The 288358-nt window shown below is 35.5% G+C and overlaps 4 protein-coding genes across 9 annotated transcripts; 2 read left to right on the top strand and 2 right to left on the bottom strand.

The window, feature by feature from the left end:
• The first annotated feature begins 13990 nt into the window (after positions 1–13990).
• Positions 13991–15248, top strand: LOC117931079 (probable methyltransferase PMT12). The gene has a single exon (XM_034851939.1). The coding sequence runs from the start codon at positions 13992–13994 to the stop codon at positions 15171–15173; it is 1182 nt and encodes a 393-aa protein (XP_034707830.1). The 5' UTR covers position 13991; the 3' UTR covers positions 15174–15248.
• Positions 15249–31249: 16001 nt separating this feature from the next.
• On the bottom strand, positions 31250–52229 carry LOC117930940 (ribosome production factor 1-like). 4 transcript variants are annotated; one of them, XM_034851748.1, is made up of 14 exons: positions 52146–52229; positions 50444–50517; positions 42243–42315; positions 41906–42140; positions 41627–41707; positions 36761–36856; positions 36518–36601; positions 36281–36350; positions 35964–36046; positions 35182–35261; positions 34961–35059; positions 34753–34861; positions 31763–31852; positions 31250–31650 (listed from the first exon to the last, which is right to left on the bottom strand). In XM_034851748.1, the coding sequence occupies exons 4-14, from the start codon at positions 42113–42115 to the stop codon at positions 31612–31614; spliced, it is 1041 nt and encodes a 346-aa protein (XP_034707639.1). In that variant the 5' UTR covers positions 42116–42140; positions 42243–42315; positions 50444–50517; positions 52146–52229; the 3' UTR covers positions 31250–31611. The 4 variants fall into 4 exon arrangements, with proteins under 4 accessions (XP_034707639.1, XP_034707638.1, XP_034707640.1 ...); XM_034851747.1 differs by lacking the exon at positions 42243–42315; XM_034851749.1 differs by lacking the exons at positions 42243–42315; positions 50444–50517.
• A 22799-nt stretch (positions 52230–75028) lies between these two features.
• On the top strand, positions 75029–201238 carry LOC117929891 (protein CHROMATIN REMODELING 20). Of its 3 annotated transcripts, XM_034850330.1 has the most exons (27): positions 75029–75175; positions 88237–88462; positions 90203–90371; positions 90544–90606; positions 90690–90785; positions 90865–90957; positions 103810–104000; positions 104079–104325; positions 105104–105217; positions 107827–107910; positions 118667–119272; positions 121439–121728; positions 122372–122462; positions 122540–122755; positions 123851–123970; positions 129415–129581; positions 133205–133346; positions 149177–149326; positions 149418–149473; positions 149563–149866; positions 158345–158480; positions 164832–164896; positions 165188–165414; positions 192318–192521; positions 192617–192695; positions 192835–193103; positions 200621–201238. In XM_034850330.1, exons 3-27 carry the CDS (start codon positions 90252–90254, stop codon positions 201009–201011), a joined length of 4521 nt encoding a protein of 1506 aa, XP_034706221.1. In that variant the 5' UTR covers positions 75029–75175; positions 88237–88462; positions 90203–90251; the 3' UTR covers positions 201012–201238. The 3 variants fall into 3 exon arrangements, with proteins under 3 accessions (XP_034706221.1, XP_034706220.1, XP_034706222.1); XM_034850329.1 differs by lacking the exon at positions 88237–88462; XM_034850331.1 differs by lacking the exon at positions 88237–88462 and having other exon boundaries at positions 164835–164896.
• A 30013-nt stretch (positions 201239–231251) lies between these two features.
• On the bottom strand, positions 231252–235771 carry LOC117930848. The gene is made up of 2 exons (XM_034851601.1): positions 235319–235771; positions 231252–233292 (listed from the first exon to the last, which is right to left on the bottom strand). The coding sequence occupies exons 1-2, from the start codon at positions 235419–235421 to the stop codon at positions 231689–231691; spliced, it is 1707 nt and encodes a 568-aa protein (XP_034707492.1). The 5' UTR covers positions 235422–235771; the 3' UTR covers positions 231252–231688.
• Positions 235772–288358: the final 52587 nt, after the last annotated feature.

Raw genomic sequence — 288358 nt, forward strand, 5'->3', positions numbered from 1 at the left:
GAATCATCTTCATTATCACTCCATATAGTCATCATTACCTTCTTCTTTCCCTTCTTTGCTTTACTTTTGTAGAAAGAGCAATCATACTTAATGTGGCTAAGTTTTATGCATCTATAGCATATGAAGTGTTTATTCCATTTTCAACATTTGATGATTCTTAATTTATTTTTAGAATCTTTCCTTGGATAGAATTTCTTTCCTTTGTTTTTCTCAAACTTGATGAACTTTTTGAATTTTTCTTATGATGAGTGCAAGGTTCTCATTTTCTTCATTGACTTCATCCTCTTCTTTTTCATCAATGGTGGAGGCTTTTAGGGTAAATATTTTCCTTCTCGATCTTGTCTTCCACTTCTTGATGACTCTTCATGGTGATTTTATAGGTCATCAGAGATCTAATTAATTCCTCTAAAGGAAGCTTTCTGAAGTTTTTAGCTTCTTGTATATCCTCAGTTTTTGCTTCCCATTTCTTGGGAAGAAATCTTAGAATCTTCATGATTTTCTATAATTCTTGGTAGATTTTTCTCAAATCTTAGAGCCTATTGATGATGTTGGTGAACCTAGTGAATATCTCAACAATAGATTCATTATTTTTCATAGAAAATAACTCATAACTATACAATATATTTATTTTAGATTCTTTAACTTGATTTATTCCTTTATGAGTTATTTTTCATAATCTAAATATCCTTAACAAATTCACAATGGCAAACACAGTTGTATTCATTTCTATCAATTGCATAATGTAAATAATAAATAGCTCTAGTATTTAATTGAACTTTCTTTTTGTCAAGCCCATCCCATTCATGGCTAAGTTTTGGAATAACCACTCCCTTTTCAAGTTTGGTTGGAATAAGGGGACCATTAGAAAGCTCATCCTACTCTTGGCTAGGTTTAGAAATAACCGCTCCAATTTCAAGATTGGTTGGAATATGAGGACCAATTTAGATGACATCCTAAATATCATAATTATTAGTAGATTTTAAAACTATGACATTATAGTTTTCCAATAAGAGCAATCGATTTCAAAAAAGAATAGAAGTCTATTGATTGACAACCCTTCCATATGGGATGAATTAGAAGAATAAGCCATTTCCTCTTAAATGGTTAAATAAAAAAAATGAGGCTTAACTCATATACCAATTGTGAAAAATGGCTAATTAAATTAAGATAATCATCTAAGAAATGGAGGAGGTGAATTGGGTGTTAAACATTTTTCCAAAAACAACTAAAAACAAAATTTATGATCCATGAGGAACGAAATAAGATCAATATAAGATATAAAGAGAAAATATATATGCAAACTCTTTTATAGTGATTTGGCAGTTTATCTATGCCCACTCTCTTCAAGCTCCAAGCCAAATGAGAGTTCTTATTAAGACATTATATTTAAGTAAAGGCAAGTTAGTTTTTTGATAAGGTATGGTTAGATTGAAGTTTTAAAATTGAGTTAAAATGTCTTAATTGATTTTTGAAAAGTTGAGATTTATTTTTTAAGAAAATTCTTTTTTTGACCCTCTAGCCCTTGGGCCCATATATACCTTACCTAAATATGTTTTAGGACAAAATGCTCTCATTTAGAAAATAACCTAACTTACCCTACCATTTCCAAAAGCTCTCAAAGATTCTTTAAACAAACTCTGGGTTGTTGAAAAGACCTGCACCCCCTTAGAGGTTGAGGTGAATCCACTGAAGCATTCAAGGTGCTTTGTCGCAAACATGGATCATGATATAAGTGTTAAAGAGTATGTATTTTGGTAAGCATCCAAATAAAACTATGTATCATGCCTCAAGATGAGACATGGAGACAAGGGCATGGCCATACCAAGGAGCCTTGAAGCAAGGCCTTTGACATGAGCAAGGCACATAAGGTAATCTTTGTCGGCACCCATGCATGAGCTTCACAACATGTAGTAATATGTAACCTATGTGTGAAATCAAGGTTTGGTTAATCTTGATTTTGATGATAACAAAACAAGGTTTAAAACTAATGATCATATTTCAAGTGTGATTAGGCAAGACGACTTCCAAAGTGGCAATCCAAAGACAAATCAAGCCAAGGAGAAATCATGAAGAAGAAGACCACCTCAAAGAAAAGAGTTTTTCAAGACCAAAGCTTCTTAAGATCTCTTTGTAAGATTCTTGGTGCACTAGGACTTTCATGCATTTCATTCTTTATTTATGTACCAAAATCATCCAAGAGTAATATTGTTTTAAATATCTTAAGAATTGGATGATTTCATGTTTTCAACTAAAACCTTGTGTTAAATGATTTTCAAATTTGTGTTAAAAGGTTTTAAGTTGAAAAAGATTGAGTGTTGAGCCAAAAAAATGGCTCAACCGGTCGATCGGTTGTACTCGTCCGGTCGAGGACCAGTTGAGGGAGGCCAAAAAGTTTCTCTCTCTCCCAGTGGCCTTCTCTTCCCGGTCAAGGTTGAACCTCAACTGGTTGAGGTCTAGTTGAGGTCTGGTTGAGGTCCGGTTGAGGCCCAACGGTCGCTTTTCCTAACGACTAGTCAACCGATTGACCCCTAGCTCGACCGGTCGAACCCCTAACAGCTAGTTTGACTTTTTTCTTCTATAAAAAGGCTTCAATCTTCATTGTTTCATAAGCTTAACCTTCCCAAATCATTCTTGATTATATTTAAGCCTTAGAAGAGTGTTTTTTTAGTGCACCATTGTTTCATAACTTGCATATCTTTAGTACACCATTCAATCCTAGTTTTTCTTGTATCTTTGAGCCTAAAATTCTATTACTAGGATTTTGAGAGATCATTATTTGTATATCTTTGTGAGAAATTTTCTCAAGTATGGGGTATCACTTAAGGGGTTGTTCAAGAGTGGGATATCTCTTGAAGAAGTGTAAAGAGTGCTTGAAGCCAAAAGTCTAAGAGGGTGAATTGGAACCATAATCCAATTGTAAAGAGATTGGAAGCTTGGTTGAAGCTTCAAGATAGTGGAACCCTTACTCGGTTAGGAGGTTGAGGAGAGTGGACGTAGGCAAGGAAGTGTCGAACCACTATAAACTCTCGTGTTTGCACTCTCTTTTCCCTAACTCTTTTAAATTATATGCAATTGTGTTTATTTTGTTTATTATATATTTGCATATAATTGTCTCTTATTTTTGCATAGTTTAAATTTGTGAAAAAAAAACTATCACCCTATTTACCCCTCCCCTCCCCCTCTAGGGTGATTACCATAGTTTGGATTAGCCTCAAATTCCTAACACTATGGTTAAAATGGCATTAGGCATGGTCCGAACTCCCTTCTTAATGAAAGAACAAAGGTGCAATGCCTTGTGCGAAGCAACTTGAAAAGCTATGGGCACAATGTTATGGTTTGCTACTTGGATGAGCCATGAGGATGCAACAGTAATGAAGTTGGCTCAAGATATGATGTAAGATTCTATGCATAAGGGCATAATGCCTTGTGCACGGTTGAGAAGTCATGGGTGCAATGTCATTACATGTTGTTGCACCAAGAGATGATAGGATGTGGAATGGTGCCATAGCAACAACAAGAAGAGGCATGGGCTTTTAGCATGAGCAAGGAGTGGTAGTGACCCTTGCCAAAGCATGCAATCATGGACAAAGAGCTAGGATGTGATGCAACTCATAGGCGCAACGACATAGGGTGTAGGTATAGAGATGGATGGTTGCCTTGACATGGATGTGCAAACTAAGAAGAGGGCTTGGCACACACGAGAGCTACTTATATAGGCACACATAACAATAACATGATAATGCAAAGAGTATGTTGCCTCGGCACGGATAGGACTCAAATGTTTGGACCAAAAAATGCTTGGAAGGCACACGAGATATATCTAGATGCATGTAGCAATAGCATGAAGAGTTGAACTCGAAGTGGAATTATAAGCCTAGCATGAGTAGGAGTTGTATTCCTATTGTAATCATAATTGTAGTCAGAGTAGGACTCAAAGTCCTAGATGTAGTGGTTGGTTTCACGACCTATCAGAAAATATGTCCTAGTAAAACTAAGATAAGTACTCCTAGTCTAACAAGGAGTGGGTGGCAACCACTCTATATAAGAGGGACGGGAGAGCCGCTTTGATACACATAGAGGATCTATAGAGGGATCTAGGAAGAAAGAGATCTAAAGAGAATGAACTCACCAATTCCATTATAGGAATCTTACTAACAATAGTGTCTTGTATTCGTATTTAATGAAGTGATAAAATACAAGTTGGGGTCGACGCCTCATAGTTTGGCGTGTGCTTGTGTGGGTCTCTTTGATCTAATCTCATGTGGGTTTCAAAAGGTTGGCTTAGAGCTAGAGAGGTGTTTAAGTGTCATATAAGTGCAAAAAGTTATATGAGAGTTTTTGCACCTATGACATATAGGCCTATAAATATGTGCTTTTATTGTCTCCTTGTTTTTGTTTCTAAGCTTGTTCCATTTCTTCTTAGGGTAACTCAAGGTAGCTTATTTACTTGTTTTATTAGTAAGATCTTAAATTTCTCAATTTTAAGGAATGGGGTTAATGTGTTATATCCACAAGATTTGATTTTGCTTCCTTTGAATATTTTTAATCACTTTTTAAGGTAAATAATCAAGGTATATAAAAATTCTTCTATAGTAAAAAATCTAGAATGATCTCTAGTAAGTGATTGATAGGGAATCTTAGTAAATTTAACTAATAAAGTGATTTTTGTTTTCTTTATAAGTAACAAACACCATGCCTAGTCAATTTTAATACATAAATCATGTTTGACTATGTTCAACATTTTGTTTCAACAGTGAATAATGGCTTTTTAGCTAAAACAAAAATCAAAGTTTCCTTCTAAGTCTTATATGTCATCATTGCAATACTTGGAAACACCCTCTAAGTGGAATAAGGCAACCATGATGAAAATATGATTTCCATAAATTGTGTATAATGCCTCCACTTCTCCAAAAAAAATTATGATATATAATTGAGAGGGAATAAAGTTGTATTGTTTGTAGATCAATAAATGTCATGTTAAATAGAAATCCAGTGAACTTAAATCAAATTGATTGAATGTGAATTAATTAGATCATGGCATGGTTTAGTAGCTTCTAAGAATTCAAATTCAAAATATAGAATTAGAAAGTAAGTTAATTACCTTGAAAATCAATACCTTTATTTCATTTTGACTCTCATATACTTTGATTTATATTGATTTTCTTTCCAAATTGAGATTGTGATTAACAATTTTCTCTGGATTTACAAACTCAATCTTATTTGATTAAAATCTTTTATCTGGATCTTGTACTTGTTGATTTATTACTATTCTTTCTAATTTTTCAAGTTTATTTGATTAAATTGAGCCCTAAGTTACAGATTTTGAATTTATCACTATTTTTTTATGATCCATTTTGTGTACACTAAAGTCATGTAGGCTCATTTTTTTGCTTTGTTGTTTGCTTACTTGGTCTAGATGTATGTTTCTCATTTCATTATCTCTTGCATCCAAAACCCTTTTGATCTATCTATAGATATTAACTCCCTCTCTCTCTCTCTCTCTTTATGTTTAATTTCGATGATTTCGGTTGATTCACATGTGTGCATGACTCGCATTCTTGATTTACTTTTCCTATTATTCTTATTTGATTTCGTTGTTTATATCATTTCCACACATTACTTTTCCTTGGTTATTTATGTTTAATATGTGCAAATTATAAGTATAAGGATATTCTGCATTATTGGATGCATAGTTTTATCCTTTACATGTGGTCAATTGAGGTTTAGACAAGTGCTATTAAATGTTATGTAAACTTCATTTAAGAGTTTTGAGGGGTTTATGTAACTTTGTTTTATCATAAAATTGACAAAATGAGAGATTATTAGGACTTTTTTTTTTTTTTTTTTTTTTTTTTGCTATTTTGTTTCTCTTCATTCTAGCATAGGATCTTTTTAAACAATGACTTACTCTCCATTGAAGATTTTAAGTTGCCATTTTTTCAACCAAACCATCATAGGTAAGTTTAAAACGGTTAGAGTAAAGGCAAGTTAGTTTTTTTAATAAGGTACAATTGGATCTGAAGTTTTAGAATTGAGTTAAAATGCCTTAATTAATTTTTAGAAAGTTGAGGTTTTACTTTTTAAGAAAATTCCATTTCTGACCCTCTAAGCTCTGAAGCCTAGATCTATCAAATCTAATACATTTTAGGATAGGGCTCTAATTTAGAAAACACATTAACTTGCCCTACCATTTCTAAAAGCTCTCTAAATTTCTTTAAACGAACTCCATATAGTTGAAGAGACCTGCATCCCCTTAGAGGCTAAGGCAAATCCACTAGAGCCTTCGAGGTACTATATCGCATATATGAATCATGATATAGGTACTAAAGAGTAAGTCATAGGGTAAGCATCCAGATAAAAATACATATCATGATCTCATACAATAGATTTTATATCTTAGATCTTAGACGATGTGGTTTCTTTTTATTTTTCCTTTTTATCTCCATAGTAAATATAGGGGTTTTCCACATAAAAAACCTCTTGTCTCTTGTGCGTTGGATTATCATTGACAACTTATACTGAAATCTTTGAAATACACTTATTCATCATCCCTCTTTGGTTGTTACCTTACTAGAACAAAAGGCTTTTTAGATTCCACTATCTTTGAGACTTTTATAGCCAAAATCTTCAAACTTTTTACATTTAGATTCCAAGGTTCCAATGGACCTTCATAACCTTTTCAAATAACCTCCTTACTTAAATAAATCTCCCACAAAGAGTAGGTAAGAAAGGATTTCATAAGTCCACACATAGTAGCAAATTATGCTCTTAATACAAGAATAAACTAAGATAGATTTGAAGGTGTACAGAAGGATTTACAAGTTAGGTAATCAATGCACTTGTAGAAGAGCTTTAAATGCAAGAAAAAAAATTATGTTTTTCAATTAAATGTAGTTGTTCTCTTATAAAAAAAATGCTCTAAAATCCTTAATTTATAAGTTTCTAGTTGAGGACCCTAAAAGCCACAAATAGACCTCAACAAATCAAGCAACCGATTTGATTGGTTTACTAACCATTGTATATCTAATGCTTTACAAGTGACTATTAGGGTTTAGAACCTCAAATGCTAAGGCAATCAACTCAATTGCCTCAACCAGCTACACTCTAACTATTAGAAGAGAGAGAAAATTAAAAGGCACCCTCAACTGATTGCATTATAAAGTGCTTAAAATGACCAAATTTGATATTTGAAATTTTCAGCAACTTGTGTACAAAGATTTTAGATTAAAATAAAACATTTTAGGATAAGTTTAGAAAGAATTTAGCTCTAGGTATTAGATTACAATAAAGATTTATCCAATCAATTCTTTGATAAAAGACATCGCTTTAAGCTTAAGAAATGATAAAAATAAAAAACTTCAAATGCATGAAAATGATTTACATTTAAGTCCACCAACAAAATATCATCTCACATTTAATCCCAAGTCACTTCAAGTCTTCATGGAACCCTACTCTTCAGTGTATTGGTCTTGTTCCATTGTTATATGAGCTTTCTTTGAATTTTCACAAACAAACCTAAAAACTTGGCTTATTTTGAACCATTAGTGTATTAACCTTATGTTGTAGTCATTTAAAACTCGGTTCTTAGCTAACATATAGTGATTTTAAAAAAATCATTTATTAAAATATCACACTTTAAAATTATTTCTAAATGTATGGGATTTTAAAAAAAAAAAAACTCAATTAAAAGTATTGTTTTGCATAGTTTTAAAAATCGGATCGGACCGGTCAGTCCGACCAATTTGACCTTCGACCGGTCACGATTCCAGTCTGATCCAGTCAATTTGGCCCGGAAAGAGGTTGAACTAGAATCGAACCGGTTGAACTAGAAGTCCAACCAGCAAATAAGACGAACCGATCGATTCCCATCGAACTGAGAGGTTCAATTATTATTATTATTATTTTTATACAATATCAAAACGACGTTTCAACCCTCCCCTAGCAACCTCTCTAGGAGCCGCCCACTATCGTTGACATGGAGCTACCATTGGTTAGACATCGCTCCCCCGACAGCACCCCATGACAGCAAAACGCGCCCCCAATGGCACCCTATGACAGCAAAATGCCCCCATCCCACCCTCTTGCAGTGTTGTGAAGCCCTCCCCAAGTGGCATCCGCTGTAAACCCCCCTTCCCCGGCAACACCGACTGTAAATCCCTTCCTCCCCCACCCCGCGTGTTAAAACCCCTCTCCTCCTACGTCAGTTGTAGCCTCCAACTACAACAACCACCCCCACCCCGTCCCCGTCCCCACCCCCCTGTGCTCAATGTGTTAGGATTTATTTCAAAAAATAATTTATATATATAAATTATGTAATTTGTTTTTTCTTTTTCCATATGTTTTCATACTTAAATAGTTAAATACAATTTTTTTTCCATTTTCAATATATTTTCATATTTAAATATTATATATTTTGTTTAATAAATTTAAAATATTAATACATTTATATAAAAATAAATAAATAATATCATAAATATTATTTATTTTTAATTATATATTTTTTAAATATTTTAAAATCATTTTTAATTTTAATAAAATATAAATTATATATTTATGACGTTACCAGTTCAATCGCGATTTGACCATCAATCCAACCAATGAACCGTGAATCGATAACTTTCCGATTCAATGTCCAATTTGGTTCTGAAAACATTAGTGTTTTGTAAATACCATCTTATTTGAATTTGGAAATAGACAACTTCCCATTGATATTATAAAACGTAAAAGTGTCGTAAGATTCGTTCGGAAATCCGATCTTTCCCCATTGTAATGCACGTCTAAATCATAGTTCATTTTTTATCTCGCAAGCCACAACGCACTAATCGCGATGTGAGCCGTGGGCATACGTAATTTGTCTCCATAAGATTCCATGACTACAATAATGTCCACACAGCTTCAAAAAGAAGCCAGCAGCTCACCTAACATATTAAAATAATAGTATCCATATTGGAATATTGCTATCATATCATATCATATTAAGGGCCTCAATTTCAATCTCATTATAGAAATTTTGAATTTTTTTGTTATCACATTACCATCTCTGTGTCTTATAATATTAATATGAAAAAGTTCAGGAAAGACTTTTCATCTGCTCTTTCCACGAAGTCTACACAGCACTGATTGCAAATTCTGCCAAATTTAAATAAATTTAACTTTTGTATTTCTTCTATGGATGATTTGGACTAGGGAACCAAAAATATGACAAAACTATACAAAAACTTCAAACATTTAGCATGATAAAATAATTAATATCATTTAAGCTCGGTTTTTTAAACTGTTATCGAAAACAATTTTCTATTTTTTAGAAGAAAAAAATTGAAAAACATATTTGACAATCAAAAAAAAAATTTCTATTTTTTGTTTTTAAAATCTATTTGCAACAATAGAAAACATAGTATTTTCATATAATATCTTTTAGTTTTTTTAAATTATTTTCACTTGTTTTTTAAAGTTGTTTTAAAAATAATTATACAAATGTATATAATGATTAAAAATCAAGCTCTAGACATAAAATTATTTCTAAAATTTGTTTAAAAATAAACTAAAAATATTTCAGGTTTTCAAATAGACTTTTGTTTTACAAAATATTATAAAACAGTTTTCAAAAATAGTAAAAATTATTTTTCAAAACCCTTTTAAAATTCAGTTACTAAATAGAATCTTAATTTTTAGAAAACTATAAATTATAATTCATTAATTAAAGGAGGATTATTGTATTTTATTTTATTCAACAAAAATTGTACTTTAGGGTGTAAAAACAATGGTATAATTGCATTAAAGAATATAAAATTTTATAAATTTAAAAAAAAAAAATTGTAAAACCTTCCCATACTTTATCCCTGCACACTCTTATGAATTATTTTTTTTAAAAAAATAAAATAATCTTTTTCATTTTAAAATATTTAATAAATTTAAAATAAAAATATCGAAATTTAAAACATTTATTAAATAAAAATTTTAAATGCATAATTTTATTAAAATTTGAAACTTTTAATAAATTTAAAATAAAATGACTTCTAAAAATTAAATTTTAACTTTTAATAAAAACTTACAATTAAAATTTTTACTTGAAAATTTACAATATGTAATTAAAAACTTCTAAAAAAAATTAAATTATTTTTCGTCCAAATTACTTCTAAATTATTGCTTCTTTTCTTTAACTATTTTTACAACAAATATTTTTCAAAAATTATTTTAATAATAAGTCCTAAATATATTGATGTAAAACAAACATAAAGTGACTCTTGACAAAGTTGACATCAAGCTAACACTCAAAAGATGTACTTGATAACAAAATTAAATTGTATGGGTTTGAGAGAAACTTGGTCGCGTAGACAGATATTATGATGTTAAGTCCAACGAGTTTTTATTTCCCACATTAAGAATATCAAAGAGAGGTTGAACAAACAATTTCAGTAAATGAAAAGAAGAGAGAGAGAGAGAGAGAGAGAGAGAGAGAGAGAGAGAGAGAAAGAGAAAAGAAACATAGGTGATAATAAGCTACATGTTGAGGCCAATAGGTTTTGTATTTCATTTTATAATTAGAATTACAACATATTTTCCACATTGTGTCCTAAATAATCATCATTCCTCTAAGTTCCTGGACATACAAATGTACGTGGGTGTATGCACAGCCACTATCTCCAAAGGCCCTAAAGATATACACGTATATGCACAGGGAGTTGGCTTCTCAATCACGCGATTGAATTTTAAATATTTAATAGCCGTGGGTTCCACATTTGGATTATATGGTTGATCAATCTCATAAAGTCACCACAACTGTTCCTAGTCACTAGAGCACCCATAAACCATGGCTCTGAGAAGCTCTAAGGTTTTTTGTTCCTTCTTCACCATTTTTTACCATATTTTAGGTAAGGTTTTTCATCTGTTCTCTTCTGATCAATCAAATTCTAAGAAGCAGACTACGCTGGAAGACTTGGAGAATGATCTTCCAACTGCATGTAACATAGCAGCACAAAATCATTTTCGGCAAGTTCAACACATACGCTACTCCTAGATTTAATCCTTGGGCTTCTTCTGGTTTAGATGATCTGCTTGTTAAGAGGAGTTCCTGATCTTTTGTTTCAGCTCCTGTGTTTCGGGCTTATATATATTGTGCTATATGTTATGTTCTCCTCTAACTAAAAAGTGTTTGTTGATCTCCTCCTAAATTCGCATGGATATTAAAAATCCTTGAGTCCTCATTTTTTTATTTTATATAATTAATTATATATATTGTTAAAGAATAAGTTAGATAAATCATGGAAAATATTTTCTTGACTCACTCATTTTCCTTACTTTCTATATTTTTCTTTCAAACCAAACATGGCTTTTGAGGTCCTCTAGAACATTAATGGCTAGATCTTCTTTTGCTGGAGGAGCATTAATTCCAAATAATACATGGAAATCATAGAGTATTTTGAGTCTATTTTGGTACTTAATTTTAATGATCTTTTAACTTAAATTGATGAAATTAACTCTCTTGTAAACTATATTTGATGAGATGTAGAAAGTGAATGCTTAATTGGTTCAGCAAATTCTTGTTTGTTATTTGATATGTCGAGATTAGTTTAGATTCATAATCTGCAAAATCATTTGATATTAGAGATATTGAAAATAGATTTGAAGGTGAAAAAAGTTCAAGGGATTAAAACCTAATCGCAAATGCATTTTTAATTTGAATTTTAATGCAGCATCATATGTTTCCTTGACTATGAGGGTGTTTGGTAAAACTTAACACTTAATAACTTAAGTCGATTTTAAGTTAAATTATACTTAAGTTGTTAACTTAAAACTTATTACTTAATTCTTACTTTAAGCATTAAAATTATTTAATAAAATTAATTTAAAATTTATTTTAAATCATCAAATTAACATATTTATCATTATAAATTATAATTATGATAAAGGAGGTCGAATGACATTAAAGGTTGTGGAGTAACAAAAAAAAAATCATGAAAGTAATTATAATAAATGAGTGTAAAAAAGTAAAATAAAAATATGAATTTAAAAATAAATTAATTATTTTTACTTATTATTTAAAATTATTTTTTTGCTTTAAGTCATTAGATTATTTAATCAAACATACTTAATTTATTTAACGACTTAAATTAAGTTATTAAGTCAAAATTGATTTACCAAACACTCATTATATATTTGATAATATATAAGATTAGTGGAAGATCTCAGGGGTTAAAGTCGATCTTAAATCCAGAGCTTTGTAGTCTTTCTTAAAATCTTTTGCTGAACCCTCTTCACAAAACAATTTCACCATCACAACCTTTTTCTAGTGCCAATGTCATCTTGATTCCTACAATTTCTATACCTTAAGCATATCATCCTAGCATCGTGGTGGATAATACTTAGTTTACCAGCTACAGTAGCCAAGTTCACTGAGTTTTGGTTGATGGTGAAATCCTAAGAACTACTTTGACACAATGAAATTTGGTCTAACTAATCACATGCAAGCCCCAAAATAAGCCATTGATTATTATAATTTTGAGTCCAGTCACTGCTAAACACGTACTGAAATTGGGATAGTTGATTCTTAAATTTTTTTGGCATTGCTGGAAGGGAAAGTAATTTCTTTTACTTTATTCAATAAACTCAATCAGGCCTAAATAATTACAAATTTTTTGTTATTTGAGAGATAATGCTAATATTTTATTTCTACAAATAAGCTTCTCAAAATAAATAATAATATACCTGCCAAACTACCTCCAAAGTCCGATCTCAATCACAATAAACTTCCACTAATAGAGGGAAGACTTCTAAAAAGGGTTCCATAATTTTAATCCATCATAATGGGACATCCCAGTTTGGTTTTGCTTTTATGTTTGAGTTGTATTGAGAAATTCTTTAATAAACATCATTTCAAAATATTTTAAAAAGATACATAATGAGGGATGATAATGTGATGGATTTTTTCGGGTACTCACCCCATACCTAATAGGATAAGTTTGAAATTTAAATAAACGGATTGAAAATATGTTTGATATTTTTTTTAAAATCCAGAACAAGTTCGAAGCTAGTTCAAATATTGTCTTATCCCACCTCATCTTGATTAATATAAAATTAATTTATTTTATTTTTTATTTCTCTAGTTTTTTATATATAATAATAATAATAACAATAATATTTTTTAATAAAATAAGTAATAAAAAATTATAATATTTTTAATTATTTATAAAATACATTTATTTTAATATAATTAAAAAAATTAAAATATTCAATAAATAAATAAATAAATGAGGAGGGTGGTTATGGGAAACTCGAGTATTTGCCTCATTTCGTTTAAGAAAAAATTAAATGGAATAGGGATGAGAATTACTTTGAATAAATGGGACGGGATTGAGTTGGGTGAATGGGTTGAGTTGCATGTGCCGATGGACTAAGTCGCATGTGCATTGTATCACACACATTGATGAAACCACCGCTAATTATCACCTTCTTATTACAAATAAATAAAAACAATAAAAACATTATTATCAATTTTTTATGTGAAGTTCAATTCTCAATTATTTTCTGATTTTCCTTTATCAATAAATAAAATAAAATACATATTTAAATGATAAATTTGATTAAAGCAAAAAAGAAAAAAGAAGCATTTCCTTTAATTATATCAAAATTTCAACTTTAAAATTTAAAGTCAGAGTAACATTAGTCATTTATGATTAAAATGAACAATTTTAATTAATCCGTTTCCCTCTGATTTTTAAAACATTGCAACAACCAATTCTACATATTAGGAGCGTTGGACGGTTCTGAACTTATTTAAATTAACTATAGAAAACAATGGACTAATCATGGAATCCTTGGACCTACCCAGCGTTGACCCTCTATGATTTCCAAGTACCTAATCCAGCACTAATTTATTGTGGGCAGGTGTAACTGAGATGCCTACGCTGCTCTAAGCTACGCATTTCACTTTGTTTTTTTAGCACTTATATACTTCCCAAATGTCTCATCGTCTACCAAACTGAACCAAACCAATGGATTCCTCTCAGAAGTTGAAGCCTTTCTCCACCAATGTCTTCTTCGTTGTCGTCCTCTTCTCCACCAATTTTCTTACCTTTTTGTTCTCCTCCAGCCTCTATTCCTCTTGTTCAATTGCTCCTTCCACCAGACATGTTGCTGCTGTTGATGACCCAGTATCAGATAATGTTATTAACTCTCAAACTACTACAGACCTCCCCACTGAATTTATCTCCTTCACATCCCCACAGCTACTTCCATTTGGGTTCACCACCAACTTTGATTCAGACTCTATCATCCCTCCTGTTGGCCATCCATGCACCTTCTTCGCCAATGACCTCAGCCGCTACATGTCATACAGAGTCAATGGCTCTTGCCCTGATGACGAGCTCTTTGCCCAAAAGCTCCTCCTCAAGGGCTGTGAGCCGCTCCCCCGCCGCCGCTGCCGCCCCACCACTCCAAATGAATATCAAGAACCATATCCCCTTCCTGCTAGCCTATGGTCCACTCCACCCGACTCATCTGTGGTGTGGACAGCCTACACGTGCAAGAACTACTCCTGCCTCATCAAACGAAAGCGCAACCAAAAGGGCTTCGATGACTGCAAAGACTGTTTTGATCTAGAGGGCACTGAAAGACATCGTTGGATTGGATCCAAGAGCGGACACAATAATGAGCTGGACTTCACCATTGATGAAGTACTTGAAATGAAGAAGCGGGGCACGGTTCGAATAGGGCTGGACATTGGAGGTGGCGCAGGAACTTTTGCTGTGAGAATGTTGGAGAGGAACATAACTATTGTGACAACATCCATGAACTTGAATGGCCCTTTCAACAGCTTTATAGCATCAAGAGGGGTTGTTCCTTTGTACATAAGCATTTCTCAGAGGCTGCCATTCTTCGATAATACCCTCGATATTGTGCACTCTATGCATGTATTGAGTAATTGGATCCCTAATACGCTGCTGCACTTCCTGTTATTTGACATCTATAGGGTTCTGAGGCCAGGCGGGCTGTTTTGGCTAGACCACTTCTTCTGTATGGATGAGCAGATGGAGGAGGTGTACAAACCACTAATTGAGAGTGTTGGCTTCAAAAAGTTGAAGTGGGTTGTGGGGAAAAAGCTTGACAGAGGGCCCAAGCTCAGGGAGATGTATCTTTCGGCTTTATTGGAGAAGCCTTTGAGGAATCATGGCTGATATTATATCCAACATGTATATTGGATATATATTTTAGTACTGAAAATGAAAGAAAATTTCGTAATTGATTGCGTATTTAGATGGGTTTTATTCTTGGACATTCATATTCCACATTAGCAGTTTTCAAAATACTCCTTAAATGTTTAATAATATTATGAAAATAAAATATGAAATAGTGGAAATAGAAAGAAGAATGAGAAGGAAATTGCTCCCAGGGAGTGCACTTTCCTTGCCAATAGCATTTTATAAGGCTTCCACAGGACAAACTAATGGCGTGTCATAAGCGAGAATGAGAAGTGAGAACGGGGCATCTTATTTTTTTCTTCCCAATTCTTATTTTTAGATAACTTAAATGATCATAGGAATAAAATTAAAAATGATTCCAATGGAAATAAAATCCGACTTATAAGTAATATTTCAATTTATCCCAATTAAGAAATATTTTGATTTCCTAGTATAAGTTATTTTTAAAAGTACTTTTCACTACATACTTTTTTAAATAAGTTGTTTTTAAAAGTAATTTTTTATTTTGATTTTATAAAAAAAACACAAATTGTAAATTCAATTTATATAAATAAACTAAATTAATTCACACCTTATTAAAAATAAAAATATTTTTTAATTATAAATAAATTAAAATAAATAATTTTTAATCAAAATATGAATATTAATAATATAATAAAATCATAAATTATATTTTCTATAAATATTATAAAAATTATAGATATTAATATTAATTGATTTATTTTGTTAAAAATAAATAAAAAAATATAATAATTCAAAATTAATAATTTCTAATACAATATATATGATTTTATAAATGTTATAAAATATTGATATTAACATCTTATAAAAATATAATTAATTTATTTTACTAAAAATAAATATAATTATTTACAATGAATAATTGCTATTACTATTCTATTTTAAATGAATTTAAGAACAAATAAAATTTAATTTTTTAGGGTATAAATGAAACTAAAATTTGTATTATATACATATATTTATTACTCAATTATGAAGATGACATTTTGCATTATTTTATTTAATCTATAATTAGTTAATCGATTTTTGAAATTTCAAATTATTCTTAAAAATTAAAAGATTTATTAAAGAATTCAAAGTATTAATTATGTCTATTATTTTTTATAGTCATTATATATTTTTTGTGTTTTAAACTATTTTTTTAAATTATTAAACTTCTCAATAAATTCAATACAAAGTCTCAATTGATTTGAAATTTGTTTTTTCTAGTGAAAAAATATCGGAGGAAGAACAATTCTCCATTTTACTTTGTTTTTAAAAATTGTTTGTCAAAAATAACAATCAAACAGTGGTATAAATTTTTAAAAAACAATTGTCTTTAAATCACACGCCCAAATGGGTTTAAATTATTCAACAAAAAAAAACTCTCATGGAGTTTTTTTAAATAAAAAAAATTATTTCAATGTGAGAATTTTTTTTTAAATAAAAATTAACAAATTATTTTAAACTATATGTGTAAATGTTATTGACAATTTATTTCTTTTTTTCATTTTCATTCCCATTTTTTACTTAACATTAAAATGGAAACAAATTATCATTTCAATCTTATATTCCTTTATGCATCTAAACATAAGAATTTGAATCACGAAATTCATTTTTATTTAAGAAAGAATAGGAATAGAAACAAAATATTCATTTTTATTCATCATTCTCACGTACCAAACATGCCTTTAGAGTATTTATTGTTCATGAAATAATAGTCTATACATGCATATGTGGTCATTTACCATCATGTATTTGCAAATTTGTCAACTAAATTTAGAAGAATGTAATCATTAAAACTTCACTAGAAAAAACCTACTAAAAGAATCAAACAAAGAAAAGAGTATATTAATATTTTCATAAATCCAAAAAATAATCTTAGTCTATCATGACTCTCTCATTAAAATCCTCACTAGTAAAACCTAATTGGGCAAAATCTAAACAAAGGAGGAAAAAAAAAAGTTATAGTATACCAATATCTTTTATGAACAATCTCCACCTTGTGTTGATATAAGTACAAGTTTTTTATTGATTTATCAAGAAAGATTGTTATAATTAGTAATATCTTTTAGAGTTGTATAACATAATTTAGGTAAGATATGATTAATTCTTTCATCTTTAATATATTTCTTTTAATACATGTAATACATGCAACATTAATTTCCATAAGAGAATAAATGTCATTTTTTAAACCAAGCCTTATGAGGGTTTGAAAGATAACCTCCATTTGCATATCCAAGTAGTTTTGATTTTGAATTTCTTGAATAAAATAGACTAGTGTGAATTATTGTGCATAGATAACGCAATACATGTCTGATACTATTTCATAAAAAATGTGATATTATATTGTGTACAATTTGCAAAACACATAAGTGCACAATTACACTAAGATATAGTAGTACAAAACTAAGTAAATCTTCGTCATGTTCACACGAATGAAATGGTTCTTTATTCACTCAAGTGAATGAAAAACCATTAGTGAGCTTAATGTATGTGCTTTACTCTTATGAAAGTATTTTAGAACTTTTTTTGTGTATGTTGATTGATAGAAAAATATTGCATTTAAAACATGCACAAGCAACATGTTGACACAAAATTGTCCTTTTAAGGTCTTTCATTTTAATTTTTTTTCAAATTAGTCATTGTTCTTATATATGAACATTTTAAGAGTTCCAATAATATTTAGGTTATTGACATATACTTTGATAATTTTAAATCCAATTTTTGACTTTTTAATGAGGATGCATGAACAAATTAAATTATTTGCATATCATTCTTTTATTAGGTATTCATTAAAACGATTATACTACATGTTTCCATATTGCTTTAATCCTTGTAAGAATTGTTCTTGTTTAATCGAGTATAAACTACAAGATTGTGAGATAAATACTAAGAAATTTTAAATCCTTCGAAAATTTTCATATAAATTAATATCACCATCCAAGGATCCATATCAATAAATTGTGACTACATTTATGATGAGACATAATCTAGTTCTTACGAAACTACTAAACCCATTAGATGCTTAAATATAATTACATCTATTATGAGATAATATGTTTTTCCATAGTTAATACTAGCTAGGTTTCTATGAGAAACCTTGGGCCACAAGTCAAACTAATTTATATCTTGTGAACTCGTATTTTTCATTTTGCTTTCATACAAATAGAGTTTAATTAAAATTCTAATTCTATCATATCAAATATTTAAAAATAAATAAAAATAAGAATCACAATATATAATAAATAAATAACATAAAAATGTTCTTATATTCTACCATTTAAATTTCATTGATCTTCTTCTCTCTTTTTTATTTTTTTTCCTTTAACAAGAAATTTAACAATCTTTTGATAAAAAGTAATTATTATAAATCAATTAAATGAAAATTTATTTAAATTTTTCATTTTGTTGTATTTAAATTTGATCTTCTTCTCTCTCTTTTTTATTTTCTTTAACAAGAAATTGTATAATCTTTCAATAAAAAGTCATTATTATAAATCAATTAAACAAAAAAATTATTTTTAATTTTAATTTTTTATATTAAGGAATTAAAAATTAAAAATTCTATTTAAAAAAATCATTAAAAATTAATTTCATAAGTAAATTAAAATGGATACTTTTTAGAATATGATTTTATTGTATGGAAAATTAATATTAATTAAAATGCTTATTGTGTGAAAAATAAATAAAATTATTTTTCTACATCAGGAAATTAGTAAAGAGTAATGTTCAAAACATGTTATTATTAATCAAATTATCGCTTCTTATTTACCTCAATCAAATAGTATTGATAAACGTAGGAATCAAACATTAAAGGACACGATGAATGTTATGTTAATAATTTATGATTGTCCAAAATTTGTGAGTCGGAAGTAATTCTCCATTACATTTATTTTATTAAAAGGAAAAATAATTATAAAAAAATTAATATGTGTATATATATATATATATATATATATATATTCAAAAGCAATAATATTTATTTTTCATATATGATATCGTCAATTAAATAATAAATAAATATAAATGATTAATATTTTAAATTTCATTAGACAAAATATGCATAATATATAGATGTGAAGATATATATATATATTAAAAATAAAATATAAAATTATATTATTTAATTATATGTATATATTATATATCATATTATTTTATAATTTAAAAAAAAATATTAGGTTATTGTGCTTATATTATTTTCATATTTATAAACAACAATGTTAATTTTATTTATTGTCTTACAATATTTAGCAAAACCTGTACTCAGCTTAGTGCTTGTACCGCTCCTTTGTTACTCTATGGTCAGAAACTGATGAAGGAAGGCCTTTAAAATCAAAATCCAACCATGTGGGCCTTGCTTTAGTGGAGCCCATAGAGCTGCCTAAGAGCATGGGCTGACCCTTTCCCCAAATCCAAAACAAGAAAATGATAGAACCATTTGACTAGTTCACCGATTTGGTGGTTGAACCACTGTTCAGTTCAACTCAACATCGATTCAATATATTTCCTAGCTCAACATGTCAACGGAACCAAACCAGGCTCTGATCAACAGTTTGGCTAGTGATCATGGGTTAATCCTTTCGCCAAATCAATAATAATAATAATAAAGAAAAAAAGAAAAAGATAGAATCGATTGACCGATTCACTGATTTGGTACAAGTTGAATCACTAATCGGTTCGACTCCACACCAATTCAATATGTTTCCTAGCTCAACATGTGAACCAAACTAGATCAAGCTCTAATCAACGGTTTGGCTAGTCCTATCCAAAAACATCAAACATTCCTAATACTTACGAAAATACAATCTTTGATGGTTCTTTTAGAACTCCTTTCATTATCAAATATATATATATATATATAATTTTATTTTTATTTTTTAGAATTTTTCATATGCACACACACTAGAGAAAAATTCTCAAGAAAAAAAAAACAAAAACATACAGTACCACTAATAATAGTCATCCAAAGTTTGAAGATACTAGATGTATTATAAGGGTCAAAACTTCTAAGTCTTGTTCTCTAACTTATATGTTAGAAAATGAACCCTAAAAGTTTAATATCTTAGTAATGAAACTACTTAGGGGTGAATAGATAATCGTTTATCAATTAGCCTAAATATTCCAAATTTTTATTTTTACGAATTCTTTAATTAATTTAATAACCATTCAAGAATTCAAGAATTCCAATCATATGAACCCTAAAAGTTTAAGATCTTACTCTTGAAACTACCAAAAGGGGATGAATAGGTAATCATTTATTCAATTAGCCTAAATATTCCGAATTTTTATTTTTAAGAATTTTTTAATTAATTTAATAACCATTCAAGAATTCAAGAATTCTAATCACATGAAGAGACTCGTGATTTATGTGGAAAACCACACCAAATGCCTTCTTGAGATTTTGTAAATGTAAAAATTATGGGTCAAAGACCGAAAAATTATAATTCACTAATTATGAAGAATTAGATATATAGATTTATCTGACAACAACTACTTTGTGAGACTTACACCCTAATACCTACACCTGAACTCACACCTATGACGTAGCACCACCATGCGCCTTTGGGAATTCCTCAACAACTTGAGGAGATGTAAATCTCACTCACAAATGCAAGAATTAAACCAAACAATTTTAGGTTAACACAAAGTGTAATTACTTTTAGGCTTTTTTTGCACATCAAGAAGAAACTAAAAATATGAGACACATACAAACACACACACACACACACACACACACACACACACACACACACACACACACACGTGTGTGAGAAACCCTACTAGACTTGGACTAGTTTCTAAAACCCCAAATATGTATAAAAATTAGAAACTTTGAAAACTAAACTAGGTTGTTCATACTTCAAGCACTCAAGTGCCTCAAGGCAATGCTTGAGTGCTCTCAAGCATCGCTTTACTACTATCAAGTACTGCTTGAGTATTTGATCTTAAAATCCAATTTTTCAATTAAATCAAAATGCTCAATTACTTAATTCCCTAAAGTCCACTTTATACCACTTGTAAAAGTTATTATCTTTTTAGTAACTCTTTGTACTTTACTATGCTATCCTTGGTTGATTCAATAACAACCTTGAGTCTTCAATAAAGTGTAAGATGTAGGAAAATATAAAGTTCTAAACTAGGATGGATGGAAGAAAATTGTCAACTTAAACTAATTAGACCAATACACAACTAGTTCAATACATTAATGAAGCAAGACTTCAAAAGCTTCATTCTATAGAGAATCTATCAATAGTGAAATTGAATCCATCATGAAAAACCATCCATGGGATCTAGTGGATCTTACACCAAGTAATAAACCTTTAAAATGCAAATGGAATTTTTAAGAGGAAGTTGAAGGTTGATGGATTAATTGATAAATATAAGATTGACTAGTAGCCAAAGGTTTTAAACAAAGAGAATGCCTAAATTTTTTTCATACATAGTCACTAGTTACAAGAATAACTCCCATCAAAGTTTAATTGCTATCTGTACATTGCATAATCTTAAAATTCATCAAATGCATGTCAAGACAACCTTCTTAAATAGTGAATTCTAAGAAGTTATCTAAAGGGTTTTTTGTCCTAAGACAATAGTAAAAAGTGTGTAGGCTTATCAAATCCATGTAGGGATTAAAAGAAACACCAAAGCAATGACACGAGAGTTTTGTCAATATTATTTTATTTAATGGCTTCAATATCAATGAATCTGGTAAATATGCTAATTTTAGATAACAATAATGATATCAATAAAATTACTAAGAAAGAAAATGTCATATTAGGAATCAAAATCTCTAAGACATATGACGAACTAGTGTTATCTCAATCTCATTACATTAAGACAATAGGTAAAAAAATTAACAAATATGAAGATATAATAAAGACACCAATAGATTTATATCTATATTATCTCAAATATTGGTTAAACAATATCTCAATTACAATATTCACATATAAGTGATAGTCTAATGTATGTCATTGAAAAATCAAAATCTAGTAGGGTTACACCCAAAGGGGGGAGGGGGGGTAAATGGGTGTATTTAAAATTTTAAATGATTATTTGTATATTATAAGTAACTTTTTTCGTGCGAGTAGTTAGGATTATCAAATCATTCAACAATAAGTAATGTAATTAAGATAATAAAAATATTCAATGAGGCACAAGGAGTTTCACATGGAAAACCCTCACATTAACTATGGAGATAAAAAAATCACAATGTCTAAGACCACTAATTTAAATCCACTATATGAGATCAAGTTACACGGATTTACCTGACTGTTTTACCCTAAAGACTTACTCTTCAGTATCTACAACTTAATCCATGTCCGCGACACAACAACCTTCGATTGCTCTAGTGAATATGTTTCAGCCTCACTGAAGGGATGAAATCTTCAACCTAAGATTCAAAGTTTAAATCCTTTGAATAAGAGATTGGGAAAGGTGTGACTCATTAGGCTTTCTCCTCAAAAACTCTCTTTCTAAAGAAATTAAGATTTCTTTATTGAAATATCTTCAATCTCTAACCCTAGAAGAGTTATAGTGAGGTATTTTTAAGCAAATATGTCAAAGAGGTTTGGTATTGTAAAGTTTCCAAATAAGATTTACGTGAAATTCTCGAAATTATCTTCCAAATCTTGGCAGAAAAGGCATGACTGCTCGAGCACACTTAACCACCGCTTAAGCTCCTTAAGCGCTTGAGCGGTCCCAACACTTGAGTGTTGCTGCCCACTCGAGCGTTCCTTGTTTATTTCCAAATTCATGTAAAATCAATTTTCATTTATTAAAAGAGTATTGTTCCTCTTTATACCTCTTAGGAGCCTAACTTGCCACAATCAAACCTTTTTAGACGTACATGTGACTTCCTAGTTTGACGAACAACTCTTGATCTTTAATGGAGAGCAAGTCACTATCTAAAATGACTTATATGGTCAAACATTAAAAAGAACAAAATTTTCAGCATACAAACAAGACTAAATGTCATAACAATCTCTCTTTTTGGCAATTTTGCGAGAAAACATCGTTACATAAACCCACCTAAACTCTCATAAAGGAGTTTACATAACACACATTAATGCTCAATTAAAAATAACTTAAGGGAATACATTGCATCATCTTGTAATACTTATATCCCAAACCTATAACTTGCACACATACGGAAAACTATACCAAAGGTGAATGTGTAGGATAGAATAATGTCAAGACAACAAAGTAGGATAATTGGAGATTTTGCTTGATGCATTATGAAAACATGAAAGATGAACAAATTCCTGTAGCAACACCAATGTACAAAACAAAACTTGAGAGGAATATAGATGCATGCAAATCAACCAAACATAATAGAAGCTTGATAAGACACAATCGCTCAACAATAAAACTTAAAGGTCTATCTCCAACCAAAAAATAGGCAGTGAAGATCATGGAAAGAAGATTCTATGACTTAGAATAGTTTTAGAGAAATAGACAATTCAAATAGAAATATCTTGTAAGAAACATCTGTATCAGGTATCTCTCTTAAACTTCTAAGTCATGTTTTCAACAATTGATTTGGTTTCCAACAATGTCTCAAGATTAGTTTCCTTTAATATTTCAATTAATTTCCCTAAAGAAAAAAATGAATTCAAAAAAAAAAATGAATTAAACAATTCAAAAAATAACTATCTCAAAATAACTAACTCCCCCTTAGGGAATGTCTCCCCCTTATTGTCTAAGAATATTAACTTTTCTCAAACTTAATGTACTCCATTTAATTAAGTGAACCACAAGGCTTAGCAATTATGAAATGTACCCCCTTTTTTTGTCACAAAAATGGAAAAAAAAATATGAATGGGAAAGCCCACAAGAGAGAAAGATAAAAAAATCAATATCATATGTATATATATATATATATATATATATATATATGTGTGTGTGTGTGTGTGTGTGTGTGTGTGTGTGTGTGTGTGTGTGTGTGTGTGTGTGTGTTAAAAATGATTTTGGATACAATAAGAGAACAATCTAGATCAAAAATACAAAGATACATATATAACAAAGCATTGAGAGGAGGTGGAGGAGGAGCGGAGCTCGAGGTGCCCTGACAGTGGATCCAAGATATGATATATGTAAGCTAACCCTGGATCTCATGGAGTTAAATGTTTTATGAGTCCATCCTTAGGTGAAAATGGGCCATGGAACCTAACATCTCTTGGGAAGTTGGATCGATAGAAGAAAATATAGTATGAGAAGCTTGTGAAGAACCGACACAACCACGATTGGGTTAAGTCCTTAGAGCTAGCTTAGGAAAGTTTGTCTCTAGAATAGGAGCATCCTAATCCATCACTCAAAGCTCATCCTCATCTAAGGATGCCTCCTATACTACCTCCTAAGTTGGAGCCACATCCTAAGGACCGTGGTGAGTAGAGGGTGCCACGAGGCCATAAATGTGAGTGCTTAGCCTAAAAGCTCCCATCCAAGTATGCATGGGAAGCCTAGACCCCCAAGGCTAGGTCAATCTCGAATCCAATGTCATATATATATATATATATATATATATATATATATATATATATATATATATATATATCATGTATTTTGTATAATGATTAAATACAAAATAAATATAAATTTAAAAATAAAAATACTTATACATAAAACATAATTTCTTTTATGCCATTGCATACATCCAAATTAGATAAACCTATATAAAATGTACTTTTAAATTCTGAATATTATAGTTGAATGTCACAAATTATATCTTACATATATTAATTTATATAACAAAACAACCTTAAAATGTCTATTATTACTTCTTATATCATTTCTTAGAATATTTTTTCAACTTTTTATGAGTTTTAATCAATTTCCATCTCATTGATATTTTGTGTCAAAATATCTATTGATATCTCCCTATATATCCTGATGTATTCATAACATCGAGTTACTGATATATCCATAAACATTAATATTTTCATTCTTACTCTTAACTAGAAAGCCCTTCCCAAACAGCTATATTCTATTAAGATATCATGTCATCACAATCTATACCTAATCCACTTAGGTAAAAATTGGTAATTAAGATGTATCTCAAATCACTAAACACCAAAAAACTTACTTTTTATTCACTTTCTACACATTCTTATAGTGAATAAAATATCCAATTTCTATATGTTGTAGTTTGGCGCAACATTGAGCTAAGTAGTATCATCTTTCTACGCTACATTCTATATCCCTCAATCATTAATCTTGAGTCTAATTAAAAGCATCCTATAAATAGCCTAGGATATGCACGAATAGGAAAACTGATGTTATATTATGTTATTTCAAACATGCCATGAACTGTATGATGACAAGCATGGAAACTCCATGGGAGGCTTTTGTGGCTCTAATGAAGGTAAAATTATATGTTGATTCTTGTATATGGAATATTGTTTAGCAACATAACCCTTAAACAGACAAATATTAGATGCATTCATATGATTCCATAATCAACAAATTAATAGCATCAATGTCTCCTTGGATAAAACATTTATCACACGATGTGTTGTTGCCAAACCCACTCAATCTTGTCATCATCACAAAACACATATGCCTTTGGGTAGGTACACAATCACATACTTGGGTTGGCATGTTGGATGATTGAGATGCCAACCAATATTTTGGATATGCATGCATGAGTTCTAAGTACATAGGAACACAAATTGAACACTTTCACCCTAATTAATTAAATTATATAAATTAAGAAAAAAAATTAAACCTTTTTTTAACTTAGTAAATTAATCACGGATAATACAATTCATATTCTAATGGATTTTGGTTATAATCATTAACATCAAACAATTAAGAGAAACTTTTTAAGATCAAACCATATAACTATCTTTGAATATAATAGAATCAACATGGCATTTGAAATTAAAACAAAGGGTACAAGTGACTATTTAACCATGCAATAATCCAATCACTATAGGTAAACATGTGTGCATGGTCTAACCCAACAAGAAGTAGTTAAACTTTCTCCAACTTATCCATGGATGATTTAGTTGCATGCATGGTCTTGATGGTGTTCTCTTCCAAGCCAATTGAATCAATAACATCTTCAATCTCCTCATATTTGGTTATGAAAATTCTCATTGAAATGTCAGCCTGATCTCTAAGTGCCTCAACATTATCATCAATCTTTCCATATTCATATTCGATGTTTTGCAAACTATTGGATTGTTAGGCTCAACCCTAAGTTCCTTCAATGCCTCACTATGACGAAGAAGTCATTAACTTCACTACTTGGGTATGTACTCACATATGCAATGGCCGCAAAATTGACCTCATGTTAGGTAGTAGTATCATGGACCAAAAGAACAAGGAGACATTTTTTGGGAAGGGGTCTCAAATTCCTATTTATAATCTAGTTTTTTTTTTAAAGGAATATTATATAGAATATTTCCTAACTTTATATGTGATTGTAATTAGATTCCTTATAGAATAAGGAAAGTTAGTTGGAATATCTCTATAAATATTCTAGGTCATGAGAAGAAAAAATTATGAGATAGAAAGATGGGATAGAGATGTAGGAAAGAACGAGAGACATCCAGTGAAGCTAGAGAGCTCACTAGGGTGTAGATGTGAGGAAGAGTGAAAGACACCTAGTGGAGCAAAAGGGTTCATGGTTTAATGTGGAGATACAAAGGGACCTAATAATTGTATCTAATTTTTGTCCTATATGATACTCTCTCTCATCCGTGGAAGTAGGCATAATTGGTTAAACCATGTTAAAACCTCATGCACCTTTTGTGTGATTTGTTTTATTTTTGTGTTATTCCTTTAACATGTTTAGATTGACCTTTCCACTAGCTCAACAAGTGGTATCAAAGTTTTTGCATACTTAGCAAGTGGTATTAGGGTCATTGTGTCAAGATCGTTCGAAAATTACTTTGAGGATGATGTCGAGGATAAAATATAATATTGAACCTTTTGATGGGAAAAACAATTTTAGTATTTAGCAAAGTATTGTTAAATATATTTTGGTGTAACAAAGACTTCTTAAAGCATTAAAAGGCAAGAAATTAGAGAGGATGAGAGATGAAGAATGGGAAGAATTAGAAACAAGAGTGATAAATACTATTCATTTAAGTCTGGCTCCTGAAATAAAGTATAGTGTTTTGAATGAAAAGTCTCCATCTGATTTATGGAAGAAGTTAGAGAAAAAAAAATTATATGTCAAAATCCCTTACATAAGCTATATTTGAAGAAACAACTATTTGAGTTGAAGATGAATGAAGGAATTGATGTCGGTGATCTTATAAATAAATTTAATAAATGTGTCACTCAATTATTAAGTGTAAAGATTAAGATTAATAAGAAAAAAAATCAAATTATTATTTTATTGGCATCTCTACCAAAATCATGAGGCAATAATGATTACGCTCTTAATTGGGAAGACAACGTTGACATCGGGTGAGGAGTCAATGGCTCTTTTAGAAATTGAAAATATTATAGCAGCCAAGTAGTTTGTCTCATACTAGACAAGCTCTTATGATAAATTTTAAACCACATCATGGTAGGAGTAAATCATGAGGGAGGAATTGTGATAGAAAAGATGATCATTCCCAATCATGATTTTGAAAGGATATAAAGTGTTATTACTATCATAAAAGGGGACACATCAAAAGGCACTGTAAAGAATTAATGAAGCACTAATGTAACGACCCACACCTAATCGTGTAAGTATTGTCCGCTCTAGGCCTAAATGGGCTCTCATAGATTTAAAACCCGTCTACAAGGTTAAGAGTAGTTCATACATATATAACCTTAGTAACTTTCTCCCTTATCCGATGTGGGATATCACAAACATCCTCTTATGCAGAGACAACGTCCTCGTTGTGTCTCATGGGATTGTGGGGCAAAACAAAAAAAACACCCCTCATAGGGCCAAACAAACCCCCACACCGAGGTCGGGGATTGACTCTAATGTCATTTGTAATGACCTACACCCAATCATGTAGATATTGTCCGCTCTGGATACAAAAGGGCTCTTACGGTTTTAAAACGCATTTATAAGGTTAAGAGGAGTCTATACATATATAGTCCCAGTAACTTTTTCTTCTATCCGATGTGGGATATCATAAACACCCCCTCATATAAAGACAATGTCATCGTTGTTTCTAGGAATGGCAACGGGGCGAGTTCGGGACAAGTCGCCCCCATCCCAACCCCGCCCTATTTATTAAAAACAATTCTCATCCCCATCCCGTTTAAAAAATAAAACGAGGCAGGGCGGGTATGGGAATTTCCCATACCCCGCCTCGCCCCGTTTAGCTTTTTTTTTTAAATTACTTTTAAATTTTTTAATTACATTAAAATAAATATATTTTATAAATAATAAATTATTATATTTTTTATAACTTATTTTATTAAAAAAAATTATTATATATTAAAAATAGTAAAATTTAATTTTAAAATTAATTTTATATGTAAACAGGGCGGGACGGGGCAATACCCGAACCCGTCCCGGGTTTAAAAAAAAAATCTCATACCCGTCCCAAACCCATTTATTAAATTTAAACCTCGTCCCATTAGGGACGAGACGGGGCGAGTACCCGAAAAAACCCGCCCCGTTGCCATCCCTAGTTGTTTCCCACATGATTAAAAGTCCAAACAGACAAACACCCCTCAATGGGCCAAACAAACTCTCACACCAAGGTCGAAGATTGATTATAATACCATTTGTAACAACTCATACCCAATTATGTAGATATTGTTCGTTCTAAGCCCAAATAGGCCCTCACAATTTTAAAACTTTTCTACATTGTTAAGAAGAGTTAATATTTATATAGCACTAGGAACTTGATCTCATATTCGATGTGAGACATCACAAACACCCTCTCTCTCCCCCTCCCCCTCTTCATGAAGACACAACATCTTCATTTTGTCTTATGGGATTGTGGGGCTAAACAAATGGACACCCCTCACGAGGCAAAACAAACCCCCACATCGAGATCAAGGATTGGCTCCGATGTCATTTGTAACAATTCACACCCAACTGTGTTGTGATTTTTTCCAACAAGTGGTATTAGAGCTTTTGCATACTCAACAAGTGTTATCAAAGCTTTGGTTGAAAAAATCTATGGGAGCTTTGGTTGAAAATGTTTGGAAGAGCCTTGAGTGAAAACACCTAGAAAAACTTTGGTTGAAGATGTCCTAGAGATTTGAAGATTTCAGGAAGAGTAAAGAGATTAAAGCATAGAAGAAGATTACAAAAAAAAAAAGTTTCAAGTGAAGTCAATTTTTCTATCATCAATAATACAAGAAATAAGAAAATTGTGGCATACAACAAGAACATAGTGCATGAAAAGAATAATAACACATGAGAAGAGTGACATGCACAAAGAAATAGTAGATTATGAAGAGATGGAAGTTTACTTCAATGGAATTTGATTTAGGGTAGAGATTGTTAAGGTGTCTCAAATTCCTATTTAAAATATAGTTCTTCCTAATTTTATATGTGATTGTAGTTTGATTCCTTTAAGAAAAGTTAGTGAGAATATTTATATAAATATTCTCGATCGTGAGGGGAAAAAATTATGAGAGAGAAAAATGGGATAGAGGTGTGAGGAAAAGCAAGAGACACCTAGTGAAGTTAGAGGGCCTACTAGGATATAGATGTAAGGAAGAGTGAGAGACACCTAGTAGAGCAAAATGGCTCATGGTTTAGGGTGGAGATACAAAGGGATCCAATAGTTGTATCTAATTTTTGCCTTCTGTGATATTCTCTATCATATAATAGAATGTTCTATCTCATCCATGGAGGCAAACATGATTGGTCGAATCACATTAAAACCTCGTGTACCTTTTGTGTGGTTTGCTTTATTTTTGTGTTCTTCCTTTAATATATTTATATTGATGCTTCCACTGGCACAACAACATTTTATCTAGATAATGCCTATAGTGTTAGCATTTTTCCTATAATGTATGGTCATATATAATTATATTTTTGTAAATATTATTTAAGAGTATCAATTGATAGATAGATAAATCAATTGATTGGACATCCAAGAGTCTTATGTATGGAAGACTAAATTTATAAATGGGAAATAAGAAAATTTCATTTATATGAATATGGTGTTACAACTTTTGTAACCTCATCATTATGAAATTTAATTTGTACATAATATCCTCCTTCACTCTTCTCTTCCTCCTTCCCTCTTCATCCGAGTAGAGACTCCACAATGCGAAGACTCTCATCACTTTCATTCAACATCCTTGAACTCTACTCCAAGGTACTCTGTTCTAAATGTGCAAATTTTGTAAAGTGAATGATGTGCAAGGTGTATATAGGCATTCCTATATCACATAAGGAAGAAAATTGGCATATATTCAACACATATGTGGTGTCCGAACCTACAGATTACACACATATCACAAATATTGTAAAGCTACATTTTCAATCATATTTTATAACCTAATCCCCCATTCCCAGGAATAGGCTAAGAATTAACATTTGATTCATGTAGTTATCACCCATCATTCCATATATATATATATCTTATTTTTAATATAATATATAATCAAATAATTTATTTTATTTTGAAAAAATATTATATCATGATTGATATTTATTTATTAATCCATTTTTAAAAAAATATTTTTCAAAATTTTCTTATAATCATAAAAATAATTTTTTTTAATTTTTTTTAACAATATAAATATTTATATATTCTTTTCACATAGATATTTATATATTCTTTTATAAGAAAAGCTCTTGGTTTACTATTATATTTATTTTTTCTAATTAAATTATATCTTTTTTATTTCATATTTATGCAATATATCATTAAAAACACTATTAGAGTCACTTTTCTAAATTCTCTTTTAAGTTCACTAAAGCACTACAGAACACTACCTTAAAAAGTGCAGTCTTTTATACTGTATAAACTCATTTAGTAGTAAAGTGTTCCATTTCAAATGATAAATTTAGGAAATAAGTTGTTCCTTAAAACATTTGCCTTGAAATTTACTATTTAGATTTCAAAATTACATTTTATTATTTAGAGGTTTATCTCAAAATATTAACAGATTCTCCATAAAAGAAACAAGAACTGCGGCCAAATCGGCCTTCAATTTACCAACCAAAAAATAGCTCTACCCATTTAAATTCTCCGGGTATGAACAGTGTTCCATCAAAGTTTGATCAACTAATACAAATCATCAGCCGTACTGTAGATAATGACAAGAATTTATCTTGCATCTCAAACAGGAAACGAAAACCCTAATCTGTGATGTCAGTTCGTTTTTTTGTATTGAATTCAAAATCAGCCTAAACAGATGGTACATATCAGTTCGTTTTTGTTGAATTCAAACAACAAAATTTCAGACACCCCGGAAGTCAAATATGAGTTTCCAATGCGCCAAAACTCTGATCTTTCACGACAAAACTGAAAACGGGTCACAAGAAAAATCTCCTGCGGCTTGTGTCCATCTCCGGCTAAAATTCAGGGCAAGGGAGAAGAAATTAGAGCAAATACCAACTGATTTAAGTATCAGGAATCAAATCCATACAGCAGACCGATTGGGATTGGGATGAGAAATGAATTTACCTTGTGAACCCACTCATATTCCCCGCCTTTGGTATCAAATGTTCCATGCTGTAAATTTATTAGCTTCAGCGTGAACCGAGGGCCACACTCCTGCATATTGGAATAGAAGGATAAGTTACAAGGCCAACATTTTAACTAAATAAGCTTAAAATAGGAATAATTGAACTACAACTTGGGCGGATCCAATCTGTGTCCAACCAAAGGTTAGGGTTTACGGTTTAGTGTTGAACCTGGAGCAGAAAAATAGTAAGGCAAAAATATTAGGGTTGGCCAGTGTTGAAGGTCCAAGCAACCCATCAGAACTTCAACCCGCACATTATTATTTGTTTATTAATTTTGAATTGTATTATTTTTTATTTTATTTAAATATAAAAATATAAAAATGATGATAAAAAACTGACATTTCTCATTTAATTGTTAAAGTAATTTTTAATGCAGAAAGTTGAATTTAATAATAAATGATATATTTTTGGAGGTCCATTTACCTGGTGTGGAACTCTCAGTCAGCCTTGAGGCTTGACCATTCCTTAGTTTCAGGGGGGGTTCAAAAAGGGCTTAAGGTGAATGGGTTCAAAGATCTCTTCAGAAATTGGTGGATGGGGTATGTTGTTAATGGAGCTAGCAGTCACTGCCTTGTGAAGCTAAAGGCCCTTAAAAAGGACCTTAAGGTGTTGAATAAAGGTTTAGCAAGGCAGAAGCTCTGTCCTTTATTAACTTTTGGGACTCTAAAGAGAGTTTCTCCTCCTTCCCCCGAGTTGGCAGAAGCTAGAAGGTTGGCTTTTGAGGAGTTTAAAAAGTGGGATTTAATGGAAGAATCTTCATGGAGCCAAAAGGCTAGAGAAATTTGGTTAAGGGGGGGAGATAAGAACACCAGGCTTTTCCACAAAATAGCCATTGCTCAAAGTAGAAATAACTTGTTGACCAAAGTGAGAGTTAATGGTGCTCTTTTGACCAAGGTTGACGAAATTAAGGATGGAGTGCGTAGAGCTTTTCATACTCTCCTTTCGAAGTCAAGGGATGGGAGACCAACCATAAGGGGTTTGTGCCTTAAATTTTAGGAAGAGACAATTCTAGGAGCTTAGAGGAGCCTTTCTCAGAGGAGGAAGTCTTTGATGCTCTCAATAGTCTTTCTTGGGAGGAGTTGGAGATTTGCTACAAAAAGGGAGCCCTTATGTAAACAAATCATGATAGGGAAGTATAGAGGAGAGGAAGGGGGGTAGTGTTTCGGAGAAGCGAGAGAAGGTTATGGAGTTGGAGTGTGGAAGGCCATCAGAAATGAATGGGAGGATATAATAAGTAGATCTCACTTTTTAGTTGGGAATGAGAGAAGGGTGGTTAAATTTTGGAAAGACTTGGGGTGCAAAAACCAAACTTTGGAAGAAGCATTCTTAAGCTTGTTCTCCTGTGTAGTCAACAAAGATGGTTGGGTGGTTGAGGCTTGGGAGGAGGATGGGGATCGAGGCAATTGAAGCCCTCGTTTCTCAAGACATTTTAACAAGTAGGAACAAGGTGAAGTGGAAACTTTGTTTCGGAAATTACAACCTTTAGTATTTAAAAGGGATGTTGAGGACAATTTGAGTTGGAATAAAACCAAGAATGGCAGGTTCTTAGTTAGATCTCTTTATTGCTCCTTTTCTAAAGGACTTAGAGATCCTTTTCCATTTACTATTGTGTGGAGGACTTAGACTCCTATCAAGGTCACTTTTTTTTGCTTGGGAAACATCTTGGGGCAGAATTTAACTCTTGATCAGCTTAAAAGAAGGGGTTTGGCTCCCCCAAATAGGTGTTATTTGTGCAAAATAGAGGAGGAACCTACTGATCACTAGCTTCTTTTTTGCCCCAAAGCAAGAATGTTGTGGAATTTGATTTGCTCCCTTTTTGGAGGTGAATGGGCTTTGCATTCCTCAATTAGAGGGAATCTATTGGGAATCTATTGGGTTGACATAGCTCTTTCATGGGTAAGAAACGGAAGAAAATGTGGAGGGTTGCTCCCTTGTGCTTGTGGTGGACTATTTGTAAGGAAAGGAACAGAGGGCATTTTAATGATTTTGAGCAATCTGACCAAGTGATTAATCTTATTTTTATGCATACTTTTGTGGATTGGGCTATGGTGTATATAGAGGACCATACACTATGTAAGATTTTGTATATTGGTTGAGTTCCTAGTAAGGAGAAGGGTTTTGTCTCCTTACTTTTTTGCCTATACTAGGTTTTGTTTGTATACCTCGTGTATACTTGTTTCTCTTTCTCCAAGGTGCTTTTAATACATGTCCTCTTTTTGCCTATCAAAATAATAATAATAAATGATATATTTTATAACTTTGAAACATATTTGGCGTTTTATAGTTCATATTTTATGGCTTCCAAATAATTGTTTTATTTATTAAGAGATTTCATTCTAGAATTTTTATTGACTTGTAAAAACCCATGGGAAACCAAGTTGCCCGTGGGCTTGGCATAGGCTAGGAATTCCTAACAAAATCTTAAGGTGAAATTGATGACGGTTGAATATATTGATAGGCCGGTTTGATGTGAGTTAGTCTTTTTACCCACCCAAATAATAACGTTATTCAGCTTAGTTGGCTTCCAGTATGTACACCACTAGGGTTGGGCCACCATCGAAGGAAGCCTAGCTGTCTTTTTAGGAGAGGTTCCTCTAGTATATTCTTTTGCGATCTATCTTATTGTACAAATCTCCTTGTATGGAAGAGGTTTTTAGTAGTTTAGATTAGGTTTGTATATCTGTGGGAAGGATTCCTTATCCCTCTCATGAAATCTTTATACGTTATTAATACAATTCTTGTTTCTGATAAAAAATAATAATAATAATAATAATAATAATAATAATAATAATGATAATTTCGGCCAGCCAACGTGAGTTTTAAATGCTAGCAGATACTGGATATCATCACTATCAGGTAACAATATCCTAATGAATCAAATAAATTAAATGACATGAGCATGAATCAAATAAATTAAATGACATGAACCTGAAGGCGGGCAACCACTTTTCCTTGAGAGCTTTTCTCACCCTTGGCATCTTTGTCTTTGTTACCTTTTGTATCACCTTGCTTACTTTCTTTGCTTTCAAAAATATACCTTCAGACAGAAGCAAAAATGTTTATAAGTAATACAAAACCTTAAAACAAGTTTTGTACCTCAAAGTACAGCACACTCTACAAAAGAATCAAGACAGACCGATGATGGCGGAAGAATATAAAATCGCGCTGATTGTGGAATGTCACAACTCTACGCCCACGAAAGTTTGGAGCTTGAGGAAAAAGTGATTGTATCATCCTAGGTGATGCATATCAAAAGGATAAAAAAAAAAAACATTAGATGGTTTTGATGATTGTAAATAGAGTGCAATCTATGAACTACTTCCTTGATTATATATAAAAGAAGATATTAGAACCAACCTCCCAATACGATGACCCAAACGTGTTGTGAAGTTATTCAGCACTAGCTCAGGTATGTGACTAGTTGGGTTTCCATGATTCTGCAAAAAATGCAAATAGAGTTCAATATATAGTAAAATCAAAACCTCATGCATAACACTCCCGCACCTTCACAAACACATACATGTAATATAATGTTCAATTTTTAGAAAAGTTATTAGCCAATAAATTTCATTTCTCTTATTTCCTTTGTTTCATCAAGGAGTTACTGTTTTTCAGATCTTGCTAGTGTTAGTGCCTTTTGCAGTAGAGCAAAAATAGAATAAAAAATAAGAGAAATTATATTAGCATCAGCACTAAATTCCTAATGCTCAACTTTCTTCACTGTAGTCCATATCTTATATTTGATATTGGCTTTCCTTATTTAAAGATCAAAAAGACACGCAAAATTTTTTCTGAGGTACTTGTAAACATGACAGGTTGCTTACAAATAATAGGGGGGGAATAACACAACACATAAAAATAAATAATCATCCATTACTGATCAACTAGGGTGAGCATGCTATGGGGTATGTATGCTCAAACCTGAGTGACAGAACCATCCAGAAAATTCCACTTGTGCAAACTATATATAAAATAATTTGTTTTATGGGCTTTTTCATGTAGTTTTTTATGTCCCTGTGTTGGGGGGTGTGGTTGGTTGGGGGTGGGGTTGGAGGGGAGGGTCATTTTGATTGAAAAAATATTTTAGGGTTGTTTGAAAATAAATAAGCATGCAACTTTTGAAGTAAAAAACAACAAACCTTGACATCCTTGTGTAAAACAAGTTTTGAGAGCTTGAAATGGGCAGTAGGTCCATCTGGTAAGCCAATGATTAGAAGAGCATCTATAAAACAACCACCAGAAAAATTCATATTAATGAATTGTTTGTTTCTGATACAAAAACAAAAACAAAAACAAAACACACACACATCAACTGATAATTAGAAATTTTATGCCGACAAATATTGAAAAAGAGGATGTGTCTGATTAAAAAAGAAAACATTTTCAATTAATAGTTTAGAGGCAAATAAAAAATAAAAAAGCCCAAGAGCACAAATCAAACAAAAGTATAGTCAACCTGGTTCCCTGCGATTGGTGTGAACAACTATAAGAGAAGTGAAGTCCTTGATTTTTGCATATTCTACAATCTGCAGAAAAAATAAAATGATATCTTAAATAAAACATTGATATCAGGTAATAAATCTTTTTTTGATTGGAATCAGGTAATAAATCTTTCAGTACCATCTTTTACAAAAAGATGCACAGGAAAAGGCAGAGAGAGACAGAGAGAGAGAGAGAGAGTAATAACCAGCACCTTTTTCAGGTCATAGGTTCCTCTCTTATAGTAATGAGCATTTGGGATCACCGATAGCAGTTCGGATATAAAAGCAGGTCCTCTCTGCATGTCATGCAAAATATAAACCAATATTGACCTAAACTGGAAATTAACTACAAAAAAAACCCTGAAATGTGGGAAAAGGATTGAAAAGTGACTCATCATTCATGCAAAAAATCGAAAGTGATTTGAAAATCACAGTAAGAAGGAAAGAAGACATACAGTAGAATTGAAGCGGCAGGTGGTAATCAGTATCTTTGGATCAGATTTCCGATTCAGAATTGAACTAAACTCATCTGCATCATTTCCAGCAAATAGCTGCAAATGAACATAGATAATGGGATGTCAATCATGGCAGCAGTATCTATTTTTTCACAGCTAAAGATCAAAGAAGAAAATTTTATAATGAACCATGAAATTTATGCATTGACTAAAGAAATATTACAAACTACAGAGGTACCACAAACTGATTCCCAGATTTTGAATGGGTATTTTTCTGTAAAAGGCATCTATGATTGCCAAGGACTTCCCTACATGTTCGTATCATATGGGAACTCCATGGAGGAGTTAGTGGAGGACATTTGGACAAGACAAGAGTATTGCTTTAATAGAGGATCAATTCTTTTAGTCTAGTCTGAAGAAAGATGTTCAGAATAGAGGGTTATATACACCACTACCTTTTCCAACCAAATCTTGGGAAGGCTTGAGCATGGATTTGGTACTTGGACTACCAAAACAGGGTTTTGCTTCCATGCTTGTTGTGGTGACCAATTGTCCATAATGACTCATTTTATACTATGGAAAGCACTTCTTCAACAACATAATTTGATTACAGGGACTTCCAAACTCCATTATTTCTAATTGTGATGATGAATTAGTGAGTGATTTTAAACCTAGTTGCCCAAATTACGCAACAAACTGAAAACCTCAAATGCATTTCATCCTCAAACTCATGCCAATCAGAAATTGTCAGTAGCTGCTGCATTGCTAATCTCTTGCTGTGCCTTGTGAGGGATCACTTGTAAAGTTACGGCAGCATCTTACCACAAACTAAATTTGCTTTCAATAGCTCTGTTAATTGCACTACTAAATGTTGAAGTTGATAGATATTAAAGCCTTAAATAGCTCATTGATCTTGTACCATACTTCTTCTTCTTCTTCTTCTTTATTTTTATTTTTTATTTTTTTTGCATATTACAACTTTCAATAGTGAGAATCCATTGTTTCTCTTACAGGTGAGTCCTAGAAAGCCTATATGAAATTCTAGAATTTTCCTATCTTCTCTTCTTTATATTCTCTCCTTTTCCCACTTTGTAAATTTTTTTTCTTTGTGCCATAACTTTAACTACTATTTCCCACAAATCCAAAAAGAGTAGACCACTAGCTCACCTTACTTCAGTGTACACAACCATTCTAGGACCATCCTACATCAATGCTCCTCAACATCAACACAAGTAACACTATCTAGGGGATGAGAAAAATAGTAATTTCCAAGAAGAACCATAGAGAAGAATCCCCAAATCATTTTAAGGGTTAGCTAGTGTGTCTCATGGGTACAACTCAAAGCCTTGTGTTAATCTCAGTCAAAATATCTCATAGACCCTCCTGGTACCTTCAACCAAGGAATAAAACATTGGCACTCACAAATGTCAAACACGTAAAATATATGGAAATATTGATGGGTATAATTATATCAATATCAATTGTGAAAAAAGTTGCAATTAGTATCAAAACATGGAATTATTTTTTAAATTCGTAAACAAAGAGAAGTACTGAGAAGGAATAAGAATCTATGTCTAGAAAGGAGAAGACCTCTCACATCCTCAACCGTTATAGTGAAAACATGGAATTCTAAATGTAACTTTAAAAGGCTGCAAAAGACATTACTGAAAGGGATGAGATGTCTCTCGAGGAAAGAGTAATCTGTGGAAATTTGATAGGACAGTTCATAAAACTATAGACTTGGCCAAAGCTTTAAGGCACTCCATCTATTATTCATTGATTAGTGGATAGCTTGGCCAAACGAGACACCTCTTACTTGGTATCTTTTTTGGGGCATTTTTCATCACTTTGGTTCTACTATATTTTTTCCTTTTGGGTAGATATATACAATTTTGAAGGATAACATCATTTTATACTGATTTTTCATTTTCCATGAGATGCAGACCATTATTTTTTTAAGTCTTACTTTCAGATATTTTGTTTTAATACAAAAAGTAAAAAATTGTCACTTTTATTTGAAACCTAAAGTCTAAATGGCACTTTCACATCAATTTTTTCAAATTTTATAGATAAAAAAACAAACGCCATAGAAGTATTTGTTTTCTATCCAAAAAATAGAGATGTTAATATAAAAAATAGAAGAAGAGGATATTGTATGGTATATTGTGGGAGGTATAAATGTATGTATGTATATATTCCAAAAAATAAAGATGTTAATATAAAAAATAGAAGAAGAGGATATTGTTTGGTATATTGTGGGAGGTTTAAATGTATGTATAGAAAGGGTAGTACAATAAAAAATGCATGTATGTATGAATGTATGTATGCATGTATAGAAAGGATAGTACAATAAAAAATGTGTATGTATGTATAGAAAGAGTGGTACAATCAGAAATGTATGCATGTATGTATGTATAGAAAGGGTGGTACAATCAGAAACGTTTGCTAAAGTACACCGGGAGTATACAAAGGGAACCTAGGGAAAAGGACAAAGAAAGGTGGCAAACAAAGGAAAACAGCACCTGCCCAACAATTACTTGACTTCTAACCAATCAAAAAAATCAATTAAAGACCTTATATATGATACCTAACACAATCCAAAAAAGAAAGCAAAAAAGAGGATTTTAGCAATTGATCTTAGAATTCCACATCTTCAAACACCCTCCGATTTCTTTCATGTCAAATGGTCCAAAAAGGAAACAATGGGACAACTAACCAAGTTTTCTTCCGCCTTTTTCCTACTTGAGCCCCATTCTAGCTTAGCAACATCAGCCTAACTGAAAAATGCATCACCCACTAGAACCTAAATAAGGAAAAAATCAACAGTCATAGGAAACCAGATGTAACACAATGAAGAAGCATGAGGTCCATGGATTCCTCCTCCCTTTTACACATAAAGCATCTATTTACTAAAGACACCCCCCTTCTTCTAAAGGAAACATACAAGTATCAATGAATCATCCATAGTTAATGAATAACACTAATTTACCATGTGATACATTTTGGGATAGATCAGGATCTCAAAATTTTTATGTTCAGAATGATAACTTGTCTGATATATTGATAATTTGTCAATTTTTCAGATCACACCTTCAACTACACTTTAGTTCCAGTTATCAATAAATAAATTATCATTATTAGAATCCTCCAAACACAAAGGTAGAATCATGAAACAAGCTAATAACATCTACCAATCTTTCAATCAATTGAGTTGAGCCATGTACTAGTTTATTGTTGTCATCCAAGCTTTGAAATATTTTTGAGTTGAGATTTCACTGAAGTAACAAGTATCAAGGAGAGCTATTATCTAATTTATGGAATTCTGCATTTGACAATAACTTAAGATCGTGGAAATCATATCCATCATGGTTAGGTTCATGTTCCTGATGTCAGAAGTTTGTAGTCATCAGATTTTACTAGAAATAGGTAGACTTTCATTAGCATCAATCCTCTTAGACAGCTGATGATTTCCTTCCAGAAGTTTGGGTTTTACCCTCCATATAAGGCCCCATGAGACCAAAAGGCCCTTTTTAAATCTGAATTCTGCACAAACCTATGTTCAATGATCTTCAAAACTGCCATTAATCAACAACTGTAAGATCTAGATTCCTTTGTCACTGCAGCCAGGCAGATGTAAAAGTAAAACTCCTTTCAATCTGTCACCACAGGCAATTATGTACCCTACTTTGGATTTGAAACTAATCAGCATTTGCAAATCCACCCACTCCACACAATGCATCCAGACAGCAATAATAGAAGAATACTAGTTAATAATATACTAATGCATCTCATTTTAGTTATCAACACAGACTCATAGCATACTCAAACTACTCTTCTTTATCCTCTTGATGCACAAAAAAAATGAGAGCTAACTTTTGCCAACTTCCCAGGGTGATCCAGTGTCAATCTATACACCTCCCTCACTTAGCAATTTTGACAGAAAATAAGTTATTCCAAACCCCAACCACACAAATAGCCACTTCAATTTTTAACAACTCATTGCTTTTGGCCAAATATAAATTATTTATAATAGTTTGCCAATCCAACCTTGTAGACTTCCACAAGAATCTCCACCACAATGAACTTCCTTAAGTATGAAGAATCTGATCTCTGCATGAGAATCCAATATTGTCCCTTTCTAGATGAATTATATAGTCCATTGTGGTATTTTTTTTCCATTTGGCTTATTTTTTTATCTTTGAATACCTATATACATGGGTTGAATCCCATATGGTGCCTTTACATTTGTATGTTCTATTGATGAAATATCCTTCCAACTTACTCTTACATGATCCTAATGCTTAGAAAAGTAAAACAGAAAGGTGTATTTTTAAACTCAGAAGTAGCCAAGTCTTGCCATAAGGGAATAAAAAAAAAAAGGCTGGCTTGGCCTCCAAACCACTTTTACAACCATACTTTCCTGAGCCATAAATTGAGAGGCTAAACCATGATCATTACGGCATCCTATTATTTTTTCCAGAAGAAGTTCTAAAGCTGGCTTTTCTCCATCAAAACACTAAATCCTTCAATAATTTTAGAAACTCTAAAGCCAGGTTGCACAAAATTCCAACATTAGAAACTCATGTGAAAAACATAACTCCTGCTTTAAGTTGAAGCAGATGAAAAAATGTGAAAACATTTCTTTCTTTTTGGTATATCCCATACTGCACATCATTTGTTATACTACAAAAGTGCAAATAAATTCATCTAAGTAAAATTGTTAGATATTAAATAGTCCAGCATTGATGTCTTCAGACTATAGCTATCATTCCATATAGCCCACAAGAAACTACTAAATAAAAACACAATCAGTTATACAATCTATTTTAAAGAGAAATAAATTCAGGGAGAGATTGAATGGCAAACCTCTTCATCATCAGGCTTGCAAACGGTCTCATCAAACTCTCTGGTGTTCTCAATAGTGCGGGGGATCGCCTTCACAGGAGGCTGTAGAAGGAAGGAAGATATAACAATTCAATCCAAAACCTCAATCTTGAAAATTGACTACCTTCAGGTTCTTTGTATTAGTACCATTATTATTAAGATAGAATATAATTATTATTATTATTATTATTATTATATTCAAGTTTTTAATTCCTTTAAATCAATTATCAAATCAAAAGGTTAGGGTTTTGTAGAAAGGACCTCCTCACCAAGCTCAAGAGCTCTCTTCTCAGCAGCTTCACGAGCCTTTGCTTTTTTACGCTTCTCAATCTTCTTTTGGTGCTTGAGCTTTGCATGAACAGCACTTCTCTTGTCCTTGTTCTTTATCATAGATGGGAGTATTTGTTTCTTTCCTCCAGCTACTTCATCATCCCCCCCAACTTCTTCACTCTTCTTCCTCTTTGCTCCCATTACACTCTTTGATCTTCTCCCAGTCCTACAACAGATAAAAAAGAAAGAAAAAATTGAAAATAAAATTCAATGCTAGCCTCACTTTTAACCCAGAATCAAAACCAGAACATGAGGAAAGGGGTTTTACTATTTGGGTGCAAAACAACGACACCTTCAAATCATAAGGTTAAAGCCAACCCTGCCAAGCTGACTTTCAGAACCTGGCATAACTTGTTGAATTTATTAGACAGCAAATCCCCATTCCCTTAGTGCAACTGACCAGGCCACAACTAATTTGTAAACAAAGAATTGAGCTTGCAATCTAAGAAAAGGAAGCTCTACCAAATTAAATGAACTACAGTCCACAGCCAATCAAATAGTTCCTAGATACAATGCTTAATTATGGCCTGGCCATTGAGTGAGTGTGAGAGGAGACAAACCTACTTACAGTCATATAAATGAACATAAATGAATGAATTCACCCGTAGTTACTTTGAATCTCTGGCTAAGCATGTCTAAACTATGACGAACTGAATGAGTGAAGAATACAAAATTTTCTAGAAAAGAAAAACACAATCACAGAAACATGAAATGTCACTCAACCGCATGGGCCCCTTTCTTTCCCCAAATATCAAAACAAACAAAACCCTGATACTATCTTCAGATTCTTAAGCATGAAAGAAACAATGAACAATAAAATTGAGTAAAGGAAACAAACATAATATTCACTTAGGAGGAAAGGAACCAAATATTATTTATATAAAAGTACAAAGAGTTTGTAAACTTTTTTCTTCTCAAAGTACCACTATTATATGAATTATTTGCACTTATATTTCACATCTTTATTATTTAGCATAATAATCATTAATAAATTCACCTTAAAGATCATAATATATGCACATTTTAACCGGGGAGCCTCACCATGGCAAGGTCCTTTGGACCCATCCATGGTTACCAAACCCCAGGGTTACTGACTGTACCCATCACAACTAGCACTGGGATTCCAAGATTCCTGGTGGTAGGAATCAAACCGAGATCATGAGCTTCTTCCACATATCCTGATACTCACCCCTACAACGAAGCCACGCCCTAATAGGCTCATTTATTTTGCACTTTAATGCTCTTCTTTTTCTTTCTTCAAGATAAGAGTGTTTGTTTTTATTATTTACTTATTTATTTGGTTGGTCTTCCTTTTCTTCCAAAGGCTTACATTTACATTGGGATTTGTTCATAGCATGGTAAGTACCATTAATGTTTCCATGGTAAAACTAATGAATGTTTTTACTCAATCAAATTGTTTTAATATATAATCCTACAAGATAATTTTTTTTTTGATAAGTAAAGAGAAGTATATTAAAATGAAAGAGGAGACACCAAACTAGTGCCCTCTAGGTATACAGGGAGTATACAAAAGCAGCCCCTCGACTCTAAACCAAGGTAGCGGGCCGAAACCCCTACCTATAACTAAAGCCTAGCCACTCAAAAAAGCTAACAAGAGACCGCGGGCTCAAAACTATAAACACCCTCACCCATGACCACAGATTACATACAAAAGAATGTTTCAACCTTTGGATTGACAACACCTCATTCCCAAAAGCCAACAAATTTCTTTCCTTCCAAACTGACCAAAATATACATAAGGGGGCCATTTGCCACGCCTTTTTACGGATTTTCCCCACAAACGCTCCATGCCACCCAAGGAGAGTTTCCTTAACTGTACCAGAGAGAACCCACTTCACACCAAAGAGAGAAAAAAGAAGATTCCACAATGCCCTCGTCATAACACAATGGAGTAAAAGATGATCCACCGTTTCTGCTTCAGCAAGACAAAGAAAACACCTATTTGCCAAAGAATAACCCCTCCTCTGGAGTTGGTCTAAAGTTAAGATTTTGCCCCAGGAAGCTTCCCAAGCGAAAAAAGCTACCTTTGGAGGCACACACGCTCTTCAAATACCAACATAAGGGAACAGAGCAAAACCACCAGGCTCTAGAGTAGAGTAGAGCGACTTGACTGAGAAAACACCACTTCTAGATACTGTCCAAACCATCTTATCCTCGTTCTCCCTTTGCACCCTAAAAGCTTAGATTTTTAACATAAACTGTTCCATCATCTCAATTTCCCAATCATTAGCCCTTGAGAAAAGAGGGGTCCAACCATCCCCTACACCATCTGGGTTCCACACTTCCGATACCCAGGCGTCTTTAGCCCAGGAAATGGCAAAAAGAGAAGGGAAGGACTCGTAGAGAGGCTCATCTCCACACCACTTATCCTTCCAGAATCTCACTCTCCGACCATTGCCCACACGGAAGGCTAAACTGCTATACATACCCAACCACTCCTTTCTAATAGCTTTCCAAAGCCCTACACCATGCCTCCCTCTTTCGGCCCGAGTACACCAACCCCCCTCCTCTACACCATATTTGTGACTGATCACTTGCTTCCACAAAGCCTCACTTTCAATGGCAAAACGCCAATTCCACTTACCCAAGAGAGCTTTATTCATCAACGCTAAGTTTCTTACCCCCAAACCACCTTTCTTCCTTTCCAGGCAAACTAGATTCCACCTAACCAGATGAGGCCTCTGATCAAGAGCACCTCCCCCCCACAGGCAGTCCCTCTGAATCTTCTCCAACCGCATCCTTACTTTTCTGGGCAAAAGGAAAAGAGACATGAAGTAAACCGGCAAACTGGAAAGAGTGCTCCGAATTAGGGTGAGTCTTTCCCCTTTGGAAATATACTGTCTCTTCCACATAGCCAACCTTTTCCTAAACCTCTCTTCAACACTATCCCATACCACCTCTGATTTGAAAGGTGCCCCCAAAGGCAATCCCAAATAACTGGAAGGCAGACCACCCACCTTACAACCCAACTCCAGAGCCAAATCCTCTATGTCATTCACCCTCCCCACCGGAATAAGCTCACTCTTCTCCAAGTTAACTTTCAAACCTGAGCAAGCCTCAAACCACATGAGAAGCCAACTTAGATACGTCAACTGATCCTGAGACTCCTCACAAAACACCAAGGTGTCGTCCGCAAAGAGCAAATGAGATATCAGAATCCCTTCTCCACCCCTACCTCTAACCCTCCATCCAGATAAAAAGCCCCCACTGATGGCCCTTCTCATTAAGCAACTAAACGCCTCCATAGTAAGGGGATAGAGGGTCTCCTTGTCTCAAACCCCTTGAGCTTTGGAAGAATCCGGAAGGAAAGCCATTTATCAGAACAGAGTATCTTACAGTTGAAATACACCACTCTATCCACTTAATCCATCTCTCCCCAAATCCCATTTGCTTTAGCACAGCCAACAAGAACTTCCAGCCAACATGATCATAGGCCTTCTCTATATCCAATTTGCACATCACGCCCTCTTGATTGCTTTTCAATCTGGAATCCACAACCTCATTAGCAATCAAAACTGCATCAAGAATTTGTCTACCCTCCACAAAGGCATTTCGGGGTTCCGAAATCACTTTTCCCATAACCTTCTTGATTCTATTTGCCAACACCTTGGCCAACAACTTGTAAAGGCTTCCCACAAGGCTAATCGGTCTAAAATCTTTCAAATCTTCTGCACCTCCCTTCTTAGGGACTAAAACCAAGAAGGTTGCATTTAGGGATTTTACAAATCTGCCCCTTTCATGGAATTCTATAAAAAAAAGCCCATAATTTCAAACTTCACCACATCCCACCCAAAAAGCCAAAACGTCATTGTAAAGCCATCTGGTCCCGGGGCTTTGTCTTTGCCTAGGTTCGTAAGAGCTGCTAACACCTCTTCCTCCAAGAAAGGAATCTCCAACCCTTCAGCCTCACTATTATCTAACCCCATAAAAGGGATCCCGTCGACACTAGGGCGCCACCCCTCTTCCTCCTGGCACAGCTCTTGAAACGCCCCCACCACACTGTTTCTTAAGTTATTTTCCTCTGAATGCCAACAGCCATTAACTTTCAACTTGGACAGCCAGTTTCTTCTACTATGAGCATTCGCCATCCTATAAAAGAATTTGGTATTATTGTCCCCCTCCTTCAACCACAACTCCCTAGACTTCTGCCTCCATAGACTTCTGCCTCCAAAAAATCTCTTCCTTTATCACTCAAGACTTGTAGGCCTCCCTTGCTCCATTTCTTGCTTCACAATCTTCCATATTTAAAGCAGCATATTTCTCCTTTTCATCCCAATACTCAACCTGCTTAAGAGCTTCACCCTTTTTAGCCTCAACTAACCCAAACTCTTCTTTATTCCAAATCTTCAGGATATTTTTAAGGGCCCTCAATTTAGCATATAAAATGTAGCTAGATGACCCAATAAAATTTAAACTCCCCCACCACGTCTTCATCTTGTCTTTAAAACCCTCCTCCTCCAACCACATGTTCTCAAATCTGAAAGGGGAAGGTCCCCTCTTTAGCCCTCCTCCTTCTAGGAGGATGGGGAAGTGATCCGAGACAGGTCTGGGGAGAATGCCCTGCACAGCACCATTGAACAGATTATCCCAGCTATCCGTCACTAAGAACCTATCCAACCTAGACTGGACCTGGTTATTCAAACCCCTCTCCAAGTAAACGGACCCCCCCCCCCCCCCCCCCCCCCTTTCAAAGGGTAGTCCCTGAGCTCCAGCTCCTCTAACACTTCTGAGAATCTCCTCATAGAAGCTGTAAGACCACCTCCCCTGCTACGCTCCTCTGGAAACCTTACCAAGAAATCCCCTCCCACACACCAAGGGTCACTCCATAACCCTTTAACTGACCCAAGTTCCTCCCAAAACTCCTCTCTATCACCACTGCAAACCGGCTCATACACACCAGTGAACACCCACACAACACCATCCACACAATTTTTGAACCGGCACGAAATTGAGAACACTCCTTCCCATCCCACCAGTTCCACCACCCTATTGTCCCAAAACACCAAAATACCCCCAGTTGCACCCCTAGAGTTGACTGCTCTCCACTCTATATTTCTTCCCACCCCCAAACTTCGAACAAGCCCCGTAGTCATTTCTTTAATTTTAGTTTCCTGTACACAAACCACATCCACTCTCTGGGATTTAAGAACTGACTTGATAATCCTCCTTTTATCCCTATCATTAGCCCCTCTAACATTCCATGACAGAATTCTTATCTTCATTTACACCCTGATCATGAAGCCCCTCCAAAAATACCCGCGCTAGATCCCATTTTTGCCTTTTTGTAGCTAACAGTCCACTCCAACTTCTTGAGTTCCCTACTGGATTTTGAAGATTTTAAACTTGTCTTCCTAGTCACCCCTTCCTTGCCCTTTTGCTCAATTCTCCCCTTCATTCTCCTTAAGAGATATAAGATTTCCTCTTCGAAGCCTTCCGTCGACATCCCCAAACAATGACTGAATCTCACAAGGCTGCTAGCACTCCACCCTTCCCCACTTCCCCCTTCTTCTATGTGACAGGCATCCTCTTCCTCACAGAAACTCATAAAAACCTCCCCAACTGGTACCAGAGCTAACTCCTTTCCTCTTTCAGCGTCACCCGAGTCCCGAAGATGTCCACTCCAGTCTCCGCAAGCTGACGCGGCTCTGTTTCTCCCCATTCTAGTCTCATAACTACCCAACTCCCCTTCCGCTCCGAAAACCAACCCCTCCAAAGCCCCTACAGCCTCGACGTTGCCCCAAAAAGAAGAAGAAGAAGAGTAGCAGTATCCCCGATGCCCCAACTCAGAAAGAGGAGAAGGACCAGCATAATACCTAGAAGCCTCCTCCATCAGAGCCTCGTCGGTGACTCTCCATCCACGCGGTGTCAACTCAACGGCAGCTTCAACTTGGACAGCCATGAGCTTCGGTTCCATCCCCCCTTCAACCTCCGCGGGAACTAACGAAGCCCTAGCCGAGGAGGACCGCTCCACAAAACTCATACCAGAAGTGGGCTTAGAAGCCCCCCCCCAACCCACCTTTTTAGAACTAACGGGTAGTGGGCCTTTGGCCCAAAACATTTCCTCACTTAAGCCCAAATCTTCATTACCTTTTAAAACATGCCCCTTATCTTTTCTAAGTCCAAACCCACTATTAGAAGGGCCCAAATCACCTGCAAAAGGCCTCCTTCCCTCTGCCGCCTCTGCACCTACCACCTCACCTTGTCCTCTGCCACACTCAAACTGCTCCCCTGCCCTCGAGCCTGCAACTCACTTTTACCATTTTGAACCACTCTCACGCTGCCACTGGCACGTGAATCCCCCCCTCCCTCATCCCTGACCTCCCACCTCTCCTCATTAAACTAGGCTGATCTTGCTACCACCTCTGAAAACCATGGAGGATTTTCCCACCAGAGACTCACCGTCCAACAACAATTCCCGGCTACCACCTGCAACGTACCCTGTCTAATCTTCCCAGGAGCTCTCACCAAAATACGAGCCCACTGCAGCTCGGAGAAAAAGGTTGTATCCTCATCCACAGCTATGAATCCCCCACACCTCTCTCCTATACTCTTGAACACTTCTCTACTCCAAAGGTGAAGTGGTAGACCGACTACTTTCACCCACACTTCCTTTGGGTGGCTTCCATTTCTGCAACACCTCACTTCAGGTCCCCATTTCTACAAGAAAAACTCTCTCATCTGAAGACTTCTACTACCCCTTAATAGCACCCAGTCCACTTCCACTTTATCTTCAAATTCGAACAACACTAGGGCTCCACCCAAACGGGAGATTTTTAAACCTCCCTTGAGAGACCACCTTTCATACGCCCACTCCTTCAATAATGACAAAGACGGAACGGCCTCAACACTATCACCAAAACATCCTACCAGGCAGCGACTAAGCTGCACTTCCCTACTAGTCAAGTCTCGCTCACCAACCTGCACCCATAAAGCTTCCCCTAATACCCCTGTCTCCATTCTCACGGCATCTGGAAAAACTCCTTTCCCTTTCTCCTTTCCTTTACCTCTATAATCCTCCTTTACAGAGGTGGAAGTACCCATTTCAACATTCCTCATGGGTTGATTAGTAATTCCAAGGGCTCTTAGCTTCTGAGCCAGCATAAACCACCCTCCTACTAAGCCCTTACCTTATGGGAAAACTAGACAAAACCTCTTCGCCTCCACGTCCCTCACCGAACAAAGCAGATACCTACCTGCAACATTTGAACGACACTCCAACCTATATTTCCTTCCTCCTTCTTCCCAAACTCTAAGGCGCCTCAAGCTTGATTCTTCTTTGCACCAGTCTTCCACTCCTTCCAACAGAGAACTGAAGCTCTTTTCACCAAATTTTATCCAAGAAGAGAAGCCTTTGCTTCTTTCCAGAATAACCCTCCTCAGTTTGCCTCGAATCTCTTCAATGGAGATCTCAAATGTCTTTGATTCCACCGCAAACCAGCTCTTACCCCCCTTCAGAGCTCCTTTCCCCTCCGAGAAAGCAGCCATTAGCCCCAAATAGTTATATATAACTATAATATACCTGATTACATACAAGAGGAAAAAAAGAGCATTCCATCCTACAAGATAGTGTTCCTAGATAATTAATTTTATAAAAATTCTAGATTGAGTTGTAGTCCCAATTTTTTTTTTTTTTTTTTTTTTTTTTGATAAGTGAGTTGTAGTCCAAAATAAATCCTAGAATTCAAAATTTTCAACAATAGCATTAACAAGCTGAAAGCATTCAAAGAAAAACCCTAGCCCTCTATTTGGTTTCCAAGAAAATAGAGCAATAAAAGAAAACAACTTATTTCTCATCTTTTGCTTCCAAAAAAAGGCCCCTCAGCACTGTGAAATGTCAGTAAAGTGGCATGTTTCTGTATTCCCGAATCATTCATTAGTGAAAACTTTATGATTCAAATTATTGTCGGTGAAAATTCTATAATTCAAAATTTTAATTACTTTTTTCATATTTTCTCCATATTCAAACAAAATCTATTTTTATACCCAAAAAAAAAATATTCCAAATAGCTAAGATAATTAATCTAACAAAAATTTCAATCTGAGTTGTCATCCAACTTGGCAATAGTTCCACGGTTGTTCAAAGAGAAACCCTAGAATTGAAAATTTCAAGCAATAGCATAATCCAACTTATAAAACACTCAGAGTGGAAATTGAACCCATGTTTGGTTACAACAAAATGAAGAAAAATAAAAGAAAACCACATTTTGATTGCTATGTTATCTCTCTCACTTTCCTTGCTAACAAAAATAAAAATAAAATTCAAAAACTCTTATCAACTAAGCCCACCAAAGTCTAATGAATTTTAGATAAAGTGTAATCTTCCATATTTTTTAACCCTAGATGGTGAAAATTGTACAATTACAAAATTTCTTCCATTTTCTCACTATTTTGATTATATTTAACGTAAAAGTCGATTGAGTGAATTGGGAATAGAGATTGGAACAATACCTTGAAGTAAGAGATCTACCAAAATACAGCCCTTTGGAGGTTGAATGCTTTTGCGTAAACAGTGATCAGGGGTACTAATTAAAAATAAAGAAAAAATTGGAAAGACAACAAGAATGGTAGAGTTAACATTTACAAAAGCAAAATACTAAGAACTTACTTTATGCAAATAGTATTTGTGATTTTTTTTTTCATTAATTTTATCTATATCCCTCTAAAATATAGTTTTTCCTTTTTGTTATGACAAGACTTGGTATATAAATAGTCTTTAATTTAATTTTAAAAAAAAACATGAAATGAGTCCAAACACAAAGCAAGGCAACAAACACATTCCACAAGTCTAACATTATAACAAACCCCCACTAAAATCAACAAAACCTTAAATTACATACATAAGAAAACTAAAGTCAATAGTTAAAATTACCTATAGAGTATGAAGACATTGAGTTAACATCCTAAGTCGATTCAATTAAAGTGAATAGCTTAGTAAGATAATTAAAAAAAAAAAAGTAGAAAATAACGAATTTTCTAAAGCCAAGTCAATTCAATTAAAGTGCAAGCAGCAAAACCTTAAGGTTAGATAACAACCTAAGAGCAAGCAAAAGAAAATGAGAGAGAAATTAAAAATTACTTCATATACATGGTTTTCAAAAGCATTTGAATCCATTTCATGACAGTGAATCAGTGATATTGGATGTTCTCAGGATTGGGCTTTTTGATGGATTTGTGATGATGAGTTTGTTTTACAGGTATGCAAAACCATTAGAGAGAAAGACATGTAATATCTAGAAAGAATAATCAATATTCAATCATGCAAAAGAAATGGCATTAACACTCTAGCAGTTGCCACAAGATCATTAGAAACCTTAGAAAATAAATCAATTGACTTTCATTATGGTACATTGTAGAAACATCAGAAAGAACATTCACATTGCTGCTCATCCTTAAGAAACTGGAAATTCAGATTCAGAACATTGTTCTCAAACATCAAACTAAGAAAAGCGTAATTAAAAAAAATGATAAGATAAAGCAAATACAGGCACTTGGGCTATGAAAACCCGAAACAATGGAACCATTAGGCAAACACTTTTGTACTGTGTTTATAAAAAACTGATATCCAATAATCTCCCTTGCAAATGGATGGTACGATCAACAAGCAACCTTATTGTTCGAGAAAACAAAACGCATTCAGGAGAATGCAAAGCTCAATTCTTTTAATAGAATAAATAGCTATATCAGGCTTACTTTGAAAACTGATATCAAGAGCAACACGAACACATACAACCAACTTGGGAAAAAGGAAGCACATAAAGAGATTCAAGTCTACCTAAAAAGCAATCAAAATCGCATTTTTGAAACTCATTTACCAATTAATTAAGATAACCTTAGACCACACATTTAAAGGTTTCACGCTTCCATTTGTTTCCTGAGAAAAAAAAATACAAAATTTGAAATAGTTTCTCACTGTTTGGAACTTCAAAAATCAAAAACCTTCCCTCAATTGTTTCACTCACTTGAGGTGAGTTTTTCATATTCTGAGATATCAAAAGCCAAAAAATAAACAAAAAAACAAAAAAATCCAAACACGCCAAATCACAAAATTCCAAATTCCTTTCCTTGGATATCTCAGCAAAGAAACAGGGGCAAAAGAACAAAAGCATAAACAACCAATTTAGCTTACAGGAATTTAGCAAAAAGAGCGTACCAGTGAAGATAGTGAGGCGGGCAGAGAAGACGTAGATGAAATTGAAGAAGAGCTGATAAACCCTACGGTAAAGCTGAGAAACCCTAAGGAAAAGCTAAAATAAAAATAAATACTCCTTTGTTTTCTACCCTTTTTCAAAAATTTAAAAAAAATGAATAAATTAATTTTATAAGTGTATACGGTATACGGATAATTGGAAATGACGTCACAATTACATATAAAGACTACTATTATTCCTCGTAAGATTCAACACAAGTTTTATTTTGATGATGTAATATTTTATTTATTTTTGAATGATATTAAACACTACCACATGTCTTGTGATTAACGATTTATTAAGATATAGGTGAAAATAAGATTTTTTTTTTTTTTTTTTTTTGGCATTTATGCAGCATTTTAAATTTAAAAAAATAAAAATGAAAGTTATAAAAATATTTTAAATTTGATAATAGTTAAAAAAAATATTTCTAAATTTTTAAAAATAGGTGAAACATCAATTAAAATGGAGTTATATTATATTAAAATTCTCTCTTAAAAATAATTTTAATATATAAAGTTGAGTCTTTAACTGTTCATGCACACAACAAATTAATTTTGTCTAATGAACTCCAAGCATAAAAATATAGATAAGTACGGTCTAATTCTGTCTAATTTATTCAAAAATTTAATCATAAAAACACAAATATTTGAATCTGAAAATAACTTTTATTAAAAATATATCTTGATTATAAAGAATTGTTGAATACAGGTTTGTTGACAATAAAGGAATGACTAAAAGAGATGAATACAAAGGACTAAAAATTTTGAAAGAGGAAATGATTACAAAATTAATAGAGATAATTTTTTAGAACACTCTATGCTTTAACTCTTGAACTCTCAAGATTTCCAACTCTACCTTGTGAGGAGTTTGACTTCTCTATTTATAGATGATGAAGTCGAACTTGAGTTGATCTTGAGTCTTCATGCTTGAAAAATTTTTGAAATCCGTCACCACGTGTTAGGACAGTTGGAGCTTTGGGTTTTGAAGTCTATAGAAAGGGTGTAAGATTTCTTTTCTATTGTTAGAAGATAATAAATTTTTTTCATCTTCCTATTCTTCCGTAGTTTTTTGAAAGCCATAGTAGGAGACAAAAAACACTATTCATTACTTTTTATTTAAAATATTTTTTTTTTTTACATTCTTCACAATTCCTTCTTTACATATTTTTCATAATTTTTCTTTTTTTTTACCGGATAAATACAAGGGGACAAATGTACAAAAGATTCTTGATATATCTTAACTAAGCATTTCTAAGAGATATTTCTTAAAAACTTGTTGAGCTTCCTTTTCATGGACGTAATCCTTTTTGTATTTATCAACAAGATAAGAAAATTGGGTTTGGAACAAAAAATGGACTTCTGGAAAATCATTTGTAGAAATTATCTTTTGAATATTGTCTTCAACAATTAGATTATAGTTAGAAGAACAACTTAATCCGTTTTTGCTCCATCTGTAGAGAAAATTCAAAATTTAGTACCTCTTTTAAAGCATGAATAAGATATTTAATGAGTTTATCTTTAATATACCAAAATTGAAAATATATTGAATTGATAAGGGGTACATAATTATGAATAAGAATATTTAAAGGAGTTTTTGGATTTTTTGAAATCAAATTTATTGATTTATATGAACATGCACAAATACCATCACAATCTTTTTTATCACCTGATTCTTCTTCAGATTGACTAGACTCTTCACTTGATATTTATTGTGTTATTAATATTTGATTATTTTCTTCTGATTCATAATTTTGACTAGAATCTTCATTTTTTTTATCAATCATTAATCCTATCATTAAATTTTTGAGTTTATAACTTATTTCTAATGAATTAATCTTATTTTCTAATTGACAATCTTTTGAGTAATGACCTACTTTTCCACATTTATAACATGTGGGTGTTTTCTTTTTTAAAGTTGATTTATTTGAAGATTTTAAATTATTAGGATTAAATTTTACAAATTTCTTTTGGAATTTTGACTCTATTGAGGGTTTTTTTACCTTTTATATTACTTTGTTTATTTTTTCTTTTTGAAGGGGCTTTATTGTATCATAACCATAATACGAACAATTTTTTCCTAATTATTTTTTACTATCTTATTTTTCTTTTTTCATTTGACTCTTTAATTTGATATTTGTATAAAGAGCTAAACCTTCATTATTGATTAAAGTAATTAATTCTTCAATGTTAATGACTCATAGGGAATTCTTCCATTATGAATATTTCTTATTCTTTATCGAACCTTTTCTGCAAATAAAGTTGATAAACCAGATATAAATTTTTCCTTCCAATAATGACTTCCACAATCATGTCTTGACTTAACTTTAACTAAAAACATATCTTTATACCACTTGAAATCTTGAAGTTTTAGACATCTAAGATTATTAAGGATTTCAAAAGTTCTTTCTTGAAAATAGACAGGATCTCTTATAAAATGTTTTGTTATTGCAAATATTAATGTATTCACAGCGTCTTCTTTATAAGATTGGACTGATGTTTCTTCTTCTTTGATTATTGTCTTTTTTGCATTCAATATGTATTCTCTATCATTTTGACTCAAATAATGATCCCACCAACCTTTAAGTAAACCAGTGAATCCTATGACTAAGGCACCAGCAACATGAAAGTTAGAATTATTAGTCTTGATTCTATAAGCATTAGTAGTCATCATCATTTCATGAAGTAAATTAACTATTTGATGTTCACTCAATTCATCTATATTCCATTCATAAAAACTACTACCATCATAACTAGCAGTTAATTGATAATTTCTTTCTTCTAATTGAACATCAGAAAAAGAGGGTTTTGAATAATAATTTTTTCTACATCCAGATTTCAAATTGCCACCTCAGGACCATGTGCTTGCACGTTGTATGGTTGTCTTTTGGGGCTCTATCTTGTGTCTTTCATCCATTTTGTTTGTATTGTAGGGAGTCAGTTTAGGAGTTAGTTGAGTACGGAGTCACATTATTGGAGAAAAGTTGGAGGTCGATTAATCAAAGCAGATTCACATCAAAGTTTAGATAGTTTAGTTGAGATGTCCGACGAGCTAGCTTCCACACTTGCTTCTATTCAAGAGTTCATAGCAAGAGTCAGTAGACGCTTGGATAAGATAGAGAGCTCTTGCCAGGATCATCATCCAGTTAGCATTAGCACTGACGAGACAGTTCTCCATGCATCTTAGACAGCGCAAGTTCTTCCACTTGGGACTTCACATGGCATTCCATTTTATCTATCAGATCATTGTGAGACTACTCCACCACCTACTGCCACAGTGTCACCTCCCATTGTTACTACTACTGATGATACTAGATTGGCCAAGCAGGAAGCCAGGGTTGAGAGACTTGAGTCCAGGATGAGGCAGATCAGATTATAGGATGGAGGTTTCACTTGGGATGATAGGGATGACATACCGGCGGCAATATTGCCCACCAAGTTTTGGCTGCCAGACAATGAGCATTATAGTGGGATTGGTTGTCCTAAGATCCACTTGAAACTATACAGCACAGTCATCAAAGCACACGGAATAGATGATGCACAGTTGGTGGCCATTTTCCCTATGTCACTTAGTGGGGCAACTCAGAGATAGTTTGCCTCAGTTGAGTCTTCAAGGACATGGCTCATGAGTTTCTGACTCAGTTTGCTTTCAATATCAACATTGATGTATCTAGACGAGAGTTGGAGGCCACCAAACAGAGGCCAGACGAGTCTATTTCTTCATTTGGCAGTTGTTGGAGAGCAAAGGTGGCTGGCAAGATAGACCGGCCTAAGGAGCAGGATTAGATTGATATGGTTCTTAGGAACCTACAATCGAGGTTTTCTAAACGCCTTGTGGGTATTCCATTTTAGGATCTTAAGAATCTAGTTCATGCAGCTTTTAGTGTTGAGGAGGCCATTGCTCGAGGATTATGGACAGATATTGCTCTTTCTCCTGACAGTAAAGGGAAGAAGCCAATTGGATCATCTAGTAGGTTTGGAGAGGTTGACACTATTAGTTATCAACATCAGAGGCCCGCACTTCACTCATCTTATAGGCCTCCTACAGTTAGAGCTCATTTATCTCATCCATAGTATCAATATCAACCAATTTATGTTCAACAACCTTACATTGCTTAGACTATCATGCAGCAACGACCACCACATCCGAGAGCCACTACTCCCCCGCCACCTAGACCATATGCATAGAGGCCCATGAGATAGTTCACTCCATTGGGCATGACTTTGACTAAAGCTTTTGAGAAGCTCAGAGACGCTGGTGTGATTGTTCCTTTGAGTTTATGTGTTAGAGAGGGTTCGTATGGGAGCTTCTTTATGAGATTCTATCTTAGTATATATTTTGGGTGAGAGTATGAGTCACCCATTCGATTTTTGCGAGAGAGGCAAGCGACTTTTCTTTAGGATTTCTGGATCCTTGTCATATTTGTCATTACATCCATTTTTATGTGACCTATCTCCATGCTTTGATGCAGGTTGACCATCACTCACTTTTCTATCTTTTTGTCTTCTTCTATCTTTGTTTTATTCCTTCATTTCACTTTATCTGATCTGATTTCTTTCTTTTCTCATCCTAATTGATGTATGACTTGGGTTTAGCATCCACACTTTATTCTTGCTTATTTGCTATGTCCATTCCGTTATCATCACTTTTCGTGTAGGGGTCCTTAGGTTCATGACTCATGATGTTTTCTACGCATTACATCTCATGCATAAGGGGTATGGGGATTATATCATTAGGATCTTTGAGTCTAATTTCCTTTTGTTTCTTTCACAATATTACCTTAGCCTACGTTACGTCCCGTGTCTTAAGACTACCCTGAGGTCGTGACTTCACACATTGTACTTGATAGCTCATACATGGGCAATACTTGAGATTGTCTGGAGATTATTTCTCGGAGCATGGTGGATGGGGAGTTGTGGGATGACCCTACACTGGGGCATAACCATTTCAGAGAGCATTTTTATTGGAGATACAATCACTTTACTCGATAGTCTACATTGGGACACACTCCACTCATTGATGGTTGATTTTTTAGATGATGATTTATTTTGAGACACAGTTGCTTCAGAGGTTGTGCATGGTAGACATAGCCACTCTATTATTTCTTGTGGAGCATGAGGTGATTAGGGTCTATTGGGGTTATATTGGTATATTCATTTTCAACATTGAGAGATGAGATTGACCTTATTATGATGACACATGTTGAGACATAGCCCTTTCATTGGCGATGAACTTTGATTTATCTTAGAGCATAGACACTTCAGATGGTTTATACTGGGGCATAGTCACTTCATTCACATTCATAAAGTCCGAGGATTCTGATTCACATGGATTATGTTGAGATGTTTCCATTTTTTGCAGTAGTAGGATGAGTTGAGATTGATTGATTTGTTGACATACACTAGGGCATGGTCCATCTCGGCAGTTGTCGATTTTGATACACTACTTTATACTGGGGCATACCCTTCTTATCAATGGCGGATATTTGGGGTGATATGATATACATTGGGGCATACCCATCTTTTGGAGAGTGATCGGTTTGATTCTTTACATTGGAGCATCTGACGGGTGATATAAAGATCATTAGATTGTTTCATGTTGTCCTCATTGCATATTGGGGCATAACCACCTAGTTAGATGTTTTGATAGCGAGACTTGACTTTTTATTTATGATTGCTACTTCTGATAGATTATGGAGTTGTTGACACCTTGGGTTTAGTCTTCTCGGCATACTTGGATGGTCTCGGATACCTACCTACCTTTCATTTCGTACTCAAACATTTCACTCTTGATACTTTCATGCTTTCTATCTTACCAAGGTCTGATCATCACCTTCTTTTATCCCACACATCTCACCATGACACATGACCTCACATCCTTCTCTCAATTAGAAGAAGATGTAGATCAGTCCTCGATTTCTTTGGATGTGCTTTCATATATATTGTGGAATTTAGGTTCAACATATTCCGTGATGGCAAGGCCTGACAGATTGTTGATTTATTAGTATTGATGCTTTCATTTTGACAATTGGTATGTTGAGTGTTGATTTGTTTGCTCCTTGCATTTTGAGTACTGGTCATCATTGTTTTTATTCATCGATTAGTTTTGTTTTGTCAGCATGGTATCACGATACATGGTCCTGTTTGGCATTACCTATTCGAGGTTGGACATTTTCATTACATGATGGATGAACATATTTCAGAGCACAGTAGTTTTGAGGCATTTTGTATCTTAGTTTGTTCACCGTTACATGTTGGGGCATACCTCTTTCTTCGAGAGCACCAGACCTTTTAGCAAAAATTCATTCACATTTTGATCTAGTTACTGGCCCTTGTGAGTTGCATACTAAGGCATACATTTCTTCCCTGGGATCATTGAACCTTTCAGAGGTTTCATTATCTTTTGACCTAGTTGTCAATCCTTATGAGTTGTCATACTGAGGCATATCCCCTCTAACCAAGTTTGCTTGCATCGCTATCTTAGTTATCATTTGGCTTTAGGCCACTTGACCAGATCAACCATCTTCTTATCTTGTCAATTCAGTTTGAGTTTGGATTTTTGGGGTCGCACCTATATAAATCAATCATTTTCCTATCAGTTTGTATTCAGTTCGAGTTAGGACAACACCTATATCGATCAGTCATTCATCTTGTCAGTATGAATTTGAGTTTTTGGGACCGCACCTATATCGATCGGTCATCATCTTGTCAGTTTGAGTTTGAGTTTTCAAGGCCGCTTCTATATCGATCGGTCATCTTCCTATCAATTCAATTCGGTTTAAGTTTTTCGGGACTGCACCTATATCGATCGACCATCTTCCTATCAGTTCAGTTCGGTTTGAGTTTTTCGAGACTGCACTTATATCGATCGGTCATCATCTTATTATTTTGAATATGCATTTTTGGGGCCACACCTATATTGATCGACCATCTTTCTATCAATTCAGTTCGGTTTAAGTTTTTTGGGACCGCACTTATATCGATCAGTCATCTTTTGTGTCAGTTTGAGTTTTCGATGTCACACCTATATCGATCGGCCATCTTCTTATCAGTTCAATTCAGTTTGAGTTGTTCGGGATCGAACTTATATCGATCGGTCATCATCTTGTTAGTTTGAGTTTGCATTTTCGAGGTCGCACCTATATTGATCGGCCATCTTTCTATCAGTTCAGTTTGGTTTGAGTTTTTCGGGACCCTACCTATATCAATTGGTCATCATCTTGTTAGTTTGAGTTTGCATTTTTGGGGCCGCTCCTATATCGATCGATCATCTTTCTATCAATTCAGTTTAGTTTAATTTTTTCAGGACCGCACCTATATCGATCGGTCATCGTCTTATGAGTTTGAGTTTGGGTTTTTAGGGTCGCACCTATATCAATTGGTCATCTTCCTATAAGTTTGTGTTCAGTTCGAGTTGGGACCGCACCTATATCGATTGGTCATCGTCTTGTCAGTTTGAGTTCAGAGTTTTGGGGTCGCATCAATATCATCCAACCTTCTCATAATGGTTGCAAACTTTGCTTGGACATTTAAACTCTCTGGTAAGGTATACACTCCACTAGCTCTTGTCCTATTCATTGTTCTATCTCTAGGTGGTTTCTTGACAATTAGTTGTTCCCAACTTCTAGATACCTCGGCAACATAATCAAGGAATTGAAATGCTTCATCGAGGTTTTTATTCATGAAATCTTCTTCATACATAGTCTCGAGAAGTTGTTTCATTGATGGTGACATGCCTTCATAGAAATACGATACTAGCATCCAGTTGTCAAATCCGTGATGGGGGCATGCTGCAACTATCTCCCTAAATCTTTCCCAACATGCAAAAAAATTCTCATCCTCCATAGCCTTGAAATTCGAGATCCCATTTCCAATGCACTGGTTCTATGTGTTGGAAAGAATTTCTATAAAAACACTGATTGTAGATCACCCCAATTTCTGATACTATAAGGTCTAAAACTATTTAACCAAGTCTTAGCTTTATCCTTCAATGACAAGGGGAACAACCTCATGCAGAAAATCTCCAAAGGAGTGTTGGTTTCTCAAAAAATTGAAACGATGTCCTCAAATTCCTTGTTGTGAGAGTATGGGTTTTCATTTTTTGTCATCCTAAAAATGGGTAGTTGAGACACCACTTGAGGTCGAATGGTAACATGATCGTGATTTGGAGGTAGCATAAAACACGATGGTGTGCTCAACCTAGGAGGATTTAGAAACTCTCTCACAATTCTTTGGTCCTGCATAGGTGGTCGTGGCCTGTTGTTATGGTTGTTGGATTCTTCAGTGTCCTCCATATTTGGTTGAGATTCCTCAGTTGTTCTTTGAAGTCTACCTGAAAGATCTCTTTCCCAATCAAGCATAAAATAGAAGAATATATATATATATAAAGAAAAACAAAATTAAAAGAACTAAAACAAAGCAATGCACTATATTCTAGTTATCACGGTTGCCAATCCCCAACAATGAGGCCAATTTCTTGACCAAACTTCTCTATTGTACCAAAATACTTAGTCTTTTTACGTTGCAACTCTAGTCAAGAAAAACTAGAGAAAGAGTCACTACGACTTTTGTAGTATTCCGGGTATCATCCTCAAGGACTGACTTATCGAAATTGTCAACACTAGAATAAATGAATTGCTTTCGTTTAAATCCTAAAGTGAAACACAATATGAGAATAATTTGAAACAGTAAAAAGAATTAAATTAATAACAAAATGGATATTGATTTTAAATTCGATTGATTCAAGTTTGGGGTTTTCTACAATCCAACCAAGGGTATATAAATTAGAGAAAACAAGGGTCTTTTAAGTAATATGATCTTAGGGTTTTGGGATCCTTGGCCACTCGCGATCAAGTTAAGTTCTATAACTCAAAATTGCATTTGAAACCTAATTTTTCCTTTTTAATAGAAATTATTAAAACCATCAAATGAATGAGATTGATTACTAATTTAAGATTTGACTTTTTAATCATTTCTACTTCTTATAGCTTTGTTTTGGGGCAAATAACGATAGGGAAGATGAAGATAACTAATGATCAAGAATCACTAGTGTCGGGTAATAACCTACTATATCATTCCCTAAACTAACTCACAAGGATAGGATAAAAAAAATTGATAAATTGTCACCCAACCAATAATTAATCTCATTGTTATAATAATTTTCCCATTAGGTTTCCTAACCCTTAGGTTTTTATGCTTCAAGCCGCAAGTTGGCTCTTAACCTCTCATGGGGGTGATGTCACATTCACAATCCATAATAGGGTAAAAATCCATAATTTGAATCAAAAGCAACTAAAAACAATATATTTAATAAAGAAAAAAAAAACAAATCAAAGTTCTCGTCTTCTTCCACTTTCAATGTCAAACTCTCTGGAAAAAGATCCAAGATCCCTAAAACCTAGAATTAAGAGAGTTTATATACATAATATCATCAATTACCTAACATGTGGCACTGTCTCATTGGCCACTTATTACAAAATAATTTTCTAAAAATGATTAAAAAAAATAATAAAATTGTGAGTTTTAGTCATGTGGGGTCCACTTAGGGCAGATGGAATGCCCTAGATGCAATTCCCGAGGTAGAGGAAGCGAAACATCAAAGTGGCAGTGGGTGAATTCGAAATTGGTGTCATTTCGAAGTGGATTTTGAATTCATAAGTTGAATTTCCAAATCATAAGTTGAATTTCCAAATCATAAGTTGAATTTTGAAATCATTTCGAAATGACCATTCAACTTAATGTAGTTTTCTTCAAATAGACATAACTTCTTCATTTCAGCTCCAATTTTTACACCGTTTAAAGTATTGGACTTCTGACTTCCCGAGCTTCGGAAATATATATAGCATGTATAAAATTGACTCCAAAAAGTGCTCTAAATTTGTCCTCAAAGTTAGAGTATATATTGTCATTAGATTTTTGAGTTCTAAATTTCCATGCAGCTGAATCTTTCTTCATGCCTCATTTCCCATGTTTTCTTGCCTTCTTTCCTACTCCATAATGGTCATTTCTCATCTTCCAAACTCATGATATCCTTTTCTTGTCTTTCCTTATGGTCAATGAGTTTTGACTCACTTATTTCCTCATTTAGCCCTTTCTTGATCTTTCAAAATCTAAAGTGATTCAATTTGCACCCTTTTCTTCCCTTGAACCTGAGATAAGTCTCCAAAGTACAAATTAAACTTATGGATAAGACCTTAGCATTGATTTAGGTCAAGTTGGGTGGTTTGAATGTCCTTTATTGGACAAATCATAACAAATATGTGTCATTAGAGCACATATTTTTGCTCCAATTATCCTCCTCAACCTAAACTTTGCTAGTCCCTAGCAAATGAAAAGAGTAAAATAAAAAAAAGGAAAAATATGTAATGAGATTCATGAAACCATATTGACTCAACATAACATGCTTCACACACAAGATACCCAAGTAGACAAATTTCCTAGAATTGAGCAAGATGACACAAGATATGCAATTTCTTAGTTTTCTCACCTTATCTTCATATACATAAATGTGCATCGATGTTTAGCATTCCCCTTACTGTCTCTTGGTTTTCCCTTGATTGGTTATTTCCACCTAAACCTCATGTGCTTAATTTTGGTGTTCCCTTGTATTATTTTTCTTAAGACTTTTCTCAAACTCAAATTTCATCATTCTTTAAGTTAAAGAGAGAGGAAAATTTATTTTGATTTTTCTTTCTTAGTTTAGGAAATCTCCTTCTATATGGCTTAATAGGGATCCACCGGCAACTCCCGAGTTTCACCCAATGTACTAGGTATTGAGGACCTTTATAGGACACTTTCCCCTCAGGTATCACCCTAGCTCAAGATAGAACAAGGTCGAATTTCCCAAACATTTATTTTTTTTATTTCTTATTTTTTGTTTTTCAAAACTAAGTTTAGCTTGTGTAACGAGCAAGATAAGGATGACTCCTAAACAGTTGGTTTCAGGCACCAGGGCTTGAAGACACAAGGCCATTACCCCCTTAGATAATTCCTCAAGCTTAAATAAGTTATTTTCCTTTTTTTTTTCATTTCCTCCTTTTATTGCTTAAGAACAACTCCTTTTAAGCTAAAGAAATTATCTTAATCAATATACTATAAGGGTATACGTGCTTTGTGTGTGCTTTGAGTCTTAAATAGAAAATAATCATCAAAGAAAAATTGAAGGTATTCCAAGGATTCAACCTAACTACTTTTGCACTTAAAAGAATATAAAGATAAGGTAAGTAAACTAATACTCTTGCTCTAACTATATTTTTTCTCAAATTCTAAAGAAATAATACTACTTAAAGCATTCTCATGTAAAATAAACCATGAGTTACCAAGGCAAGTCGAGAATCTCATTAACTAACTAAAGATAACATGCATACTTTTGAAAAAAAAAATTGAGGGCTAATAGGCCTTCCTCCCTCAACCTAAGTTACACATTGTCCCCAATGTGTAGGATAATGGGTCAAAAGAAAGGAAAAATGAAGATGTTACCTCAAGATCATCGAGTGAGAAGTTTGTTATAAGGACTTCATATAAACTAGTTTTGCACAAAAGCAACAAGATTAGTAGCAAAAGTATGCATGGAGAAATACCATAGTGTATACAACCATATCGAATAAGGTATATATAGAAACGAACATAAAGCACAAATGATAGGATCGACAACTCTATCTATCTCTTCCAACACAGAGGTGGCTACCTGGGTAATATCCTTCAACATAGGTGTAGTAGCCTGATTAGTTATCTCCACGATAGGTGTAATGGCCTCGCTAACACCCTGTACCATAGGAGGGTCATCGCTGATAATGATGTCCACACAAGTGTCAGTAGCACGAATGAAGATCTCACCATCGACTTGTCTTGTAGAATCTGGAATATCAATAGTCGAGGTATGAATCTTAGCTATGGTAGCACCTGATGTCTGTAAAATAGGCATGGTCTCATGGGCTACTGTCGACGCTCTAGTGTTAAAGCTAAAACCAATAACCTCTACGTCGCCATCAACCTCTAGGCTGGTATGAGCTGGTATAACAAAATCTCCCATCTGTTAAGATGGAACAACCAAGGAAGTGAGTTGTTGTACAGAAAAAGTGAGGTCACCGTTCCGAGTCTCCATCTTACTTAGGCGAGCATCAGTATGGGAGTCCATAAACACAAATAACTCCTGAAGTGTGTCTAGACAAGCCATGATTGATAAGGTACTCAGGGTAGAGGAGGCGAAACATCAAAGTGGTAGTGGGTGAATTCGAAATTGGTGTCATTTTGAAGTGGATTTCGAATTCATAAGTTGAATTTCCAAATCGTAAGTTGAATTTCGAAATCATTTTGAAATGACCCTTCAACTTTGTGTAGTTCTCTTCAAATAACCTTAACTTCTTCATTTCAGCTCTGATTTGTACACCGTTTGAAGTATTGGACTTTTAACTACCCGAGCTTCGAAAAGATATATAGTATGTATAAAATTGACTCAAAAAAGTGCTCTAAATTTTTAGAGTATATATTGCCATCAGATTTTTGAGTTCTAAATTTCCATGCAGTTGAATCTTGCTTCATGCCTCATTTCCCATGTTTTATTGCCTTCTTTCTTAGTCCATAATGGTCATTTCTCATCTTCCAAACTCATGATATTCTCTTCTTGCCTTTCCTTGTGGTCCATGAGTCTAGACTCACTTATTTCCTTATTTTGCCATTTCTTGATCTTTCAAAATCTAAGGTGATTCAACTTGAACCTTTTTCTTCCCTTGAACTTGAAATAAGTCTCTAAAGTACAAATTAAACTCATGGCTAGGGCCTTAGCATCGATTTAGGTCAAGTTGGGTGATTTGAATGTTCTTTGTTGGACAAATCATATCGAATATGTGCCATTAGAGCACATATTTTGGCTCCAATTTCACGTCTCGTCTAGTTTTGATGATTTCGGTCACGGCGACCTTGTCCCGTTCCTTGCTCTATTTTCGATGACTCTAGTCTTCACACACCTTGTCCTCACAACTTCATATTCCATCTTATTTCGTATAGTAGATGTGTGGTTTCTCTATTTGTATGCATTTATTCCTGTGCTCCTAGGTGGTTTGACTGCTACTCAACTTTGACATTAATTTTCAAGTCACTTTTGTAGACATCTTAAAGAGAGTTTGGATCCATAGCGCAGCGTTAGAGGCACCCTGAGAGCTACATTTCTCTTAGGATTTTGAGCCTTGAGCGAGCTTGTGTTTTTCTTACGTACCTTTGGGGGGTCTTTCTTTCTTCAGTAAAGTTCACTTTGTTCCACTCACTTTTCACACTTTCTTTTCACTCCAGTGTTACTATTCCTTGCACTCGTGAACTCTACTGAAGATGGACATATTTGTAAACCTTTTTTCGGCTACAAGAGAATGAACTAAGCATTTTTTGGAAAAGTGAGGGAGGACCTCTCCAGGAGTGCTCAAAGTTGCATGGGACGTGTGGCCAAGGACACCACCACCTTGCCATGGTGGTGGTTGAGATGGGGACTTCCTCTGAACAGATGATAGAGGATGATGGATGGAGTAGCGGAACGGGTAGGAGGAGCTTACAAAAGAAGATAAAGAAAGCTGGACTATGACGAAAGTAGAGGGGGGCTTGAAAAGAAATAACAGAGGGATTTTCGAGGAAGGCGAGAAAAATAGAGAGCTATAGAGAAAGAGGATCAAGAAGAGAAAACAAGAGCAAGAGGGATTTTTGGGATTCCCAGGAGCAGAAGCAGAACATTAAGGACTCCCAAGTAAGTTTACTTTGTACTTCCCTTTTCCTCCTGTATCACACCACTTTTTTTTTATTGTTGTGTTTGGTTGGCATTTGTTGCTCGGAGGTGTGAATTTAAGAGTATATTGATTCAAACTAATTTATGAATTGCATTGACTTTGCCATAGTTGTTTCGTCTTCTTTATTTTGGTGTTGTTAGAATTATTTTGTCTCTGTTTCAATTGAGTTTGATGCTTGGAAATCATGCCTTTTATTTTTGTTAATTCCACTCGCCTTTGGCATATGGATTTTCTTTCTCACTCCCAGAGTGTGTTGGATTTAGAAGTTTCTAAGGCACCAGCTTCTACTCAGAATGCTGCGAAGAAATCTGCTTCGACATCCGCCGTTGATGGTGACAACGACGAGGAACCAATTCATAAGATTTTGGATTTGTTTAGCAAGGAACAGTTGATTAATTTGCTTCGTTAAGCTTGTGAAACAGCATAAGGTGGATATTGGTTCAATTATTGGGACGAGACCATTCAAGCAGATAACGCCGACGGATGTGGCGGCAACTGCCAGAATTTCATCTTCCAAGAGCACTGACGTCATTGTGGTTTCACCCGCTGCTGCTACTATTGCCCATGCTCCGGTGGTTGCTGTCACACCAAAAGTGGTTGCTTCTCCAGCTCCTCCTCCCATTCCAAGGTTTTTGGTTGTGAAAAGAAGCCATGGTATCGTTGAAGCTTTAGAAGCGGTGAGCTGCCATCATTCTCAAGTGTGGAAGAGGCAAGGTCTGGATCGATCCCAATGAGATCAACGAAATCTCCATGGTTAACTTCAGGCAAAATATAAGCAAACTTGTGAAATATGACTTTATCATCAGGAAGCCAACTAAGATCCACTCTCAATCTGTGCACATGAGACTTTTTGGAGATGAGGTTTTTTAGCAGAATAGGAGACGTCTAGGAAAGAACTGAAAATGAAAAAGAAGAGAAGAAAAGTGAGAGAGAGGAAAACATAGACCAATCGAATGTGTCGCCGGAGTCCGGTGGAGCTGCCAGGATGGTGTTAGAGAACCGAGAGTTTATCATGAATTTGATGATGTCTATTACGGTGTTGATCAAGTGCATTGTGGTGTTGATATGGTGGAGATCCGACCAAAAGCCGCCGAAGACGCTGGAGCCTCCTAAGTCGCTGATTGTGAAGGACCCGAAAATAGAGGTGAATGACAGCAAATAAAAGGTCACAATTTTCTCCGGAACTGACCTAACAAATATGGGATGCCAAGAACATAATGCGTGCTGCTGGAAGAGCTAGAACATGCAAAGAGAAGAGGTGAAAATATCTATGTAGAGTTTTTGGGTGGAAGCTTCACTTGTGATGCTTATCACATGACTAAACCTCATCTAGAATGTGTGGTTCTTTGCATAGAGAAGGTTTTAGCACCAACCATTTCCCACTTGAAAGTGACCACCAAATTCTTCACCCCCTTGGTTGTATTTAACCACATGCATAAAGAGTTGGCACATGGAAATGGCCATAGAAAAATGATTGTTGTTAGGGAAGACGACACTACATACTTTTGGTGGGCCATCCTTGAAGCATGTGCCCTTACCCTTTTTTTTATTTATTCTTTATCCTCATGTGTTCGATTTTCTCAAATTCTCTTTTAAATGATTTTCAAAAGTCCGGTTTTTCAAATAATCATATTTCCATTCCAATTTGAAATTTTAATTTTTTTTTAAAAAAATCATTCTCAAATAAATTTTCAAATTTCCAATTTCCAAATTTAATTTTAAAAACTTCAATTTCTGAATTATTTTCCAAAATTTCAATTTTCAAATTTAATTTTTAAGAAATCTCATTCTCAAATAATTCTTCAAAATTCCAATTTTTATAAATTTCATTTTCAAATTTAATTTTTAAGAAATCCCATTATCAAATAATTCTTCAAAATTCCAATTTTCATATTTTCAAATTATTCTCCAAAATTCCGATTTTCAAATTTAATTTTTAAGAAATCTCATTCTCAAATAATCCTTCAAAATTCCAATTTTCATAACTTTCATTTTCAAATTATTCTCAAAAATTTCAATTTTCAAATTTAATTCTTAAAAATTCAATTCTCAAAATAATTTTTCAAAACTCCAATTTTCAAATCTTCAAATTTAATTTTCAAAACTTCAATTTCGAATAATTTTCAAAACTCCACTTTATCAAATAATTTTAATTCCACTCTAGTTTTTCAAATTTTTTTTTATTCTACCATTTTTCATCCTTCATTAGGGTTTTAAGTCACTAAAAATCTCATTTTTAATCAACTTGCTACATTTTCCTTCAAGTAAGCACTTTCACAAATTTTCTTTGATGTTCAAATGATTTTCTATTTCTCCTGATTTTAAATAAACATGAATGCATTTTTCATAATTCCATAATAATAAGCATGAATGCAATTATCTTAATTCCAAAATAACGGAATTTGTGAGATCAATTTATGCAAAATCAATTGGGCTTTGGTGGGGACCCTACATATGAGTTTTCTCTTTGATTGTCAATTGTTATGCTTAATGAATATTGCTTGATCTTTGTCTTGATATTTGATATGCATGTGATAATTTTATATTTGAGAGAACCTTGTTTCCATGATAGCGCACTATTATTTGCTGCTAAGGTACAATCTCACTCCCACTTTGCTGATTCTTATTCATAATTCATTTTATTATTTAATCATTTCATTGATATCCTTTGATTTCCTTATCAATTGTCATACTTGTTTCACCTTATTTAGTAGAAACCCATTTTTAAGGACTTAGAGGGATACTATGGTCTTTTTACCGTACTTTCTCAATAAGTAACCTAACCCTTGGACCCGACTTTGGTTATTCATAGACTGTATTTTCCAAATAAGGAGTCTCACTTAGGGTTTTTTTTTTTCTTATTTTATTTTTCCTTAAAAAAAATAAAACAAAAATAAGTGGCGACTCCAAGTATTTTTTAAAAAAATCAAAATTTTCACCAAACGAAATGAATAAAAAGCGAGTTTCGCCATCAAGTGGGAACGCATCAAGCAAAAATACGGGGTTCACAGACATGCATTCAAAAGATGGACACGTTTGCATAATTTGGAAGATTACAAAATTAAGTCTTGTAAATGAAATCAAATCTTGTAAATTGAGTTAAAAGATAAATTAGAAATAAATATTCTCTTGTTAGCAAATTTAGTCAAATTTTGTAATGAAAGTCAAAATAGTGGCAAATAAAATGAAAAATAAGGGTTATATCTTCTGGATGTGGTTAAAAAATCAACCCAATTGAAATGATGGAGAGTAAGAGCAAACTTTTTTATATTAACAATATAGGTTAAAAACCACAATCTTAAATATGAATAATTCAGGATTTGTTGTCTGAAAATATGTTGTAAAAACACTAAAGTTGGCACAAACAAAGACTGAAGTAACACTTATTTTGGAGAAGTTCAAGGTAACTGTGGAGCAACATTTTTCATGTGCATTTCCACTCAAGGGCGAGACTCACTTTTATTTATGAAAATTTGATTTTTTTTTCAAAAATTAGAGTCGCCACTTATTTTAGTTTAGTTTTTTAAAAGAAAAACAACATGTTTGTAAAAATCGAATCTAAATTCGAGGTCATGTTACATGTCAGGAAGGTATGGTAATAAGCTATAGTACTCTTTGAAGCTCATATACCTATGATCTCTACTAAACGAATAAAGAGAATTATGACATAATTGGTCAATTCCCCACATGAAAATTAATATAATATATCAACAAGGAAATTTTTGAATTTAGTAAAAATTATTCACAATTTCTCTCAATCAAAATTTAGAAAGTTTTCAACTATTAAGTCAAAACACTATAAATCAACATATAAAAAAAATTAATTATATTAATATAGGATTAGTTCAAGTAGCAATCAAACCTTTGTTTCACTTAGGTTTAAATATTCATGTGTTTATTTGCCTAACAGACGCTAGGTCAACAAAATTTACAGATTCTATCCTTAACATGATTGATTCAAACCTTGCAAATGGTCCTGTTTATTTTAATCATTATCCAAAATTTTCCATGAACATAAATGACCCTAGTATTTTGTCAAGCCTAACCTTAAATATTAACAAAATATTTATATATGAATGTTGTAAAAGAAACTCAAACCATAACAATAATTTATAGAATATATTATATAGTCATTACTACTTAATTAAATCCTAGAGTTGTGTATCAATCTATCAAAGATAAAACATTCTTATTACAATGTAATCCTAATAATACTCAATCCTTTGTTCTTAAAAAACATAAATGTATAAAATTAGAACATTTTTCCCCTTACAATAAACCTAAAAGAGCTTATTTCAAACATTTCCTCCTCAAGTTAGAAATACTTTAAGAAAACAATATAAAAAATTTATAAATAAAAAGAAAATGACTATTTTTTTTTCCATTAGTTTTTCAAACTTAAAAAACAACGAAAACAACTTATAACCTTAAAAGATGAAAAAGGACATCAATTAACAATAAAACATACATAAATTATTCCAAAAAAAAATTCAACAATAACCTCATAATTAAGTTCTCAATCACCCCTAAATAATCATTAATTTAATTTTGATAATAATTCTATTTCTGCTTTACCTTTCAAAATTTCAAGAACAAAAGATGAATAGAGTCCCATAATTTACAAAGATATTAGACAAGTTCAACAATAATTAAATTATACAAATCATTCTCTTCAACATTTAAATCAACAAACAACAAAAAAAATTCAAATTTTGTTTTCTTCTGCCTCGAGAGAAAAGATAGGAGAAACATCAAAATCAACTTTTCCTTCTAACTTCTCAACTTTTTCATCACCATCTTCTGCTAAATCTCTAGACCAACCTTTTATTATTCCTATAAATGCTGCAAAATCAAACATACAACTCGTTATTCCAACATAAATAATGGTAAAAGAAATACAACTTAGATTATATAAACTTACCATTAATGACATTAATCAAACAATTAATCAAATTCGAACTATAACAAAAGATAAATCATAAATCAATAAAATAAAAGAACAATTCAAAATGTCTCAAGATTCAATAGTAACACCCCCTTCTACAATTAATGCAACATATAATATTAATTTTATAAGTAGAAAAAATTATTATTCAAAGCCATCTTTTCCTGATGTCCAATTAGAAGAAAGAAATTATCAATGGCTACGATACAATAGTAGCCCCTTGAAAAAGGAAAAGTAAACAAAATAATATAAAGGGTAAAAAACCATTAATTGAATCAAAATTTCAAAAGAAATTTGTAAAAAATAATACTAATAAATCAAAATCTTTCAATAAAACTTTCAAAAATAAAACTCCAACTTGCTATAAATATGGCAAAGTAGGTCATTATTCAAAAGACTGTCAACTAGAAAACAAAATTAATTTTTTTAGAAATTAGTGATAAACTAAAAAATATAATAATAAGATTAATGATTAATAAAAATGAAAATGAAAATTCAAGTGAATATTATGAATAAGAAGAAAATCAAATATTAATAACTCAAGAAACATCAAATGAAGAATCTAGTCAAGATGAATCAATTGATAAAAAAGATTGTGATGGTATTTGTACATGTTCTTATAAATCAATAAATTTGATTTCCAAAAATTCAAAAAATGTTATTTCATAACTATTTGCCTCTCATAAATTCAATATGTTTTATATTTTATTAAAGATAAATTGTTTAAATATCTCATTTATGCTTCTAAGAATGTACTAATATTTGAATTTTCTTTACAAATGGAGCAAGAATGGATTAAGTTTTGGAAATTCATTCTTCCAGTGTTCTAAAAGTAATCTTTCATTTCAAATTCATAAAAATAGAAAATTAGGCAAATCACAAAAATGCATTTTAGACAACCTTTGGAATGCATGAAGTGATAGCCAAAAGTTAGAAGCTTTAAATGCCTTATTTTTTCATTTTAAACAGACTAATGATAATTTTGACAATTTTTCCAATTGTTCAAGTTTTGTTATACATTGCGTCCTAATGGATATAGATCAACAACTACATTTTCAAAATTTCTTCAAAATGAATTTCGAAAACTTTATGAAGAAAGCTTAGAATTTCAAAAATCAAGATTTTCATTTTATAAACAAAATATTTTAAATCTCCCTCAAGACCTTAGATAGATGATAAGTCTAAAGGCCCAAGCTATATGGGAAGCTAAGCAATAGCATATAGTGTAATTTATTGCTGACTATAGCACTTTTGGAGTTACTATTCAAGGGATGAGTTTTATTTGACATACTCATTATGACAATACCAATATTAAGTATCTAAAACTTGATCCCTTGTGTAGGACAATTCTATTAGGAAGGCAAGACTATAAGTGTGCCCTCACTTATAGTATTTGCAAGACTAATATCGATTTAGACAGATATAAACCAATAGTCATTAAACGAAAAAATGAGTCAATAGAACTAATCCCTACTCTCCTCATGGATTATGAATTATTTCATCAACTAAATTTCTCCAATCATGAGAAAAAAGATGATTTTGAAAGAAAATTAGCAATTTGCATAATAAAGGCCTTCATCCTATAATTCAAATCCATTGAACTCATCATCGAAAGTAAATCTCTAGAGTGGTTGAATGATGGAGGAGTCTATCCAGCCCAACACATCATCCTTCTTAAAGCCAATCATCGAAAACAACAATTGTTTGGTACAGGGGACCCTTGCCCTTATAACAAATTCAATCTCAAAAAACAAATTTATCATTGGAGATCAAGAATGATTGCCAGAAACCTAGATTATGAGATTTATAGTTCATCTAACTATAAACTTATCACTAAAGACAATAGTAAAAAAAATCATCTCTACAAATGTCTTTCTTGAAGTCCCTCTTTTATTCCAAACCCAATTTTCTTATCTTGTCGATATATAAAAAGGATTGCGTTCAAGAAAAGCAACCTCGAAAGGAATTTTAAAAAAATTCTCTTAGAGATGCTCAGTGAAAAGATTTCAAGAATCTTTTGTACAATTATATCCTTATACATTTGTCTCCTTGTATTTATCCAGTAAAAAAAAAAGAAGGAAAAGTGCATATAAGATGTAAGAAAAAAAAGAACTATTGAAATAGTGTTGAATAGTCAAGCACTATTTGCATAGTAAATTTTGTCTACCAAGATGACTTTCAAAAAAGAAACGCGGAGAAAGATATCAAAGCCACCAATTGTCCACCTCAATAATGTTTGGATTTCATTCAACCTCAATTCCACGGATTTTAATCAGATTCAAGTCCATCAAAATTTCTCTATAAATAGAGACATGAATTTCATCACAAGGTAGAGTGGAGAAAGCGAAGATAAAAACATTCAAAAGTGTTCTCTTAGCTTTTGTAATTCCTCTCCTTCTAAAATCTCCTCATTTGTATTCATATCCCTCTTAGTTTGTAATTATGAAAACTGATTTATTAAATTGATTAAAAAAGACATTTTAAAACATTAATTTTTTTTTTTTAAATTCCAAAGGGGTTTATTAAAAATAAATTTACATTAATTTTCTATTTATTTATTTACAAACAAAAATTCAATTTGATTTTATTTACATGAAAAATAGTATTTATTTGCTTTTGCTAAAAAATAATGATTTTTAAAATTTTTTATTGGCAAAAGTATTTTAATTTAAGAAAATGATATTTACAAATTATTTGAAAATGAATTTTTATAAATTTATCTATGAAAGATATATCAACTAGATTTTATTTTCAAGAACAATTTTATTTAGAAAAGGGAAATTCAACTCAATTTTATTAGGAAAATGGTTTTTTTTTTTTTTTCACTAAATTGTTTACTAAAGGTACTTCAATATTTTTTATTTTCTAATTTTTTTTTATTTGATTGATTGATTTTTTTAAATATCTTTATTTGGTTTGAGGAAAAGTTTTCAATTTTATTAAAAGAACTTTATGAATATTTTGATTCTATGAAAAAGGAAATTCGAAATTTAATATTAAAAAAGGGTTTAAATTTATTCAGATGCATTTAATATAGATTATGAAGGTATATTAAAATAAGAATACAATAATTAAGTGCGTATAGTATCATTTAGGGATCTGGTTGAGTGATTAGAAAAGCTATTCAATTATAAAAAAAGAAGTTTTATCAATAGTTTTATGTATTTCAAAATTTCAAAGTGATCTGATAAATAAAACATTTCTTTTAAAAATTGATTGAAAAGCTGGAAAAAGATAATTTACAAAAAAAGTTTTTATCAATAATTTTATGTATTTCAATATTTTTATAGTTATATATTATTCAGGGATCTATTATATTTGATAAAATATTAAAAAAATTATACTTTACTAGCTCATGTGCATCACACGTGATTTCTAACTAGTAAAAATAAAATAAAGGAGAATATTTATTTATTTATTTGTAAATAAATCTAATTTCTATAAGTATTGTTTGAGAGATCATTTTCTAAAGTTAATATCAACTCAAATTTCCAATTCTTAAGTTTAAAGCCAACCATTAAAACTAAAATATTATACCTATACATTTTAAAACCATTGAGTTTATAGATACTATTAAAAATAAAAATAATTCTCAAAATTCAAAATAAAAAACAAACCGGTTTATTAGATTTTGTTTGATAGCTATTTTTAAAAATAAAATTTTTTGACAATAATTTTTAAAACCGTTTTATGATGTTTTATAGAACAAATATCTATTAGAAAATGTAAGATGATTTTGACTTGATTTCTATGTTTTTTTTAAACTTATTTTTTGCTTTATTTTTAATCATTTTTTATTTATATAATTATTTTAATTATCAAAAAACAAGTAAAAGTAATAATTTTTTTTTTATGCAAATACCATGTTTTTTTATTTTATTTTTAAATTTTTAAGAAAAGTGTTTTCTAATTATCAAATATAAATATTTTTTTATGTTGAAAAATTGTTTTCGAAAACATATTTGACTTTTCTTCTAAGAAAATGAATAGGGGTGGCAAAGAAAATAACTTTTAGCAGATTTCTAACCTTCATCCACAGCTACTGACCTAAAAATATATAAAATTAGGCAAAGCTGAAACTTACAAGTGGCCCACAAAATAAAAAATATATGCGAGAACGATTCTATTTCTCCCCTTCGTTTCTTTGCCTTCTCTCTCCAAAACTCCCTATTTGTGTCTGAAATCTAAAAATAAAAATTTCCCTCCTCGGAGGAGTCGTTGCGAGCCCTAGCTTCTTCTCAGCGACCTCTGAAACAGAACTTGGACTCTTCTTTTCTCAGGTGAGTTCCCAAATTGAATACTTGGATTCTAATGTTAGGGTTGTCTTATTCTTCAATTTCGATCCGATTCTATGCGGTTGGAGTTGTAAACTGTTGTTGTTCGGTGTGTTGTCCCCAAAAGCTTTTAGCTTCAATCTTGTGGTCATATGAGTTCTTGGTTTGCTGATTTTGCCTTTTGTGGATCCGGTGAAGTTAATGGTGTCCATTGGAGCTATGCTTGCTACGCATTTTGAGGGAGTGTGTTTTAGAATGGTGTTTGGGATATGTTGTTATTGCTGTTCTGTGTGTGTGTGTTTTTTTTAAATGGAAAAAGGAAAGGAAGTTCCTGAAGGCATTGAAAATGAGAATGGAGCTAATTGATTTATAGAAATTCTGTTTTATTTATGAAAATGAGAATATTTTAAAACCCAGTTTCATTTCTCCTCTGGAAAAGGTCTATAGTACATATATATATATATATATATATGTTTTTTGATTATTTTCAATTGGGGAATTTGTTATCCCATTGTTTTCCCTTTCTTGGTTTTCAAAATCAAACCAAATCAGACTCTAGGTTGTGTGAAGCCTGAGTAGTGTATAGTCTTCGGAGATGTGGTTTTCCATTATCGATTCCTCATGGATGTGCTAAACTTGTCATGCTTTTCTAATGTTAATGTTCAATTACTCATTTGATCCCATATTTATTAAGTTAGAAAACAAGGAATGACGGAGAGGTACCAGTAGAGTTATACATACAGAATTTTTTTGGGGAGCGCTTTTTTAAATGCGTAAAGTATTCTATCATTCCAATCATGGTATCGCTGTACAATTTTGCTTCTTTTAGGCGATCCATAAGGCCAAAATCTTTGCTTAATGGCATACCTAAAACTAGTTGTCTTCAAGATTATCCTAATAGTCTAGCCTTTGAAAGGCCATAAATACTCGTTTGGATCATCTTCTTAGAAGACCAACCATCATAGATAAGCCTAGGCTTCCATTAGGTGGAGGCCCTCGTCTTCAATGGATGCTCTATTTGTTTATCAAAAAAATAAAAATAAAAAGGACGTCAACACCAAAATTATGGCAAGCGAGATACTCATCTTTTATTGTCTCAAATATGACTGCATGGACACTCATAGCCTGTAAACAACCACTATGCAACTAAGGACATCAATGGCTTTATTCTTAGTTCTTGCATGATGGTGGAGAACAAACATGTATTCTTGAAGAAACACCATCCACCTAGCATGTTTGGCACTTAGCTTTCTTTGAGAATTAAGATATGTTAATGGTTGATGGTTGGAGTACAACACAATTTCTTTAGGTAATGGATAATATCTCAAATGCCAAAGGGCTTGTGCAGTAGCCTAGAATGCTTTATCATAATTGAAATACCACATTTAGCCTCTTTATAATCATTGCACAACGACTTAGAACTCTTTATCATAATTGGATTCCTTTCTTGACGTAAGTTACCACCTAAGCCAACGCAATGCACCTTAAACACTTTTGAGAAATTAGGATGGCTTAAGACAAATGCTTTAGTCATTTTGATTTTATCTCCTCAAATACCTTTCTTGTTGCTTTATTCCAATCAAACTCCCCTTTTCTAATGCAATTAATAATGAGAGAGCCATTATAATACTAAATTCATTAATGAATTGCCTCTAAAAAATGGCTAATCTATGAAAACTATGAACCATATGATAGTCTTAGGCTCATACTGCACTTTAATATTTCTAACTTTCTGAGGAAGGAATGGGACCTCCTCAATAGGGTATGAGATTAAGGTTTGAAAAACTATTAGCAAGGGATGAGACTCCTCAATGATGGGGTTGCTTTTGTTGTGGATAATGTGTGGGGGTGAAGTTTTGGAAGGAGAGATGGTGTGAGGAGGAGCCTTTGTGTGTGTCCTTTTCTTTCTTGCAATGTGAAAGATGGGGATGGGATTGGAGTTTGTAAAGCTATCAAGAAGGGATGGGACATTTTTTTTGATAAGTAAGAAAAAATATATAGTAAAGTGCTTGGCAAAAGGCGCAAAAAGGTACACATGGAGTATAAAAATTGGGCCCAAAATCAAGCCAAAGAATCAAGAAGGGATGAGACATCCTCAATAGTAGGACTGCTTTTGTAGTGGGTAATGGTACTAGGTGAAGTTTTGAAAGGATGGATGGTATGGGGATGACCCTTGTGTGTGTCCTTTCTTTTCTTGTGTGCTCTATCATTATCCAAAGACACTTGGGTGGTAGATTTTTGGGATGTGACAAAAGGGTGGGGTCATTGGATTTGCATTTCTCTAGACACTTTAATGATTGAGAGCTAGGTATTGTTAGATTTATTTATTTATTATTATTATTATTATTTTTTTTTTTTTAAGGTTGCAAGATAAGTTCATGGAGAGAAAAAATATCGAAAAAATGATTTGGAAGGAGTCAAGAAATGAAGTTTTTTTCTACCAATTCCCTTTCCTTCAGTCATTCTCTAGAATTTATAGGTCCTGAATAAAGTGAATATTTTTGCTTGGGAAGCTAGTTGAGGAAAAGTATTGATAATGAATCACCTTCAAAGGAGAGGTGGTCTTTGGCAAATAGATCTATTCTTTGTAAAATGAAAGAGGAATCAATTGATCATTTTCTTCTACACTTTGTCAAATCAAGGGTTCTATGGTAGTTGTTCTCCTTATCTGGCATAGCTTGGGTTGTTCTTTACATGGACAGAGAAACTCTATTAAGGTGGCATGACTCCTTCATAGAGAGAAAATAGAAGAAAGTTTGGAAAACAACTCCCTTGCGGATGTTGTGGAAAAAAAAAACCCGATGACCATTTGAAAATAATGAGACCTAAGATCAAAAGTTGAAATGTTTTTTCCTTATTAACTAACCTCTTCTTAGCATGGGTGAGGATGTACATTAAAGAAGGCTCAATACCTTTGATTGATTTTGTTGATTGGTTAGGATCTTGTTGAGAGGGAGAGTTGTTTTTTTTTGTTCTCTCTAATGAGGTTTTGCCTTTTTGTACCTGATGTATACACCTTGTGTACTTTGATATATTCTTCTCTTTTTTCGTCTATACTTCTTTTATTGCCTTTAAAAAAGTGGCTTTTGGAGGATCTTATTCTATAACTTTGAGGAGATTACAAATCCCTAATAGATCACTTAGGGATTGAAGGAAAGAACGTTTCTTTAAGATTAACTTAAGGTTTGAGAATATGTGGTTCGATGCCGTTCAGGTTTGAGAATATGTGGTTGAAAGAAGAGGAGTTCAAAGAAAAAATGCAGGGGTGGTGGGTGGGGCTCAATTTTAGTGGGTTTGCGAGCTTTGTGTTGGCTTCTAAATTGAAAGCTTTGAAGCCTCTGTTGAGAGATTGGAATAAGCTGGAGTTTGGTAAAGTGGAGGTCAATAAGGCTTTGGCTTTGAGTCAGGTGGATTTCTGGGACAAAATGGAGTTATCTCGGCCTCTCTCTGTTTAGGAGGTGGACGCAAGGAGAGGAGCTAAAGAGAATTTTAAAAAGTGGGCTTTGCTAGAAGAGATATCTTGGAGACAAAAATCAAGGGAAGTCTGGTTGAGAGAGAGGGACATGAATACTAAGTTCTTCCACAGGATGGCTAACGCTCACAAGAGGGGGAACATGTTATCCCGGGTCAAAATAAATGGAGTTTGGTTAACAGAGGAGAATGAGGTTAGAGATGGGGTGGTAAATGAGTTTAAATCTATGCTGTCTACTGCTGGACGTTGGAGACCCAACTTAAGGGGAATGTCTTTTGAGAGATTGGAGGCTGTGGATGCAACCGATTTGGAGGAGTTGTTTTCGGAGCAGGAGGTGCTGGAGGCGCTTAAAGGAGTTTGTGGGGATAAAGCACCCGGGCCTGATGGATTTACTATGGCCTTTTGGCAATCATCTTGGGAGTTTGTGAAAGAGGAGGTCTTGGGGTTTTTTAGGGATTTCCATAACCATGGCAGGTTTGTTAAAAGTTTTAATGCCACCTTTATTGTTTTGATACCAAAGAAAGGAGGGGCAGAAGAATTAAGGGACTTCAGGCCTATCAGCTTGGTGGGAGGTTTGTATAAGTGGTTGGCTAAAGTTTTAGCTAATAGATTAAAGAGGGTGGTGGGGAAGGTGGTATCCAAGGCTCAAAATGCTTTCGTGCAAGGAAGGCAAATTCTAGATGTTGTTCTGGTGGCTAATGAGGTTTTAGACTCGGTTTTAAAAAACAAGGAAGAGGTAGTGATGTGTAAGCTGGACATTGAGAAAGTGTATGACCATGTGGAATGGTCTTTTTTGTTTTCAGTCATGAGTAAGATGGGGTTTGGGGAAAAATGGATTAGTTGGATGAAGTGGTGTATCTCCACTGTTAACTTCTCCGTTTTGGTGAATGGGTCTTCCTCAGGTTTTTTTCAAAGCTCTAGAGGTTTAAGGCAAGGGGATCCTCTCTCTCCGTACCTTTTTGTGTTGGTGATGGAAGCTTTTAGTAGTCTCTTAAGGAATGCAGTAGCTGGGGGCTTTGTGTCTGCTTGTAAGGCGAGGAGCAGCGATGGTGAGGGAGTTAATGTGTCACACCTCTTGTTTGCTGATGACACTTTGGTTTTCTGTGGAGCTTCCAAGGTTTAATTGCTGCATTTAAGTTGGATTTTAATGTGGTTTGAAGCCATGTCGGGTTTGAGAATTAATCTTGACAAAAGTGAGCTTATTCCGGTGGGTTGTGTGGATGACGAAGAGGAGTTGGCTGCAGCTATGGTTGTAAGGTTGGAAGTCTTCCAACCACTTATTTGGGGTTGCCTTTAGGTGCGCAGTATAGATCGTTGACTGTTTGGGACGGTGTGGAGGAGAGAATGAGGAAAAAATTGGCTACATGGAAGAGCCAATACATATCCAAAGGAGGTAGGATTACTTTGATCCAGATTACTCTAGCTAATATGCCCATTTACTTTATGTCCATACTCTCTATGCCTAGAAAAGTCAGACTGAGGTTAGAGCAAATTCAGAGGGATTTCTTATGAGGAGGTGGGGCTCTTGAGAGGAAGATTCATCTTGGTAGGTGGGAGTTGGCTTACCTTGAGAAGGATAATGGGGGGTTGGGGGTCAAGAGTCTTTCTATCCTCAATAAGGCTCTTTTATGTAAATGGAGTTGGAGATTTGCTATTGAGAGAGAGGCTTTTTGGAACCAAGTGATTAGGGGAAAATATGGGGAGGAGCAAGGGGGATGGAGTTCAAAGGAAGCGAGAGGGGGGGGGGGGCGCGCGCATGGTGTGGGGTTGTGGAAAACTCTTAGGAAAGAATGGGAAGTTGTGAAAAGTAGGCTTTTTTTTTGTTGTGGGGAATGGGAAAAGGATAAAATTCTGGAAAGACATTTGGTGTGGGGATGAACCTCTTTGTGTTTCTTTTCCTTCTTTATTTGCATTGGCTGTTTCCAAGGATGTTTGGAGGTGCAATGAGGGTGGGGGAAGTTGGAGCCCATTGTTTTCTAGACCGTTTAATGATTGGGAGTTGGAAGAGGTGTGCAGTTTTTTTGTGGTCTTAAATGGGAAGCAAATTTAGCAAGGGGTGGATGATAGGGTTATTTGGAGAGAGACTAATTGTGGGAAGTTTTCGGTTAAGTCTCTGTACAAATCATTAGTATCAGGCCATCCAACCTCCTTCCCTTCATCGGCTATTTGGAAAGTTTCGGTGCAGCCTAGAGTGAGTTTTTTTGGGTGGGAAGGAACATGGGGGAAGGCCCTCACCTTGGATCAGCTTCAAAGGAGAGGTTGGGCTCTAGCGAACAGATGTTACCTTTGTCAAAGGCAGGAAGAATCAATTGATCACATTCTTCTCCATTGTGATAAGGCAAGAACTCTTTGGGTGCCGCTTTTCTCAATGTTCGGGGTGCAGTGGGTGTTGCCAGCCACGGTTAAGGAGATGCTTTCAGGGCGGAATGGGACTTTTGTGGGTAAGAAGAGGAAGGGTGTTTGGAAAGCAAGTCCTTTGTGTCTTTTTTGGACGGTTTGGAAGACAAGGAACAAAGTTGCTTTTGAGGAAGAGGAGCTGTCAATTCAAAGACTTAAGTCTTCTTTTGTTTATTTTCTTTGGTCGGAGACGAAGAGGTCTATAAAAGATGGTCCCTCGACCTTAGTTGATTTTGTTGGTTGAGTGGCTTCCCATTAAGGGTGTGGGTAGGGATGCTCTTCGGGCCTTGGCATTCTACTAGGGAGCGAGGGGCGTTCTTCTATTTCTTTTCTCTTTCTTGTATTTTTAGCCACTGTTTTGGTGGTTTTTTTTAATACAATCTCTTTATTTATCAAAAAAAAAAAGATTAACTTAAAGTTTCTTAGCTCTTAAATGCTCCTCTTCATACTGACTATAAATCAAGATATCATGAAAATAGACCATTACAAATTTTCCTATGAAGGGATGCAAAACTTGTGATATAACCCTCATAAATGTACCATTAGATAACCCAAATGGCTTGACTAACCACTCATAAAGTCCATTTTGGATTTTAAATGTAATTTTCCACTTATCTCTTGATCTAATATAGATTTGATGATAATTACTACATAAATCAATCTTATAAAACCACTTTGATTCTGATATCAAGTCTTAACATTTCATCCAATCTAGGTATGGGAAACCTATTCTTAATGGGTGACACAACTATCTATGCACATTCTCTAAGAACCATCTTTCTTAAGGGTAAGCAAGGTAGGGACAATAAAGGGCTAAGACTGTGTTGAATAGAGTTCTTCGACTTGCCAATTTCTTTCAACTCCCCTTTTAGAATTTAATCTATATTATTAGAGATTAGGTAGTTAAGACCTTGGATTTAGGTCAATGGCATGTTGCATGTTCCTCGTGGGTGCTAATTTACTAGGTAGGTCTTCAGGATTATATCTTGAAACTCACCCAACAATTTGTTGACTTGAGTTGATAATATAATATTAAATGCTAACAATTTGTGAAAAATATTTTTAACTATCAAGACTAACGTTACTCTTGAATTTCACTCATCTTCTCATGCTCCATTCATGTTAAAATATGAAGATTTTACTTCTTAAGAGTTTGAGTAGAACTTTTAGGTGTTTGAGATGTGAAGCTGGTTGATTAGGTTAATATCTTAAATTTTTGTTTGCTATGATTTTTAGTGGGCTTTGCAGGTTTTAATAGGATAGACTTATTGTTATATTTTAAGTATTTTACCTACCATAATTGGTGACTTTAAGGTCATATAGCCAATGACAGTGTAAGAGAACATGAGCAACATTCATGGAGAGGACATCACACTAAATTCTATATGAGTAGTCTCCCATTGAAATTGGAATTAAACATCTTTTAGTCATAGACAATGAAGTTTTGTCTATCTAAAGTACTTTATATAAATATGTGGTTTAGGTTGAAGTTTCAATGTAGCAACAACAACTTTATCCAATGTTTAATATGTGTGGAAAATACAGGTACACTTCCACTCATTACTATTTGTCGGAGGGGATAAAATAGACTGTAAAACACTAATGTGGGTGTCATAATTAACCCATTTTTCTTCAACATCCTCTGCTAGATTAGTAATCTAATTTGAGGGTTTATGAACTTGATCACTATCTTCACCTTCTTATGAATCCATAGGCTCTTATTCTATGGTTAGGGTGTGATCTAGACAACGTGACACTATATGATTGGTATCATGACAATGCCCTTGAGGCCTCGCTCAAGTGGGAAAGGGTTGGGGTGGGCTTATGGAAGGGCTTTAGGTTCAAGTCTCAATGGAGACAAAAAAAAAACCTATAAAAAAGAGTGACTCCTACCATGGCAATGGTGACACTCTATGTTAGAATGACTAGATTGAGGATTACTTGAAACTAACTCTCCACTCTTATTACTTCTCACTCCTAGACTAGTGTTGTTGTTGCCACTTGAAATAATTTGACTGGCTTTAACATCGTTAGTAGCCCTTAAGTTGTTTCTTGCTCTATCATAAGATAAAACTTGAGAATGATAAGATTTGTCAATTTGATAAATTGTATGTTTTTTGACTAGGAATCCTAAAGTATCTCTCAATTTATAAAGCTTTGTGATAGACTTTCTTTAAAATTTCAAGAGAGCTAAGGTCTACCTCTCTTTTAATTTATGATCTCAAACCATTAATGAATTTTGCCATACCTAAGATTCCTCCCTCATTTCGCAAATTAATTAATTCCCTCAAAGCATGGTAAGTAGTCACATTGAAGGATAATTGCCTAGTTCTTCTTGGTCTTGTCCAATTCCTCATATCCATTCCCATTCTTTTTGGGCAATTTTATTTGGAAATCAAAAGCCCTTTCAAAGGTCAAAGCTTTTGTTTGGTTAGTGGTGCATAAGAAGGTAAATACCAATGACTTGCTTTAGGTGAGAAGACCCTACAAATCCCTTAGTCCTCATTAGTGCATTTTATCCAAAGGAAATGGAGAATTGATTGACCTTCTTTTTCTACATTACCTAAATAGCCAATGTGGTTTAGGTGAAACCCAGGAGTATCGGAGATATGATGGTTATCTCATTTAGAGGATTGGGGAATTCAATCAAAGGTAAGACTCTTTGGCAAATTGCTTGCCTCATTATGCTTTGTATTGCGTTTTAAGGAAAAGTGTAGAATGGAAGGGATGTCGTGGGATCTACTTCACTTTTATTCCTCCCTTTGGGAATTTTGTACCGTGGATTTTAGTGGAGTTCCACTTAATGTTATTCAACTTAGTTGACTTTCGTTTTGTAACTCAAAAGGGGTAGATAACATTGAGAGGGGTTAATTTCGGCTTTTGAGTTATACTGTGTATGCCTATGTGCATAATTCTCCTTGTATAGTGGAGGAGTCTACTTTTACTCTCATCAGGTTTTGTATTTTGTGGGAAGGATGTCTCATCCTTCTCTTCAACTTTTATTGATATAGATATATCTTTTGTTTCTAATTAAAAAATAATTGCCTATGGTTAATCCACAAATCTAGCAATTGCCTCTTATGATATGTAAGGAAATATATATATATATGTATATATATATATTTCCACTTTTGTTTCATTTTCAGCCCTATGGTTTTGGTTCCTCACCTAAATGTTCCGAGTTGGGTTGGACTCTTTACCAATATTGCTTGGTAGAACCAACAATTTCATTTTGGTGAAGCAAAAGCATTGAATGTTTGATATATCATACTATTCAAAGGAATCCTCAAGATGAGCTAACCAATAAAAGAAAACATTAGTCTAACCATCTATCATAACTTAGGGCATCTACTTTAGCATTCTTGGTTATATCACTTGTAGTATCATGTGGCCTTGGTAATTGTCTCAAAGGTACTCAAACCAATGTCTTTCAGTTTGGTGTAACTTTAAACCAACTTGTAATTGGGAGAATTGTCAAGCCATCTCAAAATGAAATTTGGTTGACTCTAAGCGAAATTTTGCTTGAAGCTCATCACAAATTGGTTTATAGAATTATGCTGAGACAAGTTGAGTCATGGATTGGATGATTCATAGGTTTATAAAATTCACTATTATCTCTATATTTTTTTGATAGGTAAGGCCTCCCACAATTATCTATATTGATTTCAAGGGTGGAAACCATCCCAAAAGTTTAAGAATAAAATTAGGATCATCGATACCTTCTTCACTAGCATTAGAGAAAGACATGGTTTTGTTTTCAAGTTACAAATAGGAGCCTCTTGATCTATCCTTTCTAGCCTTAAAGTTGCAACTAGACCACACTCTCTTGCCTTAGAAATTTAGTTATTAAGAATATTGATTGCAAAGATAAACAAGAAGGATGAAAGGTATCTCATTGTCAAAAATACATTTGGAGGCTACCTATCAAAAAAGAAAAAACAAAAAACATTTGGAGGCAACAATTCATCCCTTAGCATTACCATAAATCAATGTTGCAAAACCCATTGACGAAAGAAAAACCTGGGTCACATTCGCTAATTAGTTTTAAACATGTTCTTAGAGTGAGTGTATGCTAAAGAAAACCATTTTCTTTTCTGGATTGCCATATCTTATCTATAATTTTTGCATCAATAACATCTTTAACAAATAGTCTTTGAGAGGAGGAGATATTCTTTGGAAGCCTTATGCTAAGATGCTTGAAGAGGGCCTTTTCTAGGACCTTATAGAGACTAGTTACCAAGTTATTAGGTTTAAAAGCGTTAATCCCTATGGAGCAATCTCTTTTGCTGAGTGCAAAAACCATTATGGTAGAATATTCCCTAAGAAAGAATCTATCCAAAGAGGAGATAGTCTTATGGAACATTACGAGGTGTTGGTCAACAACTTTGATAGATTTTTGTCCAAGGTTGAGGGCTTTATCCCCGTTTGTTTGAAAGATGAGCCCCTTAATCATATCCTCCTAAAATGGCCTTGTCAACCATTTTGCACTATCGTCTCTAAGAAAGGCAAAGAGTCTAACCCCATGATCTCATCTTGTTTGAAAATCTACAAATTTCCTTAGAAATCATCTTCTTCTAAGATTGACTTATCCTCCCTTGAGATATATTTGATTAGTTTTTTCTCTCCTAAGGTTTACCAATCTAGCAACAATTTAGAACTACGATCATCCTCCTTAACTCACATCAATGGAAACCTGCCTCCAAATCACATATTTGTCTCTTATAATTTTCCCTATCTCCATTGTCCTACTTATTATCAAGGATCAAGCTCATATGATAAGTGACTCATTCCTTAAATTTCAACCTTTGCAATCTTCATGAGTGTTGAAGCGTTCCTGTTTCCAATATCACCAAAAGTTGCTTTGTTAAATTGAAAGTTGCACAAATCTAATACATTCATAGCATAACATGCTTTGGATTCACTTAATCATGATGCAGTATTGATATATGAATGTATATACTGTCCTTCTTTGATTATATGTTTTGATAAGGATTTTGATTATTGTTTTGACTAAAATATTGCTCCCTAATAATTAATGACACATTCTATAAAATGCAATTATACTTGATATATTTATAAAATCATTGCATGCCACATGTATAGTTGTGACATATAGGCATCATTGTTATGTAGCCAATCATAAAACATCACATCTGTTGGGACTTAATTCCACTTAACCAACCAAGATAGTAATGCATGACTATGTGCATACACTTTCCCATGCTCAGACCATCTCACATCCTTTCTTATGTTGTAGTGTTGAGCTACTTGGGTTAGGGGAAGGGTCTCTTGTGCAAGTATGTGTCTAGGTGTTTGATCATTCACATCTCAAATTTTACAATAATGGACTCAATTGAAAACATATTTTGATTGGTACTTGGATATGACATAATAAAGGGGGGAAAAAAAATTAAAAGTCAATTAGAAGCAAAAATCCTTGAAAATAATAAAATTATCTTTCTTTTTTGATTTATCCTTATTTTTAGAAAAGAAAGAAATGCTAGGATTTGAGGACAAGGCTCAGGCTTCAAAGGCTCTTTGGGATATCATTTGTTTTTTTTGCTTTCTTTTGGGCTTCTTGCACCACAACATTTAAGGGCATCCCCCTTAATGTGGTCCAACTTGATTGGTTTTCAGTGTGTAGCTCAAAAGGTATGGGTTAGCAAGGAGAGGCTGCTTGGAAGGAAATTATTCAAATATTAGAGTTATGAGTTGTTTTTTTTTATATTCTCATGTGGTACTTTAGTGTTGTAAAAGTTTACTTAGTACTTTGGATGCTTCAACATGCTTTATGATTAGTTCATTGTATTTTGGGAGGATTCCTCATCCTTCTTCTGTATTTCTTTATCCTTAATTTAATACATTTGTTGTTTCCGATAAAAAAGAAAAAAGGAAAAAAATCTTAGAAGGATCCCCACACCCACACCTTTTTCATATTGTGTTGACATGGGTATGTTGGGTTAAGTTGACGAGTCTGGGTATCAAAGGTTGATAGCATTTGGGCATGCATGCTACCATTGGTTAGGTGCCAAAGTACCTCAAATAACCACAGAATGTGAATGCCTGCATTAGTAGGAGAAGAGTCTATATATCTCTAAAATATCTTTGAATATGTCACTTTGGAACGATACCTTGATACAAATGTGCTTACTTAGATGGTCCAATTCGAACTTGATGCATCTTGATGGTGGAATTAATCCTCCTACCATTTGAGTATTTTGCCTTAGTTTGATAATTAGAGTTGAGACTCACTAAGGTGGGATTAAGGTTCCAGCAAGCTTGTTTTGTCCAAATCAAGCCACATGTTACAATATGAAGCTTTCATGTCATCATAGGACTATTAGTATAGGAGATACCTTTATTTTGAAGCACTATAAAAATGATATATATCTTATCAAAAGGAAGAAGAAGAAAATCTCCTCCTAAATTTGCTCCCAAATTCTGTTGATCCTTCATTATCTGGATAACATACCTTCTTGCCAGTGTGCCAACCCTTTTGTCTGCCATTCCACTGCATCTCCCTTCATATTTAGACATTGCATCTACCCTTGTGATTGGCCTCCTTCAATTAAGAACCTAACCTTTAATATGAAGTAAATAAAGTATCCTTATTGATTAAAGTATATTATTATATTTCTTTTTGGAATGTGGACTTTGAGAATGAGTGCTCATTGAAGAAGGTTAGAAATTTTTAAGCCTCATGAAAAAAAGAGAAACTTTTGCAAATTGAAAGTTGTAACTTTTGTAGATAGTGCAATGGTGATGGGTTAGTTTAGCATAGTGATCAATGGAATTATTCTATAATATATTGAAAGAGAAGGTCTATCTCTCTATGACCTTTGTGCATTCTCTTTCTTGGATTCCTATAAGATGAGATTTTTCATTTTGACCACATAGCAATACCGGTCAGAAATGGAGGTGAATCGTCGTGTTATCTCATGAGGTAAGACATAAGAATAAAAGCTTGTAACAATAGGGAAATTTTATATGATGAACCAAGCTCGATCTTGTTTGATTGGAAAAAGACATCATATTCCTATTAGGGAAGAGTCTTTTTATTAGGAAAAGGAATTCCATGAATTTATATAAACCTATGTAGAATTATTGAGGATTTAGTACTATCTAACGATTTAAATGTGTGATTGTCTTATCTTGGTGTGATTGCTCAGGAACCTTGTTTTTTTTTTTTTTTTGATAGGTAAGAATGCAAAGGTATAGAAATAAAGAAGAAAGGGCGCCCAAAGGTTAATCCAAAGCATACCAATAGTGTACAAGAGGCGCCTAAAGGCAAAGACAAAAAAGAAGAGGGGATACAAAAAACTCATCCACCTTCATCTACGACTGATCAGGAACCTTGTTGTGATTATTGAGGATCTATGTTTTTCTTTCCTTCTCACATAAGTGGGCTGCTTAGGAAACCTTAGGTGTGTTTGCCTATGAAACTTGGTGTGATTTCTAGAAGCTTTGGAGTGATTGCCAAGGATCCATCTTTCCTTTCCTTTCCTTTTATCTTCTTTGATCTTTCATCTCATTATACAACAAGGAAAAATCTTTTATAGTGTTGGAAATTTATAGATATAACATCATATTCATAAGGATCTTAAGGTAACTTAAAATTTAACGTTTCTAGTCTAGAAGCCTTGGTGTGATCGCCAAGGATCCATCTTTTCTTTCATTTTCTTTTATCTTCTTTGATCTTTCATCTCATTATACAACAATGAAAAATCTTTCACAGTGTTGAAAATTTATAGATATAATATTATATTCATAAGGATCTTAAGGTAACTTAAATTTTGATGTTTTCTCACTCTCGCTGGCTGGGATTTGTTGTTTGTTTCAAGCCTTTTTTTTTTATAGATTTATTTTTTTGATATTGTGGATAGAGCTCTTCTCTCCTTTCTATTATGTGCTCTCTCTCTCTCTTTATCTCCCTCTCGATATTGTGGATAGAGCTCTCCTCTCCTTTCTATTATGTGCTCTCTCTCTCTCTTTATCTCCCTCTCGATATTGTGGATAGAGCTCTCCTCTCCTTTCTATTATGTGCTCTCTCTCTCTCTCTCTCTCCCCCTCTCTAGAAATAGTATTTTTTTTTGTTTCTTCAAAAAAAATTATTAAATAATTGAGTATCTTTGTTGTACCACATCAGCATGCTGATGTGGTACAACTATCTATTCATATTCTATCATCTTAAAGCTTAAACATAAGCAAAATGAGAAAGTTATTTGGATTTGAAAATGATTATGGAAAATTTTTGGTTATTAGAGAAATCAATTTTGAAATTTTATTTCTAATAAAACAACTTACCATTTTATTCATTTTTACAGAACTAATTCCTGATGAGATGGCAAAATATGAATGGATGGTTGTACCACATTAGCATGCTGACGTGGTACAACAGAGGCACTGGATATTTGCTCATAATTGCAGTGCTCATTTGTGGTTTTCTTTCCTTTTTGCCCCTTCTGCATTATGGTTGTACCACATTCCTCTGATTGGCATATGATTGCAGTATTTGTTAGGGGTTTTGGCCATTTATTATTCTTACTACTAGTCAACTAGTTTTTAGATTTTTTCTCTTCAATCCGAGGCCTGATGATTTAACAGCTGTAGTTGTTAAAAATGAATGGGCACAGGGTAATGATATGTTTAGTTTAAGATTTTATTTTATACTAATAAACTATTCTGGTACAAGAAGGTTATTGTAAAAGTTATTATTATAATACTAATGCCAGTGGAGAGAAATACGAAAGCCTTTGAGAATTGTGAATGTGCAGATCATTCTTTTAAAAGTTCTTTTTTATATCTATTTTGGGATTGGGTAAGATTGTATATTGGGGATGGCTCCATGTCAATGCTTGATTTTGTGGATTGGTTATGAACTTCGTAGGGTGCGGGTGCTTATTTTTGTGTTTCTGCGCCTTTCTGTTTTTTGGTTGCTTGTATACATCATGTATACTCTTCTCTTTTTAATGCAATTGCTTTTACCTATCAAAAAAAAAAAAAAAAAAATTATAATACTAATATGCCAATATTTTTGGATCTTCTTATTTATGGGGATGAGGCTGTTTTTGTGATTTCTTTTTGTGTGATCTATAACTTATTGGCAAATAATTTTGAGCTACTCCTGTATCTTAATTTTCTGATATGGTTTCTTTCTTTCCTAGATATTGTTTTATTGGGTTACCTATTCAATCAACACGACTTATGTAAGAGATGGACGAAGAACATGAGGAAGTGGAAGATGTCGAGAGTAGTTCTAGTGATTCTTTCATTGATGATTTAGACAACAATGAATCAATGACATCTGGTCAAGATGATGGATTGCATCTTGAGGCAAGCCATAATTGATGTCCCTTTTCTTCTTCCTTCCTCCCTCCCCACCCCCAATTTGAATTGTCTTTTGTTCATATTTGCTGCATTATCCTTTTTAATCTCCCTTCTATGCTAAATCATTTGAAGCTTTTTCGTGCTTCCTTTGTTTTGCACTTTTTTTTTGGTTGTGCAGGTCACTTTGACTGAGGAAGAAATAGAAGAGTTAATTGCTGAATTCTTGGATGTTGAGAGTAAGGTATCATTTTTCTTTGCTAGATTCTAACTTTTCTTTTTAATAGGTTTCAGATTTCTTTCTTGGTTCTCTCATTTTCATTTTAGGCTGCAGAGGCCCAAGAATCACTTGAAGAGGAATCACTTTCCAAATTGGAGATTGAAGTTAGAGAAGAGTTGGCACAAACCCTTCAAGGGAATGATGTCAGTTCTCTGTCCTCACCCCCATCTTAATATTTCATTTGGTCTGGCCTATTGTTGATGCTAATTCTTTTGTTGATAGTTGGAAACGGCTGTTGCAGAGGAAATGGCAAATTTTAAGGAAGAGTGGGAAGCTGTGCTTGATGAACTTGAGACTGAGAGTGCTCACTTGTTGGTCTGCTTCTTTCTTCAATCTGAGTAATATGTAGTTCTTGATGCATATTCCACATCCTTGCATTCACACTCAACTTTGCTTCTTTTGCAAAATGTTTGTGTTCAAACCAACTATTTATTATTATTATTATTGTTATTTTCTTTTACTATGCTCTTCTTTATGCGAGTAATGATTGTGATTAGTTATTTTGTGTCGATCTTTTATTAAGTTTCCCCCCAAGAACTTAAAACAAAGGTGATGTTCGAAGCTGCATGAATTAATCTGGTATTGAACTTACGAGTCATTTCTTGTAAAAGAAAATGGATGAGATCTTTTCAAGTTAAGAATATGAAAGATGTTTGAGAACATTTCTTGTAAGGCTGCAAAATGTTTGAAACCCTTTTAGTTCCAGCCCTTTAAGCAATTTGGGAGTGGATTAGTCCCCAAAAGGTATTTGTTATGCCCTGTTAAACAAGATTGAGGAAATTTTGTCAAGTTTCTAATCCTTTTGGCCACTTATTCTGGAATCTTGAATAAAAGAATAAAGATCACAAGAAGGGGGGTTAAGCATATACTGGATTAAATTGTCCTCTCTTAGAGAAATGTGACCATTCTTTATCGTACGATGTTGCTTGTTTATTTTGTAGCAATTGAATCTGAAAGTTTTAATTTCTAAGGTGGCATGTGGGCTGGGCTGTGACTGTTCTAAGAAGGCCCATTGCCCTCCTGTTATTTGTGTTGCCCAAAGAGGAGGTGAGGGCTCTATTATGCTGGACTGCAGTGCTGGTTCTAAGACTAGCCTAGTGGAATTGTCTATTTTTGGGGCTTCTTTTGCCTTTAGAGGGCACAATTTTCAGAAGTCTGAGCTCTCCCTGTTGGTAGTACTTCACACAAGCACCTACATGGCCCTCATGGCAGAAGTGACAAGACACCCCGGTACTATTTCTCTCTCTGTTTTTTCGTTGGGGACATGTGCAATTTCTTCTCCATCTCCTTCTGGGAATGGTCCTGGTCTGGAGGGATGTGAGGTGGATTCTATAGTTGATCACTGGGAGAGGGTAGCAGTCCTCTAAGGATGGTTTTGGTGGACGAAACTTTGATGGAGTTTGGTGAGATTGGTGAGATTGGTGTGAGGCTGATCGAAGTTGTGGTGGGTGAGATGGATAAGGAAGAGGGGGCACGTCTTGGTTTGGTTCAGAGGATGGAGGTGCCTACGGAGGATTAGTCCTCAAGCAACCTGGCAGCTTTCAACAATTGGTTGGGCATGAAACAGTGGGGTTCGAGATTGAGATCTTGGCTCTACTTAGAAAAATGAAGGCGAGGGAAGAGGTAAAGGTCCAGGAGGGTGGAACGAGGAGGAAGAACTCGTCTTCAAAATTTGAAAGGAAACTAAAGAAGTTGGAATGCTTTGTGAATTATAAGGGACCATAAGGTAGACAATTAGGACCTGTCAAAAAGAAAAAAAAGGTAGACAATTAGGAGGTGGAAATGGAGAGTGGGATATTGCTGCAGTGGGTAGGTGATACCTTTTTTCATTGCTTTGGAATACTAGAGGGTCTTCTGACATCATCAAAAGGAAGTTCATCTAAGCTTTGTTTGGTTTGCAGCAACCAGTTTTTATATGCCTGCAAGAAGGTCGTTGGGGGGTACTGTGTTTCTTCTTGGGCTTTAGGCTTGGTTTGAGTGGTGGGTTGTTGTTGCTCTTTCCTTTCGCTTGTTGTAAGGTGCTATTTGTAAATTCTTTATGTACTTTGCTGTGCCTTTTCAATCACTTTTAATATAATCACCTTTTTTACCTATCAAAAAAAAAAAAAAAAAAAGGATCTTAAAAATCAATTGGTATAAGACCATCCTCTAAAGAAAAAGCTAATTATCCATATTGGGTTGTTTACTAAACTAAATAGGAAACAGAATAGAAGAGAAAATGATTCAGATAAGGAATGAATCAGAGTTAGGTTGAGGAATCCCATTGAAGAGTTTACAGAGGAAAGTGAATTAGAAAGAAATTGATTGTCTTTGAAGTGTTCACAAAACTGATAGGAAAATGGAATAAAAATGAAATTGAGTGGCTTTGAACTGTTAACTAACTGTCATTTTTGATACTGTTTCAATCTCTGTTTGCTTCCCTATGTTTTAATGATATATTTTGTTACTAAGTTGTGAGATCCACCTCTAGTCACATTTGGATTTTATTTATGTGCTCTAAACTTGTTATTCTTTTGCAACTTGCTATATGTAGTTAACTAAATGTAAGCCTTTTCGTTTGACATTGTTTCACTGTCAAGCTGATGTTGGGATGCCAAATGAGCGTCTCTATTGGCTCTGTGATACCAAAATTCTGTTTTCAACCTCAAACCTTGAAGTAACTGACACGAAATATGAGATGAAAAGTAATAAGTTCTGTATATTAGATTGATTATACACACAGTTTATATAAAATATTACAAGAGAAGAAATAGGAAACAAGAGACATGATAGGAAACTAACTTATTCCTAAATCATAAAACTATCTATTTACAGAAATAGGAAACTAACATAATAGGAAAATAATTCTTCTATTCTATTTACAACTCAACACTCCCCCTCAAGCTGAGGAATAGATGTCTTCCATTCCCAGCTTGAATACAAGATCGTGAAACATTGAACTGTTCAACCCTTTTGTTAGGATATTAGCTAATTGATGTTCTGATGGAACATAGGACATACACACTACTCCTTCCTCCAATTTTTCTTCGATGAAATGCCTATCAATCTCAATGGGTTTTGTCCTATCGTGTTGTATAGGGTTATGAGCAATATTGATAGCGGACTTGTTGTCACAATAGAGCTTCATAGGACCATCCCACTTGATTCTCAAATCATCTAGAATAATCTTCAGCCAAAGTAGTTCACACAACCCTTGAGCAATGGCCCTAAACTTTGATTCTGCAAATGACCTTGCTACCACATTCTGCTTTTTACTTCTCCATGTTACCAGATTACCTCCAAGAAAAGTACAATACCCTGTAGTTGATCTTCGATCCACTAGGGAACTTGCATAGTCAGCGTCGGTGTATGCTTCTAGAGCAAGAGTATTGTCTTCTTGAACAAAATTCCTTTCCCGGGGTTGCCTTTCAAGTAATGTAGCACTCTGTAAGCAGCTTGAAGATGAGGTTCTCTTGGATCATGCATGAATTGACTGATTACGCTCACCGAGTAGGCGATGTTTGATCGAGTGTGAGCAAGGTATATGAGCTTACCAACCAACCTTTGGTACATTCTTTTATCACCACTGGTTCTTCTTTAGCTTCTCCCAACTTGTGGTTTTGATCCATTGGGGTAGAGACTGGTTTACACCCAATCTTCCCTGTTTCTGCCAATAAATCAGTCACTTACTTTTGTTGAGAGATGAAGATCCCTTGTGTGGAATATGCCACCTCAATACCGAGGAAGTACTTCGGTTTCCCTAGTTCCTTTATCTCAAACTCTGTTGTTAATCTTTGTTTCACTTCATGCTTTTCTCTCTCATCATTTCTAGTCACTATGATGTCGTCAACATAGACTAGAAGAGCAGTTACTCCCCCTGCAGCCGAGTGCTTAATGAAGAGTGTGGTCACCTTGACTTTGTTTGTACCCAGACTCTTTCATGACTATTGCAAATCTCCCAAACCAAGCCTTAGGAGATTGTTTTAGCCCACAAATGACCTTTTTCAGCTTGCACACCTTGTTACTTATGTTTCCTTCAAATCCCGGTGGGATGTTCATGTAAATCTCTTCATCTAAATCACCATGAAGAAATGCATTCTTAAAATCATACTGTAGGAGTTGCCAATTGCAGTGGGCAGCCAGTGACAACAAGATTCTTACATGGTGTACCCTTGATAATCAACTCTATAAGTTTGAGTGTACCCTTTGGCTACTAATCTTGCTTTATGTCTCTCAAGAGATCCATTAGCCTTATATTTCAATGTGAAAATCCACTTGCTATCAACAATGTTTTTCCCTTTCGATCTTTCAACAATCTCCCATGTTTTATTCTTTTCTAATGCACTCATCTCCTCTCTCATAGCATCCTTCCATTCCCTTTTTGTCAATGCCTTAGAAACAGTGTTAGGGATGATAGTGGTGTTTAGACTCACAATAAAATTCTTGTGGGCTGGTGATAGGAGCTTAGGAGACACATAATGTGATAGTGGATAGAGTGGTCGGTTAGTGCATTCTCTGGTGCCTTTTTTGATAGCAATGGGAAGGTCTAGGTCTAGGTTGTCTGTGGAAGTTTCACCAGGTTGTGTATGTAAAGGTGGGTTTGATCTTACCGTGATTGCATTCCCAGGGTCTGAGTTGGATTCTTGGACTTACTTTTGTTCTGGAATGGCCTTTTCCCTTGAATACACCTTAGGAAACTGTGGAAAATTGTGAGTGACATTGGCTGGAATAGGGGATGACACGGGTTCAATGGTAAAATTGGGTGACTCAGATGACTCAGGTTCTTGATCACCATGGTTTGAGACATGAGGAAGGTAAAGAGGTTCAAAGGACTCACAAGGACTATCTTCCATCATTGAAATTTCCCCCTGAAGATAGGATTTGGGAAAAAAAGATTTTTTTTTTGTGAAGGTGACATCTGCAGGGATGTAAAATTTTCTGGCTGAGGGATTGTAACACTTGTATCCTTTTTGAGTGGATGAGTAACCAAGGAAGACACATTTTATGGCTCGGGGGTCTAGCTTGTCTCTATGTTGGCTGTGGACATGAACAAATGCAGTGCACCCAAATACCCTAGGAGTGAGCCCATTTGAGGTTCTGTAGTGTGGATAGAAACTCTTAAGTATCTCTACGGGGCTTTTGTTGTGTAACACTTGTGAGGGAATTCTGTTTATCATGTATGTGACAGTAAGAACAGCTTCCCCCCAATAGGACTTAGGAACATTCCCTTGAAAGAGTAAGGCTTGGGTTGTGTTGAGTAAATGCCCATTTTTCCTCTCGGCTACCTCATTTTGTTGGGGTGTGTTAACACATGATGAGTCATGGATAATGCCCTGTGATTGAAAATAGGGTGACAAAATCTCGTTGAAGTAATCTCTAGCATTGTCTGTCCTAAAGCTTTTTATTTTAACCCCAAATTGGTTTTGAACCATTGAGTGGAAATTAGGTATGACAATGCTAACATCAGATTTTTGTTTAAGAAGAAAGATCCATGTAACCCGAGTGCAGTAATCAATTAAGGATACAAACCAACGAGCCTCAGAAACATTAGGTATAGTCGAATGACCCCATATGTCACTATGAATCAAATGAAAAGGATGAGAACTTCTTTTATTGCTGATAGGAAAAGATACACGAGTATGTTTTTCCAATTCACAAGTTTTGCAATGAAACTCAGAAATATCTAATCCTTGGAACAAATGAGGAAACATGACCTTTAAAACCCTAAAAGATGGATGACCTAGACATAGGTGATACAACCAAATGGTATTTTTATTGAGGAACTGAGAAAAGACGACAAATTATTACTAGTTTTCTAAGATGATTCAAGGTGGTAAAGACCGCTCCTTTCCTTAGCAAGTCCAATCCTCCTCCCCGAGCCTTGTTCCTGAAAAACACAATAAGAAGGGAAAAAAATAGCATAACATTTAAGATCATGGGTAAGCTTTTGAATGAAAACAAGGTTGACCGACAATTTTGGTACATGGAGGACATTTTTAAGAATAAGGGTAGGTGTGATGTATATGTCTCCGAAACTTGCAACGGTAGCTAAAGAGCCATTGGCCATTGCAATTTTTTTTTACTTGGGCTTGGGGTATAGGTATGGAAAAGTTGAGATTTGGAGTCATAAACCCTGTGTGAGTCATTTATGCAAAAAGAGAGTGAAGGTGTACCTGAAAGAGACAAAGAACAAGTTCCAATAGGTTTGTCAAGGGATCCCAACAAGCTTCTCAGCTTCTCCATTTCTTCACTATTGAACTTGCCTGTTGCTGAATTTTCCTCAGTTTTGGGCTGCTCTGCCATTGTGCTTGAGGCCTTTGCTGCCCTCCACGGTTTCCCCATTCATGACTTGGTGGTTTACCATTCAGCTTCCCACACTTTTCTTTTGTGTGCCTTGGTTTCTTGCAACAGGTGCACCAAAGATTGTCCTTGTTCTCCTTCCACTGATTTTCTCTACCTAAGTGTTTAGGCAGATCATTATTTCCTTGCTCTGAATATTCTGTTTTTGCAACTAGGGCTGATCCATCCAAGGTTTTTGGTTCAAGCATAACACTCCTTCGGCTTTCCTCGCCTCGAATGAGTTCCACCACCTCATTAAAGCATGGAACCTCCTGCTTGCCAAGAATCTGGATTCTCACTTGATCAAATTCTGGGTTAAGCCCAACAAGAAAATCATAAACTCTATCTTGTTCAATGAAATCCTTTAGAACAGCGGCATCCTCAGGACATTTGGTTTTTATCACCCTATAATGATCAAGTTCTTGCCACAAAGCTTTCAATTGATTGGCATATTCAATAACTGTTTTACTTCCCTGTTTTGCAGCAATCGTCTTCACCTTAACCTCATATACTTGAGCCGCATCTCTAGCTTTTGAATACGTCTGTTGGATTGCGTCCCAAATATCCTTAGCCAATAACATACATGTGTCGCTAATCTCAGGAGTGACAGAATTCCACAGCCACGCCATAATCATAGAATCTTCTTCATCCCATGCTTCAAAACGGGGATCTCCTGATTTCGGCCTTGTACCCATAAGATGGTTGATCTTCCCTTTCCCTTTCAGCACAATGCGAACAAGTTGAGACCATTTAAGGTAATTTTTTCCATCTAGCCTATACGCAGCTTGAATGTTTTGCAATTCCTTGGGTTGTTGAGATCAAACAATCTCCTCCGATTGTGCTGTAGTAGTTGTCTCTGCAACCTTTGACATCTTCCACGAAAAAACCTGATCTCTTGGGAATTAAGGCAGATCGCGAAACAAAAAAAAAAATACCTGCAGCAATGAAGGCTAGTAAAAGAACACGTGAATAAAAAAAAATCCAGCTATGAAAGCCAAAAAAATGGCGATGAAAGTCAGAATGATGCCCAGGTTGTAAAAACCTACAACTCTGATACCATGACACGAAATATGAGATGAAAAATAATAAGTTCTGTATATTAGATTGACTATACACAATTTATATAGGAGATTAGAAGAGAAGAAATAGGAAACAATAGACATAATAGGAAACTAACATAATAGGAAAATAATTCTCCTATTCTATTTACAGCTCAATAGTAACCTTTTCAAGGGACTGGTTCATAGTTAAGTAGTTCTTTTGTTTAGGCAATTGAGTTGAACCATGACACCATACCCATATGAAGAAAGCTAAAAGGTAATGCAACATGATTTCAAAATATAGGTGGTGTGGTAAATATTGTAAAAATTTCTACGAAAGGCATGGTTGAGATCAATCTATTAATTTGGCTTCAAGGGGTCAGTTCACTGATTGGTTCAACTATCAAAGCCGCTAAATTGAACTGTGACATGATGCTGGCTTTAAAATAATTATGTTTTTGATATATACTTTTGTTTTTGGTTGTTTTGGATTTAAAAATCGATAATTCCCCTCTTCCACACCTGCTTTTATTACTCTCCAAAATCAATAATCCTGTCAGGGAGGAAGAAAAATGTGTGGTGTGGGGTTTTAGAGAAACAGAAAACAGCGTACAATCCAAGGCCCCTCTACATTTAAGAGGGTAAAAAGTCTCTGACAAACACAAGGGTGGAAGATGAAGGTTATTCGGGGAGAAGATGAAGCTGCTAGGGGTGGAAGAAGTTGGTTTGTGGTGGAGTCCAAGTTGTTTGAGATTTTGGTTGAGGATATGGGAGGGAAGCTGAAAGGTTGTATTTGGGAGAGAAGTAGAGGTATCTCTTCATGGATTAGATTCGGGGAGGTTAGTTTACGGTGCTTACTAGGAGTAGAAGCATGTTGTAGAGAGGTTGATAACTGAAGTTGAGTTCTTGGCTGGGAGGAGGGGGGTAGGAAGTATAGGCTGGAGCAATGTTTAAATGAGGCAGGAAGGTTCATTCTTTGCTCTGTCCGTGATCTTGAGTAAAAAAAAATCAGCATTATTTTTCCAGAAGGGAAGGGGCTGTCTAATGGATGAAATTCTCTGGCCGAGTGGTTGAGAGGCCTTGGAGTGGTCCCTGTAGGAGGCTTAAAGGAAACCAGAGTTCCAGAGGTTCCGTTGAGGGTGAAGGGGGGCCCGAAGGTTTTGTGGAGGGAGAAGGGGGTGGAGACAAAGTCTTACGCAGATGCTGTAAAGTCGAAATCGGGAAGAATAGGCGATTCAGTTTGGTTAGAGGTGGGGGAAAGAGAAGTGCGAGGAAGGTTAGATTAGATGAAACAATGTCTGGTGGGTTGGTGGGTGATAATTCAGCTCCATTACCTGAGTTGGATTTCGTAAGGAGATGGATGCATCGGTATTGGCCTTTAAAGGGGAATCTGAGTGTTGCTATGTTAGGCTGATGACTCTTGCTGTTTGAATTTGAGACGCCAAGTGAGGCTGAACAAATTCTAGCTAGAGACAAAAAAAGTACTAAGGAAAATTTTCATATTTTGGATAGATGGAACCCAGAGGTGGGGTGTCTTTGCAAGGACTCCTTTGCTAATGAAGCTTGGGTGAGGGTCGTGGGGCTCCTGCTTCACTTGTGGAGTCGTGAGGTGTTCAAAAGAATCGGTGATGGGTGTGGAGGCTTTGTTGCAGTGGATGAAGATATTGATTCATTGTCTGAGCTGCAGTGGGCTCGGATCCTGGTGAAGCGTGTGGAAAGGGTTTTACCTAACACTACTCAGGTTGTTGTGGGGTCGGGGTGCTATTTCTTTCATTTGTGGTGGGAGACTCCACCTAGTTTTGTGTAGGTGGTGCCGATGGGAAGAAACTGTGGGGAGGGCGGTTCAAGGGAAGGAGAAGAAGCATGGGGGAAGCTCACGCGTTGCTTGCTGTGGGAGTCAAAGGGAGAAGGTGGAGCAGTTGAACTTGCAGGTTGGGGTACATGACATGTCGTCAGTTGGAGGCAACCTAACTACTCTTCCTATTGAGGTCTTTGTCGTAGAGACTGAAGAGAGGTTTAGGGTAGGTAACTCTCCATTCTAAGTGAGAGGGATTGAGAAGTCTTTTTTAAACAAGTTGGGCGGACTTGGTTTAGAGACGGGTGGTCTCAGTTGTGGGCCTTTTGGATTGGGCCTTAGGGAGGCCCAGGGACAAGATAAGGAGTTGTAGGTGGGTTTGGGCCGGGTCTTTAGGCCCATCACTTTAATAGATTTAAAAGGGTGCAGCGAGGGGGAGTTGGTCGTGGGCCTTGGGCCTGAAGTTGTTGGCGCAACGGGAGGAGGGGATTTAATTGGGCCAGAGTCTTCAGTCCCTTTTTCTAGGGCACTAGATGAGTATTCGCTTAGCAAGGTTACAGACGAAAGCGGAGACGAGGATCCTCTCGTAGCGATGATGAGGGCTGCTTTGTTGCTAGAGGCCCTTGAGGTGGTGGAAAGAGCGTCGTTGACTAGCAAGATGGAATTGATGGACTAGCAAGATGGAACTAAAGGGCCATCAATTGACAAAGTTTGAGTAGAGGAGAGGCGTAAGGGACGAGCGAACATTTCATCCAATGATGGAACTGATGGACTAGCAAGAATCTGATCTCGGACAGACTCAAGATCTGGACGGAGGCCAATGAGGGTTAACACCATAAAGAACTTGTCAGTCTGTATTTGTTGAGCTTCAGCACCATTAGTGAAGGGCATCAAAGTTAAGAACAACTCCTTAAGAGACGCAATCCGGCCAATATAAGTAGACAGATCCATGTCTTGCTGTCTCACATGAACAATATCAGAAACCACCTTATAAAATCGTTGAATATCATTCGTGTATAATCCTTTAGCCTGAGTCCAAAATTTAAAGCAGGTTTTGTAGGCACGAAGATGATGAAAAAATTTGGGATCAACAGATTGCCATAATACGCTGCATAATTGTGCATCGATCTTCTTCCATTGCGCTTTGTCAACATCAGGTATATCATCCTCAGGTGTACCAAGATGATCCTCATAACCTTATCCCATAAACCAGAGTTCCACGGACGTTGACCAGGAGAGATAATTCTCACTACCAATCAATTTTTCCGATGTGATAGTAGGAGATCCAGAGATGATGGATGTAAAAATGGGATTTTTAGTTGCCATATCCACTTCACCTGAGATTGAATCACGTTTGGATCAAAGAGAGCCCTAAAGGGAGGTCGGATCACAACTGTGGAAGAAGTTCCTGGTATGTTGGGACCCAAACAAAGGATAAAAGTGACTGGGGATGAAGAAGAGGCCTTCCCAAGGCACACATAGGTCTCGGCCAAGGAAGGGAGCTGCCGTCGAAGGCCGGAGGAGGTTGAAAGAAGACCCGCGGAGCCTGAAATGCCAAAAAAATGGAGAAGCAGGGTTCAGAGAGGCTTGACAGAGGCTTAGAAGTGCAAAACGGCGTCGAATGAGCCTGCTGGAAGAAGCTTGGCACTGGAAAGTGGGCCACGCGCCCTCACGCGCTGATGTGTGGGATTCAGGCCGCCGGAGAAGAGTGGCGCGTGGGAGGCGCGTGGGTGGGTGTTTGGCTCCGGTGCTTTGAGAAAAGTTGCAGATCTCCTCTTTGCGCTTCTGATGATGTGGTCGGTGTCGGAAAAAGTCGCCGGACAAAGTCATCGGAAAAGTCGTCGGAAAATATCACCGAAAAAATGTTGACGGTGATGAGGGTTTTCTAACCACGATATGGCTAACCGGAAAGCTTTGGGAGATGGAAAAGGTGACCAGAATGAAACACGTTCACTGGACGGATTCCTGGAATTAATTACACGGGTAAACCAGAAAGAATAAAGTTTTGTCCATTGGCTCTGATACCATGTTGAAAGAGAGAGACCTTAATTCTCATTCATATTCATGACTACTTACAACTTACAATAGAGGAATATATATACAAGGCTAGGTTAAACTAACTACCATATATGTGACCTATATTAAGAACAGAAAGAAATATTGTACACTATAAATACATTATATTCAACAGTTTGTAATCTTTGGTCTTGGTCTAAGACATGTTTAGATGTAGGACCTTTACCTTTAATCAACTTTTTTGATTAGTTGGGTTCTAGTTGAGGGCTGGTGAGTGTTTGCTTCTTTTTGTTCTTGTCTTTTGGTGACTCTTGTATACTCCTTGTATGCTTTGAGTTGCCTCTTAAACGCCATTTTTCTAATATATATTTTGTGTGTTTATCTATCAAAAAAATAATTAAAAGTGGTGTTTACTTAGCTCTTGTACGTTTTGTATAGGCTTTTGTACATTTTATATAGCCCTCTGTATAGAGGAGGTTTACTTAGCTCTTTTTAATCAGGTCTGTATTTCATGAGGAGGATTTCTTATCCTTTTCATGTTTTTTATTCTTATTTAATACATATGTCTGTTTCTGAAAAAAAGAAAAAAAGAAAAAAATTAAAGTGGTGTTTGTAATTGCATTCAAGCACAATATCATTGTTGTATGTGATAGAATACCTTAATATCGCACATGTGAGTTTTTATGATATTTGGCTAGTTCTGTGGCATCAGGTCATTCTAAGCATTTATGGGACACACTCAAATGGTTGGGATGCCAACACTTTAGTTAGATGGTCACATCGTTGTCCTTGGAAGACTATTGCACAAGTCTTTCAGGATTTTTCCAAGTATACTTGGTTTGTCGTAGGAGATGGGGAAAGAATTCTTTTTTGGGAAGATTTGTGGTGGGGGGATTAGATCTTCAAAGTCCAATATCCAAAACTATTTAGAGTAGTCACGGATAAAAATATTTCTATAGCTTCAATTCTTGGTTATGTTCGCCCTTTTTCATGGAACTTTAATTTCCGTCGTAATCTTTCCGATTCTGAGATAGAAGATCTAGAACGTCTCATGCAATCTCTTGATTGTATGCATATATCCACTTCGGCTTCAGATGTGAGATCATGGTCCTTATCTTCTTCAGGATTGTTCACAGTCAAGTCTTTCTTTATGGCCTTGTCTCAAATGCCTGATTTATCTCCACTTTTCCCTACTAAGTTTGTATGGAATTCTCAAGTACCCTGCAAAGTTAAGGCCTTTGCCTGGCTTGTGACACACAAGAAGGTAAATACTAATGACTTGCTACAATTGAGGAGACCCCACAAAGCTCTTAGTCTTGACATTTATAAGTTGTGCATGAAGTAAGGAGAATCAGTAGATCATCTTTTCCTACATTGTTCTATGGCGTTGGGGTTGTGGCACAGATTATTTCAGCTAGCCAAGATGGATTGGGTTTCTCCGAGAAGCATTTTAGACATGATATCCATCAACTATAAAGGTTTTGACAACTCCAAGAGAGGGATGGTTTTTTGGCAAAAGGTGTGCATAACTTTAATTTGGGTTGTGTGGCGGGAAAGAAATGCCAGGATATTTGAGGACAAAGCTAGGAATTCAGAGAATCTTTGGGATTCCATTTATTACCTTGCTTCTCTTTGGGCTTTTTGTTCCACGGTTTTTAAGGGCATTCCCCTTAACGTGTTACAACTAGATTGGCTAGCAGTGTGTAGTTCCAACGGGACGGTCTAGTCAAGGCAGATTGTTTGTAGTTTTCATAGTGTAGTGTTTTGTTTTCTTTTTGTGTTGTTTAGTTTTATCTCTGGTGGGAGGATTCCTCATCCTTCTATTGTACTTCTTTTTCTATCAAATATACATGTGTTGTTTCCTATAAAAAAAAATGATATTTGGCTAGTTGATTTATCTGTTAAGAATAGTTGCCATTCTGACAATTCCTTGGAACAAGTATTGGAGCTTATATCATTTGCTTCTGCTGCTTATGATTTACATGTTTCCATGAACAGGAACAACTTGATGGGGCTGGTATTGAATTACCAAGTCTCTATAAGTGGATTGAAAGTCAGGCTCCTAATGGTTGTTGCACTGAAGCTTGGAAACAAAGGGTACATTGGATAGGATCTCAGGTGACTGGTGATACTACTGAATCAATCATAGAAGCTGAAAAGCATCTCCAAACTGACAGGCCAGTGCGAAGGTATGCTTTTTTCCTTCTGCATTAGGAATCCATGTAGGTTTATGTTGATTTCATGCTTGGATCTATGTTATTGAACAGACGACATGGTAAACTATTGGAGGAGGGTGCCAGTGGATATCTGGCAAAAAAACTTGCTAGTGATGAGAACAGAGAGGCTGTAACAGAGAATGCAGAAGTGGATTGGTGCTCTTTCAACAAATGTTTTTCTGATCATGCATCTGAGGATAATACTTTATTCGGCAGTGAGCACTGGGCTTCTGTGTACTTGGCAAGTACTCCACAGCAAGCGGCAGTGATGGGGCTCAAATTTCCTGGAGTTGATGAGGTAACAAAGATGGTCTAGTTCAATTTTTGTTTCACAGCTTACTATACAAGTGTTTTCTCCCTCCTATAAAAGTTGATCACTATGGAACGTCTCAATTTAATTTACATTTTGATGTCAGTACTTTGGTTCATTATGGTTCAAGATATAGCTGATGCTCTTTCTTGAACTTAATTAGGCCTAGTACCGAAATAAAGATTAGATTCAATTTTTGTTATACTGTTGGGGCATGTTTCTTTGATTATTTCTTAGAAGCATATTCTGCCAGGCTAAGTCGAAGAAATTGATTTTTGCAACCTATCATTTAGATCCCACAATTTTATCCTAGGACATCTTTTTCTTGTGCTTATACTGTCCATATGCCTCCTTGTATAAGGGTGATAGTTTGGCTTGATGTTACCTGTTCATTAAGAGGATATAAAATGGTTTCAAAAATACGGAATGGGGTTGGTGGTGGCTGTAAAATCCATTTAAGAGGCAAGTAGTGATGGGCCCAAATGTCTGACAACAGAGTAATAAAGAATAACCTGTAGAAGAATATGAAAGAAATTTACTTAACTAAGATGGAAATTTTTTCTCAGCTGAATCTGCTTGGACATTTCCCTTTTAAGTTTTCATGGATTTTGTCTCTGTGCTTTTAATTTTCTCTTAATCTGATCCCCCAAAATGTTTAAATGACCTTGTAATCTATCTTCATATTTTATAAAATCAAAATTGATAGAGTTTATGAGTTTCACATATTTTATTCTCTGGATAAGCTTTTGAATTTAATTGTGGTCAGGTGGAGGAGATCGATGATATTGATGGCAATTCAAGTGATCCATTTGTTGCAGATGCCATAGCGAATGAAAGAGCTGTGGATCTTTCTGAAGAACAGAAGAAAAAATTTAAAAAGGTTTGTCAATCACAGTTGTATTTATCATTAGTTCTTCAGAGTAGTGCTTTTAAATATTGATTCTTTAGGTATCCTTTGGATACGCTTCTTGTTTTGTGTTTTTGAAAACAAAAAATAGTATTAATGTCAACATAAAATACAATAATTCTTGGAGACTTATCTTAAAAGGATATATATAAACTGTTTTAAAAAAGATGAGGCATAAAAAATTTCTTGATAACGCAGATTTAAAAATTTTTGAAATTGATTTTTAAGAACACAAGATAGTCCATACTTTTAATATAAGAGTTTTTACATTTTATGTTTAAGTTAGTACCATTTTCTGTTTTTTTTTTTTTTTTTTTAAATAATTTTATCCAAATGAGCACCTATTTATTTGTTTTTCTTTTTGGAAGCTCTATTTGTCTATAGTGATCAAATAAATTCTCATTTTGCATTAGATATGTCGTTTCAATATATATGTATATATATACATATACCTTTTTTTTAAACTATTTAAAAAAAATTGAGGTATCAAAATTTTTTTGATAATTCAAATTTAAAAATTTTTGAAAGTGATTTTTAAGAACACAAGATAGTTCATACTTTTTATATAAGAGTTTTAAAATTTTTATTTTTAAGTTAATACCATTTTCTGTTTTTAAAAACAAAAATAAGAAGTGTATCCAAATGATCACCTATTTATTTGTTTTTCTTTCTTTTTGGAAGCTCTCTTAGACCATGGTGATCAAATAAATTCTCATTTTGCAGTAGATGTGTTGTTTTTGAAAGTTTTGTTTTTTCTTTACTTACTAGAGAAAGGACCACTTTTTAATTTTTTGTGGGGGATGGGAGGGGCGGTGGGTGGAATACAAAATGGATCCAATTGTTGGTAAAGTATTTAGACTTCGGATGGTTGGAAGAAGGCATAACCCTATGGTAGTGTTGCATTGTTTCAATAACGTCATGTTTCCAAGAGAGGCAACTTGACCTTATTCTTCTGCTAGTCAAACTAATTTGGAGATCAAAAGCCCTCTTAAGTCAAAACATTAACATGGCTAGTGGTTCATATGAAAGTTAATACCTCCAACATGCTTAAGATCAAGAGATCCCATGGAATTATTTTTGATAGGAAACAACAATGAATTATATTGAAGAAGGAATTAAGAAGTACAAAAAAAGGATGAGAAATCCTCCCACAAAAGAAAACTAAACAACAAGAATACAAAAACAATAAGCTATTTGGTAATTACAAAAAGCAAACTCTCCTTGCTAGACCACACCATTGGAGCTACACACTGCTAGCCAATCTAGTTGCATCACATTAAGGGGAATGCCCTTAAAAATCTTGGAGCAAAAAACCCAAAAAGAAGCAAGGAAGTGAATGGTATCCCATAGAACCTCTGAATTCCTTGCCTTATCCTCAAATATCCTAGCATTTCTTTCTCGCCACACAACCCAAATTAGAGCTATACACGTAGTTTGCCACAAAACTATGCCTCTCTTGGATTTTCCAAAACCCTTATAATTGATGGTCATCATGTCAGAAATGCTCATCGGGGGGACCCAATCCATCTTAGCTATCTGAAATAATCTGTGCCACAACCCGATCGTCAAAGAACAATGTAAGAAAAGATGATATGTTGGTTCTTCATACTTTATACACAACTTACAGATGTCAGGACTCTAAGAAGATAGGAGTAAAGTTGGCTATCAATGTAGAGATATTGACATTGCTAGAGGGTTGTTTTAGGCTATAACTTTAAACCTTTCCATTGTAATTGTAAAGGGAGATTCTACTATTGTTGTATCTTGGATGATTATAAGGAAAGAGGTTCATGGAAGTTTGATAATTGGATATGCAAAGTTATAGATGTTGTGAATGAATTAGGTTGCTCATTTTCTTGGGTTCCTTGTTTAGCCAACCAAGTGATAGATTGGTTAGCCAAACAAGGAGCTAAGCATTTGTCTCCTTTGTTGGAGACTTTCTTTCCCATTTGGGGTGCTATATTTCTCTTCTTTGTACCTTGGTTTTTAATTTGTAAGGTTGGAGGAGTTTTTGTGGGGCTTGACACTTGTTTCCTTTATAAACTTTTTGTACATCCTTGAAGGATTGCTTATTCTTCTTATGTTTATCCTTTTAAGATAAATGCAAATGGTTGTTTTTGATACAAAAAAAAGGGAATAGTCTTTGGGTCTATAATGTTGCATTTTCTCAGGGCGAGTTTAACTTTGGGTTTCATGCTAGTGATTTTGGAACAATGGGGTTTGGCCAGAAATGGATTAAATGGTGCATTTCCATGGTAAACTTTTTTGTGTTAGTACCCCCTCTTAACTTTTTTCAAAGTTCTAGAGGTTTGAGACAAGAGGATTCTTGTTCGTTATTTATTTGTGTTGAAAATGGAGACAATTATCTTTTAGAGAGGGTCAAGGGGAGAGGTGGCAAGGGAGTAGAGGTGTCCCATCTATTGTTTGCTAACTGAATTCTTGTCTTTTTTATTTTTTGTTATTTATTTATTTTTTGAGGCTTTGCAAGTTCAATTGGCTCATTTATAATTAAATGCCAAAATTTTGATAAAGCCTCCTTGTTTTTTTTTTCTTCCCTATATTTATAATATATTTGTTGACAGGTGAAAGAGGAAGATGATGCAAATATAGATCGGAAGCTTCAACTTCATTTGAAACGTAGGAGATATAGAAAGAGAAGTACACAGGTGCAGTGTTCATTTCTTGGCTTTTTTGGTTCATTCCATTGTCCTCATCTGAAAATGGTTGAGAACTTTGTGCCATTTATACTGCCTTTCTATCTTGATTTTTGATTTCCACTAGTGAAATTGAAATAATAAAACTCACTCGGAATGAGGTTAGAATTTCAAATGTGGCAAATAAAATTTTATATTTGGTAAGTGCAGATATGATGGGCTAAGAATATGGGCCCTAGGCTGCACTTTGTTGCCATGATATTGTTGCAGATATTTTTCATAATGCTACCGCTCACAACTTAGGATTTGGATCATTGTTAACCAAACAACTATACTGGTATAGATTAAATTTAGAAAAATCTTAGCACAGTACTAAATTCCACTTCTTCAGTCAAAAACTGTGTCAGTTTCACTTTAATGTCTTATGGTACATTATTTCCCTTTGGTGTTTTTTTGATAAGAGCTTATGGACTGATTTGGCTGGTTGACACATATAACATTTAAATGCTAGATTGATTCTGTTTGCAAATATCTTAATTAGTGGCCAGGTTTTATAGAGTCTTAAGTTTGATGCTTGTGAGTGCAGTCAAAATATAGATTTTAGGGCTTATGAATGAAATATGGTGAGTAGAGGGTTCATCAGATCAAGAATGTTATGAATTATCCTCATTGTTGCTCACTTTGCATCTTATTTTTTCTCTCCATCATTTTCTAGTGAGAGGATTGGGATTTTGGTTCCCTTAGGACTGTTTTCATCTAACTTTTTGTTTTATGTTCTTGCCAAGAGTGATTCTCTAGTTTCCTTTCTACATGCTAATTTAGTTTGGAAGTCAAAAGTTCCTCCCAGATTCAAATACTTTGTATGGTTAGTGGCTGGTAAAAATGGATTAATACCAATGAATTATGACAGATTAGGTGATCCTTTAAAACTCTTAACCCTGGATACCTTGTTCTTTGCTTAGCTTTTATGTGACTGTGAATCACCTTTTTCTTCATTGTTCTGTGGCTTGGAATTTTATCTTACAGATTGTTTGGAGACATGGTTTGTCTTGGGTCCTCTAAGGGATGTTGCAGAGATGATGCTTACAAAATGTTGTGGCACCATGATTTCTATTCATTCGGCATTTTGGCTTCATATGACAGGATTTTTAGAGAAGTGGATCCCACTTGCTTCCTTAATTATCTACTATCTTACTTGATTGTGGAGCTTAGTTTTTATAGAGTTCTTGGATTTACTCCTCTGAGCATTATTATGTTGAATTGGAGAGATCCATGGAGTGGTAGAGCTAGTAGGACTTTGGTTAGGGTTAGTGCAGTATGGGACCTATGGATGTTCCAAACTAAATTTTGATAGGTGTTTTTCTTGCTCTAGTTACAGTTTGATGGAATGATTCAAGATCAAAGTGGTAGTGTGATCTGGGCTTTCTCAAAGCCATCTGGTTCAGTTGGCAATAGAGGTTCAGAACCTAGCATTGATGGAAGGCTTGACTGAATCAAAATCTATGGGGATTAGAAACTTCCAAGTGGAAAGGGACTTGTCTTTTCTTAGGGGAATGGGAGTATGGAAATGGGATACATGGATTCAGAAGGCATAGCCTGTGGCTTCTCTAGGACACTGAGGTCCACCATTGAAAGAGTGGGCAGTTGCTGGAAAATTTTGGAACTTTTAAATCCGTGATAAGGTTGCATTTTTTCTTATTTATTTATTTATCATTATTATTAGTCTTCTGAATGGACAATAAAAAGAGAGAAAGGAACTTACAAAGAAAGATGAGGAGTCCCTTCTACAGAAAGGAAAAAGAACTACAAAGAAGAAACACCAGCAAGAACCCTAGTAAAAAGCTAATTAGAGGGTGGGGTTAACTAGCTTCTATAAAAGATGTGTGGGTGGCAGTTACTTGGGATGAGATAAGGGTGGGGGGTTATTGGAATCTGCATTTCTCTAGGCGTTTAAATGATTGAGAGTTGGAAGCTGCTGAGACATTTCTCTCAAGGTTGCAAGGTAAGTTATTGAGGAGGAAAGATTTCAATCGGATGATTTGGAAGGAGTTGAAGAATGGTGTTTTCTCAATGAAAACCCTTTACTGTCTGTTGGAGTTGAGGAGGTCAATCCCCTTTTCTTCGAGCATCATTTGGAATTCTCGGGTCTCGACTAAAGTGGGTTGTTTTTTTTGCTTGGGAAGCCAATAGGGGAAAAGTCTTGACATTAAGCCTGCCTCAAAGATGAGGACAACTGCTGGCGAATAGATGCTATTTGTGTAAAATCGAAGGGGAATCAATCAATCACATTCCTCTTCATTGCACCATGTCAAGGGTTCTATGACAATTGCTGTTCGGGTGTTTTTTGGTTGCTTCCTTCCTCAGTCAAAGAAACTCTTTTAAGCTGGCTGTTGAAATTTGGCATTCAAAGTTAGGGTTTTAATTTAGGAAAGTATTTTAGGAATAAAAAAGGAGAGATCATTTAGGATGATTCAGTTTCCTAATTTTAGGAGAGAATCAAGCTAGATTGATATTTTCTAATTCAGTCTTTTGTGTATATATATGTGTATGGTGTGTACCTAAAGGATCAATAAAAAGAATTCAGAAATTCTTCATGGTATCAGAGCCAGTTTTCTGAAACCCTAATCCCTTCTGGCCACCTCTTATTCAGGCCATCATTCATTCTGGCCAAATCTCTCTGACCATCTCTCAATCCGGTCATCTCTCTCTCTAGCCATCTCTCATTCCGATCATCAATCCCTGTTCTTAGAGCCAAGGGAGAAAACGCTTTCGGGTCAGTCGAATTGTCGTCAGAAAACATTCACCGCCGGCGACTTTTCCAGCGAATTTTTCCGGCGAACTTTCCCGGCGACGATTTTTTTCACACCGCAAGGAGCGCCTGGAGGAGATCTCCAACTTTTCCCAAAGCACCGGAGCCAGAAAACCATCCACGCGCCGCCCACGCGCGTTTTTCCGGCCGACGACTGCATCTCACGCGCCGGCGCGTGAGGGCGCGTGTGCCACTTTCCGGCGACGCGCTTCCTACTCCAGGCTCGCCTGACGCCGACCAGCCACCCTTCGTACCTGTTTTTGCCATCCGAGCCCTGCACGTGCCTCTTTAGGGGTTCTTTTGCCTCCGCGGGCCCTCCGATCAGTTTTTCCGACGTCCTCCGACTATTTTTTCTCAACTCCAATCCCTGCACGTGCCTTGGGAAGTGTTCTTCTACCTTTCCGGTTCATGACAAAATATGGAATGACATCATCACAAGTATCCAGCGTCACGTCACCAGAATCAGGGGGCAGATTTGAAATTCCAAACCTTGGTGGCAGTGATTCCTCTCCTATTCTCATCTCAGGACACAAATTAAATGGTCATAACTATTTACAGTGGTCACAATCTGTGTTGCTGTTCATTTGCGGTAAAGGAAAGGATGAGTACCTCACTGGAGAAGCAGCCATGCCAGAAATTACAGAACCGGGTTTTAGGAAGTGGAAGATTGAAAACAGCATGATCATGTCATGGCTTATCAATTCCATGAACAATGACATAGGTGAAAATTTCTTGCTGTTTAGGACTGCAAAGGACATATGGGATGCAGCCAAAGAAACTTACTCAAGTTCTGAAAATACTTCAGAACTTTTTCAGGTTGAATCAGCCCTACATGACTTCCGCCAAGGAGAGCAGACAGTTACTCAGTATTACAACACACTCACAAGGTATTGGCAGCACCTTGACTTATTCGAGACTCACTCATGGAAATGTTCTGATGATGCAGCAACATACAGGAAAATTGCGGAACAAAAGAGACTGTTCAAGTTTTTCCTAGGACTAAACAGGGAATTGGATGATGTTAAGGCCGAATCATGGCATTAAACCCCTGCCAAGTCTCAGGGAGGCTTTTTCAGAGGTTAGGCGTGAAGAAAGTAGAAAGAAAGTGATGATGGGATCCAAAGAGCAACCTGCCCCAACATTGGATGCCTCTGCCCTTACTGCTCGGTCATTTAATAGTAGTGGTGGAGATCGTCAGAAACGGGATAGGCCTTGGTGTGATTATTGTAAGAAACCAGGCCATTATAAGGAGATTTGCTGGAAGCTTCATGGCAAACCGGCTGATTGGAAACCAAAGCCACGGTTTGACAGAGATGGCAGAGCACACGTGGCTGCCAACTCTGAGAGCACATTTGTTCCCGAGCCGAGTCCATTCAACAAAGAGCAGATGGAGATGCTACAGAAACTATTAAGTCAAGTTGGCAGTGGCAGTACTACTGGTGTAGCCTTCACTGCTAATCGAGGAGGAATGAAGCCGTGGATAGTGGACACAGGTGCTTCTGATCACATGACAGGAGATGCTGCCATTCTTCAAAATTACATGCCAAGTAATGGTCATTCATCCGTCCATATTGCTGATGGTTCAAAGTCAAAAATCGCCGGGACAGGTTCTATCAAACTTACTAAAGACTTATATTTTGACACTGTCCTCCATGTTCCAAACTTGGATTGTAATCTTTTGTCCATTAGCAAATTGGCCCGTGATCTCCAATGTGTTACTAAATTTTATCCAAACTCGTGTGTTTTTCAGGACTTGAAATCGGGGAAGATGATTGGCAGTGCTGAACTGTGTTCCGGGCTCTACCTCCTCTCATGTGGCCAATTCTCAAACCAAGTCTCTCAAGCAAGTTGCGTACAGTCTCAGAGTATGTTAGAGTCTTTCAATTCTGTGTCAAATTCTAAGGTCAATAAAGATAGTGAAATTATAATGTTACACTATCGCCTTGGTCATCCTAGCTTTGTTTACCTTGCAAAATTGTTTCCTAGATTATTTATCAATAAAAATCCAGCATCTTATCACTGTGAAATTTGTCAGTTTGCAAAGCATACTCGAACAGTATATCCTCAAATCCCATACAAAGCTTCGACTGTTTTCTCTCTAGTACATAGTGATGTGTGGGGTCCCTCCCGGATAAAAAATATTTCTGGCACTTGATGGTTTGTGACATTCGTTGATGATCATACACGGGTAACATGGGTTTTCCTTATGAAAGAAAAGTCAGAGGTCGGGCACATTTTTCAAACCTTCAATCTTATGTTCAAAATCAATTCAATTCCAAAATTCAAGTCCTCAAGTCAGATAATGCAAAGGAATACTTTACTAGTAGTCTCAGTACTTATCTTCAAAATCACGGCATTATCCACATAAGTTCTTGCGTTGACACCCCACAACAAAATGGGGTGGCTGAACGCAAGAATAGACATCTCTTGGAGGTTGCCCGGTGCCTTATGTTTTCCTCTAATGTTCCAAACTATTTCTGGGGGGAAGCTATCCTCACAGCTACTTATTTGATTAACCGTATGCCATCCAGAGTGCTTACCTTTCAATCCCCACGTCAACTTTTCTTAAAACAATTTCCTCACACCCGTGCAGCCTCTTCTGATTTACCACTCAAAGTATTTGGTTGCACGGCATTCGTTCATGTGTATCCTCAAAATCGTAGCAAATTTGCTCCTCGAGTGAATAAGTGCATTTTCCTAGGGTATTCTCCAACCCAAAAAGGTACAAATGCTATTCTCCAACCAACAAAAGATTTTACACCACCATGGACGTCTCTTTCTTTGAACATGTCTTCTTTTATCCCAAATCTCATGTTCAGGGGGAGAGCATGAATGAACATCAAGTTTAGGAGTCTCTTCTTGAGGGTGTACCTTCTTTTCACTCAGAGTCACCAAATCCTTCCCAATTCGCGCCCACTGAGTTGTCCACACCCATGCCATCATCAGTCCAGCCAGCCTAGCACACAAATGTTCCTTCTCCTGTGACCATCCAGTCTCCCATGCCTATTCAACCTATAGCCCCACAACTTGCTAATGAGAACTTACAAGTTTACATCAGGAGGAGGAAAAGACAGGAATTAGAGCACGGATCACAGTCAACATGTGGCCAATATATTGACTCCAATTCAAGTCTTCCTGAAGAGAACATAGGTGAGGATAGGGCTGGAGAGGTGTTAATTCCCAGCATTGATGATTCTACTCTGCCGATTGCATTGAGGAAGGGTGTTAGGAGATGTACAGATCATCCAATTGGGAATTATGTTACATATGAAGGGCTATCACCATCTTACAGAGCATTTGCTACTTCTCTTGATGATACTCAGGTTCCCAACACAATACAAGAGGCATTCAAAATGTCAGAATGGAAGAAGGCAGTACAAGATGAGATTGATGCACTTGAGAAGAATGGGACGTGGACTATCACAGATTTGCCGGTTGGGAAGAGGCCCGTGGGGTGTAAGTGGATTTTCACCATAAAATACAAAGCAGATGGATCAGTCGAGAGATTCAAGGCTCGTTTGGTAGCTAGAGGGTTTACACAATCCTATGGGATAGACTATCAGGAGACATTTGCTCCTGTTGCAAAACTGAACACTATCAGGATTCTTCTCTCATTGGCTGTCAATCAAGATTGGTGCTTGCAACAACTGGACATAAAAAATGCGTTTCTAAATGGTGACCTAGAAGAGGAAGTCTACATGGAAATACCACCTGGTTTCAAAGGAAGTATGGCAAAGAATCAGTTTTGCAAACTCCAAAAATCCTTGTACGGCCTTAAACAATCTCCCCGGGCCTGGTTTGATAGATTCACAAAAGCAGTCCTGAAGCTGGGCTACAAACAAGGTCAAGCTGATCATACTCTATTTGTCAAGAAGTCTCGTGCCGGGAAAATGGCCATATTGATAGTCTATGTTGATGATATTATTCTATCTGGGAATGATATGGAGGAATTACAGAATTTGAAGAAGTATTTGTCAGAGGAGTTTGAAGTTAAAGACCTTGGAAATTTGAAATATTTCCTTGGTATGGAAGTGGCTAGATCAAGGAAGGGAATTGTAGTCTCTCAAAGAAAATACATACTCGATCTTCTTAAGGAGACCGGTATGCTTGGATGCAAACCAATTGATACTCCTATGGATAGTCAGAAGAAACTTGGTATCGAGAAAGAAAGTACACCGGTAGATAGGGGGAGATATCAGCGGCTCGTCGGGCGCTTGATTTATCTCTCACACACTCGGCCAGATATTGGCTTTGCAGTGAGTGCTGTAAGTCAATTCATGCACAGCCCCACTGAGGAACACATGGAAGCAGTCTACAGGATTCTTAGATATTTAAAAATGACACCAGGGATCTTGGTTCCAGATAAGAGATCTTGGTCTTTATCTTCTTCAGGACTTTTCACAGTCAAATCTTTCTTTCTTGCCTTATCCCAAAGTTCTGGTTTGCCTTCAGTTTTCCCTTCCAAGATAGTCTGGAATTCTCAAGTCCCTTTCAAAATCAAGTCCTTTGTCTGGTTAGTGGCTCACAAGAAGGTAAATACTAATGATATGCTACAGTTGAGAAGACCCTACAAAGCACTTAGTCCAGACATTTGCATGTTGTGCATGAAGCAGGGAGAAACAGTAGATCATCTTTTTCTTCATTGCCCTCTGACGATGGGGTTGTGGTACAGATTATTTCAGTTATCACATATAGATTGGGTCCCTCCTAGGAGCATCTATGACATGCTATCTACCAATTTTAATGGGTTTGGATCTTCTAAGAGAGGGATTGTATTATGGCAAGCTGCGTGCATTACTTTATTATGGGTGGTGTGGCGGGAAGGAAATGCAAGGATTTTTGAGGATAAAGCAAGGAATTCAAAGAACCTATGGGACATGATTCATTTCCTTGCTTCTCTTTGGGCTTGTTGTTCTAAGGTTTTTAAGGGGATTCCCCTTAATGTGATACAACTTGATTGGTTAGCGGCATGCAAATCCATTGGGTTGGCCTAACTTATAGAAGTTGTTTGTATCTAATTTGTATTTTCTCGCATTTGTTTCATTGTAGTTTTGTTTTTCTTTGGTGGGAGGATTCCTCATCCTTCTCTTGTACTTTCCTTTTTATCAATATATGCCTTTGTCGTTTCCAATAAAAAAAAAAAAAAAAAAAAAAAATGACACCAGGGAAAGGTCTATTCTTCAGAAAGACAGAGAACCGTGACACTGAAGTATACTCAGATGCGGATTGGGTAGGAAATATCATTGACAGGCGGTTCACTTCTGGATATTGTTCTTTTGTCTGGGGAAATCTTGTTACCTGGAGGAGTAAGAAGCAATCAATTGTAGCTAGAAGTAGTGCAGAAGCTGAGTACAGAGCTCTTGCACAAGGAATCTGTGAAGGGATTTGGATAAAAAGGGTTCTTAGTGAACTGGGACAAATGAGTTCATCTCCAATTCTGATGATGTGTGATAATCAGGCAACTATAAGCATAGCAAAGAACCCCGTGCATCATGATAGGACCAAACACGTTGAGATTGACAGACACTTCATCACAGAGAAGGTGACTAGTGAGACGGTTAAATTGAAATATGTTCCTACCAAGCACCAAACCGCAGACATCCTCACCAAAGCTTTACCTAGGCCTAACTTCGAAGACTTAACTTGCAAGCTGGGATTATATGATATATATTCTCCAGCTTGAAGGGGAGTGTTGAAATTTGGCATTCAAAGTTAGGGTTTTAATTTAGGAAAGTATTTTAGGAATAAAAAAGGAGAGATCATTTAGGATGATTCAGTTTCCTAATTTTAGGAGAGAATCAAGCTAGATTGATATTTTCTTATTCAGTCTTTTGTGTATATATATGTGTATGGTGTGTACCTAAAGGATCAATAAAAGGAAGTCAGAAATTCTTCACTGGCATAGTACTTTGTAGGGAGAAAATGGAAGAAGGTTTGGCAAGCAGCTCCACTGTGCATTTTTGGGACTTTTTGGAAGGAGAAACCAAAGAGTTTGGAAATGAGGAGCAGTATGAGAATAAGTTGAAATGGTTGTTCCGAAGTAATCTGTTACTTGGGTTGGGATGCACATAAAGAAGATTCAATGCCTTTGATTGATTTTGTAGATTGATTGGGATCACATTGTGAGTGTGTGTGAGAGAGAGATAGAGAGAGAAAGTGGTTTTTTGTTTTTTTTTTTTGTGGTCTGCCACTTTGTGCCTGTTATATATAGCCTGTGTACTCTGGTGTACATCTTTTCTTTTCATCTATATCTATATATGTTTCTTTGCTTATCAAAAAAAGGAAAAAAAAAAGAAAAAAATGCTGAATGGAGCTTCACTGAACTCCTTGTTAACAGTCATTCAAAAAGTCCTGAGGTGATACCACTTCTCCCAACATCAAATACTGTGCCTTCAAATTTTCAGAATTTCTAGTGTTCTTCTCAAGCCAAATAACCCACATCAAAAGCTAGGAATGGGTTGACCAACATATCTGTATTCCTTAGACCAATCCATGTGATTTTGGCTAAGGAGATCAACCTTTGCCATTATTCTTATGTAAAAAAGAAGAGGAAAAGATGATTTACTGACTTCCTACTCCTCATACATAAAATGCAGCAACCAAATTTGTTAGTGTTAAAGCTGAAGCAGGTTGGTGGTATTAACCCTCTTATTAGCCATTAACTGTGCAAAGGCTTTGTGTTTCTGGGAAGTATTTGACTTCCAAATGATAGTTGCAGTCCAAATGATTTTTGCCACCAGGGAACACAATCAGACAATTAGATCTACTAAAGCATGGAGAATGGTTGGTAGAGAAAAGGCCACACAATTGCAATGCTCAACACCTCTTGTCTGGGGTAGAAGGAGAAAATGACATGCTGCAAAGCAGGAGGAAAAGAAAGCTCAGCTGTTGCCTGGTCTCTCAGGTTTCTACAGAAGCCGAAATTTCAGGAAGTGGAATTATAAGAGAGAAAAAGCTGGAATTTCTGGACAGATTGCTGGAATTTCTGAAATTTTGTAAAATAGGTTGCTAGAATATCTGGACAGCAACTAATTTTGCCTTTTTGGGAATTTAGTTCAAGACTTAGAAGTTGGAAGAGCTTTAGAATTATGGAAGAAGGAATTTTTGCCTTAAAAATTAAAGTAGCTGGTTTTGGGTTGAAACTTTATTTACAGAAATACTATTCTTAAAGAGAATCTAGGCAATAATGGCTGCAATGTTAAAATAGTGATTCATTAGTCAAGTGTCTATATTCATGAACTCTTAAGATCTTTCTAGCAAGGGTTTTGCATTGGTGGTCAACTGTTCAGAAGAGGAAATCCCTAAACACACTTTTCCCCTTCATAATGTGCTTTGCATTGGAAATCTTACATACTGCAGTGGCTTATATAAGAGATCTTAACTAACCTATCAAGAAACTAGACCATAAGCAAACGACTGCTGACCTGGATACCAAACAGTTATAATCTTTAAAATTATTTATTTTATTTTGTTTTATTTTGATAGTTAACTTATTCCTTTTTATTTTTTTTTAAAACTTTTATGTTTCTTCTTGCTGGGATTGGAACCTGGAACCGCCCTCACCTCACCCAATGCTTTACCACTAGATTCAGCCCTCGAGGCCCTAATTCTTAAAATTATTAAAATGCTCCTATATAGATAATGAAATTGAAATAAGGAAAAAAGAAAGTCCCATATGAACACAAATTTTCCTTTCTTATCAATGTGCTTTGCATCAGCAATATTATATATTGAAAACTGCTTCATTTGTGTAAGAGGAAAGGCTTAATGAACAGATGAAGTTACTTCACTTTATGTAGGTTTAATTATAATTAATAATTGATGTAAGCATGGAAAAGAGGTTTGCTTAGGAGTGTCATTTCTAAACATGTCATTTCAGTATTGGGGTGTTGTGCACCTTGTTGAATAAGTACCTGTCCCTCATTTTGGCATGCTTTGTTTGTTCTGTTCTTGTATCAGGAAACCATTCAGAAAGAAGATCGGTTGGCAGAAAACATCTTAGACAATTCTGTGCTTTTGAATGACTACTCTCAGGCTGTTTTGAGAGAGAAAACTCGTGGGGACGGGGTAAGTATATCTAATGATAATGATGATGGTGCATGTCAAAGTTCGAAAACTGAGGTGTCGGAAAGTCTTGAAATGCCTGACACTCTTGACAAAGAAAGGCCTGCAAGTAATGGCAATTCTTCGGTGCTTTCTGGCTCTGTTTTGCCTGATTCAACTGAAACCAAAGGATTCAAGCGTTCACATGACAATGGGGAACTTGATGTTGATAATAAGAGGTTTCGGACTGTTATCATAGATAGTGATGATGAAACTCATGAGGTGGGCAATCTATCCAATTCTCTTGTTAACAATATGACTAAGATGGAGGGTCAGTCTGTTTTGCAAGAAAATGAAGGTGATTTTGTTGGTGCTGGTTCTCTTCCTTCAAAGCATATGAACGGGAATTTTCACTGCACTGCTTGTAATAAAGTGGCTATTGAAGTGCACTGTCATCCTCTTCTGAAAGTAATCATCTGTGGGGATTGCAAATGTTTAATTGAGAGAAAGATGCATGTTAAGGTATGGACTGTATTGAGTATTGTACATGTGTTGCTTTCAACAGTTTAGCAGTTTGATGAGCAGAATATCAAATATGTTTGGCTAAATGATTATGCTTAATGTAATACTAGAATATTATTTGGTGAAACATAGATTATTTAACTTAAAATATTAATTTTTAAGCTTTTAGATTTATTATAGTCTCTGTTACATGGACTTGGGTAAAAGTGTTAGGTGTGAATATATGTTTATATGTTTGTATCTTGTTGATTCAACTATATATAATACTTCTTTTATAGGAAACAAGCAAAATCATACCAATAAAAAATAGGAATATAAAGAAGGATTAATCATGCTTCGAGCCTGGTGCAAGAAGAAAGAGATTTAGATAAACCATCTATTAAACACCCAACATTAGTACATTACCATTTGTACTTGTTGGAAGGTTTCTCATCCTTCTTTGTTCTTACTTTTTTTTTTTATTTATTTTTTTTTAAAATCAGAAATGAAGAAATATGTATTAATAGTAGTGAAGATACAAGAGAAGGATGAGAGGTCCTTCCCTCAAAATATAGAATCTGGTCAATGTAAGTATACACCCCTCTATAGAAAACTATACACAAAGATAATCCCCAACTATCTCAAACTTTTGAGTCACAAACCGCAGTCCAGTTGAGTTGTAAAACACTAAGAGGAACTCCTTTAAAAGCAGCAGTACAAGAGGCCCATAGAGAGGAATAGAAATGAAGTAAATCCCATAATATCCCTTCCGATATCCCCTTTGTCAAAGGACAGCTTTGCTGTCCACACTTCCTTCCTTATTTAGCCCACACTTGCTGGCCACACTTCTTTCCTTAATTTAGCCCACACTTCTTTCCTTAATTTAGCCCACCCTTCTTTCCTTATTTTAGCCCACAATTGTTTCCTTATTTCTCCATTTATTATTCTGTACAGTTAACATATATTATTTGACAGATTATAGTTTACATGTATAGGGCTAGAATCATGCTGGAAGTTATTTGATTTTATTTGCTTTCCATGTAAAGCATCCTTGTAAAGTCTATATATAATATACAAAACTCAAGGTCAAGGTATTCGGTCATTCACACAATATTTTGACACCCTTATCCTAAAAAATCCTAGCGTTTCTCTCTTGCCACACAATTCACAACAAAGTGAGGCAAGCGATTTGCCAAAGTGTCTTGCCTCTAATTGAATTCCCCAAACCTCTAAATGCAACAATCATCATGTCCTCAATACTTTGTGGTGGAACCAAATCCAACCCTGCTAGATTGAAGAGCTTGTGCCAACACCCAATAGGTAAAAGGCAATGAAGAAAAAGGTGGTTAATCGATTCTCCATTTCCTTTGCATAGAATGCACCATTGAGGACAAAGAGATTTGTCCTCAATGCAATGAGCTTGTTCTTACTACTTCAATGCAACAAAATGCTCGTTTTGTACTCAACATTCTTCTCGAGTCAACTACACCAAAAAACTGGCATAATTCCTTCCAAAAAAAGAAAAAAGAAACTGTTGCTTGGGGGCAGGAAATCCCTAACAAAGGCCTTCAACAAGGAGGCTGCTAGGCCAAGCTATTAGTTGTCTTGTTTGCCAACCTAGAACTCCAAATAGAGTGGCAATCAAAATCTCTTAAGATATTAATAATTTTTTGACCCAAGAATCTAGTTCCCAAGGCCCTGCCCCTTTTTTTGGTGACACCATTCAAAGCAGCATTGCCAAGTTTCCTTCCTCTTTCACTCTTTATGTACTGAAATCCTCTAGGTTATGAGGTAAAAGTTTCAAGAAACATATCTGCTAGTTTCTGTGGAAACTTACATCTGAAGCTGGCTACCTTTCTGTACTGGCTCCACTTCTGGAAACCCTCCAGTCAATTTTTTGGAACTTAAAAAACTGACAAAAATTATAATTTGTTCTTTCTTGTTCTTTTTCCTTTTTTCTTAGTTTTCTTCTTTCATATTCTCTTCCTCCTCCCTTAGACACTGCAACTAACATACCTTGCACAGTAGCTGTGTCTTACCACCACTACTTCTACCACTGCTACTATTATTATTTTATAATTACTGCTTGATTGTTGGATTTGTCAGATTTCTATTTGAATCGGATTGTATGGCAATGTTCTGTAGTATTTATACTCTACCTTTCAGTGAGATAATTTGCTGTGGCAGGATCCTGATTGCTCTGAGTGTTATTGTGGATGGTGTGGACGGAGCAATGACTTGGTAGGTTGTAAGTCATGTAAAACATTATTCTGTATTACGTGTATAAAGAGGAACATCGGCGAAGAATGCTTGTCAGATGTCAAAGCAAGTGGCTGGCAATGTTGTTGCTGCTCTCCAAGTCTTCTGCAGCAATTGACTTCGGAGTTAGAAAAAGCCATTGGATCTAGTAGTCTGACAGTTTCTAGCTCTGATAGTGATTCAGATAATTCAGATGAAGATATCAATGTTGCAATCAGGTATTAAGATCAATTGATTGAGATTGGGATTTTTAATGTATTTCATAATGTTTTAGCATTAGTATTTCCATTGTTTGTTTCTTTTAGGTTTTTCTGTATCAAAACTCAAAAATTGGTTTGATTTTTTCTCTAATGCAGAATTCCTGTTTTAATTTTTTGATCGTGGTTGTATTCTTTTTCTTTCTGTTTTAATTTTGTGATATTTCATGGTTGAATTAGTATAAGTTTTCATGAGTGTTGAACTTTAAAGTTGTGTGGGGTTTCCTGATTTTGGCTCTGTTTTGGTTTTGTGATTCATCTTTGTATTAATAGGAGTTTTCATTAGTGTTAAAGTTTTACGGGGTTTCCTTTTGTACCATGAGTTTCATTTAACCACATTTTTTTAGCTCAATCGGAATCTAGCTTTAAGAAATGAAAGTGCAAGCCTCACTCTGATGTTTAGACCTGCTATGCCTAAGCATCATTACACCTCCTTTCTTGCCTGAACTTGTTAGGAGATTGGCCATGAGCTTTTAAGTTATTATTCTTTGGCTTTTAAATGACAAATTCCAGATTTGTACTAGTATTTTTCAAGTTGTTCAAACAAATCTTAACAGGATTCTGTGCTGAATATAACTATATAGTTACTCCTTTTCTGTATCAGCTCCAAACGAAGAAGAAAAAAGAAAATTCGGAGGATTCTTGATGATGCTGAGTTAGGGGAAGAGACCAAAAGAAAAATTGCAATCGAAAAGGTAAATTTGGTTGTTGAATTGTTCAGTTCAAACTCGTATTTGGGTGCTGGGTTGTCAATTGTTCCCTTTATTTCTAGGAACGGCAAGAACGTCTCAAGTCTCTACAAGTGCAGTTTTCTGAGAAATCCAAGATGATGAATGCTGCAAGTTGCAATGGTAATTTATCAGAGGATACTAGTGTTGAAGTTCTAGGTGATGCTTCGAAAGGTTATATAGTGAATGTTGTGAGGGAAAAAGGTGAAGAAGCTGTGAGGATTCCTCCAAGCATCTCTGCCAAATTGAAAGTCCATCAGGTTTCTTCCTAAACTTACATGTATCTGTGTTCTTCTGGGATCCTTGCTATTTAGCTAGATTGCTTTTTCAAAATGGGTTGAATTTAACGTGTCCCTTTCAATCATGCCTCCTGCAACTTACAAACGTCTTCTTGTTTCCAAAATAGGACATTCTTAGAAACTGACTTTGTTTAATTGTTTTATTTATACTTTAAATCCCTTCTGCCCTCTTCTCTTCTCTCTCTCTTTAATTTTCTTCATTTCAGAAGTCCTTGCTGTACTCTTTTTTCATTCCAACTAAGTTCCTTTCCTATTATAAAATTGAACGTGTAGGTTTTTTTTTTTCCTTGGTTTGATAGACAACTTTCTTTATTTGATTTGGATAGTTGTACAATTTGCTAGTTATTTAGTGATCTGTCTATTGATACATGAGGGGCTACAATAGAGAGGCATGCAGCTGATTCTGACTGTCATGGATTTGAACTGTTGGACATACTGGCATGGGTTAAAGAATATATGAACCGCAAGCTTTGTCACTTTTGGTTGTTATGGAGTGTTGTTCCCCATTTAAAGTATTTGTTTGCTATTAGAAGATTGGATGGCATGTCAAGACTTTTCCTACACCATTTCTCCAAATACATAAGCCAAAAGAAGGGTAAAGAAAAGAGAGAAGAAATCATCATCATAGTAAGGTTGGAAATTTTTTGTTCAACTTGGTCCAGTGTGACTCAGAGGAACTAGAGGCAGAGAGGATAGAAACTGTTCCAAAATCCAGATATCCTAAACTGCCTGTGTTTATTTTGACCCTGCCACGATAACTTGGGACTATTGCTTTCCTGCTTGGTTTAGTCCTACTAAAACAAAGTTGAGATGTCATAAATTTTGAGCTGATGTATTCTGGAAAATTGTAACAAGAAGTATGCCTTTAAATTTGTTTACTTAAAATTAGCCTTTTATCTCTAATAATGGTGGTCTTGTGTCGTGTAAAATACTTGTTTCTTGTAAAGTGCTTGTTTGATGGCCTCCTTTAAACTATTGATCATGAAGGTGTTAGTATATTGGTGTTTTGTTTGTTTTTTTTGTTTTAATGAAATCTTATCTTGTTCATTCCTTCAGATCACAGGGATACGATTTATATGGGAAAATATTATCCAGTCCATTAGAAAAGTGAAATCTGGTGATAAAGGTCTTGGTTGCATTCTAGCTCACACCATGGGGCTTGGTAAAACTTTTCAGGTATTGCGTTCGTTTCTCTCAATCATTCCTTTTTCTCTTCATGAGAAGTTCTTAGAGAATAAAAATGGCTTATCAAACTTGTACATGTGCAATGCCTGAATGAGTGTGTAAAAGAAGGATTAGAAAGAGGAGAGTATATACAAGTCTCTGGTAGTACCAAGTCCCAGCATTTGTTCAAAATATGAACATTATTTTCTCATGGCTATTTCGAGTGAACGGTGGAAGTGAGCAGTTAAGCTTTTTTGTAAGCTGAGTAAAAGATAAAAAGTTAATATGAAACTTTGGCAAATATGAAACTGATGAAAAAAGCAAACAAACAGAGGAAACACTTCTTTCACCCAAGGCTTGAGTTTTACAACAATCATAAGCAAAACTGAGGACTCTTTAGAGAAAGGAGAAAAATGATTAATAATGGATTCATTACCTATCATTTGAGAGAACGCTCTAGAGTCAACAATCCAAGATATAGAATTGAATATCGATAAGAAAGCAGTTGGTGTACCTAATATTGCAACAATAGCTATAGGTGTAGATGATGGTCCACTTAGTCGGTTTCGTGAAGTCAGAAGATGATTTGTATTCATAATGAGTGCGCCAGATGCCTTTGAAGTAGATGGTTGGTCATTATGATCAAAGTAAGCTTGATTTGCCAAATCTGGTTTGCCAAACTGTGCCAAATACATGTCAGCCTCATGATTGTTGCATCCATAGTGAGTACAATATCTATCTTCTTGACCTTTGCCACACTAAGAAATAACTTCTCTCTTACGTGAGGTAGGGCAACTCTAAGCTGGTTGTTTGCAATCAAATAGGTGGGTTAGGGCTTCAATCTATAAGATTTCGGGAGGAAAACAAAATTAAAATTATAGCAGGGAGGAAAAAAAAAGGATGGGAAAAGGAAAGATAGAAACCTTGAGAGTCTTACTATGATCTTCTAGGAGTTTCACCTAGAAGAGAAGTGAGTACAACACTTCTCAGAAACATGATTGTTGCATCCACAGTGAGTACAATATCTATCTCCTTGACCTCTGCCACGCTAAGAAATAACTCCTCTCTCATGTGATGTTGGACAACCCTAAGGTGGTTGTTTGCAATCAAATAGGTGGGTTAGGGCTTCTATCTTTTGAGAGAACAAAAATAAAATTATAGTGAGTGTAAAAAAAGGATAGGAAAAGGAAAGAGAAGAAAGCTAGAAAACTTAAGAGTCTTACCATGGCCTTCTAGGAGTTTCACCTAGATGAGAAGTAGATGGAGTCTTACCGGTTACCACTTAAAATTTCAAGTTATGCAAAAGGACTTAATATTATTCATCATTATTAGTTAATCTCATTTTACATCAGTTAGCCATATATATATATGGCTTTACGAAACCCTATAAACTGAATACAACTATGAAACAAGAAATCTAACCTGTATAGAAGCTTATTAGGACTTATATTCTCTTCCTAAAACTATTAAATCATTTAAAATTAAATTAAATTTAAAAGAGAATGAAAATGTTTTTGGTATTAGAAACTTACTCTCTAGTCTCACCTAGAAGGAAAACAAATGGAATCTCATTATTGAAAATTGCAAGACTAATTAATATTTATCATTAATCATTAGTCTTGTTTTACATCAATTAGTCTTATTTATAGGCTTTAGAAATCCCTAAAAACTAAATAAAATCATGAAAATATAAACCTAATGTATAATGTTAATTTATTATGACTTTTATTTTAAAATAAACTAGAAGCTTCATTTTAAAATTAGAAATTTACTTTATAGAAACTCCTTGTAATAAGAGATTCAAATAAAAAAGGAATTCTATCTAGTAAAAACACAAATAGAAACTCTTGAAAAAAGAGATTAATTTAAAAAATAGGAAGTTTGGAACCTTCTTTTGAGGAGAATTCTAAAACTAACCAAATTCTAAAGAAAATTTTAATATTGACTATTTACTAATTATGATATTAGAGAACCTAAAAAACTGTAAAATTATCTAAATTCCTTTGATAGAGTAATTTACCTCTTTTTTTTTTTCGTTCAATTTTTTCCTTAAATTCCTTTTTCCAGTAGATCTTAGGGATTCATCTCATCATTTTCCCTCGACTTGAAAAATAACTAAACCTCAAGTTTAAATGGTTCCATGGTTAATTGAAATCTCGAGTAATGCTTTCTACTTTTTTTTTTCTCTCTTTATTGACCTACAAGAATGAATTGATAATGCATTGCAAAGAACTCTTCATTAAATCTTTGCAAAATTGATACCGGATGCAATCAGGAACTAGGATCTTCCCAGTGCTCTTTAAATTTATTTTTTGCTAATGTAATAGAGGATCTTAAAATCTCTCAGAATGGAGTACGATGTTTGAACTTAGCAATTAATCTTTTTAAAAAATGACAATCAAGCGTCCCATAGAACAAAGAAATTGTAGATGTAGTCCTTTCAATATTCCTTACTATTAGGACCATGACTTGGATGATGCAGCACCAAAGCCTTATGTGGTAGCACTTTGTACATATGAGTGAGGCTTGGGGGAATCGAGGCTTGCAATAGGATGTGTAGAGACTTGGTAGTGGCTAGACACCCAACACATGTTGCTTAATTTGGCCAAAATTCAATTTTTGGTAGGACTGGTATTTTTCCCTTTTGTTGGGGGGGGGGGGGGGGGGGGGGGGTGGGGTATGCATGACTCGGTTAAAGGTGGAGTGGTGGATCGTGCATGGCCACACCAGGGGCACATCATGAGGGATCTCAGACACGAATGAGCCTTCCTAGCACACACATATAGGCGCAACGCCATTAGGTGTGGTATTAGTGATGGGTGCAGTGACATGGGGCGTGATTATGGTACACACACAAGCATGCCTGGCGAGATGGTTTGATCAAGTGGGTTGACATACATGTGGGCCAACATAGCAATACATGACTGTGGGCTAAGAGAGGGCTTGGCAAATACATGGGCTGCCTAGACATGCAGGCAATGAGTTGACACTCACAAGGGGCTGATCAAGACACGTAAGCGGGCTGATGCTTACGGGCTCGACAACAAGGTGCAAGCTAACTCATGCATGGCATAAGGGGGAGTCCTTAGCATTAGGGTGAACTCAAGCAAGGAAGGCATCTTGGCATTGGGTAAGCCCAAGCAAGGGTTTATTGACATGGTCTTAACACTAGACATGAGCTGACATGTGGGGGCTGAGGTGGGAGACACCTAGCACAGACCAAGTCAAGCAAGCTGTTCCTAACATGAAGGCATGGGTTGTCGAGCTTGTGGACATGTGAAATTGATAAGGAGGCACAGAATGCATGTTGCTAGAGGTGGCAACAACAGTGGGGTTTTAAATCAGTCATGGGACACGTGGCAAATGGTTGAAGCAATGATGTGGTTGAAGACATTTGAATTCAAAATAGGTTTTTCTTATGAATGTGCTATGTAGTCGACTGATTGAAGCCTATAAATAGAGGTGCCACTTGCCATTCAAAGCATTGAATCATGAAAGATAGTGTGGGAGTTTTGCTTGCAAGAATAGGCTTAATATTCTTGTAACTTTGTGTAACATAATACAGGTTTGAGGAAAGACTTAAATTGTAATTTTTGTTGCCTTGTCTTGTGTTTCCTTGTTGCTTCCTTGTGCAGTCTCGTGTTGGCAAGAGTAGGCTAGCTTAGAGGGCTTCTAAGTGCCACACATCATAAAAAATTTGAGGGAAAAATTTGTGAGTGTGACACTCACCATAATAGTATAACAATGTAAGATTTAGAATTTTCAAATGAGTTGTAACGATCTTTTACTTTGAGAATTCAAGCATAGACTTTCCCTGAACATGCATGAAACCCAATGAACCACCAATAGGCATATAGACTACAAAAATAGCATTAACTTGGTTGGTGTGTTGTTTAATCCAAAGATTATGACTAGCCATTTGTATAACTTATCCTTCATAGAAACTAGTAACGAGGAAGTATCATAAAGAAACTTTTCTTGAATGAAGGCCTTTGTAGAGAATTTATTTACTTATCTTTTGGAGTCCATGTGCTTCTTGTGATGTGTATGGTAGGCGAGTAAGTTTAGAAAAAAGAAGTTTCGAGTTAGATCTATATCATGCTGTAGATTTCAGAGCCATAGCAATTCATTCTTTAGCATTGTGGGAATCAAGTGACTAGAATCAACCCCTATCAAAAAAAGGGTTAGTAGAGTCCCAATCAACTAATGTACTTTGTTTAGCTCACCTACATGTTCTAGCACAGGCCCCATCACATCTTGCATTCCATATTCATAATAGACGACTCCTTTATCCTAGATCTAAACTTCAAATTGCTTCTTAATAGGAGTATTTGATGACTCTTTTAGTTCAGGGATACTGATTTCTCTACTAGTTGCTTAGGTGGTGGAATCTCTTCCATTGGAAAGAGAATTTTTTTATGCTCATTGCAGAAAAGTGTACAAGTGTTCTCATAGCCACAATATTGGAATTCCATAAAAAAACCAGTCTTCCAAGTCTTATATGGGCAACTTTTATCAGAAAAAATCACACCATACTAATAGCTGAAAATTATTACTAAAATTAAATATTATTGGACCATGATAATCATCTAAATATGTGTCATTTACCCATACTATTTGATATTTATTTGGATCCTTCTCTATTTTTAGATTAAGCTTCTTAACAAGTTCTTTTGAAGTTATGTTAGAATTACTACCTCATCAATAATCGTAGTGCATAGTCTTCCTTGCCAAAAAACACGGGTTCAGAAGATGTTAGCACACCACCAAGCCAACTTGTTGTTTGCCTTTGGTGTAGACACTATAAGTCACACTAAAAAAAATTATAAGCTTCCACTTTTGTTGCATAATTTGTTCCACTCTTCCAGTAGTATACACTTTTAAGCTTAGAATTTTAGCTTTGATACCAAAATTCATGTATGACAACCCTAGCTTGGTTATCTAACAAATAGGTGGGCTAGAGCTTCAATATTTTAGGATTTAAGGAGGAGAACAAGAATAGGGATAAAAAGGCTCTTTTCGGCTTTCAAGTGTTTAGGATCCTGTGGTAGACTGGGATATTGAATATGAACAGACTAGTCACTCCTTGAAAAATCATCTCATAAACAGATTATACTAGGAGATAGCTTTATACAGGCGGTGGTATGGCCACCAGATTACCATCTTGATGTTCCACCCGAAACAAATAATTATACTGAATTCTCTCTATCCTAGAGATGACCTTGACTGAGTGAGTTTAGATATTTTCCTTCTTTGTAAGTTTGACATTTTTATTGCATTCTAGCTCACAGACATGAAAATTGTCATTAGTACAAGCATTAGTTGTTGATTGCTCACTCTATTTTTTTTTTTTCTTGTGGATTTTGATGATAATTGGTAGCATCTATACCTAGATAATACTGTTTTTTGTTGGTTGATGGATGGAGCTTGCCTGAATTGTCAAATTCTGTATGCAGGTGATAGCTTTCTTATATACTGCAATGAGAAGTATTGACTTAGGATTAAGAACTGCACTTATCGTTACACCTGTAAATGTGCTGCACAATTGGCGGCAGGAGTTCATAAAATGGAGACCTTTGGAATTGAAGCCTCTTCGTGTCTTCATGTTGGAAGATGTTTCAAGGTTAATTAAGCATGTTTTGGTTATCACATTAAATATCTTTCACCTACTGAGCTTCTGTTTATATGATGGATGCATTTTTTTTCATACTGCTTGTTATATACCTTGTGCATGTTTGTCTGAACATACCTATAGATGTTTCTATTGATGGGATTGTATTGTTGTGCACTTCTCTTGTAATATGCTATGGCTTCATTCCTTCATTTATCAATACAATATTGTGGTTCCAACAATTGATAAGGGGTTGCGATAGGGATGTGAGGGATTCCAGTTTGAGTCCCAAGAAGGGAAAAAAATGGAAATTATAAAATTTTGGTCGTGAAGTGTCCTGTTGCAATGATGGGCTGGTTTCTCTTGCTTGAGAGTACATTTATTTATATCTCATTTTGCAGTGATTTTGTAAAAGCAAATTAGAAATGCTTTTATGGGGAATCTGTTAGCATTTAGATATAAACCAAAAAAATGCTTTAAAAGTGTTTTTTGGTTATGGATGTATAATAAAAAAAGGGTGATTTTTGGAAAAAGCACTTACTGTTAGTCCAAAAGTGACTTCAAGTTATTTTCTTAATTTTTGAAAATGATTTTAGAACTTCTTCTCCGAATAACAATTTTTTTTAGGAAAATTCTTCCAAATATTAGGAAATGCTTCTAGCCTTCCAAGAATCACTCCCTAATGAACTCTTTAGTCTTGGAGATAAAAACCCAACAATCTAATACACTTTGAAATTTGAAGTTTTAGGTGTACAAAATGCAAAGTTCATGCATTGTGGTTCTGTGGATATTCATTGGGGATCCTTCCTGTGATATGTGAATTATAATAAAAAAACCTTAATAGCAGTTGACCTTTGATAGAATTGTTTAAAGGGACCTTTATGTTTCTAAATCAGAGAAGCAAGAAACAGAAGGGATGGATGGAGCAATGAGCAATGAAAAGAAATACCAACCAAATGGCTGTAATCCTGAAATCCTCTCATATGGAGAGGAAGAGAAAATGCACACATCCTGATTAACAGATTAGAGAACAACTTCTGATAAAAAAAAAAAAAAAAAAGGAGAACAGATTGGAAAACAACTGTGTTCTGTTTGACTGAGATTTAGCATTGAAGTTGCATTTCCAGGATGAACTCTCTAGGGAGATTGAAAATGTGTAGAAGGAGGCAATAAGACATATTGATGGAGAAATATAGGAGACAAGAAATTAAGATTGTTTCCCACCACAAGTTTTGTGAGTACTTGACAAAATTTATAAAACTGATTCTCTATCTGATATGACAAAAAGTGAAGAGCAAGGTACAAGGTTCTTTTGCAAGGACATGAGAATGACCCCATCAAAATCAGAAATGAGCTGTGTAGTTTCTTCTTATTCCCTTATGTATAATCTAGATTATTTGTGATGATCATTGAGTGTTTAGAGTAATGTTATCTTTTTATTGTAATGAGTGGTGATATTACTGAATGGTAATTAGAGGAAATATTATACCTCTCTAGCTGCAAAGATGCAGGAGTTTAGGTGGTTGTGGTAGATTTTAATTGTTATCTCTCCATAAGTGTACTCATAATTCTTCATATAAATACTTGCTATTCTTCACAAGAGTTGTCTCATTATTCAAAGGCAGAGAAGGAGGATGTTTTAGATTTTGGTCATCACTATGTTCGGTATCATTGATACAAGTTAGCATTCAACTAATGAAGGTTGTATTATTGATTTGAAGATAAAATATCGGTCTTCTGTATGATTGACACAATTTACCATTGGAATATTGGAGGGTGTATTACTTTTTTTGCCTTTTGAATATGAAAGATTCTGATTCTTTTTTGTTACTTATTTATTTTTTACTTTTTATTAGAGACAAAAACATTTTCATTAACAGATAAACAAGAGAAGGATGAGAAATCCTTTCCGAAATACAAAACCTGATCAAAACAAAGGAAAAGAAAAATAAACCAAAAGACATCAAAATGTCTCAACCTTACCATTTTAACCCTTTTGATCTACATATCGAAATCCAATAAAGTTGATAGGAATGCTCTTGAAAGTTGTAGTAGTAAATGCCAAAAAGATGAATAGAAGTAGACTAGATCCCATAACATTTTAGATGTCCTCCACTTGTTCTCAAAGATCCTTGCATTTCTTTTCCACCTTACTATCCAAATCAATGTAAGACAAGATTTTCCATAGAACTTTGACCCTATTTGTGCTCCCCAACACCCCCCTAAAAGAAACGATCAGCATGTCACAAACACTTCTAGGAGGAGCCAAACCAAGTTAGTCTGTCTAAGTGGCTTATGCCATGAATCTAGAGTCACTGGACAGTGTAAAAAGAGGTGATGTATCGATTCTTCACTACTCATACATAGAGTGCAACAATCTAAACTGAGGGGTTTGAAAAGTCTTCTAACTTGAAGCACATCATTAGTATTAACCTTCTTGTTGGCCACTAACCAAGAAACGCCTTGACCTTTGATGGAGCTTTTGATTTCTAAAATGAAATTCGCTGGAGAGAAGAGAACTGAAGTTGATTGATTAGATAAAGCTAGGAAAAAAGATTTGATTGAAAATTAGCTGGAAGGTGAAAATGAACAAGCTCTCACATCTTAGGATGACGGTGATATGTTAACACTATTGAATGGACATAAGTCTTTCAAGATACTTCATCTCTGAATTAGTGAGGGTTCACCAACAGTTAAAATTCCCAGTAAGAGGGGGAGAAAGTCCAAGGCTAGATGAAATAAGAGAATTTTGAACTGGTGAAACTTTGTAAAGACTTGGAAATTGCAAAGCCAAAGATTCTGATTCTTCATCTTCTTCTTTCATCTTAGTTACACCAGTGGAATCAGAAGGATGTTATAACTACTTCACACAATGTTTATAACTTTTAGTTTACACTATGTTGCATATCATGGAGACAGTTTAGTATTTGACCAGATGAAAGCTTCTTCATCTTTCTCTCCTCCTCCTCCTCCTCCTCCTCCTCCTCTTGCTATTTCATTATTTATTTATTTATTTTTCTGGGTGTTGCTAGTTCTATGTCACACAAGGTGGAGCAGAAGGATGTTAGAAGTTTTAGTTTACACTATATTGCATGTTAGGAGACAGTTTAGCATTTAACCAGATGAAAGATGCTTCTTCTCTGTCTTCTTCTCCTCTGGACATTTCACCACTTTTCTTCTGGGTGTTTTGCCCTTTTTCTTCTTCTCTGGATGATTTCCCACCTTTCTTGGGTGTTTTACCCTTTTCTTTTGATGCTTTTCATTGTATCCCTTCTAGGTCAAGTCTCCTTTACTCTGTAAAATAAATGTCATCTACTTAATTTTCGATATAGTTTCAATTCTAGTTATCTTTATTTTCCCCAATTTCTTTTGAAGGATGTTACAAGCTTGGTTTGCAAGATGTCTTATATCATGGACACAGTTTAGCAGTATGTTCCTTGCCATTGACACAGTTTAGCATTTAAGCAGATGGATTCTTCTTCCCCTGGATATTTCTCCTGATATTTACCTCTTTTTTCTTTTTGGTGGTTTATTTTTCATTGTTTATTTATTTATTTTATATTCCATTCTGGTTATCTTTCAGACTCAACAACTCTTGAACATAATGTGGCTGCTGACATTTTCCTTTTTGCTAGGGAGAGAAGAGCAGAATTGCTTGCAAAGTGGAGAGCTAAGGGTGGTGTCTTTTTAATTGGCTATAGTGCATTCAGAAACTTATCCCTTGGGAAGAATGTGAAAGATCGCCATATGGCTAGAGAAATTTGCTATGCTCTGCAGGTGATTGTTGTTGACCTAAAAATGTTGTTAAATAATATTCCTTCTGAATTTGAACTAATAGTCATATGGATTGATTTGGGGTTTAAGTTATCCATGTTGAACTTAACCTGTAAATTTCTGCATTTTTAAAAGTAATTAATTGGTTCAACATGTTATCAATTTGATTATTTTAATTGTTTTTAATATAAAAAATACCTTTTCAGTATGATGTATTTAATTCCATAGAAGTTAAAAGGAGCACTTCAATGGCTTTGTAAAATTTTGGTACCTGCAAATTAGGAATATATGGTTATGGAAATTATATATGTAAATATTCTCCTTCATTTATTGCATTGCTGATGAAAAAATTCAATTGCTTGGGCTCCATTTTGATATTGGAAGGAACAAAGGGGAAAGAGGGAAATGATAAAATAACTTTACAATGAATCCCTTGCTCAAACCATTTTCATCATTTTCTTTCCTTTGCCTTGTCCTCTCTAATATTCAAACAAAATCTTTGTGTGCCCATTGGAAGAGGACACAAAGATCATGGTGGAATAATTCTTAAGTTTATTCTTCAGGCCTGATTTTAGATTCAGATAAGTTAGGATCTCCTTTCTTACCATTTTATTTTTGTGTATGTTGCTAAATTTAGCTTGTATGATGTGGGTGTGCAACATTTCAGTGTGATGTGTGAATGTTCAGATTTAAATTGAACTGGCATCATTATAGGAAAATTATGTAGAGAAATGCTATTATCAGGGATTGTTTAATTGTTTCTGTAGTTTTGGCATGTGACTTGTCTATTTAGATGTTTCAAACCAGTGTGAAGTGAACAAAGATTGATGATACCGCTGCTCTATTATGCAGTTTCAACAACTTTTACTCAGTCACAAGTTTGAAATTAGTACAGTATCAAACATGGAAGTTGATTCTCTGTTTTGTATAATTGAATTTCTTCAATACATTTTGCTTCATTTATCTTTTATTTTGGCATATCCCTGTTTTATTTCTAGAATGAAGGTATCAATTGAATATGAGATTTAATTCTATTTGCGAAAATGAGAATCTCCAAGCCTAAGGCTTGCTTGAGGTTTTGTCAATAGTTGATGTATTCTCTCATATGGCATGTTGCTTTTTGGAGACAGCAATATATTTGATAAATTGATGATAAAATTCAATGTCATTAGATTGTTGTCTGGCAATTCATTGAGAGTAATTACATTGCCGCCTTGGTTGTAAAATTTGACATCCTTTAATTGAAAATTTTTAATCATTAGTCTAAACTCTTTTCTTTTTTTCTTTTTTATTTTTTTAGATTTCGCATAACCCCCTTCATTTGTTTTTTTTTTGATGAATAAAGAGAAATATATTAAGAGAAAAGAGGCACTTCAAGGAAGCACCCCAACTTATACAGGAGGTATACAAAAGAGAGAGAAAAAAACCTTTAACCAGGGCCTAACCAATCAACAAAATCTACAACGGAAGGGGGACTAGAACCAAAAAACCCCCTGGTCCACGCCCACATATTACAAAGGAAAAATGATTTACACCCATGAATTGATTGCTCTTCATTTTCAAACGCCCTACTATTTCTTTCCTTCCAAACAATCCAAAAAAGGCGCAAGGGAGCTGAAAGCCACACTTTCTTCCTTTCCTTTCCCACCCAAGGCCCAAACCATCCCAATAACGCCTCTCTAACTGAAGAGGGGAGCACCCACGAAACCCTAAAGAGGGAAAAAAGTAAGCTCCATAAACTTCTGGCCAACCCACAATGCAGGAGAATGTGATCAATAGACTCTTCCTCTGCCAGACACAGATAACATCTATTAGCCAAGGAGAACCCTCTTTTCTGAATACGATCCAAGGTTAAGGCCTTTTTCCACGTAGCTTCCCAAGCAAAAAAACTCACCCTCGGAGGCAGCAAAGAATTCCAAATAACTCTTGCAGGAAATTCTCCTAGTCTTTCCGATTCCAATGCCTTGTAAAGAGACTTAACAGAAAATTTTCCGTTCTTTGCCTTAGTCCAAATTACTTGATCTTCCACATCACTATAAACCCTCCTCCCTTGCAACCTTAAGAGAAGGTGCTCTACCTCGATCACTTCCCAATCATTAATCCGCTTAGAGAACCTAGGAGTCCACACTCCCCCTCCAGAATGGCTCCACACATCCGCCACCGAAGCCTCCTTATCCAAGGATATAGCAAATAAGGAAGGAAAAGAAGTACACAAAGGATCATCTCCACAACACTTGTCCTTCCAAAATCTAACCCTCTTACCATTTCCCATAGAATAAACCAAATTGTCGCCTAACACATCCCAACCTCTCCTAATCGTTTTCCACAAACCAACCCCATAACTACCTCTCACAACACGGGACCTCCAACCACCCTCTTCTTCCCTATACTTTGCACTTATAACTTGCTTCCATAAAGCTTCCCTTTCCACCGCAAAACGCCAACTCCATTTACATAGGAGAGCCTTATTTAGCAACGCCAAGTTCCTCACACCCAATCCACCCTTTTTTTTTTATCTGAGCAAACAATAGACCATTCCACTAAATGGGGCTTCCTTTCCATGGCCCCACCACCCCAAAGAAAGTCCCTTTGGATCCGTTCCAATCTCAAACTCATGCTCCTTGGCATCTAAAATAGGGACATACAATAGATAGGCATGCTGGACAGAGTGCTCCGGATCAAGGTCATTCTACCCCCCTTGGAGATATACTGCCTTTTCCAAAGAGAAAGCCTCTTCCTCAGCCTTTCCTCAACTCCGTCCCAAGTTGCCACCTCCTTGAAACGAGCACCCAAAGGAAGACCCAAATAAGAAGAAGGGAGCTGGCTAACCTTGCAACCAAACTCAAGGGCCAACTCCTCTACATTCTCCACTCTTCCCACCACGATGATCTCACTTTTGTCCAAGTTCACCTTCGACCCCGACATGGCTTCGAACCACATAAGAAGCCAACTCAAGTAGGACACCTGATCAATGGAAGGCTCACAAAAAACTAAAGTGTCATCTGCGAACAACAAATGAGTGATCTGCACTCTTCCTCTACCACTGAGCTGCCATCCCGACAAAAACCCTCCCTCCTTTGCTCTCTTCAACAAACAACTAAAGGCCTCCATGACAATCACAAACAGATAGGGGGATAGGGAATCCTCCTGTCTCAAACCCCTAGAACTTTGGAAGAATCCTGAGGAAGTTCCATTAATAAGGACGGAGAAACTGACAGTCCCAATACACCACTGAATCCAATTGATCCACTTGGCTCCAAAACCCATCATTTCCATCAACCAAAGAAGAAAACTCCAATTCACATGGTCGTATGCTTTCTCAATATCCAACTTAGAAAGGATGCCACCTCCCCCACTTTTCTGCATCGAATGAGTCGCCTCATTCGCAATCAACAAGGCATCCAAGATTTGCCTTCCCTCTATAAATGCATTTTGGGACTTGGACACTAACTTACCCATCACCTTTTTAAGCCTATTAGCTAACACCTTTGCTAACAACTTATAAAGACTTCCCACCAAGCTTATAGACCAAAAGTCCTTGAGGTCTTCAGCTCTTCCTTTCTTAGGAATTAAAACCATAAAAGAGGCATTAATGCTCTTAACGAACTTGCCCTGATCATGAAAGTCCTTGAAGAACCCCATAACTTCCTCCTTCAGAAAGCTCCAACTAAATTGCCAAAATGCCATTGTGAAACCATCAAGACCAGGAGCTTTATCCCCATTGAGGTCCGAGAGAGCACCAAACACCTCTTCCTCAGAAAAAGGAACCTCTAACAAAGCTACAGCTTTCCCTTCAAGAACCTCAACCTGCAGCCCATTGCATCAGGGCCTCCACTCATCTGTTTCCGACAACAGAGAGTGGAAAGCCTGAACCACACCATCCTTAATGTCACGTTCTTCTGATACCCACACCCTATTTATCTTAATCTTCACAAGGGAATTGACTCTCTTATGTGCATTGGCCATTTTATGAAAATAACCAGTGTTTTTGTCACCCTCCCTCAGCCATAACTCTCTAGGCTTTTGCCTCCATGATGTCTCTTCCATTATCACCCACTTCTTATACTCCTTCAATGCCTGCTTTCTGAGAGTTTGCTCTTCAGCAGTCAACACCCTATCCCCTTCTATTGAATCCCAAAACATCATCTACTTTAAAGCTGATTCTTTTCTAGCAGTGACATTACCAAACACTTCTCTATTCGAAATCTTCAAGCAAGCCTTAAGCGCTTTTAGCGCTTTTAGCTTTTCAGACAGAGTGAAACTGAAAGAACCTTTGAATTGGAAGCCCATCCACCAATTCCTTAACAAATCCTTAAAACCTTCTTCCTTCGGCCACATATTCTCAAACCTGAAAGGGGAAGGCCCCTTCCTCGCTCCTTCACAGTCCAACATAATTGGGTAGTGGTCAGAAACAATTTTGGGTAAAAGACTTTGAACTGCCCCACTGAAATAACACTCCCACTCCTCTGAAACTATAAATCTATCCAACCTTGACTGAATCTGGTTATTTAATCCACCCCTCCACGTGAAAGACCTCCCTTGCAAAGGGAGATCCCTTACTTCAAAATCCTCAATGATCTCTGAAAATCTTCTCATTGCTAAAGACAGTCTTGAAATACTGTTCCTCTCTCCTAGAAATCTAATAACATTAAAATCACCCCCTAAGCACCACGAGTCCTACCACAATCCCCTAATTGTCCCCAACTCCTCCCAGAAATCTTCCTTAAACCTCCCAACAGCAGGGCCATACACCCCTGCAAAGACCCAACAGAAGCCATCCTCCACATTTTTAAAGCGACAAGAAACCGAAAAACTACCTATTTCCATTTCAATCAGCTCTAAAACTCTACTATCCCAAAAAACTAACACTCCCCCTGCCATACCCCAAGAATCAAGAGCGCCCCACTCCAAGAATCTGCCCACCCCCAAAGACCGAACCAAACTACACGACATACTTTGGATTTTGGTTTAATAGCAGACAAACCAAATCCGCTTTCTGAGCCTTGATTAGAGATTCAATGAGTCTTCTTTTATCGCTATCATTTGCCCCTCTCACGTTCCAGGAGAGAATTCTTAGCTTCATTTACACTCAGAGACTGAACCCCCACTTTCTCGAAATAGAGCTCTTCCATGCCCTGAACTTTTAAAATTAATGGAACACTCCAACCTTTTAAGTTCCTTTTCAGACTTTGAGGATTCAACTTTGACCCTTTTAGCCCCAGACCTCCGATTCTTCTGGTCTTTCCTCATGATCCATTTCTTGAGCATGGTTAGAATTTCCTCTTCACATCCCGTGGTTGGCATTCCCAGAAAGTCACTAAACTGGGCAAGGCAAGAGGACTTCCATTCCCCATCTGACTCCGCTCCAAACACAGGCTATCTCAAAGAGTTGCTTTCATCGAGACTCGTCTCGCCAATCACAACTAGCGCCCTTTCCTCCCCGGAAGAGGCCGCTTCAACACTTCCGTCAACCAAAACCATGTTCAGGGGGCTAATGCCCGCATCCACTTCAACCATCTCCGTTGTTGATCCCCAACTGTGACTTTGGAACCCATTCGCCGCTCTTTTCCAACAAGAAATAGATGAAAAAGAGAAGCCCCACACCCCCTGAGACACCAAAGGAAAGGGAATAGAGGAATACCTTATCGTTTCAGCCTGGAGAGCTTCATCGGTGACTGAGATCCAAGCCGACGTCGACTTGAACCACTCCAATGGGACAGTCGCTGCTGCGCGATTGTCCCCCGCGAGGAGCCCTAACGGACTATCCACCCCATTCTACCGTCCACCCTTAAAAGAGAAGGGCCTCTCAATTGGGCCCGACCCAAACCTCCTCTATCTTCAACCGTGGGCCTAGATCCCCTCTTGTCTTTTTGCAATTCAACTGGGCTTTCCCCCACCGGCCCACTTGCCCCCTTTGAGTCCCCTGTAACCTCCAAACAGACCCTCCTGCCACCGCCTTCACAATCATCCCCGCTTGCAACTGCTTTTTGAAAACAACAGTCCGATCCTTCACCAAAACAACCACTCTTCCCTCTAAAGCTTGACACTTCTTCCCTACCAGTCTGCAACTGGAAAAGGTCTTTCTCCACTCCCATACTCGTGCGTGGACCACCACCGTCGTCACCTTTAACCTTCGACTCTGGCGACCCTTCACTGCAACTTCTCGGAACAGTCTTGGAAAATTTCGGGGGGACTTCCCACCACAACTGGATGGAGTAGCACATAGACCCGACCACTAGCTGCAAGGAAACGGGTAGACTTCTCCCATTCAACCTCACTAGGATCCTAGCCCACTGTATTTGAACCGAATTCACCGATCCTTCATCCACTGCTACAAAGCCCCCACAACAGTCCCCGATTTTAATGAAGACTTGACGGCTCCACAAATGCAAAGGGAGACCCAACACTCTCACCCATGCCTCCTTGTAAGACCCCTCCTTTACCAAACACCCAATCTCGTGTTGCCATCTTTCCAAATTAAGAAGTCTCTCCCTGAACCTCCTAGGTCCTCTCACCAACACCTTTTCTGCCTCCAAAACATCCTCAAACTCAAACAGGGTTAAAGACCCCCCAAAAATATACATCTGCAAGCCAAACCTCAGTTGCCAGGTACTCCTAGCCCACATTTCCAAAGCCCAAACCTCTGAAACTAAGAAAGATCCCTCCCCAAACTTCCCAACCAAGCACCTCCTAAGCTTCTCTTCTTTGCCTTGCACAACTCTTTCTCCAATCTGCAGCCAAATAGTCTCCTCTGCCAAACATTCATTCTTTCTTACTACACTCGCATACGACATTCTCCCACTTCCATTCTTCCCACTTTCAGCCTTCCAACTGCCCCCAATCTCAACCTGTGGATCCACCTTTTCCTCAGAAAAAGGAACAACTCTGAGCGATCTTAATTTCTCAGCCAATATGAACCAACCCCCATGGTTTCCTTTTCCTTCCGGGAAAACCAGAGAGAAACTCTTTGATTCTGCCGTGACCACCTTGCAGAATAAGAACCTTTCAGCTCCATTCTCCCGACATTCCAGCCTGAAAAACCTTCCTCTCTCCTTCCACCCTTTACTCCACCTCGGCAACTCAACATCTCTGCAACAAGCTTCCAGTCCTGCCAGAAGGCAACGTAGACTAAGCTCCCCAAATCTGACCCACTTGGAGTAACCTCTTCCACGCTCCACTATGACCCCTCTCAGTCTCCCTCCAAGCCCCTCAACAAAGATATCAAAGGACTTGGACTCCACTGCAAACCACCATTTTCCTTCTTCTCCCATGTTTGCAAAAGGCCCCTTCATTTGTTTTGATAGGGAAACAAAAAATTATAGTAACGATGTGAATATAAAAAAAGGTGCACCAAGGTATACGAGATGTAGACAAGGGCACCAAACTACGAAAAAGGAAGAAAGGAACTTCTTTCTCGTTATCTAGATCACAACCAAACAATAGACAATAAATTCACATCCATTGATTCTTTAGCGCACAACAATACAAAGTACAAAAACAACATTTTGAGAATCTAATCTGACTATTCCTAATTTTCAAATGACCCACTATTTCTCTCTTTCTATATGGTCTAAAATAAATGCAATGGGGTAGCTCTCCATGCCTCCATTTTTTTCCTCTACAATCCTCTAGTGTCAGCTTAGGAGAGTTGCTTTTACTGAAGACAACAATACCCATTCCACCTTAAAAAGCCAAAATATCAAGTTCCATAAGATCCTTGTTTTAACACATTGAAGAAGAATTCCCTTGAGGCTAACTCAAGTGGCAAAGGGTGAGGGAGGGTTTGTGGGAGGTTCCATGTTCAAGTCCTAATGGGGACAAAAATTTACCTACAGAAAAAAAAAAAAAAAAACAATGAAGAAGAATGTGATAAGTTGATTCTCTTGCCATTATGTAGAGAAGAAATGATTTGCCCTAATCCATCCTCTCTTTTCAATTGATCCAAGGTCAAAATCTTTCTACATACTACCTCTCATGCAAACCATTTTTTATAGGGATCCAAGGATTTTAAACCACTTTAATTAGGAAAGTTCCTACTCTCTCCGACCACAAAAAAACTATAGAAAGGTTTGGTTGGAGTCCTTCTAAACTAGACTATCCTCACCTTTTCTTTACACTGAATGCTCTTGGATCCTTGTAAGAAAATTCCCAACCATTTCCAACTCCTAATTATGAAATTGTCTTTTAGGTGGTCACATAGTTGCCCTTGAAAAGACATTTGTCAAGTCTTCAACAACTTTTCTATTTTCTTTTGATACTTGGTGGGAGATGGCATAAAAATTCGGTTTGGGAAGATATTGGGTTGGATGGTTGTCGTCTTAAGTTTCAAGTTCCAAATCTTTTCAAAGTTACAAGGACTAGAAATATGCTTGTTTCCTCATTTGTAGATCGATCCTCTTTTAGATCATCTTGGAATTTCAATTTTTGTTGAAACCTTTCTAATCCAGAGATTGAGGAACTAACTAGTCTTCTTTCGTGCTTACTTCATGTGTATATATGTCACTATCCTTTTAGATGAAAGAGTTTGGTCATTGACTCCCTTAAGATGTTTCTTTATGTGCTTCTTCTACGAAGATGTTGTAGTCCTTCCTCACTCTCGTGCTATTACTTCTCTTGTTCTTGCTAAGTTAATCTTAAACTAAAAGCCAACCAATGGTTAAGGCTTTTGCTTGGCTCGTGGCAAATAAGAAGGTTAATACCAACGACTTGCTTTAGTTGAGGAGGCCTAACAAAGCCCTTAGTTTGGACCATTGTGTGATGTGCTTAAAGAGTATTGAATCGGCCAACCATATATTTCATCACTATGCCATTGCTTTGGTACTTTGGTATAATGCTAATCTTGATTGGGTTCCTTGTAGAGGCATAGCGGAGATGTTGGAAATTTCCTTTAAGATCTTTGGAACTCTTCCAAAAGGGAATATTCGTTGGCAGATGGTTGCTTTATCTTTGATTTGGTTTATTTGGTTGGGAAGGAATGCAAGGATTTTTGAGGATAGATGGAGATCAAAAGTTTCTATTTGGGACTTGATATTTTTTCCCCTCCTTTCTATGAGCCTCAACCCCCAAGCCTTTCATGAATATTCCATTATATCTTTTAATGCTAGATTGAAAGCGTGCTTGCTACCCAAATAGTTTGAAGAAGTCAATGATATGCGATGGGTAACCTAGGACAAATAGGTATTGGAGCTGTGATTAGAGATCATTCTGAGACGATATTGAGAGTTTTCTCTAAGCATGTTGAAATGGGGTTCACCATTGTAGTAGAGACTTTGGCTTTATTAGAGACTTTATGCAGACAAAATCTTTATATCTATCCAATCTAATTTTAGAGGAAGATTTTGCCGATGTAATCTTTGGGTGAAAAATAAGGAGAGGGTTCATAGAAGTGTGACCATTGGATGCACAAAATAATAGATACTGCAAATGAGTTAGTTTGTTCTTTCTCTTGGATTCCTTGTTCAGCTAACCAAGTTACAGATCATTTATCCGAACAAGGAGATTTCCTTTACCCTTGAATGTCAAATGATTTTCTCCTATATATATATATATATAGGTTTGTACAAGAGGTTAATTTTTGTGGTTCTAGTTTTGAGTTACTTCCTACCACCTCTTGTACATCTTTGAAGGATAGCTTATCCTTCTTGTAATTAGCAATTGATTGATGAATGAAAATGTTTGTCTTTGATTAAAAAAGAAAAAAAGAAAAAAAGAAAAAAAACAAGGTCCCCATTGACCTTCCTAAGAGGGTTGCCTACAATTGTATGATGTGGGATTCAACAATTGAGGAAATAAGGAGAAGGATGAATTAAAATTTTGGTAGCAAGAAATGAATAAAATGATATAAGATAATAAAGCGAGAGAATTGCCAAGTATGCAAAAGGAACTAATGTCATTTAATCACTCTATTTTAGTTTACATCAATCAACCTTATTTATAGGTTTCTCTAAGAAATCCAAAATTTAATAGGATTCTAATAGCCTATTATGACTCTAATTCTCTAAGAAATCCAAATCTCAAGTTACTTCACTTAAATTGTCAATGTTTGATTACTTCACTTTGCCTCATTGAGTTTCTCACTAGAAGAAGCCATGGGATATCCTTCTTGGCTAAGAACTTCTCTAGTTCCAACACGGGAAGCATCACAAGCCACCTCAAATGCTTTCTTAAAGTTTGGTAGACATAGGATAGGAGGTTTTTCCATCTTATACTTGATTTCTTCAAATGCCTTGTTTGCTGCCTTGATCGAAATGAAGGGACCAGATTTCATAAATTTAGTAATTGGGGCCATGATATTGCTGAACTTTTGAATAAATAACCTATAGAATGTAGTCATTCCATGGAAGCTTTGCACCTCATGGATATTTACAAGCCAACCAACAATAGCTTTGATTTGATCGGAATCTATTTCAACTCTGTAGAGAACATGACAAAGCCAAGGAATACATCAATAGGTCTAATGGAAGTACATTTTTTCAAATTAATGTGAAAACTTTTCGACCCTAAGAGTGCGCATCAGTTGCATTAAGTGTTCTTCATGTTCTTCACAAGATCGTCTATGGATAAGAATATCATCAAAATAAATAACAACAAACTTTTCAATGAAAGGCTTCAATACCTGTGTCATGACCTGTATGAATGTACTTGGGCATTGCTTAATCTAAATGGCATAACTAACCACTCATACAATCCATTTTTTGTTTTGAAGGTTGTCTTCCATTCATCCCCTAGTCTAATATGTACTTGATGATATCAAATTCCAATCTTTGAGAAGATTACTAACCCAACCATCATATCTAGCATGCCATCAAGTGTTGGAATTGGAAATTGATATTTGATTGTGATTTTATTGATTTCACAACTATCCACACACATTTGCTATGATCGATCCTTGTTTGGTGTTAGTAGAGTGGGAACTCCATAAGGATTTAAGCTTTCTCGAATAAAGCCTTTAGTCCAACTTACCTCTTCAATTCAACATGTTTTGTTGGGTTCATTCTTTAGGCTGATAAATTTGGCAATGATGCACCGTGAATCAAATTAATGGGATGATGTATGTATCGGTTTAGAATCCAATTGAAAATTGTTACATTATTCACAGTAGAGTATACATATTTATAAAGAAGAAATAATCTAAGAAAAGAAAAAACCATATACTTCTTAAATCAGTGCTACAAATATTTGTCAACCTAATTATGAAGTTGACTAAAAAAAAACTTCCTAAAACGGTCTTAAACTAGTCAAAGATAGCTAATTAACCACTAGAATCAAGGATGAAGATCAGTAGATGATTTCCATCAGTCAAGGGTGAGATTTGTGGCTGGTTTTCTTGAGATCAATGACTAATTTCCAACACTCCCCCTCAAGTTGGTTCGATAATATCCTTCATTCCCAGCTTGTTGATCATTGAGTTGAACCTTAGATTAAGAACTCCTTTAGTGAAGACATCTGCTAGTTGCAACTTGGAAGAAATTAATGGAGTACAAATCATTCCACTAACAATTTTCTCTTTCATGAAGTGTTTGTCTATCCCAATATGTTTTGTTTTATCATACTACACCGGGTGTTGGGCAATGCTTATGGTTGCCTTGTTATCACGGTATAACTTCATAGAACCCTTTGGTTCTATCTACAATGCCAATAATAGGTTCTTTATCCATATCAACTCACATATTCCAAGTACAATTCCCTATATTTAGCTTCCACACTTGACCTAACTACCACAGGTTACTTCTCACTCCTTTAGGTTACTAAGTGACCTCCAACAAGAGTACAATGGCTAGAGGCGAATCATCTGTCAATCATGGGTCTTCCCCTATTAGCATCCGTATATGCTTCCGCATCCATATGACCATTTTGAGAAAATAACATTCCTTTTCTCAGAGTATCTTTTAGGTACTGTAACATTTTTTTTATTGCTTCCATTTGAGGTTCTAAAGGAGAGTGCATGAACCGACTGACCACACTTATAGAGTAGGCATATTCGGGTCTAGTGTGGGAAAGATAGATTAATTTTCCCGCAAGTCTCTGATACCTTTCTCAATCTACTAGAGCACCATCTGTAACTACACTAAGCTTGTGGTTAATATCAATAGGATTTTCTATAGATTTGCACCCAAACATTCCGGTTTCCTTAAGAAGATCCAAGACATATTTCCTTTGGGATATGTAAATCCCTTCTTTTGACCTGGCCATTTCAATTCCCAAAAATAACGTAGAGTACCCGAAGCCTTGATTTCGAATTCCTTTGTCAACTTAACCTACAATTTTTGAATTTCCTCACTATCATCACCCATTATAATGATGTTATCTATATAGACAATTAGTATAGTCAACTTCTCTATGGATGATCTTATAAAGAAAAGAGTATGTTATGCCTGACTTTGATGGAAATCGAACTTTAAGAGTGATTGAGCAAATCTTTCAAACCATGCTCTAGGTGATTGTTTTAGGCTATATAGGGATTTTTTCAGCTTGCATTTTCTTTCATTATTCTTTGGAAAACCTGGTGGAAGGTTTATGTAGATCTCTTCTAAATTTCCATGTAAGAAGGCGTTGTTGACATCAAATTGTTGTAGTGGCCAGTTGTAATTAGTTGCAATAGAGAGTAGATTTTTGATAGAGTTCATCTTTACTACAGGGGCAAATGTTTCTTGGTAATCTATACCATAGGTCTATGTGTACCCTTTGGCTACAAGTCGTGCCTTATATCTCTCCTCAGAACCATCCGCCTTGTATTTAATTAAGAAAACCCATTTGCATCCCACTGGCCGTGTTCCTTGGAATAAATCAACAATATCCCAAGTCTCATTCTTCTTTAGAGCATTCATCTCCTTATTTATAGCTTCCTTCTAGTTTGGGTCAGCAAAGGCTTCTTCACCATTCCTTGGAATTGACTCCTAATTTATATAAGAGGTAAATGCCTTATAGGTCTCAACAATTCTATGATAAGACACAAAATTTGCCAAAGGGTGTTTGGTGCAACTCCTAACACCCTTACAGATTGCTATAGGAATATTGAGATTAGTATCAAAGAGAGGAGTAGAAATTGAAGTAGGATTGGAAGGATTACTATTAGATTCAGGGGGTATAGAAACCATACCTTCATCTGAAGTTCATGATTGGCTTAGCTTTGAAGAATTAGGGCTTTCCACTAACCTAGATTGATCTTGAGGGCTTTTGGTACAAACTTGTCTCTCCACTATCCTTCTATCATTGTGATTGGTCTCCAAGGAATTCTCCAAGTTCTCCCCATTTTCTTGAATACTCCAAACTAGTGTTGGTAATGAGATTGACCAGTTTTGTGACTTCTACTCCCATTTGCTCCCCCTGAAGGTTAGTCTTTGTATGGTATGGTTGCTGTTAAAAAAAAACTCACATCCATTGTGAAAAATTTCCTTCTGGTTGGAGGATGGTAACACTTGTACCCCTTCTAGGTTGGAGAATATCCAAGGAAAATGCACTTAATGGCCTTTGGGTCAAGCTTAGATCTATCTTTGTTAGGGACATGAATAAAGACATTGCTTCCAAAGACTTTCACTAGTAAAGAACTAAATACAGATAGGCGAGGATAACATTCTTTCAATGTTCCAATGGGAGTTTGAAAATTGAGTACTTTTGAAGCCATCCTATTGATAAGGTAGGTTGTTGTCAACACTATATTTCCCCAAAAACGTTTTAAAACATTTCTGGCAAACATTAAGGCTCAAGTTACCTTAAGAAGATGTTTATTATTATGTTCTGCCACTCCATTTTGTTAGAGAGTGCCTGCACAACTTGATTGATGAATAACACCTTTTTCCAAGTCTTTAATTGAAGTATTCCCCATCATTATCAGATCTAACAATATGTATCTTGGCGTTAAATTGTGTTTAGACCATTAATTTTAAATATATATATATTTTAAATTTTTTATATTTTTTTCAATTGTGCCAATAGTTTCAGATTTATCCTTTAGTAAATAGACCTAAGTAGTCATACTGAAGTCATCAATAAGACTAAGAAACCATCCAGCATCAGAAATATAAGTCACCCTTGAGGGCCCCAAAACATCGGTATGTATAAGTCCTTGTGCACTTCTTTTTCTATCAATATATTCTTGCGTGGTTTCTTATCAAAAAAAAAAAATAACCGGGAAAGGAATTTCACTTCTTTTACCACTAATGGGATATTACACTATTTGATTTTTAGCCAACTCACAAATTTCACACTCAATTTTGGAAAAAATCTAGATTATTACATAGATCTGGATATAATTTCCTCATGTAATGGAAACTAGTGTGCCCTAATCTTTCATGGAACAACCAATAGTCTTCTAAGTTTCCCTTTTTTGGAACTCCCTTTATTTGATAGGCTTGAGGTGTCTTGTTCTTCTCAGTTTCTAGGTAGTAAAGGCCGCTCCTCTCCTTAGCATTGCCAATTATCTTACCTGAGATTTGGTTATGAAAAACACAGCTGTTGGGTTAGAAAATTACGACACAATTGCTGGTTTCTCAGAGCTTATGAACTGACAGCAAATTATAAGACATTTTAGGCACATGAAGAACAGAAAAAAGAGTGATATCTGGTGATATATAGGCATTTCCTTTGCCATGAAAAGTAGAAATGATCCATTAGCAACTTGGACATTTTGATCATCAGAACATGGTTCATAAGAAATAAAACACTTGAGTCTTTAGTCACGTGATCAGTGGCTCCTAAATCAATGATCTATGAGCTTGAATATAAAATAGTGGTTGAAAGTAGAGAGTTACCAAGAATTCCAGATTGAGCAAATGCACAGGAAGTAGGATTGAAGGTCACCTCATTTTTTTCTAATGATCTTGCATAAAAGATCAAGCTGTTCCTCAGCATTTTAAGTATTTCCTCCAACCTTGGCAGTAACTTTGGTGGAAGGAGGAACCTTGACTTAGAGATGCTTACTGCCCTTTGAGACTTCATTAGAGTTGTTTGCAGGATTTAGGGTAGAAAATTGATTAGCCATATTTGCCAAATGCAAATATAGAGGAATTGAGATAAGAGAAAAATAAGACAAAGGTGTCTAAGAACAAGATTTTTGTGTATGGTGTAGGAAGAATGAAAGAGCCAGTAACGAAGGTTGGTTTGAAAAAAACTGAACAAATTACAGCAATGAAGGCTGCATATGTGTGAGCAATGAAGGCTCTGATACCATATCGGTTTAGAATCCGATTGAAAACTGTTACATTAATATACATATTTATATAGAAGAAATAATCTAAGAGAAGAAGAAAACATAAACTTCCTAAATTAGTGCTAGAAATATTTGTCAGGCTAGTTACAAAGTTGACGAAAAAAAAAAAAAAAAAACTTCCTAAAATGGTTTTAAACTAGTCAAAGATAGCTAATTAACCCCTGGAATCAAGGATGGAAATTAGTAGATGATTTCCATCAATCAATGGTGAGATCAGTGACTGATTTCCAGCAGTATGTTATGCATCAAAGGAAGCTCATTAGATAATTCTACAAGCCACAAGTCATAAAAATCATCAAGGATATTCCATACTTTTGTTGGATATTCCTTATCTTTCTCTTTAGATTCATTAATGGTCATGATATATCACCTTTTTTGGCAAGAGACACGTGTATGGAAAATTCTTGCCTATGATAAGCTCAATATGATTGGTTAGTACTAATTGCATTGTGTTCCTACCTAAATGTGCACTTTATGAATTCATAATTTTCTTTCTTTCTCTTTCTCCTATTTCTCAAGTATTCAGATAGTCTGTAGATTTTTCATCATTCTGGGAAAGTTTTGTTTCCCCACTTACATTTGTACTAATGACATCCTTTGGCAAAATTTACATTCCCATTGTCAGGATGGACCAGATATACTGGTCTGTGATGAGGCCCACATGATCAAGAACACCAGGGCTGATACAACTCAAGCCTTGAAACAAGTGAAGTGCCAGAGGCGGATTGCATTGACTGGATCACCTCTTCAAAACAATCTCATGGAATATTATTGTGTAAGTTTGTATGGAAAGCTATATCTCTTGGCAAATCATTTTATTTTTTTATTCAGTGTTGTGATATCTTTGTCAATTTTATGTGGAACAGATGGTTGATTTTGTAAGAGAAGGATTCCTTGGAAGTAGCCATGAATTCCGAAACCGGTAAGACTTCTTCAGTGCTATTATTCTAATTACTATATTCCCTTTTCTTTACTTCCATGTCTCTTGATCATGCTTTCCTTTCCATGCAGCTTCCAAAATCCTATAGAGAATGGACAACATATGAACTCCACATCAGATGATGTAAAAATAATGAATCAGAGGTCTCATATCCTCTATGAACAACTAAAAGGGTTTGTCCAAAGAATGGACATGAGTGTGGTCAAGAATGACTTGCCCCCTAAAACTGTTTTTGTAATGGCTGTAAAGCTTTCTTCCTTACAACGGAAATTATACAAAAGATTCCTTGATGTGCATGGCTTCACAAATGACAAGGTTTCTAGTGACAAGATAAGGAAGAGATGTTTTTTTGCTGGGTATCAGGCCTTAGCTCAGGTATGCCTAGTCAGTATGTTTATCAAGTTTCCAGAGACGATGTTATATGTAGGCGCGCACACACACACATACAGAGCTATTAGCAAGTTACACTCTGCACTATTCTGGTTATTTAAATTGTTGTAGTTATTTACTTTATGTTTGAACTCAAAACATATTTCAAAGAGGTAGTTATGGTGAGGAGCGGCAGTCAGCAATTAGGAAGTGAGTTCTGGAACAGCTTGCCTTTTCTCTTCTCTTTAATCATTTACGTATTGTTAGTTGGAAAATCAATGACAAATATTTCTTTTTTTTTTGATAAGTAAGGATATGCATTAAAAAGGCAAAACGCCGCAAAGCATACAGGAAGTATACAAGGCAACATAAGCCTCAAAAAACAAAGACAAAAGGATTACCTCCCTCTAAGTGGAAGCTATCCACTCTAAAAAGCCTATAAGGGAGAACGCCTCCTCTCCTACATACAATTTGGCCCAACTCCATAAATTACAAACAAAAAAATTCTTTAACTTTTGAATATTCAATATCCCCCCCTAAAAGCTAATCTATTCCTCTCCTTCCACACCGTCCAAAAAATACACAACGGAATGGCAGCCCATATCTTTTTCCTTTTCTTTCCCACAAACGGACCCCTCCAACTAGCTAAAACCTCCTTTACAGTTTCTGGGAAAACCCAATTCACATCAACTAAACCAAAAATAATCTCCCATAATGCTCTAACCACTGTACAATGTATAAGGATATGATTTACACTTTCTTCCTCACTACCACACAAAAAGCAACGGTTTGGCAGTTGAAATCCTCTTCTTTGGAGCCTATCCAATGTTAGCACCTTCTCCCATGTCGCCTCCCAGGCAAAAAAACAAACCTTAGTTGGCACCCTTGCCACCCAAATACTTCTTGCAGGAAAACCTATATCATCAGACTTCGCCAACAAACTATAAGCTTCCTTTACCCTGAACTGAACACTCTTTCCTTTCCTCCACATAACTGAGTCTTCCTCCAAGGAGGGTTTGAAACCCCTCAAAGAGTGGAGAAAGTCCCCCACCAACTCCAACTCCCAATCATTGAAATCCCTCACAAAGTGAAAGTTCCAATTTCCTTGACCCAATTCCTGATCCCACATTTCCTCAACCGTTGAGTTCCTTTGCGCAGCCATACCAAAGAGATGAGGGAAACACTGAGACAATGGAGCTTCTGAACACCACACATCTGTCCAAAATCTGATCCTGTTGCCTTTCCCTACTCGGAATGTCATGTTATCCCAACACCACTCTGATTCTTTCCAAATCTCCTTCCAAACCCCTACTCCAACCGCCCCATTTGCCGTTTTGGGCCTCCAATCAAGCCCCTCCTGCCCATACTTCACCTTGATCACTTGTCTCCACAAATTATCTTTGTCACAAGCATACCTCCATATCCACTTGCCAAGCAAAGCTTTGTTCAACAGAGCTAGCTTTCTAAGACCTAGCCCACCTTTATCCTTGTCTGTACAAACCACCCCCCATTTGACCAGATGAGCTTTTCCCTCCATATGTCCCCCTCCCCACAAAAAATCCCTTTGTAGTTTCTCAATCCTTCTAACCACTATCTTAGGCATTCTGAACAGGGACATTTGGTAGATTGGCATGCTAGCCAGAGTACTTTTTATTAAGGTGACTCTTCCACCTTTAGAAATATATTGTCGTTTCCAAAGAGCTAGTCGCCTCCTAACTCTCTCCTCCACCCCATCCCATATATAAGGCGCTCTGTTTGGAGCCCCTAGAGGGAGACCCAAGTACTGAGATGGTAAAGCCCCCACCCTGCAACCAAGCTCAACCGCCAACTCCTCCATCTCCATCACCTCTCCAACTGGAATGATTTCGCTCTTGGCTAAATTAATCCTTAGCCCTGAAGCCGCCTCAAACCAGAATAAAATCCAACTTAAGTGAGTGAGGTGATCCTTTCTAGCCTCACAAAATATAATTGTGTCATCAGCAAAAAACAAGTGAGAAATGTTCATTGGAGGACCACTTCCACCCCTGATGTTGCATCCTGATAAAAATCCCCCCTCCACAGCTCTCCTGATAAGAACATCTAGCACTTCCATCCCCATAATGAAAAGATAAGGAGACAAAGGATCCCCTTGTCTAAGACCTTTAGAGCTAGGGAAGAAACCTGCAGGCACTCCATTGACCAACACTGAGAATTTAGCTGAGGATATACAACTCCACATCCACCCCACCCACTTAGACCCAAAGCCCATCTTTTGTAACACCTTCAACAAGAACTTCCAATTAATGCTGTCGTAGGCTTTCTCTATATCCAATTTGCATATAATACCCCTTCCTTTTTGTTTCTGCCACGTGTCTATCACTTCATTTGCAATTAGAGACGCATCAAGGATTTGTCTTCCCCTCACAAAGGCATTCTGAGAAATGGAAACCACCTTGCCTACTACTTTCTTCAGTCTATTAGCTAGCACTTTAGCCAACAGCTTGTAAAGCCCCCCCAAGAGACTTATAGGTCTGAAATCCCTAAGATCCTCAGCCCCACATTTCTTAGGGATCAATACCAAGAAGGTATTGTTGAGGCTCTTAAGGAAAGAGCTGTGATCATAAAAGTCTTTGAACATTTCTAAAAGCTCCTCTTTAATGAATTCCCAACAGCTTTGCCAAAATGCCATAGTAAAGCCGTCCGGACCGGGGGCTTTATCCCCATTCATCTCCATCAAGGCCACATGAATTTCATCTTCTGTAAAGGGCCTCTCCACGTACTCAGCCTCTTGTGGACTGATCTGGTCAAATTGAAGATTCCCTATGTCCGCCTTCCACCCCGTATCTTCTGAAAGCAAGCTTTGGAACTCATTAGCAATTCCTTCCCTGATATCCTTCTCCTCCACCAACCACACTCCATTGATCTTTATTCTCTCCAAAGAGCTATATCTACGGTGAGCACTTGCCATGCGGTGAAAGAAACCCGTGTTTCTATCCCCCTCCTTCAGCCATATTTCCCTAGAGAGCTGTCTCCAATGCGTTTCCTCCATTATCACCCATTTTCTATAATTATCCTTTGCCTCTTTCTTAAGCTCAATTTCCTCCACAGTCAGAATTCTTTCATTTTCCTCCCTATCCCAGAATTCCACCTGCTGTAAGGCTAAGGATTTGTTGCTCTCCAGCTGCCCAAAAACTTCTCTATTCCAGACTTTCAATTTCTGTTTTATTTCCTTCATCTTGGTAGCCAATCTGTAGCTAGCACTGCCCCTAACCTCAATTCCTTGCCACCAGCTGTGAACTAGATCATTGAAGCCCTCTACCTTCAGCCACATATTTTCAAATCTGAAGGGGGTTGGGCCCCGTCTTATCCCCCCCCCACTAACGAAATTGGAAAATGATCGGACACCGGACGGGGCAGCCTACACTGATTAATCCCATTGAATTGATCTATCCAACAAGGGGATACTAGGAACCTGTCCAATCTTGCCCAGGCCTGATTGTTCAGTCCCCCACTCCAAGTGAAATCACCCCCCTGAAGAGGAAGGTCCACCAGCCCCAGCTCATCAACAATTTCAGCAAATTTCCTCATTGCTGAATTTATTCCCCTCTGACTACTCCTTTCCCGTGGAAACAGGGTAATATTAAAATCCCCCCCTATACACCAGGGGTCTTCCCACAGCCCTCTTATCGCCCCAAGCTCATCCCATAAGGCATCCCTTTCCACTTTGGAAAACAAACCATACACTCCCGTAAAAGTCCATATAGCCCCATTCTCTACGTTCCGAAATCTGCAAGATAGCGTGAACTGACCCTCTTCCCAATCTATCATATTCAAGGTCCTTGTATCCCAACATATCAAGATTCCTCCTGAAGCCCCTTCCGCATTCACAGCTTTCCAAGCTAGGAATCTTCCGGATCCTAGGCTTCTTGCAATGCTGTCCGACATAGCTTGGATTTTTGTCTCCTGAATACAAATTACATCCACCCTCTGGTTCCTTATGAACGTCTTAATAACTTTCCGTTTAGAGCTATCATTTGCTCCCCTCACATTCCAACTCAGAATTTTCAACTTCATTGGGCAATCACAATCTGACGCCCTTTGCCCTGTACCGAGCCTTTCTGTTTAATTCCTCCCTCATAATTAATGGAGCATTCCAATCTTTTTAACTCCCTTTCAAATTTAGATTTGTCCAGTAGCTCTTTACTATGGATTTTCTCCCTTCTTTTTCTGATTTTGGTCAGGAAATTCAGAATTTCCTTCTCCAACCCCTCCGTGGAGAAGCCCAGGAATTGGCTGAATTTCACCAAGCCATTCTCCTCCCATTTATCCTCCTGCTCACCTCTCTCTGTTTGGGAATCACAAATATCTCCTATCCCAGCAATCCCCTTGCCCTTATCACTGTGGCTTATCTTTGCTCCCAGTTCCTTACCCCCACTTCTTCCTTCATTACAGCCCTCATACACCGTTAGCCACATGGTATTATCATCCCGATCCTCCTCATTCCAGTCCCCAGAATGATCGAAAAACTCCCCCCCGGGAGTCCGATCAAAATTAGAAGAGTTGAGAAGAGAGGTCCCCAAATCCCTTTTCCCCCAAGAGCACAATCCCATTCCATACCTCATTGCCTCCTCTTTAAGCGCCTTATCCGTTTCTGAAATCCCAGCCACGCCATATAGTTTCCTCAAATCTTCAGTCTCCCGTGCAACAAAAGGTTCAGGCACATGAGGATTACCTGGAGCTGTTCCCTTCTGCAGAGGATCCTTCTTCTGAGGGCTATTTCGGTCTTGGACTGCTGAGGAATTTGGGCCTTCCCTTTGCTTTATAACTAACTGAGGAAACTGGGCCTTTGGCGACATTGGGCCTTCATAAGAGCAGCCCACTTCATCACGTCTATGGGATGGGCCAGCTTCTGGGCTAACCGCCACACCTTTCAGCTTCAGGCCCAACACACCACTCTTCAGCCCAGGCCCTTCTCCCCCTCTTAGCTGCTTTGGGTTGACAGATGGGCTTAAGGAAGCTCCATTTGGGGCCCAAGAGCTGGAAGTCGGGCTTTGAGAAACCCGACCCGAACCACTCCTCTGCCCACCCGTCCCATCTTCTGACGTCTGCAGGGTCTCGAGACCCACACTCACCCACCCCTTCCTCACTCGCTTCTCCGCGCGTGAGATCTCCTTACCCCTGTCCTCACTGCTGTGACGACCATCACTATGTCTGCAACTCCTCCTTATCACCGGCCGACATTCCCACCACAACGATACAGCATAGACCTCGTCCTCCACTTCAACTTCTAGGACGTTCGGTTTAGCTTCGCCTCTTCCTCTCACCAATATTCTAGCCCACTGGAGCTCGCCCATCGTTCTCGTTTGGTCGTCGACTGTGATAAAGCCCCCACATTCATCCCCCACCTTCTTGAAGATCTCCGAACTCCAAAGCGAGACAGGGAGACCAAATAATCTCACCCAAATATCCTCGGGCTCTTCCTCCTCTGTCCAACATCCACTCCTTGGACTCCAAAAATCCAGCCCTAACTGAATCCCATCCATCCTGCGATTTCCAGAGGATACCACACGACGGGCCTCTTCCAAGTCTTCAAAGTCCAGCAAAACCCTTCCCTTACCCAACCTAGCCAGCCCTAAACTACCCTTAAGCTCCCACGATTCTGCCCAGCGTCGTCCCACCTTCTCAAGGTCATCGTCTTCCCCTGAGTTGTCTATTTTACTCGCCACCACACAATACTCCAACTTCTTGAGCAGATCCACTGATTCCTCCCTTTTCGCCTTCACTGTGATTACGTTTGTTTTACCCAAAAGAGCTCGTTTTGCTATTGAAGCATACGAACTCCCCCCAACAATCTTACCCGTATCCTTTACAACCTGGGTATTTGAACTACTACCAAAGGAGCCTACCATCTGGGTAAGCTTCTCCGCCATGGTCACCCATCCCCTTTTATCCCTTTTGCCTCTCGGGATGAAGACGCAGAACCATTTCTTCTCTAGGTCAGAGACCCCTAGCCGGATAAATCCCCCCGCTTCGTTTTTTCCTCGCGACATGGAGTACAGTCGGCCCTGCTCCTTCCATTCCCTTCCCCATCTTGCTTCTTTCTCATCCATTATACATATATTCAGGCCTTCCAGGAAAAGCCCTAGTCCGTGCGCTCCCAAACGCACCCATGACGAAACCCCTCCCTTCTTCTCCACAATGATAACCTGGATTTTTCCTTTTCTATCTTCCCCGATAATCTCAAAAGCCTTTGATTCCACCGTGAAGCTATACTCCTTCCGTCTGCTTCGCGGCGCCGGCCCCTCCTCCCCCTCCTCACCATCGCACTCTCCTACGCAGTCTCTCTCGCCTCCTCTCGCTCTCTCTCTCTCACCCATTTTACTCAATCAATGACAAATATTTCAATTAAATAACTCTACAGTGTTGGCTTAGTAATAGCATATAACACATGCTAATGAGACTACAATTTATAGATTTACAAAATATGGACATATGCAGATATTTATGTTAATATTGAGATTGATGAAAATTTGAAAAAGTGGAAATCAGTGGTAAAAGAGATTTATAATGACTAATTTGGAGTGTTGTTGAGGTTTAGAAAATATGGAGACATAAAAATAAATATTGATGTTGAACAACTTTGACAAAGTGGAAGCGATTTATAAAATGTAGATATCTTTAATGATTACTTGGGTAATGCTGAAAAAAAGTGAGCAAAAGGCTTGCTCCAGTGAGAATAGAGAAAACATCTATGAAAAATTGGGGTATTGTTGAGGTTTAAAAAATATGGAGACATGGAAATAAATATTGACGTTGAACAACTTTGATGAAGTGGAAGCTACTAATAAAATGTAGATATCTTTGATGATTACTTGGGCAATGCTGAAAAGAAGTGAGCAAAAGGCTTGCTCCAGTGAGAATAGAGAAAACATCTATGAAAAATTGGGGTATTGTTGAGGTTTAAAAAATATGGAGACATGGAAATAAATATTGACGTTGAGCAACTTTGATGAAGTGGAAGCTACTAATAAAATGTAGATATCTTTGATGATTACTTGGGCAATGCTGAAAAGAAGTGAGCAAAAGGCTTGCTTCAGTGAGAATAGAGAAAACATCTATGAAAAATTGGGGTATTGTTGAGGTTTAAAAAATATGGAGACATGGAAATAAATATTGACGTTGAGCAACTTTGATGAAGTGGAAGCTACTAATAAAATGTAGATATCTTTGATGATTACTTGGGCAATGCTGAAAAGAAGTGAGCAAAAGGTTTGCTCCAGTGAGTTTAGAGAAAACATCTATTTTACAGATTTCTTTTCATATATCTTATGCCACAATGAAGTGTACTCTACAGTTGAAATCTAAATACGTTATCATAATTAGTCTATATAAGTCATGGAGCTCTTTCAAAAGTCAAACATGTCATCCCTATTTGTACCTTGATGAGAACCATAACACATCTCACTTGCTTACCATCTATTTTTAGTTTTCCTTTTATTGATCTCTTATTCTGTTATAATTAAATTAGGTTAATTTCCCTCACATCCCTGAGGCTTGGTGCAAATAAAACTAAGCTACAATTAGTTTCAACTTTCATTGGTTAGCACCCCTATTGATTTCTTCCATTCTTATTTAACACACTTATCTAACATTGTTCTATCTAAAATTTCTCTAAAAAAATAAATTTTATAAATGGGATAAATCAATTGGGGTGCTAATTGGTGAAATTTGAAACCAATGGTGATTAAATGTATTTATATCAAACCTTAGGGGTGTGAGTGAAATTAATCCTAATTTAATTTTGTGAACCTTTTTTAAAATTATTTTTGGTATCTTATTCTATTCACCTATGAATTCTATAATTTGGTATCTATTGCATTTTTTTTAAGAATATTGCCTCATTAGATAGTTAATCGTGTAGCCCTCAACCATATAAAATGTTGTGTCATATTTTATTAGAAGAAAATTCTTATTTGGTATCTGCTGAAGAATGAAAGAGAGTAAAAGATAAAACAAACATAAGACAAATGTCCTTTGTATTTTGTTGAGATATCTATTACCACAATCAAAATCTCAATGACTTTGAAAAGGAAAAACAAAAAAGGGAGTTTTCATTAAATTGAACATTTTGTCAAAATTGGCACATTATTTAATTGTATATTGTTTTACATATATTTATATGTTTCATTCTTTCATCAATATCGTTAATGCATTTGTGTTTGTGTGTGTGCCCGTGTGTGTGTGTGTAATATAATAAAATATAATATAATATAAACTTATAATTAAACAAAACTTCTAACCTAATAAAGACCCCAAAGGGAAATTTGTTTTGGACTCCTAATTTAACCAAACATTATGGCAGTGAAAAGCCATCTTTGATGCACCTGCAAATTGTTTTCTCTCATAGGAGTTCATTTGGATATACAATTCCTTTTTTTTTTTTTTTTTTTTCTAATTTTGATGCATTTATTATTTTAATAAAAATATATGACTTGTTTGTTTTAGATATGGAACCATCCTGGGATCTTGCAATTGACAAAAGAAGAAAAAGACTATGCAAGACGTGAAGATGGTGTTGAGAATTTTCTTGCAGATGACAGCTCTAGTGATGATAATATAGATTACAATACTGTTCTTGGAGGTAATATTTTTCCAATGTTTTTCGTTTTTCCTGAGAATAGTGTATGTGTATCACTGTATACTAAAGTGACCTTTATGGGCTTCATTTTGCCAAAACTGCTTATGAATTGAGTTTATGCATGGATTGATCCTATTAATCTATGTTTCAGTTTAGGGAAATTCATAAACATATGCTAGGTGCCAAGGAACCTCTAACTTGCTTCAAATGTTGTATCACATCATAAAGGGAGGAGGAATATGTGACTGAATTATGTAATAGTGATTTTTTCTTATATGTGGTATGTCATAAAAAAAGGATGAAAACTATCCCTGTAGAGCTATTAACCTTTGTGAAGAGAGAGAGAAAAGGAGAATCCCTAATTATTGTTATTGAAAAACTGTGAAGAATACACATTGGACTTGGGTATATATATACATGCTAGTGAGACCCACAATACAGTAAGGAAAGAAAAGGAAAAGGAAAAGTAAATAACCTAAATAACTATACATTATCTAACACTCCCCCTCAAGCTGGAGCATATATGTTATATGCACCAAGCTTGTTACAAATGTATTTAATTCCAGGACCTCTAAGAGATTTAGTAAAAATATCTGCTAGTTGATCATTTGAATTGACAAAACTAGTCGCCACACATCCTGATGCGATCTTCTCTTTAATGAAGTGACAGTCAACTTCAATGTGTTTGGTCCTTTCATGGAAGACTGGATTGGATGCAATATGCAAAGCGGCTTGGTTGTCATAGATGAGCTTAATCTGTTCATCCTTTCCAAATCTCAACTCCCGAAGAAGATGTTTCAGCCATGAGTTCATATGTTGCCAGAGCCATAGCTCGATACTTGGCTTCAGCACTAGATCTGGCCACTACATCTTGTTTCTTACTCTTCTAAGATATTAGGTTACCTCCAATAAAAACACAATACCCGGAAGTGGAATGTCTATCTGTGGGTGAGCCAACCCAATCTGCATCTGTGTAACCAACAACTTGGGTATGACCTTTGTTCTCGTACAACACACCTTGGCCTGGTGTGCTTTTGATATATCGAAGAATGCGGATTACAACATCCCAATGGCTATCACATGGTGATTGTAGGAATTGACTAACAACACTTACAGGAAAAGAAATGTTTGGATGAGTAATGGTGAGGTAGTTCAGTTTACCTACAAGTCGCCGATATCTCCCAGGATCTCCTAAAGGCTCCCCCTGTCTTGGTATAAGTTTGACATTTGGATCCATAGGAGTGTCTACCGGTTTACAGTCTAACATATCGGTTTCTTCCAAGATGTCTAAGGCATACTTCCTTTGGGAAAGAACCACACCGGAACTGGATTGAGCTATCTCAATCCCTAAGAAATACTTGAGTTTCCCCAAGTCTTTAGTCTGAAAGTGGGTGAAAAGGTGTTGCTTTAGTTTCTGAATACCATTTTGATCACTGCCTGTAATGACGATGTCGTCCACATAACCTACCAGATAAATACACTGCCCCGAAGAGTTATGATGATAGAAAACGGAATGGTCTGCTGTACTGCGGAACATGCCAAACTCCTGAACAACAGAACTAAAACGGCTAAACCATGTTAGAGGAGATTGTTTCAAGCCATATAGAGAACGGCGTAACCTACACACTAAACCAGACTCCCCCTGAGCAACAAAACCAGGTGGTTGCTCCATATAAACTTCCTCAACAAGATCCCCATGAAGGAAAACATTTTTTATATCTAACTGATAAAGAGGCCAAGAACACATAGCAGTCATGGAGAGCAATAGACGAACAGAAGCTATCTTGGTAACAGGAGAGAAAATGTCACCATAATTAGAACCATAAACCTGAGTATAGCCTTTAGCAACTAAGCGGGCCTTAAGGCGATCAACCTGACCATCAGGGCCAACCTTAATTGTGTAGGCCCAACGACAACCAACTGTAGATTTACCAGAGGGTAAAACAACAAGATCCCAAGTGCCATTGGAGTGTAAAGCAGCCATTTCATCTACCATTGCCTGTCGCCAGAATCTAGAATCCAAGGTCCAAGAGAAGATGTGTGGGTAAGACAAGTAGAAGCATTACCAGTCTGGGCAACAGAAGCAACAAAAGCTGACTTGGTGGCCTGATAGCGGAGATAGTCATCATACTCACTGTCAGTGAGGGAAATACCCTGAGACGTGGAGGAACTGGGAGGCTGAGGCGACTGAGGATCAGATGACTGGGCCACGTGGGCAGTGCGGGGAGGTCGCCCATTAACTGATAACACCGATCACGAGTGTGGTCAAGCTTATTGCAATAGGTGCAATGAGGACGTTGGCCTCTACCTCGGTTACCACTGCGTCCTCCTCGAGAGTTAGTTTGAGAAACTAACACAGAAGAATCTGAAGTGTAATCAGATGGCAAAGTCTGAGTAGAGGAGATACAGAGGAGGTGAGCAAACACATCATCCAAGGATGGAACGGAGGAACTGCCAAGAATCTGATCGCGGACGGTCTCGAGATCTGGACGGAGGCCAATAAGCGTAAGAACCATGAAGAACTTGTCAATCTGTGTTCGTTGATCCCCAACATCAGTAGTAAGAGGCATCACGGTCAAGAATTCCTCCTTAAGATAGGCAATCTGGCCAATATAAGTAGATAAATCCATGTCTTGTTGTCTGACATTGACAATAGAAGAAGCCACCTTATAAAGACGTTGGATGTCATTCGTGTATAGCCCTTTCGCCTGATTCCAAAATTTAAAGCATGTTTTGTAGGCCCGAAGATGAAGCAGAATCTTAGGATCAATTGATTGCCATAACACACTACATAACTGTGCATCTATCTTCCTCCCTCCATTGTACTCTGTTGACCTCAAGGATATCCGCCTCCTGCGTAACAAGGTGATCCTCATAACCTTGACCCATAAACCAAAGCTCCACAAAGGCAGACCAGGACAAATAATTTTCACTGCCAACCAATTTCTCCGAAGTAATCATAGGAGATCTAGATATGACAGAGGAAAAAGTGGAACTTTTAGTAGCCATATCTACTTATCTGGTGAATGAAATACGTTTGGATCGAAGAGACCCCTAATAGGGCTTATCGCGGACTTCCTAAGACACGTGCAGGGCTCGGGGTGGAGAGGAAGTCACCGGAGGTCGCCGGAAAGGCTGTTTAGAGGGTCGGCGGAGACAAAAAAACCCTAAAAAATGCACTTTCAGGGCTCGAATGACACAAGCAAAGATGGAGGGTGGCTAAACGGCGTCAGGCGAGGCTGGAGGTGGAAGCGTGTGGTCGGAAAGTGACCCACGCGCCCTCATGCGCCGGTGCGTGAGATTCAGGCCGCTAGAGAAGAGACGCGCGTGGCCGGCGCGTGACTGAGATTATTCCTCTGGTGCTTTGAGAAAAGTTGAAGATCTCCTCCTTGCGCACTTGATGGTATGGTCGGTGTCGGAAAAGGACGTCGTCGGAAAAGTCTCCGGCGGTGAGGGTTTTCTGACGGCGGTGAGGGTTTTCTGACGATGATACGGTTGATCGGAAAGCTTTAGGAGATGGGAAGGGTGACCGGAATGAAACACAGTCACTGAAAGATTTCCTAAAATTGATTCACGGATAAATCGGAAATAATTAGGGTTTTTTTCTCCCTTGGCTCAGATACCATGTGAAGAGAGAGAGAAAAGGGAGAATCCCTAATTATTGTTATTGAAAAACTGTAAAGAATACACATTGGACTTGGGTATATATATACATGCTAGTGGGACCCACAATACAGTAAGGAAAGAAAAGGCAAAGGAAAAGTAAATAACCTAAATAACTATACATTATCTAACAACCTTTAGAGATATATATACCACTTATCAAGAAGGAAAGCTTGAGAGATGTATATTAGCTATGGAGTGTTGGGAGATAGTGAGGCCCCTTTACTTGAAGATGAATTCTAAATTTAACTTCTCCTATGTGCCTTTTTTTCCCCCTCCTCACTTCATAATTGTTGTTTACCCCAACATAATATTGATGCTGAAATTGGCATTAAAGGAACATGGACAATTCATTCCTTTATCTTGTTTATGAATGTTTGTGTTGGATTTTTGTGTATTTTCTACTTGTAACTTCTTTATGCCTTTTTCTTTCCCTTCCGCAATTCCAAATTGTAGCAGTCCCGAGCATAATACTGATGGATTTTGTTGTCTGTCCTTGACAAGATGAATTTTGGACAAAGGTGGGTTGGTTGGATTAAATGGTGTATCTCTTTTGCCATGTTCTTTGTGATCGTTAATGATTCTCCTACAGGATTCTTTCAGAGCTCTAAAGGTTTGAAGCTAGGGGACCCTTTTATCTCCTTATTTATTTGTTGTAGCAATGGAAGCTCTAAGTTGTTTTCTTCGAAGATCTATGGAAGGTGGCTATATTTCGTGGGTAAAGGTAAGGGGGAGAGGAGGTGATGGGCTGGAGGTGTCCCATTTGGATTTTAGTTGATGATCGTCTTGTTTTTTGTAAGGCCTCTCAAGATCAAATGGTTCATTTATGTTGGTTGCTCATGTGGTTTGGAGCTTGTTCGGGTTGAAAGTGAATTTGGAGAAAAGCAAATTGATTCCTATTGGTAATGTGGACCAAGTTGAGGAGTTGATCTTAGTGCTTGGGTTTAAAGTTGGCACACTTCCTTTTACCTATTTAGGGTGCCTTTGGGAGCTTCTTTTAGATCTGTGGCAGTATGTGATGGGGTGGAAGAGAAGTTTTGTAAAAGACTTTCGTTGTGGAAATGACAGTTCATCTCTAAAGGGGTGAGGCTTACACTTATTAAGAGCACTTTATCTAGCATTCCCATATATTTTTTTGTCTTTATTCCATATTTTGAGTAAAGTCAAATTGCGGTCAGAGAAAATTCAGTGGGATTTCCTTTGGGAAGGTGGAGGGTTGGTGAAGAACATACATCTGGTGAAGTGGTCTGCTGTGTGTTTTGAGAAGAATAAGGGTGGGTTAGGTATTCAACGTCTTTCTTTGTTAAATAAGGCACTTTTATGTAAATGGATTTGGAGGTTTGCCACGGAAAGAGGTTCCTTTTGGACATGAATGATTAGGAGCAAATGTGGAGAGGAAGAGGGTGGGTGGTGGTCTTGTGAAGTTAGATATGGCTATGGAGTTGGATTTTGGAAATCCATTATGAAGGAACAAAGCACTTTGTTGGGTAATTTCTTTTTTTTTTTTTTTTTTTTTTTTGTGGTGGGTAATGGGAGAAGGGTGAAGCTTTGGACGGATAAGTGGTGTGGTGATGAATTGTTGTGTGCTTCCTTCCTCTCTTTATTTGCCTTAGCTGTATCAAAAGATGCTTGGGTGGTGGTGGATGTTTGGGTTTAGTTGGGGGAGAGAGGGCGTTGGAACGCTTGTTTTTCTTGACCTTTGAATGATTGGGAGGTGGATGAAGTTGTTGATTTATTTTTGTGGTTGCATGATTTGGCAATTGATAGAGAGGGGGAAAATATGATGGTGTGACTGAATTTAAATATTAATAAGGTATTTGTTAAGCAATTTTAAACTGACTTGGAATCAAAGGTTGTTGATTCTTTTCTAACACAGGTAGTTTGGAATTCTTGGGTCCCTTCTAAACCTAACTTTTTTGCTTGGGAGGCTCCGTGGAGAAAAGTTCTGACATTAGATCAACTTTAGAAACGCGGATGGTCTTTGGTCAATAGGTGTTTTCTTTGCAAAGATGATGAAGAATCCATAGATCACGTTCTCCTTCATTGTTCATTGGTTAGGATTCTCTAGAAGTTGTTGTTTGATCTTTTTGGTATCCATTCGGTGTAATTTCCTATAGTTAAGGAGGCTTTATTAGGGTGACATAGCTCGTTTGTGGGCAAATAGAGAAAAAAGGTTTGCAGAGCAACTCCTTTATGTGTTTTTTGGATGGTCTAGAAGAAAGAAATCTCCGAGCGTTTGATAATGAGGAGCATTCTGCTCTTCTTTTTTTTTGAAGATGTTCTTTCTTAGGAATTTGTTCTATTGGGTAAAACAGTACTTAGAGATAGATTCTTTGTCTTTTTTTGATTTTATTGAGTGGTTGGGTCCTGGTTAAGGGAGGGAGTTGTTGTTGGGGTTCTTTTCTAGTTTCTGTGTTTTTAGGCGCTTTTTGCATACTTTCTGTGTACTTTGTGGCATCCTTGAGATTTTTTTTTTTTTTTTTAAAATGAATTTGGTGTTTCATTTATCAAAAAAAAAAAAAAAAAAATACTGATGCTGAAATTGGCATTTAGGGCACATGGAGCAATTCATTCAATTGCGTTCTTCAGGCATGCTTATGTTGAATTGTTTGTGTGTGTTTGTTTGTTTGTTAAAGTGTTAGATTGTTCTAATGATGCAGTTGGGTAATCGCTATGTTTTCATGCTCTTAGCAGAGAAGGTGAGGAACAAGAATGAGATTCAACAAGGAAAAGTCGATAGTGGCTTATATCAGAAGGTTTGAGCAAAATTTTCTGTTTAGTTCTGTCAATCTTCAATTGGGACTTTTTCTTTATTGTTCCAAATTGCCTTATTGGAACTTCATTTGACATATTGTTTTCTATGAGTTTTATCTAGTGAGATGTGTACCCTAGGTGGGTGCCTTCTCAAGTGAATCGTTAAAATATACATTCTTCATCCATATAGATGCAGAAATCTGTAAACATATAACTCAAGTGTGATTCGTTTATTCATATGTTGTTTTTCTTGTTTTTGCTCTGTGTAACACCCATTATTTATCCCTGTCCAGGGTTGGTGGAATGATCTTCTCCATGAAAATAATTATAAAGAGGTTGATTACAGTGGCAAAATGGTTTTGCTGCTTGATATCCTAACCATGTGTGCTGATGTGGGTGATAAGGCTCTGGTTTTTAGTCAGAGCTTATCAACTCTAGATCTGATAGAATATTATCTTTCAAAATTATCACGGCAAGGGAAGAAAGGGAAATGTTGGAAGCAAGGAAAAGACTGGTACAGGTATGTATATGTGACTCCTTGCAACAGAAAAATTATAGATTTTGCCTGCCAGTCTGAAATGATTGCCTATATATGTATAGGGAAATAAGAGGACCTTTTTTCATCTCCCTTTCTTTGCCTTTTCTGTTTTCTTTCCCCTTCTTTTGAGGTTAGCTGCTTCACTAAGGGTTAACAAATTTGCGATTCCATGAGTCTTCCTGATGTTTGGCAAACTAAGATCATGACCAATCGTCTAAGGGATCATGTTTGTTCTAGTAAGGCTGATCCTGATTAGACAAAAAGTTATTATTCGATTTTCACCCTATTCGTTACCATTCTCATGATTTTACAGTGTTCTAGGATTTTATTTCATACAGGTTTAATCATATGATGCAGCTGATTTTTAGTTATTTGATTCACTAAATGAGACACGCATCCGTCCAGAAAAGAGATATTAAATGAGGCTTATTATTTACAGATGTCCCAACCATTTTGCCTTTATGTTGACATGATAAGATTCAAATGGTGTCTTCATGGTAATGGAAATAACTCACTGGAGATTTTGAAATCCTGTAATCTACAGGGAAACTTATGCTTTCAGACAATCTCTCTCTCTCTCTCTCACTTTTTGCTTATGTCCCTCATGCACTAGGCAATGCATGCATTATAGTGGCTGGGAGAAAGGGTAAAAGATGAATTGATCTAGGTATCATAGGATGTGATTTGTTATGTTTCAATATATGTTGATGAGAAGTTCTTATGATGACTTTTTATTACTTTCCTTTATTGGTACACTGTTTATTATGCTTTCATAACTTTGGTTCTTTTTTTTTAATACGGTTGTAATACTTTAAAGCAAGAAAGGCACATGAGCTTGATAACCAAACACCCCCCACATGAACATGTTGGGTGGCTTGATTTACAAATTTATGAACCGCAAGGGATTATTGAAAAATGGATTTCCTGTAAGTTTGTATCATGACAAAAAAAAAATATGTATTAGTTGGATAAAATGAAATTACATTTGCATTCATACCAAAAGTTAATTTTATTCTAGTCTCCTTAATCAAGAACCATTTTAATCATTATTGATGAATGATTAATGAGAAAAGTTGTGTCCTGAATTAATTTATTGACAGCTTGCTCATCATTGATTATCAGTTTTTTGCCCTACCTAAAAAAAAAGCCAGGTTTCATGAATGTTTGCTTGGTGGAACATCAACTTCTAACATTATTTGATCATTTGGCTTCCCATCTAGGTTCTGTTAAGGTGCTAAATGTGATTATGTTTCCATTTTTATGCAAGTTGCTGCTTGAATTTTTCTTGGTTATTTTTTATACTTTTTGAGTTTCAGATTGTCCATAGATAGGTGTATATGCTCTTGCAACATTGAGAAACTGTGTTTGGTGATTATAATGGTAGATGAATCTTGTTAAGATCTTCTGTAGAACCGCCAAGTTCAATTTCTGAATTAAAATGTTTCTTTGTAGCATATAAGTCCCTGTGACGGAAATTGTTCTTTTATACAGATAAAGTAAGACTTGGAAATTGATTGGTTGCTAACACTGGATTGTCATATATATGAATGTTGTTCTAGACTTCTAGTTGGCAGTTACCTCCAGTAGTGCAGCTCAGTTTTGGCTTCACCTAGGATTTTTCTAGTGAATTATTTCATGTTATTTTTCCTATTTTCCCTGTCATCCATTCCAATGTTTTCATCTCTGCTCTATTTAATTTAGAAGTAATTTCTAGAAGTACTTTCTTGGCTTTCATGAATCATGCTGGTTTTTATTAATGCTAATGGACGCTCACCAAATGGTTAATTCAAATCCTAATGTCATATGAAGCTTCTCAACCACATCTCCATTTTACTGATAGGAATTAATTGATTCCATCTCCTTTAATATGTTCCTGTATTGACAGTTCATTTAGTAAACATGAGTGAGGGGGGACTTAATGCTCATGGTTTGAAATTTTGGTTGGTTTCTACCTTTTGGAAATTGTTTTGTAATTTATCTTAACAGAGTGTTTTCAGATCAAAAGTTCAGAGAGCCCTTTTGTCCCTAGTTAGTAGAATAACCCTTGTACGATGTTGTGTGCGGAATTCCTAGTCTCATTTACTTTCTTCTGGTTTTCAAGACTCCAACAAAGTGGCATCTAGGATTGAGAAATTGCAGAAATAATTTTGTTAGTCGGGACTCAAAAGAAAAGCCACCGTATTGGTTGAGAATGTAACCCAAAGGATGAAGGGGATTCGGCTTTAAGGAAGACCTCTTTGAGAAATATTCTCTTCATAGGGATGTGGACATGAAAGTTTTATGGGGAACATAATGTTTTATGGCAATATGGTTGTCTTGAGCATTTATGAATAAAACTGCAACTATAGGGATGCTAGCGATCTGGTTAGGTGGTCACATCGTTACCCTGAGAGACACAATGTTTTCTCTCATCTTTTCTGTCATACCTCATTTTTATGTTTATGATGGCTTAAGATTCATTTTAGGAGGACTTGTTGAGTGAACAACCCATTGGTGTTAAATTTCCTAATCTTTTTTTTTTTTTTGATAAGAAATTTCCTAATCTTTTTAGGGTAGCAAGAGTTTGAAACTATTTCATCCATATCTAGCTTTCTGCTCTTGCTCTATGTTAAAGATTCCCATATTTCATCTGAGACTCTTTATCAAAACTGATATGAAGCTTTTCATTCTTAAAGAATAAACCTTCAATCATGTCTTCAAATTAAGGTCAACTTGAATCTCAGATGTTCTTCTATTGATGAGAAAGTAATCCCACAAAAATACTCAGAACTTGAATCTCTTCAGAACTGAACTCAGTTTAGACCTTCTTGAATCTGATTCAAGACGTCTTCAATTGCCTAGCCCAAATTCAGAGACAACCACCCCCCCACCCCCCTCTCATCCATAGGTCCTCTCTCAACATGCTAGTCTTCTATAGCCCCTCTTTGATACCTTAGACTAGGACTTTATGATATCTCTAAAGGTTGAAGACAATCTTCAATGAATAACTGCAAAACTGATCTCAAACTCTCAATAACGTCTTTTATAAAATCCTGAGATTGAGAGAAGATCTTTCAAACTGGGCAGGAAACAAAAAAAAAAAAAAAAATGGATGAAGGAAAAACACTGCAGAAAAGGGCAGACCACAAAGTGGAGACTGCTTTTATTGATATTATTTTATTTCTTCAATACAAGTAGATTTATAGGCTAGGTTTTGTAACCACAACCCTTTATTTTAGGAGATTCACACCAGCTGTATTTTAGGATATTCAAACTAGCTTATAATATTAGAGCTACCAATGAGTAACACAATCTCCCATATTTAGAAAATAAACCGAATCTTGGATTTTATTTTTATTCAAAGAATAAGAATTATCTGAGACTCTCTACACTCCCCCTCAAGCTGCACTAAACACATTGAATGATCCCTTAGTCAACAAATCGGCAACTTGCTATGATGAAGGCACATAAACAACACAAATGCTCCCATCTTCAATCTTTTCCTTGATAAAGTGGCTGTCCACTCCTACATGTTTTGTTCTATCGTGATGAACAAGGTTATGAGAGATGGTGATGGCAACCTTATTGTCACAGTAAACCATCATAGGCTCATTTCTCATAAATTTCAATTCATCCAACAAGATCTTCAACCAAAGTAACTCGCAAATCCCATGTGATTAAGCTCTTAATTCTGCCTTAGCACTACTTCTAGCGACTACTGTTTGTTTCTTGCTCCTCCACGTCACTAAATTGCCCCACACAAAGGTGTAATATTCGATTGTTGACCTCCTGTCTTTCAATGATCCTGTCTAATTTGCATTTGTAAAAGCCTCAACACTCACTTTTCACTTTTCTTAAAGAATAGACATCATCCTGGAGTCCCTTTAAGGTATCTCGAAATCTGACACATGATTTCCATGTTTTCTTCATAAGGAGAATGCATATACTGGCTCACGATACTAATTGTGAAGGCAATATCGGGTCTAGTATGGGAAAGATAGATAAGCTTTCCTACTAGGCATTGGTATCAACCTTTATTAACCGGTGTACTTCTAAATTATTCTCCTAGTTTCAAATTAGGATTTATGGGTGTATCTGCAGGCTTACACCCTAACATCCTTGTCTCCTCCAAGAGGCCTATGATGTACTCCCTTTGAGAGACTGAAATACCACTTCTATTTCTTGCTGCTTTCGTACCAAGAAAATATATCAATGAGCCTAGATCTTTAATCTCAAATTCTGTTGCAAGAGTATTTTTGAGTCTTTCCATCTTTGTAATATCATCATTCGGTCAAATTTATATCATCAACATAGACTATGAGAATCAAAGTCTTACCCTTTTTACGTCTATAGAATAAAGTGTGATCAAATTGAGCTTGTTGGTACCCTTGCTAACGAATAGCCTTCGTGAGTCTGCCAAACCAAGCTTGTGGGGATTGTTTCAATCCATAAAGAGATTTTATGAGCTTGTAGACCTTTCCTTGAATTCTAGCCCTATCAAATCTTGCTGGCAGTTCCATATAGACTTCCTTCTTCGACTCATCATTCAGGAATGCATTTTTTGACACCAAGTTACTGGGGTCTCCAGTGGATAGGAGTACTCGAATAGTGTTTAGTTTTGCCACTAGTGCAAATGTCTCCTAATAGTCAACTCCATAGGTCCAAGGAAAACCTTTTGCCACTAACCTCACTTTATAGTGCTCAATAGATCCTTCTAACTTATATTTGATGAAAAAGACCCACTTACTGCCAATAGGAGATTTTTTCCTTGGCATCTTCACAACATCCCAAGTTCTATTCTTCTCTAGAGCTGGCATTTCTTCTCTTATTGTGTTTCTTCATTCTAGTATTGTTAAAGCTTCCTGTATAGTTTTCAGAACTTCCACTACTGCTAGATTAGTTACAAGAACTTGAATGAATGATGACAAGTGACTGTAAGCTACAAACTTGGAGATTGAGTGTTGAGTACAAGATCGGGTTCCTTGCCTGAGAGTTATAGGTACAGTAAGATCATCATCTTCGGAAGTAACACGTGGGTTAGAAGTTTGAGTACCTAATATTGGTTCAAATTCATGGTTTTGCAAGAGATTTGTTAGGTGTTCCACTTTTTGAGTATTCTTCCGTCTTGAATAAACAATTGGCTTGGGAGATTGGAGTTACAGGTCTCCCTCTATCATTGAACCCTTGTTTATGGTCATAGTAGGTTCAGGAGAGGGTGTTTGCGGCTGTTTAGGGTTAGGTGGTAGTGTTTGTGGCTGTTCAAGCTTAGGTGTTTGTGGTTGTTCAGGCTCAAGTGGTAGTGCAAATATAGGAGCAACAACATCCCAAATATTTCTGTCCTCACTAACACTCTCCCCTTGAGAGAAATTTTTAGTGAAAAAAGGTTGGTTTTCAAAGAATGTCACATCCATAAAAGTGTAATACTTGCGTGCTTCCGGTGAGTAACATTTGTGCCCTTTTTATGTGGGAGAGTATCCTAAGAAAATACATTTTTGAGCTTTAGGGTCAAGTTCACTCCTATCATTACCGTGGATGTGTACAAAGGAAGTACAACCAAAGACTCTTAATGGAAGTGAAGAGATAGATCGGTTGTGAGGATAGGCTTTGAGAAAACAAGTTTATAGTGTTTCATAATTGAGAACCTGGTTTGGCATTCTATTTATTACATAATAGGCAGTAAGAACAACATCCCCCTAGTGGTATTTTGGTACATTATTTGTGAACATAATGGCTCTAGTTATTTCTAGAAGGTGGTGATTCTTTCTCTCATTAATGCCATTTGTTGTGGGGTTATAATGTAGGAGCTTTGATGAATAATGCCTTTCTTAGAGAGAAAGATTCCTATAATAGATTTAAAATATTCTTTTTCGTTGTCTGTTTTAGAATTTTAATGTTTGCATTGTATTGGGTGTTAATCATAGCATAAAAAGTTTTGAACACTTGCTCTACTTCTGATTTTTCTTTCTAAAGATATAGCCAACAAACTTGAGTGTGATCTTTAATAAATGTGATAAACCATCTTTCTTCTATTAAATATTTAACTCGTGAAGGGCCTCAAATATGACTATGGACTAATGAAAAAGGTGATGGAGTGTTGTATTTTTTGAGGATAAGTGGAACAAACATGCTTGGCTAAGTGACAAATTTCACATTAAAGAAATCTCCTATATGAAATAGTGATGGAAACAAAGCTTGTAAATATGAAAAACTTGGGTGGCCTGGTCTACGATGCCATAACATTATTTTTTGTTCTCTAGAAAGAGACTTACAACTTGTAGTTTGAGCATGTTTATTTAATTTGACTTTCTTATCAAAATAGTATAACCCCTAACGTTCTCTAGCGTTGCCAATCTTCTTCCTCGAAGTCAGGTCTTGAAACACATGAGAAGACTTAAAGAAATGAGCACCACACTTTAAATCTCTTGTCAGCTTAGTAATAGAGAGAAGGTTGCAAGACAAATTTGGAACATGCAACACAAAGTGCAATTCAATATTAGGACTAATTCTATTAGTTCCAGTTCTTGCCATTGTTGAAAGAGATCCATATGCTATTTTAACCTTGAAATATCCTGAACTAGGATTGTTTGGCGAGAATAATTTCTTGTAGTCTGTCATGTGATCTGTGGCTCCAAAGTCAATCACACCCATGGTTCCAAATCATTGTTACAACTGCTAAGAGTTGAGAAAAAATTACCTTTATGTGCTAGTAATGAAGTATTGGTGTCGCAAATGGTTTGAGTAGCTTGTACGGTTGCTCCATTTGCTCTTTGGTAAGTGAGAACTGTGTGCCTTCTCCAAAAAGATTCTGCTTCAAGCTAGGACCCGATTGGTTAGAGATCTAAACTGAAATATGAAAACTAGAAGGATCTCGATTTCCAACACTACTATTCTTCGAATTTGAGCTTACCATGTAACTTCCAGCAACGATCTTTGGTGTGATTTGTTTTCTTGCAGAAATCACACCAAAGATTGTTTCTTTTTGAATTCTTAGGTGATTCTTGACCATGAATTGTTAGGGCTGAAACTTCAGGCAATGATGGTTTTGATCCGCTCATCATAACTTGTTTTCAGCTCGCCTCTCTTTGAACTTTAGCAAATATTTCAGTAATCAATGTGAGAGGCTTGATTCCCAGAAGTCGGCCCCTAACTTCATCAAGATTGGGATTTAATCTTGCCAAAAATCATAGACTCATTCTTTTTGAACCTGCTTTTTGTATAGTTCAGCATCTCCCCAATCCCCAAACCCTCTTTTACCCTCGGCTTACACACTGCATCCCAACTAACAAGATGGTCTCTTTTACCTTCCCCAACCCCTGACCAAAGAAAGTCCCTTTGCATCCTCTCAACTTTTGTAGTCACTGAAGCAGGAATCTTAAACAGAGAAAGAAAATAGCTAGGGATATGGGATAGGCATGAGTGTAGGAGAGTTATCCTACCGCCGAAAGATAAGTAAGCCTTTTGCCACCCGTCTAATCTCCTAGAGATTCTCTCAAGCACTGGATTCCAGAATCCACAAGCAGTTGGATTCCCTCCCAAAGGAAGACCCAGATAAAGTATAGGCCAATCTGAAGCCTTGCAGTCAAGCAACAAGGCTAACCTAGAGAGATGATTCTGATCAAGGTTGATGCCAAAAAGATTACTCTTGTCAAGATTGACTTTAAGCCCAGAAACTTGACCAAACACTAACAATAAACTCTTAAGAGTTTGCAATTCTTCCTCACTAGAGCTAGCAAAGAGGATGGTATCGTTTGCGAATTGCAGATGGGACACCCTACACCTATTTCTACCTACCCTGAAGCCCTCCAACAAACTTCTTTCCTTAGCTTTCAACAACATTCTACTCAACACATCTACAACAATAGTGAACAGGAAAGGGGCAAAAGGGTCACTTTGCCTTAAACCTCTAGATGCCTTGACCCACCCTTTAGCATTGCCATTCACTAGAATAGCATAAGAGACCGACGACAAACAACCTCTCATCCATTTCCTCCATTTAGAACTAAATCCCTTCTTCTTCAACATATGATCCAAAAAATCCTATTTAACATGGTCATAAGCCTTTTCAAAGTCTATCTTGAATACAACTCCTTCCTCTCCTGATCGGCTTTTCTCGTCCACAATCTCATTGGCTATAAGAACTGCATCCAGAATTTGTCTCCCTTTAACAAAAGCACCTTGAGTAGAGTGGATGGTCTCCTGTAGTACTCCTCTTAGTCGCCTTGACAAGACTTTTGCTATTACCTTATAGAGACAAGTGATCAGGCTGATAGGTCTAAAATCCGAAATCTTCTTTGACCGACTCTTTTTGGGCAAAAGAACTATGAAGGAGGCATTGGTGTTTTGATTAATAATCCTGCTATTGTGAAACTCTGCAAACACCCTCACTAAGTCATCCTTGATCGCATCCCAACAATCTTGAAACACTGCTATGGTGAAACCATCAAGCCCCGACGCCTTATCCCTATCTAACTGAAAGATGGCATTATAGATCTCTACTTCGGAGAAAGGGGAATCTAGCCTAGAAGCACTCTCTTCTGATATAGGGGACCAATCAATACCTTCTACTCTCCAAGACTCACCTGGAGGACTCGAGTATAGCTTTTTGAAATAAAGTAATATCTCCTCTATGATGCTCTAGGAATTGTCCAACACCAAACCACTTTCATTCTCTAAGAATTTGATGAAATTCCTGTTTCGTCTCCCGTTAGCCACTTTGTGAAACAGCTTTGAGTTGCAATCCCCGTCTTTAACCCAATTTACCTTAGCTTTTTGTTTGCAATGAATTTCTTCCCTCATAATTATTTCCTCTAGCTCCCCTTTTCTTACAGCTCTTTGAACAGCGAGATCAGAAGAGAGAGCCCCTTCTTGTTCATTGGCATCAATTTTTGCTATTTCATCCAAGATGGTTTTTTTCCTTTTCTTAAGCATTCCAAAAGTATTCTTATTCCAATCTTTCAATTTTGCCTTAACAAATTGTAACTTCCTCATGAACTTGTGACCTTCCCAACCATTTCCTTCAAATTCTATCCACCAACTGCTAAAGCACTCTTTAAAACTATGATGTTGCAACCACATATTCTCAAACCTAAAAGGTGTTGGACCCCACTTGAAAGGATTGGTATCCAATACAATCGGCCAATGATCCGATGTCCATCTAGGAAGAACTTCTTGAAGGCTTTGAGGGAATGAAAGCTCCCACTCATTTGAATAGAGAAACCGATCCAATCTCTTACACACCGGTGACTCTTGCATATTTGACCAAATAAAAGAGGCATTTCGTAATGGGGGATCATGTAATTCACATTCTCTTATAAAGCCATCAAAATCCCTCATGCTAGAAGTGAATCTAGAGCCACCCAGTTTTTCTGATCTTCTCCTTATAACATTGAAGTCACCTCCCACACACCATGAAGGAAAAGTAAGGCCAAAAAGGTCTAACAGCTCCACCCAAAAATCCTTCCTAGTTAAGGGACTGTTTGGACCATAGACTGCGGACATCCACAAAGGTCCACATCCATCCAACAAGAACTTGACTGAGACAGTAAAAGATCCAATTACCACGTCCTCACTACTGATTTTCTTTGAGTCCCAAATGATTAAAATCCCTCCTGAAGCCCCGCACGCCGGGAGAGCAGCCCACTCCTTATTTCTAACCGACCAGACACTTCCTACAACCCTTCTGTCGCACACCTCTCTTTTTGTTTCCTGAAACATCACTACATCCGGATTCTGAAGGCGCAAAAAATCCTTAACCACCCTTCTCTTTTTCCTAGATCCCAACCCCTTGATATTCCAACTTGTGATCTTCATAAAAACACCTCACTGACCCTATACCTCCTAACCAACGTCAACAGAACTCAAATGTCTGTGGCAATTCTGTTCTTTCGCCTTGAATACACCTTTATATCCAAGGAGCTTAAGACCTCACATACTTTAGCCATTTTGCTAGAGAAAGACCTTCAATTTGGAACCCACCCATCTAGGAGAACTCAGTGTCTCCCTGGCTAACTGTACCCAGAATAGGGGCCCTATGAGGCAAGCTGGGTTTGGTCTTATCATGATTAAAGCTTTCAGACAAAAGATTCAATCTAGCCAGCTGGGGCACCGCATCATCACGGTTAGGAATGCCAACAAACCCAAGACGATAAGTCCCAACGTCATCTTTTTTTGAAAAAATTTTAGATAACACTCGATTTTTCCTAGGAAACTGGGATTGAAAGGCTGGAATGGAGAGATCAATGGCAGAAGAACTCGGGTGTGGAGGAGCCACGCCAGAGAAAGGAGAATGAAAAGGCAGAGAAGGCTGAGAAAAATGATGAGAAGATACCTCGAGAATTTCCACTTCCGTCATTCCACAGTACCCCTCAAAGTTGAGCCCTTTTTCTTTGGTTGCGGGATAAGAAAGATGATCCGTGATTGAAGATCCACTATGAGAACAACCCACAAAACCCTTAAAACTTGCTTCGTCTCCTCCTTTAGCAGTATTGCGCATTTTCTCCTTCCCTTTTGACTGAAAAGGAGCCCTAAGAAGATTTCTTTGCTCCACGTTTTCCTTCGTCGGCGTCGTTCCTTCCTTGGAACACCCTTGAACCAACTGTGTTCCCACTTCGGAGACGTCTTCCAATGAAAGAGTATCACTGAGTGGCGTCGATCTCTCAGTCGTGAGTGGCTCACTTTGGCTTCGATCCCCTTGTCGGCATACAGAGCTTGATGGAAGCAGAGCATTCCACAGCTTCCTTGAACCGCACTTCATCGCGGAGCCCCTCTGTTGATTTTCAGGATCCTCGTGGCCTGTCTTCACCTTCCCCTTTGCAGAGAGAAAAACTCTATGAAAAGGGCCCTTCAAATATCTGTCTTGATCGTCTCCCATCTCTTGGCCCAACAACTGAAACGGGCCTTTCTCATGGACTTCCCTTTTCCAGCCCACGTCAATTTCAGACCGTGGGTTGGGCTTACTAAAAGGATGGGCTCTTGTCATATATTTGGAGGCCCGAAACCCATCCTGGAGGGTTGACTGGGCTTTGACCCCTCCAACCTGCTTTAGCCCAGCAGATCCAGTTCTTTGCCTTTTTGAATTCGAATGCAGTGGAGATTGGGACCAGCTGTTTCCCACTGACGTCCTGTTCTTTCCACGTGTCCTCCTAGGAGCGTTCTCAGCCTTTTGACCACCTCTCCACTCCATTGTTCTGCCAACTGCCCCAACAGAGGACCCCTTTCTAGCCGTTGATTTACCTTCCTCTTCCCTCTTTCTGTCAACTGTCCCCGTGTGAGCCTCAGCCGATTGCCGAGTTGACTCACCCATCTCTCTAACCTACCTACCGTCTTCCTTCACGGCTACTGCAACTGAAACTGTGAAGTCCCAACCCCTATCTAACACCTCAATCAAAGCCGGGAGAACCGATCGTTCTTTCATTAACACTTTCACCCTTGCTTTGCTTAGATCAAAAAGTTTTAATGTTCCCCAATCGATCTTTGTCACCGTCCCCCAATGCTCCATAATTTTCTTCAAGTGAACCTCGGACCATAAATGAAATGGTAAACCCCTTAAATCTATCCAACCTTCCTTGAATTTCCCCTCTACTTCTGAATTTTCCTTTGGCGACCATCTTCTCAACAAGACTGTAATTCCGCCCTTAATCCTGATGAACCTTGAATCGTGTAGTGATAAAGCTTCCTCTAAGGTTTCTACAAAAAACAATCCTTTTCCTCCGGCGAATGGGACGATTGTCACCACGCCTTTGTGCCCTAGTCTTCTTGCCATGGCCCGGCCGACCTCAGCCCAGTTAACAGCACCATCTTGACATTCGCACACCACAACCCTCGCCCATCTCCCAACTGGAACAAGGCCGCCTTTCCTCGGACCTTCGTCTCTGACTACATTCGCATAAGACCGTTGCAAGGGACCCGCATTTTTGTGCAAAATCCTTCCTTCCCTGCTCTGCCTTCCCTTTTCATCAAAACTCGAGGAGGGGACCACCAACATTGAATACAACGCAGACTTTAAAAGTTCCCATCCCCTGCCATTATCTCCCTCAGGTACTACCAGAAAGGTTGACTTCTTATTGGAGGCGAACTCTGATAATCTTATAAACCCGCCATGAACATTGAAGCAAACCTCTAGTAGATGCACTCTGGTCTTTCCTCTAAATTTTCTGTTGAAACCCATAAAAATCTTCATCTCATTGGCCTTTGTCAACTGTTCTATCAACCAACTAACCTCCTCCTTCTCAAAGCCTAAGATGAAAACAGAGCCTTTATTGTGCTCTGTTATCGAACACCATTTTCCTCCGACCTCACCCTTTAACCTAACCCAAAAGGTCTTCCTCTCCACAGAGACCTTCAAGGTCCTTACCATTCTCTCTCAATTGATGCCCACTTTCAGATTACCCCGCTTATCTCTTCCTTTTTAATCTCAAATATCCTTTTTTAAATATCGGAAGTTTTATTAAAATTGTTTCCATAAAATAGTCACATGACCTAGACCACGTCCCTGCCCCTTCCTCGTTAATAGGAATTGATGATCTTTTAACCATACCTTTTAATGGTTGGCTAGTCAAAGATGCTGAGCAAAGTTTGATTTTGGAAGAACACCATCATTATGGGAATTTACATGTGGTAGTTTAGAGTTTATTGTTTAAGTAAAACCTAAGCAATATGATCAAAACTTGGTTGGATTTAATTTGGGAATGTTACCCAATTAAAGATCTTAAACTAAAGAGCCTTTTCATTGAACAACCAAGTTCCAAACTAATTTCAAGACTCATCACAATCTATTCTTTCCAACATACTAAGAGATCTTTATTTTGATGAACCTCCAATATAGTATTGAGCTTAGTTTAGTACAGTTTTAGTAATGTTTCCAACTCAAAACTGAGTCCACCCATGTCAAGCTTAGCACCCAAAGCCTTCAAAAAAAGTCAGGACCACCAATGGAAGGAGATAGTTTGGAAAATACAAAGAGATTGAATCACAAACAACAGCACCATGACTTTCCAAAAAGATCTATGTTTCCTACTAAATTGGTCAAACTGCTCGATGAGGGTGGGCATTCCTCTTGGGTGAAATAGCAATATGTGCAAAATAATGTTTCTAGAAATTTCGCACAGTGAGGGTGAGGTCTGCTTGTTGAGGACTGAATTTTACTGGGTAAGATTTGGTTTGCTGAACCATGCCTGCTCCTTGTCTATTCTGCACATTGAGGGCGGAATTCTGTTGGGTTAGGGAAAAATTCCCTTAGCACACCCACAATTCACCTTTTCTGCTCCATTCTGATCAATGAGGGTGGAATTCTGCTTAGTTCCATCAGATTCTTCCAGACATAACTCTCCTCTGTTTTTGCCTACTTGTAAGCTTCATATCTTGGTTGTTTCTTATCTGATTAGGGTCCACTCTTTTTACATTGTTTTTCTTATGGAGTCTACTACGTTTTGGCACAGTTTTAAGTTTTATAATTCCATCAGAAAAGGAAAAAGGGCTCAAAATCAGCTTTAATTTCAATAGCTTTTTCAGTGCCCTTCATCTATTATCTTGTCACAATATGCTTCATTACAAGCTTCCAATGCAACATGGTTATGATCAAACTGGCATGTCATCATCTTAAAGTCTTTAATGATTCTCACATGACTTTTTTTGATCAGTGTGATTCTCACATGACTTTTTTTGATCAGTGTGATTCTCACATGACTTAGAGGTTGGCCTTCTCATCCTTACAGTCTCTCACATACAACAAAACTTGTTCAACCACTTAAAGAACACTGAAACAAAAACCTCACTTAGAGAAAAACTGATGACATGTCACTCTATGCAATCTTCTGCCAAGACTAACTAAAATTACTCTGATCATGAATCCACTTTTGAACTTATCATCTTCAGCAACCTTCAAACACCTTTGAATAACAGATTCAATCTTTCATGAATGCTTTGATTTGTTTTTTCGAAACCTTATACTTGTTCTTCAAGTTTCTTTAGGGCAAGCTTCCAATTTAGCCCTGGGTTAATGAGACTTGAACATCCCATGCTAAGGCATTGAAGCATGCTTTCATGGACTCTAGTGAAATTTGAAAAACTCACAACTGGCAGAACTGGGCATGAAATTGCCAGTTACAACTGGTACACTACACATTGAGCTTTAATGTTTGTTGTAAACTATCTAGGAATTGAAAATACAAAAAATCCCATGTCCTCTTTATCGATGTGTGTTTGTCATCTTCTTTCCAAAATAAGAGTATTTATAGTTGACCTCCTTAGGCTTATTCTCTATAAAATCTTTCTTATCAAATCTCTAAATCTATGAATCCATCTCCTTTTCTTCCAATTACTTTAGTTTGGAAATCTAAATCCCCACATAACGTTAAGGCATTTGCATGATGGTGGCCAATATTAATTATTTGGTATAGGTAGGGAGTTTGTTGAAAGCTCTTAGTTTTAGATATTGTGTTATATGCTCAAGGAATTTTTGATAACTTCAAATTTTTTTCATTGTTGGATGGTTTTAGTGCTTATGCATAGCTTGTTCAAGCAAGTTGAGATAGATTAGGTTTCTCTCAAAAGTATGATTTCTATGTTGATAATCACTTTTAGGAGTTTTTCCCTTAGAGGTAGATGTAAAGTATATGTTAAGTGGTTTGCATCACTTTGATTAAGATATTTTGGCAATAAAGGAATGCTAAGATTTTTTATGATAATGGATGATTGGGGAGATTGTTGATTTTATTTTTATTCTTGTATTTAGGCTTTTACTTTTGTAGTTTTTATGGGAATTATATGGCTTGATTGAAGCTTCATCTGTATGGCAAGTAAGGTAGGTAGAAAGTTGCATCTAGTGTGGAGTTTTCCTTGAGTGGGCTTGGTTAAGTTAAGATTTAACTGGTTCGCATCCTAACTTACTCGAAGATCACAAAGAATAATTTTTATCCAAAGAAACTCACCTAGTCCATGTGTCATGGCTCAAAACTCCATTTTGGAACTTGTCCTAACAACCATGGAATGTTTTTGACTCCTCCAAGTTATCAAATTCCCTCTCGAGAAAGTACAATAGCCAAATGTTGACCTTTTGTCCATGACTGATCTTGTCCAATTAGCATTTGTATATACCTAAATGGTCATCCTTCCAATTTCTAAAACAAAATATGACTACGAGGAGTTGACTCCAAGTTTCTAAGCATCTAAGTAATTGCCTCCATGTGTTCCTCCTTAAGATTGTGCATAAATTGGTTCACCACACTAATAACATATGCTATATTGGATCTAGTATGTGATGGCTAAATTAATTTACCAAACGTTGATTCCTCTCTCTCAACACTGAAGGACCATTTAGTGCTTCATTAAGTTTGTGACCAACCTCAATGGTTGTATTTTTCGACTTGCACTCCAAAAGTTTGGTTTATCTAAGGTAATCTAAAATGTACTTTTGTTATGAAATCACAATTCCCTCCTTGTAATGGAACAACTATAATCCTTAGAACGTATTTAAGCCTTCCCAAATGTTTAATTTCAAAATCTTTTTCCAATTTCTCTTTAATCTCTTTAGTTCTTCTAAATTATCTCCTATCATAGCAATATCATCAACAAACACAATGAGAGCAACTACTTTCCTATTTCCAGAGTGTTTAACAAATAGTGTATGATCCCTTAGATTTGAATATAATTCATGTTCTTCATTGCCTTAGCAAACCTTCCAAACAAAATTCGGGTCTACTGTTTAAGCCCATACATAGCCTTTTCAATTGACACACCTTATTCCCCTTGAAATTTTCTTGTAGACTAAGTAGTATCTTCATATAAACCTTCTCTGAATTCCCACAGAGGAATGCGTTCTTTACATCAAGCTGCTACAAGAGCCAATCGAAGTTGATAACAAGGAGTAACAATATATGAATAGTATTCATCTTTGGTGTTGAAGAAAGATTTCTTGGTAAACTATACCATAAATTTGACTATATCCCTTGGCTACCAATCTTGCCTTATACCTTTCAAGTATATCATCTGTCCTATTTATAAACACCTACTTACACCCGACATTTTTCTTCCCAACACAAAGATCCACAATCTCCTAATTATTATAAATATTTTTTCAAGGAACTCATCTCCTCTTGCATTGTCTTCCTTTAGTTATCATACCTTAATGCCTCTTTGAACAATTTTGTTTGTCAATGGAATCAAGTTAGGTAACTGAAGAATTTCTGAATTCCTTTATTGATGCTTTAGGTACACACCATACACATATATATACACAACTGACTGAATAAGAAAAAATCAATCTAGCTTGATTCTCTCCTAAAATTAGGAAACTGAATCATCCTAAATGATCTCTCCTTCTTTATTCCTAAAATACTTTCCTAAATTAAAAAACCCTAACTTTGAATGCCAAATTTCAACACTCCCCCTCAAGCTGGAGAATATATATCATATAATCCTAGCTTGCAAGTTAAGTCTTCAAAGTTAGGCCTAGGTAAAGCTTTGGTGAGGATGTCTGCGGTTTGGTGCTTGGTAGGAACATAGTTCAATCTAACCGTCTCACTAGTCACCTTCTCTGTGATGAAGTGTCTGTCAATCTCAACGTGCTTGGTCCTGTCATGATGCACGGGGTTCTTTGCTATGCTTATAGCTGCCTGATTATCACACATCATCAGAATTGGAGATGAACTCGTTTGCCCCAGTTCACTAAGAACCCTTTTTATCCAAATCCCTTCACAGATTCCCTGTGCAAGAGCTCTGTACTCAGCTTCTGCACTACTTCTGGCTACAACTGATTGCTTCTTACTCCTCCAGGTAACAAGATTTCCCCAGACAAAAGAACAATATCCAGAAGTGGACTGCCTGTCAATGATGTTTCCTGCCCAATCCGCATCTGAGTATACTTCAGTGTCACGGTTCTCTGTCTTTCTGAAGAATAGACCTTTCCCTGGTGTCATTTTTAAATATCTAAGAATCCTGTAGACTGCTTCCATGTGTTCCTCAGTGGGGCTGTGCATGAATTGACTTACAGCACTCACTGCAAAGCCAATATCTGGCCGAGTGTGTGAGAGATAAATCAAGCGCCCGACGAGCCGCTGATATCTCCCCCTATCTACCGGTGTACTTTCTTTCTCGATACCAAGTTTCTTCTGACTATCCATAGGAGTATCAATTGGTTTGCATCCAAGCATACCGGTCTCCTTAAGAAGATCGAGTATGTATTTTCTTTGAGAGACTACAATTCCCTTCCTTGATCTAGCCACTTCCATACCAAGGAAATATTTCAAATTTCCAAGGTCTTTAACTTCAAACTCCTCTGACAAATACTTCTTCAAATTCTGTAATTTCTCCATATCATTCCCAGATAGAATAATATCATCAACATAGACTATCAATATGGCCATTTTCCCGGCATGAGACTTCTTGACAAATAGAGTATGATCAGCCTGACCTTGTTTGTAGCCCAGCTTCAGGACTGCTTTTGTGAATCTATCAAACCAGGCTCGGGGAGATTGTTTAAGGCCGTACAAGGATTTTTGGAGTTTGCAAACCTGATTCTTTGCCATACTTCCTTCGAAACCAGGTGGTATTTCCATGTAGACTTCCTCTTCTAGGTCACCATTTAGAAACGCATTTTTTATGTCCAGTTGTTGCAAGCACCAATCTTGATTGACAGCCAATGAGAGAAGAATCCTGATAGTGTTCAGTTTTGCAACAGGAGCAAAAGTCTCCTGATAGTCTATCCCATAGGATTGTGTAAACCCTCTAGTTACCAAACGAGCCTTGAATCTCTCGACTGATCCATCTGCTTTGTATTTTATGGTGAAAATCCACTTACACCCCACGGGCCTCTTCCCAACCGGCAAATCTGTGATAGTCCACGTCCCATTCTTCTCAAGTGCATCAATCTCATCTTGTACTGCCTTCTTCCATTCTGACATTTTGAATGCCTCTTGTATTGTGTTGGGAACCTGAGTATCATCAAGAGAAGTAGCAAATGCTCTGTAAGATGGTGATAGCCCTTCATATGTAACATAATTCCCAATTGGGTGATCTGTACATCTCCTAACACCCTTCCTCAATGCAATCGGCAGAGTAGAATCATCAATGCTGGGAATTAACACCTCTCCAGCCCTATCCTCACCTATGTTCTCTTTAGGAAGACTTGAATTGGAGTCAATATATTGGCCACATGTTGACTGTGATCCGTGCTCTAATTCCTGTCTTTTCCTCCTCCTGATGTACACTTGTAAGTTCTCATTAGCAAGTTGTGGGGCTATAGGTTGAATGGGAGACTGGATGGTCACAGGAGATGGTTGGACTGATGACGATATGGGTGTGGACAACTCAGTGGGCGCGAATTGAAAAGGATTTGGTGACTCTGAGTGAAAAGAAGGTACACCCTCAAGAAGAGACTCCCAAACTTGATGTTCATTCATGCTCTCCCCCTGAACATGAGATTTGGGATAGAAGAAGACATGTTCAAAGAAAGAGACGTCCATGGTGGTGTAAAATCTTTTGTTGGTTGGAGAATAGCATTTGTACCCTTTTTGGGTTGGAGAATACCCTAGGAAAATGCACTTATTCGCTCGAGGAGCAAATTTGCTACGATTTTGAGGATACACATGAACGAATGCCGTGCAACCAAATACTTTGAGTGGTAAATCAGAAGAGGCTGCACGGGTGTGAGGAAATTGTTTTAAGAAAAGTTGACGTGGGGATTGAAAGGTAAGCACTCTGGATGGCATACGGTTAATCAAATAAGTAGCTGTGAGGATAGCTTCCCCCCAGAAATAGTTTGGAACATTAGAGGAAAACATAAGGCACCGGGCAACCTCCAAGAGATGTCTATTCTTGCGTTCAGCCACCCCATTTTGTTGTGGGGTGTCAACGCAAGAACTTATGTGGATAATGCCGTGATTTTGAAGATAAGTACTGAGACTACTAGTAAAGTATTCCTTTGCATTATCTGACTTGAGGACTTGAATTTTGGAATTGAATTGATTTTGAACTATAAGATGGAAGGTTTGAAAAATGTGCCCGACCTCTGACTTTTCTTTCATAAGGAAAACCCATGTTACCCGTGTATGATCATCAACGAATGTCACAAACCATCGAGTGCCAGAAATATTTTTTATCCGGGAGGGACCCCACACATCACTATGTACTAGAGAGAAAACAGTCGAAGGTTTGTATGGGATTTGAAGATAGACTGTTCGAGTATGCTTTGCAAACTGACAAATTTCACAGTGATAAGATGCTGGATTTTTATTGATAAATAATTTGGGAAACAATTTTGCAAGGTAAACAAAGCTAGGATGACCAAGGCGATAGTGTAACATTATAATCTCACTATCTTTATTGACCTTAGAATTTGACACAGAATTGAAAGACTCTAACATACTCTGAGACTGTACGCAACTTGCTTGAGAGACTTGGTTTGAGAATTGGCCACATGAGAGGAGGTAGAGCCCGGAACACAGTTCAGCACTGCCAATCATCTTCCCCGATTTCAAGTCCTGAAAAACACACAAGTTTGGATAAAATTTAGTAACACATTGGAGATCACGGGCCAATTTGCTAATGGACAAAAGATTACAATCCAAGTTTGGAACATGGAGAACAGAGTCAAGATATAAGTCTTTAGTAAGTTTTATAGAACCTGTCCCGGCAATTTTTGACTTTGAACCATCAACAATATGGACGGATGAATGACCATTACTTGGCTTGTAATTTTGAAGAATGGTAGCATCTCCTGTCATGTGATCAGAAGCACCTGTGTCCACTATCCACGACTTCATTCCTCCTCGATTAGCAGTGAAGGCTACACCGGTAGTACTGCCACTGCCAACTTGGCTTAATAGTTTCTGTAGCATCTCCATCTGCTCTTTGTTGAATGGACTCGGCTCGGGAACAGAGGTGCTCTCAGAGTTGGCAGCCACGTGTGCTCTACCATCTCTGTCAGACCGTGGCTTTGGTTTCCAATCAGCCGGTTTGCCATGAAGTTTCCAGCAAGTCTCCTTATAATGACCTGGTTTCTTACAATAATCACACCAAGGCCTATCCCGTTTCTGACGATCTCCACCACTACTATTAAATGACCGAGTCGCAAGGGCAGAGGCATCCAATGTTGGGGCAGGTTGCTCTTTGGATCCCATCATCACTTTCTTTCTACTTTCTTCACGTCTAACCTCTGAAAAAGCCTCCCTGAGACTTGGCAGGGGTTTAATGCCCATGATTCGGCCTCTAACATCATCCAATTCCCTGTTTAGTCCTAGGAAAAACTTGAACAGTCTCTTTTGTTCCACAATTTTCCTGTATGTTGCTGCATCATCAGGACATTTCCATGAGTGAGTCTCGAATAAGTCAAGGTGCTGCCAATACCTTGTGAGTGTGTTGTAATACTGAGTAATTGTCTGCTCTCCTTGGCGGAAGTCATGTAGGGCTGATTCAACCTGAAAAAGTTCTGAAATATTTTCAGAACTTGAGTAAGTTTCTTTGGCTGCATCCCATATGTCCTTTGCAGTCCTAAACAGCAAGAAATTTTCACCTATGTCATTATTCATGGAATTGATAAGCCATGACATGATCATGCTGTTTTCAATCTTCCACTTCCTGAAACCCGGTTCTGTAGTTTCTGGCATGACTGCTTCTCCAGTGAGGTACTCATCCTTTCCTTTACCGCAAATGAACAACAACACAGATTGTGACCACTGTAAGTAGTTATGGCCATTTAATTTGTGTCCTGTGATGAGAATAGGAGAGGAATCACTACTACCAAGGTTTGGAATTTCAGATCTGCCTCCTAATTCTGGTGACGTGACGCTGGATACTTGTGATGATGCCATTCCGTATTTCGTCATGGACCGGAAAGGTAGAAGAACACTTCCCAAGGCACGTGCAGGGATTGGAGTTGAGGAAAAATAGCCGGAGGACGTCGGAAAAGCTGATCGGAGGGCTCGCGGAGGCAAAAGGACCCCAAAAGAGGCACGCGCAGGGCTTGGATGGCAGAAACAGGTACGTAGGGTGGCTGGTCGGCGTCAGGCGAGCTTGGAGTAGGAAGCGCGTCGCCGGAAAGTGGCTCACGCGCCCTCACGCGCCGGCGCGTGGATGGTTTTCTGGCTCCGGTGTTTTTGGAAAAGTTGTAGATCTCCTCCAGACGCTCCTTGCGGTGTGAAAAAAAACCGTCGCCGGAAAAGTTCGCCGGCGGTGAATGTTTTTCTGACGACGATTCGACCGACCGGAAAGCGTTTTCTCCCTTGGCTCTGAGAACAGGGACTGATGACCGGAATGAGAGATGGTCGGATCGAGAGATGGCCAGAGAGATTTGGCCGGAATGAATGATGGCCTGAATACGAGGTGGCCAGAAGGGATTAGGGTTTCAGAAAACTGGCTCTAATACCATGAAGAATTTCTGAATTCCTTTATTGATGCTTTAGGTACACACCATACACATATATATACACAACTGACTGAATAAGAAAAAATCAATCTAGCTTGATTCTCTCCTAAAATTAGGAAATTGAATCATCCTAAATGATCTCTCCTTCTTTATTCCTAAAATACTTTCCTAAATTAAAAAACCCTAACTTTGAATGCCAAATTTCAACAGTAACAAACGCTCTTTGCGATGCAAAAAGTTTATCAAGTGAAACAAAGTTAGTCAAAGGGGGTTGAGTAAAATGTCTCTTGCCTTTTCTAACAACATGTGAAGGAAGATTATGCAACGCATTGGAATTGGACTCTAGTTGAGTTTTAGTACCTTGATAATTGGACGATTAATTGGAGTAGCACTCAAAGGCTTAGGAACAGATTGTATTCTTTTAGAGTAAATCTTGAGTGGTGTAGCATATCTCTACCCTCTCTTTTTTGAATGATAGAATTAGGAATAATGAATTGAGGAACCATAGGTTCAAAGTCAGTAGGCTCAAGTGAGTCTTGAGGATGACTCAGGGAATGACTTGGAGAGCTTAGGAAAAGAACATGCATTAGTCTAGGGTCACATTCAAAAGCAGTTTTAGTGTATGACAAACAAACTTGGAAAAAATTCCTTATCTTCAACAAATGGCTCCTCTTAAAGATAAGGTTGAAGAGAAAATGGTTGACTTTCATGAAAGATAACATCCATAGATGCAAAAATTTTTTTGGAAGTCAGATCATAGAATATATATTCCTTTCTTGATGGAGAATAGCCAAAACATACACACCTAAGAGTTCTAGGATCAAGTTTTGTTCTTTGATGAGCATGTGTATAAACAAAGGCTACATAACCAAACATTTAGGTAGTTATATGAGTATATAGCTGTCAAATTGGAGGTATAGCTTGCAAAGTTGACTCATAGGTAATTGAAAGTTAAGTACTCAAAAGGGTAATCTATTAATAAGATTAGTAGTAGTAAGGATAACTTCCCCTTAGTAGGTTTTGGGAACAATCATTTCAAAAATCAAGGCTCTAGTAATTTCCATCAGATGTCTTATTTTTGGTGCAAGAAGATTGGTGAAAAATGCCTTATTTTTGTAAGTGTCATGAAAGATGTTGGTTAAAGCATTCTCTCCATCATTGTTTGGATTTTTGAGTTAAATTGGATGCCTATCATTTTATGAAAAAAGGAAATATAGTACTAACATCGAACCTTTGTTTTATAAAATAGACCTAGGTAACTCTTGTATGATCATCAATAAAACATACAAATCACTTTACCCCAAAAATACTTTGGACCTTTATAGGTCCACAAACATGAGTGTGAATTAAAATGAAAGGAATAAAATTAAATTTATTACTCAAAGGAAAAGATACTTGATGGTGCTTAGAAAGTTCACAAATGTCATAATGAAAATTCTGAATATCTATTTTTTCAAACAAACTGGGAAACATTTTTTTTTAATAACCTAAATGGTGGATGACCAAATTGAAGATGCAGTAACCAAACTTTAGTTTTATTAAAGTTGGAACTTTTAGATAAATAGGAGATGACTTGAGCATATTGTTCCACTTTCACCTTCAAGTGGGTATAGTCCATCCTTCTCTCTAGCATGTCCAATCATCTTCCTCATACGAAGTTCCTAAAAAACAAACTTTGAAGGTGAGAAATTCACACAATCAATCAGAGTTTTGCTGATTTTAGAAATAGAAAATAGGTTAACAAAAAGCTTTAGAACATGTAGAACATTTTCAAGGATGATATCTTTAGCCAAAGAGATATTTCCTTGACCAACTTTGTGATAAATGTTCCATCTGCTAGTTTAATTTTTTTATTTCTTAGGCATGAACTGAAGGTTAGGAAGCAACTCGAAGAATTGGTCATATGGTTTGAAGCTCATGAATCGATGACCAAGGGGCTTGAAAACTGTTCTTTTAAGACATTTTGGCCAAGAAATGTCTAAGAAAAACGTGTCTCCCTAGCTTATCAAGTCATGTTTGAAAATGCTGTAATTTTTTAATATCTTCTCTATTCAATTCTCTCTCTTGGTGGATGTTAGTGTATGGTGGTTTTTCATCAGTGTTAGCAATATTAGCTTGAAGTTTATACCCTTGGTTTTTTCCTTAGCCTCGATTTTCTATTCTAAAAATATTTGGAGGCTTTTCATGGAGTTGCCACCAGGGCTCTTTGGTATGTCTTGACTTTGGTATTAAATACCGAAGAATCCAAAGAATTGAAGGACTAAAGAGAATGATCTTTTCCTTGATTTCATTCTATACAGGCCTACATATTTATACAATTATTCCTAGTACCAAAAATAGGAACCTTTCTAAGCTAATTACATTAGATCCCCTTGATTATGGGATTGTCCAAATTCCTCCTAAATTACAAAAATATGTTGCTATAACTTCCGTAATCATATTCTTCCACTCCCCCTCTAAAGCTAGTGAATAAATGTTTTCCATTCTTAGTTTTGACACACTTGCTTGAAACACTATATTGCTTAAACCTTTGGCGAGTATATCTGCAAGTTGGCAGTCAGTAGATATATAAGGAGCATATATCAATCCACTATCTAGTTTCTCCTTATTACAATGTTTGTTTATCTTTTTTTTTTCTTTTTTCTTTCTTTTTTTAATTAGAATGTCTATTTATCGTTATGTGCTTCGTTCACTAGATTACGTGCGATGTTGATTGCAGATTTGTTGTGGTAGTAAAGACTCATTAGGCCATCCCATTTAATTTTCAAATCTTATAAAATGATCTTCAACCATAGTAATTCACAAACTCCGTGAGCCATTGCATGAAATTCCGCTTTTGTACTAGATCTAGCGACCAAACTTTCTTTTATTTCTCCTTTTTACTTGATTCCCACCAAGAAAGTTGCAATACCTAATGGTTGATCTTCTATCAACCACAAATCCGACATAATCTGTGTTTGTGTATGCTTCCAGTACTAGCCCCAAGCTTAGTTTAAATAGAATGTCATTTCTTGGAGACCTTTTAAGATACTGTAGTACTTGGTTGGCAAGTTGCAAATGAGCTTCTTTTGAATTGTGCATGAATTGGCTAATCACATTCACAACATATGTTGTATTTGGTCTTGTGTTAGAGAGACAAATGTGTCTCCAACTAGACACGTTGATACAAATACATTTCTCTATCTACAACATCTTCCTTAACCTCTCTAAGCTTATGATTAAGATCTATTGGTGTGCTTGCTAGCCTACACACCAACTTCCCTGTTTCTTTGAGAAGGCTCGTTTCATATTTTTGTTAAGAAATAAAAATTCCCTGTTAAGAATGTGCAACTTCGATAGGAAGTACTTCCAACCTTTCTAACTCTTTAATCTCAAATTCCTTACTCAAGCATTGCCTTAAAGTCTGTCTCTCATTTTCATCATTCCTCATCACAATGATGTCATTTACATATACTAGAAGAGTTGTAACTTCCATTGAATTTGAATGCTTGATGAACAACGTATGGTCTCTTTGACTTTGTTTATAGCCCATATAGAGCTTCCTTCAGTTTACACATCTTTTTAGTAGCTAGATCACTCCTAAACCCAAGAGGGACTTCTATATAAATTTCTTCTTCTCTCAAGTCTTCATGTAGACACCATATGTCTGAGTGTATCCTTTAGCCACCGATCTTGCTTTGTACCTTTTTAATGACCTATTTGCTCTATACTTAATAATATAAACCCACTTGCAGTCGATTGACTTTTTCTTGTCGGCAAATCTACCAAACTCCCAAGTTTTATCCTTCTTTAGAGCCTCCATTTCTGCATTCATGGCTTGTTTCCAATTTTCATTAGATATAGTCTCAGATAGAGTGGTAGGAATGTGAATATTGTTCAAATTCGTAAGAAGACTCTAATGGGATGGTGAAAACTTTTCAATTGATACAACATTGGAAAAGTGGGTAAAAAGGATGTTTAGTGCACTCCCTGGTTCCTTTCCTAATTAGCAATATGGAGATTATAATCTATGGTTTTTGTTATACTAAAGTTCTTTCTTGGATTAGAAGGGAGGACAATAAAAAGTTACCTCATTTCCAAAAGTCGGTTCAGATTCATGAACTTGTATAAGTCTTGGGACTACTACTTTCTTCATTGAGAACACTTTTTGAGTCATTCTATCCTTAGGAGCAACCACCATAGGCTCACTGGTTTGTTCAACAGTGTGTTTAGGATATGATACAAATGATGAATCAGGAACAAAGAGGGGTACAGATAACTCAAAACACTTTGGGAATGGAAAAGCAATCATTGAGAAAGAAATCTCGATCCTTATCTTCTTCAATGGAATTCTCCCCCTGAAGATGAAGAATAGTAATATAAGATTCACTTTCGTTGAAAGTAACATTTGCTGAGACAAAAGATTTTTTGGATGATGGATGGTAGCACTTATATCCCTTTTGAGTTGAAGAATATCCCACAAAAATACATTTGACGATTCTTAGAACCAATTTTCCCTTATTTTGACTGTGAATATGAACAAAGGACATACACCCAAATATCTTTAGAATGAGATGGTTTGTGGTTCTTGTATAAGGATAAAATGTTAGAGCAATTCCATGGGACTTTTGAAACTTAAAATTCTGGAGGGTAAGCAGTTTATGAGATGTTTGGAGGTCAGGACGACTTACCCTCGATAAGATTTAGGCACAATATTTTGGAACTAGAAAGCTTGGGTTGTGTCAAGTAGGTGACCATTTTTCCTCTCATCAACTCCATTTTGCTATGGTGTATTTACACACGATGTGGGCAATTACTGCACCGATCTCCACTATGTACTTACAAATTTATATCAACGAGTTAACTTATTTTTAATTAAAAAGAAAAACTGTTTACTTGTTTTAAATATTTTATTCTTGAAAACTGTGTGGAGAGTAAAACCAAAGATGCTCAAAGTGGGGAAAAAAGAAAAAGGAAAAAATGTGACTGATTTTTCAAGCTCGTTTCTCATTTGTTTCACAGGCTCATGCATACTTTATGGGTTTTTTGCGATTACCAGGCTTGCTGCTTACCTAGATTCTTTTATACCATAAACTTTCATTCAGTTTGGTGTGGCCAGTTAACACAAAAAAGGAAAGGAAAAAGAAATTTAAAAGGCTAAACATTCTCCAAATTAAAAAGAAAAGTCAGTCTGTGCAACAGTGTTGTTTGTCTTTTACCTTAATCCCCATGTCGTATTATACAGCCCAGTGGGAGTTTATGCTTTGGTGCTCAGGAGGTCCTTTGCCCATCTTCTCTTTGAATTTTGTGCATTTTTTTTTTTCATATGGTTTGACACTACCACTACTGAACATTTTTATTTTTTTTTAAATTTCAGTAGACTTTCTCATGAAAATATACATGGAGCACTCATGTTTTGCTCAACAATTATTCCCTTTGGAAGGGATAACTGTGGATTCCTAACCAGTTCTCCTTGTGATCTTGTTGGAGGAAGAGTTTTTTTATGTAGTCATGAATTGTTCTATCTATTTTTCAGTGGTTCACTTTTCTGGTCTGATCTGTCAAACAGGCTAGATGGAAGAACAGAGGGCTCTGAAAGGCAAAAGCTAGTAGAGAGATTTAATGACCCCTTAAATAAAAGGGTGAAATGCACTTTGATATCCACCCGAGCTGGATCTTTGGGAATCAATCTTCATTCTGCTAACCGTGTCATCATTGTTGATGGATCATGGAATCCAACATATGATCTTCAGGCTATATATCGGGCTTGGAGGTTTGTTCTTTACCTCAAGATGAGCTAATTGAAGCCAAAATCCTTTGTTGGAAGGTTGTTCCACATTATTATTATTATTTCTTTTCATTTTTTAGGTATGGCCAAACTAAGCCAGTGTTTGCTTACCGATTGATGGCTCATGGAACTATGGAAGAAAAAATTTATAAGCGTCAGGTAATGGGGGAGGAGCAAAATTCTCTTGGACAATCTCTAAAGAGGAGATGTTACATCTCTTTGATTTTGGTTGCACATACTCTTGAACAAATTCATGGAACTATGTGAATATAATTTACCAAGAAAATTTGTTACACAGGTGACAAAGGAAGGCCTGGCTGCCAGGGTGGTCGATAGACAACAAGTACATAGGACTATCTCTAAAGAGGAGATGTTACATCTCTTTGATTTTGGTGATGATGAGAACCCTGATATTTTACCTGAGAGGGGCAAAGAGGAAGAGCATACAACCAACCAAAATATGACTGGTCAAGTTGGAAATTCGCTAAAGGACAAATTATCTCTTTCTCATGGAAGCTGCTCTTCTGACAAGTTAATGGAAAGTTTACTTGTCAGGCATTATCCACGGTATATTCTTCTTACTTTAACATTTGTTGATGTGGATTAAATATATTTTCAGTTGCTTGTTCGTTATTTTACCACTCCATTATATATCTTTTTGTTTTTGTTTTTTTGTTTTGTTTTGTTTTTTATTTATTTATTTATTTAAATTTTTTTATAGGAATTCTTTATCATATATCAATGTTATGTTTCTGTTTGCTCAAAAGACAGGATACTAGAAAGTCGCTAGTGACTATTTGAAGTAGTGTCAATGTTGGAATGTAACAAGTTAGCCTAATCAGTCAAATTGTCATTTTATTTTTTATTTTTTATTTTTCCTTTCTCTTTGGAACTAGTAAGCGTATAAGCATAATTTTTTATTTATGTTTGTGTTTATGGTGCCCCAACTCTCCAACTTCACTCAACATATCCGAGTCAACACAACATGTGGGTTGGGCTACAATCCTCTATGGATGCTCCTATTTTGCTTTGGATATAACTGTGTCATCCTAATTGATTTCCTTTTTGTTACGTTCAAAACTTTCTTAAGATGGTTGCATGGACTTTCATAAAAATATTTAGGGATAATAACGAAAGATAGGAATAAAAAAGAAAAAGAGGAAGCATCTATCAAAGATATCTTTGCTTTCAATTGATTACTAATTGATTTTTCCATTTTTTTTTACCTTTGATTGTGCCAAGTTCAAGTGTCTTTGCCTATTTTTGAGATCATTTAAAAGCCAAGTCTCAGGTGTGAAGAATTGGGCATTTCAACACATACCAGTACCTAAATTTGTGTGAGGATGGGTGGATCAGAGGGCACTATGAACCTGAATCCAATATGTCGTGGGATTTCTTTACTAGGAAACCCCCACATCAACCTTCATAGTGTAGTGAAATGTGGCAAGGGTGAACTGAAGCGTTCTTTCAAAGAAATGTACTATAGCATATGTTGCATGGCTTTGGGTATAATGTCAAATGTGGGAATGTGTCAAGGTGTTTGATCCTTCACTACTCAAAGTTTATGATATGAGGACTTGACTTAAAAGGATCCAAAAAGGGACATGACTACTAGGATACCACATAATAAAATAAAAGTCAATTAAAAATAAATTTGAAGTGAAGATATCCTTTTTAAAAGCTCCCATTGTTTCCCTCTAATCCCTTTTCTTTCCATGTATCGCTAAATATTCTTACAAAACTTCACTTTTTAATTAACTCTTCTTTTTCTCTAATGTAATTATTACTAAGAACGTTGAAAGAATAAAAAATATCAATGAAAAAAATAAAATTGTCACGCCCAAAATAAAATAAATGTATCTGACAAGGATCCTATACCTACACCCATATCATGTCATGTTAATACGGGTATATTGGGTGAAGTTGAAGGATTCGGATATCCTAGAGTATAGCAGTGAACTTCTGTTGACAAATGTTGATAAAGGAGTTAGATCAGGTTGGATTGATATATGCAACCTTGAATATAGTAACACTCTCATGAAGATGATGAATTTTACCAGTGGAACTATTAAGGTGGTTGGATCAAGTTGGATTGATATACAAGCTTGAATATGATAACAATCTTATGGGAGAGGATGGAGTTTGTCAGTGGAACTATTAAGTCTAGCTTCTCTGCAGCAAACCAAATATCAGGGTACAAATCCATGGAAATTGAGAATATGGGAAGTGAACTATGGTTCACTTGAAAGGAGATGTATCGGAATGCTGTAAGTAGAACATACAGGGCTTATGTTGTCAGTGTTAGAAGAACAGAGGATGCATTTCAAGAGGATTGCATGTTCATATTAGGTTGAATTTTGAGAAGATGTGATGGAAAAATTAGAGGGATATCAGAGGGGATAATTTTTGTAGGATATTAGACGATGAAATGCAGAAGAGCAATGAATATGTGGACATTGGATTTTGCAGACTCATATGATCTTATAATAGCAACTACATGCTTTGAAAGAAGATGAAATTTTAACTAATAGGTTTTTTTTTTTAAAAAAATAAATAAATAAAGAGAGGAAAAAGCCCCAAACAAGCATCTTCCTTACTAGAAGGGTAGATCAAAATAGTGTATAAATATTGTGAAGTCATAAACAATGGTACTGGAACTTAATAGGAGCAATAGTAGTACCAGAAGAAAACGACTTAGAGGCAAAATTGAGCATAGATGCAGTAACTAATTTTCTTTGTGGAAATAAAAGGGCTAACGACATTACAAAGGGGTGGCATAAATGATCTTTGAAGAATCTAAAGGTAGGGGATTTTCTTCTAATAAAATTCCGTGATGGAATGGTAATGCCAAAAAAAAATCTCCTTCAAAATAGCACATCATAAGGCTATCACAAATTTGGCAAAGATACAAAAATGAGAAACTTTGGGAGGTAAAAACTGGCTAGAAAGGAAGAAAGCAGTTAGTAAGATTAAGTTTGACATATAGTAATTTATACAGTTTGTTGTGTACAAAAGATGAAGTGAAAGGTATACTTGCTATTTTAAGGGAAATAAAAGTAGAAATAAAGGTAGGAGAAAGGGGAAAAAGTTGAAAATATCACTTAATAATTGCTGATATTTCTTGATTTAATGGTCCTTGTATCAAGGGGATGTATCCTATTCATAATATCCCCAAGGTCCCCAATATATTTTTGAAATTTAGCATCTCTTCAGATATACTAGTATGTGTGTATATATATATTTGATAAATTAATGACCTTGTTTGAATAGTGAAATCTTTTGGTCCCAACTCAAACTAGTGTATTAAATTAATAAACTCACTAAATATATAAGATAATAATTTTTTACAAATCCTTAAAGGCCCATGAAATATATATTAATAATTGATGAAGTTCATAAAAAAATGAATAATATATAAATCATTCGTAATATGGTATTGAGTAACGTTTTACAATTTCTATTTTTTTCAATTCAACTTTTTCTTTGAATCATTACATACTTGAAACTTCTTTATCTTCTAGCGAATTAAGTTTTGATATTGTATCTCTTCCTTTTAAGAGTCTTTCTATCTTCTACAATTAATAAACCTCTTTTCTTTTTCAGTCTCTTAGGTTTCCATGTATTAACTTTTGACTACATTCATTTTTTTTGGATTTATAATATGTACAAGTATTGTATAGTTGAAAGATATAATCTCTATAAATTAATAGATATTCATTTATTGGTAAATTTATAAATTATTTATTTATTGATAAATCAATTAGCTGTTAAAATAATAATTCTCTTAGTCCCAAAATGATTATTTTATAGGGGTTTTACTGTACATTAACAACAACAAGCAAAGGCATATCAAAGTATACCGGTCGTATACAGATGATTCCAAAAGAAAAAAACAAAAGATAAGGCGACAAAAACAAAAGCCCTTTGTGAAGATCCTAACCAATCTATTATAATTAGGAACCCCTCATCAATATGCTACCTAAACCATATCAAAATGCTACAAAGAAAAGTAAGTTTTAATGCTTGATCAAATATTTTTTTTGTTTTCAAAAGACTTTTGGTTCCTCTCTTTCTATAATGTCCAATGTACACACAATGAGGCAACCCTTTAGACCTTTTTTCATTATTTTTCCCACAAAGCATCATTCCACCCTAATAGGGCTTGTCTTACCGAACTTGCCATCACCTAAAGAACTCCAAGTAAGGAAAACACCAAATTCTATAATACCCTAACTTTGACATAATGTAGAGGGATGTATTGACTCTTTGTCTTCCTTCATATAGAAAACATCGATTTACCATAGACCACTCTCTCCTTTGCAGCTGATCCAATATCGAAACCTTGCCCCAAGAAGCTTCTTAGGCAAAAAAAAAAAAAAAAAAAAAAAAAAAAACCTACTTTAGATGGACCTCATAAGAAAAACTTCTGCTGTTTCGTAACCTAAAAAATTGTAAAGCAATTTGACTGAAAATTTCCCCTTCCTCATATCCATCAATTCCATCCTGTTCTTACCCTAAAGCCTCAAAAGGAAAGCTTCAACCCTTTCCATGTCCAATCATTCGAATTCCTTGAAAAATGAGCTACTCCAAAGAGCTGAATTATTGAAGGAGCTTTGATATTATTGGGAGGAAGAATATTGGATTGGAGAAGCTTCAATAAATACTAGTTAATCTCTCTATCATAATATTTTTTTTTTATAGGAATCTCTCTATCATAATATTCTTCCTCCCAAAGAGCTGCCCAAACTCATCTTCATCTTCCCAAAGAACCCTAATCTCCTTAAAACTCTTATCCACAATTTAAACCAAATATTATATATCTTCTTAATTTGATCACACCAAATCCAAAATAAATCAAAATTAAAAATAAATAAAAACATGAAACATGTTGCATGACCTAGAAGAAGATCATGTAAAATGAAGGAGAAGATGAATTCTTGAGAATAAAAAAATTAGAAAGAAGAAGCTAAAGCCAATGTTGTAGGAGTTTTTAAGAAGAAAAATTCACATCCAGACTTGGACTCATCAACATCTCAATATTTATTTATGACACATCTAACCCAAAAAAAATAAACCTCATCAATCAAACAATGGCTGTCCATGAATTGTCTTTAAGTAAGCTTCTTTTTGATAGAAAACTTGGAGAACAAGTATTGCTATGGTCTTGCCTCTTTGATTGCCTTAGCAGCAAATTGATGTTGTACTAGATGGAAATGAGTGAACTCACTCTCAAATCCCTTGACTGGAAGGTTCCTTATCAGAAGTACTCAATTTTTATTCATATCATGTGTACCATAAGGTTTAGGCTTTTAGTTTTCATGTAGCTAGCCTTTGAAATTCTTTCTACCTACAAATGCTACAAAAACACAATAACGATATTGCATTGTATTTTTTGCCCTCCTTTTTTTTTAAATAAAAATAAAATAAAAAAATAAAAAATAAAAAATCAGAAACAACCATTTTATTGCCATGAACAATTAAATACAAAAAAAGATGAGAAATCCTCCCTTTGAAAAAAACATTTAATTAGTCTAAACAAAAGCAAGAAAAATCGTTACAAATTTAACATCACCATGGAAGGAGGTAGGAAAATCCACCCACTTCTAGAGGGAACCCTATTAGTCTAAGCAAATTTGAATAACCTATGTCATCATGTTAATGCTATGATTAGTAATGAAAAAGGGATGATCTGTCGATTCCCCATTCTTACACATGACACACCATTCCAGGTGAGGGCCTAGTAAGGTATCATTTTTTGCAGCAAACCCTCTGTATTATCCTTCTTATTTGCCACCAATCATGTAAAGGCCTTGACATTCAGTTGGCTTTAAATTCCTAAATGAAGTCTGGGAGAAGAAAGGAACTCAAGTTGGTGGAAACAAAAAGGATTATAGAAACGAATTGATTGAAAATATGTCAAGGATCAAACCCTTTTATCATGAAAAGTTAATGAAAAATCCACTTAAAACTAATGTCGACAAAAGGAGAGTAAGTTCATTGATTTCATGATTCAATAGGTTAAGTGGAAGTTAAAATTCCAAGACAATGAGGGAGAGGAATGACCTAGAATGGTGGAAATAGTTGAATTTCTTTCTTCACCACTCTATAGAGGTTTAGGAATTGAACCCAAATAGGTTGATTATACCGCCAAATATCCTACTAGAATCGAATTTTTGTACAGTAACTTCCAAAAATTGAGTGAAAAGGGTGTTTTAGACAATACTCATGCAATGGCCTCCCAAGGGCACCGATATGACTACCTAACAACAACATTGACATCTCATTCATTTGAGTGCAGTTCATAAATACTTAGTATGCCATTAAGAATAGTTCTCCCTGAGAAGCCTCTATAACCACTTCCCTAGTAAGGCTTTATTTCTCAAGGCGATCCTCATTAGCCCAAGCCCCCTTTTTCTTTTTGGACACTTGTTCCCATCCCACAGGATGACCTCTCTTCCTTGCCCCACACCTAACCATAGAAAGTTCCTCTATAGTTTCTCAATCCTATGTGCCACTTCAACTAAAGTCTTGAAAATGGAAAGAAAATAAAAGGAGATTTAGGGCAAGCCTAACTGCACCATAGTTATTCTATCAGGGACAAGTAGGCTTTCTTATAATTATCTAATGGTTGGCAAACCTGATCCATTTGAGTGAGTCAAAGTTGGGATTTTGGGTGAATCCTAAAAGGTGACAAAGCAAATCAACTTCAACCTTCAAAATTTGCGGAAAAAAAGCTCTAGAAATTAATTTTACATAGGATACAAATTCTTATAAAATAATGAAAATGAGCAAGAGAAAAGATAAAATTCAATAATGCATAACTTATTCAAGATTAGCCTACTCTTTCATATAATTGAAATTTCGTTTTGTTGGTTTTGATCTATGTATTGCTTCATAAATATTGCTATGGCTTGGAACCTTCATTAAAGGAAGCACACATTTCAATCAAAACTTTGTAACTCATTACAATTTTGAATCACCCAACACTATTTCTTGGACTCTTATTACACCACTCTTCTTTGCATCTAGTACCATTTGTAACAACCCACTCCCTACCATGTAGATATTGTCCACTTCAAGCCCAGTGAGCCCTCATGGCTTTAAAATGCATCTATATGGTTAAGAAAAATTCATACATATTGTGTTGGGAACTTTTTTTCCTATCCAGTGAGGGATATCACACCCCTCCCAAGGTCTGTTGAGATAATAGTCATGCATTTACTTCAATCTTCCATGCATGTTGTCTATTATGCATGTACGGTGTTCGGCTTATCATCTTTTTCCTTTTGCTCCTGTCAAATCATTTTTAATAAAAATAAAAATAGGATAGTGACCCATGATATCAGAACTAAGAGAAGTCACTTTCAACTGCCTAAAAATCTCTCCCAATTTGTAATTAGAAAGAAACAGATTTGGGTTTGGAGCTTTGGGGTTAAAGAATTTTAAATCATTTAAAAGATGGGAAATGGCTTCAAAAGCCCAATCTCTTGAAAGGAATAAAAAAAGGCAAAAAGGTGGCCTTTAGCTCTAAAAGATGTTTGAAAGCTTTAAAGAAATGTTTTCATATCTTTTAAGTTTTGATTTGATTGCCTAGTCATTGCTCAACTGAGAAATCAACCAAGCATATTACATGACACTGAATGAATTGCTTGATGCATATAATATTCACGTATCATACAATTTTAGTAACCATGTTTACTAGGTATATCCAAGATAAGGTCTTGTGGTTGCGTAGTGTCTGCTGTTGATATTATTTTAGTTGAGACAAGGTGCAAGGCCTAATCTGAAATCATGGGTTTCTAGTAAGTGCACATTTTTACCCACATTTTCTCATTGTAAAACGATTGACTAGGGAATTTTTTTGGAGAAGCCAATAAGGCAGTAATCTCTATGACAATTCATTCCATTCTATTGAATAAAGAATGTGACCAACTGACTTTGTGCATTACCAGTAAGGTAGTAATGTTATGTTATATTTTTTGTTATTTTTAGCATGTAATATAGCACATGTTGGCATTAGAATTGTCATTTTAGTGAAATTAAACATTTAGCAATTAGCATCTGACATATAACTGGACATTCAGGTGGATTGCTAACTACCATGAACATGAGACCCTTCTGCAAGAGAATGAAGAGGAGAAGCTATCAAAAGAGGAGCAAGACATGGCTTGGGAAGTATATCGGAGAACTTTAGAATGGGAAGAAGTACAGCGAGTACCCCTTGATGAGTCTACATTTGAGCGAAAACCAGCTGTTTCAAATGCGGCCCCCCTTGTAACAGAGAGCATCAGTCTCTCAGAGACCAAGATTAGTAGATTGAGGAATAATTTGGTGCAGCGGAAATGCACCAACCTTTCTCACATGCTGACTCTTAGAAGTCAGGGCACAAAAGTTGGTTGCAGTACTGTATGTGGGGAATGTGCACAAGAAATAAGCTGGGAGGACCTTAATAGGGATGGCAGGGCAGTAAGGTGAGGGTCCTGAGGGACGGTCCTTCCTGTCATGTAATCAACTCTGCTTTGTAAATGGCAGCTCCTGTAAGTTCAATGTCATTTTGAACACAATAACATTCTTTTTGGTAGTTTCTAACCTGTAAAAATGCTGCCTGTATATTTGTGGAAACTGAACTTATGATGTAAAATTTAGGTTTTATCAACCACATTGAAATTATATGATATAAAAGCGAGTGTTTTCTTTGAGCTCGAATGTTTTCCTATGTACATCACTATGGACAAAGACCCAATCCTTGTTAAATATGGTAGCTATCACCTAGCAGCTGATGAAATTTGATGCTCTACAGCAAAGACCGTGTCACAGTCCATTCATGTCCTGCATAATGTTAGCCACACCTCTAACCCTTAAATAAATTGAATCCACAGTAGTGTACAGGTTTGGATAACTGAGGCTTGATTTTTGTCGTAAGATGCAAATGCTGAGCTCTCGGTTCAAATCCACGTGAGTAGGGACACAAGCTTGCCAAGCTCTTGACCATGTTTCTACTTGTTGAGCCTCAAGTTTTTGCTGTGCGTCTTCAGACTTCTTAGTGGCTTTTGCTGCAGTGCATCTGGTTCATGTGAAGAGCAAACCTGATATCATATAGACAAGTGATTTGGTTAGGACCTGTTTGGGGTCGATTTCAATCTTCAGTACTTCTGCCTATCATACTCCATAAACACTTTTATGGAAAACCCTTCGGTATTTGTTTATGAGAGTGTTTTGGATGGTAAGATGTACGACGGGAAGGTGATTTTTTTAAAGAAGCTTGTATCAAGTATTATCCCAAAAATTAACTCTAAGCTATTTTTCAGATTTTTAAAATGTGACTTTTAAATTTTGTCAATTATTTATTTATTTAGAAAAACATTTTCAAAGTATTAAGATGCATTTTTTAAATCTAAGCAGCAAAAAACCAATGGATATAAAAACCATTGAGAGAACTAAATCTAGAGAAAGGTGAATTCATACCTACGATTTGGATGTTTCTAGATTGAATCTAATCCAATGAAGTGTTGAATTCGTAATACAAGAGAAAAGTGGACTTTTCTTTCTCTCTCTCTCTCTCTCTCTCTTGGATGACTAGAGTTTCTCTCTTGAAAAATTCTCTTTGGAAAATAGTAGGCAAAAGTTTAAACCCTAAACCTCTAAGGTAGTTTATATAAGGTCCCTTGCAAGCTTAATTGACTTAAGCTCAAACTATATTTGATTCACCTAATCTAGGCCACCTGAGTCTTAATTAATTAGCCCTATTAGACTTTAATTAATCAATTAACTCAATCTATAAAGACTATTCATAAGATTTAGTCCAACCTTGTGCTTGTTCCAAAACGTCCTTATACACACTTATGAGCCATAAACCCAAATCCTTAAATAAAACATGCCACCATGAACTAGGAGCTTGAGTGATGACCATTGGGACCATAGTAAAATACTAAATCCCTTAGAATCCACTTTTGAAGTTGACTCTACACCTCATTAAGGAGAGTCAATTGTTATTCAGTATCCTATTAAATGACAATGACACAAAGCTCGGGTTTGTGACCTACTATCTACTACATCTAAACCTCCCATGAACTAGTGTTTATAATCTAACAAGGTAGTGTTATTAATACTAAAGTTATAAATTCTCTTATTATGTGATCAAATAACATACTCTAGCTTCAAAAAGTGTATGTCAACTTTCACTAAAGGAATTACTATGACCATAGTTTTTTTGATCACATGTCCTTAGGATCACCTAAGGAGATACATTGTCTCAATCCCATGAGAAATCATGGTGCCTTTATCGAGAATACTTAATACCACAAACCTCCATCAATATTAACCAAATTTGTAAGGATTATGTGACCACTTTAGGATCTCACCCATGGGTTAAAGTCTAAGTCATGTACAATGCAAGTGATAGGTTGTGAATGCTCAGATAACCAATTAATGCATCAGAGATAATAAAGGGAACCAAAATCATAAATAAATAAAAATTTTAATGAATCTAAATCTGTTTCATTGTGTCATGCTTTCCAAGGCTTTATCCCAACATTCTCATCCATTTCATGCAAATATAAAACACATATTGAAATCATGTGTAGTCACAACATATTAGATAGTTACGCATTTTCTACCAATATATGGTATTTGTCCATCTCTAAGAAACCACAAGTAGTATGTGAGTTTCATCAATTATCCTAACACAATCCTTAAAATAAGGTCAATACTAATTAGTGTTTCTTATTTTCATTACATGGAAAGAAGCATATGGTAGTAGCTAAAAGCCCAACTATATATAAAAAATAACCTTTTGCCTATATCATATTGTTACAATGAAAGTTGGTCACACAAATTGTAGTTATAAATTGTGCAAACAAATATAGTCACGGCCATTGGTATTTACCTAATATAGGTAGAAGGATAATGCAAGGGTAGAGTACAGAATATGCCAAAAAGTTTAACATATAGCTGTAATTATCTAATTTATGCCAACAAAAGTGCTCTATCATAGTGTTTATTTATCTTTCCATGGTTATAAGTGTGTTATAATTGCACTTTTTTTTTTTAGCCATACTAAAAAGTTATATATAACAATTCTCATTTCCTATTTGCTTCCATATGATCCCAAAGCTAAGGACATTTAATGTTGGTTGTATTTTAACCACAACCATAGGCTCTCTTTTTAAAGTTTTTCTTCTTATGATACCTTTGTCATTGATGGATATTTCCATATCATTATATGATTTTGGGAATAGCTACGAGTGTTGACTCGTTCACACTCTTACTCCATATTAGAGTACATACCAAAAAGTAAACACAGTGAAATTTGATTTAGTATTTGGTGGTCCTTGGGTAGTGCTCCATAACTTTAGGCTAGATAAAATCAAACTTTTTTTATTATAAATGTTGAACTCTAAACACACACAATTCTTTTTGGAAAACACATGAAAAGTAGTAAGCTATGGTAGTGTAGTTATTTCATCAATTATCAATGAAGCATGCTAAAAAAGTTGAAAATTGATCACAAAATATAACAATACACACTCATTTAATATTTCACTATAGTTATATTGTAAAAATGAAGTGGGAAAATGACTGGTGGATGGATACTTGATTCTTATTACAACTTGACGCAAGTTCTTTGTCATCAGGGGACCATTTTAACCCACAAATCTATGTAGAGCAACATTGCTTGCCAATGCTACCAAATTGTACAAAATATAGCTCCTAAAAAAGCATAAACATGCTCGCTAATATTGTCTTTAAATGAAAATCATTAAAATTTGAATTTAAACCAATAGGAGCAAACTTCTTCCTTCCTTAATAACTCAAACTAGTTTAAGGAAGGCTTAATTCGGGGGCAATAGAGAGTGGTTGGTCATGCAGTAACATGCTTGGATCATCAAAACAATCCTTGAGACAAATGAGGTTAGAGCCTACAATTGCCTTTAGAATAGTATGACTAGTGAATTTTTACTTGCTAGAAGGAGAGTGTATTTTTGCTATTACAAATTAGAGCTCGTTGATCAGGAAGTATATAAAGAAAATTTTCTTACAACAAGCAAACCCTGAAATCTACCTCCAAATCCTTTAACAAATGCCTTAAAGAACCAAATAATAGGCAAGAAATCAAAGAGTGAAAACGAAATGAAGGGAAAAGAAAAAAGAATAAAAAACTCGAGAATAGGTGGGAAATCAAAGAAAATAAAAAAGTGAAACCCAGATGAAAGGAAATAAAAAATTTGAAAAGAGATTGAAGATATGTACCTACAAACAAGGGTTTCAATGGATTTAGCTATCATGGGTGAGTGAGAAAAGTCTTAAGGTAGATTATATATAGATTCTATGGTAGTGGTCAAGCCCATGTGGCTTTAAAATCCATATGGTAGTGGCTTAAAGTTGCGTCTATTGGAACATATATGGTAGCAGCTGATCAATACTTGCAGCAATAGGACCATCTATAGTAGCATTCAATTAATTCCTGCAAGTATAAGGTTTTACACCTTGGTGAGAACCTCATATCAATACCTTTTAGACATGGTTTAAACAAGTGTGAGGTTGTTAGGAATACTCGGATTAGGTTAATTCCTAGCCTTGAACCATTAAGGTGTATGTAAAAGCTACCTAAGGGCTCTCTAGGTCTAACAAGCAAAAGCAGACAACATATAAAAACTTAGATATAGAGATTAGGTGGTCATACCTATAATTTGGATGTTCCTAGATCAAATCCAATTCGATGAAGAGGTGGTGTAAATATTGAAAAACCAAAGCTTTTCTACTTGATGACTTTATCCCAAATCTAAGCATTTGAGGATGGTTGAATCCTTTTAGAGGGTTTGTGGCCAGGGTTTCTCTCTTTGGAAGTTTGAATGACAAGAGTGTAAAGATTGAAACCCTAAGGGGAGTTTACATAGGGTTCTCTGTGGGCTTAAGTGACTTAAGCCCATTTTCATCTTGAGTCACTTAATCCAACCCACTTGAGTTCTAATTAATTAATTAATTATATTGGGTTCCAATTAATTAATTAACTTAGTCTAAAAAGACTATTCATAAGTTCTTATGCAACCTTACGTATTTACCAAATTGTCTTTATGCACACATATGAATATAAAACTCAAAAATCCCTAAAAAAAAAAAAAAAAAAAAAAAAAAAAAAAAAACCATGTCACCATGGAATATGAGCATGAGCAAGGACTATTGGGACTCGTAGGAAAATACTACCTCCCTTAAAATCCAATTTTGAAGTTGACTAAACATCTCATTATAAAGAGTTAATTATATTCCAGTATCTTATGATATTATAATGAGATACTAACCCATTTGTAACCTACTATCCACTATATGTAGGCTCTCTATGAACTAGTATTCATAATCTAATGAGGTGTATGCATCAACTGCTTAAGATTACCTTTACCATTGTTGAATCTTAGATCCTACTATTATGTATGATATACTTTATCTCTCTAAGGGCATATATCAAATTCCAATTAAGGAATTACTACAACCATAGAATTCTTTATCACATGTCCTTAGGATCACCCAAGGGGACACATTGTCTCAAACCCATAAGATACCATGATGTATATATTGAGTATACTTGTTGCAAGTCTCCATCAATAGTGACATTATGCATAGGAAATATATGACCACATTAGGGTTTCATCCATAAGTCAAAGCCATTAAAGACATTAACACTAGCTCAATATCCTTTTAAGGTTGATAGCCCATACAATACGGTAGCTTGGTGAGATCATGATTACTTGATAGCCAATGTCATGACTCACTATAGGTCTTGTCCAATGTGTAACCATACATACTAGTGCACTTATTATGGAAAATCACATGATGATAACTAAGACATGTCATCCCTCTAATTATGAGGTAGTGTACTACAACCTTAAATGTATTATCTAAGTCCATAAACTATCAATAATACATTTGTAGACCCTTCATTTTGTCCTAGTAGCACATGTTTTTCTACATGTTTTCCTCCACTTTACATTACCTTGTATCTGTCCCATTGGTGGTCTATTACTACAACTTACCTTTTTCAGCTACCTTAGAGACTCTAGTTGAGGGATTTATTTGACCTCTCATTGTGACCCTTGGCAGCCCTGAGTTAGATCTAGGATTTTTCTCTTTTTCTTTTTAGGATAGCTCCTTTAAGTACACCTTTAAGACAATATACTTATGCATTTTATTATTATTATTTTTTTATCACCCTAGGTTGCTTATACAATTTTTTTTTATTATCTTAGGTCACTTAGACACTTTTCTGATCACCCTAGGTTACTTAAGCATTTTTATGATCACCATAGGTCACTTAAGCACCTTTTTTTTGTATTATTATTATCACCTTAGGTCACTTGGACACTTTTCTTATCACTATAGGTCACTTAGGTACTTTTCTTATCACCCTAGGTCACTTAAGCCCTTTTCTTATTACCTTAGATCACTTAAGCATTTTTCTTATCACCCTAGGTTGCTTAGGCACATTTTTTATCGCTCTAGCCCATTTAGGCACACTCTGACCCATTTAGGCACGTTTTGGCCCATTTAGGCACACTCTATCCTATTTCGACATACCATGACCCATTTAGGACACCTTGGCCCATCTAGGCACACCCTAACCCATTTAGGTTTCCTTGGCCCATTTAGACACAACCTAGCCATTTAGAACCACCTAGCTTGTTTAGGCATGCCTTGACCCATTTAGTCACACTTGGCCCATATAGGCACACTCTGACCTATTTAGGTCACATAGGCCCATTTAAGCATACCTTGGCCTATTTTGGTACACCTAGACCATATAGGCATACCCTAGCTCATTTTGATTACTTAAGCCCATTTAGGCACACTTAGACCCATTTAGGTCATCCAAGCCCATTTAGACATATCATATCTCGTTTAGGTCACTTAGACCTATTTAGACATACCGTCTAGGCATGTCTTGGCCCATTTAGGCCACTTAGGCACACTTGGCCCTCATTGGCACATCTAGCCCATCTAGGCACACCTGGTCCACTTAGGTCACCTTTTAGGTATTTCTTTCATGGTTTGCATGGTTGCATGGTTGCATGGCTTGTGTGGCTCGCATGACACTTATTTTTATTATTATTATTATTATTATTATTATTGATCATTTATTTATTATAATTTTGTATTTTTATTATTTATTTATTTATTATTATTATTTTATCATTTTCTAAAATTTTTATTCAATTATTTAATTTAATAATTTGATGCTTTTGCCGGGAAACTTACCAATAGAAAATGAATGGTTGATTCTTTTTAGGCTTTGAAAAAGAGAGGATAAGTTTTTTTTTTTGGAAAATTATAATTTCTTTAAAAATGAGAGGATAAGGTTTTTAAATTGGAAAATCAGATTTTTTATTTATTTATTATTATTATTGTTAGGCTTTGAAAAAGAGAGGATAAGTTTTTTTTTGGAAAATTATAATTTCTTTAAAAATGAGAGGATAAGGTTTTTAAATTGGAAAATCATATTTCTTTTTTTTATTAAAAAAAAAAAATAAATCAATTTTTAATTTTTTTTTTAAATTGGAAAAGTCATAATATATTTTTTTAAAAAAAAAAAGAGAGAGAATTAGGTTTTTAAATTGGAAAAGTCAAAATATTTTTGAAAATGAGATGAAAAGGTTTTTTTTTTTTTGGGAAAATCATAATATTTTTGAAAAGTAGAGAATTAGTTTTTTTTTTTTTTTTTAAATGGAGAAAGTCAGAACATTTTTTAATGGGAAAGGGGGATTAAGGAAGAAGTCAAAGGGGGAGATGCTCATGAAAAGGAAAAAGGGGCCGCATATATGGATAGGTTCATCATATGATATTTTGATTCAAAAATGTTGTTTTTAAATGTTTGATGCATTTTATCTCATTACTTTTAAAATATGTTGGTTTAAAAATTTTGTTTTTGGATGTTTGATGCCCACAGGATAATTCTTCTCTCATTATTTTCATGATATGTTCATTTAAAAATGTTGTTTTTAGATGTTTGATGCATAGGATAATTCTTCTCTCATTACTTTCATGATATGTTGATTTAAAAATATTGTTTTTGGATGATTGATGCTATTGAGTTAATCCTCCTCTCATTACTTTCTTGATATGTTAATTTAAAAATGTTGTTTTTAGATGATTGATACTATTAAGTTAATTCTTCTCTCATTACTTTCATGACATGTTGATTTAAAAAAGATATTTTTAGATGATTGATGCTAATAGGTTAATTCTTCTCTCTCTCTCTCTCTCTCTCTTTTCATGATATGTTGTTTTAAAATTTTTGTTTTTAAATGTTTTATGCTATTAGGTTAATACTTCTCTTGTTATTTCTATGCTATGTTGAATTTAGATGTTATTTTTTAGATGATTGATGCTATTAGGTTAAATCTTCTCCCATTATTTTCATGATATGTTGATTTAAAAATTTTGTTTTTAGATATTTGATGTTCATAGGTTAATTCTCCTTTCATTATTTCCATGCTATGTGGATTTAGAAATTTTACCTTTGGATGTTTGATGCTATTAGGTTAATTCATGATATGTTGATTTAGGTAATATTTTTTTAGATGTTCGATGCTCATAGGTAAATTCTTCCCTCATTATATTCATGCCATGCTAGTTTAATTAAAAGAAATCTATTTTTGAAGAAGTTTGGCTAATTTTGTATTTCTAGTACTATTCATGTTATGTTAGTTTAATTAAAAGAAATTTATTCTTTGAAAAGTTTGGTTAATTTTAATTTTTTGGTACTATTCATGCTATGTTAGTTTAATTAGAAGATTTTTTTTTTTTAATACAAAAAAGTTTGGTTAATTTTTAGTTTCTGGTACTATTCATGTTGTTAGTTTAATTAAAAGAAATTTATTCTATGCAAGTTTAATTAAAATAAATCTATTTTTGAAAAAGTTTGCTTGATTTTTAATTTTTGGTACTATTCATGCTATGCAAGTTTAATTAAAAGAAATTTATTTTTTGTGCAACCTTGTGTAAATACCAAAACGCCCTTACGCACAAAAGTGAACCTAGAGCTAATCCATCCCTCATAATCCACTGGGACCCATAGGAGTATTGGCATTCTCAAAATCTATTTCTGAAGTTGATTCAACATCACACTATGAATAATCAATTGAACTTCAGTATCTTATGTAAATAACAATAAGACATTACGTGCTTGGGTCCGTGACCTACTATTCACTACATGCAAACTTCCTATGAACTAGTGTCCGTAATCTAACAAGGTAGTGCTATCACCTATCAAGATTACCTTTCAAATCCTTGGGTTATAGATCTTACTTATTATGTGATCAAATGACATACTCTAACTCCAAGGAATTACTATGGCTGCAGATTTCATAATCACCTATCATTTGGATCACCCAAGGAGACACACTACCTCAATCCCATGAGATATATTGAGAGTACTTGTTATCACCAGTCTCCATCAACAGTGACCCAATCAATTGGGATATATGACCATATTAGGGTCTCACCCATACGTTAAAGCCTCTTATTGATTTTGGCACAAACTCAATATCATCTCAAGGTTGAAAGTCCATGCAATATAGTAGTTTAGTAAATCATGACAATTGATGACCTTGCTTCATGATTCACCGTAGGTCCTGTCTAGTGTGCATCACATGCACTAGTGCACTCACCATGGGAAACCCATCTTGACGGCTAAGACAAGTCAACCCTCCAAGTAGGAGGTGATGCACTATAGTCTCTACTGAATTGCCCAAATTCATGAATCGATTGTGGAAAACTTATTTGCTTACAAGGAACCCATAACTTGTATCTAGTGTGGAACTCCTAATGCACACAATTCATGTATAATGTAAAAGACATGAGTTGAATGCTCAAATCAATGTCAATACACCAAAGGGATAGTAAGGGGATAGTTAAGTTTAACTTTGTTACATCATGTCTTGCTTTTAAGGGCTTAATCCTAGCATATGTCAATTGAAACCTCTTTGGTATAAACCGTTAGCCTAATTTTAAAGCCACAAGCATAACTTTAAAGCCTTATTAGCGAATTGGGCTAAAAAAAAGGAATCTTAATGGAGTTTATTTTCCTTGAATTTCTTAGTTTTTAAGTTTCTTCCCCTTCTCATGTGCAAAGCATGCATTTTAAACATAAGAAGATCTAGATTAAAAGTTATAGAAACCATCACGTTAAATTTGGATGTTCTTAAATCTATTTTGTTTGGAGAAGATAAAACCTGAAGTTTCTAGAGGTCTCGAATACTTAAGATCCTGCATCACGACGACTCTACCTTGATCTTGGTAAAGAAAGTTTAAGAGGGTGGATTCTAGGTCTTTCTCTTCTCCTTGGATGGTGGAAGACAACTAATTAGACCCTAAACCCTAAGGGGGTATTTAAAGGGTTCTCTAACTAGGCTTAAGTAACCTAATCCCACTAAGGGCTTAAGTCACTTAATCTAGTCCATAAAAGGGTACTGATTGATTAATTAATCCTATAAGGTCTTCTAATTAATCAATTTACCCAATCTAAAGACTTTGTTTACTAACCCTTATGCAACCTTACATAATTACCTAAACACCCATATACACAAAAGTGAACTAAGAGCTAATCTAATCCTCATAAATCATGCCAACAAAGTATATGAGCTCGAGAGAGGACCATTGGGACCTATAAAACATAATTGGCTCCCTCATAATCCAATTTTAAAGTTGATTCAACATCCCATTACAGATAATCAACTACACTCTAGTATCCTATGTAAATAACAACAAGCCATTAAATGCTTGGGTTTGTAACTTGCTATCCATTGCGTTTAGTTTCCTCGTGAATTGATGTCCATAGTTTAACAAGGTGAAAACTATCAACCTCTTCAGACTATCTCTACTACGCTTGAGTTATAAATCCTCTTACTATGTATTCAACTAACATATCTTAGTTGGTCAAGAGTTTATGTTAAGTTCCACTTAAGGAACTACTATGACCATAGTTTTACATGAACACACATCCTTAGGATCACCCAAGAGGACACTTTGTCTCAATCCCATGAGATATCATTATGCCTTTATTAAGAATGATTGTTGTTATCTATTTCCATCAATAGTGACCCTTGTTGGGAAACTCAGATTATTTTATTCCTTGGTCCTAGATCTCATAGGGTGCATGCATCTATCTTAAGCTTCTCTAACTCTAACATAGTTGAAAATAATGGTTTTAAAAAACCATAAAACATATTAGATCTAGAGATTGCAATTTCATACTTGTGATATAGATGCTCCTAGATTGATTTCTATTCGATGAAGACTTTAAAACTGTGGTGGTCATCGTGGAACTCATCTACCTTCCACTTGATCCATGTCTCAATGGGTCTTGACATGAGAGAAGAGTGAGCTTCTCTCTTTCTCTGGAGGGTGGTTAGAATTCTTCTCTTTAGAATTTTAGAAAAATGAATAGGAATACTGAAGCCCTAATCCCTAAGGAGGTTTATATAGGCTTCCTTGTGGGCTTAAGTGACTTGAACCCAAACTGGGCTTAGGTCACCTAATCTAACCCATTTGGGTCCTAATTAATTAATTAGCCTTAATGGACTCCAATTAATTAATTAACCCAATTCAAAAAGTCAATTCATATGATTTAGTGCAACCTTATGTTTTTACCAAAGTTCCTTTATGCAAACTTATGAATTACATACCTAAACTACCCTCAAAGCATGTGCTAACATGAGCTAGGAGCTCGAACGGGGACCACTAGGATCAATAGGAAAATAGTGGCTCCCTTGTAATTCAATTATGAACTTGACTCAACATTCCACTAGAGAACGTTAACTACACTCTAATATCCTATGAAATTACAACAAGAGAAAGTTTGGGTTCGTGATCTACTATTCATTTCATGAAGACTCCCCAATGAACTGATATCCATAATCTATCATGGTAGTGTTATTTATTTATTTATTTTAATCAGAAAAAAAACCCATCAAGATTACCTCTCCAATCCTTAAGTTATAGATCTTTCTATTATGTGATAAATTAGCATCCTCTAGCTCCAAGGAGCATATGTCAAATTCCGCTAAAGGAATTACTACGACTATATATTTTATGACCACATGTTCTTTGGATCACCCAAGAGGACAAATGATCTCAATCCTATGAGATATCATGGTGTCTTTATTGAGAATACCTATTGCCACCAATCTTCATCAATAGTAATCGAATTTGTAGAAAATATATAACCATTATAGGGTCTTATTTATAGGTCAAAGCCTCTTGCTGATCTCAGTACAAACTTAATATCCACTCAAGGTTAAGAGTCCATGTAACATAGTAGCTTAGTGAATCATAGCTATCTAATAGCATTATATCATGATTCAATGTAGGCCCTATTCAAGGTGTAACTAGATACACTAGTATACTCACCTTAGGAAACCCATTCTAATCGCCAAGATAATTTGTCTCTCTAATTAGGAGGTAATGCACTATAATCTCTACCAGATTTCCTAAATATGTGAATTGATTGTGAACAATTTATCATCTTGCAAGGAACTTATGATTTGTATCCTCTATGCAACTTCTAATGTATCCAAGTCATGTATAATGTAAGTGATATGGCCTAAATGATCACATCAACATAAATGCATAAAAGGGATAACAAAGGGAAAGAGAAGTCTAACTTTGTTACATCATATCTTGCTTTTAGGGGCTCAATCCCAACAAACTTCCATTAGCTCCAAAAGTAGACCGGGCACCGTAGAAAGAGTATGCTCATAGTCATATCACCTCTTTGAACTATCTCATAAAAAGGTAACACTTCTTCTCTATGTGTTTCCTTTTCTAATGGTACTTAAGTTCTTTAGAATGTGCCAACATCCTACTATTATCACATAATAATAGCTTGGATTATATAACCAAGGGAACTACCCTTAAACCTAAAGGCTTCCTTTGTTACTTTAGAAGCAACAAAAACCACTTAGAGTATATATATACCTAGAAGTAGACTCATGAGAATCCTTATCAGATTGAAAGTCTAATTCCTGGTACCTAAAGGTATTTAATTAATGCAAAGACTCACAAGCATATGTTTCCTTGTTCTCCTAAGATACTCAAGTATATGCTTGACATCCACCCAAGCTCCAATGTTAGATTGGACTAATATCTACTCACTATTCCTATAGTAAACCAAATATCCTATCTACCACATAACACCGTATACATAAGGCTACCCATTGCAGAGGCATATGGGATTGCTTTAATGTAATTTTTTTCCTTAGATGACCAAGGACACTAATCTTGAGAAAAACAACTCCAAACCTAAGGGTAGCAACCCTTTCTTGGAGTCCTACATCATGCACTTGATCAAATGCTTTTTAGTGTAGGTTACATAACACAATTTTCCTATTCTTGTAATCTCAAAGGACCTTAATCCCTAGAATATATTATGTCTCTTCTAGATTTCCATTTGGAACTGAGTAAATAACTAGATCTTGATTGATGACAATGTCCTTACATCATTCCTAATGAGTAGATTGTCATCTGCCTATAAGATCTAGGAACACCACTCTACTTCCTTGTGCCTTATTGTACACATAAGGTCCTTTACTATGAAAATATATGGTTGCATCATATAAATGTATAAATGCTAACATCAAGATGACCTTTCAAGAATACTATCTTAATATCTAATTACCATGTCTCATAAATAAGATGCACCACAATAAATAAAAGTACTTTGATGGATTTAAATATGGGTACTAGTAAAAAGGTTTCCCATAGTCAAAACAATGTTCCAAACTATGCCCTTTAACAACAACCTAGCCACATAAGCTTCCACATAAGTTTCAAACTATCATACACTCTTCTGTTCCTCTTATGGACCAACTTACATCTATGAGTTTTATCCCTTCTTGTGCTTTTATAGGAACCCAAACTATGTTAGAATATAAAGATTCTAATTATCTCTTCATAGCTCCTTACCATAATTGAGCAATAACATTTCTTACTACTTCATTATAATCTATGGGACACCAACCTCCAACTATGATAAGGTACTAGTGTACTAAAAGTCATATGAATGATATGTCTCTATACCTTTGGATCCATAGTATCATGTGCAGTGTGGGACTATCTTCTAGTGTATTCCAATCTATATCACTTCTTACCTCATTCCTTATCATATAGTCTTTATCAAAAACCTAGTATTTATATTAACAAATACCTTCTGATGATCTTGACTATAAAGGTAATAAGCCCTAAAATCCTCTAAATATCTCATAAATTGATATACATCTTAGGAAAAATAGAAATTATACAACCTCAAAGGCAAATCCTTAAAAGAATATGGGTAGTGATGAGAAGCCAAAAATTGATTTCACTATGTCTATCAAAGTTTGATATCTTATTTTCATTACTCCATTTTGCAATGGAGTCTCAGTGCACACTACTGAGATATACTGTCGCATTCCCTAAGGAAAGAATCAAACTTACTAGACATACTACTTTGATCTAATTGAAGTGCCTTGATATGTTTGCCTAATAGATTATCTAATTTTGCCTTAAATTAAAAAAATTTATCCAAGACATTGGATTTCCCACATATCCAAACCTAGAAAAATCATTAATAGAAGTGATGAAGTACCCATACTCTCCACATGCATGAACACTAAAAGTTCCATACACATTAGTATACATTAACTCAAAACTTTCTTAGGCTTTATGTTCTTTAAAAATAAAGGGTTTTTTGGTCATTTTACCATTTATACAAGATTCACATACTAGAAGATTCTCTAGAATCAAAGTTTTAGACTTAACCAGTCTTTAGATCCTGCTTAGATTAGTATGACCTAGGTCTAAATACCAAATATTTATCAATGCTAGATTTATTCTTGAGATTTGACTATTCTCATTACTTGGAAAAGTGATCATGGGCACATATAAAAAGAAAAAGTAATAACTCCCACTAGCCTACACAACTAGCCTTGTAACTAAAGCTAAGGTGAGTATAGTCCCATCAAACAACCTTCTTAGTTGTTGAAAACCCTATAAAGACTTACAGATAGTCAGCTTAGAATCTATCCACCATAATTGGTGAAATCTACTACTAAATATTCAACAAAGAGAAAATGATGTATACTTTCCTTTTTCCTTAGGTAAATCGAGCATTCATTTTCTAGTGTCATAGAAGGGCACAAAGGAATCACTTACCCATAAGCTTACTTTCTTATTCATTGTCTTGAACTTTCCTTATTTGGTGTTGTTATTGTTCTTCTTGGTAGAAGAACATGAAGAGTGCTTGACTCCTATATGAACACCCCTATATTATTTGAGAATCCCTTTAACCATCCCAAAGGAAATTGATAAGGTCTCTAAGATCATATAAACTTTAGTGTTCATAATAATCCTAAGGCCAACTTGTCTAGCTGAGCTGCCTTTATCACTAAATAATCCTACAATCTAAAAAAAAAAAAAAAAGAATATCAAAATGTCTAGTCATAGATATGTGTTGTTATTGCAACACATTATCCAAAGATTCAAGTATTAAGGACTTAGTCTTCTGATTCATCTAATTCCGCTTTGTTGGGATTAAGCCCTAAAATAAAGCATAACATGATGTAAAAAATTGAGATACATTTACAAATTTATTTATTCTTGTTTCCCGGTTTTCCTTTATCCTATTTGCATTAACTGGCTATCTAAGTATAGATGTCACATATCTCTTACATTGTACATGACTTAAATCCATTAATAGTGTTAGGAAATCCTAAATTACTCTGTTCCCAAGCCTTGGATCATCAGGGTGCATGAAATCTTATCCTAGACTTTTCTAGAACTATCACAACGAAATATTATGGCTTTCAAAACCAAAAAATATATCATAGATCTAGAGATTAGTGCCATACCTACAATCCGAATGTTCTCAGATCAAATCCTATTGGTGTAGAATACTTTAAAGTCGTAGTCGATCTCGTAAACATAGGGATCTTCCACCTAATGACTCCTCATTGAGTCTAGGCATTAAGATGGTGGAGATCTCAAGGTTGGAGGCTAGGGTTCTCTCTTTGGGTTGTTAGGAGAAAATGACAAGACTGAAAAAACTAGAAACCCTAACCTCAAAGAGGGATATTTATTAGCTTCTTATTGGGACGAAGTGACTTGAACACATAATGGGCTTGGGTTACTTAATCTAGCCTAAATATGTTGCTCATTGATTAATCAACCTAATAGGGTTCTAATCAATCAATTAGCCTAGTCTAGAAATACCACTCATTTACCCCTATGCAACCTTACATAATTACTAAAATGCCTTTATGCACTTAAGTGAGCTAAAAACCTATCTAACCCTTATAAAGTGTGCCATAAAGGAATATGAACTCAAGTGGGGACCATTGGAACCCATAGGACAATATTGGTTCCTTTATAATCCAATTATGAAGTTGATTCAACATCTCACTACATAGAGTCAATTGCACTTCAATACCTTATGTATATTACAATGAGACACCAAGTGCTCAGGTTTGTGACCTACTACCCACTGTCTATAGTTTTTCCATGAACTAGTCGTTCATAGTCTAATAAGGTGAAAGTTATTAGTCTTTAAAGACTACATCTACAATAATTTTGTTACAAATCCTCCTATTACGTTTTGTGGCCACAATAATTCATTTGGTGGAATTTGACATATGCTCCTTAGAGGTAGAGTATGTCAATTGATCACATAATAAGTAAGATATGTAACTTAAGGATTTGAGAGATAATCTCAATAGGTGATAATACTACCTTGTTAGGGGGTTTGCATGTAGTGGATAGTATACAGACTCGAACTTTGTTTCCTTGTTATTTATATAAGGTACTAGAATGTAGTTGATTTTCTGTAGTGGGATGATGAATCAACTTCAAATTGGATTTTGAGGGAGCTAGTACTCCTATAAGTCTTAGTAGTCCTTACTTTAAGCTCATATACCATGTTTAGATGGATTATGAGGGTTGGATTGGCTTTATGTTCACTCTGATGCATAAGGACATTTTGGTAACTACGTAAGATTGCATAAAGAATAGTGAACAAAGTATTTGGATTGAGCTAATTGATTAATTTGATGGCTTTGTGTGGTTAATTAATCAATTAGAACCTGTTTTGGGCTAAATTAAGTGACCCATGTCCATGTAGGCTTAAGTCACTTAAATCCTATAGGAGAGCATTATAAATACCCCATAGGGTTTCCTAATGGCCTTTTGACTATTGTTTTCCAGATTTAGAGAAAGAGAGAAAGTCAAGGCATCCACCATTCCAAACTCCATTATTTAGAGTGTCATGGACATGGTTTGATTCATCAAGTGGAAGACTTTGGGTGTACAAGACCTCTAGAGCATTCAGGCACATTCTTCATTGGATGGATTTTGATTTAGGAACATCCAAATCATATGTATGAGTTTTAATCTCTAAATCTGTATTATTCTATGGTTTTTGAAGCCATTTATTTCCATTGCATTAGATCTAGAGATTCCTAGGGATAGATGCATGCAACCTATGAGACACGAGAATAGAGTAATCTAGGGTTCTTAACAACTAGTATCAAAGCCCTAGAGTAGGTTTTTACATGCTAGATCTGTTTTAGGGTGTGCTAACTTTGCTTTGCAGTGTTTTTTTTTTTAATTTTTTTTATCCCATGACTCTTAGGGATAAAATTAAATTTGTGCATGAATCTATTGTAATTGATATCTTATTTTCTCTTTTTCTAGATTGGGTTGTATGCCCCATAAGGGGTATGGTATTTTTTTTTTTTTTTGTAAAAATCTTTTATTTTCAATAGAAGAGTTGTAAGTTCCATTATAGGAGCATCTGAATTTTTATTATTGTAAAAATTTTAGATTTTTTATCCATATATGGTAACTTGAGAGAAAATAAAGATTCTTAAAGTTTTTTTTTTGAAATCCTATGGTGATTTAAGAAAAAAAAAATTATTAGAAGTCTTTGTTTTGAGACCTATGATAGCTTAGTGACGTCAACTTTAACTCAAAAATGGGACTATCTTCTATGAGTTTATGATTTTGAAGCTTAGGAAGATAGGAATTCAAAGCTTCGAATGATTTACAAATCGGAGTTGAAATGAGGTAGATATGACCAGATGAAGCAAGGTTACGCAAAGAGTACGATAACACAGTGATGTTAACTTTGACTCAAAATTGGGACTACCTCCCATGTGTTTGTTGAGGCAAGCCACATATGCTTTTGAATATTAGGAAGTCAGGAATCCAACAAAGGGAGATATGATCGATTGGAGCAAAGCTGTGCAAAAAGCATGTTGTTTTAGGATTGAGTTCAAACCAAATTGTTTTTTTAGTGTTTCAGCTTGATTTTACATCTCATTTTTAGGTTTTTTTTTTTTTGTGGCAATTGAACCTTTTAGGGTTTTTCAATTTTTACTAACACTAATATTTGGTTGTTGGGCTATTTTGCTAATTTGGGTTTTATCCAATTTTTAATTACCAAATATGCAACAGGATCCCTAAGGACCATGAAGAAATATTGATTTAATTATTTCCTTATTTATTCTTTGTGTTTTTTATTAATTGCATATGTGGCCTAAAATAGGATATTTTAGTATTTTTAATTGAATATAATTTTTCATAGTTTTTTTTTTCAAAATTTGAAAACTTATTTAAATTGGAATGTGCATGGTTAGAAAATTTTATTTTAAGAAAATATAAGTTGGAAAATGATTAAGAGTTTTCTTTCATTTTTAAAATTAATTCTTAGTTGATTTTATTTAAAATCTTCTCAAATATTTGAGATTTCTAAGAATAAAATCTTTCTTTTAAGGAAAAACATTTGTTTTTCCAAATCTTTATAAAATAATATTTTTCCTATTTTGCACAAGATTCCGATTTAAAGAATATAAGTTAATTTTGAAAATTCATGATAAATAATTTATAATTAAGGAGACTACTAAAATAGATATTCAAACCTAAAGAAAATTATTTTGGTATTCTTAGTAAATTTTCATGAGAAGATTTTTCCAAAATTATTTTTTAAAATTGGTTATTGTAGACCCTCCATTTGGACATCTTCGCACATGTAACACTAGATGTTCTTCCTACTCTCCTCTTGCCTCGTAGTCATCCCTTGGTTGTCCATTGACACTCATTCGACTTACTCTTTCTAAGCTACCTTTGGGGACCCTTTGGTTTAGAGACTTATTTGGACCCTACACTATGATTCTTGACAGTCCTGTGTTAGATTTAGGATTTTCATTTTCTTTTCTTTTTAAGATAGCTCATTTAGGTATACCTTTAGACATCATAATTAGACATATTCAAATACACATTTTAGGACACTTAGATACTCCCTAGGTTACTTAAGCTCCATTTTGTCTTCTTTGATCTCCACCCTTGATCCATCTTGAAGCCTTAAAAGACACATTTTTCACCTCAACCGTCACCAACTACCTAGCCCTTTCTTGGAGCTTGCTCTCCTTTCTCTAATTTTATTTCTCTTTTTATCTCTCTTTCTCCCCATCTCATCATCTTTTTCTTATACCCATCTCTTCATTGTGCCTTTATGGCCTCTTTATCACACTTTTCCATCTAAGGGTGAAGAATAGGTAAAACCCCACTTTTTGATTCTTATAGTGACTATTTGGGAATCTTGGATAGTGTTTGTGGGATTTTGCTTGGGTATTTGGTTTATGATATTTGGTTCTGGATATTGGGTTTTGGTATTTGGATGTGGGTTATTGGATATGGGTATATGTTTATGGGTTTGAAATTTGGATATTAGATATTCTGGATATGGGTATTTAGTTTGTATTTTTTGGGTTATGGGTTTGGAAGAATTGGGTTGTTGGTATTTAGATTTTAAGTTACGGGCTTGGGTTATTTTATTTTAATTGGGTTGTGGGTATTTAGATTTTAAGTTGTGAGCTTGAGGTATTTTATTTTAATTAGGTTTGGGTTGTCATTACTCATTTCATGTTTTGTTTGTTTTACATGGGCCCATGAGGTTTCTTGGAGAGGAAGTCTTGAAAACTATATTTAAAAGGACATAAGCCCTAGGTAGAAGAAAGAAAAGGAGGACGATTAGAGAAAATGTGTTGCTACTTTGTGTTTTTTTTATAGTTATTTTCTTATTTTTCTAAAGGGTTCTTTCTTTTTATGGTACACCATTGGTGAGGGAGAGTTTTTCTTTACTATGTATCTACTTTAGGGTTGCCCGTTCATTTTTTGATGTTGTATTAATAAATCCAGAAAATTGGACATAAAATAGACATTTTAGATGTCTAACTTAAAGGGGTTTGAAAACATGAAATGTCAACTTGGATCCCTCATTTGACAACCTTTCATTTAGAATCAAGAAGCCTCATTTATGATGGAGTAAAATTCATTTTTTTTTTTTTTGGAAAAAGAAGGGAATGATTTTGACGCAACTCAAAATATCAATCATTTTTTTTTAAAAAAAAAAAGAAAATTTCCTTAAAAAAAAAAGTCATTCAAAAATAATAAACCAACATTATGAATTTTAATTAAATCACAAGCAATTGTCATACTTTCAAATATAAATAATCAAGTACAGATTTTAACAAGGATATCTATGTCCCAAACAATAAACTAATATGCAAAATCATAAGGGAATTTGAAACCTAAGGATCATCTTCAACATCCTAATTACCTAACATCAAAAGGTGTTTAACAAAAATAACATCCCAATAACATGAACAATAAAAAAAAAATCAAAACCTAAGAATTTCCCAAATTTTTCAACATGAGAATTTTCATTAAGTAAAATAGCATAGCATGAATAGTTCTAGAAAATTAATAATCAACTAAACTTTTCCGAAATAAATAAATAAATTTCTTCTAATTGAACTAGCATAGCCTGAATAGTACCAAAAAATTAAAAACCAACCAAGCTTTTCAAAAAATAAGTTTCTTCTAATTGATCTAGCATAGCATGAATAGTATCAGAAAATAAAAATTAACTAAGAGTAAGTAAATAAAATCTCTAAATTGGGCTAATTGATTAATTAGTAGGTCTTATTAGGTTAATTAATCAATTAGAACTCATTTTAAGCTAAATTAAGTTACCTAAATCCATGTGGGTTTAAGTCACTTAAGCCAAGTTAGAAACCCTATAAATACCCCCTAGGGATTAGGGTTTTCATCACTTTTTGTCTTCCACCATCTAGAGAAAAAGAGATCCATAGCCTCCACCATCCTTTCCTCTCTATCGAAAATGTGCCAAGAACAAGGTTGAGTCATCAGGCGGAAGATCGTAGGTTTACGAGACTTCCAAAAACTTCAAGGTCGTCTTCAACACTTGGAATTTAAGGTTTGGGAATATCCAATCCTAAAGGTTAGTACTTTAATCCTAAAAAATCAATTTTTGATAAATTGGTATTGCTTTCGTTGCTTAGATCTAAAATGCCAACAACATGAACATGAACTACCTTAACATATTAACTTAGCCCAATCGCTCTTTTTTGGATCCTAGTAATTAGATGATTTACATAGGTTCCTCCTTATGTCAACAGGCTTGTGTTTAGTTTATAGAATTTTTGCAATTGAGCACAAGTATGTTCTAAGCTTTCTTAACTTGCAACCCTCACAACCAATACAACATAACTTTTTCTCCACCATGGTTACTTCTTTTGGTCATTGTAATCACTACCAAGAGTTAGATTATTTTAAATTTGGCGTATTTAAAACCAACAATGAGTTGAACTGAGATATAAAGACCTCAACTCCTCTCACCCCTTAAAGTGGTAAACAATACCAAAACAAACTGAAAATAAAGATAATAGGAAATGTAAACCTGCAACTAAAATTAAAAGACTGAAAATTAATTAAATTAAAAACTAGGAAAAGTTACAAAAATAAAATGCAAGATTATAGCTAAAGACTTACCCCTTCTCTTACTCCTAAGAACGACTATCTAACTTTCTTTCCCTATCATCTTCCTTTACTTGTTCATTCACAGTTTTGGTTTTCATAAGCAAAAATTCTCTTCTCTCTAACTAGTGGAGTATTGTCCAGTCTGACACTAACTCCCGCCTATGCTGATACTTTAAGTGTGCTAGTACAATCATCATTCTTGATGTGTTAGTGTGAAGTAGATTGTTGCACTTCACCATTTTAAGGCAGATAGCATGGTGATGTTGATGGATCAATTAAATTCCTAGAGGTGCTATTAGTTGTTCTACTTTGATGAATGTGCAATGATTGGAAAGATTGGTAAAAGCATAATGTGAAGGGATAAGGAAATGCATTTGTGTAGATGTTGTCAAGGGTGTGTTTCATTATTGGAAAATGGAATTGTGCACTTTTGACCTTAGGGAGGTGCATTTTGTTATTGGTGGAAATTTTCCCAATTAGGAGTGTGTTAAGGCACGCTTCTTTATTAGTGAGAGAATTGTCCATTTATGGTTGTGATGAGGTGCGCTTCATGAGAGTTGTACAAGCATAGAGTAGTGGGGTGCTCTTCCTTATTAGCGCACTTAAAGAGCGCACAATGTTGAAGTTCCTAAGAGGGGTGCATTATTCACTTAAGCACACTCAAGAAGGGGAAAATTTGAGTGATGTCCCTCAAATGCGCTCTATGATCAATAGAATGCAAGTTATACTCCTAGGTGTGCCATCTAAATTGCCACTCGAAGGTGCATTATTCATAAGTATACTTCTCTAAGTGCACAATTTAGATTAGTGCCTCCAGGGTGCACAATTTAGATTGGTGCCTCTAAGTTGCATAATTTGTATTGGGCTCTTCAAAGTGCATTATTGGGGCTAACCTCAAATTAAGGTGCACTTTTAGTGTATATTTCCCCCACTTAGATTCTTCATGCTTTGTGAATTGCTAGGAAGGTTGTAAATGGATTGAGAATGCCTTAATCTTGCCAAAAATATTACAAAATGCATGAAAAGAATTTTTCTAAGGCACTAATGACAAGATGAAGCATTGGCTATGAGTGCCTCAAACACACTAAAATGGACTTTTTAAAATCATCTAAGTGTTGAGTTTGAGTTCTCATAAAAAAATAAAATAAAATAAAAAACTAGCATTAATCAAACATTTGGTATCTAAATCTAAATCATGTTAATCTTAATAGGATTCAAAGATTGGATGTTTGGGACATTAGATATTTTGATTCTAGAAAAACTTCTAGTCTATGAATCCTATATAGAAAGAAAAATAATGAAAAGGACCTTTACTACTAAAGAACATGGAGTTAAGAAATGTTTGGAGTTAGTGCATACTAACGTATGTAGACCTTTTAGTGTTCATGCACAAGAAGTGATGAGTTTATGTCTAGTAGGTTTGATTATTTCCTTAGGGAGCATGAGATTATATCCTAGTTAAGTGCACCCAGGACTCCATTGCAAAATAGAGTAATAGAAAGAAGAAATTAAACTTTGATGGACTTAGTGAGATCAATTACGAGTTTCTTGTCACTTACCACATTCTTTTAAGGATATTCTTGGGATTATTACTTTTTTAGTTAGGATGATCAAAATATATTTATTAAAAAAAATGTTAGATTTTTTATAAAGACTATATAATAAGGAATAAGGTAAAGAGTGATATAGACAAGAAAACACTAAAAAAAAATAGTCTCATATTACACAAAGTACAGTGGATCCATGGATATTGAAACATACCATTCCATATACTTCTAGTACATGAGTGTTGCCTCATTATACTGGGAAGATAGTATCCCACAGATTATGATAAAAACAATGAGCAATGTTGATGCCCATTTATGGCAAGAAGTTATGGAGGTAAAGTTAGAATCCTTGTGTTTTAAAATAGTCTAGGTTCTTTTGAAAGCACTTGAAGGAATGAAACTCATAAGTGTAAGTTGGCATACAAAAGAAACAAAGGAGTAGATGAAAGATTGAGACTTATATGACTAGGGTTGTAGCTAAAGGTTATAATTTGAAACATTGTTTTGACTATAGGAAACCTTTTTCTCGATAGTCATACTAAAATCCATTAAAGTACTCTTATCCATTGCAACACATCTCAATTATGAGATATGGAAATTGAATATCAAGATAGCATTCTTAAATGATTATCTTGACGATAGCATCTATATGATGCAACCAAACATTTTTATAGCAAAGAGCCAAGAGCATCTGGTATGCAAGTTGCATACATCCATTTATGGATTAGTGCAAGTATCTCTCTCATGGAGTGAGTATCTTGATTAGGAAATTAGAACCCTTGATTTTGATCAAAACAAGGATGAGTCTTGTGTGCATAAGAAGGTGCAAGGAAGTATGGTGGTGCACTATGATCTTGTGGGTAGATGACAATCTACTCACTGGTAATGATGTATGACCATTGTCATCAATCAAGATTTGGTGTTCTACATAGTTTTAGACAAAAATCCATAAATGGAAGCAATATATTCTTGGGATTAAGCTATTTAAAGACTATAAGATTATAAAAATTACAATATATCAAGCCACTTACACTGACAAGCATTTAGCCAAGTGCATGATGCGGGACTCCAAGAAGGGTTTTCTACCCTTTAAGCATGGAGTTCTCCTTTCTCAAGATTAGCGTCCTAAGACATCTAAAAAGAAAGATAACATAAAAGTGGTACCCTAGGCCTCTACAGTAAGTAGCCTTATGTATGTGATGCTTTATGCTAGGCTAAATATTTGCTTTGCTATAGGGATAATGAGTAGATGTTAGTCTAATCTAAGACTAGAGCATCATGTGGGTGTCAAGCATATACTCAAGTATCTTAAGAGAATGAGAGAATATGTGATTGTGTGCTTTTGTGATGAGTTTTTACTCGTTAGGTACATTGGATCTAGACTTTTAATATAATGATGACTCTCGTAGATTTGTTTCTGGATATGTGTATACTCTAAGTGGTTTGTGTTACTACTTTTGAAGCAACAAAGGAATTCATTTAGCTTAGGATTTTTTTTTTTTTTATGAGACTAGGATAGTTTCCTTAGTTGTATCACCCATATCTTGTTTTATGATAACAAAGGGTCAATGACACAATCTAAAGAACTAAGAAACTATGGGAAGGGAAAACACATATTGAAGTACTACCTATTTTGTATGATAGATTAAAGAGTGATGTGATTATAAAGCATATTTTTTCTACGGTACCCAGTTTGCTTTTATAGCCAATAGGAGTTTGTTAGGATAAAACCCTTAAAGGCAAAACATGATGTAACAAAGCTAGTTCCACTATTCAATCCTTATTTGTGTTGGTTTTTATTTGAGCATTCATCGCTTGCATTGTACATGATTGGGGTACAATAGAAGTTGCATGGAAAATCCAAGTCATAGGTTCCTAGAAAGTTGATAAATTGTTCATACCTAGTTCATGGACTTAGCAATCCACCCGAGGCTGCAATGTATTACCTTCTAATTAAATGGATGACTTGTCTTGGTGAATGCACTAATGTGTACTATTACTCATTGAATAAGACCTATAGTGAATCATGTCATTGACTATCAAAGAGTTATTATTCACCAAACTACTAAGGTGCATGGACTCTTAACCTTAAGAAAATATTGAGCTAGCATTAAGGTCTTCAGTGGCTTAGACCTATCGGTAAGACTCCACGATAGTCATATATTCCCTATAGATTGGATCACTATTAATTAAAGCAGGTGGCAATAAGTATTATCATGGTAGGCACCATGATATCTCATGGAATTGAGACAATGTGTCCCCTTGGGTGATCCTAAGAGCTTGTGATCTTAGAATCTATAGCGCCACAATAATTCTTTTAGTGAAATTTGACATGTGCTCTTCATGAGTTAGAATATATAAGAGGATTTAAGACTTAATAATTGTAGAAGTAATCTTGAGAGGTCAATAGAATTATCGTCATTAGATTATGGATACCAGTTCATAAGGAGTTTGTATGTAGTGGATAGTAGGTCACGAACTAAATGAATTAATTAAATTGGATTTAATCAATTTTTATCTCAATGCAATGACATGGGATACTAGAGTGTAGTTGACTTAAGTTGACTCTCTTTAGTGGAGTGTTGAATTAACTTTTGAATTAGATTCTAAGGGAGATAGTATTCGCCTATGGGTCTTAGTGGTCTTTGCTCGAGCTCATAGTCTTTGTTAGCATAAAGGTTTGAGGGAAATTGGAGATTTAATCAAATGTGTGCATAAGGACATTTTGGTTAACGCGCAAGGTTACGTAAGAACTTATAATTATTTATTTTGAGGCTTTATAAACAATTAATCATTTGTATACATAAAGGCATTTTGGTAAAAGCGTAAGGTTGCATAATATTTTATGATTAATTGATTTTGTTCATTTAGATTAAACTAACTAATTAATTGGAGCTCAATAGGGGCTAATTAATTAATTAGGACCCAATGGGCTAGATTAAGTGACCCAAACCTAAATTAGGCCAAAGTCACTTAAGCCTATAGAAGAGTCCATATAAGCCTTATGGGTTCCAAGGTTAGACTCTAATCTTCAATCTTTCAAAGAGTTAGTCTTCTAGAGACCTAGCCTCCATTTCTCTACCTTAAGAAGTGTGTGGCCACCCTATACAAGTGTCATGGATCAAAGAATGAGTCATCTAATGGAAGATCACGAGGTTTTAAGACATTTTCTTCAAGAGGATTTGGGTTTTAGGACATTCAAACCCTAGGTATAGTTTCTAACACACCGTATAAAGCCAAAATTTAAATTTTTAATTGTTTTTATATTGTACATGACTTTGATGCATTAGGAGTTACATAGAAGCTCCAAGTCATGGGTTCCTTACAAATAAATGACTTATTCATAGCCAGTTCATGGACTTAGGTTACCCATTAGAGGTTGTAGTACACTACCTCCTAATTTGAGGGATGGCTGGCCTTGGCCATCGGGATGGATTTCCCATGGTGAATGCAGTAGTGTGTATGATTACATATTGGATAGGACCTAAGATGAGTTACAACATAAGGTTATCAAGTAGTCATGACTTCACTAAGTTTCTTCATTATGTTATCTCTCAAACTTAAGAGAATATTGAACTTATGGTAAAGTTAGCAATGACTTTAACTTAAGGATAAGATCGTAAGTTGATATATTCCTCATGGATTGGATTATTATTGATGGAAGCCGGTAACAATAGGTATTTTCAATAGAGTCACCATAATATCTCATAGGATTAAGATAGAGTGTTATATTGGGTGATCCTAAGGAGATGTGTTAATGAAAACTATGGTCATAGTAGCTTCTTAACTGGAACTTAACATAAGCTCTTTGTGAGCTAAGATATGTCAATTGAACACACAATAGAAGGATTTGTAACTCAAGGATAGTAAAGGTAGTCTTGAAATGATGATAGCTTTCACCTTGTTAGACTATAGACACTAGTTCATGGAGAGACTGAACACAATAAATAGCAAGTCACGAAACTCGAGCACTCAGTGTCTAATTGTTATTTACATAGGGTATTGTAGTGTAGTTGATTTTTTCTAGTGGGATGTTAGATCAACTTCAAAATTGGATTTTAAGGGAGCTAATACTGCCTTATGGGTCTTAATGGTCCTCACCTTAAGCTCGTATACCTTGATAGCATGGGTTATAAGGGTTAGATTGGCTCTAGGTTCATTTTTGTGCATAAGAGTATTTTGGTAATTATACAAGGATGCACAAAGTTAAGTGCACAAGGTCTTTGGATTTGGTTAATTGATTAATTAGTAGGTCATGTTGGGTTAAATAATCAATTAAGACCTAATTTGGGCTAGATTAAGTAACTCAAACCTATGTGGGCTCAAGTCAATTAAGCCTAGTTAGGGAACCTTATAAATACCCCATAGGGGTTAGGGTTTCCATCACTTTTTATCTTCCACCTCCAAAAAGAAAGAAAGTTACAATCTTCACTCTCTCTCTCTCTCTCTCTCTCTCTCTCTCTCTCTCTCTCTCTCTCCCTCCCCCCCCCCTCTTTCCATGTCAAAAGTGTGTCAAGATCAAGAAAAAGTCATTGGACTGAAGATCATGGGTCTACAAGATTTCTAACGACATTGATTTGATTCTTTAACACTTGGATTTAAGGTTTAGGAACATTCAAACCTAAAGGTTAGTAACTTAACCTTAAAAATCAATTTTTCGAAAAATTAGTATTACTTCTATTGTTTAGATCTAAGATGCCAACAAGCCACACTCGAGCTCACACTCTTTGGTGGCATATTATTTTAAGGGATATTTAATTTTTCATTCATATTTGTGCATAAAGGCGTTTTGATAAAAACACAAGGTTGCACAAAAGCTTATGAATGGTTTTTTTGGATTTGACTAGGTAATTAATTAAGACCTAATGGACTAGATTAAGCGACCAAATCCTAAGATGAGATAAAGTCACTTAAGCTAGTCTATATAAACCTTTAGTGTTTAAGGGTAGATACTTTGACTCTCTATTATCTTCCAAGAAAGAAAAAATTGTAGCTTTTATCCTTCTATAGAGAAGCCCACCCTTTACCACTACTAAGATTCAGTAGAGAGCTACTAGGTAAAAAATCCTTGGATCTTCAAGACTCTTATTCAATTATAGGAAAAATAATTTGGGAATATCCATATGTGAGGTATGTGTTCTATGTTTCTCCCCCTAGAATGAATTTTTAAAGGCTTTCCAATTTTCATTGCACCTAGCATCTATAGATGCATGCACTCTTTTAGAGATCCAGGGCTTAAATTGGATTTTTCCAAGAATCCACATGAAGATAAGTTAAGAAGCAACTAAGAGAATGAAATCAATTGCAACCTTAATTGAGGGAAAGAATAAATGAATTGCTCATTGTTATAATCTAAAGCCAGCAACCCACAATAGAGCATTTAGCAGTGGAGCAAGGAATTGAAAATGATATAACTATAATTGGGGGGTGAAAGTGAAAGAACCCCAACTAAGAGGTCTTTGAAAGAAATGATGACAACCATGGAGATCTTGATAAAGCACTCACAATAGAAGATTCTCATATATCGAGGCAACAATTGATAGAACCCATACAAAGGTAACTAGGCAAATCCATAACCTAATGAACTTTCTACTAAGTAGAATTGCACAAAATTAATTTTATAAAAAAATTCTTTAAAATTTTAACGTGCTTGAATACAAAATGAAAGTTTGTTCTTGAATTACCAACTATTTAAAGGAGTGTAAATATGTAGTACAAGCTTTAGATATCCCAATTTTAAAAATTTATCTAGATTTTCTTGGGTATTAATTAATTCATTCAAAAAGATAAAAAAATCAATCAATATAATGAACACTAGATATATGTGAAAAGGCCACCATAAAGTCTCCTAGAAACTCTATAGATATAAAAAATTATGGGTCAAACAATTGCAAACCAAATTCATTAAATTCGAAAAGAAATACATAATTATATTTGATTTAAAAGTATCAACTATCAATGGTCTTATAGCAATCAACATACTCTTCTTTCACATCATTAATGCAACAACTCATACTCCTTAATGGATCACCTCAATTCCATGCCTTGTATATCAATGTACATCCACACCTTTCTACCAAGAGGATTTTCTTGTTACAATCTTGAAGGTTTTTGAGAGTAATAAATTCTGAACCAAAGCAATGACTATCCTTACCTTATGTGAATCAACACCATCAAAGTCCAAATACTAGGTAACCCATGGGTGGTTTATTTAGAGTAAGTTTAAGAAAAATAAAAGTCGTAAACTAGGAAAAAAAGAAATACTTTGGCATTCAAATTGCTTATAGAAGGCGTTCAAGCGTTGATGGGATGTTTGAAGGCCTCCATTTCAAGTTCTTTAATAGACATTAATAAGACATTCAAAAAATCCTTGACCGACGTTCAAATGTTGCACGATGGACATTTGAACATCCTTTTTCCCTTTTTTGCTATTTTCAAGCACATTTTGCGTTGACTTTCCATTCTATTTTATTTGAAATAGTCATGTCATTATCATAATACTTCAAATAGCTACTTACCTCAACTAATATAGATAGTGTTTGATTTTTAAACTTTTTGCTGAAAATAATTTACTTTCATATTTGAGATCATTTGTTTTTTTTATCAACTTATTACCTATTTCTTAAATATTTTTTTTCAAAATAGAAAAAATTAAAATATTTCACTTTTTCTAAATAATAAAAGTGGTAAATAATAGTCTTTTGAGTATCCCAAAGTTAATCACAGCAGTAAAGACACATGGAGAGTAAGTAGATCCCTAAATAATATATGAATTGGAACAAAATTGTCAACCAAATCTAAAGCACTAACAGGTGCTATGAATTTCCGAAGCTATTAAACTCCCCACCAAGATAAACGACAGCCAGAGCCTAGGAACTCTTTCAAGAACTCTTATCCCTGTTCTCTCTCTGAAAATCAACTATGTGCAAGTTCAAAATCTCTGTTGGAGACAGACTCTACTTCTCAAATCTGATATGTAAACGCAGAGGAATTTTATTACTCCAGCCTGAGCCTATTGAAAACTTATTTGCTTCTCTTGTAATTTTCCCTATAATCTCAGCAATAACAGTAGTGTAAAACAACTAATCTACCCGAGTTGCCTAATTGTTCGTGAGTAATTTGCCATACGTAATTGCTAGAAACCCCACACTTGAAATCTGCAATTTAGCAGATTACTGGCCAAGTCTTGAAAGCTTTGTTGTAACAAAATGGATATTTTGCAAGCAATTATTCAATTTGTGTAACAGATTCACACTATACATGCGAATAATGAAGGTAGAGCTCCTAGTTATAAGGAGAAGCTAACAAATAACTCAAACAACTCGCTTTTCTCCATTCATCTATAATTACCAAATACACAGAAACAAACCAAACTTTTCCTTTGATAAAACATAAACATTGTGTAACTTCATTTACTATAACTTCATTTACTAAATCTGTGTGTGATCAACCAACTCTGCAGCAATGCTTTTGGGATCAATGACACATAGCTGCAGCAATCTTCTTCCCCTAAACAACAAGAGCAATTTATCTACTACCACCACAAGAATGATAAATTTGGGGCCACTGCCCACCTGTTGCAGCCTCAATGAGAGCTTCAACAGCAACTTCAATTTTGTATTTGGCTGAGGAACCATCTATATATACTGTGAGGTGGGAGTAATGTGTCTACACTAATACAACATGACCAGATATTGGAAAGAAAAGAAGAAAATGAGGGACTGGATATTGACCATGCAAAGCTAGCTAGCATCTTTCATCTTCCACCCAATTATTCTTCTCCTTTGGTCCAGTTGGCCCTTCCTCCCCATATAACTCTGTTGGGAACAAATCAAAAATGTTCTCCACAGAGAACCGAAAGAACACAGGTAGAAGACTAATTATCTTCTCCAGTTCAGCTCGTGAATCATACACAATGGTTGGACCCCACTCTCTCATATACTGCAACCAGTTTGGTTCCACAACAGCTGTATCTCCAAGATACTCGGCTGCAACAATCTGATAATTGGTGCTTGAATCTATAAAAAACTTGCTTCGAGCAGCATCATTCCTTACTCCTATACCCAGCTTTGATGATCCCTGAACGTATATCCCAGGATGTGGGAAACTTGCATGACCACCTTTGGATGAATACACCACTGGTTTATTCCCTTCAATGAACTCCAGGTTAGGAGCATCCACCCATTCACCACCACTATGCTGTGAGAAGTACACACTCCAGAGCTCTCCAGTGAAATTGCTCAAACGGAGAGTGAAATGCTCCCAGTCACCAACATGTTGACCTATCCTGCTCATTGGAATACTCATTATCCCAACTTTAATGGTGGCTGGCCCATTGAAGGGACAAAAAACCCACATCGCAATGTCAGTAAAAGTCCCCCCCAGAGCCGGCTTTACATGAACATAGAGCTCAGCACTCTCTATGTTCCCACTTTTAAGATAGGTCCTCTCATCATCATCATCTGGTAAATCTATCCAGAACTCCCCATCATTTTTCCCACCACTAGGCAAGTTTGATCCCCTGGAATCAATGGGTTTGCCTTCTAGCTTGCCATTTTGGTAGACAAGTGCTCCATTTTTGAAAAACCATGGGACAGATGAAGGCATATAAATATCGTCAGGATGGAAGAAAACTGTCGCACCATAATGCTTAATGAGCGCATGGATCTGTTTCAGATTTGGCATTGCATGTAGAGTGGAATCAAGATTCTTCAAGCATGCAATATTTGGTTCCTCATCAGGACTTGGGTGAGTACTGCAAAAGAATGTCCCAACAGAAACACTATTGCCTAGCATCCCTCTTTTGCAGGGTCTTGCGTTCCAAACAATAAATGGATACTTCGAAAAATTTGAACCTGTGTTAAGTATCATGTTATATGTCTCACAAGTCTCTGTAAGATCTGTCCGGACGCATCTCACTTCTTCAAGTGCAGGTTGATTCGGGTTGTCGGTCACCACAAAGCCCATGGCTTTGTAGCCAGCTGGTGGGTTTGGCAGCCAAAAATAACCACATCCATCATAATGTGAATCTGTATTCCACATTAGAGTGTAGCTGAGGGGTCTTATGAGAGCAGGAGAATCACCCAATGGTGAATCATGGACAGAGCCAACTTTTAGCCTAGAAGCAGCTGCATCCTGAGCCACAAGAACGTATCCTCTCAATGCTTGGTCATTGGGCTGGCAGTAGTGGCCAAGGCTGAAAAAACCATCTGGGATCCCAACAGGTTTGTAAAATGTGACACCTGTTGTTTTTCCACGCAACTGATTGCAGCTCCAAATCCTCTCAAACTGGGTTATTTTGAGAACCACTATTTCACCTAAGTTTATTTGTCCAGTAGCAAAACCTTGTCCTGAGAAGATGACATTGCTTCAATCAATACCTTGAGGTTAACAATAATAAAAAGGGACTAGAAACCCCTTATACACATTTTTATTTAATGTCAGTCATGGAGGAGCCTATTGGAGGGGCGGAGCTTAGGAGGTTCAGGGATGGGTGGGGTTTGTTGTATTGTTAGTCCAAATAAAAAATAAAAATCATATAGAAAACAACATACTATAAAATAATGAAGTTTTCGTTCGACATTGTTTTTTTATTCTTAATGGTTTCTTTTCTTTTAAATTTTTGGTATTTAGAATGGAGCCAGGGCATTCTCATCCCCATTCCAACCACATTGCCACAGGAGATATTTGGTTCAATACTATAACAAAAGGGATGATTTAATCACCAACTCAAAGTAAAATTTTATTGGGTCAATAAACAGGCCTCGATTCTGGTTCCTCAACAAAAACAATTAGTAGGAGTGTGTACCAACTAATACTCATTTCATACTCCTATTAAGAATGATCCTACACTCCTTGATTTACATATATTGCTCTAACTGGGCATTTCCTGGAAGAGTTTTCCACATGAAAGAAAAAAAAAATCTGTATTAATTAATTGCTCAATCCGTTTGTTATCAATTATTTAACAGTTGATTTGTTGATTGCTCTTGATTGATTTGAATTTCTATCACAACAAATCTTCTACAATAGAATAAACTAAATTTTCGTAATCAAACCGCCCCCTCTCTGGATCTTGACAAAAATGCACTGCTACAAGATTTCTCATAGTCAGTTTCAAGCATTAATGTGATTTCAGATTTCAGTACTGGAAGCTTTCAGGACTCATCTAAGTTCTAACTTTAAACCCATTTCAGTTCTCGACAAATCAAAACTTTGACCAAGTTATTGGCTTTGTTGAATGAACCTTTTTTTTTTTATATTCCAATTCTCAATAAATCAAAACTTTGACCACGCTCTTGCATATGGAAAAGGGCAAAGGGCAGTCCTTTTTTTTATAAAGGGTATTCTGTTCAACAAAGGAAAAGGGCAGTCCCAATAAACACACATTTTCAGTTTAGTTATCTGAAAAACCTAAAACTTACACAAAGACTATTGTTTTACACCGATATTAAGAAGCCTACATCCATCGACTTCCGAGCTATCAAATTGCAAGAAACCTTAATTTCTTTAAGGCCCCAGGCTCAAAATAACATCCCATGCTCCGGTTGTTTAAGTAATGTATTTACTGAACTAATCAACTTGATGAAGTGTTTGACATACCCAGAAGAAAAGTGAAGAATTTCTAATATTCATGGTAGCAACCAATTGGTTTGATCAAGAAGCACTGAATCTGCTTCCCAATACAGAAAGTTGTTTTCTTCTAGATTAAGAAAATCAATGATCCAACTGAACAATCTACTAACAAGAAAATTTTCCACCATTAAGCCAAAGATTGTTTAAAAGGAATAACAAATAAATATATAAAATACAAGAAGAAGAATTCAAGGCATAATTAAAATTAGATAATCCATCAACTGTAAGGCAATATATCCATGAACCGCAAACTTGCCTTAGTTTGAAAAGGCAACAATTTTACTCGCAAAAACAACACCAAGCCGAAGGAAAGCTAAAATTAGCAAATCAATGATCTTCAGTGAACCGCAATTAAGAAAAGATGAAGTGAATGAAGACAACAAAATTTAATTCGGACCCATAAACCCACTAATGTTAAATTCTCATTCAGTAGGAAACAACAAAATCTAGATAATCCTTACCAAAAGAATACCCAAAACTTAAAGAAAAACAAATATATAGACAGATTTTTTTTCTCTTTCAGACGCTTCATGTAAGCTGTTTTCAGAAAATTCAGAACACCCATGAGCAAGAAAGGCTGAAACTGAGCAAAATAGAAGAACCCCACAAAAGCTAATTGCTTATGAACAACAAAAGTCCCAAATTTTCATTTTGATTAGGAAATAGAACAATAGGAAGGAAGGAAGGAAGGGAAAAAAAAAACCCAAAATTGAGAAAATGATTACAAGTAGAAGGGCATACCTCGAGGCCATTCTGGAATTGGGGCAGGCAGAGAAAAGGGCTGTGGTTCTAATGGGCGGTACTGGGAATCTCTGTTCCAGCAGAAACACTCGCAGCCAAACATCTTCCCGTGGCAAACCCAAGAGCAGGAATTGTATTGGATGCTGAGAAGCCACGTTTGTGCGTGGAATTTATATGGAAATGGGGGAGGAAGAAACTAAAGGAGGTGTTGTCGCTAAAACATTTTCAAACTGAACATCAAAGTGATTAGAAGATTGAGATAGCAAGGAGCATGTGAGATGCAGTACTTTTTTAATTTTGTATGAGGCGGAGAAGGAGAAGAAGACGAGAAAGGGAAAGAGGAGAGAAAAGCATATTGTTGAGGACGGGGGTTGAGTGAGAAGAGAGAAACACAAAAGGTTGTTGGTTGGTCATATTCTTTTGGAGCCTTCCTTCAACAGTTAATTCAATTGCTTTTCTTTCTTTCTTTCGTTCTTCGGCTTCAATAATTGAGGAGCCGTTGCTCCAGCCTCCACTCTCCAGCAAAATGAATCTCTTGCGTCACCCCCGTTTCCTCCCCCATTTGCCAAAAGCCGCCTCCTTTCGCTGTAATTTCCACTACACATTTTCTTTAGAATTATCCAATCTCCCTGTTCAACCATTTATTTCAAATAAATGTTTTAAAATTTTATGACTATATTTCATATAAAATTTTATTAATTTCTAAATTTTCATTTAAAATTCTTCTTTAAATAGATAACTTTTTTTTTTGTCATTATGGGTTTTTTTTTTTTTTTTTTTTAATTTCCATTTTTTTGGTAAATATAATAATAGTAGACAGGGACATCCCACGAGCCGTCACAATGGCTCTCCAGTTGTGACTAATTCAAACATACGCTTGACGTCCCTTTCACCTTATTATATTTATTTTTCTTAAATAAAACAAATAAAAATAGCTATTTTTAAAGATATCTTTTAAGATAAAAGGCCCCATGTTTGGAAATTATTTTTAAAAATAGCTTTTAAAATTAGAAACATTTTTTGTTTTTTTATTTTTGTATTAAGGATTTAGACTAATAATTAAAAATACAAAGAAAACTTTAAATCCTTAAAAAAAAAGGGTTTTTGAAAATATTCTCAAAAGAGTTTACCACTTTTATGGCTTAAATACTATATATGGTAAGTCTTTTTTAATTATGTTTTAAATTGAATACATAATATTTAATTTTTTTTTCCTTTTTGAACAAACTTATATTTATCTAAATTCCCCACCATTACTCTTATTTAGTCTTGAGAAATTATATTTACATCCATTGAAACTCTATCCACCATTGTTTCACATCTTAAAATTTTAAAATTTTAGTAATATACTATTTTACTAAAGAGATGTCCAAAAAATATTGTCTCAAACAATGGTAAAAAATTCAATCTAAAATTCTGAACACCATTCACAACATGTCCTTCCAACTCCAAAAATAAAATAAGAAATACTAAAAATTTATAAAAAGCATATCTTTGCACTTGCATTAAAATGATTATTTGTTTATGTACTAATAAGAAACACAACTCTCTTACTAAAGTTTGTTAGGATCACGGAGAAACTAGAAAAGAAAAAAATGATAGGGAACTCGAAGTGTTTTTGTGCTTTAAGGGTAATTTAGGGATTTCAACAAGGGACCTTTTTGTCTTAAAAGAATTCATTAAAAGGGTTGATGCAAAAAAAAAAAAAACAATTAGCAGATACAAATATAATTTCCCTTTACTTTTAAAACAACATTATATGTCCATAATTTTAACAACTAAACAAAAATTTTCATTTATTAATCATATTGATTTTACTATCTTTTCATTATTTTAAATTAATAACCAATATTTGATTCCATTTTCTTAAATTATATTTTTATAATTAAATATTTGAAGATCATCTTTGTAACTTGTGATTTGCCTTTTATTTTAAAATTTTGATAGTAGAAATTTAAAAAAAAAAAATGAAAATAGAGGTATCCAAATCTTTCTTAATTTCTAAATTTTTTAACTTATTTTAAAATGAAAAACTAATATTCTCACCGAAAATCATTTTAAAAAAAAAAAAAAAGAAGCTTTTTTACTTGTTATTTTATAATCACCAAATGCATTTTTATTTTGCTTTTAAAATTTAGAAAATTAGATTATTTAATATTCATAAAAACTAAAATCACCATTAAAAATTTACTTATATTATTTTTTAAAATAATAAAAATATATGGATATCCCAATGATTGAAGATAAAAGATATGATAACATAATTTATCTTATGTTTAATTGACAATAAGATAAATGATTACTTATGCTAACCAAACATGAGATCGGTAAATAGTGAAATATTATAAACTTTTATTTTATATCTTTCCCACATAAAATATGATAATTATAAATTGAGATACAAGATATATATATCTCATATATTATAAATTAATCACTCTAGTTCATTTTCTTTATTTTTTTAAAATTTTTATATTACTCATTTTATAAAACAAAAAGTTTTAATTTAAAAAATTAATTTGTGACTTGAAAAAGAATATTAATATTTATATTATCAAATGTATACAAATAGTTTTTATATATTTAATAATAAATATAATATTTTTATGTATAAATTTTAAATATTTCCATTATGAGTATTATCAACAAAGAAATAAAATATTACTTAAAATAATTTTCGAATAATATTAAATATAAGAGAGATTTCATGTTTTTTAATAGCAAATTTGAGATCTAATATTATTTTTATTTTAAATAAATATTGAATATTAAAAATGAATATAATTTTCTTTCTTTTTTTAAATTTTTTCTATAAATTAAATATAAGTATAACATAATATATGTTCATATATAATATTTTAAAATATATATTTTTATTAAATATAATAAAATGATATAATGCAATATAAATATCATCTCTAATCAATATAATATTTTAAAATATATATATATTCCATCATATGCAGCATCTCTGGTCGCTAACAAAAATAGACAAACCTTCCTCTTCCTGCAAAATGAATATTGTGACTTAAGATTAATCCGTAATGATTGTGGCATGCTCGATATTCCATCACCAATTTTTTATAATGGAAAGGAGAAATCTCTTGGACAAAGACAAACATGTGGTACCAATTTTTTTTCCTCCAATAGCAATACCTCTCACTTTTTTTTTCTTTTTCTCTTATAGATACCAAAAATATTAAATTTAAAATTATGGTACTATATCCTAGATAAAATTATTAATAAATAATTAGTTATAAATTGTAAAATAATTTCTAAATAATATTAAATATAAGAGAGAATTTTCATATGTTTTTAATAATAAATTTTGAGATATGATCTAATTTTTATTTTAAAAATAATAATATATTTTTCATTTTGTTTTCTTATTCTTTTTTTTTTAAAACAATTAGAAATATAATATAATTTATTTACTATATATATATATATATATATATATATGTGATATGCTAGAACTTAGAGAATATCTCATTCTTTCTTAAGGTTACATGAGGTTGATATGATAAGATAGGATATATATTAGAATATTATATCATAGAAAATATATATATTTAAGATATGATTTTTACTGTAATATGATATTTTTGAATATTAAATTCAATGAACAAGATATTAATTGATATTAAATCCAATAAACATGATATTTTAAGGTAACATACATAACGAGATATCTTATGTTATACTTATATTTAATTTGTAAAATAAATAAAAAATAAAATAAAATATATTATTTTTAATATTAAAATAAAAATTATATTTCATTTCAATAATTTTTATTTAATTTTTTTATATTATGTTGTTCAATATATATATATATATATATATATATATATATATATTAAATACATATATTAATATTATTTTACAATAAATTTATAAATATTTTTTAATTTTTTTTTAAGCACAAATTCTATTTTGTAAAATATGTAATTTTAAATCTCATCACTAATCAAACACAAGATAGGATATCTTATTTTATACCATATGGAGACAACCAAATATAATCTCATACATAAAACGAAAGAGGTGCTTTGTTTTCATGATAAGTCCAATAAATTTCAAGAAAATGCTAAAATATTACATCAATTCCTATCAAAGTTTAAATCAATTCCACTGAAAACTTATTATCTAATGGAACCAAAGTATAGCTAACATCAAATTTTAAAATTATGACATATATATATATATATATATATATATATATATATATATATATATAATAATCACTACCATTGCTCATTTTTTTTTATAACAAATATAATACGGAAAAAATACTAAATTTATAATATCATATTATATCCTAAATTTATAATAATTGTTTTCCATAGATTTGGAGATACGGAAGTTTCTGCATAACTTCATATTCTTAGATTTATAATTTTCATTTTTCATTTTCAGTAAATTCAGAAAAGGAAGTTTCTTTCACAATTGCAAATTATAAAAAGGAAAAGACAAAAAAAAAAAAGAAAGAAAAAAAAAAAAAAGGCTTTTAAAAAATTTATGATGCGGCCTCTAGATATAAAACACATCTTTTTCCTTGTTGAATCAATAGCAATTGCCCAAATTTGGATTTATTTGGCTCCATTATTTGGGTTTTTTTATTATTATTTTTATTTATGTTATTTGTCTTATTTCATTCCAAGTGGTTTGTTATGTGAAGCTTAAGAAAAAGGCATGTGCAGAACTGCAGATTGCCTAATTTTTCATCTCATAGTTGGGTAGGTTACAATGCAAGGAAGCTTCTCTTCATTAGGATTGGTTTTATTTGATATTAAGGAAAAAATAATTTAGAAATAATGGTGTTGTGGACCCCGCATTTCGGCTCATGCGTTTCCCACTCGATGGCGAGCTCGATTTTTAATTTGAAAATAATTTTATTTATTAAAATAATGACTTGGAGTCGCCACTCATTTTTGTTTTATTTTTAAAAGGGTAAACAAAATAAGAAAGAAAAACCCTAAGTGTGACTCATTGTTTCGGAAAAGGTGGTCTGTGAAAAACCGGTTCGGGTTCGGGGGTCAGGTTACTTATCGGGAAGGTACGGTAAAAGAGCATAGCATCCCTCTAAGTCCCTAAAGTCGGGTCTCTACTAATAAAATGAAGCTGACGTGGCAATTGACGAGTAGAATCAATTAATATCCTGAATGATCATGCACACATAAAAGTCGAGACATGCATAGGCAATGATTAGAGGAAAATGGGTACAGACCTGGGCAACGAGCCACCATGTGCTATCAATGGAGAGGGTTAGTGCACAATTTAAGAATAATCGCATGTATGCTAGAGAGTAGGGTAAATCAATCATGTGTAACAATCGATAAAATATTGAAAATTAGAAAATGAACAAATTGAATAAATAAATGCGAGGATTGGAGATTAAATTTAAAAATTGAAATTTTGATGAATTTTAAAAATGGAATTTTACACAAGAGAACGTGTGGGCGATCAAATAAATCAAATAATGGTAATGACGAAAATAGTAATGATTAAGTAAAAGATTGTGGAAATTTAGAAATTTAGGGAATTGTAAATTGAATTTAGAAATAGGAAATTTGAAGGGTTGATTAAGGAATGAGTTTTTGAATAAATAAATAAGTAGGCATATAGAAAATTGAATGATGATTATGACGGAAATAGTAACAATTAAGTAAATAAATGCAAAAATTTAGAAATTGAATTAATGAATTTGGCAATTTGAAAAATCAATTAAGGATTGAATTTGAAATAAATGAAATAATGGGCAAATAAACAAATTGGATGGTAATTATAACGGAAATAATAATAATTAAGAGAATAAATGCGGGAATTTGGAGATTGAATTTGTGAATTTGGCAATTTGAAAAATCCATTAAGGATTGAATTTTAAATAAATGAATAAATGGGCAAATAAACAAATTGGATGGTAATTATAACGGAAATAATAATAATTAAGAGAATAAATGCGGGAATTCGGAGATTGAATTTGTGAATTTGGCAATTTGAAAAATCTATTAAGGATTGAATTTTAAATAGATGAATAAATAAGCAAGTAAGCAAATTGAATGACAAATATAACGGTTAGAGATTGAACTTATAAATTTGGCAATAAAAAATAAATAAATAAAAAATAATAATAATAAAAATAAAAAATAAAATAAATAAAATAAATAAAAAAATAAAAAAATAAAATAAAAAAATAAAAAAAAATAATAAAAAAAAAAATTAAGGATTGAATTTTAAATAAATGAAACAATAGGCGAATAAGCAAATTGGATGGTAATCATAACGGAAATAATAATAATTAAGTGAATAAATACGGGAATTTGGAGATTGAATTCGTGAATTTGGCAATTTGAAAAAAAATCAATTAAGGATTGAACTTAAAATGAATGAAATAATGGACAAATAAACAAATTAAATGATAATTATAACGGAAATAATAATAATTAAGTAAATAAATGCGGGAATTTAGAAATTGAATTTGTGATTTTGGCAATTTGAAAAATCAATTAAGGATTGAATTTTAAATAAATGAATAAATAAGCAAATAAGCAAATTGAATGATAATCATAATGGAAATAATAATAATTAAGTGAACAAATGCAGGAATTTAGAGATTTGGAAAATTATTGGGTAACGGAATTTAGGACCTAAAACTTTTTAAGGATGGAGAATAGTGGAATTAAATTAACTTGGGAGTTAGATTTCTTTTTTTTTTTTTAGGATAAACAATTCTTTAAACTTGTGGGCTTTTGAAAAGGGGGCCAAGGGTGGCAACCTGACAGCACATGAAAAAAACTCCCACATGTGCACGCATGAAAATGGGTAACTAAAAGAAACTAAAAAAAAGAGTAAGTGGGCTTTGGAAAATGGGCTCGAGATGGCGAATCATGCAAACTGGAACTGTTCACACGGGCCCGATTGCACTCAACCTCTTTCAAATGACACCCCCTCCATTGGATTGCATAAGGGTTAGATAGGCGTCCTCCGCATAAGCCAAAGGACCCATTTTCTGATTAGAATAACCCAAAAAAAAATAAATTTTCTAAACTCTATTGGGCCTTCATTCAAGGGCTTTAATGACACCACCATGCATGGACATGTACTCCTCAAGCTTCTGGGCTGGGGGTCAACGAACTCCATATCCTATGTTCCAAACTGTGCCTCAACGAACCTGCCGTGTCCGCGGGAGCTCGCCAACTGATCTGCATGCGCGGCGTCCTAATAACTCTGAAGACCTATCATTGATGACGCCGCTTCAAGATCTTGTTCGTCCTCATCAAAACTGCAACCGGAAACGGCATGGGAGTTTCTGGAGGCAGAAACGGCGGAGGTGTCGACGGCTTGACGGGGCATTGACTGTCACCAAGTGTGCCTTCACACTCAGCTCTTGGAGGACCATGGAGCAGCAGCCATGGAGTGGTCATCACCAGAGACCAGGTCGGCGTCCGTTAGAGCTTTGGCTTGAGGAAATGGGCAGAATGTGGGGGGGTGCTTGGCAAGGGATTCGAAAATGGTGGGAAGTGGATTTTACAGGAAGGCTTGGGGAGGGTGCTAGCAGGCCGTGTGCATGAACCGCATGCACATGGGAGGATATGGGATGGATGAATGGGGGATAAGTGGGAAATGTGGTGGATGCGGTAATGCGAGAGAACGGGTATAGCTGCGGTATAGAGAGAGAAGTGAGCATGAAGGGCATGAAATGAGTGGATTAGTGAGAAGTGAGGGTGGCCGTGTGCATGGGCATGAGGAAAACAGGTATGGAATGGAGGTGGCCATGCATTGGTGAGAATGAATACATCAAATACAACTACTGGCATGGCTGTGGAATATTTCACAGTAAAAACATGGATTAACAACCTCAAAAGAACTTGAGTTTAGGATCACATCTTCAACAAACAACAGGTGGCCTTCATTATCCACCCCAAACAAACAATATCCAAACATCAATGAGAAATATGAAAGAGAGGAAACAACTAAAAACATCAATAAGCCTGCAGTAACCATACCTGAGGAAGTTTTTCTCCAACGAAAACGGACTCCAAGCTTCTTCCTCTAACTCCTAGAATCTCCCCGGAACCCCTCTCCACAGCAGCCTCCTTTTTAAAAAAAACACCCGAACCCCTTTTCAACCTCTCTTCTTACTTTTTAAAACTCCCCCCCTCCCTGTCTTCCTCAGCAAGCCACTGAAATATCTCCTCTGTCACCCCTGCAGCCCTAGCTCCTCTGTTCCCTTAGACCGTCACCTCAAGTTCTTTGGGCTGCTCAAGAACAGCTCACCCATCATCCTCTTTGGCTGCCAGCCTTCTTTAGCTGCCCGAGAAACGGCTCTTTCTCATCAGCCGCTTTCTTTCACTTCCCATTCTCCATTTAGCTGCCCGAGAACGGCTCCTCTTCGGGTTGGCTAGGAAAGATAATCAGATAATAATCATAAAAAAAATGAACACCCTTTGAGGGGGTCTACAAATATGCCCCTCTTCAGTAGAGTTCACGAGTGTAAGGAATGTGAACATTGGAGTGAAAAGAAGGTGTGAATAGTGAGTGTAATGAAGTGAACTCTGCCGAAGAACCAAGGAGACCCCCATAGGGACACTAGCGAAGCATGAACTCACTCAGGCCAAGACACGAACACAAAAGCTCTAATCCTAAGAGAAAAAAGGAAGCCTCAAAATGTCTCTGAAACCACACTAAGGACCCAGGCTCCCTCCGAGAATGTCTCCAGAAGTGACTCGAAAGACCATATCAAGGATGAGTAACGGTCGAACCACTCTGAAGTACGGGAAAGAATGTGCCAGAAGGAGACTACCCTAAGTGAACTATATGAAAATGGCAAGTGTAGGGCGTCTAATAACATGACCGAAGTATGTGTCGTGAACTCAAAGGACATCGTCATAAGCAGTGAGAAGGGAGATATGAAAGGACAATGATGAATAGGCCAATAAGCACGGGGTGACAAAGTGAGGAAAACAAGGATAAACGCAAATTCATGAAGGCAACATGCGCAATGCTAGTGGATATGAATGTCGGGGTCTGTGACTCTAATGATACAGATGAGAAGGAATGACTCTGAACGTCAAAACACGAAAAGGTGATGACTCAAGGTGCCTGAAGGGATATGTACAATGGCTCTGGACGCCAAACTAAAGAAAGATGATGGCTCTGAATGTCAAAACTGAGAACGAAGATGGCTCTGAACGCCTACCTGAGGATGACGATGGCTCTGAACGCCGAATCTGAGAAATGATGACGGCTCTGAACGCCAAATTGAAAATAGTGATGGCTCTGAACGCCAAAACTGAGAAGTGATGACGGTTCTGAACGCCAAATTGAAAATAGTGATGGCTCTGAACGCCAAAACTGAGAACGAAGATGGCTCTGAACGCCTAACTGAGGATGATGGTGGCTCCGAACGCCAAAACTGAGAATAAGGATGGCTCTAAACACCAAACTAAGAAATGATGACGGCTCTGAACGCCAAATTGAAAATAGTGATGGCTCTGAACGCTAGGAAATAACAGCTCTGAAAGCCAAACCAAAAAGCTAACTTTAAAAGCTAAACTAGGAAATAATAGCTTTGGAAGCCAAACCAAAAAGCGAACTCTAAAAGCTAAACTAGGACTGGAAGCCAAACCAAAAAGCTAACTCTAAATGCTAAACTGAGAAAGTAATAGCTCTGGAAGCCAAACCGAAAGCAAACTCTAAACACTGAACTAAGAAAATAATAGCTCTGGAAGCCAAACCAAAAAGCTAACTCTAAATGCTAAACTGAGAAAGTAATGGCTCTGGAAGCCAAACCGAAAGCAAACTCTAAACACTGAACTAGGAAATAACAGCTCTGGAAGCCAAACCAAAAAGCGAACTCTAAAAGCTAAACTAGAAAATAATAGCTCTGGAAGCCAAATCGAAAGCAAACTCTAAACACTGAACTAAGAAATAACAGCTCTGGAAGCCAAACCAAAAAGCGAACTCTAAAAGCTAAACTAGAAAATAATAGCTCTGGAAGCCAAACCGAAAGCAAACTCTAAACACTGAACTAAGAAAATAATAGCTCTGGAAGCCAAACCGAAAAAACTAAATCTAAAAGCTAAACTAGAAAATAACTGCTCTGGAAGCCTAAACAGTATGACAGTAATGGCTCTGGAAGCCTAAACGAGAAGACGGTAATGGCTCTGGAAGCCTAAACAAGATGACAGAAATGGCTCTGGAAGCCTAAACGAGATGACAGTAATGGCTCTGGAAGCCTAAACGAGATGACAGAAATAGCTCTGGAAGCTTAAACAAGGTGACAGTAATGGCTCTGGAAGCCTAAACAAGAAGACGGTAATGGCTCTGGAAGCCTAAACAAGATGACAGAAATAGCTCTGGGAGCCTAAACAAGACGACGGTAATGGCTCTGGAAGCCTAAACAAGAAGACGGTAATGGCTCTGGAAGCCTAAACAAGAAGACGGTAATGGCTCTGGAAGCCTAAACAAGATGACAGAAATGGCTCTGGAAGCCTAAACGAGATGACAGGAATAGCTCTGGAAGCTTAAACGAGATGACAGGAATAGCTCTGAAAGCTTAAACAAGGTGACAGTAATGGCTCTGGAAGCCTAAACGAGATGACAGAAATAGCTCTAGGAGCCTAAACAAGACGACGGTAATGGCTCTGGAAGCCTAAACAAGATGACAAAAATGGCTCTGGAAGCCTAAACGAGAAGACGGTAATGGCTCTGGAAGCCTAAACAAGAAGACGGTAATGGCTCTGGAAGCCTAAACAAGATGACAGAAATGGCTCTGGAAGCCTAAACGAGATGACAGGAATAGCTCTGGGAGCCTAAACAAGACGACGGTAATGGCTCTGGAAGCCTAAACAAGATGACAGAAATGGCTCTGGAAGCCTAAACAAGAAGACGGTAATGGCTCTGGATGCCTAAACAAGATGACAGAAATGGCTCTGGAAGCCTAAACAAGGTGACAGTAATGGCTCTGGAAGCCTAAACGAGATGACAGAAATAGCTCTGGGAGCCTAAACAAGACGACGGTAATGGCTCTGGAAGCCTAAACAAGATGACAGAAATGACTCTGGGAGCCTAAACAAGATGACAGAAATGGCTCTGGAAGCCTAAACAAGGTGATGGTAGGGGGATGCTCTAGGTGATAACTCGTAAAGATCGACAAATGAGTCTGACAACCATGAAATCAAGACGAGACACAATAAACCCAAAGAGAGGGGGTATGCCCCAGTAGAAAAGCGCTGAAGGGGGTATGCCCCAGTATGACGACTCGCAAAGATCAAGAAATGGACTGAGTAGTGAGAAAGATCTGCAAAATATCCGATGAACTCAAAGACGGGGGTATGCCCCAGTGTGGCATGCCGCTGCAAATCTCAATCCGCTGGAAATGGCTGAAAGGGACTCTACGAGTCTCGAACGACGCTCCGCTGAGAGCTCATATCGATGAAGAGCTCAGGAATAATGGTCAATGAGGCGAACACAATATATCTCGGTCGAGTGATGGAAACTGTAACGGATATGTGAGAGAACGATCGCCTCCAGGGCTAAATGAGGGCAATATGCCCCAGTATGGCATCAGATGTACCCGATCTGTCCTGATGACCCGAGAATAACACCAATGGGACGCATAACAGATCTGATATGTACCCCACTGAAATGATGACGCGGGAAATCCAAGCACCAGAGACAACTCCATCCAGGAATCACGACTATATCAAAGGGTATGAATCTGGCTGAATGACTCAAGAGAGGCTCCTCGGAGTATCCGGACAAAATGAAATCAAACATCGACCTGGCGTGTATCTCATAACCGTGGATGATCATGTAAACCAGTGGGGATCTATAAATCTCGATCAAGATGGGGAATATGCCCCAGTGTGGCATCGAGAATGTAACATGTCGAAAAAATCAGATGAGCTCAGATCATCTATGCCTGCAACTGAATCAAACCCACATATCGAAGAGGCGTCCCTCGGAAGGAAGCATGACGACACCTAAGCATCTAAAAGCGCGGGCTTGGCTAGGTGGCTCTCGATAGGCTCCACTAAGGAATCATCGTGAGGATAGCGAATATATCGTCATCTCTGCATACATCTCGCAAATAAGGATAAACATGCAACTCCCTCATGATCTGTAAATCTCATCCGAACGGAAATATGCCCCTGTATGGCATCGAAATGTATGATAGGTCGGAGATCAGATAGCATGGAATCATCTATCCTCGAACATGTGACCTCAGCGAAGATCCATAAAGATCCTCCAAAACGGAATATGCCCCAGTATGGCATCAGGTGCGCGACAGGTCCGAAGAACAAATGTCATGAAATCATCCATCGTCGCACATGTGACCTCCATGAAAGTCCATAAATCTCATCCGAAACGGAAAATATGCCCCAGTATGGCATCGGGTGCACGATAGGTCCGAAGAACAAATGACATGAAATCATCTATCGTCGAGCACGAGTCCTCCGTAAAAATCCGTAAATCTCATCCGAAACGGAAAATATGCCCCAGTATGGGCATCAGATGCACGACAGGTCAGAAATCGAGCGACATGAAATCATCTATCATCGAACATGTAACAATGGTCGTCCGAATCCATAACTGAATCATGCACACATATCCAAGATGTACCTCCCAGATGGAGAGGCATGATGGCATCCAAGTGTCGAGAAGTGCGGACCTGGCTGGGTGGATCTCAGGGGCTCCGTAAGGTAACGATCATGTCCACGTCTCAGTGAGCATCCAGTAAGTGATGATCGTGCAAGTCTGTGAGGATCCATGAACCTCTAAATGAAATGGGATATGCCTCAGTGTGGCACCAGAGGTATGATAGGTCAAAAATCAGGTGACACCAAATCAATCATCGTCAAACTCGCGATCCCGGTAATCCGAACACAACTGAATCAGACCTGCACATCAAAGAGGCGACTCCCAGAAGAAGAAGCATGACAATATCTAAATATCAACCAGATCTCAATCACCTGTCCAAGTAGAGGCTGCCGAAGACGACATCTGATCCCATGGCCTCAGGGTGGTCTTAAGACACGGGACGTAACGTAGGCCAAGGTGATAGGGTGATAGAAACGAAAGGAAACTAGGCTCAAATACCCAATGATCAAAACTCATGCCCTCATATATGAAATGCAACATGTATAGTGAACCCCATGAGCCATGGACCTGAGGATGCCTAACGTGAATATGATGTCGATAAGGAGACAAATGAAGCAACATGAACTAATAGTGGTATATGTAATGATGATGCGAAATGAGTATCGAACCCGAGATGGGTCTCTGTAAGGAGGGAATAAGATGTGAAGGGAATGAGATGAATCACAAGCAACGATAAAAACGACAGCGAAACAATGAATATGTGAAGAAAGGTGGTGATCGACTCAGATCAAACATGAAGTGAAGTCACATCAATAATGAATGTAATGATGGAAAGGACAATGACTCGGAGTCCTTAGGAGAAGGTCACTCATCTCTCTCACAAATAGATATGACAAAGCAATACAAATAACATGGGATCTCAGAGAGCTCACATACGAACTCCCAATAACGAACATACTCGATAAAAATGACCCCCAAACATCAATATACATACTCAATGATAAAAAATAATACACACCTCGTTTTTTTTTTTTTTTTTTTTTTTTTTTTTTTTTTTTTTTACATATATACAAACACGCGTACCCTGAACATGAACAAATGAACCCCAAAGATGATATCAATAACAAATGGACACACTCCCAAGTGATAAGGTAACAAACAAACTCTCTCTGACAAGATGACCTTCTCAAACTAAGGATCTCTAAACCAGTGTCCGCGAGATAGATGGTGGAAATGATGTGACTATCCTCCATGTGATGAACTGAGGAGGCTCACCACTCAGGGTGGAGAGAATATGAGACAAACAAATAGTAGATAGGATAGGAAGAAGAGATGAATAACACAACCAATAAGATGAGATGAAAATGCAAAGGTGCAGTGATAGGAAAAGATGATGAGAAAAACATGCCCTAGGTCCAAGGCTCATGAAACTCCCAAACAATGCATGCATACATTAAAGGGCCCCTGTCCCGGTGTGAAAATGTGAGCAAGGCGATAAGAAAGAAAGGCTATAATACGCATGTGAGGCTCAATGGGCTAGCAACGGACTATGTATCACAAAGGAATAACAAGGTAATGGCTAACCGAAATGATGGCCACCCATCCTGCGACCATGGTCTCAAACATAGTACCTCTTTAGCTGATCCACATTGGTTGGCTCTGAGAATCGGTTTCCGTCTAAATCCATCAGCCATGCAGCGCCCTCTGGGGTCAACTCCCTGATGAAATAAGGTCCGCTCCAGTTGGGTCTGAACTTCCCTCTAGGATCTCTGATCAATCCCCTGATGACTTTCAAGACTAAGTCACCTACATGTAGTGGTCTGGGCTTGACCCGCTTTTTGAAAGCGCGGGCCATCTTCCTCTGATATGCACGAACATGGTCTGCTGCTCTCAATCTCCTCTCATCTAGGAGATTGAGCTGATCAAATCGAGCCTGAGCCCAATCTGTCTCGGGAATCTGCTGCTCTAGTGCTACCCTCAACGAACCCATCTCAATCTCAACGGGTAGCACCGCCTCCATGCCATATACCAATGAGTAGGGTGTGGCGCCTGTAGAGGTGCGAAAAGAGGTCCGATAAGCCCACAATGCAAATGGGAGCTTCTCTGACCAATCCCGAGAAGTCTCAATCATCCTCCGTAATATCCTCTTAATATTCTTATTCGCGGCCTCTACTGCCCCATTCGTCTGCGGCCTGTACGCAGACGATCTATGATGCGAATGCCGTATCTCTGTACTAAGGTGTCAACCTCTCCTCTGAAATGTACCCCTCTATCTGAAATCAACTCATGAGGGACCCATAGCGACAGATGATGTGTGATCTGATGAAACAGCGACTCCAGCGATGTCAATCTCGCATATGAGGCGGCCTCCACCCACTTGGTGAAGTAATCGATGGCGACCAGGATGAACTCATGACCACTGGAAGATTTCGGCGAAATCTTCCCGATGATGTCAATACCCCATACGGAAAATGGCCATGGCGAAGTAAGTGCATGCAACTCGGAGGGCGGCACGTGAATGAGATCTCCATGTATCTGACACTCGGGACATCTCTGAACAAACTGGCAGCAATCCGTCTCCATGGTCAACCAGAAGTAACCGGTCCTCATGATCTTACGGGCCAACATATGTCCTCCCATATGTGGTCCGCAGACTCCGCATGAACCTCTCTCATCACTCGATCGGCGGAGGCACGGTCCAAACACAATAATAGCATCCCATCAGCTGATCGTCTATATAATGCCTCACCACAAATCACGAATCGGGTGGCTAACTGTCTCAATGCTCTCCTATCCTTGGCCGTGGCAGCCTCAGGATATACGCCAAGTCTCAAAAGTGATATATGTCATGGTACCAAGGCAAACCATCGTCTATCTCTGTATCATCAATCAGACAACAATATGCAGGAGCAGACCTCGACTCGATCAACAATGGGCGAACAGTGGCATCCACAGGAATGTCAATCATGGAAGCTAGAGTAGCTAAGGCATCAGCAAACTGGTTCTGCGCTCTAGGCAGATGGGTATATCTCAAATCATCAAATCTCCCGACCAGTAGCTCCAAATACGCGTGGTAAGGCCTAAGCTTCACATCTCTAGTCTTCCACTCGCCCTGAATCTGTCTCAATACCAGATTGGAGTCACCAAACACCTCCATCTGTCTAATCCCGAGCTCGAGGGCTGTCTCTAATCCCAAGATACAAGCCTCATACTCAACAATGTTGTTCGTGGCAGGATGTCGATCCGAGAATGCCAAACGAACAGATCTGGGAATGTGATCACCATGAGGGGATATCAACAGGACGCCTATCCCGTATCCAGAATGGTTGGCTGCACCATCAAAGTACATGCGCCAACCTGACAGACTAGTCACAGCAGCGACATCCTCGTCTGGGAAGTCGTCATCAATGGCCCTGCCATCGGAAACCGGTAAAGAAGCTAGATGATCCGCGACAATGCTCCCTCTGATGGACTTCTGAGTGACATAATGGATGTCAAACTCAGTCAGAAGTACCAACCATCTCATGAGGCGACCGACCAGGGCGGGCCTGTCAAACAAATATCTCAGAGGATCTAGACGGGATATCAAGTGCACCGAATACTCGGTCATGTAATGTCTCAGTCGCGAGTGGCCCAAACCAATGCCAAGCAATAACGCTCAATCGTGACATATCTCGTCTCGTAGTCTAGCATCCTCTTACTCAGATAATATATGGCCCGATCCTTGCCCGAATCATCGAGCTGAGCCAACATGCATCCCAAAGCCACGTCTGAGACGGATAGGTATAGGAGTAAAGGACGGCCTGGTGTAGGAGGCGCCAAGACTGGGGGTGACAACAAGTACTCTCGGATCCTCTCAAATGCGCGCTGACACTGATCATCCCAAACAGTAGGCTGACTCTTCCTCAAGAGTCGGAAAATGGGCTCACAAATGTCTGTCAATCTGGCAATGAATCTGCTGATGTACTGAAGTCTGCCCAAGAAGCCTCTGACCTCTCTCTCTGTCCTCGGTGCAGGCATGTCAAGGATGGCTCTAATCTTGTCCGGGTCTACCTCTATGCCTCGCTCACTGACCATGTATCCCAAGAGTTTCCCAGAAGTCACTCCAAAAGTGCACTTCTTGGGATTCAGTCTCAATCTGAACTGCCTGATCCTCTCAAAGAATCTCTCCAAAGCTGCTAAGTGATCTGATCTACCTCGGGATTTCACTATCATGTCGTCTACATAAACCTCGACATCCCGATGCATCATGTCATGGAAAAGCGTGGTCGCTGCTCTCTGATAAGTGGCTCCTGCATTCTTCAATCCGAATGGCATGACTCTGTAGCAATAAGTACCCCACTCGGTAATGAAGGACGTCTTCTCCATGTCCTCTGGAGCCATCAAGATCTGACTGTACCCGGAAAATCCGTCCATAAAGGACAACATCGAATGACCTGCCGTACTGTCAACTAGCATGTCGATGTGTGGAAGAGGAAAATCATCCTTAGGACTGGCCTTGTTGAGATCTCGGAAATCAACACAGACTCTCACCTTGCCGTCCTTTTTGGGAACAGGGACGACATTGGCCAGCCACTCCGGGTACTCACCACTGATAAGAATCCTACACTGAGCTGCTTTGAATCTCCTCTTCACCTGCAGGCTCCAACGAGGATGCAACGTCTCAACTTCTACTTAACCGGTCTGGCATGGGGCAGAAGTGGCAAACGATGCTGGACGATAGATGGATCAAGGCCCGGCATGTCCTCATAGGACCATGCGAAGACGTCCAAGTATGCTCTGAGCAACTGGATGAGGCTGTCTCTCTCATCTACAGATAGATCTGACCCGATCCTCAACTCCCTAGGCTGATCTGCAGTGCCGAAATCAATAATCTCTGTGTCCCCTACAGCAGGTGAAACCCTCTGATCAATGGGATCCGAATCGGAAGCAGAAGACGAGTCATCGCCTGAATCGTGCTGTGCAATCTCATCATCAATATCAAAAATCTGTGATGTGGGTGAAGATGGTGCAAATAAACCAATATTAGAAGAGACAGGCAAATACTCAAAGATGCTCAAATCCATAGATGAAGAGTCAGAAACATAGTCAGAATGGGAGACGAACCCCGACAAAACGTCAAATGAAAGAGGTGGGTCCACAAAGTCGGACGCTCCCTCGATAATGCCAACATGGCTATCAAACAAATCAACAGCAACTATAACACCCTCAACGACCTCTGGAGTGGGGGCAACCTGGATCTCCTCGGCGATCTCGAGGACGGACACCCCGAAGAGATCAAATGGCGAAGCGAGCTCCGGCGGGGCCATCTCCTCGGTCTGGCTCAAGCTCATCGCGAGCATCTCATCAACGTACTCATCACACGGAACGGCTCCGTCCACTACGTCCCCAATCTCGGCAAAAGTCCCGTGATCATCGATCTCATCCGGGAAGCAAAGTGTCATAAGGCTCGTGCGATCTGGGGAGGGAGGAGCAATCAACACAGGAGTCGAAGGGCCAGGGGCTCCGTCACTCAACTGTAACTGCTGGACGAGGCGCTGAAGCTCGGCCTCCTGGGTGGTGCTGAGTCCTCCGATGACCCCATCAGATGGTGCACGTGGCTCTGATGCCCTCACAAAGTAATCGGCCAGGCTCATGGTGTATGGGCGGACAGGATAATAAAAGGGCGTATGAGTCAAGCGAGCCATCACCCTCTCTCTGCGCAGTCGCGCCATATGACGATAGTCAGCCTCAGTGGGAATGAATCCGAGCCCGAATGGTACATCACAGTCCGGAAAGGCCATGAACTCACTAGGCCCGTGCTGACGCCGCCCCAGGCCCATGCCGGGAAGATAAGACATGCTCCGCATAATATCGAGCACCACTGTGCTGCTGTGCTGGTCGAAGGACATGGCTACAAAGTCTCGGCAAAAATCCTCCATCTCCAGAGTCTGCACCTCATCAAAGGTAAATTCGGTCAGAAAGAGATCATCATCACGTGACTAATCTCGAGTACAGGCTCGGCAGAGATGAACCTATCACCCACAGACTGCACCACCACGACCCGACCATCATGAATAAACTTCACCTTCTGATGAAGGGAAGAAGGAATAGCTCCGGCTCTATGGATCCATGGTCGGCCCAGAAGCGGTTAAAGGATGTAGGAATCCTCAAAACCTGAAACACGGCGATGAAAGTGGCCGGACCGATCAGCAGCTCGATCTCCAATGTACCCATGACCTCCCTCCGAGTGCTATCATACGCGCGAACGGTCTAGTGGAGGGACCGAAGTCAGAAGGAGCGTATCCGAGGGCGATGGCAGTGGCGAGAGGACATACGTTCAGGGCCGAGCCATTGTCCAGAAGGACAGATGGAACTCGGCGACCTGAACAACCAACAGATATATAGAGAGGACGCGTGTGGTCTGAACCCTCTGGCGGCAAGTCGTCATCGGAAAAGACGATACAAGTGGCTCTCCAGCCGTCATCATATGAATGAGTCCCTCGGGAGTGGTCGTGGTATCAACTCTGATCTGGCTCAAAGCTCGAGTCAATGCATCCCGATGAGTACTGGAGGACGCTAAAGGCTCCAATGGAAATACGAGCCTGAGTGCTCTGCAATGCCTCAAAATCTCATTGTCCTCGGCTCTGACCTCCTCGGGAGCGGACGTACCCTCAACTGGCCTAGCTGCCGCGGGAGGTGGCTGTCGCATCACTCTACCTCCTCGGAGAACATACTGAATGTCCAGAGTCTGAGAATCATCAACGTGTGGAGCCGGAACCTCCTCAACATCCGGGATCAAAATGAAAGGCGTCCGGACACTGTAATGCGGCAAAATCAATGGCTCAGCAGTGGTAGCCCGCACCGATGCCGCCTCGGGAACCAATCGGAATGGAGCAAGCATCCGAGGACCTAGAGTCACCCCACTCATCTCATAAATCACATCTGGCATGATGGGCTCTGGGTCTGAATCGTCATCACTCAGCATGTGAATGCGGTCATCGATCTCATCAAAGTCTAAGAAATGAATGCCATCGGCTGGTGGAGGGACTGCATGTGTGGTGTGAGCAGGCAACGGGTTCGTGGTCACACTCGGCTGACCCAAGTGTACCAAACCCTGGTCGATCAAATCCTGAATGGCATGCCTCAAAGCAGTGCATCGATCGGTCTCGTGTCCAGGCCCTTGATGGTATGCACAGTGTAAATCCATCCTGAACTGAGGCGGAATCGGCTGAGGCGGTGGTCTCGGAGCGAGAGCGGCCAATACTCCGGCCTCTATGAGCTTCCGAAGAGCCTGACTCAACGGCATACCTATCTGGGAGAACTGTCTCTGCGTCCTCAAAGCAAATGGAGTAGAGGTCTGCTGAGCTCTAGGCTTGGGGTAAGAAGTGGCGGGTCTCGCAGCGAACTGTGCAGCGTAGCATGGCTGTCCAGTGGCTGTATAAGAAATAGGAGGCCTCTCGATGCTCTGAGTAGCATAATAGGGCAAAGCCAATGGCTGAGGCTGATATGTCGATCATAAGTCGGGTGAGGTGCTCGTAGCCTGTACTGCTGAGGCGTGTAAGATGGGCGAGCCTCGAGAAGCTGCGGAATAGGCTGATGACGCCTGAGAGGCCTCTGACTGGAGGAACTGATGGCACTCACATCTGTCGATCTCTGTCCTCCGAAGGGTTTCTTCCCCTTAACATCACTAGGGGAAGAATCTGCCCACAAACCTCTCGAGATGCCGTCCTCGACATCATACAAAGCCAGAGCCAGAGATCCAAAATCTGTAAAAGGTACCCCGACCATATGCCTGGCAATCCTCGGCTGTAGGCTCCTCAAAACCATCTGAATCTGATCTCTCTCTGATGGTCTATCCACTATCTCGGCAATCTTCCCACGCCAGCGGGAAATGAATGAAGAAACTGACTCGTCTGATCTCTGCCTAAGAGCCTCGAGCTCTCTCCTCGATACGTCAACGACAGTATTAAATGCATACTGTCTCAAAAACTCTTGGGCCAGATCATCCCAAGTCCGACGACGTGATACATCCAAAGAAGCAAACCAACGCTGTGCAGCGCCACCCAGAGACATGGGGAAGAGCATGATCATCTGAGCCCCGTCCAATCCATGAGCCCTCATGATCGTACTGTAAAGTCTCAAATGGATGCGGGGGCACCCAATCCCCGTGTATCGCTCCATCTCTGGCATCCTGAACTTGGCCGGTAAACTGGCCACTAGCACTCCATCAAAATCCTCCCAAGTAATGGCTCTGTCGGAAGTCCTCAACTGCCTCAACCCCTGCTCAAGCCTATCCATGCGAGCATGTGGGTCCTCTGAGGTCGGGGTAGGCACGGTGACAGGAGGCGGAGCAACCTTGGTCTGACTATGTAGGGTGAACGGCATGGCCTGTGGTGCTGACTGACTGGGTGGAGGGGGTGGCGGCACTGTATGGTCATACTGGGCACCATCCGGGTCCGGGACCTGCTGGGCCTGCTGCCCATCTATCCTCCGACCAAGGCTAGCTATAGCCTCCTGAATCGAAGCCATGGCCTCAGCGAACTGATCGACTGTGACTATCTGTGAATCCATATCCCTCTGATCTGATCTCTGGTCTAAATGGTCTGATGCCCTGATCAATCTACCCCCAACTCTGATCCAAGAAGTCAAACCCAGACTGAACGTATCGGTACTCCTACAACAGTGGAAACACTAGATAAGGTGCGGGGTAAGGAAAACTTCACAAAGAATGTCTATCAAACGTGTCAAAAGGTAGTCTGGAAGCAATCAAACTGATATCCAATCCTGAGCAGATATATAAGAGACTACTGCGAAAGTAACTAAACCTGTCACTACTGAACCGGCTCTGAAGGCCCACAGATGCACCCACGTGTTCGGGAAGGAGAAACCTAATTGAAATGTCTAAGGCTCAAACTACAAGGTCAAGGTGGCTCTAAAAGGAGATAGGTGGACTTTAAAAGATCCTTAGCAGAAGCGATCGTACCCTCCGGCGGTACGCAACCCTCTGCACGCCTCCGAAGAGACGGGGCGCTTCCATGCAAGGTGGTCATCGCCTCCACACATGCACTACCTCGACATCCCAGGGGGTTTCCTATGGTGAAACCTCTCAAACTCTCAATGCTCAATGGTCAACTAAAGTGTACAGTGAATGGTGTGGGTGCATCCGAAAACCCTAAGAATCTAGAGCAGAAGAGGAAACACACTGGTCGCACGACTATCCATGAAACCTAACTCGGGGCTATACAGGTCTTCAATGATCGGACTCCAATCAACATCGATATGTCGATCTCCTCCAGAACGCTCCCGTGCATCGATATAGCCCGTCGCTAGACCGTACTCCTAATCTCTGGCTCGGTCAGAGAGCAAGCACACAAAAGGTCTCACACTTGCAATAGTGAGAATCAAGATGAAAGGAATGACCGAAACCAAGAGAGTTGGAGGTAGGTGGATAGAAGTGCGACCCACATAGACAAGCAGCATGCAATCAAGCAGAAGAAGGGCAGTCATGCGACATGCAATCAGGCAGAGTACAAGATATGTCACTCATGCACACATACAAGCTATGACAATCGGATGAAAAGTGATATAAATATCATGCTTAAAGACGATCAAAAGAATATATAATCTAGACAATCGACATGTCAAATCGAACGATGTATAACAATGAATCCATATATGCAAGGCGATCAAAACAATCATGGCAAATATCAGAATCACTATGCTAAGCGAAAAGATAGGCAATTAATACAATCAGCATGTCAATATCTCAAACGAACATGGCAATGAAGCATAGAGAAAATACCTATCTCAAAATCCTCTATCAAGACGAATCTATCATCATGATCAACATGTCAAATATCTCAAACAAATATATCAATGAAGCATGAAGAAACTGGCTATATCAGAATCCCCAATCAAAATAATCAACCGACATGATCAACATGTCCATGTCCCAAGTGAAAACTCGGGAACTCTCAATGTGCAATCAAGAGATGAGTACCCATTGATCGACTCATCAAACACCACGTTTGCTTCACTTTAAGTTCAAGCTTGACCCTCTAAAATATCCCCAGCGGAGTCGCCATTTTGTGGACCCCGCATTTCGGCTCATGCGTTTCCCACTCGATGGCGAGCTCGATTTTTAATTTGAAAATGATTTTATTTATTAAAATAATGACTTGGAGTCGCCACTCATTTTTGTTTTATTTTTAAAAGGGTAAACAAAATAAGAAAGAAAAACCCTAAGTGTGACTCCTTGTTTCGGAAAAGGTGGTCTGTGAAAAACCGGATCGGGTTCGGGGGTCAGGTTACTTATCGGGAAGGTACGGTAAAAGAGCATAGCACCCCTCTAAGTCCCTAAAGTCGGGTCTCTACTAATAAAATGAAGCTGACGTGGCAATTGACGAGTAGAATCAATTAATATCCTGAATGATCATGCACACATAAAAGTCGAGACATGCATAGGCAATGATTAGAGGAAAATGGGTACAGACCTGGGCAACGAGCCACCATGTGCTATCAATGGAGAGGGTTAGTGCACAATTTAAGAATAATCGCATGTATCCTAGAGAGTAGGGTAAATCAATCATGTGTAACAATCGATAAAATATTGAAAATTAGAAAATGAACAAATTGAATAAATAAATGCGAGGATTGGAGATTAAATTTAAAAATTGAAATTTTGATGAATTTTAAAAATGGAATTTTACACAAGAGAACGGGTGGGCGATCAAATAAATCAAATAATGGTAATGACGAAAATAGTAATGATTAAGTAAAAGATTGTGGAAATTTAGAAATTTAGGGAATTGTAAATTGAATTTAGAAATAGGAAATTTGAAGGGTTGATTAAGGAATGAGTTTTTGAATAAATAAATAAGTAGGCATATAGAAAATTGAATGATGATTATGACGGAAATAGTAACAATTAAGTAAATAAATGCAAAAATTTAGAAATTGAATTAATGAATTTGGCAATTTGAAAAATCAATTAAGGATTGAATTTGAAATAAATGAAATAATGGGCAAATAAACAAATTGGATGGTAATTATAACGGAAATAATAATAATTAAGAGAATAAATGCGGGAATTTGGAGATTGAATTTGTGAATTTGGCAATTTGAAAAATCCATTAAGGATTGAATTTTAAATAAATGAATAAATGGGCAAATAAACAAATTGGATGGTAATTATAACGGAAATAATAATAATTAAGAGAATAAATGCGGGAATTCGGAGATTGAATTTGTGAATTTGGCAATTTGAAAAATCTATTAAGGATTGAATTTTAAATAGATGAATAAATAAGCAAGTAAGCAAATTGAATGACAAATATAACGGTTAGAGATTGAACTTATAAATTTGGCAATAAAAAAAAAATAAAATAAAAAAATAAAAATAATAAAATAATAAAATAATAAAAAAAAATTAAGGATTGAATTTTAAATAAATGAAACAATAGGCGAATAAGCAAATTGGATGGTAATCATAACGGAAATAATAATAATTAAGTGAATAAATACGGGAATTTGGAGATTGAATTCGTGAATTTGGCAATTTGAAAAAAAATCAATTAAGGATTGAACTTAAAATGAATGAAATAATGGACAAATAAACAAATTAAATGATAATTATAACGGAAATAATAATAATTAAGTAAATAAATGCGGGAATTTAGAAATTGAATTTGTGATTTTGGCAATTTGAAAAATCAATTAAGGATTGAATTTTAAATAAATGAATAAATAAGCAAATAAGCAAATTGAATGATAATCATAATGGAAATAATAATAATTAAGTGAACAAATGCAGGAATTTAGAGATTTGGAAAATTATTGGGTAACGGAATTTAGGACCTAAAACTTTTTAAGGATGGAGAATAGTGGAATTAAATTAACTTGGGAGTTAGATTTCTTTTTTTTTTTTTTAGGATAAACAATTCTTTAAACTTGTGGGCTTTTGAAAAGGGGGCCAAGGGTGGCAACCTGACAGCACATGAAAAAAACTCCCACATGTGCACACATGAAAATGGGTAACTAAAAGAAACTAAAAAAAAAAGTAAGTGGGCTTTGGAAAATGGGCTCGGGATGGCGAATCATGCAAACTGGAACTGTTCACACGGGCCCGATTGCACTCAACCTCTTTCAAATGACACCCCCTCCATTGGATTGCATAAGGGTTAGATAGGCGTCCTCCGCATAAGCCAAAGGACCCATTTTCTGATTAGAATAACCCAAAAAAAAATAAATTTTCTGAACTCTATTGGGCCTTCATTCAAGGGCTTTAATGACACCACCATGCATGGACATGTACTCCTCAAGCTTCTGGGCTGGGGGTCAACGAACTCCATATCCTATGCTCCAAACTGTGCCTCAACGAACCTGGCCGTGTCCGCGGGAGCTCGCCAACTGATCTGCATGCGCGGTGTCCTAATAACTCTGAAGACCTATCATTGATGACGCCGCTTCAAGATCTTGTTCGTCCTCATCAAAACTGCAACCGGAAACGGCATGGGAGTTTCTGGAGGCAGAAACGGCGGAGGTGTCGACGGCTTGACGGGGCATTGACTGTCACCAAGTGTGCCTTCACACTCAGCTCTTGGAGGACCATGGAGCAGCAGCCATGGAGTGGTCATCACCAGAGACCAGGTCGGCGTCGATTAGAGCTTTGGCTTGAGGAAATGGGCAGAATGTGGGGGGTGCTTGGCAAGGGATTCGAAAATGGTGGGAAGTGGATTTTACAGGAAGGCTTGGGGAGGGTGCTAGCAGGTCGTGTGCATGAACCGCGTGCACATGGGAGGATATGGGATGGATGAATGGGGGATAAGTGGGAAATATGGTGGATGCGGTAATGCGAGAGAACGGGTATAGTTGCGGTATAGAGAGAGAAGTGAGCATGAAGGGCATGAAATGAGTGGATTAGTGAGAAGTGAGGGTGGCCGTGTGCATGGGCATGAGGAAAACAGGTATGGAATGGAGGTGGCCATGCATTGGTGAGAATGAATACATCAAATACAACTACTGGCATGGCTGTGGAATATTTCACAGTAAAAACATGGATTAACAACCTCAAAAGAACTTGAGTTTAGGATCACATCTTCAACAAACAACAGGTGGCCTTCATTATCCACCCCAAACAAACAATATCCAAACATCAATGAGAAATATGGAAGAGAGGAAACAGCTAAAAACATCAATAAGCCTGCAGTAACCATACCTGAGGAAGTTTTTCTCCAGCGAAAACGGACTCCAAGCTTCTTCCTCTAACTCCCAGAATCTCCTCGGAACCCCTCTCCACAGCGGCCTCCTTTTTAAAAAAAACACCCGAACCCCTTTTCAACCTCTCTTCTTGCTTTTTAAAACTCCCCCCCTCCCTGTCTTCCTCAGCAAGCCACTGAAATATCTCCTCTGTCACCCCTGCAGCCCTATCTCCTCTGTTCCCTTAGACCGTCACCTCAAGTTCTTTGGGTTGCTCAAGAACAGCTCACCCATCATCCTCTTTGGCTGCCAGCCTTCTTTAGCTGCCCGAGAAACGACTCCTTCTCATCAGCCGCTTTCCTTCACTTCCCATTCTCCATTTAGCTGCCCGAGAACGGCTCCTCTTCGGGTTGGCTAGGAAAGATAATCAGATAATAATCATAAAAAAAAATGAACACCCTTTGAGGGGGTCCACAGGTGTCTATTTTTTTTATTAAATAAAAAAATCAAAATATTTGATTTGTTCTATTCAACTAAAAGTAATTTTTTTAACATAAATCAATATGATTAAAGTGAATGTGTTATCAATAGGTTCAGTTTAGTTATGTTGGTTAATATCAACATGTTATTTTTAATTAAATAGAAAAAATTAAATATTTTGGTTTTTTCTATTTAATTTTATGTGTATATTTTTAAAAATAAAATTAATTTTAAACAATTTATGAGAAAAAAAAAACTCGATAAATAATTTGTGACTCGTTTTCTTTTAAAGATATGTTTAGGATATTCACCAAAGGAATGTGCTAAACTCATCCTTTAAAAATACAATTTAAAAAAAAAAATAAAAATAAATAAATAAATAAAAATAAAAACCCCTTGATACTGAAAGAGCCAAGTTAGGTCTATAGACAGACTTGTGTCTTCTCTCTCTCTCTCTCTCTCTCTCTCTCTCTCTCTCTCTCTCTCTCTCTCTCTCTCTCTCTCTCTCTCTCTCTCTCTCTCTCTCTCTCTCTCTCTCTCTCTCTCTCTCTCTCTCTCTGGCTTTCCTACAGTCATTCATGCAGAAGATTCTAATTTTATTAAGCTTAAGCTATATGTAGTGAACTCATTTATGATTGATTGACATGAGAGAAAATGCATATTTTTAAAATATTCAGTCTAAATTTATTTTTAGTGAAATATGATATCTTTGGTATTATGTGAACCATGTTATTCTATGTTAAAAAATGTATTATATTTCAATATTCCATATTTGTTTTAAATAAAAACTATATAGTATTTAAATATTTGCTATTAAAAAAAACATTTATTTAATTTTTTTATTTCCATATTTTTACATTTTTGATGTAAAAAAATTTTAGATTCTAATTTTTAGTGTAAAATCCTTCTTTCAATAGATTACTTTTTTGGGAAATTATATTTGCCGAATTTTTCAGGACAAAGGTCATTTGATGAAATCCCGAAACTACCATTTTCCTCCTTTACTCCTTTTCTTCTAATCTCTCCATAACCCTAACAAAATTATCAAGAAAGTTATATTTTTCACCAATCCATATACAAATAATTATCTCCAATGATGATATTTTTTAATATTTTTTTTTACACATTTTTGGAGTTGGAAAGAAGATGTCACAAATAATGTTTGGTGTTGTAGGGTCAAACACTTTATAAATGTCTAACATCGTAATTCCAAATATACTGAGAATTTTTAAAATTGTACATCCAAACATCCTATTTATCAAATAATTGAAATCTATCCGATCTTATACGTCACATTTATACCGTGTTCAACCTCTAGCCATCCAATTTTGAACATTTCTTCAATATCTAGACTTCCAAGAAGTCTAGACCTTTCCATAGTCTCTGACCTTCCAAATTTGAACACCATGGAATATATATATATATATATATATATATTTCATTTATACTACATTTTTTCATGATTTTTCACTTTTAAATCATTTTTAATTTCTTCATAATTATTTTTCAACTATTTTTACAAGTTTTTTTTGTAAAAAATTATATAAAGTATAAGTCCTAAAAGATATTCATGTGTTATGTCATATGGATTCAAATAAAATGTATAAAATAAATGAGGATGCAACTTGGCTCGAACTTAACCTAATGTTTGGACCGACTTGGGCAAATATTTTCAATATTTGGATAAGTTTGGGTTAAGTTTTCTCAATATGAGTTTAATTTGGATTAAACTCAAACCAAGATTTGGATAACTTGAGTTGAGTTTAATGTTTTCATAATATTTATAAAGTTTATTGTCTTGAATAATGATCATCCTTTTCCTTGTTGATTTTAAAGAAAAATATCAAATTATAATTATATCATATACTTTTTAATATATATATATATATATATAAGTTTTTTTATATTTTTTTATTGTTATTTAAATATTTATCTTCTTTACTATTTAACTTTTGGTACAAACATATAGATACAAAGTTTTCTAAAAACTACTATAGAGATTTTGAATCATGCAACCCAATCAACTTGACCAACTCAAGTCTAATCCCAACAATTCCAATCTAACCCGATCAACCCGATCAACCCGAGTTACCTAATCAACCCAAGTTAAACTACACTAGTCCCAATTCAATCCGAGTTTAAAAAAATTAGGTTGAATTGAATTTGAATTGAGTACATCGGGTTAAAGGTTGATTTGAGTTGATTGTTTTTTAATTTGGGTTGGCCTGAGGTTGACTATTAACTCGATCAACCCTCTCAAGTTACAACCCTAAAAATAAATTAAAATTAGCTATAAACATGCTTTGACTACTCTTTTTTTATCAAATGAGCTTTAATCATTCTCTTAGGATTTGTGATTGAGAAAGAAATAAGTTGAGAAAAAAAAAATGAATGGGTCAAATATGATTGAGAAGATTGCTTTGGGTATTTTTAAAATCATAAGTGAATGTATTAATAAAATTATTATTTGTAAGCGGACATGAAATAGGATGGACGTAGATATTGCTTCCCTTATTTCTTTGTCATTATTGTTTATTGTTACCTTTAACTAAAATGTAGATTTTAAACTTATAATTAAAGTCATAACTGAATAATTTTAATAATCTCAATTTCTACTAAATATGAACTAACTTTTTATACATTCAAAGCCTACTTATACTACATTTTTGTTAAAATCACTCAAGGATTCTATTTTTTTTTTTAACAAAATTGGGGTATTTAATAAAATCTTAAAAATTATTTACATTGATTCTTATACTAAATAAATGATGTTTTTATACACGTACCTCATTTATTAGAAATAAATAAAATCACTAGCCATGGGCCAAAAAAATTTAATAACGATGCTAAATTGCCATTTCTTTGGTAAATATAATTAATAGTAGACAGGGACATGACATCTCACGAGCCGTCACAAGGGTTTTCCACTTGTGACTAATTCAAACATACACTTATGTACCTTTCACCTTATTATTTTTTATGTTTCTTAATAAGTCAAATAAAAAATTGATATTATGTTTTATTCTCAAGAAATATTAAAAAAAAATATTAAGAAAAATAATTTTCTTATGTTTGGTTTTATTATACAAAATACGAATGAAAATTAAATATTAATAAAATTAGTTAAAAAATTTATGTATTTTAAAATTATTTAATCTTTATATAATATAGAAATATAGGTAAAATAAGTTTAAAGAAATATATAAAAAATTAATTACTTTTTTCTCTATTTAAATCTAATTTTAAATAAATAAATAAATAAATCTTATTTTATATTTGATTTATAATAAGATAAGATAAGTTAGGAGATTTCTTATCATATCTTATTATCAACCAATATAAGATGAGATAAATAATAACATTTTACTAAACTCTTATGTTATATCATCTTATATAAAAAAATTCTAAATCAAGATATGAGATATATATATCTCATGGATTATAAATCAATCAGTCTCAATCATTTTCTTCATTTTTTTTCATTTTTATATTATTTATTTTATCAAACAAACAATTCTTAATAATATAATGTAATATATATTTTATATATAAATTTTAAAGATTTTCATCATGAGTATTATTAATAAAGAAATAAAAAATTATTTAAAATAATATCAAATATGAGAGGGATTTCATGTTTTTTTTAATAACAAATTTTGGGATTTAATATAGTCTTATTTTAAATAAATATTAAATATTAAAATGTCATATTGTCTCATTTTTGTTTTATATATATATACATGACAAAATATAGTAATTAATATTTGATATAATATCTTTTTCATGATATTTTTTATTATTCATATCCAATCCAATGAGATATAATATGTTAGAAAATGTTTATTTTATTCATATCGGCTCACTGCTCTAAATAAATAAACCTTTCTTTTTCTACAAAATGAATATTGTGAATTAAGATTTTTCCCTAATTATTTCACATGCTATTGTCACATAGGACGTAGAATATCACACATCCTCACATTAAATCCCTAAATTTTAGCTTCTTTTTTAATGATGGAAAGAAAAAAAATCTTTTGTTCAACACCTCTCACATTTTTGTTTTGTGTATATATATATATATATATATATAATAATCGTAAAATACTCCTAATATTTGATTTAATTAATATAAATAAATTATTTTTATATATTTAACAACATAATATAATATTTCTCTCTATAAATTTTAAATATTTTAATATTAATACTATTAATAAATAGTAATTTAAAAATTATAATTAATAAAATAATTTTTAAATAATATTAAATATAAAAGAGATTTAATAATTTTTTAAGAACAAATTTTGAGATATAATATAATTTTTATTCAAAAATATAATATATATATATATATATATATATATATTATTTTTTTATAAAACAATTATAAATGTAATATAATATATTCCATTAAATATATCTTTGTCAACAAATATTGTGAATTAAGATTTCCCCAAGGGCTAAGGCCTACAAACAAGACTCTTTGGCACACGAGAACCTTAGAAAGTATCCCACTATTCCCTCATAGGACCACTTTAAATATCACATTCTAAAATGAAAGACGTGCTTCTTCCCATGATAAATCCAACAAATTTTAAGAAAAATGCTAAGACACCAAATTGAATGTCTCAAATTTTTAGGTTATTAAAAACTTATAACCAAATGGAATAATATAGAATAGGATAACATCAAAATAGAAGACCGACCATGTTTTTTTAAACTTGTTTTTAAAAACTATTTTTTTATTCTTTAACTTAAAAATAGTTTTTAAAAACAAATTTAAAAAAACATGACAAAATGGTCTATGTTTTTCTTTTGTTTTTAAAAATTGGTGAAAACAACTCTTATTTGCTCTTTAGAAATTGTTCTCTATTTCACTTTGTTTTTTAAAATTGTTTCGAAGAAACAAATACCAAACAAATTTTTAAACATAATTTTTTATTGTATGAAACATATGCTTGCAAGTTCATCCATAGGTCAAATCAGATATGTAATTGTTGGAATAATTGTTGGAGACTCAAATGGTGGATATGTAAGAATGATAATTTATATGTTGTTCTATATCCCCATGAATTTAGGAACTTTTGCTTGCATTGGATCATTTGGTCTATGTACTGATAACATTCAATATTATACAAGATTATACAAGAAAGATAATTTTTTTTGGCTATCTCTTTAGCCTCGTCTCTTATTTCTAGAAGGTCTTCCTCCACTAGTAGGTTTTTTTTTCCTCCTTCAAAACTTTCATAAAATGGGCTTTCTAGAAATCCCCAATGACCAATCCTCACGTGAATTGCTAAGGATCCAATAAGTCCAATATTGATTCTTTTAGGTGTGTCAATTGGGCAAATACGTCCATATTGACTAGGATGGATATCTCGTATCCAAAAATTGACAATTTGCCCTATAAATCCACCGAGGCCCAAATAACTCTTCAAATTCTTGGATCTATAATTTTAATTTTTCATTTTCACTAAATTCATAAAAGGAAGTTTCTTTCACAATTGCAAATGATAAAAAAGGAAATAATTTGAGAAAAGGAAGTTTCTTTGACAATGCAAATTATAAAAAAGGAAAAAACAATTAAAAAATTTATGATGCAGCCTCCACATATAAAAACAAATCTTCTTTTTTCTTGTTGAACCAATTCCAAATGCCTAAATTTGGATCTATTTGGCTCCATTTTTTGTTGGGAAAAGTGTGTTAGCATATATTCAGATAAAAAGAAAACCATAAAATAGCAACCAAAATTTATAAAATAAAAGTTTCAAGTAGTTATCTAAAAATAATGAGCATTTCATGTACTTTTTAGTCAAATGTATTATCGTTAATTATTCAAGTACTACCTTGTAATTATACCATCCTAGATACTACCTTTAACATGTGAGTATATAAAATTTGAATTATTTTTAAAAGATATATATTTTGTAATTATTTTTACAAAGTGGATGGAAACTCCCAATTTTTTTTTCTTAAGTTGTTTTCCTTATCTCAATCCAAGTGGTTTATGACGTGAAGCTTAAGAAAAAGACATGTGCAGAACCGCAGATAGCTTAATTTTTCATCTCATAGTTGGGTAGATGACAATGCAAGGAAGCTGTTCTTGATTAGGGTGGTTTTATCTGACTTAAGCAAAGAATAATTTATGGTTTAGAAATAATCTTCAATTTCTTCCTTAATTTGTTTACAAGTTAAGTGCATGCTTGTACTTTAAAAAATAAATTTAATTTTTAAACAACTTATGAGAAAGAAAAAAAAAAACCTTGGTAAATATGACAGGCTTTGTGCTAGTAAAGATCCATCTAGAAGACTAGAACTCAGTTTCTTTTAAAGATATGTTTAGGATATTCACTCCAAGGAATATGCTAAACTCATCTTTTTAAAATGCATTTAAAAAAATATATATATATACAACCCTTATATCTTGAAGAGCCAAGCTAAGTATATAGACAGACTTGTGTCTTTTCTCTCTCTTTGTTTTTCCTACTATCTTTTGCTACGGAGATGCATTCATGCAAAAGTTTATAAGGTATATTTTATACCTTATGACTAATTGACATAATAGAATATGCATATGCATATTTTTAGCATATGTAGTGGAGTATGTATATTTTATAAATTTATTTATAGAAAAATCTGATATTCTTAAATATGATATCCAATGGAATATATTATACAATTTGGAAAATAAATCTTACTTCAATATTTCATATTTGTATAAAATAAAAATTATATTATATTCAAATATTTTCTATTAAAAAAATGTGAAAATTTTCCTATATTTAATATTATTTATAGTTAAATAAGTATTTTTTATTTTTTCTATTAATAATATTCATGAGTAAAAAGTTTTAAAGTTGTAAATAAAAATATTATATATATATATATATATATATATATATATATATATATATATATATATATAAAAATATATATTAAATATTCTATTAAATAATACATATATTAATATTATTTTGCATTGTATATATGTATATAGATAATTCTTTTATTTTTTGAATTTGAATTTAAATTTTTTTATTATTTCTTTTTTCAAATTGAGTGATAAAAAATTGAAAAAAAAAAGAGTTAAAAATTTATAATAATGGATATACACATACTCCATCAACCTGGGATTGAGAGTTTTATATCCCAAGGGGGATATTAAAAAGTTGATAAGATAACTTATCTTTATCTTATTATCAAAAAATATAATATAAGATATGCATCTCTTGTTCATCTTATATTAAATTTGATAGGAATTTTATTAAAAAGGTGAGTTTATTATTATAAATATATGGAATTCAATTTTATTAAAATGATATTATTTGAAAAAGATACCACATTTTGATATGATATAGGAGATGATTTGAAAAATTACTTTTATTTTTATGGTTGGAATTTTGTGGGTGAAGGCAAAAGAAGAGTTTGGTCAGGCTCTTTGTCTTGAGGTAGAGAATGTTGTACAAGCCACCAGAAATTGAAACTTCCAAAATAGATATGCCACCACCCCCTACATACAAAACATCTTTTCCAATCATTAAGAGGAAGAAAGACATGTCGGCTATAAAAAAAATAAAAAGAAAAAAGAAAAATTTGCTTTCAATTTCATAATTTGATTATATAATAAGAAAAATCAAGTCCTATTGAATAGAATTTTCATTATTTTATTTTAATTTTTACTAATTCAATGACAGTATTGTTAACAGAATTATAGGAGGGTAATAGTATGGAACATTCGGTGACGAGGCCGTTGGGGTTCATTAGTTGACTTAGAAAATAAAGTATATAACTTGGAAAGAAAGATTAACCCTTCCCGATAAAACATAAATGATAAGGAATCTAAATCTCTCATTGTCCATAAATGCAATCATTTGTAAGTGGAAGGAAAAGAGTACTTTTTTCTATTTAGCAAATCCTAGATATTTTTTCTTTTTTCTTTTTTAGTTTTCTCATGATAATCATTCTTGTTTCTTTTTAAATCCTAATATAATTTGTTTTATGGGGCAGATTCGAGATGGATCAGCCCATCCAACCCTATCCTATTCATTCAAAATATTTTTCATCCATATTCCATTAAAAAAATTAAACAAGATAGGAAGAGTACGGAAAATTCTCATATCCGTCTCGCTCTATTTAATATTTTTAAATTATATTAAAATAAATACATTTTATAAATAATTAAAATATTATAATTTTTTATAACTTATTTTAAAAGTATTTTATCATATATATTTAAAATAAAAAATAAAATAAAATAATTTTTAAATTAAAATTTATATATAATCTATATTAGAGTAGAATAAAACAATATTCTACCCTATTTTAGATTTAAAAAAACAACTATTATAAACTCATCCTAAACCCATTTATTTAAATTTTCAGATCCATCAAATTAGAGAAGGGGTGTGATAGATACCCAAAAAAATTCGCATCATTGTCATCCCCATACAAGTGTCTTCAATATGAATTTTTTATATAAAAAAACATATACTAAGGTTTTTAATACCTCAATTTCTTTTAAATAATTTTTAATATTATTATTATTTAGACAAATCTCAAAATATTCTTATATTTTATAAAAAAATTATTATTATTATTATTATTTTGAAAAAAACATGTATCTAAACAACAATTAGATCTACAGTTAAATGATTTAATAAGGGAAATAAAATATTAAAATTTCTTAGCCCATTGCAACTATCAAAGGATTATTATAGCCTTATAGGTAAGAAAGTTTCATGAACTCCGAACTTAAGATGTCTTTCTATTTTAACCTTTTTCTTTTCAACAAATTCAAATTGGGAAGTTTCTCCACAACTTCAAATCATGGGAAACGTTTAGACTTTTTTTTTATTTAATTAATATTACTTTATACAGTTATTGGAACTTCCAAAGCAATAAGTGTACGGAATGATTAAAATAAGTTTTTAAAATAATTGTCAAGATGTTGAAATTGGAAGCCTCATCCCACAATGCAGTCTTTCGAATTTTCAATATTAAATATTTCATGACAAATTTTCTACTAGATAATATTGGTCTAGTTTGTTGTTAAAGAAATTTTCACATTGATTGTTAGATGGAAAAAAAAAAATGAGAATTGTTATTATTATTATTATTATTATTATTTTGTGAAAGTTATTTCTATTTTTTTTTTCAACTTTCTTAGAATTTCCCAAGCCTATCTAACCCCATTTTATTTTATTTTATTTTATCTATTTTTTATATATCCTTTTAAAAACTATATTAAAAATAAAAATGATTCATAAATAAATTATATATAAACAAGACGTGTTGAGACCTAATATGCTTCAAATCTATCTTGGGTTTTAAAAGATCTCCTCAAACTCGGCCCAAACCCATTAACCTTCTCTAAAATCCATAGATTGTCATCCTAAATTTAATGGATTAGCATCTATTCAACTTAAAGTTAGAGTCCCAATCATTTTTGGGTTAGAAAATACAAAATATTTATTCATATTGTGAGTTGTACTAATCAAACTCAAATCCACACATTATTATTTTAAGAGAAAATTACACGAACACTTTTTTAGGTATTTGATAATTACACTATAGTCTCTCAGATTTTTTAAATTATATTGGCATTCCCTTGACCAACCTAGGACAACATAACCACCCCTATTTATTGAAAGAATTGATTAAAACTTTTTTGAAAACCAAAAATGCCTTTGTTTTTTTCTAAAATAAAACACGTTCATTGAAACTGAAGCCTTGATCCCATTTTCTCACTTGAGACATCAATAGAGACCTTAAACATTATACTTCTCTTAGCTTAATCATGACTCATACATTCTAAGTACTTAACACTTCTACTTCATTTTCAACTGAAACCCTAAATTGAAGAAGAAGAAAAAGAAGACAAAGACAATTATGATGGTTCATGGAGGTATTTGTTTAAACCATTCCTAATGCAAATCTTAAGATTTTGGAACAAATAAGTTTAAATTAGATATAGTGTTTCTCCTTCATTTGTTAAATTAGGGTTAGGTTACTAAAACCCTAAATTGAAGAAGAAGAAGAAGAAGAAGAAGAAGAAAAAGACAGACAATTATGATGGTTCATGGAGGTATTTGTTTAAACCATTCCTAGTGCAAATCTTAAGATTTTGGAACAAATAAGTTTAAATTAGATATAGAGTCTCTCCTTCATTTTTTAAATTAGAGTTAGGTTTTGTCTTTCTTTTGTTTTTTTTTTCTTTTTATCTTTTTTGTTTTTTTTAAAAAAGTATGTGCTTGTCATATGCTACATCGTCATTTGGCATTAGACAAAAAAATTGAAGGTGTTACTATGGGAAGAAAGCTGCTGCGAAGATAATTCAAATCTAGAGAAATTCAAAGACTCTTCTTCACTTGTTTAACAAAAGCTTGCAATTTTTTTAGTGGTGAGCTTGATTAAAGACAAATCGTTGAAGATGACCCTTTTGTAATTGGAAGAAAAGATAAACCCCAAATTCTCTTCCATTAATGTGAAATATTTTGTAGAGGAGATTAGAATGATCTAGAAAACATTCAAATAGTTTCTAACCACGTTTGTGGGGGTTTTTTTTTTTGCCTATATGATATTGGCAATGCTTATCATTGTTATGCATGAATGAGGATAGTGGGTGAAGGGATTGTGGTGTTTTAGTTTGTAGAGTAGATAAGTTGGTTAGATATTAAAGTTTTTGAATTTATGTTTCACTTTAGCTCTTGAATGTACTGGTATTAGCGCTTTATATTTTGATTTTTATTCATTGATGTACCATAGTTGTTGATTGTAGGGATATGGTAGCTCTTCATTATAGTAATATTGACCGGTTCATTCTTATCATAATTATAGCAGTTGGAATGCTTTGGAAATCATGTGGCTTGCTTATATATATGAGAAAGAGGCTAGTGCAGTATCATAACCCAAAAGTTCTCCTCTATTTTAACAATGGTAAGCTCCAGTGCAAGAGAACTTGATTAATTAATAAGTTTTTTGTTGTTCAAATGTTCAAGTCTTTCCTACGAAGAATTCTACAAACATCCTATAAGGTAAATCATGCTTGATCAGGTATATATCTTGGCTTGATTAACCTCTTTTAATGACAACCAAGGAAGAAAGCTATGAAGGTTTTTCCAAGTGTTTGGTTTTGATGCTTATTGGTTTTTATACTTTAGTATCAATGATGCCCCTGTTATAGGTGATGCCTCTACCCTATTGATGTCTCTACCCCTACTATTGGCAATGCCCCTATTGTTCTTGCTGCTACAGCCTTTACTCCTATTGATGCCCTTGTTGATCTTGCTAATGCCCTTACTTGTGTTGCTAATAAAGCCCCTATTATTGATGATGATGATAATAATGAAGATGATAAGGATAAGGATGACGATACATCTACAATTGGTGGCCCATGTATAGTTCATTATGATGTGATATTTGTGTCTTCAGATCTTTCCGTTCCTATACCCTGGATCGTATAGGTGCATGCAAGTTACCCTATGCCTCTAAATCCTATGCAACATAAGCAAAAATAACATTTTTACAAATCTAGGATCCAAAGAAAAGACACTAGAAAAACTTTACCTTTGATTTGAATGTTCCTAAATCAATTCCACTTAGTGAAGATGAAGAACAAAGAATATGGAAGTCTTGTACACCCAAGATCTTCTACTTGATAACTCGAACGACAATCTTGGTACTCCAAAGCGTGAACTTTGAAATGGAGGAATCCTAGGCTCTTTTTCTCTCTCTAAAGATGGAAGGCGATTGTCTCTCAAAAGTGATGGAAACCCTAACCCTTAATGGGGTATTTATAGGGTTCCCCTACTAGGCTTAAGTGACTTAAGTCTACTAAGGCTTGACTCACTTAATATAGCTCAAAATGGGTCTTAATTGATTAATTAACCATAACAAGACTATTTAATTAATCAAGTAGCTATATCTAGAGACCTTGTTTACTATCCATTATGCAACCTTATGTAATTACCAAAATGCCCTTATACATAAGAGTGAACCAAGAGTCAATCCAACCCTCATAAATTGTGTTATCATGGTCTATGAGCTTAGAGTGGGGACCATTGGAACCCATAGGAGTATGGCTCCCTCAAAATCCAATTTTGAAATTGATTCAACATTCCACTAAAGAGAATTAACGACACTTTAATACCCTATGTAAATAACAATGAGACAAAGCTTAGGTTTATGACTTACTATCCACTACATGTAGACTCCCCATGAACTAGTATTCATAATCTAATAAGGTAATGTTATCACCTATTAAGATTACTTTTCCAATCCTTGAGTTATAGATCTCACTTATTATGTGATCAATTGACATACTCTAACTCCAATGAGCATATGTCAAATTTCCACTAAAGGAAATGCTATGACCATAGTCTTCTAGATTACATGTCATTTGGATCACCCAAGGGGACATACTATCTCAATCCATGAGATATCATGGTGCCTCTATTGAGAATACTTGTTGTCACTAGCCTCCTTTAATAATGACTCAATCCATAGGGATATATGACCACTTTATGGGCTCACCCATAGGTCAAAGTCTCTTGTTGACTTTAGTATAAGCTCAATATCCTTTCAAAGTTTAGCTTTGTGAATCATGATAATTGATAACCTTACGTTATGATTTGTTTTAGGTCTAATTTAGTGTGCATCACATGTGCTAGTGCACTCACCATGGGAAAACCATCTGACGACCAAGACAAGTCATCCCTTTAATTAAAAGGTAGTGCACTACAGTCTTAGATGGATTGCCCAAATTCATGAACCAACTGTGAACAACTGACCACTTTGCAAGGAACCTATGACTTGGATCTTTTATATAACTCCTAATGCACCTAAGTCATATACAATACAAGTGATGTGGGGGGCGTGTATACTCAAATAACCAATTAATGCAAATAGGATAAGGAAAGGGAAATAAAAAAACATAAATAAATAAACTTATAAATGTATCTCAATTTGTTACATCATATCATGCTTTTTAGGGCTTAATCCCAATAGCTGGTGCTTAGTTTTTTTTTTTGTCACACAAGTTTTATATAAATAAAAGAAATCATTTTATTTCTTTTGTATGAATTAATGTTGTTATTTTATATTGTTTTCATGAGTATCCTAAACACATTGAAACTACTCCAACCATTATCCTGACCAAAGTAGATTGCATCAGTTGGTTCACATTCTCTTTTCTTAAAAAGATGTATATTTCCTTTAGTAGAGTTGGGTCACCTTTATATCTTCCTAAAGTAGTGCACTGTTTAGTTTCTTTTCTTCTTGTTAAAGTGGCATACCTTTTTACCTTATGGACTTGGAGCACATTTAGATTTCACTTAAACTATGCACACTTTTTATCTAAGGGAATTGGTGCACCTTAGGACTTTAACTTAAACTTAGAGCACTTTTTACCCAAGGAACAAGGTGTACCTTTGGACTTTCACTTAAACTTAGCACACTCTTTACCACTTTCCTTTCTTCATAAGTGGATGGCACACCTTTCTTCTTAAATAGTTAGAACTTGGCACACCTTTTAGTCTATATAAAGTGTGTCAATTTAGCCATCTATTGGATTGCTTGGACAAATTGGTTTTGAATGATAATCATAAAGAATTATCCTAAGAACAAGAAATAGACAACGTTTAAACATTATCCTAAAAACAAGATGTAATGGAAAATTCAAACTGAATAATAAAGTATTAAACATCCAAATCCAAACAAACATCCAAACCTAACCGAACTTGTTCCCAACATCAAAACTTGCCCAAAACATAGATAAAAATATAATAGAAAAAGTTACAATATTACTTAGATATCAAAATATTACCCAGATGTCCCCTACCTAAACCCCTATCTCTATTGGGTGTCCCATCTCTCTCTCATTTCGCATTCATTCCTTTCCCTTTCCATATTATATTTATGTAGCTATTCTACCTCTCCCTCTCCTTCTCCTCTTCCATCTATCTTTACTACCTTGGCTGATGCCTCATCTCCCTATAATTGTTTTCCTTCTTCCTTTAGTAATTCCTCATATTCACTCTTCTTTGGCTGTTTCACCTATTCTCCCTCTTATGGTTCCTTTGGTTCTGCCTTCACTTTGTTGATTTTTGCCTTTAACTTGCTGACAAGTCCTCATATTGTGACTAAATTTTCCACATAAGAAACACCGTAGTGTTGAAGATATTAAGATAAATCCTTTAAAAGTATGACATTATGGAACAATGGATTTATTATTTATAACATGATTCCAGTTTTCCAATTTGTCTATCTTATTCATATATTATACTCTCTAAGCATTTAAGCTTGACATCTTTTGCATTGCACATGATGTGAGTGCATTAGAAGTTGTATAGAATATCTAAATCATGGATTTCTTGCAAATAGATAAATTATTCGCTACTAGTTCATGGACTTATGCAATCTATTTGAGATTGTAGTGCACTGCGACCTAATTGGAGGAATGACTTATCTTGGTTAGTAGGTTAGGTTTCCCATGGTGAGTGCACTCGTGTGTATGGTTACATATTGGATAGGACCTATGGTGATTAATGAAATTGGTTTTCGGATAGTCATGATCTCATCAATCTACTATATTGTATGGACTCTCAACCTTGAGAGGATACTAAGCTTGTGTTGAAGTCTACAATGACTTTGACCTACAGGTGAGACCTTAAAGTGGTCATATAGCCCTTATAAATTGGGTTATTGTTGATGAGGCTTAGTGATAATAGGTATACTTAAGATAGGTACCATGATATTTTATGGGTTTGAGACAACATGTCTCCTTAGGTGATCCTAATGACATGTGATAAAGAAATCTATGGTCATAGTAATTCCTTAATTGTAATTTATCATATGTTATTTGAGAGCTAGAGTACATCAGTTGGTCATACAATAGGAGGATTTGAGACTCAAGGATTGTAAAAGTAATTTTGAGAGGTAGATAACATCCACCTTATAAGATTATGGATACCAATTCATAAGGAATTTGCATACAGTGGATGGTAGGTCATAAACTTTAGTTCTTATATCTTGTTCTAATATTATAGGATATTGAAGTGTAGTTGACTTTTATAGTGGGATGTTGAGTCAACTTTAGAATTGAATTCTAAAGGGGCTAATATTTTCCTATGAGTCTTAATGGTCCCTATTTGAGCTTGTATTCATTGATGAAACATTTATTATGGGGCATTTGGGTTTTTTATTTACATATGCGCATAAGGATGTTATGGTAAATACGTAAGGAACATAAGAGCTTGTGAATGGTTTCTTTGGATTGAGCTAATTGATTAATTGGAGCTCAATAAAGCTAATTAATCAATTAGTATCCAAATGGGTTGGATTAAGTGACCTAAGCTCACAATGAGCTCATGTCAGTTAACCTCATGGAATGCCTATATAAACCCTTTTTAGGGGTTTGGGGCTTCATTCTTGACATTGTAGTATTCCTATTCAATCTATAAGAGAAAAGAGCCCTTATTACCACCCTTTATGAGGCTTCCACCACATCAAGTACCTAAATCTAAGGAAAAAGAGCAATTCACTAATAGGAAACAATTTAAAAACATCCAAATCTAAGGTAAAAACCCTAATATCTAGATCTATGTTTTTATATGCAAATTGTTTCTTCTTGTTAGATCTAGAGAGCCCCAAGGCAGTTTTTGCATGTGCCCTAATGATATAGGGTTGGGAATGGAGTAATCTAAGGATTCCCAATAGAAAACCTCTTATGCTTGGTTTCTAGACCAGGTTTATCAACTTCTCACCTCCTTGTTTTATTTGGCCTCCCTAGTTATTCTTTTAATGGTGGAGGTTTCAACAACTCATTGGTGTGGTTATTTGGCTAATATGTCTCATATAGAACTAGATGAATAATTCTATCACAAGTCTTCACATAGATGTCCTTATGAAAATAAAGATAATAATACTTTTCATATCCCCCTTTTAGCTTAGAGTGCGAGACAAGGAACTCTTGGAATTTGCCAAGCCTAACACCCACATCCTAGTTTTCCAAATTGATAATAATCCATCTATATTGCCCTTCACTCACTTCATATTCAAAACCTCCTACAAAAAGAACATTGTAATTTCTACTCCCAATCATTCCTTTGTTGAATTTGAAGACATTCAATGTGACCATTCATTCCCATACTAATGCTTTCTAGAATCTCTTTTGAAGTCTGCTTATAATTCTACCTCTAATGAAAACACTCATATGCATAATGGGATTATCTCTAAGCTCACTAATCCAATGATTGAAAAACTTTGTCATATTGTTTGTGGAATATGATTTTAATCATTGATCAAAATTTTTCTTGCCATGTTTTTGTTGAAAGAGTGATTAAGAATGATTTTAATAATTGGATTGTTATACTTTTGAAACCAATCAAGTTTCTCAATGGGCACACACATTTATATATGCACTTACCATGCAAGGCCAAACTTGTTGGACCACATATATTTTGAATGAATCTTTAACATTTTATTCACAAAATCTTCCTACTCTTGAGACTAAATTTAATTCACTAGAGAGAAATATCGATGGTTTGAATGAATACTATAGTGGTTTCCCTATTCTTTTCTCGAAGAGCTCACCCATTTGAAAGTCATCAACAACTTGAGTTCTCTTGTGAAGAAATAGAGAGAGCTCGTTGGTATATCTTGAACAATTACTATTATCTATAAATATTCATGATCCAATATCCACTATAATGTATTAACTTGATTTTGTACAACTAATGAACACATGGAGCAATTGGAAAAAGAAAGTTATGCAAATTTATTTCAAAGGCAAGCACAACCATTCCCAAAGTGGTTTGCAGACCTTGCATGCATAACTAAATACATTTTTTTATTAAACAATTCTAGACCTTTATTACTGAGTATGCGTATTCTAAATCATATATGCAGATAAAAATATTATGCCACCAAAGATCACATAAAGGTACTAATGAGTTATACCCATTAGCTTGTAGACTTGATTGTCAAGTATCTCTATATCAAGGTTGTATGGTAAATGGAATTCAAATTTATACAAAAGATAAAGATGATTGATATACAACTTAAAATAGTGGTGTTCTCATATTGGGCGACCATTATGAAGATATGATCGATACTAAATGTTGTTATATTGTATTATATTTTCGACAATCAAGTTATGCTATTCAAGTGTGAATGGTTTGATAATAATATTCCTAAGAAAAAAAAAGTATAAGATGATGGTGTTCTTAGGTACATTAATGTGACTAATAGATGACATGCAAAAGAACCTTACATACTTACAAACTAAGTGCAACAAATCTTTTATGTAAATGACCTGAAGTTAGGATCAAGCTAGAATGTTGTGAAAACGTACAACATAGACACCTACTAGATATCCCAAAGCAAAGTGAAATTGATAAAGTTAAAAATTATAATCTAAAACCAAAAATGCATAAACCATGTCAAGAAAATGATTCGATGGATACAATTTGGATAGCAAATTGAGATTTGGATGTTTAGCAATATCAAAAGGATGATGGTGACCAAACCTACATTGATGTTGAAAACGTGGTTGATCATGGAAAAAAATCCATAGATGATGATTTAAATAATTTTATAATTGACCAAGATGAAAAAGATGAAACATTTGTTGATTATTATAGCGAAGATAATGAAAATAGTGAGAAGAAGATTTGTATATAGTAATAGTGGTGGTTAGTTTTGCAAATTGATGTTCAATTTTACTTTCACATTTCTTGTTCATTTTCTTAATGATGTTGTCTTGAGTTTTGGATTTCATTTTAATTAAACAAGCTTATATACTTGTATATTGCATCCTAATTTTACTCTTTCTTTGTCATAGTATTTTGGGTTATTTATTCTAACATAAGTTTTCTACAATTTTACTTTTAATTTCATAATTTGATTATATAATGATAATATTGAAGTCTTATTGAATATAATTTTCATTATTTTATTTTATTTTTACTCTTAAAGTATTTTACAATATATCAAAATACTCTAAAACAAAGAAATTGTTATAAAATATGAGATTTTGTACCACTATGGTAACTTGTGGATAATCATCCATAAATATCTCTTGTAACTCCCTATAAAAGGGAGAGACCCCTAATGAAATTGAATATAGAGTTTTCTCGTGCATTATATTATCTTCCTACATTCTGATTTCTCTTGTTTTCTTCTCCTTCCACTTTATAATTTTACAATACGTTATCAGTACGAATAATCTCTACAAAAGAAATAAGAAAGACATTCTTCTCTTTAGAGAAATAGAAAGATGTTTTTCCCTTCATAGAAATAGAAAGACTTTCTCTCTTCTTTCTCACAAAAAGGTATGTGATAAACTTATATCATGATTTTTTATTTTATTACCTTTTGATCTCTATTTTCATATATTTTATTTGAATACATAAATATGTATAATCCCTATAACCAGAAGTTATGGGGTAAATTATAAATTATAAGGTACATTCATAACCAGAAGTTATGAAAAATATGTACAATCCCTATAATCATAAATTATAGATTATGGGATAAATTCATAACCAGAAGTTATGATAAACATGTATAATCCCTATAACCAGAAGTTATGGGATAAATTCATAACCAGAAGTTATGAAAAACATGTATAATCCTTATAACCATAAGTTCATGTATAATCCCTATAATCATAAGTTATGGGATAAATTCATAATTAGAAGTTATGAAAAACATGTATAATCCCTATAACCATAAGTTATGGGATAAATTCATAACCATAAGTTATAAAAACTATGTGCAATTCCTATAACCAGAAGTTATGGGGAAAATTATAAAATTACAAATACATGACCAGAAGTTATGTATATGATCCTTAATTATTTATTTTTAATTATATGGTATAACTAGAAGTTATACCAAACAATATTATAGCCAGAAGCTATAAAATAAATAAATAAATAAATGTTCATAGCTTGAAGTTATGTACAAATCTACATAATGAAAGTTCATAGCCTGAAGCTATGCACAAATCTACCCAATGAATAGTTCATAGCCTGAAGTTATATACAAATTTATATAAAAAAACAGTTCATAGCCTGAAGCTATGTACAAACTTAAATATTTTCTTTATCTGACAAAATAATCATGGCCTGAAGCTATGAAAGATATTAACTTTTAATTTCTTTAATTTATTTTAATTATATTGTGTAACTAGAAGTTATACATAAATAGTTCATAGCCTGAAACTATGTACAAATTTAAATATTTTCTTGTTTTGACAAAATAATCATAACTCAAAGTTATGAAAAATATTGGATTTAATTTTTATTTTGTACTCATTTATTTTTCACAATAGGAATTATGGAAAACAAGTTTTATTAACAATTGTTTCATAGCTAGAAGTTATGCATACAATTTCTAATTCTCTTGTGTAACCAGAAGTTATTCAAAACAGAATTGTCAATGAATCTTGGAGCTAAGGAAATCTAGCATCCCTGTAGGATCGCACAAAAACACTGATTTTCCTTCGTCATCATCTCCATGAAGGTTTAACAAAAATGAGCTTTTGATGAGAAATCACCAATCTCGTCCAACTAGATCTGAATTATTCCCTGAAGTGAATGCAATATTGTCCCAAACTCATAGACGATGACGAGGACATGGTCGTGGTCGTGGAAGAAATCCCCGATACCATGGTTCTTATAGTAATAATTCACCAAATTCTCATAAAAGGAAAGCCTCATTGCACCACCAGAAGTGGAATAATACTGAGGTAAAACAAGAAAATGGGAAGTGTTTACAAGATAAACCTCCTAAGAACCATGAGAATAAGTGTTATAGATGTGGTATGAAGGGGCATTGGTCATGTACCTGTCGTACGCCCAAACATTTGGTCGACCTTTACCAAACATCAATAAAAGAAAAGGAAGTTGAAATGAATAACTATGTACCTAGAAGATACATAATTTTTTTAATTTTTTTATATAACCAAACGTTATATAAATATTATTATTCATAACCTGAAGTTATCAAAATAAGAAAATTAATATTCTTTGTGCTAATCAAAGGTTATGTCAAAGTTGTTAATATGTACTTTCTTATAGCTAGAAGCTATAGAGAACGAAATTGTTAACTAACAATTTTGTACAACTTTATGAAATTTATATAACCAAAAGTTATAATGAAATATAGTATAGCATGAAGCTATGACAAGAAGCATATAGATAACATTTACATATTATCAAAGGATTAATATTTTTGTATATCAAGTTATACAAATAGGTAAGTGTTTGATAATTTTTATAAATTTCTATTATTAGAAGTTATACTGTCATTAGTAGAAAAAATTTACATATATTATTGTATGTTGCCACATATGGTATTTTCATTAATGCAATAATTTCATTATCCAAAATAATTTTGAAATTACAATAGGTTCAACTATTGTTCTCAATATATTATGATATATCTTTACATATATGTTCAAATGGATTTGTAGTATTTCAATTGAAGTTTTGAGACAACAAGATACTTTAAATCATGATATGTTCTCTTGAAATTTTGATTTATGAATTAATTTTTGCACATTGATTTAGATCATAATAATATTTTGAGTAAAATTATTGATCTATCACTACAATTAGTTTGATTATTGAAATACTTCCTCATTATTTCATGTATAAATGTTCCACACTTACAAAATCAAATGTGTGAGATTATTTAAGAAATATATTGATTCGTGCCCAATTGGTGTCTCAGCTGATTCGTTCCAACTGGTGCTCCTTGATTGAGGGAGTAATCAACAAAATTTATAACCTATTACACCATATACTAGGGTAGCAAAGACAAAGCTACTATAGCATAGTGGCTCTAGGATCGTTCACTGGGATGGGTTTTCACTTTGCAAATGATATTAATTCAAAGTTGAATTGGTGCCTTTTCATTTCAAGGTTAGCTTTAAAAGAAAACATAAAAATGTTTGAATGAAAAAGGTTTGGTTTTAAACTAACCAAAAATAGTAACTGATTTTACTTACAAAGAAAAGTGTTTCTTGGAGTTTCAGATCACTAGGCTCAGATTCCTCATACAAAAAGGAGAGTTCCGATCACTTGTTTCTTTTCCTCGCATTAGAGAATTAACATATAGTTCCTTCTCCAACCGGTGTTGTACAGATGCTTCCCATTAATGGGTTCAAACACTAAATCCCTCTTACTGATGCATCTTGCAATGGCTCATGCCTCTCACCTAGCACTTGCCATTCAAGGTGATCTTTAACCTTGGATTACCCGTCAAAAGCTCGCAAGAGATAACTAATGGATGTCTCCTTGGAGTCCAAAAGCTTACCAAGTGTTGGCAATTCTAGAAAATCCTACCTTCAAGTCACCTCCCAGAGGCTCGCAAGGGGTAAACTAGTGAATCTCCATGGACGGAGATCACATGCCTTACCAAGTGTTGGCCCAGGTGATTTAAAGGCGTTTTAAGTTAACTAAAAAGATAAAAACCATTGACGGGTCACACTTTCTCTTCACTAAAAACTAAAACAACAAAACTTCCAATTTATGCATGTGGAAACTTACCCGGCTTTCCTCACTCCAAGATACGAAGAGCCTAGCCTCTCATCCTCTGAGGAAAAATCCTCAGAGTTTGGTTGGCTAGAAAGAAAAAAGAACGAGAAAACAAAAATATATATGAAAAGCAGAGCAAGTGCTCTGTATTTTACTTCCTTGCAAATTTGTACAAAGGATGCGTCGTCCTCTTCCCCCTCTCCGAGAATCTCTCCCTGAGAGTTTATATAGGAAGGTAATTTACCCTTCCTTGGATACTTCCTAGCTAAGGAATTACATGAGTGGCTGAATACAAGGAGAAAATGGAAATTTAGACACAAAAATATCAGAAGAAAAGATCTAAAAGAGTCGGTGCACAACTATCGGGAAGCTTCAGGACCGTTGCACTGTGCAAAATGGCTGCGAAATCATTTCGCAACAAAAGGGTGATTTCGCAGCCGAGCAAAATTCTTCCTTCAGCTTGATGCAGTTGTCTTCCGAAGGCTGTAACTTCCTCATTTCAGCTCCAAATCGTACACGGTTTAAAGCATTGGATTTTTGACTTCCTGAGCTTTGAAATGGTATATAGCATGTAGAAAATAGACTTCAGGAAGTGCTCCAAAAGTGCAAAAGAAGACTGAAGCTGCTGTCCTCTGTTTTCCTCTTTGCTTTTCTCCTCTCTGCTTCTCTCCTTGCATACTTTGAACGACTTTGGCAAAGGGCTATGGAGCTCCAAAGCTTGGTTCTTCATGAATTTGAGCTTTCCATTGCCTTGCCATGAACTATATACAGCTCTCCCTCAATCTTGGATTGCTTTGGTGATCAAATTACTAACAAAAACACCAAAACTTACACAATTTGATTAGAAACGATTGCAAGGGTCCTTAACATGTTAATTGGGTTAAAAGGCAATAACTACTACTCAAAAGTGTTTAAAATGATTAATTACAAGCTATCAAATAGTACTTTTTGAGTAGTAATCATATATAACTTAAAATTATCTTTTCATATTTGTTTTATTGTGTTATATATGCTCTCATTACTTTTATACAACTTATTATGTCATCATCAATGACTAATATTTTTCCATTGATTTTAACTCTTTCTCTATGATAATATTTCTTCAACTCTATAAAGACAAGGTCTTTATAACAATGTTTTATGACTTGTTACTTTGATGAAACTCTTGTCTCTTTCATTACACAACATTGATGACAAACAATGTTAATACTATATCAGGTGATAAAAACCTGATTAAAGGCTCCAAAAGAGCTTATACTATGTCACTAGTAGTATTTGATTTCATGTGAATGACACTTTATATGATGATAGATTCAGAAGAATCTTTTAAGACCAACTTGGTCCCCCAAGGTAAAAGATCATATGGATGTACATTATAAAACCAGAAGTTTTTATTTAGTGACTAGTCTACCTATACACCTAAAAGGTAGAATGACTTGTTGTGCAAATTATCATTTTAATTAGACAATTATCTCGCCGTTAGGGGGAGAAGAGCCAATTCCAGAAGAACAACGTGAAATTATTTGGAATGCATTGTCTTTGACTCATCTTGATTCCCATACAAATCAAAGTGAACTAGAAGTTCAAAGGATCACTCATTTTCAAAATCTTGAAAATCAATTACAAGATGCATTCATTGATACAAAGAAAGTGACAAAGTCATATATCCCGACTGTAAATATTCCAGCACGGATTGATGTCCCTGTAGGACAGTTGACAAATCAATCTAAAATACGCCTGAAGCGTGGTAGACCTATCGGCTCAAAGGATGTAACTCTCCAGAAGAAGAGAACCCAAGAAAAACTTGACACTCTAGAAGAGACCATCAAAATGACTGATCAGTTTAAAATTGATAAATCTATAGCCCTATAAGAGGCAAAAATAATACAAGAAGCCCCTAAAGAGGCACAGATACCTAAAAATTGTGAGATCTCAATAAGTTATGTATACACAGGAGAAAAATGAGATCAAAATAATATTATTTTTAACAATATTTTCACTTTCCAAGTGACCTCCGATATCATAAGAAATGATGAAGATCTTGAACCACGAAATGTGGAAGAATGTCGACATAGAAATGATTGGCCAAAATGGAAAGAAGCTATACAGGCAAAGTTAAACTCATTAACAAAATGAGAAGTTTTTGGACTTGTAGTCCAAACACCTAAAAATGAAAAGCCTGTTGGGTACAAATGGGTATTTGTACGAAAAATGCAATAAGAATAATGAGATCATAAGATATAAAGTGTGATTAGTAGTACAAGGTTTCTCGCAAAAACCTGGTATTGACTATGAGGAAACACTTTCTCCCGTCATGGACGCAATCACATATAATTTTTTTAATTAGTTTGGCAATCCCAGAAGGACTAGATATGCATCTCATGAATGTTATTACAATATATTTATATAGATCCATGGATAATGATATACACATGAAAATCCCTGAAGGATTTAAATTGCCTGAAGCAAATAGTACAAAGCCTCGTAGCATGTACTCAATCAAGTTACAATGATCCTTGTATGGATTAAAGCACTCTGGATGCATGTGGTACAATCGCCTTAGCGAATACTTGATAATAGAAGGGTATATGAATAATCTTATATGCCCATACATCTTCATTAAGAAATCAGAAATTGGATTTGCAATTATTGCAGTGTATGTTGATGACTTAAATCTTGTTGGAACTTCTAAAGAGCTCACAAGAACAATAAATTACTTGAAAAAGAGAATTTGAGATGAAAGATCTTGGAAAAACAAAATTTTGTCTCGGTCTGCAGACCGAGCATTTTCCAAATGGAGTTTTGGTACATCAATCAACATACATTTAGAAAGTTTTGAAGCGTTTTTATATGGATAAAGCGCATCATTTAAGTTCTCCAATGGTTGTCCGATCACTTGATGTGAAGAAGGATCCATTTCGTCCTTGCAAAAAAGGATGAAGAATTACTTGGTCCTAAAGTACCATATCTTAATGCTATTGGTGCACTTATATATCTAGCCAATTGTATACGTCCAAACATTGCTTTTTCTGTCAATTTATTAGCAATATATAATTCCGATCCAACTCAAAGATATTGAAATGGTATCAAACATATATTGTGTTATCTTTGCGAATTTACTAGTATGAGTCTATTTTACTCAAGGGAATCAAGGTAACAATTGCTTGGATATACAGATGCAGAATATCTTTCAAATCCATATAAAGAGATTCTTGCAATTCATGAAGCAAGTCGTGAATGTGTATGGCTAAGGTCAATGATCCAACATATACAAGAAACATATGGACTACCTTCCATCAGAGGCAATGCAATCGTGTTACATGAAGATAATGTTGCTTGCATTGCACAAATTAAATGAGGATTCATAAAAGGTGACAGAACTAAGCGTATCTCCCCTAAATTCTTCTATACTCATGAGCTCCAAAAGAAATGTGAGATCGATGTTCAACAGATTTGATCATGCAATAATCTAGCAAATCTATTCACAAAGGCGTTACCTTCGACCACATTGAAAAAGTTAAGGTATGACTTTGGAATACGAAGATTGAGAGATCTACCATTTGAAATGTTGAAGAAATCATAATCATGTTTACATGAGGGGGAGAATGATAATGTGGATATACTGCACTTTTTTTTCCTTCATCTAGGTTTTGTCCCAATAGGTTTTACTGGCAAGGTTTTTAACGAGGCAGTTATAGTAATCCAAAAGAATATTGTATTCTTTTTCCTTCACTAGGGTTTTTCCTAGTAAGGTTTTAATGAGGCATATTCTTATGATCATCCAAGGAAGAGTGTTATAAAATATGAGATTTTGTACCACTATGGTAACTTGTGGATAATCATCCATAAATATCTCTTGTAACTCCCTATAAAAGGGAGAGACCCCTAATGAAATTGAATATAGAGTTTTCCCGTGCATTATATTCTCTTCCTACGTTCTAATTTCTTTTTCTTATTTTCTTCTCCTTCCACTTTATAATTTTACAACATAAATTTAATATTTAAAATTTTAATTCAATGGTAGTGATGTAAATAAAAGCATAATAAGAAATATAGTAATATGAAATATTCATTGATGAGGATGTTGGGGTTCATTAGTAGATACTTACAAAGGAAAGAGTAACTTGGAAGGAAAGATTCACCCTAAAGAATAAAATGTGATTGATAGTGAATCTAAATCTTCCATTTGTCTATAAATGCAATCATAGTAAACACAAGGAAAAAAAAGTACTTTTTCCATTATTTAGAATATTCTATATTTTTCTTTCTTTCTTTTTAGCTTTTTCATAAATGGTAATTATTATTATTCTTTTTAAATCCTAAGATGATTGGTTGTCCCAAACCAACAGGAATGTCAAGAAATGGAGAATATTTGATCCAAATCCAATTTAAGGAAAAAGTTATGTTCAAAACTAAAATCAAATTGAATTGAATAAGAATATCCTAAAGAGTATATGATAAAACTTGCACCAATAAACTTAAAATTATACATATTAGATTTCAATAAAATTACTTTGTGAATTATTTAGTGTTTGTTTGGATATATATACTATTTAAAAAAAATAAAAATTATAATAATTTTTATATAAAAAATATGTATCTTATGTATTAAAATATTAGTTTTAAAAATTTTATAATTTTAGGTCATAAAAGTTTTTAAATAACTCAATTTCTTTTAAATATTTTTTAAAGATTATTATTTTTAAAAGCAAGTTTCAAAGTAATTTCATATTTTATATAAAGTTTATACTCTTTTTCCAAAAATCAACAACCAAAACATGTATCCAAACAACACTTAGATTTACATTTAAATGAATTAATCAAAGGAAATAATATCATAAAATTTCTTGGCCCCATTGCCACTATCAAATAATTATTATAGGTAAGAAAGTTTCATGAACTCCAAACTCAATAGATTCTTCTATGATTTTAACCTTTTTTTTTCCCCAACAAATTCAAAGTGGGAAGTTTCTCCACAATTTCAAATTGTGGCAAGCTTTAAGACTTTCTTTTAATATTAAAGATAGTTACTTATATAGTTATTGAGACTCCCAAAGCAATAAGTGTAAAGATGTTGTAATTGGAAGCCTCATCCCACAATGCAATCTTTCAAATGTTCAATATTTATTGTTTGACGAGAAATTTTCCATGACTAGATGATATTGAGCCTAGTTTGTTGTTAAAGAATTTTTAACATATTCTATTAGACCCTAAAAAACGAGAATTTCTT

This window comes from Vitis riparia, chromosome 14 (genome assembly GCF_004353265.1).
Source record: "Vitis riparia cultivar Riparia Gloire de Montpellier isolate 1030 chromosome 14, EGFV_Vit.rip_1.0, whole genome shotgun sequence".
NCBI lineage: Eukaryota > Viridiplantae > Streptophyta > Magnoliopsida > Vitales > Vitaceae > Vitis > Vitis riparia.

Excerpts from the sequence above, each read along its gene's own strand:
- LOC117931079 (XM_034851939.1), top strand. The coding sequence starts at position 13,992 with ATGGATTCCTCTCAGAAGTTGAAGCCTTTCTCCACCAATGTCTTCTTC.
- LOC117930848 (XM_034851601.1), bottom strand. The coding sequence starts at position 235,421 with ATGTTTGGCTGCGAGTGTTTCTGCTGGAACAGAGATTCCCAGTACCGC. Across the intron at positions 233,293-235,318 it reads AATTCCAGAATGGCCTCGAG|GACAAGGTTTTGCTACTGGA; the intron begins GTATGCCCTTCT and ends TCATCTTCTCAG.
- LOC117930940 (XM_034851749.1), bottom strand. The coding sequence starts at position 42,115 with ATGGGAGCAAAGAGGAAGAAGAGTGAAGAAGTTGGGGGGGATGATGAA. Across the intron at positions 36,857-41,626 it reads GCAAGCCTGATGATGAAGAG|CTATTTGCTGGAAATGATGC; the intron begins GTTTGCCATTCA and ends GTTCATTTGCAG. Across the intron at positions 35,060-35,181 it reads TTGGGTCATCGTATTGGGAG|GATGATACAATCACTTTTTC; the intron begins GTTGGTTCTAAT and ends TGCATCACCTAG.
- LOC117929891 (XM_034850330.1), top strand. The coding sequence starts at position 90,252 with ATGGACGAAGAACATGAGGAAGTGGAAGATGTCGAGAGTAGTTCTAGT. Across the intron at positions 104,326-105,103 it reads AATTTCCTGGAGTTGATGAG|GTGGAGGAGATCGATGATAT; the intron begins GTAACAAAGATG and ends AATTGTGGTCAG. Across the intron at positions 149,327-149,417 it reads ATCTCATGGAATATTATTGT|ATGGTTGATTTTGTAAGAGA; the intron begins GTAAGTTTGTAT and ends TATGTGGAACAG.